This window comes from Crinia signifera, chromosome 4 (assembly GCF_055691185.1).
Source record: "Crinia signifera chromosome 4, ASM5569118v1, whole genome shotgun sequence".
In the NCBI taxonomy this organism is placed as follows: Eukaryota; Metazoa; Chordata; class Amphibia; order Anura; family Myobatrachidae; genus Crinia; species Crinia signifera.
In genome coordinates, this window is record NC_139220.1 from 549,434 (window position 1) to 824,186 (window position 274,753).

Consider the following 274,753-nt stretch of genomic DNA (forward strand, 5'->3'; position numbering starts at 1 on the left):
TAGTTGGACACTAATACATTCCGCGTACATAAAATGTAATGACACACGGGGCAGATTTATCACATGGTATAACTAATATTGCGACAACGCAATATATCACATGGTTATAACTAATATCACGATAACGCAATATATCACATGGTATAACTAATATCACGATAACTGAATATATCACATGGTTATAATGAATATCATGATAACGCAATATATCACATGGTTATAACTAATATCGCGATAACTGAATATATCACATGGTATAACTAATATCGCAATAACGGAATACATCACATGGTTATAACTCATAACGCAATATATCACATATATATCACATGGTTATAACTAATATTGCTATAATGCAATATATCACATGGTATAACTTATATCGCAATAACGGAATATATCACATGGTATAATGTATATCGCGATAACGGAATATATCACATGGTTATAACTAATATCGCGATAACTTAATACATCACATGGTTATAACTAATATTGCGATAACGCAATATATCACATGGTATAACTTATATCACGATAACGCAATATATCACATGGTATAATTAATATTGCGATAACAGAATATATCACATGGTTATAACTAATAGCGCAATATATCAAATGGTTATAACTAATATCACAATAACGGAATACATCACATAGTTATAACTAATATCACAATAACTGAATATATGACATGGTTATAACGAATATCATGATAACGCAATATATCACATGGTATAACTAATATCACCATAACTGAATATATCACATGGTATAACTAATATCGCGATAACGGAATACATCACATGGTTATAACTCATAACGCAATATATCACATATATATCACATGGTTATAACTAATATTGCGATAATGCAATATATCACATGGTATAACTTATATCGCAATAACGGAATATATCACTCGGTATAACGTATATCGCGATAACGGAATATATCACATGGTTATAACTAATATCGCTATAACTTAATACATCACATGGTTATAACTAATATTGCGATAACGCAATATATCACATGGTATAACTTATATCACGATAACGCAATATATCACATGGTATAATTAATATTGCGATAACAGAATATATCACATGGTTATAACTAATAGCGCAATATATCAAATGGTTATAACTAATATCACAATAACGGAATACATCACATAGTTATAACTAATATCACAATAACTGAATATATCACATGGTATAACTAATATCGCGATAACGCAATATATCACATGGTATAACCAATATCATGATAACGCAATATATCACATGGTATAATTAATATCGCGATAACAGAATATATCACATGGTTATAACTAATATCGCGATAACAGAATATATCACATGGTTATAATAGCGCAGTAATGCAAAATATCACATGGTTATAATTAATATCACAATAACGGAATACATCACATGGTTATAACTCATATCACGATAACGCAATATATCTCATGGTTATAACTAATAGCGCAATAACAGAGCACATCACATGGTTATAACTAATATCGCGATAACTGAATGCATCACATGGTATAACTAATATCGCGATAACGGAATACATCACATGGTATTACTAATATTGCGATAACAGAATACATCACATGGTATAACTAATATTGCGATAACGGAATACATCACATGGTTATAACTAATAGTGCGATAACATGGAATGCATCACATGGTTATAACTAATAGCGCAATAATGGAATACATCACATGGTAACTAATAGCAGAGTAACACGGAATGCATCACATGGTATAATTAATATTGCGATAACACGGAAGCATCACATGGTATAACTAATAGCGCGCGTAGGGACAGTGCTGTGAGAGAACTCTTCTTATCTCTCCCCGATCGTACTGTATCTCTAGCTGAAAATACAGAGAGGGAAATGGTACTTATATGTTAGTTGGGCGCCCACTAAGCTATTTGCTTAGATTTTTCGTATTCGTATTCTTAATATGAATGAATACGACTGCATACGGCTGTTTTAGCCGTATGCAAATTCCTGTTCCGGAGGGGAATTTACAAAGCAGTCAAATACGACGCTTAGTAATCCCCGATGGCGTATTCATTCGTATGTGTATATGAAGACAGACAGGGGGGACCGTGTGATACCAAACAATGATGTAGCACAGCGCTGTTAGTGGTCACTGGTGTAATAGAGGTGTGATTAGGGATGGCCATCGTTGCCATTGCCATCGATGGTTGCCATCGATGGCAATTTTGCAACTGGCCATCGATAGTGCTTAACTATGCAATGGATGACTATTGATATTTTTACATATCGATGGTCATCCATTGTATTTGATTCATTGGCCTGTGGGCCAATCGAAACACTGGGGACAGGGCTTTGCGGGTGTCGGATGGGATACCTGGAGGAGTGGGGACCCCCCCAATAAAGGGGTCCCCCCCAGGCTTCACCCATCCAGGGCTGAAGCCCGGGGCTGTCACTGGCATCCGTGGCCAGTGGACGCCGGCCTGATAGGGTTAAAACTCACATACCTAACATTGCTTTATGCAGGAGAACTACAAGTGCCAGCAGACCTCCCCCGCATGCTGGGACTTGGAGAACCACAAGTCCCAGCATGCGGGGCATTAATGGGCCCACTGGGACTTGTAGTCCACCTGTAAAAAGAATGTTAAAATAAAATGCGCACACACACAGAAAAGTCTATTTTTATTTCACACACAAACACACCTCACTTTTACACCAACATACTTACTGCATCGGGGTCCAGCGCTGGTCTGTCTGCTCCACACCCGGCTCACACCGCACTGACAGCGGGGTGAGCTGGCTTTTTCCTGCACAGCTATCACCTTCTGTAGCACTGTCCCAGCGCTGCAGAGGCTGATAGCGTGATTGGCCAATGCGTCTCCATGGAGACGCATAGCTCAGCCCTGATTGGGACAGCGCTACAGAAGGTGTTAGCTGCGCAGGAGAAAGCCGGCTCACCCCGCTGTCAGTGCGGGGTGAGCTGGCTATGCAGGAGACAGACCAGCCCTGGATCGGTAAGTATATTAGTGTAAAAGTGAGGTGTGTGTTTCTGTGTGAAATAAAGTTATACTTTTCTGTGTGTGTGCGGGTTTTTTTAACATTCTTTTTACAGGTGGACTACAACTCCCAGCGGGCCCATTAATGCCTCGCATGCTGGGACTTGTGGTTCTCCAAGTCCCAGCATGCGGGCGAGGTCTGCTGGCACTTGTAGGTCTCCTGCATAAAGCAATGTTAGGTATGTGAGATTTAACCCTATCAGGCCGGCGTCCACTGGCCACGGACGCCGGTGACACCCACGGGCTTCAGCCCTGGACGGGTGAAGACTGGAGGGGGGACCTCTTTATTGGGGGGTCCCCACTCCTCCAGGTACCCCGTCCAAAGCTGACCAGCCACGGGGGTGCTCATGGTACGGCCAGGGGACCTTATATAAAAAGTGTCCCCCAGCTGTGGCATGACATAGCAGGCTGTTGGAGTCAGGTGCTGGTTTCAAAATATGGGGGACCCCCAGATTTTTTTGTCCCCCGTATTTTTGGAACCAGGTCCGGCTCAATGAGCCCGGGGCTGGTTATGCTCAGGAGGGGGGACCTCACGCCGTTGTTTTTTTTTTGTATAAGCACAAATTCGCACATTACCTCAAATTCGCACATTTTCATGCCTAAAATGTGCACATTATTGCACTTTTTTCCCCCGGAATACCCACCTCATTAAATATGCAAATTTGCGGCAAAAAATCGCATTCTATTAAGTCATCCGTTGTGTGGCTTGCTCTCTGCGGAGCTGGATGAACTACAGCCCTGAGTCAGTCAGTACAGTTCCTCTAAGCTACCATGTGTGGCACTGCTGTGCTCAGGCAAATGCATTGTATAAACACAAAACTGGACAGAAGACTGACCTTTCACCCCACTGTCTCTTTTAAAGGAACCATTCAAAAGATTTGTTTCACTCATGACCGACCCATCTCTACGCGGGGCCCGCTTAGCCGCTATGTGTGGCCCAGCACTTACACTCACCTGTACTGTACCTCAGAAATGACGATCTGTGCTCTGCAATCAGGGACTGAGCAGATATTGGGGTAATGGGAGCACAGGGAGAGATGACTGGATCGGCTGATCACATGGGAGCAGGTAAGTGGTCTGAAGCACATGGCTGATCACAGAAGGAAAGGCCGAGCTAAGGGAACCAGAGGTAAGCCCAATAACACCACCTGTAGGCAGCGATGTTATAGCAGGGCTTAAGTATTAAGTATGGGAAATGTGACCCGGGATCCGGGGGGCGCCACAGAGTCTGCCTAGCACAATGATGGCTGTCTATGAGGAAGGTGGCGGCTGTCTGCTGTGCTCCACTCAGATGGATTATTATGAGAATCTGTAATTTGGGATCTGTTGTATTCCCAGAGATTCCGGCTGCCCCTAGCTGGCTGCACCGCCGGTTCCTCCTCATTGATAGGAGCCAATTGCAGCACCCTGAGCTGGCATTATCAGTGTCATCCCTTGGAGGCACGGTCTGCACCACCTAGTGTCACCACTGTATGGTAGCACAATCGGAATGGGCAGAAAGTGGGGAGCAGAGGGGTAGGGACAGAGCATGTGGGAGACCGTGGTCTATCTTACTGTATCCATCAGATTTATGCAATGTACATTAGGTGTATGCGGTATTCATGTTTAGTATTTACGTGTGTGCATGAATATATTGTGAGTGTATTTTTATTGTTTGTCACGTGTATAAATGCAAATGATATATTTTGTTAAAGTAAATTTAATAAAAAATTGAATCCAAAGTGTGCGACCTCACTTCTTAATGCATAATATCTTTTATCATCAGAACGTAAACTGTTGTTTTAGGAACAATCCTGCAAAAAATGTTTTCATGTCAGAACTTAGAAGGAAGATAAAGATTGAAATTGTGGGTGACATTTAATAGGATGCGGTTTTTAGTCGCTTTTCAAAATTGCACCTTATCGCACTTTTCAAAATCACATTTTTTGCTGCAAATTCTCATATTTAAGGAGATTCGAGTTACGGCAAAAATGTGTGATGATAAAGTGCGACAAAGTGTGATTTTTAGTCATGAAAATGTGTGAATTTGAGGTCCCCCTCCTGACCATAACGAGCCCAGGCTCATTGAGTCGCACCTGATTCCAAAAATATGGGGGACAAAAAACTGTTTTGTCGCCCGTATTTTTGGAACCAGGTCCGGCTCAATGAGCCGGGGGCTGGTCATGCTCAGGGAGGGGATCCCACGCTATTTTTTGTATAAATGTAACTTTTACACATCTCAATGACCTGTGCATGCTTCTGTTAAATTCGCCTGTCAGAACCTCTTCTATTTTTTTGCGATTTTTAGTAACATTTTTGCGATATTGCATCTCATTAAATATGCGATTTGTACACTTTATAATGGGAAAACATCTGGATGAGAGTTCCGGCGTTAATTAAAATCGCCACTTCAAAATGTGCAAATTCCTGGCAAAATGCAAGTTTTTTGCCATATTCCGCATCTCATTAAGTATGTGATTTCAGAAAAAGTGCAAAATATTGCCAATTTATTTTCCCACATCCTATTAATTGTCACCCTCTATTTTCCCTCTATCGATAATGTAACTGACACTGTGCAATGCTCTGCCGAACTCAGTATATCTCTTTATTACGGAGGTATGTGACACTGTGCAATACTCTGCAGAACTCAGTAGATCTCCCTATTACGGAGGTATGTGACCCTGCAATGTGCTGCAGAACTCAGTGGGGGAAATTTACTAAGATGAATTCGTAGAAAAAAAATCGTATTTTCATAGGAAAATACACATTTTTTGGGCGCATTCGTATTTTTGGCATTTACTATGCCAAAAATATGAATTTTCGTATTGATGGGACATTCGTATTTGTATTTACAAATACGAATGAATACGCCATCGATAGAATACGACAGAAATCACCATTCAAAAGAATGGTGGTTCCTGATTTACTAAGCGGCCATATAGAAAATACGGCCGCTAATTGGCGTAAAATGGCCGCGAATGGCCGGCCAAATACGGCAGGAAAATACACTTCATTTTTCTGTCGTATTTACAAGCTTCAGTGTAAAATAAAATAAATAAATAAATAAAAAAACGGCGTGGGGGTACAGCCGTAACCAGCACCAGGCTGAAAGAGCCGGGGATGGTAATAAAAAAAAACAAGAAACCAACCAAATAGGGGTTCCCCGGTTTTTTAAAACCAGCCCCAGGCTCCAGGTCCGGTGCTGGTTCCCAAAATAAGGTGGACAAAATGACTAGGGGTTCTACCGTATTTTAAGAACCAGGCCCAACCAGGCAGCAGGGTAATGTCACAGCCGGGGGACACTTATTATACAAGTTCCCGCGGCCAAATGATTAACCCTACTGACCAGTCAGCCTGGCCAGTGGGGTCCCCTCCCTCCAGGACTTACCTGACCAGGCTGAAGCCTGGTGCTGTCCCTGGTGACCCTGGAGCGGTGGCCACCGGGCTGATTGAGTGTAAAAAAATAGAAGAAACTATTGTCTAATACTCAGTGCCGGTGCAAGGCGCCGGAGCGCCCCAGGCAGGGGGGCGCCCCGGCGCTCACCCGCTCCACAGGTGGGGAGGAATACGGCCGCCGTGCTGCTACTGGGGGGGGAGTTGGGGTGATGCGGCAGTGATGCGCTGATCTGGGGAGGGGGAGAGGGATACGGCCGCCGTGGTGTTTCCAGTGTACTCACCCTTCGGCGCCCGGTCTAGCTCAGCGGGCGGGAGGGAGAGCTGGAGGTCTGGCTTAGCGGGCAGGAGGGAGGCCTCGCAGTTCAGTCCCAGCACAGTGTGACTGACATCTTCCTCCACCCGCACCGTGTACAGCCGCTCAGCCGGGCAGTGCTGAGCACTTGGCTCACCCTCAGACGCTGCCCGGCTGAGCGGCTGTACGCGGTGCGGGTGGAGGAAGATGTCGTCACACTGTGCTGGGACTGAACTGCGAGACCTCCCTCCTGCCCGCTAAGCCAGACCTCCAGCTCTCCCTCCTGCCCTGCTCCCAACCACCGCCCCCCAGTGGCCGGCGCCCTAGGCAAATGCCTAACACTGCCTAGTGGTGGCGCCGGCCCTGCTAATACTGTGAACTCAGTATATCTCCCTTTTACAGAGGTATGTGACACTGTGCGATGTGCTGCAGAACTCAGTATATCTCCCTTTTACAGAGGTATGTGACACTGTGCGATGTGCTGCAGAACTCAGTATATCTCCTTATTACAGAGGTATGTGACACTGTGCGATGTGCTGCAGAACTCAGTATATCTCCTTATTACAGAGGTATGTGACACTGTGCAATGTGCTGCAGAACTCAGTATATCTCCTTATTATGGAGGTATGTGACACTGTGCAATGCTCTGCAGAACTCAGTACATCTCCTTTTTACAGAGGTATTTGACACTGTGCGATGTGCTGCAGAACTCAGTATATCTTCTTATTACGGAGGTATGTGACACTGCAATGCTCTGCAGAACTCAGTATATCTCCCTTTTACAGAGGTATATGAGACTGTGCGATGTGCTGCAGAACTCAGTATATCTCCTTATTACGGATGTATGTGACACTGTGCGATGTGCTGCAGAACTCAGTATATCTCCGTATTACGGAAGTATGTGACACTGTGCGATGTGCTGCAGAACTCAGTATATCTCCGTATTACGGAGGTATGTGACACTGTGCAATGCTCTGCAGAACTCAGTATATATCCCTTTTACAGAGGTATGTGACACTGTAATGCTCTGCAGAACTCAGTATATCTCCCTATTACAGAGGTATGTGACACTGTGCAATGCTCTGCAGAACTCAGTATATCTCCCTATTACAGAGGTATGTGACACTGCAATGCTCTGCAGAACTCGATATATCTCCCTATTACAGAGGTATGTGACAATGCAATGCTCTGCAGAACTCCGTATATCTCCCTATTACAGAGGTATGTGACACTGCAATGCTCTGCAGAACTCAGTATATCTCCTTATTACAGAGGTATGTGACACTGTGCAATGCTCTGCAGAACTCGGTATATCTCCCTATTACAGAGGTATGTGACACTGTGCAATGCTCTGCAGAACTCAGTATATCTCCCTATTACAGAGGTATGTGACACTGCAATGCTCTGCAGAACTCGGTATATCTCCCTATTACAGAGGTATGTGACACTGCAATGCTCTGCAGAACTCAGTATATCTCCTTATTACAGAGGTATGTGACACTGCAATGCTCTGCAGAACTCAGTATATCTCCTTATTACAGAGGTATGGGACAGTTTCGCAGTGGTGGGGGACAGTTTCGCAGTGGTGGGGGACAGTTTCGCAGTGGTGGGGGACAGTTTTCGCAGTGGTAGTGGGCAGTTCCCACAGTAGTGGTGGACAGTTCCCACAATGGTGGGGTGCACAGTCCCCACAATGGTGGGGTGGACAGTCCCCGCAGTGGTGGGGTGGACAGTCGCCGCAGTGGTGGGGTGGACAGTCGCCGCAGTGGTGGGGTGGACAGTCGCCGCAGTGGTGGGGTGGACAGTCGCCGCAGTGGTGGGGTGGACAGTCGCCGCGCAGTGGTGGGGTGGACCGTTCCCGCAATGGTGGGGTGGACAGTTCCCGCAGTGGTGGGGGACAGTTTCTGCAGTGATGGTGGAAAGTTCCTGCAGTGGTGGGGGACAGTTTATTTATTATTTATTAACAGTTTCTTATATAGCGCACACAGATTCCGCAGCGCTTTACAGAGCATAATTAGGAGCAAAAACACATAACAAATTACAGTACACGACAATTTAGGACAAGTACATGGTAAATATGGATAGTTGCATCAGGGGACAGGACACTGAAGCAATTATCAGGGTGGAAGGGGTTTATATATTCTAAGAAAGGCACAAGAGGAGACAGTTCCTGCAGTGGTGGGGGACAGTTCCCGAAGAGGTGGGGGACAGTTCTCACAGTGGTAAGGGCAGTTCCTGTATAGATGGTAGGCAGTCCTTGCAGTGATGGGGTACATTTCCTGCAGTGCTTGGTGACAGTTCCTACATAGATGGTGGACAGTCCTTGCAGTGGTGGGGGACAGTTCCTGTAGTAATACTGAATAGTCCTTGCAGTGTGATGTGGTAGGGGACAGTTCCTGTAGTGATGGGCAGTGGTGGGGGACAGTTCCCACAGTAGTGGTGGACAGTTCTCGAATGTGGTGAGGACAGTTCCTACATAGATGATAGACAGTCCTTGCAGTGGTGGGCGACAGTCCTTGCAGTGATGGGGATAGTTTTGACAGTGATGGTGGACAGTTTTCTGCAGTGATGGGGGATAGCTCCTGCAGTGGTGAGGGATAGTTCTCTCAGTGGTGGTGGGCAGTGCTTAAAGTGGTGGGAGACAGTTCCCGAAGTGGTGGGGGACAGTTCCCGAAGTGGTGTGGATAAGTTCTTGCAGTGGTGGGGGACAGTTCCTGCAGTAGTGGGGGACAGTCCTTGCAGTGGTGAGGGATAGTTCTCTCAGTGGTGGTGGGCAGTGCTTAAAGTGGTGGGAGACAGTTCCCGAAGTGGTGGGGGACAGTTCCCGAAGTGGTGTGGATAAGTTCTTGCAGTGGTGGGGGACAGTCCTTGCAGTGGTGAGGGATAGTTCTCTCAGTGGTGGTGGGCAGTGCTTGCAGTGGTGGGAGACAGTTCCCGAAGTGGTGTGGATAAGTTCTTGCAGTGGTGGGGGACAGTTCCTGCATAGATGGTAGACTGCCATTTTCTCTCTGTCCATTCTGCAGTGTTGTTGTCCACTGTAAATATTGTGTAACTATACATAATAAGCCAGAAAAGTCTTGTTCCCACTACAGAGAGGCTTTATTAAGCTTTGGGATGGTGGGGACAGCAATTGTTAGTTTGGTCTCCTCTGATGCTGTTTGGGATGAAGGCCGTGGTTCAGGGGACATGATGTTGAGGGAGTCTCTGAATACAGACGTTTGTACTTTAGTTAGAACAGGTCTTATTTCTGGGTGTAATTGGACTCCAGGTACAGAGAGTAGGTGCTTGCCAGGATTCTGAGTATTTGGGTTGGAGCTCATTGCTTTGTTTCCCGGATTTTCTGCTATTAGAGAAACATGACTTAGATCCTGACGGTCTTCTCCACCCTGAGAGTCTTGTGGTTGGTGGGTCTGAGTGGCTGCATCTGTCATTAAAGGTCTGTTACTGGTTTTAAGTTGGTGACCAGTATATTTATTACAAGTCCGTTGTCTCCGGGGAAAGTCGCTGTGACTTGCAGATGTATAATTAATAATGTGATAGGACGGATCTCTTAGTTTTGGAGGATTTCTCGATAAAATAGTATAAGTAGCACACTGATAGCTCCACCAAGTCTGTGACTTTGCTGGTGGCAGCGTCTGTCCGAATCGCTGAATGAATGTCTCTGTCTGTGGGTTGGAGGCGTTGAGTGGTTCACCTGTGACATTTATTTGTAGTGGTCTGCAGTATGTGTGGACCATGGGAAGATATTTCAGTCTCCATCCGCTGGTCTGTGCATTACGGCTCCTGCCAGCTTGTGCCAGAGAGTTCCTCATCCCGTTACCTAGGGCGCTGACCCCGAGCTTGGTAACAGAAATGCCAGTGATGGAAAGGTCTTGCGTGTCCTGGGTCGGGCGAGTCGGCTGCCCTGGTTTTCTGTTTGCAGGACGCTGTGTTTGTACTTTAGGGAGCTTTACAGTAAGAACACTGGTGGGTTTCCATGTGCATGAAATGTGCTCTCTGTCCATAGGACGATGTGTTCCATCCATTCCTACACGGAAATACAAAGTGCGTCAGAAAATGTCTGCTGAACCCTAGTACCCCCATAATACAGACATTTATCACACTACACACACGGAGATGCTAACCTCGTTATTTGTCTGTACTTCTACACTGTTTGTAAATTCAATCTCCGCCCATAGGTATATATATATATATATATATATATATATATATACACACAAATAGGACAGCAGGTGAGTGCAGTGGCAGCAGACCTGGACAAACATACATGCGAACAATCCCCACACAGAACACTATTAAAGTGTATCCCTGTTCCCTGACCTGCAGCCACAGCCTGGCACTACGCATACTCTGCCTACTTACTGGCCACTATTCAGCGTCACTGCCCAGAGCAGTGGTCAGGTTGGTGTTATAGACGGTACACACGGTTCAATTCAGTTTTTGATTAGATTTGACCTATTTGACCTGTTCTTAAGTTGTCTAGCCGTATGCAAATTTGTATTCCGGAGGGGAATTTACATAGCAGTCAAACACATCTGCTTTGTATGAATATGGATTCATATTAGCGGCCATATATACGACTGCTAATATAAATTCGTTTAGGCAGCCGGATCAGTCAGATTGTGCAGGCTGCAGTGTAAAAAAAATTGAAATTTTTTTTAAAAAACGGCGTGGGGTCGTTCCCCCCCACCCCCACCCCCAGACTCTGCCACACATAACCATAGAGGCTGAATAGGGCACTCCATTAATATACAGACTCTGCCACACATAACCATAGAGGCTGAATAGGGCACTCCGTTAATATACAGACTCTGCCACACATAACCATAGAGGCTGAATAGGGCACTCCATTAATATACAGACTCTGCCACACATAACCATAGAGGCTGAATGGGGCACTCCGTTGATATGCAGACTCTGCCACACATAACCATAGAGGCTGAATAGGGCACTCCATTAATATACAGACTCTGCCACACATAACCATAGAGGCTGAATGGGAGCACTCCATTGATATGCAGACTGCCGCACATAACCATAGAGGCTGAATGGGCACACTTGCGTTGATATGCAGACTCTGCCACACATAACCATAGAGGCTGAATGGGTGAACTTGCGTTAATATGCAGACTCTGCCGCACATAACCATAGAGGCTGAATGGGAGCACTCCATTGATATGCAGACTCTGCCACACATAACCATAGAGGCTGAATGGGGGCACTCAGTTGATACAGTATGCAGACTCTGCCACATGTACTCACAGAGCGAGCTAGTGATAAAGTAAAATTCTTTCACCGTTTTTCCTTGGAAGTCATCCAAGTATAAATGCCCTAAGCCTGGGCTAGCTGAGGGGTGAAGAGTGCAGGGGCATGTAACGGCATTTTGTAACATACTGTACATGCAGTTCAGCATAGATGTGTACATAAAATATATGGATTACTCCTATCCAGAATAGATCCCACTACTAGTATATACTGTACATGGCTACTTTGAATGTAACATACATACACTAATCAAAGCTGATGAATATTTGCTCTGTAATAACTCATTTGAAAGACCATATTAATAACATATCTGGGCAAGCAAAAAAAACTTCATGATGAAGCTCATTCTGCACTGAGATCATAGCCGGCATCGTCTATCTGATATCAAGATGCCACAAATCTGCATTAATGACAAAAGAACCTTTTTTTTTTCTTTATTACACTTAAGGGACTTAACTCTTATTCCTCATGTAAAGTTCTCCGTGCTGACCACCTCATTACATAATAAAATAATAGTTTGGCTCTGTGTCAAGGATATATGAGGTTCGGCTGTTACATAATGAGACTGATGCTTTTATTTACCTCCCTTTCTATGTGCTTCCCTTCCGCATGTGCTCTCTTCTGCATTCTTATTAGCTAAAGGCATACCCAAAGCTCCAGCGTCATATGGCGCTAGGTCTGGTGAGTATGGTGATAATCTAGCACCGCAATCTGTATCTTGGCCAAACACTGTGGCACAGGGAGAGCTGGTGGGCCGGTGCGTTGTCCTGATGGAGTTGCCCATAGCAGCTTATCACTGTTGATGGTTTGCTCTTTCTCCAATATTTGATGACTCTCCTCTATTATGTGTAAAAAAGCCATACATAATTCTCCAACCCCACCAAACACTTATAAGGATATGCTGTATACAAGAGCTAATAAAATACAGCATATGGTTATGGTATGTATATGGGATTGACAGTGAGTGGATTACATAGACTTGGCCCCTATACAAACAGCTGGATCTGTGCTCATTTGAAAATATTATGTAACAAGGACAGGTTCAAATCACTATTCACCATTTAATGCAAAAAAAAAAAGATCCTGCACTAACCCCTCCCTTGAGGAGCGTGAGAATACCATAAGGAGCAGCTCAGTGGAACCACGCCAAGAGATAGACCAAAGACTTTGACCTCAGCTTGGGAGGGGCCACATGAAGCTGGCCAAGGGCTACATGTAGCTGGGGAGGGGCCACACAGAGCTGGGGAGGGGCAGGAATGAAGCAAACACATAACAGAAGGGGTGGGGCTTGAAATGGACTCTACTTGGTGTAATTAGCTGATGCAGCGATGTGCACATTTTGTATTACAACTCCATAATATTAGTCTTATTTATGGAGGAAATGTTATTTGTTGTAAATCCACTTTGGGAACAGACGTACATGGACAGCTGATGCCAGAGATCCTTCTAGAGTTGACCATAGATTTGGCCAATCCTTTCTGGTCCCACCCTGTTGCTTAGTGTAGAAGAGGAGTCACACAATACAGGTACAGGGCAATGTATGACCTTGAGTTCAGAAACGTGAAACGTCTCACATATATAAGTCCCATAATACCTGATCGGAGGAAACGCTCTTTTTAACAGTGGCAATTAAGAAATTCAGCTGAGCTTAAAGAGCGTGAATGGTATCAAGAGGCCTCTTGGCTTAATTACAAGCTGCCAAGTGTAAAAGTGATACCAGCCGCGGCGTTCTGCATGTTCTGGAAATCTCCATCAATTTAAAGAGAAATGAATGTTCTTAGCGGACGGGAAATGCTGGCAGGGCAGGATAAGTGCAGCATTCCGAGGCTTTTTGCCCTATTTCTGCATTATAGGTCAGTAAGGAAACCTAGATGTTTGGCCCCTGGCAATAAGCTGAACAAGTCCTTCCCATGCCCTGTGACAATCTCTGTGATTCAGGCTGGTCATTATAACGCGCTCTGTCTGCTCAGATGTAGTTATCTAGTCTATAAAGGAAGTCAGAATCCAAACGTCACAAGGTCACTCCCCCGGGGACCACTTTACTCACAAATCAAATCATTTCAGTGCAATTAATCAATTCCTTCTAGTTAGCTGGGAAAAATGATATTTTATATATTGGCAAATTGGACACAAGGAATCTAAATTCTAATCCAGTGTAATCAGTTCATATAATCCAGTATAATCAGATCCTAAACCAGCACAGCTCACTGTAATATAAACCAGTGTAATCAGATCCTAAACCAGCAAAGCACACTGTAATGTAATCCTGTATAACCAGCACAGCTCACTGTAATATAAACCAGTGTAATCAGATCCTAAACCAGCAAAGCACACTGTAATGTAATCCTGTATAACCAGCACAGCTCACTGTAATATAATCCAGTATAATAAGATCCTAGAACAGCACAGCTCACTGTAATGTAATCCTGTATAACCAGCACAGCTCACTGTAATATAATCCAGTGTAATCAGATCCTAGAACAGCACAGCTCACTGTAATGTAATCCTGTATAACCAGCACTGCACACTGATATAATCCAGTGTAATCAGATCCTAGAACAGCACAGCTTACTGTAATATAATCCAGTGAACTCAGATTCTAAACCAGGATAGCACACTAATATAATCCTGTATACCCAGCACAGCTCACTGTAATATAATCCAGTGTAATCAGATACTAGAACAGCACAGCTCACTGTAATATAATCCTGTATAATCACCTCCCAAACCAGCAGAACATACTGTAATATAATCCAGTGTAATCAGCTCCAAAACCAGCACAGCTCAATGTAATATAATCCTGTATAATCAAATTCTAAACAAGCACAGCTCACTGTAATAAAATCCAGTGTCATCAGATCCTAAACAAGCACAGCTCACTGTAATATAATCCAGTGTCATCAGATCCTAAACAAGCACAGAACACTGTAATATAATCCAAAGTAAGCAGCTCGTCAACCAGCATATCATGTTGTAATACTGTATAATCCAGTGTAATCAGATCCTAAACCAGCGCAGCTCACTGTAATATTATCCACTGTAATCAGATCCTAAACCAGGACATCTCACTCTAATATAACCTAGTATAACCAGCACAGTTTACTGTAAATTACTCCGGTATAATCAGATCCTAAACTAGCACAGCACATTGCAATATAATCCAGAGTAATCAGCTCCGAAACCATCATATCATGCTGTAAAACAATCCAGCACAGCTCACTGTAAATTACTCCTGTATAATCAGATCCTAAACCAGCGCAGCTCACTGTAATATTATCCAATGTAATCAGATCCTAAACTAGCATAGCTCACTGTAATATAACCTAATGTAATCACCTCCTGAGCCAGCACAGCACACGGTAATAGAAACATAGAATTTGACGTTAGATAAGAACCATTTGCCCCATCTAGTCTGCCCCTTTTTTTTACCCCTCAGGTAATCTCAACCCTTTTTAATCCTTATTTCTTTGTAAGGATATTCATATGCCTATCCCAAGCATGTTTAAATTGTTCTACTGTCTTAGCCTCTACCACCTCTGATGGTAGCACATCTTAATGTAATATAACCCAGTGTAATCAGATCTTAAAGCAGCACAGCATGCTGTAATATAATCCAGTGTATATCCAATATACTGTAGTCCTACCATAATCAGCTCCTAAACCTGCACAGCTCACTGTAATTTAATCCTATAAAATCAGATCCTTAACGAGCACAGCTCACTGTAATATACTCCTGTATAAGCAGCTCCTAAACCAGCACAGTGCACTGCAATATTATCATCTATTTATAGGTCTAGTGTCCACCCTGGGGCTTCGGGGACAGCCCCCAGGGTCCCATCGCAGTCTGACCAGTCAGGGGTGTAATGCTTTGGCCAGGGGAACTAGTGTAAATCGTTTTCCCCAGCTGTGGCATTACCTTGCTGGCTGTTTGAGCCTGGTGCTGGTTACTAAATATGGGGGACCCTACTAATATTGGCCCCCATATTTTGGGAACCAAGACCGGCCCTTGAGCCTAGTGCTGTTTTAGATCCCCCAACATAACTGTACCCTGAATTTCTAGAACTGGGATTGGTTCTTTGAGCCCGGGTTATAGCCATGGGGTGGGGGTTAGTGTGTGGAGCCCACACATATTTTTTTTTTCAATTATTTATTCTATTTTTTATTCTATTCTATTTTTACAATTGACAGCAATGCTCACACTCCTTACGTATACGTACTGTTACCAATATGAATGGATACAACATCGGGAAATACGAATGAGAAGAATACAAAAGCTTTGTAAATTTGTCATATTCTTTCTTCATATTTTCGGGTTTTATACGGATGATATTGGTAAATTTCCCATTTAGGAATCACAGAAATGGTATGTATCAACTGCCCATTGCCATTGGATTAGGGCCATTTATATGGAAGCATATTCTAGCTCTTTTGATATTCCACAGAACCTTGGCCCTTATTCTGATCGGTGCGTATTTTTCCGAATTCTTTCGGATGGCGTTTTTTAGCCGTCTGCGCATGCGTGGAGAACGCGACGCGCATGTGCCACGCATGGTCTCCGTACTTGTTCTCACTAATACCGTACAGAAATGTGTACCGCAATCATTCGGCCAATATGGGTGTGTTATGGGCGTCATGCGGAATGACACAGGGGCGTAGTTTCAAAGTGGGCTAAACTGGGCGGAAACATGGGCGGACACGGGGGAGTACACATATTTTGGTAGGCGTGCATTCGGACAGCACGCCGAATGCACGCGAACAAAAAGGGAAGAAATGTGCGGTGTCCAAAAGGCTACTTTTGCTTTGCGGACACCACTCGGTCATGCGCTAGGCAATCGGAACGCCTAATCAGGACGGACGCACCTCAACCAATGTCACCTGAACCCAATACAATAACATACTTTACCCATTACTTGTTAATTACACGCTTCTCACTGCTACAATTGGAAGCATGCAGCTTAAAGGGAACATTACATGCTGCACTTGTAACACACTTTTACACTGCAAATAATGAACACAGCTTAATATTATTAATACTAATACACATGGCACTTCTGCATGTATCAATTAATACAGACATTTGTGGGGCCAAAATAATATTTATTAAAGACACTTTGGTAAAAATGTAAAAAACAACACAAAACAAATGGGAACATAACAGGCCAAAAAAGAAATAATATAGAAGAAATAGCCACAGCAGAATCATTAGGAACACATCAGGTGGCTTCACAACAAAAGTACAGCACCAACACTTCAAGTACAGCACACAGTAATGGTAGCCGAAACAGGGCAACAGGGGAACCAAACATGACATTTGAACCGCGGGGAAATGTGGTGACCCTGGGCACGGATGTTGACACAGGATGCTGACACACACAGCTCAATGGAAGATTTGGGAAGACATAATGGTGGAGATTAATGGGGACACACGTTCATTTGCGAGCACGTTTGCCCCTGGCAGGCTCCTTGCCACGTGCAGCAGGTCTTCGGCCTCGTCCACGGCCAGAGTCAGATGGTGGCTCATGTGGAGCACATGCTGGTGAGGGGGTGGATGTTCTTCCCCCTCTGGCAGCAGGGAGTGATGGTGTTGGTAATGCACCCGAAGCGGGTGACATTAGGGCCCTATTGCTGGTAACTAGCTCCACCATAAGTTCATTATGGCGGAGGAGGAGGTCATTTTGCCGCAGGGCTTGATCAGCCAGCACCTGCAGGCTAGCAGCAATAGCTTGATGGCTGGTACTCATCGCTTGCTGGCTGGCACTCATAGCCTGCAGGCTCTCAGCAATACTCTGCTGGCTGGTGGTCAAACCCTGCAGCACCTCCTCGGCCCTACGCACCCGCTCGAATGCAGACTCTCCCTGCTGCACAATACTATCCAGCACACGGCCCCACATGGACAATTCAGCCGCGGACAATCCCGGCGGCTGCTGCACGGGCCTGCTACTGGGGCCAGGTGGCACAGACTCCACAACCTCCTCAAGAGAATCTTGACCAAGCGGTGGCGATGCTGTTGAACGAGAAATTACCAATTACCACACATTCCATACCAAATGTTAAACATCTACTTATGGCCTGGCAAATAATTACCTTCAAGCGTAGAAGCCATCACTTCCGCTGGGGACTCGCTGTCTATAGTGCTCACCCCCCGGATCTCCTCCACTGCAATACAGCACTGGGCCATCTCTTCCAGGGGGTGAGCTCCAGCTTGGATGGCATGGGGCCAGCCCCAGAGGTGTGGCTGTGTTCCCACCGCTGGGTCAATTTCTTCTTGAGGTTGCCTTTGAAGTCGTGCCACCTGCAATCAAAGTGTACATATTAATACATGTAACTCCTCATGTTTGCTGTAGCACCCATTGCAATATGATACATAATACAACATGTGCCTACTGACACCAAACTTACATTATATTTATTTTTCAAACCAACCCTTAGAAGATACAAAAACAGTCACCCTCAATTCAATGTCATGGCCAACATGTCTGTGCCTCCAAGCAACGTGAACACCCATTGACCAACTCCATCTAATATTGAATGTTAACATTACTGGACTTGTCCTACTCAAATATAACACACATGTACTTGCCTCTTCTTAACATGCTCCGTCTGACGAACTTGTGGAGCCACTGCATCAATCTCCGCCGTTATCTCCTCCCAGATCTTCCATCTCCTTGTGTGTGTCAACTCAATTAAATCACGTGCCCGGGTCACCAGGATGTCAAGCTCCTGCGGTTCATATGCCATGTTTCTTGTGGTTGGTTCCTCTGTTGCCCCACTGCGGCCACGGGCACGGGCACTGCCACGGCCACGGCCACCGGTTGCTGTACCTGAAGTGCTGGGCTGGGCTGGCTACTCTGTTGGGAAGCCACCTGCTGTGTTCCCAATGATTCTGCTGATGCTGAGGATGGCCCTGCTGCTGATTGGCCTGATGTTGATGGGCCATCTGGGTGCTCTGGGTTGAGGGGGACATAGGTGGTGTTGGACTCCATGCGGGACAACAGATTCTGCACCACCTGGTCTTCCTCTGAGTTTGAGCCTGCCATGTTTGCAACAAGTGTTTGCCTTTCTAGGACCACTTTAAATACTATTTCTGTAATTGGCGTTAATCAGCTGCAACCTGCGTTCCGTACGGCCGCATCCCGTACGCCAGCGTCAACCGTGCGGCGCATACGGCCCGCCCCTTGGTGTTGAAAAATATTTCCAAAAAACCTGGCAAACTCAGTAAGTCTAATTTATTAGCTAAATGCAGATTCCAACACCAATGAACAAATACAACTGAGGTCAGACATGAAATGTATATTTGAATGTACATCTGTACTGTGCACTTGTTTGGTATGTAGTACAACTGACACTACCCATTCCATATGTCAATCCAGTCCACCACTTAGCCACAAGTAATCAGTGCTAGCATCCAAATCACATGTGAAAGCACTCCAAATTCAGGTTAGATGCTAGCTTCATTTCATTCCACCTCTGTAGTAGGGGCCAGTAGAAGGTAAGTGTACACATGGCAGCATGGCCTAATTTTGGGAAAAGGTCTGCCACTATTTGCTATGTTTCTGCTGCATAGCTTTCATTATAAATTAGCTGTTTACTACCTTGTTGAGTTAGGTGTAAGTGTCTAGTGATGCACACTATTTCACCTGTTGCTTATACCCATGTTTGGTGAATGTTATAGATTATATATAATGTGTTTCCATCTTATTTTACACTGTTCAGGATGGGTGTGCGATGCAATGGGTTAGCCGTCTGTTCGGGCGCATACACGCTGTTAGTGTAAAAATGAACAATAAAGTTAATACCAAATATCACTCTGATCAACCAATGACAGCACATGATTGTTTGATTTGTGCCATTGCTAAGATGGCGGCCTATGGGAGAGCAGCCCCATTCTCTTCCACGGAGCTGCGAACTCTGGTCTCCATTATGGAGACCAGGCTGGGGCGTGCCGGCCCTTTTATTACAAACCGGCAGAAGCGCCAGGCATATGCATCGGCCCGCAGGCGCATATTCGCGCGTAAGGGTTAATGTGTGTCATGAATGTAGTAGGAATGTGGGTCAGTATAGATGAGCATTTAATTGATTGAAATTGATAACAATCCCTTTTTCAGGAGGTTGCCTAATAGCCTAAGTGGGTCATGTGATCGCTGTGTGTACTCAGTACAAAAGTGTTGGATTGTGCGTAAATACTCCGCATCGGGGCGTACGGACAGCTTCCCGTACGTTCTGACGCGGTAAGACCGTGCTTGTGCGGGAAGACCGTGCAAGAATCTGTACGTTTCCACCGCACACGCACGGTTTGTATGTCGTCCGTACACACGCCCTGTTCTTAAAGAGTGAGTCCGTCCGAATGCGGAGGACACGTGGGCGTTTCTACGGACGATGCCCGCACGCCGCCGCACAGCGTGGCATGCGGACCGCACCGTAAGAATTCGGGAATATCCGCACCGATCAGAATAAGGGCCCTTGTTAGGACTCGGATCTGCCTGCCAATATTGAGCCACCACATAAAGCTTCTGGTACCTAATAACTCATGTGATCTCTATAATACCTGGCTACAAAGTCTGCATGGCTCTGTGAATCCCAACGCACACAGCAATGGTAGATGGATGTGGATGCATCATATTGTAGGTGAATAGAACATGGGTTTATGGTAGAATGGATGATCGATGTATGGATAGATAAAAGCATAGATGGATGCCTGTGCCTAGCGTCCAAGTCCCTGTGTGCCCAGCGTCCGAGTCCCTGTGTGCCTAGCGTCCGAGTCCCTGTGTGCCTAGCGTCCGAGTCCCTGTGTGCCTAGCGTCCGAGTCCCTGTGTGCCTAGCGTCCGAGTCCCTGTGTGCCTAGCGTCCGAGTCCCTGTGTGCCTAGCGTCCGAGTCCCTGTGTGCCCAGCGTCCGAGTCCCTGTGTGCCCAGCGTCCGAGTCCCTGTGTGCCCAGCGTCCGAGTCCCTGTGTGCCTAGCGTCCGAGTCCCTGTGTGCCCAGCGTCCGAGTCCCTGTGTGTCTAGCGTCCGAGTCCCTGTGTGCCCAGCGTCCGAGTCCCTGTGTGCCCAGCGTCCGAGTCCCTGTGTGCCTAGCGTCCGAGTCCTTGTGTGCCCAGCGCCCGAGTCCCTGTGTGCCCAGCGTCCGAGTCCCTGTGTGCCCAGCATCCGAGTCCCTGTGTGCCCAGCGTCCGAGTCCCTGTGTGCCTAGCGTCCGAGTCCTTGTGTGCTCAGCGTCCGAGTCCCTGTGTGCCCAGCGTCCGAGTCCCTGTGTGCCCAGCGTCCGAGTCCCTGTGTGCCCAGCGTCCGAGTCCCTGTGTGCCCAGCGTCCGAGTCCCTGTGTGCCTAGCGTCCGAGTCCCTGTGTGCCTAGCGTCCGAGTCCCTGTGTGCCCAGCGTCCGAGTCCCTGTGTGCCCAGCGTCCGAGTCCCTGTGTGCCCAGCGTCCGAGTCCCTGTGTGCCTAGCGTCCGAGTCCCTGTGTGCCCAGCGTCCGAGTCCCTGTGTGCCTAGCGTCCGAGTCCCTGTGTGTCTAGCGTCCGAGTCCCTGTGTGTCTAGCGTCCGAGTCCCTGTGTGCCCAGCGTCCGAGTCCCTGTGTGCCCAGCGTCCGAGTCCCTGTGTGCCTAGCGTCCGAGTCCTTGTGTGCCCAGCGTCCGAGTCCTTGTGTGCCCAGCGTCCGAGTCCCTGTGTGCCCAGCGTCCGAGTCCCTGTGTGCCCAGCGTCCGAGTCCCTGTGTGCCTAGCGTCCGAGTCCCTGTGTGCCTAGCGTCCGAGTCCCTGTGTGCCCAGCGTCCGAGTCCCTGTGTGCCCAGCGTCCGAGTCCCTGTGTGCCTAGCGTCCGAGTCCCTGTGTGCCTAGCGTCCGAGTCCTTGTGTGCCCAGCGTCCGAGTCCTTGTGTGCCCAGCGTCCGAGTCCTTGTGTGTCCAGCGTCCGAGTCCCTGTGTGCCCAGCGTCTGAGTCCCTGTGTGCCCAGCGTCCGAGTCCCTGTGTGCCCATTTCCAAGCTACTTTTGTCCACAGTTCCTACTATCCTAGCTGTGCCTCATGCCTCATAACATCAGCAGGTGCCTCAGCCAGTTCACACCTTAATCCTCTCTCCACGGTCCCTGCACCACACAAAGCTCCGCCTCTCCATAGCTGGCAGAATATTCCCAGAGAGATGGAATTCGATCCATCACTTATTAGTGAGTTCCTGACTCGCCCATGAATGTACTATTAATGTTACATTACCAGATATTGTGGGGCCACAAGAGACAGCTGCCTATTGGCTATTTGACAAAAGAAAATAACATATCCAGAAGACAAGATAAATACGCTGCAGCTGCAGATTCTCTCGCTGTTACTTCTCGCACTACTATGGAACCTAAAATATTTATTAAGTGAAAGCCTCTTCTTTCAGCGCGGACGTTACAGACATGAAAGTAGCACTCCCGTCTGGCAATTAGCCAGCCGCAGTTATCCTGTCAATGCTGGGAAATGTTCCACATGAAACACATTGTCTTCTCTATTCAAGAAATACTCTACATTATTAAACAATGGAATCTCCTGTCGCTTCACTGGCGCAAAACAAAGATTCAGATAACGGACAACTTTCTAACGAGTTATTCTACTCACCAAATCGCCTGTTCCCCGCTGATCTCACCCTGAATGGGAGAATCGCCTGTTCCTCGCTGATCTCACCCTGAATGGGAGAATCGCCTGTTCCACGCTGATCTCACCCTGAATGGGAGAATCGCCTGTTCCACGCTGATCTCACCCTGAATGGGAGAATCGCCTGTTCCATGCTGATCTCACCCTGAATGGAAGAATCGCCTGTTCCACGCTGATCTCACCCTGAATGGGAGAATCGCCTGTTCCCCGCTGATCTCACCCTGATGGGAGAATCGCCTGTTCCACGCTGATCTCACCCTGAATGGGAGAATCGCCTGCTCCACGCTGATCTCACCCTGAATGGGAGAATCACCTGTTCCTCGCTAATCTCACCCTGAATGGGGGAATCACCTGTTCCTCACTAATCTCACCCTGAATGGGGGAATCGCCTGTTCCTCGCTGATCTCGCCCTGAATGGGGGAATCGCCTGTTCCTCGCTGATCTCGCCCTGAATGGGGGAATCGCCTGTTCCACGCTGATCTCACCCTAAATGGGAGAATCGCCTGTTCCCCGCTGATCTCACCCTGAATGGGAGAATCGCCTGTTCCTCGCTGATCGATCGCACCCTGAATGGAAGAATCGCCTGTTCCCCGCTGATCTCACCCTGAATGGGAGAATCGCCTGTTCCCCGCTGATCTCACCCTGAATGGGAGAATCGCCTGTTCCACGCTGATCTCACCCTGAATGGGAGAATCGCCTGTTCCATGCTGATCTCACCCTGAATGGAAGAATCGCCTGTTCCACGCTGATCTCACCCTGAATGGGAGAATCGCCTGTTCCCCGCTGATCTCACCCTGATGGGAGAATCGCCTGTTCCACGCTGATCTCACCCTGAATGGGAGAATCGCCTGTTCCACGCTGATCTCACCCTGAATGGGAGAATCACCTGTTCCTCGCTAATCTCACCCTGAATGGGGGAATCACCTGTTCCTCACTAATCTCACCCTGAATGGGGGAATCGCCTGTTCCTCGCTGATCTCGCCCTGAATGGGGGAATCGCCTGTTCCTCGCTGATCTCGCCCTGAATGGGGGAATCGCCTGTTCCACGCTGATCTCACCCTAAATGGGAGAATCGCCTGTTCCCCGCTGATCTCACCCTGAATGGGGGAATCGCCTGTTCCTCGCTGATCGATCGCACCCTGAATGGAAGAATCGCCTGTTCCCCGCTGATCTCACCCTGAATGGGAGAATCGCCTGTTCCTCGCTAATCGATCACACCCTGAATGGAAGAATCACCTGTTCCACGCTGATCTCACCCTGAATGGGAGGATCGCCTGTTCCACGCTGATCTCACCCTGAATGGGAGAATCGCCTGTTCCCTGCTGATCTCACCCTGAATGGGAGAATCGCCTGTTCCACGCTGATCTCACCCTGAATGGGGGATTGCCTGTTCCTCACTGATCGATCGCACCCTGAATGGAAGAATCGCCTGTTCCATGCTGATCTCACCCTGAATGGGAGAATCGCCTGTTCCCCACTGATCTCACCCTGAATGGGAGAATCGCCTGTTCCTCGCTGATCTCACCCTGAATGGGAGAATTGCCTGTTCCTCGCTGATCGATCGCACCCTGAATGGAAGAATCGCCTGTTCCACGCTGATCTCACCCTGAATGGGAGAATCGCCTGTTCCACGCTGATCTCACCCTGAATGGGAGAATCACCTGTTCCTCCCTGATCGATCTCACCCTGAATGGAAGAATCGCCTGTTCCCCACTGATCTCGCCCTGAATGGGGGAATTTCCTGTTCCTGGCTGAACTCACCCTGAATGGGGGAATTGCCTGTTCCTGGCTGAACTCACCCTGAATGGGAGAATCGCCTGTTCCCGGCTGATCTCACCCTGAATGGGAGAATCGCCTGTTCCTCGCTGATCTCGCCCTGAATGGGGGAATCACTTGTTCCTCGCTGATCTCACCCTGGTATAGGGGAATCACCTGTTCCTCGCTGATCTCACCCTGGTATGGGGGAATCACCTGTTCCCGGCTGATCTCACCCTGAATGGGAGAATCGCCTGTTCCTCGCTGATCTCGCCCTGAATGGGGGAATGACCTGTTCCTCGCTGATCTCACCCTGGTATGGGGGAATCACCTGTTCCTCGCTGATCTCACCCTGGTATAGGGGAATCACCTGTTCCTCGCTGATCTCACCCTGAATGGGGGAATCACCTGTTCCTCGCTGATCTCACCCTGGTATAGGGGAATCGCCTGTTCCTCGCTGATCTCACCCTGAATGGGGGCATCACCTGTTCCTCGCTGATCTCGCCCTGAATGGGGGAATCGCCTGTTCCTCGCTGATCTCACCCTGGTATTGGAGCAGGCATTTCAGCAGCCACTAATGTGAGAGACAAATATACATTGTTTACAATTAAGAGTGAGACATATATAGAAATCAGCGCATGGTAACAGTAGCTCAGAGTCCTAGCAATCAGTCACCGGGGAATTCTCTGCAAACTCTTTGAATTATGATGGAAGTTGTTTCCATGACTAGAAGAAAACCTCTGTAGTAGAACAACTTACAAAAAGCAGAGGGAAAATCCATTACTGGGCAATGATAAAACGGATACAAATAATATACCTGGATGAACTGACATAAGAGTAGGTGGCCTCTTTCTAGACAGATTATGGGTGAAATTGACTAAGAATACAAATACGAAAATTTGTATTTGTATTAATATGCCTGAATGCGACTGCATATGACTGTTATAGCCGTATGCAAATCCGTAATCCGGAGGGTAATTTACAAAGCAGTCAAATACGACGGCTTTGTATTTACCGATGGCGTATTCATTCGTATTAGGGGCCGTGTACATGGCTGCTAAATACAGATTCGTATAGGCAGGCTCACAGAGCCAGTCCTGGTTTTAAAAAATTAGGGGAAAAATTGGTACTTGTTTCCTAGCAGGCATCCTGGCCCTGCTGCCTCTACTCTGCTGTCTTGCGGCTGCAGGTCAAACCAGACAGGAGGCGAAGCTACCAGGGCCAGGGAGCAGTCAATTAGGCTCAGTTCTCTCCCCCACCCCAGGTCTAAATCTGGACATGCCGCCAGACAGCAGGGTAAAGGCAGCAGTGCCAGGATGCCTGCTCCAATATGGCCGCCAGATGCAAGTCGGAGACCCAGGAGTAGGGGCCAGAACAGAGGTACCTCAGCACCAGGTGGGAGGAGGTATCGTCGGGGGTTAGCTGGCTAGCCAGCCAACCGCTATCTACTCAGCAGATGCGAAGTCTGTGTGTGTGTGTGGGGGAGCGCAGGCAGCAGTGCTGGAAATCCCCTCCAATATGGCCGCCAGACACACGATGGAAACAGGCAGGGACCAGGAGACAGGTCAAAGGGAGCCCACACAGTGATCGTGGCATGCAGGAAGTCTTCAGCCACCCAGGGGTACACCCTCCCTCACCCACCAGACAATCTCCCTCACCTGTGCCAACCCCGCACCTGCAACACCCTAATGCACCCATGCCATCTCCGTGCAACCAGACCTTCTCAACCCGTACACCTACACACAGCCGCGGCAACACCACACCTGCCCATTCCCCACTCACAGTACCCATGCATCCATCCCTCCTCAACCCATAACCACATCCGATCTGAAATGGTGCACCCTCACACCACACCAACCCACACGAGCCACCCCGCACCTGCAAATCCACCCACAGTATCCCCACACCCCCCACTTCCCCACCCACACCACCCCAAGCACCTTCCCCCACCCATGGCACCCTTGCACCCCAATCCTCACCCACCGCACCTTCACCTTCCTTCGACACCACGGCACCCACCCCTCCAGCCCCCCCCCCCGCATCCACCTGCATAAACACTGCACCTGTCCCTCTCCATCCCGCAGTATACCCCACCCCCACCCCTACATAAATCAGTTCACAGGTTAAGGGACAGATGGTGTGAAGAGCGCCCGTAGGGCGAGATGAATCACTTAGTATATATATATATATATATATATATATATATATATATATGTAAGTTATTATTTATTCTTAGCTTTATTAATATTAATATATAGTATTCATTAGTATTTCTAATGGTTTATATTTTTACATTTGTAGGTATAACTGGTAATATTCACTGATAAGAATAATTAAAATGCAGGCACTGACACTAATTAGTTCTTGCACAAGATGGAGCTAGTAAATATTTCACCACATCGTTAGTTCCTCCAGGAGGAAGTGATGTCACCATGAGGCACTATATAAACCCTGTGTAGCTGGATCTCAGTCATTCTTGCTGAGCCAGACAAGTGAACACTTATCCAGGTATGTGGGTTTTTTTTGGAAACCTGCTCCATTTAAAATTGTTTATTGTAATATGGAATATGTGGTTAAGTCAATATGTAATTACTTATAGGTGACCAATTGTATGGGCGATCCACTTACATTTACCCGCATTTATTACCCCAAAACAACTCTTACTACCAGAGGTGGTATGTCATTAAATTGATGTGATTAAACTTGTAAATCATACTAATTGCTAATTCTGTCAGAAAAAGTCTGATATAGTTGTATATTTATTCCCTGCGTAGGGGCCATTTCGGGCCAGTTATGAACCGATTGAGACAGTAGCATAGGCTGGGTGCCCTTCTCTTTCGGCTTAGAGGAAAGAATCACACACACTTTCCACCCTGTTTGTAGTTTTACCACAGTGTTATTCTATAAAGGTATGTGTTTACAACCTTGCAGTGAGATACGTGAAAATATGTCTACAAACCCCAGCACAAATTTACTATCTGTTCAACAACGTTATACTCCACTTATAAAGTCTTCAATTTTGTTTATGAGCCAATAGGACTTATTTCTACCTCCTACAATAGCTCTAAACTATCCATTTGAATATTGTTAAGATGTTTATAAAAATTGTGATTGGAGGTTAAGTTTTATATATAGTCTCCAGAGACTTACCTGGACTTGGATTGGATCTCCTTTTAACATGGCAGAAGGTACAGTTGTCATGGACGACGCTATGTTTGATTATGGCAACATGGCTAAGATTACTCAAGGTTGTGCCCTGTCGTTTTCGGAATCAGAGGTGGACAACATTTTATTTGGTGACTTACTACAGGACGAACCCAAATCACTTGAACTGTGTTACCGTGATTGTGTCCGTCTTAAACAGCGTGAAGTTGATTTCCATCTACATGGAGTGACGTTAAGCGACTATTATAAACGCAAAATCATCCATAGAGGCTTCCGAGTACACAATTGTCCTACGATTGGTAGTTTTAACAGCAGCTTCTGTAAGCGTTGGATATCAGTGTTAAATAAATGCAGTTACGACCTTATGCTTTTAGTCATCGAGGAGGCGGGTCGAGAATTGAAGTTAACACGTGAGAAACTGACCGCCTTTGAAACACTGCATAAGGATACGTTTATAAGTGATGTCTCACAAGACTGGTGTACTAAATTGCAGACTCAAATCAACACTTACAAACTTGAAGTGCTGGCTTTCAAGAAGAAAAAACTGTCCAAAGTTTTACAGGACTATGAATTGAACCGGGTCTATATGTGGGTACACGGAGGGCGAGGCGATCAAAGACCCCCTCCCACTGGCCGTACACGGTTCCGTACTCATCGCAATGACAGACGGCACCATCCTGCCTTCCACCAACGACTCTGACCGTTCTACATCCTCGGTCCCTTTAGGTGTGCACACCCGGAGGCAGCACCAAGATCCTGGAGAAAGTACACCAGGCGTGGTGACCAAAAACACCAGACGAGGTCGGGGCAAAAACTCCAAACCCCCGGTGCCCAAGAAACAACAATAATTAATCTGTCAACACGCCAGCTTACAGTGGATGAGAGTAGCGTCCTAAGTCGTGGATTGTCCTTTGTTCCAACATGTCAGTTTAATGCCTTTAACTGGGAGGTGGAGAAATACAGACTTAGCCGCCAGCTTAGACTACATGAACACTTTGCTAAAAATATGGGATGCGGTCATTTGGTCTACTGCATTATGGTCGACAGTCATTAGGTCGAATCCATTAGGTCGACATGCTAAAAGGTCGACATGACTCTAGGTCGACATGGGAAAAGGTCGACATGATTCTAGTTCGAAAGGTCATTAGTTCGACAAGGTCATTAGTTCGACATTGTCTATGTCGACATTCACAAGGTCGACATGGAGTTTTTCACTGTTTTTTGAGCCAACATGTGCCGACAGGCGGTATTTCATGCCCTACCATCCACTAGGGCGTGGTGGGAGAATAAAATAGTGTGCCGAGCATAGCGAGGCACCGTGCCCGACGCATAGCGAGCGCAGCGAGCGATGCGAGGGGATGCAGTGCACGTTAAACTGTGTCCATGTCGACTGTGTTGACATTCAGGTAAAAAAACAGTGAAAAGCCTCATGTCGACCTTGTGAATGTCGACATAGACAATGTCGAACTAATGACCTTGTCGAACTAATGACCTTTCGACCTAGAATCATGTCGACCTAGAGTCATGTCGACCTTTTAGCATGTCGACCTAATGGATTCTACCTAATGACTTTCGACCATAATGCAATAGACCAAATGATCCCAACCAAAAATATTAATGATTCTGCTGTTGTGAATTCTCAAACCATTCCGCCTCAATTACGTAAGTTACAGCGTAAATCAACCTTTGAGCCTGTTTCTAATAATGTTTCAATAAAAACTTTTTCCCGCATGCTCGATACCCAGGTTACCAATGATGTAATTTCTAAGCTGCCTAAGGGGCGATCCATGAGTAATTTACCTGCTGGCGAATACAGTGCTTTGAAATCTCTTGCTGCTTATGCAGATATAACGATACGCCCCGCTGACAAAGGCGGGGCTATCGTTATACAGGATTTATCTTCATACAAGGAAGAGATTTACCGTCAATTGTCCGACATTAATGTGTACAGTAAACTTGATCATGACCCTACTGACAGGTTTAGATTGGTGTTGCAGGAGAAAATTTCCTATGCTGTATTGGAGGGCATTATTGATAAAAAGCTGGCTGATGCTCTAATACCTCGTTGTCCCTTGGTTCAGCTATTATATACGCTCCCCAAGGTGCACAAAAGTTTGTCACAGCCCCCGGGTCGGCCAATTCTAGCCGCTCGGGGTTCACTGTTTCAACCCTGTGCTACTTACATTGATACTTTATTGCAGCCATGCATTGTGAATTATAACCATCACCTCATTGACACAACATCTTTTTTGAATAAACTTAATGCCATTAATGACATTCCCCATGCCATTGATTATGCAGTATAGATGTCGGTAGCCTTTATACTGTTATTCCCAACTGAGATGGTATACGGGCGGTCCATGATCTATTATTGGATAACCCATTATACAATGGCCCTAATGTTTCTTTTATTTGTGAGTTGTTGGAACTTATCCTCACTTGCAATTATTTTCTTTTTGACGGTGTGACGAAACCAGGCCACGCCCCTTTTCGTCATATGTTGTTCTCCCGCCTCTTTCTGCGCTTCAGCAAAGAGAATTGCAAAATGCCGGCGATAACCGGATATTATCACTGACTGTATTTATATCTGAGCTGTGTTCCCCAGACTGCTGTATACAGGGGACATCACAGGGCGGTATGTCAGACAATAATAATATGTTATACTGACTGTATTCATATCTGAGCTGTGTTCCCCAGACTGCTGCATACAGGGGACATCACAGGGCTGTATGTCGGACAATAATAGGATGTTATACTGACTGTAATCATATCTGAGCTGTGTTCCCCAGACTGCTGTATACAGGGGACATCACAGGGCTGTATGTCGGACAATAATAGGATGTTATACTGAATAATCCAAACAGGTTATTCCATTAGGCTGAGTATGTGTGCTACTGGAGGGAAATATTCCCTCATGTTATGTAAATGACTGTAATATGTTCCCAAAGCTTTGTATACTGTATCCCATACTGTTACATATGCATATGAAGGCAAGAAGATAGTTTTCTGGGCACAGGAGAAACTGGTAGGGAGGATCAGCGTTGCCCGTGGTTACGTCACTGCCTCCAGGTCCTGTTCTTAGTAAACTGTGATGGTATCATGAATAAGGGATTTGTGACTATGAAGTTAATTATGGCAGTCTTCCCAAATGTATATTACTCAAATAATGCAACTGTATATGTGGAGACAAATGGTCCGGCTAGAATGGACCAAATGCTTAGATTGGAATGTGTTTATTTTGTGTAGTCTTAGGTTCAGCGATCAAAGGGCCTATACAGAATAGTTAGTAATACAGTGCTAGCTGCCCAATACACTTCCCCCGCGGTCTATAGTCAGTCTCCAGAGAAGAGATATGTTCACATGAAGGTGTGAAACCCGTCACCTCACCCTTGGTGGGGGAACGGATACGTGTGTTTACACAAGCTTCAAAGCCAGCTGAAGGGAGCAAGGTAATCAGCCCCTGGACGGGTAACAGGAGACCCTGTTACAGTCTTACAATTGCACCCAGCATAGGAAGGGTTAAGAATTCCTAAGGGAGGGGGAGAGGGGTGCCTTTGGGATGTAAGTGGGTGTTTGCAGGGAGAGAGGGAGAGAAGTGACTGAGCGTCAGCGCTGGAAGTTGTGGACTTGCGGGTCCTGTCCATCTGAAGCTAACCTGAGTGGTGTCGTGGTAAGGTTCTGATAACGTGACTAATACTGATGGCCTTTCTGTATATAATGTATATAGACTGTAATTGCTGATTTTACATGTATAACCCGTGTGTAAAATAAAGGTAATACTTTTGTACCTTTGCTATTGTGTATTCCTGTGCGATCTTTGGAACTCGGAGTGACCCTGGGGGCTCTGCGTGAGGCATAAGTCGCGCTGCGCTGCTGCAAGATCCCGGGATCATCACAATTGGTGGCAAGCGGTGGGGATCGCACACCCAAAGGAGGGAGAGCTAGGGGCTCGTATCTTGATGCGACCAGGCTCTGGAAACACAATAGCCAGTAATTGGCCAGTATTAGCTCATGTTTGAGGGACCTGGTAACCATTGTTCCTAACAAGGATGCCGGTGAGAAGAAAAAGTATACTTTGCGAGGGCATTAAGCGAGGGAAGAATTCCGCTTAAGTGCCGGCTTGTCCAGAACGGCGGAGTGTGCCGTGGCCCAGAAACGGAAGCTGACGTGAGGGGGTCCAGCAAGTGACGCTGACCAAGCTCTACGAGTGCAGCCCGTGTGGAGAATGGCTCCAGGAAAAGGACAGAGACGTCCAAAGAGAGGCAAGAGGTGCCCACAGTCACCCAGAGCAGTGAGGCTCATAGATGAGGAATCGTCATGGAGTCGTCTGGCTGAGGAATGGGACTGGAGAAGCCCATCCACGCTGATGCAGCCCCTCTGGGAGGATTGGGAAGCAGCATATCGGTGGATTAATGTATGGACAGGAGCTACTACAGAGGAGAAAGCAGCTTACCTGACCGATGAATTTGAGCAGTATGTATCTGAGGCTGCTGCAGGAAACCTGCTGCATACGGTGGCGTGGAAGGCTTTTGTCACAGAAGTAAGTAACGCCACGCATCAGCTAATGCATAGAAGCCGGATCGCTGAGGCCAGCGTGCCAGCACCGGGTAAAGTGGTTCCTGGGAAGGAGCCCGCGAAGAGAACGCAAAGGGAGGAGGAGTTGATGGTGCCACCGGGGTGGATGACCGAGGGGTCCACTACCGAGATCCCAGGGGGGGAGGCAGAGGAACTGTGGCCTGCAGAATCTGGAGCTCCATTAGCAAGAATGAGTCTGGAGGACCTAACTGACGAATGGAGGCTACGATGCAGCACACCCCCTGAAGGCCGCTCACACTGCACTCTCATCCGATGGGTGTACGAGCAACAAGAGGACCCGCTACATGCATTCAGCGTGTATAGGAACTGGGTCCTGTGTCCAGGAGAACTGAGAAGTGTCCAGGAGCAGTTACAGTGTCTCCTGCACTGTTATGATAATGCAGAGAGGGTCGCCCGGGCACAGGGACAGCTGAATTCCACAGAGTGGCTGGACCAGTGTCAGAGGGTGGAGGCAGAGGAACGTCGGCTGCTGCAGCTTATGCATCCTCAGAGAGCCACAGAACTAGATTCCCCACTGACACAGGGAGAAATCACAGAACTGTTCCCATTCAGTGAGTTGGGAAATGAGGAACTAGCTGTGGAGTGTCCCTGTGATATCGCACCAGGGACCCCGGACTCTAAAGGAGCCCTAACATCATGGACTGTGATTGTGGCAGATGGATATCGGGAAGAGGATATTTATTCCCCCTGCATTGTGCCAAGTAGTGTGGCGGAGCTGGGCACTGTGGCCCCACATGGTGATGATGGACTGGTGCACACGGAGCCCGTGATAGATGGAGCAGTGCCAGTATACAGTGCAGGGGCTGCCCCAGAGAATAGCCCCAGAGCAGAGCAGATCTCGGAGGCTGGGACTGTGATTGCTGAGTCCTCGCCACAGGAGGTACAAAGCAGTGGTCAGCCACTGCTCCAAGCAGCTAGCCAAAGGATGGGGGTGCACCCAAAAATGGCACCCCAGGAAGAATGGCAGTACATCTTTCCTTTTGCCTATGTGGGAGATGGAGACTTTGAAACTTGCGGCCAGGGGGTCTGCAATGATTGTGCCCCAGCAGAGGGGGCAGTACTTCTTCCCTACATGACCACCAGCGGCCCAGCGAATGAGGGCATCTTGCCCCAGGATCCCCAGCATATTCAGCAGGGGGAGATGGAAGGAAATGTGTCTGGTGTGTGCTCTGCCACTCTACCACCCCAGGAGGATTATCCAGGACTGTTCCCACTTAGCCATCAGAGCCAGGAGGATCTGAAGTCAAAGGGCAGGTACGTGACCGGGGAGCGACCAGGGACCAGGGTGCCAGAGCAGGGAGTAGAGGCTGGGGTGCAGCGCTACTGTGAGTCCCCTGCAAGAGTGACTGACTGTAATTATGTGCCCGGGGAGCCGCTGCAGCAAACAGGCAGCCAAGCAAGCAAACATGGAGGGGATGGTCAGAGGCATAGCTCATCACCCCCCTGCGCCTCAGAGGAAGACACCTCACCACCCAGCATGGCACGAGCAAGAGAATGTGAGTTTGCACCTGGGGCTGTGTGGGAGATGCCAGCAGTGCTGCTGTACAATGCCACCCCACCAGTCCCTCTCATAGCCAGGCTGGGGAAGCAGTGCACCCTGGGGAAGATGGAAGTTTGCCATGGGGAGTCCCAGCAGTTGTTGTTCAAAGGGCTGGGGGAGGTGTTCGACCCAAGGGGGGGGATTGTGGGTAAATCAGGGGGAGACTTGCGGATACCCCCTGCTTCTCTGCAGCCATTGTGTGAAGGAGAATCCCCAGGACCGCTGCCTGCTGCTGAGGGCAGGTGGGGGCTGGGTGTGCTCAGGCCCTGGGAGGTGGGGGAGAAGGATCCCACCAGCAAGGCCCTTCAAGCATCACGTAAGGGTCCAGAGGACCATCTAGAACTGGGGGAGGTGTTTGTGGGGGCTTTTGAGGGAAGAGCCGGAGAAGGATTGCGGATACCCCCTGCTCTTCTGCAGCCATGGTGTGAAGGAGAATTCCCTAGGCCACTGCCTACTGCTGAGGGCAGGTGGGGGCAAAGTGTGCTGAGGCCCTGCAAGGTGGATGAACAGACATGGATGGAAGGTTGCCCAGGGGAGGCCCAGCAGCTTCAGGGGCTGGGGGAGGTTTCAGACCCAAGTGGGGTGGATGTGAAGGCGTTTGTGGGAGGGACATTGTCGGTACCCGCCGCTCCTCTGCAGCCAACATCAGCACTGTTGTTTAGAGCGGCCAGGTTCCCTGATGCTGGTCTGCGTGCGCAGATCGGGCCCCTCCCAGTTGCGCCAGAGGCGGAGGGAGGGGGAACAACCAAAAGGGAAGGCGAGGAGGAAACATTCCCACCTGCCAGTGGAAAACCCTGTACCAGGAGTACTGGAGGTTGTGCGATAAACTGTGAATGGCTGAGCCCGGGAGGGCCAGGGATAAGCAATACGCAGGGACATTGTGTAGCCGTGAATCGCAGCGGCGGTAAACAACAGGGGTGCTGTGTGACGAAACCAGGCCACGCCCCTTTTCGTCATATGTTGTTCTCCCGCCTCTTTCTGCGCTTCAGCAAAGAGAATTGCAAAATGCCGGCGATAACCGGATATTATCACTGACTGTATTCATATCTGAGCTGTGTTCCCCAGACTGCTGTATACAGGGGACATCACAGGGTGGTATGTCGGACAATAATAGGATGTTATACTAAATAATTAAAACAGGGTATTCCATTAGGCTGAGTATGTGTGCTACTGGAGGGAAATATTCCCTCATGTTATGTAAATGACTGTAATATGTTCCCAAAGCTATGTATACTGTATCCCATACTGTTACATATGCATATGAAGGCAAGAAGATAGTTTTCTGGGCACAGGAGAAACTGGTAGGGAGGATCAGCGTTGCCCGTGGTTACGTCACTGCCTCCAGGTCCTGTTCTTAGTAAACTGTGATGGTATCATGAATAAGGGATTTGTGACTATGAAGTTAATTATGGCAGTCTTCCCAAATGTATATTACTCAAATAATGCAACTGTATATGTGGAGACAAATGGTCCGGCTAGAATGGACCAAATGCTTAGATTGGAATGTGTTTATTTTGTGTATAGTCTTAGGTTCAGCGATCAAAGGGCCTATACAGAATAGTTAGTAATACAGTGCTAGCTGCCCAATACACTTCCCCCGCGGTCTATAGTCAGTCTCCAGAGAAGAGATATGTTCACATGAAGGTGTGAAACCCGTCACCTCACCCTTGGTGGGGGAACGGATACGTGTGTTTACACAAGCTTCAAAGCCAGCTGAAGGGAGCAAGGTAATCAGCCCCTGGACGGGTAACAGGAGACCCTGTTACAGTCTTACAATTGCACCCAGCATAGGAAGGGTTAAGAATTCCTAAGGGAGGGGGAGAGGGGTGCCTTTGGGATGTAAGTGGGTGTTTGCAGGGAGAGAGAGAGAGAAGTGACTGAGCGTCAGCGCTGGAAGTTGTGGACTTGCGGGTCCTGTCCATCTGAAGCTAACCTGAGTGGTGTCGTGGTAAGGTTCTGATAACGTGACTAATACTGATGGCCTTTCTGTATATAATGTATATAGACTGTAATTGCTGATTTTACATGTATAACCCGTGTGTAAAATAAAGGTAATACTTTTGTACCTTTGCTATTGTGTATTCCTGTGCGATCTTTGGAACTCGGAGTGACCCTGGGGGCTCTGCGTGAGGCATAAGTCGCGCTGCGCTGCTGCAAGATCCCGGGATCATCACAGACGGGCAATTCTTTCTGCAGATGTCTGGGTGTGCGATGGGGTCCCCGGTGGCCCCATCGTACGCTAACTCATACATGATGCAGACTGAACAAACTATTTTCTTTTCTGACCGTGCAGTATCTGACAAGATCAGGTTTTTTGTCAGATACATAGACGACCTGTTCATTATATGGACAGGCTCGCGGGAACAGTTTATCTCATTCATTAACATGCATAACGGTTCTGAGAGCCCACTGAAATTGTCATATACTATTGATCGAAATGTGGTCAATTTTTTGGATGTCGCTGTCCAGCTGGTGGATGGTATAATTCAAACCACTCTTTTTCAAAAACTCTGATAGAAATACTATTTTACACTCTGCGAGCTTCCATCCCAAGCCCCTTAAAGGGGGTTGCCCTACTCGCAATTCCTGCGCGCCAGCAGGATTTGTAGTACACGGGAGGAAGCTATTACTCAGATTGGTTTGCTGAGCGAAAAATTCTCCCAAAGAGGTTATAGCGAGCAAATATTGGAAGCAGCTCGTTCTAAAGCTTTAGCTAACCCCCGTAGTGAATTGCTTAAAAGCAGACCGAAAAAATCCTGTGACACTAAGCTCCCGTGGATCAACCATTTTAATGTTGTTAGTGGTGGGATCCGTAATACCTGCAAAAAACTATGGCCAATTGTGAGGTCTGATCCCGATCTAAAGTTATCACATAAGAACATTATGCCCAGTTACACTAGGGGGAAAAATGTACGTGACTGGGTAATGAAGACTGACATTTCTGCTAAAACATCAGGTGTTAAAACTGGTCAGTATTTATATGCTAAAAATGGTTGTTTCAGGTGTCTTAACTGTATAACCTGTCGTTCACTGGTCACTGGTGACACATTTAGACATCCCCACAGCGGTAAGAAATACACTATCAATTACCGGTTGACATGTACGACGACACATGTTGTCTACATGATCACCTGTCCGTGTGGTCTCAGCTATGTCGGCAAAACCAACCGTACGTTGCGGGAGCGCATGGCAGCACACCGCTATTCCATCCGTACTGCTTTGACCACCGGACAGAGTGATCAACCGGTTTCTAGACATTTTTTGCAGGCTGGGCACAGCCTGGCCACTTTAAGGTACTGTCTCATTGACCATATTCCCGCTGATCTACGCGGAGGAGATCGTTCACTTAGATTGTTACGCTGTGAATCCAGATGGATTCACAGGTTAAACACACTAGCCCCACGCGGCCTTAATGAGTACCTAGGTCTGCATGCTTTTCTATAAAATGCTCTTTTATAAAGTGTACTATTAATATGATTGGTTTTTCTAATTGTCGACTTGTACCTTCTTGCTTTTTATATTTTCTATTTTTGTGTATTTGTATTGTTTTTTATGCATGTTTGTATATCACTATGGGAACGCATCACGGCCGCTGACGTCAGTAATTGGGCGTCGTGTCCTTGATTACGTTCTCATCTCACCTGTGATTGTGTTTGGGGAGGGGATATAAGGTGAACCTTGCTGATGTATTGTTTGTATCTGCCTGATGACGATGTGAATAAAAAGACATCGAAACGTTGCAAAGCTATGCTTTTGATCGTGTGTCGATTTTATTTGGGAGTGCCGCCGGTGGAACATATGTATGCTGGATGTCCCCACAGGATCTCTAGGTCGGAAGGCACCCTTTTATTGCATTAACGGAGTGCTGTCCTCAAGGTCTGCATATATATATATATATATATATATATATATATATCTATATATCTCTATATCCATCCATCCTCCGATGTATGAATACCTATTGTAGAGATGATCTTGACTGTCCATTTTTTTATGTCAAATTATTTCTTAATCTGTTTATGTATTAATTTTGTGTATGATATTTGTTTATGCTTTGTAGCTGACACCCCTGAGGAAGCCCCTTGTTGGGCAAAACGCGTCGGGTGAAAACAGCACGTTTTGTCTAAAGACTTTTAATAGAGAATAACACCAAGTTATGGACATTGTTTAATATATTATGGACTGAAGTTGAGAAGTGCGCCATTCCACACTTGTGTGTGTGTGTGTGTGTGTGTATATATGTGTATATATGTGTATGTGTGTATATATATATATATATATATATATATATATATATATATATAATATATATACATTTATTATTATTAATTTTATTTTTTTATTTTTTATGCTCTGATTGATAAGCCACGTTCAGCACAGGAGACCATGAAGGTAGGTGGTCTGATTGATAAGCCACAGTCAGCTCAGGAGACCATGAAGGTAGGTGCTCTGGTTGATAGACCATGGTGAGCCCGGGAGACCATGAAGGAAGGTGCTCAGACTGATAAGCCACAGTCAACTCAGGAAACCATGAAGGTAGGTGCTGTGATTGATAAGCCACTGTCAGCTCAGGAGACCATGAAGGTAGGTGCTGTGATTGATAAGCCACTGTCAGCTCAGGAGACCATGAAGGTAGGTGGTCTGATTGATAAGCCACGTTCAGCACAGGAGACCATGAAGGTAGGTGCTCTGGTTGATAGACCATGGTGAGCCCGGGAGACCATGAAGGTAGGTGCTCAGACTGATAAGCCACAGTCAGCTCAGGAAACCATGAAGGTAGGTGCTGTGATTGATAAGCCACAGTCAGCTCAGGAGACCATGAAGGTAGGTGCTCTGGTTGATAGACCATGGTGAGCCCGGGAGACCATGAAGGTAGGTGCTCAGACTGATAAGCCACAGTCAGCTCAGGAGACCATGAAGGTAGGTGGTCTGATTGATAAGCCACGTTCAGCACAGGAGACCATGAAGGTAGGTGCTCTGGTTGATAGACCATGGTGAGCCTGGGAGACCATGAAGGTAGGAGCTCAGACTGATAAGCCACAGTCAACTCAGGAGACCATGAAGGTAGGTGCTGTGATTGATAAGCCACTGTCAGCTCAGGAGACCATGAAGGTAGGTGCTCTGGTTGATAGACCATGGTGAGCCCAGGAGACCATGAAGGTAGGTGCTCAGACTGAGAAGCCACAGTCAGCACAGGAGACTATGAAGGTAGGTGCTCTGATTGAGAGAACATGGTCAGTACAGGAGACTGCTGTATATCACAGTATACTACACTGCTATGTTACTGCTGTATATTACACTGCTGTTACTTAAAGTATATTGAACTGCTGAACTGAATATTACTGTATATTGCACTATGTTGCGGCTGTATATTACACTGCTATGTTATGGCTGTATATTACATTATATCGCACTGCTAAGTTATGGCTGTATATATTGCACTGCTACAGTATGTTTCGGATGTTTATTACAGTACAATGCACGATGGGCCTTATTCTGGTTGGTGTAGTCGGATGCATATTTTTGGACAGGAACCGAGCATTCTTAGCCCCGCCTTCCGTACGGATCGCTCACACAGTCCGAATGCGGTAAGACGCCGACCGAGCGGACCGTGAGTGGATTTTTCATGTGAACACCTCCTTCATCTCTGGGAACCTCCCCCATCATTCGATGGTCGCATACCATTGAATGCAGGACCGAATGGTCAGGCAGCACCGAGTGCTCTAGACCACACGGGCATTTCTCCATGCAAAAGCAAGGATATGGGCGGGCAGCTGGCATCCGGCTATGTCATAAAACCGCCCCCCACACGTGCGTCATGGCCACATTACCATACGTACGCCCAGCGTTTTCATGGGACCGCCCATGAAACGCGGGGCGTACGCATATGGTAATGAGCCCAAACAGCCCTTCAAGCCCCTCTCCACCCCCTGTTCGGAGTGTTCCAACTGTTTTCTGTACAGAATTCACGCCGTATTCGGATGTGCGCGGCGTCCGCACATTTGCAAACACCAAACATCGTCACAACCAGAATAAGGGCCTATATTTTGGCTGTATATTGCACTGCTATGTTACGGCTGTATATTTCATTATATCGCACTGCTATGTTACGGCAGTATAACAGTATATTGCACTGCTATATTACTACTGTATATTACACTTCAATGTCACTGCTGTATATCGCACTGCTATGTTATGGCTGTATATTACAGTATACTACACTGCTATGTAACAGCTGTATATTACACTTCAATGTCACTGCTGTATATTACACTGCTATGTTATGGCTGTATATTACAGTATACTACACTGCTATGTAACGGCTGTATATTTCACTTCAATGTCACTGCTGTATATTACACTGCTATGTTATGGCTGTATATTACAGTATACTACACTGCTATGTAACGGCTGTATATTACACTTCAATGTCACTGCTGTATATTACACTGCTATGTTATGGTTGTATATTACTGTCACTGCGGGTTGTTGTGGATCCACTAGGGGTGGCGGCCCCGGTATGGAGGGAAGAGGCGGAGAAAGGATCGCCGGTCTGATGTACTGTCTTCGCATGCAAAGAGTCCCCTGGGAGTTTGGCGACACTCCCAATCAGAGGCGTGGAGTCTAACTGGGTTGCGGTCTTCACCAGGATTCCCGCAAGGGAATTTGGACTCCGCTGTGTCCACCCAGCAGGTCGCGGCCCTCTAACGGAAGCCCCCTAGGGAAGCTGGTGTACTGGCTGAAACCGGATGGCACTGGTACTTGTAGGACAAGGAGGGTGGAAACAGGAGCCAGGTGCTCGGAGTCACTGCCGTGGTGTAACTTCGGATGGCAACTTGAACGGAATGAAACTCAATATAATGGAACTCAGGAAAGGCACACTCGGCAATATAACGGAACTCAGGAAAGGCACACTCGGCAATATAACGGAACTCAGGAAAGGCACACTCAGAAATATAATGGAACTCAGGAAAGGCACACTCGGCAATATAACGGAACTCAGGAAAGGCACACTCGGCAATATAACGGAACTCAGGAAAGGCACACTCGGCAATATATGCGTGGAGAACAAAATCCAACCAGGAATCCAGGGCACAGAGGGTCAGCTGAACACTGACATAAGTCAGCAGAAGCGTCAGCTCAGAATGACAGGCAACCCTGTCTTTTATCCCCCCCAGGCGATGATGTCACTGGGCCCAACCTCTTACAGAGGTTAGATCAAGCCCTGCCCCCCTGCAGCAGAAGTGCCACAACCAAAATGGTGGTGCCCATCCCGGGAGCCCGCTGCGGGGATCGACGGACCCCCGGGGGCCCCACCACCAGTGCCGGGACCAGGAGAGGCTGCGGGGAGACCCTGTGGCAGAGCCATGACGTCAGAGCCCGTCTCGGTGAGTACGAGACGCGGCGCAATGCTCTGCCACGGCGGGTCCTGACAATTACACTTCAATGTCACTGCTGTATATTACACTGCTATGTTATAGCTGTATATTACACTGCTATGTTATGACTGTATACTACACTGCTGTTACGGCTGTATATTACAGTATACTACACTGCTATGTTATGGCTGTATATTACAGTATACTACACTGATATGTTATGGCTGTATATTACAGTATATTGCACTGCTATGTTATTACTGTATGTTACACTGCTATGTTATGGCTGTATATTACAGTACAGACAGATTGAGGCTTGGGCTTTACTTGTCCCAATGCATCATGGGAAGTGTTGTATGGGTATTTATGTGGTTAATACCATTGAAGGTGGTTGTTGAATATTTTAACATTGAATGATGACACGGATGTAGGAGTATGGTGGTGATTTGAAGGCATATAACCTCCGGGAGCGCTGCGGAGAGGTTATATGCCTTCAAAGCAATGGTTCCCAACCCAACCTGGGGGTATGCTGCAGACACGTTGTCGTGGAGATGAACATTGCGTCACTTAGCGGAGGAGCCTTATCTACGTTGTCAGTGTAGCGTAGCCGGGCGCCCGGCTAATACATAAGTACCACATTTACTAAGAATACAATTGAATTCGACTGGCTATTTGGCCAGAATACGACTGGCTACGCCACTGGCCAAATACAACCGTAGCCAGTCGTATTCATTCGTATTACGAATAGGACTGAGTCGTATTCATATTTTATTAAAAGGGCCAAGGGCTGGTCCTGGTTCCCAAAATACAGGGGAACAAGACGAATAGGGGTCCCCCGTATTTTGTGAACCAGCACCAGGCTCAACCATCCAGCAGGGTAATGCCACAGTCGGGGAGAAACTTTTAATACAAGTCCCCCCTGGCCAAAGCATTAACCCCTGACTGGTCAGAACTCAATAGTTTATTTCTATTTTTTTACACCATGTTGAATCTGCCCAGTGGCCACCACCCAGGGCCTCCAGGGACAGCCCCAGGCTTCAGCTTGGTAGGTAAATTCTGGAGGGGGGGACCCCTACATTGGGGGGGTCTTCACTTCCCCAGAATCCCTGCCCAGGCTGACCGGTCAGAGGGTTAATGCCTTAGCCGGGTGGACTTGTATAAAAAGTCTCCCCCTGGCTGTGGCATTACCCTGCTGGATGCTTGAGCCTGGTGCTGTTTTTGAAATACAGAGGAACCCTACTCGTTGTGTCCCCCATATTTTTAAAACCAAGGACCAGGACCAGCCCTTGGGCCTGGTGTTGGTTTTAAAAAATTCAGGGAGCCCCTATTTAAATTGTTCCCTGTTTTATTTTTTAAACCAGGACCAGCTCTTTCAGCCTGGGGCTGGTTATGGCCGTGGGGGACCCCACAGGTTTTTTTTAAAATGACCTGTTTCAAATTTTTTTTTTTAGGCTGAAGCCTATCAGATCCGTGCAGGCTTCTGCCAAATATGCCTGGAAAAATAATTTTACTGGCAATTAGCAGCTGTATACATAACATATGGCCGCTTAGTAAATTAGGAAACTTTTCTTTTGAATGGTGATTCCTATTTTTATTCTATTGATGGCGTATACATTCATATTCGTAAATACTAATGTGCCATTAATAAGAATAAAACTTATTTTCAGCATAGTAAATGCTGAAAATATGAATACGACCAAAATAGGGGGATTTTCTAAAACGAATACACCTATTTTACACGCATTTCCCTTAGTAAATTTCCCCCAGAATGTGGGAAAAAACCCATGAAATCACACTGTATGATTTTTATACAATTTATTTGTATATTCTTGCGGAAAATAAATATTTGGACAATCAAAAAGTTACACTCAATACTTTGTTGGCAATTACAGAGGTCGGACGTTTCCTGTAGATCTTGCCCTGGTTCGCGCACACTGTAGCAGGGATATTGGCCACTCTTCCTGCAGATCGTCTCTCCATCTGTCATGTTTTGTGGCTGTCGTCGGGCAAAACAGACTTTCAATTTCCTATACAGATTTCTGATTGGGTTGAGGTCTGGAGACCGGCTCGGCCACTCCAGGACCCTGAAAGGCTTCTTATGGAGCCTTCTTGTTACCCGGGTGCTGTGTTTGGGGTCATTGTAATTCTGTAAGACCCAGCCACTTTCCATCTTCAATGCTCTTACTGAGCATGATACATGGCCCCATTCATCCTCCCCTTTGCAGAAAAACAGCCCCAAACCATGTTTCCACCCCCATGCTTCACAGTGGGTATGGTGTTTTTGGGATGCCACTCGTCATTCTTCTCCCTCCAAACACAGTGAGTGGAGTTTATACCAAAAAGTTCTATTTTACCCTCATCTGACCACATGACATTCTCCCAATCCCCCTCTGGATCATCCAGATGGTCACTGGCAAACTTTACACGGGCCTGGACATGTGCTGGCTTAAGCAGGGGAACCTTACAGGTGCTGCATGATTCGAATCCATGACAATGTAGTGTGTTACTAATAGTAATCTTAGTAACCGTGATCTCAGCTCTCTTAAGGTCATTGACCAGGTCCCCCTGTGTAGTTCAGGTCATTGATACCCCACGAGGTGAGATCTTGCATGGAGCCCCAGTTCGAGGGAGATTGTCAGTGATCTTGTATCTCTTCCAGTTATTAATAATTGCACCAGCAGGTGATCTCTTCTCACCAAGCTGCTTGAATATTGTCGTGTAGCTCATCGCAGCCTTGTGCAGCTCTACAATTCTGTCCCGATGTCCCTTAGACAGCTCTCTGGTCTTGGCCATGGTGGAGAAGTCGCAGTCTGACTGTTTGACGGTGTGGACAGGTGTCTTTTTATACAGATAACTAGAACCGGTGCCATGTAACATGTCTGAGAGATCCAGAAAGCTTTCTGGTTGGTCGGTGTCCAAATATTTTTTTCCCCGCAAGAATATACAATAAAATTTTTACTTTTTTTTTTTTTTTAAAGGGCACAAAACTCTCTCCCACTCACCTGAGATAAACACTTGTGAAGAGACCCCCTCCCCTTCATATTAAAGCTTATGGGGAGTTAGCCGCCATGCCCCCTGCTGTGGTGCTGCCGGTACTTCATGCTGCCGCTGCACAGCCTTACCAGATGCCAATGGGTCAGATGAGCTCCTCACTAGCAGTACCCGGTAATGGCACCAGCGGCAATGCATCCCTGGCACCGCTGCAGCAGGTAATTACAGTTTAAAACTTTAGGAGTGGATCGTGATCTACCAGCGGGAGCTCCGTGATCAACGGGTAGATCGCAACTGATGTTCTGACCAGGTCGGGTCTAGTTTCACTGGAATCAGCAAAACAGGCCCCAGGACATAGAATGAGCCGGATAATTGGATTTGCTGCCCCTCAGTCCGCTGGTAAAGGCTTCGGTTTATTTTTTTGACACCGCTGCAGATGCTTCTGGGGACGCGATCTACCCTATGGATTATCTACTGGAGAAGAGGACGGCCTCTATTGGTAAGTATGTGTGTATGTGTGTGTGTGGTGTGTGTGTGTGTATATGTAGCAGGTCAGTCGGCACCTGCTACATATACATATATATGTGTGTTCCAAGCCAACCACCCACAGATCAGAGGTGGTGGGGACAGCCACGAGCATCAGCATGGGGTTACCCCTTTATTGGGGGATCCACCCTCCCCCAGGAACACAGCTTTGGCTGACCGGACATGGTGATCATGCTTTGGCTAGGGAACCGTATGTAAAAAGTGTCCGAGATTGGTTTACGAACTACTGGGGACCATAGGCGAATCTGAGGGATGGGGCTTTCCAACGAGCCCAGCCTCGTGTCACTAGCCCCCTGGGAACCGGAGATACTGCCAGGCAAAGCTGGAACGTTTTCCCTATAGGATAACATGGGACTCGCTAATTCCGACCCCCACCCAGTTCAATGGCTGCCAGTTCCCCCTTCGGCATCACTGAAGCTCGAGGTTGATCTCAGTCGAACCCAAATCACTGGGCCTTCAATCTGATACCAGGCTGGATCCATATGGGTTAATTGGTTCCAGGGATATTGAGGTTAAACCGTTTCTTTCATTTCTTAAATGTAATTTCATGACTGTTTATGTTCTTTGAGGGCAGATTTCTCTGGAACCAAACAGCCCAGTTTCACGGGACCAAAATCATTCGAAGCCAACTCAAAAGTTCTTCAATATGATACTTGTCTCGTGTAAATGGGTCAGTTGGTTCCGAAGATATAGCAGGTTGGTTAAAGGGGGGTAGGGAGAGGGGATTGGTTGTCTCTCCCCCTCACACCAGAAAATGCAGGGACTAGGCTGGTGTATAAGGGGTCAGCATGATCCTGGGACCATATTCCCGGGTAAATCCCTGCATTTTCTGTTGTGAAAGGGGTATTATTTCAAACAGCCGTGACTTGCATGCTCTGAATACAGCCGGGCAGCCCCTTGCTCTCTGTCCAGCTGTCAATGACTGTCATCCCTGCAGCTTTCGCTCCAATTCTTCTCCCCGCTTTCACCTCAGCCCGCCACCCCTTTAATCATGTGGTTCCAGCGCCCGGCGTGATCCCCCGACGTCGCACACAACAACAGCGTTCACAATATTTTAAATGTCCACTCGGCTAGAGGGGACACAGGAGGGGTGTGGGCTCTGCGCTGCGCTCTGCTCCTCTCCCCATAGAAGCAGCTGCACCGCTCTCCATCTCTCCCTGCAGCAGCGAAGGCTCATATAAAAATTTACAGTAAGTGACACTTTTGGGGGCATTGCTTAAGGGACGCTACAAGTGGCGGTATGTGGGGGCATTAAGCATAATGTGTGGCTTAATGTGTAAGGGGCATGACGGTGTGCAGCATCATGTGGATGGGGCATTATGTGTGCAGCATCATGTGTAAGGGGCATTATGTGTGCAGCATCATGTGTAATGGGTACTATGGTGTGCGGCATCATGTGTAATGGGTACTCTGGTGTGCGGCATCATGTGTAATGGGTACTATGGTGTGCGGCATCATGTGTAATGGGTACTCTGGTGTGCGGCATCATGTGTAATGGGTACTATGGTGCGCGGCATCATGTGTAATGGGTACTGTGGTGCGCGGCATCATGTGTAATGGGTACTGTGGTGCGCGGCATCATGTGTAATGGGTACTGTGGTGCGCGGCATCATGTGTAATGGGTACTGTGGTGCGCGGCATCATGTGTAATGGGTACTGTGGTGCGCGGCATCATGTGTAATGGGTACTGTGGTGCGCGGCATCATGTGTAATGGGTACTGTGGTGCGCGGCATCATGTGTAATGGGTACTGTGGTGCGCGGCATCATGTGTAATGGGTACTGTGGTGCGCGGCATCATGTGTAATGGGTACTGTGGTGCGCGGCATCATGTGTAATGGGTACTGTGGTGCGCGGCATCATGTGTAATGGGTACTGTGGTGCGCGGCATCATGTGTAATGGGTACTGTGGTGCGCGGCATCATGTGTAATGGGTACTGTGGTGCGCGGCATCATGTGTAATGGGTACTGTGGTGCGCGGCATCATGTGTAATGGGTACTGTGGTGCGCGGTGTAATGGGTACTGTGGTGCGCGGCATCATGTGTAATGGGTACTGTGGTGCGCGGCATCATGTGTAATGGGTACTGTGGTGCGCGGCATCATGTGTAATGGGTACTGTGGTGCGCGGCATCATGTGTAATGGGTACTGTGGTGCGCGGCATCATGTGTAATGGGTACTGTGGTGCGCGGCATCATGTGTAATGGGTACTGTGGTGCGCGGCATCATGTGTAATGGGTACTGTGGTGCGCGGCATCATGTGTAATGGGTACTGTGGTGCGCGGCATCATGTGTAATGGGTACTGTGGTGCGCGGCATCATGTGTAATGGGTACTGTGGTGCGCGGCATCATGTGTAATGGGTACTGTGGTGCGCGGCATCATGTGTAATGGGTACTATGGTGCGCGGCATCATGTGTAATGGGTACTATGGTGCGCGGCATCATGTGTAATGGGTACTATGGTGCGCGGCATCATGTGTAATGGGTACTATGGTGCGCGGCATCATGTGTAATGGGTACTATGGTGCGCTGCATCATGTGTAATGGGTACTATGGTGCGCTGCATCATGTGTAATGGGTACTATGGTGCGCGGCATCATGTGTAATGGGTACTATGGTGCGCGGCATCATGTGTAATGGGTACTATGGTGCGCGGCATCATGTGTAATGGGTACTATGGTGCGCGGCATCATGTGTAATGGGTACTATGGTGCGCGGCATCATGTGTAATGGGTACTATGGTGCGCGGCATCATGTGTAATGGGTACTATGGTGCGCGGCATCATGTGTAATGGGTACTATGGTGCGCGGCATCATGTGTAATGGGTACTATGGTGCGCGGCATCATGTGTAATGGGTACTATGGTGCGCGGCATCATGTGTAATGGGTACTATGGTGCGCGGCATCATGTGTAATGGGTACTATGGTGCGCGGCATCATGTGTAATGGGTACTATGGTGCGCTGCATCATGTGTAATGGGTACTATGGTGCGCGGCATCATGTGTAATGGGTACTATGGTGCGCGGCATCATGTGTAATGGGTACTATGGTGCGCGGCATCATGTGTAATGGGTACTATGGTGCGCGGCATCATGTGTAATGGGTACTATGGTGCGCGGCATCATGTGTAATGGGTACTATGGTGCGCGGCATCATGTGTAATGGGTACTATGGTGTGCGGCATCATGTGTAATGGGTACTATGGTGCTATCAAGCAAGAACCCCCTAGCAATGAGCACGTAGGTAAGCAGCACTTATGTGGCAAATATGTAATGGGCATTACGGTTTGTTATATAGTATGTAATGGGCATCATGTGTGGCACAATGTGTAATGGGCATCATGGTGTGTGGCCTTATGTGTAATTTTCATTACGGCATGTGGCTTTATGTGTAATGGGTATTACGGAGTTTGCTAAAATGTGTAATGGGCATTACTGTGTATGGTCTAAAGTGTAATACCACACCCCTTTTTGTGATGCCACACCTCCTTCGCCGCGCAAAGGTCCCCCTGCTATTATGTCTAGATCTGGGACCACCCATTACCATAATTCTAGATTTGCCTATGCTGGGGACCCCAACTCCTTTTGTCCCCTGTATTTTAGGGACCAGGCCAAGGGATTGTGGGCTGGTTATACTCGTGCGGGGGACCCTACGCCGTTATCTGAATGATATGACTGATCCGTGCAAACACCTGGATAAGGATGAGTATTTCCAGCATTATGAATGATCGTAATGAGCCAGCCACCACAGAAATCATGGCCATATATGTTTCATATCGATAGTGTAATCATTTGTAAACCAGAATTCCACTGCAGATGCTAATTTACCGGCTGAATTTGACATGGGTGCATTAGTACCCAATCTTGGTAAATTTCCCCCGTTGTGTGTTACCGTTTGCTGGAGATGGATTTCCGCAGCTCAGTAACGATTTCAGGACTTTTTACTTAAAGTTTTAAACGATTGGTAATTACAGAGCTCACTTTAATACCCCCTAATAAGCAATGCAAAATGAATCTAATTTGTCGTAAATAGTCTCCATCTGGATTCAATTAAAAGGTAACCTGCAGGGAAAAGTACCTGGCACCGCGTACAGCGACAATTACTGGTCAGGAATGAGCGCTGGATTCTGGCACAATCTCCGCTGAGACCAAATTCTGCTGTATAGAGACCAGAAACGCCAAGAGAGAATAAGCCCCACCAGCAGTTACTGTAGAGGTCAGGGATAGCAGCGCCATATTGTATAAGGGACATGCACCAGTTATGGGAACACGATCAGACGTCCGCCGCCATCTAATATTTCACTCCACACAAGGAATATATTGTACATTTTGTGACCATATCCAATGTTTGTTTCTTTTGTATGGTTTATGTGCAGGCCCCCTGTATTAGTGTAGGGCAGGCATGTCCAACCTGTGGCCCTCCAGCTGCTGTGAAACTACACATCCCAGCATGCCTTGCCATAGTTTACCATTCCCTAATAGCAGAACTATGACAAGGCATGATGGGACTTGTAGTTTCAGCTGGAGGGACATAGTTTGAACATGCCTCTGGGCTCTGTATAAGGCACCGGCAGGTGCTGTAACACTATGTACCAGAATACACCCCGGGACCAGGACTAAGCCTCACCCCAGAATCCGCATCTCGTCCCCAAGTTGTCATTACCCTAACACGACACACAGAAGCAGGAGGTGGAATGTACTTTAATGTTAATTAAGCATCTCATTATAATTTGTATAAATCATTATTGTAATCATAAGTTGAATCCTCGGCCCTTCATGATCCGCAAAGGGAGTCCGAAATACAACAAAACATGAGAATACAATCAGGAAAATCATTAAACGTTTTCAGGAGACCTCACATCACGGCATGACCGCAGGGCTCAATGTGCTCACAGATAACCCGATGCTGGCTGTCCTGCGGACACAACTCTGCGCGGTCTGAGAAACAATTACACAGCTATTGATATACGATTGGCAAGGTGATCTTTTCCTCAGTTCTTCATAAGAGATCTTGCGTCTCCGATTACATAAGGCGATTACGCCATCGGTAGGTCGTGGTGCGCAGCGTATCTGCCAGTCACATGATGATATATCTGTCACAAAGTTACAGAAGATTTAAGTATAAGAAACTGAAATAAATGTTGTTCTGACCTCATTCTATTGGAATAAGGAACATTCTTTAAAATGTTAGTAAAAAAAATTTAGGTACTTATGTAGTATCTGGGCTGCCGATTTTTTGAGGGGACGGTATTCTGTGTCCCCTCGCCACAGGTTTATATCCAACTCCATGCCCACTTGGATAGTAGGGGTATGAAAAGGACCCCTTTTTCCCATTGAATTCCATGTTAAAATGGACTCAGTCCATTTTAACATTGATTCCTATGGAAAAATCGGGTCATCGCATCGCATCCGATGGTCGCATGCGATGCGATGCGATGTACCCGATTTAGAAATCGGCAGCCCAGATACTACATAAGTACCAAAATTTAGCCTCTTCCTAATGTTAAAGCTGTATATGCAATTTATCTAACGTCCCATTGTTATTATTACATGTGTGAGGTGACACCGGGAGCGCGCTTACTGCGCTACTATAGTACGTCCCATTGTTATTATTACATGAGTGTGAGGTGACACCGGGAGCGCGCTTACTGTGTTACTATAGTACGTCCCATTGTTATTATTACATGAGTGTGAGGTGACACCGGGAGCGCGCTTACTGCGTTACTATAGGACGTCCCATTGTTATTATTACATGAGTGTGAGGTGACACCGGGAGCGCGCTTACTGCGCTACTATAGTACGTCCCATTGTTATTATTACATGAGTGTGAGGTGACACCGGGAGCGCGCTTACTGTGTTACTATAGTACGTCCCATTGTTATTATTACATGAGTGTGAGGTGACACCGGGAGCGCGCTTACTGCGTTACTATAGTACGTCCCATTGTTATTATTACATGAGTGAGGTGACACCGGGAGCGCGCTTCCTGTGTTACTATAGGACGTCCCATTGTTATTATTACATGAGTGTGAGGTGACACCGGGAGCGCGCATACTGCATTACTATAGTACGTCCCATTGTTATTATTACATGAGTGTGAGGTGACACCAGGAGCGCGCTTACTGCGTTACTATACTAATCCCATTGTTATTATTAGAGGAGTGTGAGGTCAAACCGGAGCGCGCATACTGCGTTACTATAGTACGTCCCATTGTTATTATTACATGTGTGAGGTGACACCGGTAGAGCGCTTACTGTGTTACTATAGTACGTCCCATTGTTATTATTACATGTGTGAGGTGACACCGGGGGCGCGCTTACTGTGTTACTATAGTACGTCCCATTGTTATTATTACATGAGTGTGAGGGGACACTGGGAGCGCGCTTACTGCGTTACTATAGTACGTCCCATTGTTATTATTACATGAGTGTGAGGTGACACCGGGAGCGCGCTTACTGCGTTACTATAGGACGTCCCATTGTTATTATTACATGTGTGAGGTGACACCGGGAGCGCGCTTCCTGTGTTACTATAGGACGTCCCATTGTTATTATTACATGAGTGTGAGGTGACACCGGGAGCGCGCATACTGCATTACTATAGTACGTCCCATTGTTATTATTACATGAGTGTGAGGTGACACCGGGAGCGCGCTTACTGCGTTACTATACTAATCCCATTGTTATTATTAGAGGAGTGTGAGGTCAAACCGGAGCGCGCATACTGCGTTACTATAGTACGTCCCATTGTTATTATTACATGTGTGAGGTGACACCGGTAGAGCGCTTACTGTGTTACTATAGTACGTCCCATTGTTATTATTACATGTGTGAGGTGACACCGGGGGCGCGCTTACTGTGTTACTATAGGACGTCCCCACTGTTATTATTACATGAGTGTTAGGTGACACCGGGAGTGCGCATACTGCATTACTATAGTACGTCCCATTGTTATTATTACATGAGTGTGAGGGGACACCGGGAGCGCGCTTACTGCGTTACTATAGTACGTCCTATTGTTATTATTACATGAGTGTGAGGTGACACCGGGAGCGCGCTTACTGCATTACTATAGTACGTCCTATTGTTATTATTACATGAGTGTGAGGATACACCGGGAGCGCACTTACTGCGTTACTATAGTACGTCCCATTGTTATTATTACATGTGTGAGGTGACACCAGGAGCGCGCTTACTGCGTTACTATAGTACGTCCCATTGTTATTATTACATGAGTGTGAGGTGACACCGGGAGCACGCTTACTGCGTTACTATAGTACGTCCCATTGTTATTATTACATGTGTGAGGTGACACCAGGAGCGCACTTACTGCGTTACTATAGTACGTCCCATTGTTATTATTACATGTGTGAGGTGACACCGGGAGCGCGCTTACTGCGTTACTATAGTACGTCCCATTGTTATTATTACATGAGTGTGAGGTGACACCGGGAGCGCGCTTACTGCGCTACTATAGTACGTCCCATTGTTATTATTACATGAGTGTGAGGTGACACCGGGAGCGCGCTTACTGCGTTACTATAGTACGTCCCATTGTTATTATTACATGTGTGAGGTGACACCGGGAGTGCGCTTACTGCGTTACTATAGTACGTCCTATTGTTATTATTACATGAGTGTGAGGTGACACCGGGAGCGCGCTTACTGTGTTACTATAGTACGTCCTATTGTTATTATTACATGAGTGAGGTGACACCAGGAGCGCGCTTACTGCGTTACTATAGTACGTCCCATTGTTATTATTACATGTGTGAGGTGACACCGGGAGCGCGCTTACTGCGTTACTATAGTACGTCCTATTGTTATTATTACATGAGTGTGAGGTGACACCGGGAGCGCGCTTACTGCGTTACTATAGTACGTCCCATTGTTATTATTACATGTGTGAGGTGACACCGGGAGCGCGCTTACTGCGTTACTATAGTACGTCCTATTGTTATTATTACATGAGTGTGAGGTGACACCGGGAGCGCGCTTACTGCGTTACTATAGTACGTCCTATTGTTATTATTACATGAGTGAGGTGACACCAGGAGCGCGCTTACTGCATTACTATAGTACGTCCTATTGTTATTATTACATGAGTGTGAGGGGACACCGGGAGCGCGCTTACTGCGTTACTATAGTACGTCCCATTGTTATTATTACATGAGTGTGAGGTGACACCAGGAGCGCGCTTACTGCGTTACTATAGTACGTCCCATTGTTATTATTACATGAGTGTGAGGATACACCGGGAGTGCGCTTACTGTGTTACTATAGTACGTCGCATTGTTATTATTACATGAGTGTGAGGTGACACCGGGAGCGCACTTACTGCGTTACTATAGTACGTCCCATTGTTATTATTACATGTATGAGGTGACACCAGGAGCGTGCTTACTGCGTTACTATAGTACGTCCCATTGTTATTATTACATGTGTGAGGTGACACCAGGAGCGCGCTTACTGCGTTACTATAGTACGTCCCATTGTTATTATTACATGTGTGAGGTGACACCGGGAGCGCGCTTACTGCGTTACTATAGTACGTCCCATTGTTATTATTACATGAGTGTGAGGTGACACCGGGAGCGCGCTTACTGCGTTACTATAGTACGTCCCATTGTTATTATTACATGAGTGTGAGGTGACACCGGGAGCGCGCTTACTGCGCTACTATAGTACGTCCCATTGTTATTATTACATGTGTGAGGTGACACCGGGAGCGCGCTTACTGCGTTACTATAGTACGTCCATTTGTTGTTATTATTACATGAGTGTGAGGTGACACCGGGAGCGCGCTTACTGCGTTACTATAGTACGTCCCATTGTTATTATTACATGAGTGTGAGGTGACACCGGGAGCGCGCTTACTGCGTTACTATAGTACGTCCCATTGTTATTATTACATGAGTGTGAGGTGACACCGGGAGCGCGCTTACTGCATTACTATAGTACGTCCCATTGTTATTATTACATGTGTGAGGGGACACTGGGAGCGCGCTTACTGCGTTACTATAGTACGTCCCATTGTTATTATTACATGAGTGTGAGGTGACACCGGGAGCGCGCTTACTGCGTTACTATAGTACGTCCCATTGTTATTATTACATGAGTGTGAGGTGACACCAGGAGCGCGCTTACTGTGTTACTATAGTACGTCCCATTGTTATTATTACATGAGTGTGAGGTGACACCGGGAGCGCGCTTACTGCGTTACTATAGTACGTCCCATTGTTATTATTACATGAGTGTGAGGTGACACTGGGAGTGCGCTTACTGCATTACTATAGTACGTCCCATTGTTATTATTACATGAGTGAGGGGACACTGGGAGCGCGCTTACTGCGTTACTATAGTACGTCCCATTGTTATTATTACATGAGTGTGAGGTGACACCGGGAGCGCGCTTACTGCGTTACTATAGTACGTCCTATTGTTATTATTACATGAGTGTGAGGTGACACCGGGAGCGCGCTTACTGCGTTACTATAGTACGTCCATTTGTTGTTATTACATGAGTGTGAGGTGACACCGGGAGCGCGCTTACTGCGTTACTATAGTACGTCCCATTGTTATTATTACATGAGTGTGAGGTGACACCGGGAGCGCGCTTACTGCGTTACTATAGTACGTCCCATTGTTATTATTACATGTGTGAGGTGACACCGGGAGCGCGCTTACTGCGCTACTATAGTACGTCCCATTGTTATTATTACATGTGTGAGGTGACACCGGGAGTGCGCTTACTGCATTACTATAGTACGTCCCATTGTTATGATTACATGTGTGAGGTGACACCGGGAGTGCGCTTACTGCGTTACTATAGTACGTCCCTTTGTTGTTATTATTACATGAGTGTGAGGTGACACCGGGAGCGCGCTTACTGCGTTACTATAGTACGTCCCATTGTTATTATTACATGAGTGTGAGGTGACACCGGGAGCGCGCTTACTGCGTTACTATAGTACGTCCCATTGTTATTATTACATGAGTGTGAGGTGACACCGGGAGCGCGCTTACTGCGTTACTATAGTACGTCCCATTGTTATTATTACATGAGTGTGAGGGGACACCGGGAGTGCGCTTACTGCGTTACTATAGTACGTCCCATTGTTATTATTACATGAGTGAGGGGACACTGGGAGCGCGCCTACTGCGTTACTTTAGTACGTCCCATTGTTATTATTACATGTGTGAGGTGACACCGAGTGCGCTTACTGCGCTACTATAGTACGTCCCATTGTTATTATTACATGAGTGTGAGGTGACACCGGGAGCGCGCTTACTGCGTTACTATAGTACGTCCCATTGTTATTATTACATGAGTGTTAGGTGACACCGGGAGTGCGCTTACTGCGTTACTATAGTACGTCCTATTGTTATTATTACATGAGTGTGAGGTGACACCGGGAGCGCGCTTACTGCGTTACTATAGTACGTCCTATTGTTGTTATTACATGAGTGTGAGGTGACACCGGGAGCGCGCTTACTGCGTTATTATAGTACGTCCCATTGTTATTATTACATGAGTGTGAGGTGACACCGGGAGCGCGCTTACTGCGTTACTATAGTACGTCCCATTGTTATTATTACATGAGTGTGAGGTGACACCGGGAGCGCGCTTACTGCGTTACTATAGTACGTCCCATTGTTATTATTACATGAGTGTGAGGTGACACCGGGAGCGCGCTTACTGCGTTACTATAGTACGTCCCATTGTTATTATTACATGAGTGTGAGGTGACACCGGGAGCGCGCTTACTGCGTTACTATAGTACGTCCCATTGTTATTATTACATGAGTGAGGTGACACCGGGAGCGCGCTTACTGTGTTACTATAGGACGTCCCATTGTTATTATTACATGAGTGTGAGGATACACCGGGAGCGCGCTTACTGCGTTACTATAGTACGTCCCATTGTTATTATTACATGAGTGTGAGGTGACACCGGGAGCGCGCTTACTGCGTTACTATAGTACGTCCCATTGTTATTATTACATGAGTGTGAGGTGACACCGGGAGCGCGCTTACTGCATTACTATAGTACGTCCTATTGTTGTTATTACATGAGCGTGAGGTGACACCGGGAGCGCGCTTACTGCGTTACTATAGTACGTCCCATTGTTATTATTACATGAGTGTGAGGTGACACCGGGAGCGCGCTTACTGCGTTACTATAGTACGTCCCATTGTTATTATTACATGAGTGTGAGGTGACACCGGGAGTGCGCATACTGCGTTACTATAGTACGTCCCATTGTTATTATTACATGAGTGTGAGGATACCCCGGGAGTGCGCTTACTGCGCTACTATAGTACGTCCCTACATGAGTGTGAGGTGACACCGGGAGCGCGCTTACTGCATTACTATAGTAATCCCATTGTTATTATTACATGTGTGTGAGGTGACACCGGGAGCGCGCTTACTGCGTTACTATAGTACGTCCCATTGTTGTTATTATTACATGAGTGTGAGGTGACACCGGGAGTGCGCTTACTGCGCTACTATAGTACGTCCCTACATGAGTGTGAGGTGACACCGGGAGTGCGCTGACTGCGTTACTATAGTACGTCCCATTGTTATTATTACATGAGTGTGAGGTGACACCGGGAGCGCGCTTACTGCGCTACTATAGTACGTCCCATTGTTATTATTACATGAGTGTGAGGTGACACCAGGAGCGCGCTTACTGCGCTACTATAGTACGTCCCATTGTTATTATTACATGAGTGTGAGGTGACACCAGGAGTGCGCTTACTGCATTACTATAGTACGTCCCATTGTTAATATTACATGTGTGAGGTGACACCGGGAGTGCGCTTACTGCATTACTATAGTACGTCCCATTGTTATTATTACATGTGTGAGGTGACACCGGGAGCGCGCTTACTGCATTACTATAGTACGTCCCCATTGTTATTATTACATGAGTGTGAGGTGACACCGGGTGCGCGCCTACTGCGTTACTATAGTACGTCCCATTGTTATTATTACATGAGTGTGAGGTGACACCGGGAGCGCGCTTACTGCATTACTATAGTACGTCCCATTGTTATTATTACATGAGTGTGAGGTGACACCGGGAGCGCGCTTACTGCGTTACTATAGTACGTCCCATTGTTATTATTACATGAGTGTGAGGTGACACCGGGAGCGCGCTTACTGCATTACTATAGTACGTCCCATTGTTATTATTACATGTGTGAGGTGACACCGGGAGCGCGCTTACTGCGTTACTATAGGATGTCCCATTGTTATTATTACATGTGTGAGGTGACACCAGGAGCGCGCTTACTGCGTTACTATAATACATCCCATTGTTATTATTACATGAGTGTGAGGTGACACCGGGAGCGCGCTTACTGCATTACTATAGTACGTCCCATTGTTATTATTACATGTGTGAGGTGACACCGGGAGCGCGCTTACCGCATTACTATAGTACGTCCCATTGTTATTATTACATGAGTGTGAGGTGACACCGGGAGCGCGCTTACTGCATTACTATAGTACGTCCCATTGTTATTATTACATGTGTGAGGTGACACCGGGAGCGCGCTTACCGCATTACTATAGTACGTCCCATTGTTATTATTACATGTGTGAGGTGACACTGGGAGCGCGCTTACTGCGTTACTATAGTACATCCCATTGTTATTATTACATGTGTGAGGTGACACCGGGAGCGCGCTTACCGCATTACTATAGTACGTCCCATTGTTATTATTACATGTGTGAGGTGACACCGGGAGCGCGCTTACCGCATTACTATAGTACGTCCCATTGTTATTATTACATGAGTGTGAGGTGACACCGGGAGCGCGCTTACCGCATTACTATAGTACGTCCCATTGTTATTATTACATGAGTGTGAGGTGACACCGGGAGCGCGCTTACTGCGTTACTATAGTACGTCCCATTGTTATTATTACATGAGTGTGAGGTGACACCGGGAGCGCGCATACTGCGTTACTATAGCACGTCCCCATTGTTATTATTACATGAGTGTGAGGTGACACCGGGGGCGCGCCTACTGCGTTACTATAGGACGTCCCCACTGTTACCTCACTGTATCTACCCTTTGACTGTCACTTACATATAGGTAAATGTAGGTAAGGATATCTCATGTGTGTGACAATCACCGCTCATGTTTCCAGCTTCCCATCACACCAGCTGCAAATGGCACGCAGCTGGCACCAGACCAGGTATATACTCACAGAGATGGGCACAGCAGGAGCCATGCTGCTGGCACACACAAAGCTTTAATTTCCCTGGCAGCGGGCATCATAATCCAGGTGTGTAGATTACCTGCCCATATCTCCCTAAGCTTTGTAATTATTAAAGCCCTGTGGTATTAGCATTGTCCCTGGCAGTAAATATACAGGTGTCATGATGTAACGAGCGTGGCATCAGTATGTGTGTGCAGCACGGACAAACCTGTCTCTCTATATCTCCTAACAGGGTACTGGCTCCAATGCGGAACAGCTCCGGGGTCAGCCAATCGTCACCCAGCTCCTCCTTCATCAGCGACAGCCACACAAGCGCTTCCTTAGCGCTGCGGATACCCCCAGCTGGTTTGAATCCAACCTGAGACCAGAAACATGATATGATTTACAACGCGTAGAACGGCCTGGAAACACCAAATCCCAATGAGAGAAAACACAGTCTACAAAATGACAGCGGATTGGCTGGAGCTTTGTCTCTCTCTCCTGTGCAGAATGTACTATGCTGCTGTGTAATATGGTCCCGGTTACAGTGGTTATACGCAGCACCATCTCCTAGGGGGGTAATTCAGACCTGATCGCTGGGCTGCACTGACCGCATTCCCCTGCCCGGCTGTGAATGCGATCACAGCTGTACATCACATGGTGTTCGCGCTCGTCTAGACACACTTACATGTGTGAGGTGACACCGGGAGTGCGCTTACTGCGTTACTATAGTACGTCCCTTTGTTGTTATTATTACATGAGTGTGAGGTGACACCGGGATGTGTGCACATGGATGATAGGAGGAGACGTATGCTGTGTATGTGTGCGCATGGATGATAGGAGGAGACGTATGCTGTGTATGTGTGCACATGGATGATAGGAGGAGACGTATGCTGTGTATGTGTGCGCATGGATGATAGGAGGAGACGTATGCTGTGTATGTGTGCACATGGATGATAGGAGGAGACGTATGCTGTGTATGTGTGCACATGGATGATAGGAGACGTATGCTGTGTATGTGTGCACATGGATAATAGGAGGAGACGTATGCTGTGTATGTGTGCGCATGGATAATAGGAGGAGACGTATGCTGTGTATGTGTGCGCATGGATAATAGGAGGAGACGTATGCATGTGTATGTGTGCACATGGATGATAGGAGGAGACGTATGCTGTGTATGTGTGCGCATGGATAATAGGAGGAGACGTATGCTGTGTATGTGTGCGCATGGATGATAGGAGGAGACGTATGCTGTGTATGTGTGCACATGGATGATAGGAGGAGACGTATGCTGTGTATGTGTGCACATGGATGATAGGAGGAGACGTATGCTGTGTATGTGTGCACATGGATGATAGGAGGAGACGTATGCTGTGTATGTGTGCACATGGATGATAGGAGGAGACGTATGCTGTGTATGTGTGCGCATGGATGATGGGAGGAGACGTATGCTGTGTATGTGTGCACATGGATGATAGGAGGAGACGTATGCTGTGTATGTGTGCACATGGATGATAGGAGGAGACGTATGCTGTGTATGTGTGCACATGGATGATAGGAGGAGACGTATGCTGTGTATGTGTGCACATGAATGATAGGAGGAGACGTATGCTGTGTATGTGTGCACATGGATGATAGGAGACGTATGCTGTGTATGTGTGCACATGGATGATAGGAGGAGACGTATGCTGTGTATGTGTGCACATGGATGATAGGAGGAGACGTATGCTGTGTATGTGTGCACATGGATGATAGGAGGAGACGTATGCTGTGTATGTGTGCACATGGATGATAGGAGGAGACGTATGCTGTGTATGTGTGCACATGGATGATAGGAGGAGACGTATGCTGTGTATGTGTGCACATGAATGATAGGAGGAGACGTATGCTGTGTATGTGTGCACATGGATGATAGGAGACGTATGCTGTGTATGTGTGCACATGGATGATAGGAGGAGACGTATGCTGTGTATGTGTGCACATGGATGATAGGAGGAGACGTATGCTGTGTATGTGTGCACATGGATAATAGGAGGAGACGTATGCTGTGTATGTGTGCACATGGATGATAGGAGGAGACGTATGCTGTGTATGTGTGCACATGGATGATAGGAGACGTATGCTGTGTATGTGTGCACATGGATGATAGGAGGAGACGTATGCTGTGTATGTGTGCACATGGATGATAGGAGGAGACGTATGCTGTGTATGTGTGCGCATGGATGATAGGAGGAGACGTATGCTGTGTATGTGTGCGCATGGATGATAGGAGGAGACGTATGCTGTGTATGTGTGCGCATGGATGATAGGAGGAGACGTATGCTGTGTATGTGTGCGCATGGATGATAGGAGGAGACGTATGCTGTGTATGGGTGCGCATGGATGATAGGAGGAGTCGTATGCTGTGTATGTGTGCACATGGATGATAGGAGGAGACGTATGCTGTGTATGTGTGCACATGAATGATAGGAGGAGACGTATGCTGTGTATGTATGCGCATGAATGATAGGAGACGTATGCTGTGTATGTGTGCACATGGATAATAGGAGGAGACGTATGCTGTGTATGTATGCGCATGAATGATAGGAGGAGACGTATGCTTGTGTATGTGTGCACATGGATAATAGGAGGAGACGTATGCTGTGTATGTGTGCACATGGATGATAGGAGGAGACGTATGCTGTGTATGTGTGCACATGGATGATAGGAGGAGACGTATGCTGTGTATGTGTGCGCATGGATGATAGGAGGAGACGTATGCTGTGTATGTGTGCGCATGGATAATAGGAGGAGACGTATGCTTATGTGTGCGCATGGATGATAGGAGGAGACGTATGCTGTGTATGTGTGCACATGGATGATAGGAGGAGACGTATGCTGTGTATGTATGCGCATGAATGATAGGAGGAGACGTATGCTGTGTATGTGTGCGCATGGATGATAGGAGGAGACGTATGCATGTGTATGTGTGCACATGGATAATAGGAGGAGACGTATGCTGTGTATGTGTGCACATGGATAATAGGAGGAGACGTATGCTGTGTATGTGTGCACATGGATGATAGGAGGAGACGTATGCTTGTGTATGTGTGCGCATGGATGATAGGAGGAGACGTATGCTGTGTATGTGTGCACATGAATGATAGGAGGAGACGTATGCTGTGTATGTGTGCACATGAATGATAGGAGGAGACGTATGCTGTGTATGTGTGCACATGGATGATAGGAGGAGACGTATGCTGTGTATGTGTGCACATGGATGATAGGAGGAGACGTATGCTGTGTATATGTGCACATGGATAATAGGAGGAGACGTATGCTGTGTATGTGTGCACATGGATGATAGGAGGAGAGGTATGCTGTATATGTGTGCACATGGATTATAGGAGGAGACGTATGCTGTGTATGTGTGCGCATGGATGATAGGAGGAGACGTATGCTGTGTATGTGTGCGCATGGATGATAGGAGGAGACGTATGCTGTGTATGTGTGCGCATGGATGATAGGAGGAGACGTATGCTGTGTATGTGTGCGCATGGATGATAGGAGGAGACGTATGCTGTGTATGTGTGCACATGGATGATAGGAGACGTATGCTTGTGTATGTGTGCACATGGATAATAGGAGGAGACGTATGCTGTGTATGTGTGCACATGGATGATAGGAGGAGACGTATGCTGTGTATGTGTGCACATGGATGATAGGAGGAGACGTATGCTGTGTATGTGTGCACATGGATGATAGGAGGAGACGTATGCTGTGTATGTGTGCACATGGATGATAGGAGGAGACGTATGCTTGTGTATGTGTGCACATGGATGATAGGAGACGTATGCTTGTGTATGTGTGCACATGGATAATAGGAGGAGACGTATGCTGTGTATGTGTGCACATGGATGATAGGAGGAGACGTATGCTGTGTATGTGTGCACATGGATGATAGGAGGAGACGTATGCTGTGTATGTGTGCACATGGATAATAGGAGGAGACGTATGCTGTGTATGTGTGCACATGGATGATAGGAGGAGACGTATGCTGTGTATGTGTGCACATGGATGATAGGAGGAGACGTATGCTGTGTATGTGTGCACATGGATGATAGGAGGAGACGTATGCTGTGTATGTGTGCACATGGATGATAGGAGGAGACGTATGCTGTGTATGTGTGCACATGGATGATAGGAGGAGACGTATGCTGTGTATGTGTGCACATGGATGATAGGAGGAGACGTATGCTGTGTATGTGTGCGCATGGATGATAGGAGACGTATGCTTGTGTATGTGTGCGCATGGATGATAGGAGACGTATGCTTGTGTATGTGTGCGCATGGATAATAGGAGGAGTCGTCTGCGCGTGTATGTATGCGCATGGATAATAGGAGTCGTGTGTGTGTGTGTGTGTGTGTGGGCATGGATAATAGGAGGAGTCATGCCCAGCCCACACAATAGCAGCGCTTATTAGTACATCACACCCTTAGTGGCGGTCTCTGTACTTCCTGCGCCTACAGGCCATGCCCAGGGTCACACACAATAGCAGCACTTATTAGTACATCACGCCCTTAGTGGCTGTCTCTGTACTTCCTGCGCCTACAGACCATGCCCAGGGTCACACACAATAGTAGCACTTATTAGTACATCCCGCCCTTAGTGGCTGTCTCTGTACTTCCTGCACCTACAGGCCATGCCCAGGGTCACACACAATAGCAGCACTTATTAGTACATCCCGCCCTTAGTGACTGTCTCTGTACTTCCTGCGCCTACAGGCCATGCCCAGGGTCACACACACAATAGCAGCACTTATTAGTACATCCCGCCCTTAGTGGCGGTCTCTGTACTTCCTGCGCCTACAGGCCATGCCCAGGGTCACACACACAATAGCAGCACTTATTAGTACATCACACCCTTAGTGGCTGTCTCTGTACTTCCTGCGCCTACAGGCCATGCCCAGGGTCACACACAATAGCATCACTTATTAGTACATCCCGCCCTTAGTGGCTGTCTCTGTACTTCCTGCGCCTACAGACCATGCCCAGGGTCACACACAATAGTAGCACTTATTAGTACATCCCGCCCTTAGTGACGGTCTCTGTACTTCCTGCACCTACAGGCCATGCCCAGGGTCACACACAATAGCAGCACTTATTAGTACATCCCGCCCTTAGTGGCGGTTTCTGTACTTCCTGCGCCTACAGGCTTTGCCCAGGGTCACACACACAATAGCAGCACTTATTAGTACTATAGCGTCCACATCACCTTGATGCCAGTTTTCCAGTAGTACTCCCGGATTGCCCGCACCATCACCAGCGCCACGGGGTAGTTGGCATTGACCGATTCCTTCCCTGTGGATGTCTTTATGAAATCAGAGCCTACAACAAATTAATGATACAAATTACATCAGGTGACAGGTCTTACGGGCATGGAACACTGACAGTACGGGCGCACATGAGGCAAGTGTGCGGAACCTCGCAGGAGAGATTGAGGAACCGGAGCCATGTAAGGGACATTAAAAAGTTGTGGCCCAAAGGTCACTCAGGAGCGCTGGCTAATAATGATAATGAAAGCCTAATGCAATCAATAGCAAAGGCTTAATGTCTTCGTAATGTAAAATAATAAGAATAGTGATAAATAAAGCTGAGCATTGTTACAGCCCCTTTCTCAGAGGATGTGACCCTCAATCTGAACAAACTGGTATGTATATAATGCAGATAGCATTCCCAGCTTCCCTGTAACGTGGAAGGAGCCATCTGCATTACCTCCTGATCATGTCCCTTACATGTCCCCCCGCCGATCCACGCCGCACCCCCCTCACCTGTGTCCGGGCAGCCTCCAGCTGTGCTGCCCGGACCAGTGACCGCCTCCTCCCTGCACAGCTTCCCTGTAACTGGGAAGGAGCCATCTGCATTACCTCCTGATCATGTCCCTTACATGTCCCCCCGCCGCACCCCCCTCACCTGTGTCCGGGCAGCCTCCAGCTGTGCTGCCCGGACCAGTGACCGCCTGCTCCCTGCACAGCTTCCCTGTAACTGGTATGTATATAATGCAGATAGCATTCCCAGCTTCCCTGTAACGTGGAAGGAGCCATCTGCATTACCTCCTGATCATGTCTCTTACATGTCCCCCCGCCGATCCACGCCGCACCCCCCATCACCTGTGTCCGGGCAGCCTCCAGCTGAGCTGCCCGGACCAGTGACCGCCTGCTCCCTGCACAGCTTCCCTGTAACTGGGAAGGAGCCATCTGCATTACCTCCTGATCATGTCCCCCTGCCGATCCACGCCGCACCACCCTCACCTGTGTCCAGGCAGCCTCCAGCTGTTCTGCCCGGACCAGTGACCGCCTCCTCCCTGCACAGCTTCCCTGTAACTGGGAAGGAGCCATCTGCATTACCTCCTGATCATGTCCCCCTGCCGATCCACGCCGCACCCCCCATCACCTGTGTCCGGGCAGCCTCCAGCTGTGCTGCCCGGACCAGTGACCGCCTGCTCCCTGCACAGCTTCCCTGTAACTGGGAAGGAGCCATCTGCATTACCTCCTGATCATGTCCCTTACATGTCCCCCCGCCGCACCACCCTCACCTGTGTCCAGGCAGCCTCCGGCTGTGCTGCCCGCCCAGTGACCTCCTCCCTGCACAGCTTCCGGGTGCAGGGAGGAGGAAACAGAGCACCCTCACAGCGGGAAAGGGTCCAGGGAGGGAGGGGGGACCCGCAGCACACCGCCGGTCATCGCTTTTGCATTACTAATCGCATATGTTACTGCATATGCGATTATTAACAGTGCAAATGCCGTCGATGTGCGGCGGGGGTTATTAGAGAATCCCGCCCAGCGTAAGCACTTATAGAGTTTCTCCAAAATAATATTCAAGGCCGTATCCTTATAATTACCAGTCCCGCATACGGAGTGTGTTATCTCCTGTGGCCCTGTATTATTGTACTGTCCTAGGTCTTTATATCCAATGTAGACAGTGTCCAGAATTGTATCCTCCCTCTGTTTACCAGAGCTGCGCTCCGAACAAATGAGCGGTGAAAGTCTGCAGCCACAAGGAGTTCCCTGTCATGGCAACAAGCTGTCACGGCAACAAGCTGTATAATCAGCAGCAGAATAAATGATATGCGGAAACCTGGACCATACAGCCCAAAGCGCGTTTCTCCACCTATGATCTACACGTCGGGTGCTTCCTCAGTTGCGCTGTATTGGCGTCTGCCTCCGGTTTTTATACACGTCCCGTTTGCGGGGTTTGAGTATGCCGCAATTCCGGGTTTGCGGCGCACGCCTCACTTTCAGCTCTCCTCTTTACAGCTTCCAGTGGCCATCTTTAATTATGCGCTCCAGGCCTCATTTTGAAGACCAACATGACGTGGCCTCACCCCGGCCATCTTAAATATGTGTTTAAAGGGCATCTTCCCGCAGCCATCTCTATTCTGCTCTCCAAGCCTCGTTTTCAGATTAGATACCCACCACAGATCGTAGGAGCTTCACCCTCCACTTCGCTCCGGCGTTTGTACACCGGAGGCTGAGCTCCCCTGCTGCCCCAACCGCTAGTCACAGCAGTGACCACAGGCGGTAGGCTTGGGGATGTTGTCAGCGGCTTGGGAGGACTCGGGCGCCTGAACTCCAGAGCGCTCCCGAGCCACCCCAAACTTCCCAGAGCCTGCCTCCTACGTCACTGAGGTAAAGTGATTGGCGGCTGGCGAAGCGGCAGGGGAGCTTTTGCATGCGATCGCTGGAGCCGAGATGATGAGGGGGTTGGGGGGTGTGGCTGGGCTACTCTAGAGGTGGTGCGCCAGTGGTGCACACCTGGACACCACTGGCGCACACCTATTGCATATTAGTGGTATGCCCAGAAATTTTCCAGCGGCAGTGCAGCCACTTCCGGGCATACCCCCCAAGGGGTTAATAAATCTACAATCTACTTGTAGGCGAATGGCACTCACAATCCACTCATTGACACATGCTGGGGTATTAATCCCAGGCTCCAGGTCCATGCACAGTCCAGGGCCACCAATATCATTTGTAGAAAGAAGAACTCACCAGACTTTTCTTTGAAAAAATAACATAGTCTTTATCTTACGTCATCATGTCATCAGTTAGTATGTCGACGTTTCGGGCAACCAGTGCCCTTCCTCAAGACAAGACACCAGAGGCAGCAGGTAAACACTAAAACTGGGCTCAACCTTTATATACCTATGCTCCCAGCTGAAACAAACAATCCCTCAATCAGGGCACAAGAAACTCTAAACGGCATCAATAACCACCTCAAACTCACTAGTGGGCGATTACTGAATAGTCCCACTCTGAGTCACAGCAGTATTGTAAAATAGTGTTCATTTGTATAAACACAGTGGCGTGCGTTCCACTGCAGGTGGAACGCACAGCCATGACACCGGATTGCTTCCGGGTCACGTGGTGCGGGCCGTGAGTATTAGCTTGATGCGCTCCCTCTCGCCGTCAATCATCATGACTCGGCGCCGGCGTTGCTATAGATACATAGACGCTGCCGGGAGTTTACATGTTTTATCATTTTATATAAAATACCAATGAAAGATAGAAAGAGAGAAGAATAAATCTTTAATGAAAGGACTTTAAAAGGCGAGTAAAATATGTGAAACATAAGTGAAAAAACAAAACAAACCATCACCAAGATTGTTTACTACCTCATATGATGATTCTCAAACTGAAGTCACAGGGGGATCCCAGGCAGCTACCATCCGACTGGACCGTCGGTCTGGGCCGGTGGCAACCCCACGGGACTGCAGTTATAAGAGTCAGTGTGGCACTTTTACATATAACTACAACCTAGGAGTCTCCCAGAGCAAGTTGTACACCTGATTACTCCAAAAAAATACTGAGGCAGTTCTTTTTATTAAGTCCCCTGGGCGAGACTGTATCCAGGTGGTGTATCCAAAATGCTTTAGTCCAGGGTCCAACTTCTCCACGATGCGCCTCTTTAGGATATACCGGTCCAGAAGTAAAATGAAGCACGCTTAACGCATTTCGGAATAGTGTTCCTTCATCAGAACTGCATGCTTCTGGACCGGTATATCCTAGAGGCGCATCGTGGAGAAGTTGGACCCTGGACTGTGGCTCTCCGTTCCGGATCGGGTAACCCAGACTAGAGGACTATTACACCACCTGCATGCTGCTTTGCCTTGTGGAATACTTGTCTCATGCTTTTCTATGGGTCACTTCATTGTAAGTGTACCTTATGTATTCAAATTCTGCACTATGTCCTGTTCTATTGTGTCTCCCCTGCTTATTTAATAGGGGAGGAAAAGAGACCCTTTGTGCCAGTTACATGACCATCCAGCTATTGATCAAAATTAAGCTGTTTGTGGTTTGTTTTAATTGTACGAGGTCTGATTTATCTCTAATATAGCTACCTTTGAGCGCTATCTATCACATACACACACACACACACACACACATATATATATATATAGAAGTTGAAGTAGTTCAAAACGGCACTCAGGTACATGTAGGAAAGAGTGGTGCAAGGTCCACAATGGATAATGATAAACAGCACTTACCTATCCTGGGAACCAGGGTAGGAAACAGACCAGCACTCACGAAGTTTGAAGTGAAGAAAAAGGTGTATTGAATAATTCAAAGCATTATACAAAGTACAGTGCAGACGGTGGAGGATCTGCATATAATGCAAGGAAAGTTTGAGCGGCGTGGCTACAGGTGTAAAGACTTAGAGGCAATTAAAAACATAGTTTTGCAGACACCTAGAGATGTGTTAAACCCTATAGCTAAGGATACTTCGGGTCAGTCCAAAATACCTTGGGTCCACCAATTTGCCATCAATAGACCAGTTGTCACCAAATGGGTTAAACAATATTGGCCTGTAATCACGTCTGATAAGGATTTACCAAGCTTAAACGGAATGCAGATTATGCCAGCATACAAGAGGGGGAGGAATTTAAAGTGAACTTACTAAAAAAGCAGCCCATTTACACTTTTTGTCCATACTTGCCTACCTGACCCTCTCCAGGAGGACACAATGCTCTGCTCCTGGACTTCCCTGGTAATGTAGGATTACCAGCACCTGTGGTGAAACACCTTTACCTAGCTCCCCACAGGTGATGGCAATCCTACAGAGAAGTCCAGAAACAGAGCATTTTCTCCCGCATGGAGGGTCAGGTAGGCAAGCATGTTTTTGTCACGCCCGGTGGGGTGTTATAGGTGTGTGGAGTGTACCACTTGTAGGTCACTACTTGTGGGGAATTTTATCAGTCACCCCCACACCGGATGCAAGATCCCTATAAAATTTGCTGTGACCAGTTCAGCCAGATTCGTTGTGTATGTTCTGTCTTGCCCATGTGGTTTGTACTACGCGGGCAAGACAGAATGTCAATTTAAAGAACGCATGGCAAATCATCGCCATGCAATCAGGTTGGCATTGTCTAGTGGCACAAGCGATTTTGTTTTGTTGGGGCATGGGATAGCCAGTTTGCGGTCAAAAATTATTGCCCATATACCTATTTCTACAAGAGGGGGTAACAGGGGGAAGCTTTTTCTCCAAGCTGAATCCAATTGAATTTTTTTCCCTGACACAATTGCACCCAGAGGATTAAACGAGCAGCATGTTTTGCATAGCTTCCTGTGATTCTCCCTCATTGGGATTGGATAGTCATATCAGTATGTGTACTTTATTACTTGTATTAGTATAATAACGGTTGTGATCATTATATTCCATGTGAGGTTTGTTTATGCAAATATTCATACTGAAGCAGGCTACGTTTTTTCATTAGTATATTTTAACTGTGTTTGTATACTTTCATAAATACATGAATGGATGTGTTTTTTACAGTTACTATGGTGACAGCATCCTGTAGCCTCTGGTTCCAGATAGCGCAGATGTCATCAGGCAGCGCACTGAATCGATAGATAGATATATAGATAGATATATAGAATCCAGGGATCTGCACTCACATCCGGCCGGTTGAGGAATAGGGGTGCTCCTTAAAGAATCCAAGTTCCATGATATAGTAACAGTTCCAGTATAACCAGAAAGGGCACTCACCACCATTTGCAGGTAAAAATGCTTTTTAATCACAGGGCGTCATTATAATCCGTGTCGATGTTTCAACCCCTTAGGGCCGTTTTCAAGACAAGCCAAAAAATTTCAGTGTGTCAGCAAAGCACGCCAAGCATACACTGATACTGCAATGGGGGTCATATATGCCATGGCCAATCACTAATCAGTATCTGTTATTAGTATAATGCATAACAGCCTTGTTTGGACAGGTGTCAGTCCTGCAGCATAATCACAACAGACACTAGCAGCTATGCTTGTATCATGTCACCCAGCAACATATTAATCACCATATTTAGACATAAGGGACAGTATGGCAAGCCTGCTAAGACATACAAAACATAAACGGTACCTGTGCATTACATAGATTTAACATGCTGCAGGAGTCAGTATGTCCAAAGATCCCGAGACCGTCACAGCATAGTAACGGTACCCGGAAGTAGACGTTTGCGGCTCAACTGCGTTCCACTAGGTATGGGAAGCGCCTGTGGACACTGCACATCGCGTGTGCACCATATCTGCCTTAGTACTGAGGCCGCGTGTGTTAACATACGGCACCCAGAGAGGCGATGCGTGTCACTTGCATATCACCATATACAGGAAAAACGTCAAAATTATATCAGCTGGCAGTGTTTACTACCAGGTGTACTAGGCCAGTCATGCATACAGTGGGACGTTATTAGAACAAACGGGTCAACAGTGATAATGAATGTTGCTGATGCTGGGATATCAAGCCATAGGAAGTGTTAGTAGATCAGCGTACTAGGGTGTACCTTACCCCTTTAGGATTTAGGCTGCACATAATGATAAAGACATATAAAAAAATGAGAAAAATATCAAAATACTACAGGAAATAGCTCTAGTTAATTATAAGATAGCGCCAATATATATAAGCCCCAAAGCAGTTTACAATATTATATCAGGTAGATAACCAACCAACCCAATATTGGACTAATAAGCACAAAGTTAAGAACAAGGCTCCATGTGGGTTGGTGACAAGTGGCAGCGCACAATATAGCGCCACTATATCACCAAGCCACATTAGAGACTAGGCCACCAATGTCACCACATATTATCATAAGTACTAAAGTGCTATTGCAGGAAAATATTCAAATGATTATTCTCATTTAGGCCATGAGGATCGATGGTATTTAATTCAGCAATCCATCTTGCTTCCCTTTTCTTAAGGGTCAATTCTCGATTGCCACCCCGAGGAGGCTTAGGCACATGGTCAATTAACATACACCGAAGGGATGCAATTTGGTGTTGGTGCAAGAGAAAATGTCTTGCAACGGGTTTGTCCGATATAGATAGATATATAGATAGAGAGAGATATCTATATCTCTCTATATATGCAGTATATATTGTAGGTGGCGGCCTGGCACTCTCCCTGATTGATTACTGGACCCCGGTGCCCTTGAAGGCGTATTTGCAGCTTGTAGGAAAAAAAGGGATTTGTGTACTTACTGTTAAATCCTTTTCTCCGATTCCACAGGTGGCACTGGAGATCTACAGTGGGGAATAGAGGGCGACCACTAGGAGCTTGGGCACTATAATAATTATAACACTGTGGCTAGCTCCTCCCCTCTACTTCCCCCTGCCTGGCAGTCTAAAGAATTGTGCCCGGAGGAGGCTGGAAGATGCAACATACTTCCGAGAGGAGGGTAACCATCACACGTAAAACATGCACACTAGAAACTGTAGGACAGAAGAAATAGAAATTACTTTCAAACAGAGTCAACCAAACAACTGAAGTGACCAGGGGTTTTCACTAACAACCTGAATTACCCTGTAATAACTGTCCTGTATATCTGAACTGAAGGAAGAGCAGCGCCGGGAGGGCGTCCAGTGCCACCTGTGGAATCGGAGAAAAGGATTTAACAGTAAGTACACAAATCCCTTTTTCTCCTTCATCCACTAGGTGGCACTGGAGATCTACAGTGGGGACGTCCCAGAGCTCCCATTACGGGCGGGACGGCGCTGAGATCCTTCCAACACTGCACGGCCGAACTGTGAAGCCTGGGCCGCAAAAGTATCAAATCGATAGAATTTGATAAAGGTTCTTTGTCCGGACCAGGTGGCGGCCCTACACAATTGAAGAACCGAGACCCCTCGGGCAGCCGCCCACGAAGGACCTACTGAGCGTGTGGAGTGTGCCGTAATAGGCGAAGGAGGCACCTGAGATGCCGTCACATATGCCTGTCTGATTGTAAGGCGAATCCATCTGGCCAAAGCCTGTTTGGAGGCCGGCCAACCTCTTTTTGAGATGTCATAAAGTACAAATAGAGAATCGGTCTTTCTCACAGAAGCTGTTCTGGAAATGTAGATTCTGAGGGCCCATACCACGTCCAGGTATTTAGAATCACTGGAATCCTCTGTAAACGCAGGAACCACAATGGGCTGGTTTATGTGGAAAGAGGACACCACTTTTGGTAGGAAAGACGCCTTTGTTCGTAATTCTGCTCTGTCCTCGTGAAAAATAAGAAATGGTGGGCGACATGATAATGCGCTCAAATCTAAAACCCGCCTAGCTGAGGCTAAGGCCAGAAGAAGGACTGTCTTCCATGTTAGGTATTTTAACTCCACTACCTCTAACAGTTCAAACAGCGGAGACTGTAGAAACGAGAGGACTAGATTGAGATCCCATGGTGATGTGGGTGTCCGGAAGGGAGGTTGAATTCTCAACACTCCCTGAAAGAAAGTTTGCACCTGTGGCAGCAGGGCTAATTTTCTCTGAAAATAAATGGAAAGAGCAGAGACTTGGACTTTCAGGGATCCCAGGCGTAAACCTGCAGTAAGGCCCGCCTGGAGGAAGAGTAGAAGACGCGCCAATTTGAAAAATCTTGGTGATACGCTACGACTCTCACACCATGAAATGTACGCCCTCCATATACGATGGTAATGAATGGAGGTGACTTCCTTCCTAGCTCGTAACATAGTAGGAATCACTGCTGAAGGAATCCCAGCTCTTCTTAGGATTGTCCTCTCAGTAGCCAGGCCGTCAAATGAAGCCGCTGTAAGTCCGGATGGACGAAGGGACCTTGTGACAGCAGGTCGTGCTGCAGCGGTAGAGGCCATGGTTCGTCTACTAGTAGAGCTGTGAGCGTGGTGTACCACGACCTGCGAGGCCAGTCCGGTGCTATTAGAAGCACTGTGACTGATTCTCTGCGAATGCGTTGCAGAATTCGGGGTAACTTTGGAAATGGCGGGAAGATGTAAACAAACTGGTAACGCCAGGGCATCGTCAGCGCATCTATCCCTTCCGCTGCTGGATCCCGCGTTCGTGCACAGTATCTCGGAAGCTGATGGTTGTTGCGGGAGGCCATCAGGTCTATCTGAGGGCATCCCCACCGATGTATGAGTCTCTGGAAGACCTGTTGATGAAGCTTCCATTCTCCCTGGTGAATGTCGTGTCGACTGAGATAGTCGGCTTCCCAGTTCTCTACTCCTGGGATGAATACTGCTGAGATTGCTTGGAGGTGATCCTGCGCCCAGAGTAATATTCGGCTGACCTCCTTCATTGCGGCGTGACTGCGTGTTCCTCCCTGTTTGTTTACATATGCTACTGCTGTAGCATTGTCGGATTGTACTCTGACTGCTTTGCTCCGAAGAAGATCCGAGGCTTCCAGCAGAGCATTGTATATTGCTCTGAGTTCCAGAATGTTTAATCGGGAGTAAGGCTTCCAGTGGAGACCACAGACCCTGGAATTGATGTTCGAGCACGACTGCTCCCCAACCGCGGAGACTGGCATCCGTGGTGAGAACCGTCCAGTCCCATATTCCGAATCGCTTTCCCTGAAGAAGATTTCGGGAGGTGAGCCACCACGTCAATGAGAGGCGCGCCCGAGGAGATAGAGTGATTCTCCGATGGAGTGTGAGATGAGAACCTGACCACTGATGGAGTAGGCAGAGCTGGAATGGTCTTGAACGGAACCGACCGTACTGGACCGCTTCGAATGTTGCTACCATTTTTCCCAACAGGCGGATGCACAGAAACACTGTGACCTGTCTGTGTTGTAGCACTGACCGAACCAAGAGTTGAAGAGAAGTAATCTTCTGTTGTACCGTATCCAGTATCATTCCTAGGAACAGTAACCTCTGTGAGGGTTGGAGTTGAGATTTTTGATAGTTGAGCATCCAGCCGTGCTGTATCAGTATCTCCTGAGTGCGACTGATGTTGGATAGAAGGATGTCTGTAGATGGCGCCTTCAGAAGAAGGTCGTCGAGATATGGCACTACCGTGATCCCTTGGGATCTGAGGAGCTGCATCATAACGGCCATGATCTTTGTGAAGATCCGGGGTGCCGATGACAGCCCGAATGGTAGCGCTTGAAATTGGAAGTGGTCGTCTCTGATGGCGAATCTTAGAAACGCCTGATGAGGCGGCCAAATTGGTATGTGCAGGTAAGCATCCTTGATGTCTAGAGACACCAAGAACTCTTCCGGCTCCAAACCTGCTATGACTGATTGTAAAGATTCCATTCTGAACTTTACCACTCTCAGGTAGGGGTTGAGATGTTTTAGGTTCAGAATGGGTCGTGTGGAGCCGTCCGGCTTCGGCACGAGGAAAAGGGTAGAATAAAAGCCCTGTGTTCTTTGTTCCAAGGGAACCGGGATAATTACTCCCATCCGACCGAGCTTTTGAACTGCCTGCAAAAGGGCTGCACCTTTGTCGAGAGAAGCTGCCAAACCGGTTGTGAAAAAACGGTTTGGAGGCTTCTTTTGAAAATCTATTTTGCATCCGTAGGTCACAGATTCTGTAACCCAAGCATCCTGACTGGAGAGACACCAGACCTGATGATAGAGGCGCAGCCGCGCCCCCACCCTGGTGTCCCCTAAGTGGGGCTGAGGTGTGTCATGAAGAGGGTTTTGGGGGCGGTTTGGCGTCCTGGTGTGCTGTGGAAGCGACACCTCTTCCCCGACCTCTGTATCCTCTGCCACCAGAAAGGCCAACTCTCGCACGCCCCCGGAATCTTGCCGTAGGGCGAAAGGATGGTCCCTGAAAGGGCCTCCTAGGAGGAGGAGGAGGGGCTGCAGAAGGTAAGAAAGATGATTTCCCCCCCGTGGCCTGGGAAATCATCTTGTCTAGCTCCGGCCCAAACAAACACTCCCACTGAAAGGGCAGAGCCTCCACTGCTCTTTTGGATTCCGCATCTGCCTGCCATTGGCGTAGCCAGAGGGCTCTGCGAGCCGAAATGGACAGAGCGGAGATGCGGGATGCCAATATACACACATCTGAAGAAGCCTCTACAAGGTAAGCAGCGGCTTCTTTTATGTGGTCCGCTAGAGCCACTAACTCACCTGTCGCTGGATCATTACCAATATGTTCGGAGATCTGGGTTGCCCAGGCCTCCATCGCTTTGTTCACCCAGCATCCCACTTGTGCAGGGCGTTGTACCAAACCCGCAGCCGTGTAGATGTTCTTAAGGGTGGCTTCCAGTTTCTTGTCAGAAGTCTCCTTCAACGAGGATGTTCCCGGGATAGGCAGGACTGTTTTCTTAGAGAGACGGGAAACCGATGGGTCCACTGAAGGTGGAGTCTCGCATAATTTTCTACTGTCTGTAGGAAAAGGGTATGCAGTTAAGAATTTGTTGGAGGCCTGAAAACGTCTATCTGGATGAAGCCAAGCATCCTTCAAATGTTGGTCTAATTCCTCAGACACTGGGAAGGCAGCCGCCTGTCTGCGACGCTTACCAAATATTTGAGGGCGATCTGGAAGAGCAGCCTCGTCGTCTACTTTTAAGGTAGACTTAACCTTAGCAATAAGGTCTTCTAACCCCTGTGAAACCGGCTCAGGAGCTGGTTGTACTTGTAACATATCAATAGGGTCAGTGTCAGGATACTGTCCCTCCTCCAGAGGAGGCATGTCATCATCCGACCCATATGCATCCAATCTATCCGTGAGCAGACGGCTCTCATTAGACAAAATGGGCGGAGCTATAGGATCCGCATCCCTAGGGATAAGGGCCCTGGTTAATGATTCCACCGCCGAAGTTAATTCGGCCTGTTGAGACCTAGCAGTGTCTCTATCTCTATGAGAAGCTGACAATTCAGCAGATAAATGCGAAATCACTTGTGTTAATTGAGAAGCCCAAACAGGGACCTCTTGCTGGGGTGTTACTGGAGTGTCTGTGCATTCTGCACACAGTACAGCTCCCTCCACCTGTGGGGTGAATTTTGCCTGACATTTTCTACATGTCAGCTTTTTTGAAGAACCCCCAGCCATCACACACACTACAGTTAAAGTTCAAAGTAGTTAGAAAAAAGCAAGTGCAAGTGGAGTGAGAGAGAGGGAGCACCCACAAGTCAGCACTTCCCTCAGCGTTAAAACGCTGCAGGGCTCTGACTATAATTTGAGCACAGCCTTTGCTCTCTAGCAAAGACCTTTATCTCCCCACTGTGTTACTCACAGACCCAGGGGTGAACAGAGGTCAGCGGTGGTTGATGAGACCTCCCTGAGGCAGGACGCGGCAGGGGAGAGCTCCGGAGCTGTTAATGGCGCCGGCAGTGAGGAGGTACGCAGGGGACCCTGGGAACTCGTCCCGCGCGCTAGGCTCCGCCCACCGCTATGGCGCGCTTTTTAGAAAAAGACGCGCTATCAATACCGCCCGTTAAACCCGACTCCCCTGCTAGCGGGGAGCCGGGATATACTCACCCTGCCTTGCTGGCCGGCGGCGGTGAGGCTGTGCGGACTGAGGCGCGGCCGCACGCAGCGGCGTCCAGTCACTCTGGGACAGCGGTCCCAGGAGCCGGGGACCCCGCGCAGACCGCAAGCAGTGGCGCAGGGGTCCCCTCCGGCAGCTCCCGCGACGCAGACAGGCAGTCGGCAGAAGCTGCCTGTCTGTCCTCATATGTAAATATTTAATAAACCATAAAAAAAATAATAAAAATTTCTATTTGCCCTTAGAGGGCAAAACGTTGCACCCAGCTCCCCGGGCACATTCTAAGACTGCCAGGCAGGGGGAAGTAGAGGGGAGGAGCTAGCCACACTGTTATAATTATTATAGTGCCCAAGCTCCTAGTGGTCGCCCTCTATTCCCCACTGTAGATCTCCAGTGCCACCTAGTGGATGAAGGAGAAATGTGTTATCCTTTTGAATACATGATTTTGAAAAGTTTCCCTGGAGTGCTGTGATTTTTCCTAAAAGAGATCTAGATAGATAGATAGATAGATAGATAGATAGATAGATAGATAGATAGATAGATAGATAGATAGATAGATAGATAGATAGATAGATGAATAAACAAATTAATATATAAAAAGAGCTTGGCTCTAAAGGTGTTATTATGGCCACGGTATCAAGATAGAGTTTTGGAACGCATACTTAAGATGGCCGCGGTGAGGCTACGTCATATCTAATCTGAAAACGAGGCTGGGAGAGCAGAATAGAGATGGCTGCGGGAAGATGCCCTTTAAACACATATTTAAGATGGCCGGGGTGAGGCCACGTCATGTTGGTCTTCAAAATGAGGCCTGGAGCGCATAATTAAAGATGGCCACTGGAAGCTGTAAAGAGGAGAGCTGAAAGTGAGGCGTGCACCGCAAACCCAGAATTGCGGCATACTCAAACCCCGCAAACGGGACGTGTATAAAAACCGGAGGCAGACGCCAATACAGCGCAACTGAGGAAGCACCTGACGTGTAGATCACAGGCGGAGAAACGTGCTTTGGGCTGTATGGTCCAGGTTTTCGCATATCATTTATTCTGCTGCTGATTATACAGCTTGTTGCCGTGACAGCTTGTTGCCATGACAGGGAACTCCTTGTGGCTGCAGACTTTCACCGCTCATTTGTCCGGAGCGCAGCTCTGGTAAGGAGAGGGAGGATACAATTCTGGACACTGTCTACATTGGATATAAAGACCCAGGACAGTACAACAATACAGGGCCACAGGAGATAACACACTCCGTATGCCGGACTGGTAATTATAAGGATACTGCCTTGAATATTATTTTGGAGAAACTCTATAAGTGCTTACGCTGGGCGGGATTCTCTAATAACCCCCGGGGCACATCGACGGCATTTGCAGTGCTTACTGTACCTAGTAATTTGAGCCAATTTCAGCCTCTCAGTAGTAGCCTATGCCACAGTATTTGGTATGTGTTGTCGGTCTTGTTTTGTCTAATTATATATGGATTAATATGAAGTGCACTTGAAATAATGTCTTTTTATGAATTACTTTTTAAAAAAATGTATATACATTGTTTAACAATCTGTATTGATGTAATACGGAGCACAGCTGCGCCTCTAATAATGATTACTAGAAGTTTATGCTATCGGCATTATATACATGATGGGGGTGCGGCGTGGATAGGCGGGGGGACATGTAAGGGACATGATCAGGCGGTAACGCAGATGGCTCCTTCCACGTTACAGGGAAGCCGGAACTATACTGTCCCCATCGTTTAACTGTCCAGTGCCACCATATGAATATTAGGTGCGGAGGACACGGAGGAAAGCGAGGGGGAACGCAGGTGGTAGCCCCATTATACAAACCATGGAAAGGTCGCAGTAAAAAGAATAAAGTCTAATTAAGGGGGGGGGGGGAACAGGATACATATAGTACACCGACAGTCAATAGTTCGACATGGCTAAGGTCAACACTTGGAAATGTTAACATGAGCTTTTTGAGGATATTCTCATGCTTTGTATTTCTGCATCCACCCACCCATCCATATCCCCATCCACCCCCCCCACCTTCGCATCCATCTATCCATCTCTGCATTCACACATTCAGCCACCCACCAAGCCCTGCATCCACCCACCCATCATCTCTGCAGCCACACATCCATCTCTGCAGCCACACATCCATCTCTGCATTCACCGCCCCCCCCCCCCCCCACCTTTGCATCCATCTATCCATCTCTGCATTCACCCATCCATCCATCCAACTATCCACCCCCTCCTCCACCTTAGCATCTATCCAACTATCCACCTCGGCATCCACCCACCCCTCATCCACCTCGGCATCCACCCACCCCTCCTCCACCTCGGCATCCACCCACCCCTCCTCCACCTCGGCATCCACCCACCCCTCCATCACCTCGGCATCCACCCACCCCTCCATCACCTCGGCATCCACCCACCCCTCCATCACCTCGGCATCCACCCACCCCTCCATCACCTCGGCATCCACCCACCCCTCCATCACCTCGACATCCACCCACCCCTCCATCACCTCGGCATCCACCCACCCCTCCATCACCTCGGCATCCACCCACCCCTCCATCACCTCGGCATCCACCCACCCCTCCATCACCTCGGCATCCACCCACCCCTCCATCACCTCGGCATCCACCCACCCCTCCATCACCTCGGCATCCACCCACCCCTCCATCACCTCGGCATCCACCCACCCCTCCATCACCTCGGCATCCACCCACCCCTCCATCACCTCGGCATCCACCCACCCCTCCTCCATCTCGGCATCCACCCACCCCTCCATCACCTCGGCATCCACCCACCCCTCCATCACCTCGGCATCCACCCACCCCTCCATCACCTCGGCATCCACCCACCCCTCCTCCACCTCGGCATCCACCCACCCCTCCATCACCTCGGCATCCACCCACCCCTCCTCCATCTCGGCATCCACCCACCCCTCCATCACCTCGGCATCCACCCACCCCTCCTCCACCTCGGCATCCACCCACCCCTCCTCCACCTCGGCATCCACCCACCCCTCCTCCACCTCGGCATCCACCCACCCCTCCATCACCTCGGCATCCACCCACCCCTCCATCACCTCGGCATCCACCCACCCCTCCTCCATCACCTCGGCATCCACCCACCCCTCCTCCACCTCGGCATCCACCCACCCCTCCATCACCTCGGCATCCACCCACCCCTCCTCCATCACCTCGGCATCCACCCACCCCTCCTCCATCACCTCGGCATCCACCCACCCCTCCTCCATCACCTCGGCATCCACCCACCCCTCCTCCATCACCTCGGCATCCACCCACCCCTCCTCCATCACCTCGGCATCCACCCACCCCTCCTCCATCACCTCGGCATCCACCCACCCCTCCTCCATCACCTCGGCATCCACCCACCCCTCCTCCATCACCTCGGCATCCACCCACCCCTCCTCCATCACCTCGGCATCCACCCACCCCTCCTCCATCACCTCGGCATCCACCCACCCCTCCTCCATCACCTCGGCATCCACCCACCCCTCCTCCATCTCTGCATCCACCCACCCCTCCTCCATCTCTGCATCCACCCACCCCTCCTCCATCTCTGCATCCACCCACCCCTCCTCCATCTCTGCATCCACCAACCCCTCCTCCATCTCAGCATCCACCCACCCCTCCTCCATCTCAGCATCCACCCACCCCTCCTCCATCTCAGCATCCACCCACCCCTCCTCCATCTCAGCATCCACCCACCCCTCCTCCATCTCTGCATCCACCCACCCCTCCTCCATCTCTGCATCCACCCACCCCTCCATCTCTGCATCCACCCACCCCTCCATCTCTGCATCCACCCACCCCTCCTCCATCTCTGCATCCACCCACCCCTCCATCTCTGCATCCACCCATCCATTCATGTGAAGGGAGATGGGTACGTGCAGCCTGGCGCCATCAGAACATGGCATTATACTTTTATCTGCGGCAAGAGGGGATCACTGCTACCGAATCACCATAGTTGTGCAAGGGAAAGCAACATTATCCGGAACACGGCAGTGGAAAGTCCTTTATCAAAGTGGCTGAATGGAGTCCATCAATGTCCTGCAGTACCCTGATCGTGCCCTGGTACAGATGACCCGAAGCTGTGGTGCCCCCATACATCCTTATCTTACCCGAACTGCTGGTGTCACCTCTTCCCCCTCCTTATGCACCAATGCCCCCGACATGTAGAGTGGTGCCCATACATAAATCACCGGGCACAAAATGGGCACCCTCTGCCAGCCAGCACTTCCAGCTTTTGTAAGGAACATAATTATCAGTCTCCCCTGGTACAGTTTCATTAAAAACTTTCATTAGCCAACAGCTGCCCCTGTATATAGTCCTCTAATCAATTTGGTCAAACAGAATGACTTTTAATCAGCTGTTGATAAAAATAGAAGATGAAATTTTAATTCTAACAGATTAACCACAAACTGGAGACAGCCTGGAAAATCCATCTCATCCTATTCTCCAGCGACTTTAATGACTATTCAGCAACTCATTACTAAATAGAACAAGATGAACATTTTCCAGTTCATTAAAGAAATGTACTATGTATTTTTGCATTGTCCTCATGATTCGTTACAGGGAGTCTTAATTACATGATAATGGATAATGGTTATTAAATGCAGGCGGCTTTAATGAAGCTCTATTCATTTGTGAGCCAGACACAGCGCAGAGGGCGCAATAAAATTACTACCTTCAAAAGATTAACGGATCAAATTATTATTCAATTCAGAAAATCTTCTTTAGACTTTGTGGTAACAAGAGGAGATTAGAACCTCACATCAGAACTCTGGCAACACATTACTTTTCAAACAATATCTCAAAAAGGTATTTGTGACATAAATAGCTGTAGCTGCGCTGATTAGAGGTGTGGTGACGGTTATATAAGTCCAGGGGATTGCGCAGAACCCTGTGTTCTAAGCGATATCCTCCCATTTCCCAGCACTGATCCTGCACCCCAACTTCATAGCTTTCATTGTACAGGGGTCACTATATCGGTGGTGCAGCTAATCACCTGGTGTGTGCGGAGCTGTAAGCTGCGTACACACTGGGCAAGATTGTATAGGAGTTGCAGAAAAGCAAACACCCATAACAACATTTTCGTGTTTAGTGTCTACACACTGTGTGACTAATTCGGAGTGGGGAGCTAATTCACACACACGGGCGAGCACTGAAACTGCAAATCGCATTGAGAAAAATGCTACCACAGTCAAAGGCCCCCATACACTGAACTGTGGTATCACAGGCTCATAGACTTTGTGACAGAACACCAACAGACGCAGCACTATGTTCTGTTCCAGGAACACCAAGCACTGGTGACTAATAGCATGTGATGGAACGCCGACCGACATGGGCACTATGTTCTGTCCCAGGAACACCCAGCTCTGGCGGCACATAGACTTTGTAGTGGAACACAGACCGACTTGGGCGATATGTTCTGTTCCAGGAACACGGGCCTCTGGCGGCTCATAGACTATGATAGAATGCAGACCGACATGGGCGCTATGTTCTTTCCCAGGAACACCCGGCTCTGGCAGCTCATCGACTTTGTGATGGAATGCCGACCAACATGGGCACTATGTTCTGTCCCAGAAACACCCAGCTCTGCCGGCTCATAGACTTTGTGGTGGAACACAGACCGACATGGGCGCTATGTCCTGTACCAGGAAAACCCGCCTCTGGCAGCTCAAGACTTTTTTTGATGGAATGCCGACTGACATGGGCACCATGTTCTGTCCCAGGAACACCCGGCTCTGGCGGCTCATAGACTTTGTAGTGGAACACAGACCGACATGGGGGCTATGTTCTGTTCCAGAAACATCCACCTCTGGCAGCCCATAGACTTTGTGATGGAACATCGACAGATGAGGGAGCTATGCTCTGTCCCAGTAAGCAACACCCGGAAAAGTAAGCCCGCCAGATGCGACGGTAAACAGCAGCCTGAAGAAGGCTTGCAGGCCTTGAGCATAGTTGAGATGATCCTTGAGTTAAAGCCATTGGCTCTTACCAAGGAGGTCTCAACAGCAACCCCGTAAAAAGCCAGACGCTGCAGGTTCGGATGTAGACACAGACTCTGAGTGAGCAGGTCTGGAACATAGAGGCAGATGGATTGGAGGGGCCACTGATCGCGCCCGCAGATCCGAGAACCAGATCCGTCTGGGCCAATGTGGAGCCACCAGGATCAATGTGCCCCCTTCTGCCTTCAACTTGTTGATTACACTGAGGAGCAAGATCAGGGGAAGGGGGAGGCGTACATCAGAGAAAACAGCCACAGGGCGTCTACGAGGCAAGCCCCCGGGTCGCGAGACCTGGACCCGTATAGGGTGACCTTGTGGTTGTGGCCTAAAGCAATCAAGTCCACCTCGGGTCTGCCCCAATGGTGTACCAACATTTGGAACACCTCCAGATGGAGGGCCCATTCACCGGCATCCAGAGTCTGACAGCTCAGAAAGTCCACCTCCCAATTGAGAACCCCCGGGGAAAAAGATCACAGAGAGCAGGGTTCTTCCCATTGAAAGATGCGGGAGGTCTCTGCCATAGCCGCCCGACTCAGAGTCGGAGAGATGGCAGCTATATAGGACAGAAGCTGTGAGATTATATTGTCAAAACACTATATAATGCAATGTAAACATTTCCTAACCTTAAAACAGTAAATTCTACATTACATGAAGAACATCAGAGCCACCTAGTGTACAACACAAGGTACTGCAACCAACTGTACACTGCAGACTGACCTGTGCTATTTGGGTATAGTAAATTAAGTAAATGAAAGAGTTTGCAATCAGATTTAGGGCCTCATTTAATCACAAATAAGAGATTTCGCAAATTTAGCGATCGAATGACCCAATTAAACAAAAGAACATGCGCATGGATCGTAAACGCAAAGAGGCCAGAGGACTGGAAGCCGGTGTTTGAAGGTGATAACCGACTGATCTCTGGGAGCATCAGAGAAGATGCGGGTGTGCCCAGACGTTATCGGGGAGGGTCTGTGATGTCAGCACCGGCCCTGCTCAGCCCGTCTCAGTCGCAGAGTTACTCACATTCGCATGGACTGAAAAAAACTTTGTGGATTGGGAATTGCGTATGGATACAGCTTAGCGATCACTTTTCAGATTTGGACAGGGCAGGTTTTCTGTCTGTTGATGCCGTCTACTTCTTCAGGCCTTTCATTCCTGAATGAAAACCATTTCCAGAATACATTACTGGCATTGTAGGCAGCTTACAGCACACATCATACAACACGTTACTGGCATTATGGGCAGCTCACACCACGCAACATACAACACGTTAATGGCATAGTGGGCATCTTACAGCACGCATCATGCAACACGTTACTGGCATTGTGGGCAGCTCATACCACGCTACATACAACACGTTACCGGCATTGTGGGCAGCTCACACCACGCAACATACAACATGTTAAAGGCATTGTGGGCAGCTTACAGCAGGTATCATACAACACGTTACTGGCCTTGTGGGCAGCTTACACCACGCACACGTTACTGGCATTGTGGGCAGCTCACACCACGCAACATACAACATGTTACTGGCATTATGGGCAGCTTACAGCACACATCATACAACACGTTACTGGCATTGTGGGCAGCTTACAGCACACGTCATACAACACATTACTGGCATTATGGGCAGCTTACAGCACACGTCATACAACACGTTACTGGCATTATGGGCAGCTCACACCACGCAACATGTTACTGGAATTATGGGCAGCTCACACCACTCGTCATACAACACGTTACTGGCATTGTGGGCAGCTTACAGCACGCGTCATACAACACGTTACTCGCATTGTGGGAAGCTTACAGCACGCGTCATACAACACGTTACCGGCATTGTGGGCAGCTTACAGCACACGTCATACAACACGTTACTGGCATTGTAGGCAGCTCACACCACGCAACATACAACACGTTACTGGCATTGTGGGCAGCTCACACCACGCAAAATACAACACGTTACTGGCATTGTGGGCAGCTCACACCACACAACATACAACACGTTACTGGCATTGTGGGCAGCTTACAGCACACGTCATACAACACGTTACTGGCATTGTGGGCAGCTCACATCACGCAACATACAACACATTACTGGCATTGTGGGCAGCTTACAGCAGGCGTCATACAACACATTACTGGCATTGTGGGCAGCTTACACCACAAAACATACAACACGTTACTGGCATTGTGGGCAGCTCACACCACACAACACATTACTGGCATTGTGGGCAGCTTACAGCACATGTCATACAACACGTTACTGGCATTGTGGGCAGCTTACAGCACGCATCATACAACACGTTACTGGCAATGTGGGCAGCTTACAGCATGCGTCATACAACACGTTACTGGTATTGTGGGCAGCTTACAGCACGCGTCATACAACACATTACGGGCATTGTGGGCAGCTTACAGCACACGTCATACAACATGTTACGGGCATTGTGGGCAGCTTACAGAACGTGTCATACAACACGTTACTGGCATTGTGGGCAGCTCACACCACGCAACATACAACACGTTACTGGCATTGTGGGCAGCTTGCAACATACAATATGTTACTGGTATTGTGGGCAGCTTACACCACGCAACACTTTACTGGCAATGTGGGCAGCTTACAGCACGCGTCATACAACACGTTACAGGCATTGTGGGCAGCTTACAGAACGCGTCATACAACACATTACTGGCATTATGGGCAGCTTACACCACACATCATACAACACGTTACTGGCATTGTGGGCAGCTCACACCACGCAACATACAACACGTTACTGGCATTGTGGGCAGCTTACAGCACGCATCATACAACACATTACTGGCATTGTGGGCAGCTCACACCACTCGTCATACAACACGTTACTGGCATTGTGGGCAGCTTACAGCACGTGTCATACAACACATTACTGGCATTGTGGGCAGCTCACACCACGCAACATACAACACGTTACTGGCATTGTGGGCAGCTCACACCACGCAACATACAGCATGTTACTGGCATTGTGGGCAGCTCACACCACACAAAATACAACACTTTACTGGCATTGTGGGCAGCTCACACCACGCAACATACAACACTTTACTGGCATTGTGGGCAGCTCGCAACATACAACATGTTACTGGCATTGTGGGCAGCTTACAGCAGGCGTCATACAACACTTTACTGGTATTGTGGGCAGCTTACACCACGCAACACGTTACTGGCAATGTGGGCAGCTTACAGCACGCGTCATACAACACGTTACTGGCATTGTGGGCAGCTTACACCACGCAACACGTTACTGGCATTGTTGGCAGCTTACAACACGTTACTGGCATTGTGGGCAGCTTACAGCACGCATCATACAACACATTACTGGCATTGTGGGCAGCTCACACCACTCGTCATACAACACGTTACTGGCATTGTGGGCAGCTTACAGCATGTGTCATACAACACATTACTGGCATTGTGGGCAGCTCACACCACGCAACATACAACACGTTACTGGCATTGTGGGCAGCTCACACCACGCAACATACAGCATGTTACTGGCATTGTGGGCAGCTCACACCACACAAAATACAACACTTTACTGGCATTGTGGGCAGCTCACACCACGCAACATACAACACGTTACTGGCATTGTGGGCAGCTCGCAACATACAGCATGTTACTGGCATTGTGGGCAGCTCACACCACACAAAATACAACACTTTACTGGCATTGTGGGCAGCTCACACCACGCAACATACAACACGTTACTGGCATTGTGGGCAGCTCGCAACATACAACATGTTACTGGCATTGTGGGCAGCTTACAGCAGGCGTCATACAACACTTTACTGGTATTGTGGGCAGCTTACACCACGCAACACGTTACTGGCAATGTGGGCAGCTTACAGCACGCGTCATACAACACGTTACTGGCATTGTGGGCAGCTTACACCACGCAACACGTTACTGGCATTGTTGGCAGCTTACAACACGCAACTGTCATTATGGGCAGCTTACAGCACGCATCATATAACACGTTACTGGCATTGTGGGCAGCTTACAGCACGTGTTATACAACACGTTACTGGTATTGTGGGCAGCTTACACCACGCAACATGTTACGGTCATTGTGGGCAGCTTACAGCACACGTCATACAACACGTTACTGGCATTGTGGGCAGCTTACACCACGCAACACATTACTGTCATTGTGGGCGGCTTACAGCATGTGTCATACAACATGTTACTGGCATTGTGGGCAGCTTACAGCACGCATCATACAACACGTTACTGGCATTGTGGGCAGCTTACAGCGCGCGTCATACAACACGTTACTGGCATTGTGGGCAGCTTACAGCGCGCGTCATACAACACATTACTGGCATTGTGGGCAGCTCACACCACATACAACACATTATTGGCATTGTGGGCAGCTTAAAGCACGCATCATACAACACGTTACTGGCATTGTGGGCAGCTCACACCACATACAACACATTATTGGCATTGTGGGCAGCTTACAGCACGCATCATACAACACGTTACTGGCATTGTGGGCAGCTTACAGCACACGTCATACAACACATTACTGGCATTGTAGGCAGCTTACAGCACGCATCATGCAACACGTTACTGGCATTGTGGGCAGCTCATACCACGCTACATACAACACGTTACCGGCATTGTGGGCAGCTCACACCACGCAACATACAACATGTTAAAGGCATTGTGGGCAGCTTACAGCAGGTATCATACAACACGTTACTGGCCTTGTGGGCAGCTTACACCACGCACACGTTACTGGCATTGTGGGCAGCTCACACCACGCAACATACAACATGTTACTGGCATTATGGGCAGCTTACAGCACACGTCATACAACACGTTACTGGCATTGTGGGCAGCTTGCAGCTTACAGCACACATCATACAACACGTTACTGGCATTGTGGGCAGCTTACACCACGCAACACATTACTGTCATTATGGGCAGCTTACAGCAAGCGTCATACAACACGTTACTGGCATTGTTGGCATCTTACAGCACGCATCATACAACATGTTACTGGCATTGTGGGCAGCTTACAGCACGCAACATACAACACGTTACTGGCATTGTGGGCAGCTTACAGCACGCGTCATACAACACGTTACCGGCATTGTGGGCAGCTTACAGCACGCGTCATACAACACGTTACCGGCATTGTGGGCAGCTTACAGCACACGTCATACAACACGTTACTGGCATTGTGGGCAGCTTGCAGCACACATCATACAACACGTTACTGGCATTGTGGGCAGCTTACACCACGCAACACATTACTGTCATTATGGGCAGCTTACAGCAAGCGTCATACAACACGTTACTGGCATTGTTGGCATCTTACAGCACACATCATACAACACGTTACTGGCATTGTGGGCAGCTTACAGCACGCAACATACAACACATTACTGGCATTATGGCCAGCTCACACCATGCAACATACAACATGTTACTGGCATTGTGGGCTGCTTACAGCACACGTCATGCAACACGTTACTGGCATTATGGGCAGCTTACAGCACGCATCGTACAACACGTTACTGGCATTATGGGCAGCTTACAGCATGCGTCATACAATACGTTACTGGCATAATGGGCAGCTCACACCACTCGTCATACAACACGTCACTGGTATTGTGGGCAGCTTACAGCATGCGTCATACAACACGTCACTGGCATTGTGGGCAGCTTACACCACACAACATGTTACTGGCATTATGTGCAGCTTACAGCACACGTCATACAACACGTTACTGGCAATGTGGGCAGCTTACAGCACGCGTCATACAGCACGTTACTGGCAATGTGGGCAGCTTAGAGCACGCATCATACAACACGTTACTAGCATTGTGGGCAGCTCACAGCACACGTCATACAACACATTACGGGCATTGTGGGCAGCTCACAGCACGCGTCATACAACACGTTACTGGCATTTTGGGCAGCTCACACCACGCAATCTACAACACGTTACTGGCATTGTGCGCAGCTCACAGCACGCGTCATACAACACGTTACTGGCATTGTGGGCAGCTTACAGCAGCGTCATACAACAATTTACGGACATTGTAAGCAGCTTACAGCACGCGTCATACATCACGTTACTGGCATTGTGGGCAGCTTACACCACACAACATACAACACGTTAATGGAATTGTGGGCAGCTCACACCACGCAACATACAACACATTACTGGCATTGTGGGCAGCTCACACCACTCATCATACAACACGTTACTGGCATTGTGGGCAGCTTACAGCACGCGTCCTACAACCTGTTATTGGCATTATGGCCAGCTCACACCACGCAACATACAACACGTTACTGGCATTGTGGGCAGCTCACACCACGCAACATACAACACGTTACTGGCATTATGGGCAGCTCACACCAGTCATCATAAAACACGTTACTGGTATTGTGGGCAGCTTACAGCACGCGTCATACAACACGTTACTGGTATTGTGGGCAGCTTACAGCACGCGTCAAACAACACGTTAATGGCATAGTGGGCATCTTACAGCACGCGTCATACAACACGTTTCTGGCATTGTGGGCAGCTTACAGCATGCGTCATGCAACATGTTACTGGCATTATGGGCAGCTTACAGCATGCGTTATACAACACGTTACTGGCATTATGGGCAGCTTACAGCATGCGTCATACAACATGTTACTGGCATTATGGGCAGCTTACAGCATGCATCATACAACACGTTACTAATATTATGGGCAGCTTACAGCATGCGTCATACAACACGTTACTGGCATTATGGGCAGCTTACAGCATGCGTCATACAACACGTTACTGGCATTATGGGCAGCTTACAGCATGCGTCATACAACATGTTATCCGCTCCTATAGGAATGTGACATGTGGGGGATTGATCGACGTGATCGCACATGGCAGAGGGCACAGGTTTGTGCAGAATGCACTATGTAACAGCTCCTTATGCAGTCTCCCCTGGTAACGCTGGGGGCATTCTGACGATCTCTCTGTATACTCCTCTGGAATAGAAAATCTTCCTGTGATTATTCTCAGTCTTGTGGGCACAATATGAGGGACAGTCAGCCAGAAAGTGCCCAGCAAATGCCCGCAGTGTAGCTGCATTATGGCCGAGACCAGTACAGATGCTTCATATACTCAATAATTACAAAGATCAGAGCACAGGGGCGAATATCACGAGCTGCGCAAATCTACAAAAATCACAGAAAAATATGACTGCAGTTCACGGCGTGACGGGTTGGCAACGATGTGATGGGGCAGTGACTGATCGTTTGCAGGACGTGTCCACACCTCACAGGGGGCGACTGCATGATGTCACACGCAGCTGTTGTCCCTGTAGAAAAGAGTTTAGCTCACACTTTAGCGTTCTGCTCGCAAAACTTTGCGGGCACATCGCTGCGTAGGACCCGTTGTGCTGGGTGTTTCACTGGAAGCTCTGAGATGCCCATTACTGCTCAGCTGTGCACAGTAGCACTGACAGTGGTTCCGGACAGTCTGCAATCAGCACAGATGCACATTACTGCTCAGCTGTGCACAGTAGCACTGCTAGTGGTTCCAGACGGTCTGCGATCAGCACTGAGATGAACATTACTGCTCACATGTGCACAGTAACACTGACGGTGGTTCCGGACAGTCTGCAATCAGCACAGATGCACATTACTGCTCACCTGTGCACAGTAGCACTGCTAGTGGTTCCAGACGGTCTGCGATCAGCACTGAGATGCACATTGCTGCTCACATGTGCACAGTAGCACTGCCAGTGGTTCCGGACAGCCTGCATTCAGACCAGAGATGAACATTGCTGCTCACCTGTGCACAGTAGCACTGCCAGTGGTTCTGGACGGTCTGCGATCAGCACTGAGATGAACATTACTGCTCACATGTGCACAGTAGCACTGCCAGTGGTTCTGGACGGTCCGCAATCAGCACTGAGATGAACATTGCTGCTCACATGTGCACAGTAGCACTGCCAGTGGTTCCGGACCGTCCGCAATCAGCACTGAGATGAAGATTACTGCTCAGCTGTGCACAGTAGCACTACCAGTGGTTCCGGACAGTCTGCGTTCAGATCTGAGATGCACATTACTGCTCACCTATGCACAGTAGCACTGCCAGTGTTTCCGGACAGTCTGTGATCAGCCCCGAGATGAGGATTACTGCTCAGCTGTGCACAGTAGCACTACCAGTGGTTCCGGACAGTCTGCGTTCAGACCCGAGATGCACATTACTGCTCAGCTGTGCACAGTAGCACTGCCAGTGTTTCCGGACAGTCTGTGATCAGCCCCGAGATGAGGATTACTGCTCAGCTGTGCACAGTAGCACTACCAGTGGTTCCGGACAGTCTGCGTTCAGACCCGAGATGCACATTACTGCTCACCTGTGCACAGTAGCACTACCAATGGTTCCGGACAGTCTAATCAGCCCTGAGATGCCCATTACTGCCGACCTGTGCACAGTAGCACTGCCAATGGTTCTGGACAGTCTGCGACTTAGGTCGACAGTCATTAGGTTGACCACGTTGGGTCGACCGGGGGTCGACAGGGTTGTAGGTCGACATGGGTTTTTCACTGTTTTTTTACCCGAATGTCGACACAGTCGACATGGACACAGTTGGAGGTGACCCGCAGCCCCTCGCAATGCTTCGGGCATGGTGCCTTGCTGCGCTCGGCACACTATTTTATTCTCCCACCACCCCTGAGATGCACATTACTGCTCACCTGTGCACAGTAGCACTGCCAGTGGTCTGGACAGTCTGCGTTCAGACCTGAGATGCATATTGCTGTTCACCTGTGCACAGTAGCACTGCGAGTGGTCTGGACAGTCTGCGTTCAGACCGGAGATGCATATTGCTGTTCACCTGTGCACAGTAGCACTGCCAGTGGTCTGGACAGTCTGCGTTCAGACCTGAGATGCATATTGCTGTTCACCTGTGCACAGTAGCACTGCGAGTGGTCTGTACAGTCTGCGTTCAGACCTGAGATGCATATTGCTGTTCACCTGTGCACAGTAGCACTGCGAGTGGTCTGGACAGTCTGCGTTCAGACCGGAGATGCATATTGCTGTTCACCTGTGCACAGCAGCACTGCCAATGGTTCCGGACAGTCTGTGATCAACCCCAAGATGAGGATTACTGCTCACCTGTGCACAGTAGCACTACCAGTGGTTCCGGACAGTCTGTGTTCAGACCTGAGATGCACATTACTGCTCACCTATGCACAGTAGCACTGCCAGTGTTTCCAGACAGTCTGTGATCAGCCCCAAGATGAGGATTACTGCTCACCTGTGCACAGTAGCACTGCCAGTGGTCTGGACAGTCTGCGTTCAGACCCGAGATGCATATTGCTGTTCACCTGTGCACAGCAGCACTGCCAATGGTTCCGGGTAGTCTGCGATCAGCCGTGAAATGCTGATTTTCTGCCCATCACTCTGCCCTGCCGGAGGCTTTGTACACGTGAAAACTGATGAGTAATAGGGGATTCCTAATGACTTCCGCATATGCAAAAGCAAATAATCACAAACACCGGCATTGCGCTATAGAGTTCATCTTTGAATCAGAGGGTACGGGTCTCCCCAAGAACAGGGCCAAAAAAGTTAGACTACACCCCACCCCAATCCCATGCTCCTTCAGCTGCTGTAACCCATCGCCCAAAATCACCCCAACTTCCTCCCACTAAGACAACATAGTGATAAACCATACAAGAAGGAGGTCTCAGTAGGGTCACTCACCTGCCATCATGGCGACGAGGCTGGCGCGATAAACGGTAGTGAGGGAGCCAAGCTCTCCAACGCCCAGGATAGTTTTCATGTGTGCATCTCCGCAAGCCTCACGGAACAGGCGAATCTCTTCGTATAGTTCTAGAAAGATCAGTGATTCCTGAGTTACACTTTATCCGCGCCCATCTCACTGCAGCTAACCGAAGTCAGATACCACCATACCCAGCAGCAGATACCTGTTCCCAGGTGCCCAGACACCTCACCAGCCCAATACCACCATACGCAGAAGCTGCTACCTGTTCCCAGGTGCCCAGACACCTCAACAGCCTGATACCCCCTTACCCAGCAGCAGATACCTGTTCCCGGGTGCCCAGACACCTCACCAGCCCAATACCACCATAATGACCAGCTGCTACCTGTTCCCGGGTGCCCAGACACCTCACCAGCCCTATACCACCATACCCAGCAGCAGATACCTGTTCCCAGGTGCCCAGACACCTCACCAGGCCGATACCACCATACCCAGCAGCAGATACCTGTTCCCAGGTGCCTAGACACCTCACCAGCCCAATACCACCATACCAAGCAGCTGCTACCTGTTCCCGGGTGCCCAGACACCTCACCAGGCCGATACCACCATACCCAGCAGCAGATACCTGTTCCCAGGTGCCTAGACACCTCACCAGCCCAATACCACCATACCAAGCAGCTGCTACCTGTTCCCGGGTGCCCAGACACCTCACCAGCCTGATACCACCTTACCCAGCAGCAGATACCTGTTCCTGGGTGCCCAGACACCTCACCAGCCCAATACCACCATAATGACCAGCTGCTACCTGTTCCCGGGTGCCCAGACACCTCACCAGCCAGATACCCCCATACCCACAGCTGCTACCTGCTCCCAGGTGCCCAGACACCTCACCAGGCCGATACCACCATACCCAGCAGCTGCTACCTGTTTCCAGGTGCCCAGACATCTCACCAGCCAGATACCACCATACCCACAGCTGCTACCTGTTCCCAGGTGCCCAGACACCTCACCAGGCCGATACCACCATACCCAGCAGCTGCTACCTGTTCCTAACTGCCCAGACACCTCACCAGCCTGATACCATACCCAGCAGCTGCTACCTGTTCCCAGGTGCCCAGACATCTCACCAGCCAGATACCTCCATACCCACAGCTGCTACCTGCTCCCAGATGCCCAGACACCTCAACACCAGGGCATATTAAAAAGACCACAAAACCCCTAAAATGAGATTTTCAGATATGAACCATTACAGCAAAGACCACTTGAGTGCTACCCTGACTTCCCCCTGCAGCGGTTATAAAGCAGTAGCTCCACCCATGTACAGACCCCGCCTACCTTTCCAGTGGCCAGTCAGTGCCAAAGTCCTATTAATAACAATGTCAATCTCAGAAGCTCCGTCATCTACAGCGGTCCGGACCTCTTCCAGGCGCGTCTTCAGCGGGGTCTGACCTGCGGGGAATCCTGTGGCCACTGGTAACAAACAAGAGGCTAATGTTACACTTCATCACAGTGATATCCTGTATTCCTGTCCTGTAAGTGTCTGCTGAGTATCCTCTGGTCTTTATCACTATAGGTGTGTGACCTCCCAGGTCTCTGTACCACCTCCCCTGTATAACAAGTCTCTGACGTATACAAACACACTGTGCTATCCTGTATTCCTGTCCTGTAAGTGTCTGCCTGAGTATCCTCTGGTCTTTATCACTATAGGTGTGTGACCTCCCAGGTCTCTGTACCCCCTCCCCTGTATAACAAGTCTCTGACGTATACAAACACACTGTGCTATCCTGTATTCCTGTCCTGTAAGTGTCTGCCTGAGTATCCTCTGGTCTTTATCAGTATAGGTGTGTGACCTCCCAGGTCTCTGTACCCCCTCCCCTGTATAACAAGTCTCTGACGTATACAAACACACTGTGCTATCCTGTATTCCTGTCCTGTAAGTGTCTGCTGAGAATCCTCTGGTCTTTATCACTATAGGTGTGTAACCTCCCAGGTCTCTGTACAACCTCCCCTGTATAACAAGTCTCTGACGTATACAAACACACTGTGCTATCCTGTATTCCTGTCCTGTAAGTGTCTGCTGAGTATCCTCTGGACTTTATCACTATAGGTGTGTGATCTCCCAGGTCTCTGTACCCCCTCCCCTGTATAACAAGTCTCTGACGTATACAAACACACTGTGCTATCCTGTATTCCTGTCCTGTAAGTGTCTGCTGAGTATCCTCTGGTCTTTATCACTATAGGTGTGTGATCTCCCAGGCCTCTGTACCACCTCCCCTGTATAACAAGTCTCTGACGTATACAAACACTGTGCTATCCTGTATTCCTGTCCTGTAAGTGTCTGCTGAGAATCCTCTGGTCTTTATCACTATAGGTGTGTGACCTCCCAGGTCTCTGTACCCCCTCCCCTGTATAACAAGTCTCTGACGTATACAAACACACTGTGCTATCCTGTATTCCTGTCCTGTAAGTGTCTGCTGAGAATCCTCTGGTCTTTATCACTATAGGTGTGTAACCTCCCAGGTCTCTGTACCCCCTCCCCTGTATAACAAGTCCCTGACGTATACAAACACACTGTGCTATCATGTATTCCTGTCCTGTAAGTGTCTGCTGAGTATCCTCTGGTCTTTATCACTATAGGTGTGTGATCTCCCAGGTCTCTGTACCCCCTCCCCTGTATAACAAGTCTCTGACGTATACAAACACACTGTGCTATCCTGTATTCCTGTCCTGTAAGTGTCTGCTGAGAATCCTCTGGTCTTTATCACTATAGGTGTGTGACCTCCCAGGTCTCTGTACCACCTCCCCTGTATAACAAGTCTCTGACGTATACAAACACACTGTGCTATCCTGTATTCCTGTCCTGTAAGTGTCTGCTGAGTATCCTCTGGTCTTTATCACTATAGGTGTGTGATCTCCCAGGCCTCTGTACCACCTCCCCTGTATAACAAGTCTCTGACGTATACAAACACTGTGCTATCCTGTATTCCTGTCCTGTAAGTGTCTGCTGAGAATCCTCTGGTCTTTATCACTATAGGTGTGTGACCTCCCAGGTCTCTGTACCCCCTCCCCTGTATAACAAGTCTCTGACGTATACAAACACACTGTGCTATCCTGTATTCCTGTCCTGTAAGTGTCTGCTGAGAATCCTCTGGTCTTTATCACTATAGGTGTGTAACCTCCCAGGTCTCTGTACCCCCTCCCCTGTATAACAAGTCCCTGACGTATACAAACACACTGTGCTATCATGTATTCCTGTCCTGTAAGTGTCTGCTGAGTATCCTCTGGTCTTTATCACTATAGGTGTGTGATCTCCCAGGTCTCTGTACCACCTCCCCTGTATAACAAGTCTCTGACGTATACAAACACACTGTGCTATCCTGTATTCCTGTCCTGTAAGTGTCTGCTTAGTATCCTCTGTTCTTTATCACTATAGGTGTGTGATCTCCCAGGTCTCTGTACCACCTCCCTTGTATAACAAGTCTCTGACGTATACAAACACACTGTGCTATCCTGTATTCCTGTCCTGTAAGTGTCTGCTTAGTATCCTCTGTTCTTTATCAGTATAGGTGTGTGATCTCCCAGGTCTCTGTACCACCTCCCCTGTATAACAAGTCTCTGACGTATACAGACACACTGTGCTATCCTGTATTCCTGTCCTGTAAGTGTCTGCTGAGTATCCTCTGGTCTTTATCACTATAGGTGTGTGATCTCCCAGGTCTCTGTACCACCTCCCCTGTATAACAAGTCTCTGACGTATACAAACACACTGTGCTATCCTGTATTCCTGTCCTGTAAGTGTCTGCTGAGTATCCTCTGGTCTTTATCACTATAGGTGTGTAACCTCCCAGGTCTCTGTACCACCTCCCCTGTATAACAAGTCTCTGACGTATACAAACACACTGTGCTATCCTGTATTCCTGTCCTGTAAGTGTCTGCTGAGAATCCTCTGGTCTTTATCACTATAGGTGTGTGACCTCCCAGGTCTCTGTACCACCTCCCCTGTATAACAAGTCTCTGACGTATACAAACACACTGTGCTATCCTGTATTCCTGTCCTGTAAGTGTCTGCTGAGTATCCTCTGGTCTTTATCACTATAGGTGTGTGATCTCCCAGGCCTCTGTACCCCCTCCCCTGGATAACAAGGCTCTGACGTATACAAACACACTGTGCTATCCTGTATTCCTGTCCTGTAAGTGTCTGCTGAGTATCCTCTGGTCTTTATCACTATAGGTGTGTGATCTCCCAGGTCTCTGTACCACCTCCCCTGTATAACAAGTCTCTGACGTATACAAACACACTGTGCTATCCTGTATTCCTGTCATGTAAGTGTCTGCTGAGAATCCTCTGGTCTTTATCACTATAGGTGTGTGATCTCCCAGGCCTCTGTACCACCTCCCCTGTATAACAAGTATCTGACGTATACAAACACACTGTGCTATCCTGTATTCCTGTCCTGTAAGTGTCTGCTGAGAATCCTCTGGTCTTTATCAGTATAGGTGTGTGATCTCCCAGGTCTCTGTACCACCTCCCCTGTATAACAAGTCTCTGACGTATACAAACACTGTGCTATCCTGTATTCCTGTCCTGTAAGTGTCTGCTGAGTATTCTCTGGTCTTTATCACTATAGGTGTGTGACCTCCCAGGTCTCTGTAACACCTCCCCTGTATTACAAGTCTCTGACGTATACAAACACACTGTGCTATCCTGTATTCCTGTCCTGTAAGTGTCTGCTTAGTATCCTCTGGTCATTATCACTATAGGTGTGTGACCTCCCAGGTCTCTGTAACACCTCCCCTGTATTACAAGTCTCTGACGTATACAAACACACTGTGCTATCCTGTATTCCTGTCCTGTAAGTGTCTGCTGAGTATCCTCTGGTCTTTATCACTATAGGTGTGTGACCTCCCAGGTCTCTGTACCACCTCCCCTGTATAACAAGTCTCTGACGTATACAAACACACTGTGCTATCCTGTATTCCTGTCCTGTAAGTGTCTGCTGAGTATTCTCTGGTCTTTATCACTATAGGTGTGTGACCTCCCAGGTCTCTGTACCACCTCCCCTGTATAACAAGGCTCTGACGTATACAAACACACTGTGCTATCCTGTATTCCTGTCCTGTAAGTGTCTGCTGAGAATCCTCTGGTCTTTATCAGTATAGGTGTGTGATCTCCCAGGTCTCTGTACCCCCTCCCCTGTATAACAAGTCTCTGACGTATACAAACACACTGTGCTATCCTGTATTCCTGTCCAGTAAGTGTCTGCTGAGAATCCTCTGGTCTTTATCACTATAGGTGTGTGATCTCCCAGGTCTCTGTACCACCTCCCCTGTATAACAAGTATCTGACGTATACAAACACACTGTGCTATCCTGTATTCCTGTCCTGTAAGTGTCTGCTGAGAATCCTCTGGTCTTTATCACTATAGGTGTGTGATCTCCCAGGTCTCTGTACCACCTCCCCTGTATAACAAGTCTCTGACGTATACAAACACACTGTGCTATCCTGTATTCCTGTCCTGTAAGTGTCTGCTGAGTATCCTCTGGTCATTATCACTATAGGTGTGTGACCTCCCAGGTCTCTGTACCACCTCCCCTGTATAACAAGGCTCTGACGTATACAAACACACTGTGCTATCCTGTATTCCTGTCCTGTAAGTGTCTGCTGAGTATCCTCTGGTCTTTATCACTATAGGTGTGTGATCTCCCAGGTCTCTGTACCACCTCCCCTGTATAACAAGTCTCTGACGTATACAAACACACTGTGCTATCCTGTATTCCTGTCCTGTAAGTGTCTGCTGAGTATCCTCTGGTCTTTATCACTATAGGTGTGTGACCTCCCAGGTCTCTGTACCCCCTCCCCTGGATAACAAGTCTCTGACGTATACAAACACACTGTGCTATCCTGTATTCCTGTCCTGTAAGTGTCTGCCTGAGTATCCTCTGGTCTTTATCACTATAGGTGTGTGATCTCCCAGGTCTCTGTACCCCCTCCCCTGTATAACAAGTCTCTGACGTATACAAACACACTGTGCTATCCTGTATTCCTGTCCTGTAAGTGTCTGCTGAGTATCCTCTGGTCTTTATCACTATAGGTGTGTGACCTCCCAGGTCTCTGTACCCCCTCCCCTGTATAACAAGTCTCTGACGTATACAAACACACTGTGCTATCCTGTATTCCTGTCCTGTAAGTGTCTGCCTGAGTATCCTCTGGTCTTTATCAGTATAGGTGTGTGACCTCCCAGGTCTCTGTACCACCTCCCCTGTATAACAAGTCTCTGACGTATACAAACACACTGTGCTATCCTGTATTCCTGTCCTGTAAGTGTCTGCTGAGTATTCTCTGGTCTTTATCACTATAGGTGTGTGATCTCCCAGGCCTCTGTACCACCTCCCCTGTATAACAAGTCTCTGACGTATACAAACACACTGTGCTATCCTGTATTCCTGTCCTGTAAGTGACTGCTGAGTATCCTCTGGTCTTTATCAGTATAGGTGTGTGATCTCCCAGGTCTCTGTACCCCCTCCCCTGTATAACAAGTCTCTAACGTATACAAACACTGTGCTATCCTGTATTCCTGTCCTGTAAGTGTCTGCTGAGTATTCTCTGGTCTTTATCACTATAGGTGTGTGATCTCCCAGGCCTCTGTACCACCTCCCCTGTATAACAAGTCTCTGACGTATACAAACACACTGTGCTATCCTGTATTCCTGTCCTGTAAGTGTCTGCCTGAGAATCCTCTGGTCTTTATCACTATAGGTGTGTGACCTCCCAGGTCTCTGTACCACCTCCCCTGTATAACAAGTCTCTGACGTATACAAACACACTGTGCTATCCTGTATTCCTGTCCTGTATGTGTCTGCTGAGAATCCTCTGGTCTTTATCACTATAGGTGTGTGACCTCCCAGGCCTCTGTACCACCTCCCCTGTATAACAAGGCTCTGACGTATACAAACACACTGTGCTATCCTGTATTCCTGTCCTGTAAGTGTCTGCTGAGTATCCTCTGGTCTTTATCAGTATAGGTGTGTGACCTCCCAGGTCTCTGTACCACCTCCCCTGTATAACAAGTCTCTGACGTATACAAACACACTGTGCTATCCTGTATTCCTGTCCTGTAAGTGTCTGCTGAGAATCCTCTGGTCTTTATCACTATAGGTGTGTGATCTCCCAGGTCTCTGTACCCCCTCCCCTGTATAACAAGTCTCTGACATATACAAACACACTGTGCTATCCTGTATTCCTGTCCTGTAAGTGTCTGCTGAGTATCCTCTGGTCTTTATCACTATAGGTGTGTGACCTCCCAGGTCTCTGTACCACCTCCCCTGTATAACAAGGCTCTGACGTATACAAACACACTGTGCTATCCTGTATTCCTGTCCTGTAAGTGTCTGCCTGAGTATCCTCTGGTCTTTATCAGTATAGATGTGTGACCTCCCAGGTCTCTGTACCACCTCCCCTGTATAACAAGTCTATGACGTATACAAACACACTGTGCTATCCTGTATTCCTGTCCTGTAAGTGTCTGCTGAGTATCCTCTGGTCTTTATCAGTATAGGTGTGTGACCTCCCAGGTCTCTGTACCCCCTCCCCTGTATAACAAGTCTCTGACATATACAAACACACTGTGCTATCCTGTATTCCTGTCCTGTAAGTGTCTGCTGAGTATCCTCTGGTCTTTATCAGTATAGGTGTGTGATCTCCCAGGTCTCTGTACCACCTCCCCTGTATAACAAGTCTCTGACGTATACAAACACACTGTGCTATCCTGTAATCCTGTCCTGTAAGTGTCTGCTGAGTATTCTCTGGTCTTTATCACTATAGGTGTGTGATCTCCCAGGTCTCTGTACCACCTCCCCTGTATAACAAGTCTCTGACGTATACAAACACACTGTGCTATCCTGTATTCCTGTCCTGTAAGTGTCTGCTGAGAATCCTCTGGTCTTTATCACTATAGGTGTGTGACCTCCCAGGTCTCTGTACAACCTCCCCTGTATAACAAGTCTCTGACGTATACAAACACACTGTGCTATCCTGTATTCCTGTCCTGTAAGTGTCTGCTGAGTATCCTCTTGTCTTTATCAGTATAGGTGTGTAACCTCCCAGGTCTCTGTACCACCTCCCCTGTATAACAAGTCTCTGACGTATACAAACACACTGTGCTATCCTGTATTCCTGTCCTGTAAGTGTCTGCTGAGAATCCTCTGGTCTTTATCACTATAGGTGTGTAACCTCCCAGGTCTCTGTACCACCTCCCCTGTATAACAAGGCTCTGACGTATACAAACACACTGTGCTATCCTGTATTCCTGTCCTGTAAGTGTCTGCCTGAGAATCCTCTGGTCTTTATCACTATAGGTGTGTAACCTCCCAGGTCTCTGTACCACCTCCCCTGTATAACAAGGCTCTGACGTATACAAACACACTGTGCTATCCCGTATTCCTGTCCTGTAAGTGTCTGCTGAGAATCCTCTGGTCTTTATCACTATAGGTGTGTAACCTCCCAGGTCTCTGTACCCCCTCCCCTGTATAACAAGTCTCTGACGTATACAAACACACTGTGCTATCCTGTATTCCTGTCCTGTAAGTGTCTGCTGAGTATCCTCTGGTCTTTATCACTATAGGTATGTGACCTCCCAGGTCTCTGTACCCCCTCCCCTGTATAACAAGTCTCTGACGTATACAAACACACTGTGCTATCCTGTATTCCTGTCCTGTAAGTGTCTGCTGAGTATCCTCTGGTCTTTATCACTATAGATGTGTGATCTCCCAGGTCTCTGTACCCCCTCCCCTGTATAACAAGACTCTGACGTATACAAACACACTGTGCTATCCTGTATTCCTGTCCTGTAAGTGTCTGCCTGAGAATCCTCTGGTCTTTATCACTATAGGTGTGTGACCTCCCAGGTCTCTGTACCACCTCCCCTGTATAACAAGTCTCTGACGTATACAAACACACTGTGCTATCCTGTATTCCTGTCCTGTAACTGTCTGCTGAGTATCCTCTGGTCTTTATCACTATAGGTGTGTAACCTCCCAGGTCTCTGTACCACCTCCCCTGGATAACAAGTCTCTGACGTATACAAACACACTGTGCTATCCTGTATTCCTGTCCTGTAAGTGTCTGCTGAGTATCCTCTGGTCTTTATCACTATAGGTGTGTGATCTCCCAGGTCTCTGTACCACCTCCCCTGTATAACAAGTCTCTGACGTATACAAACACACTGTGCTATCCTGTATTCCTGTCCTGTAAGTGTCTGCCTGAGAATCCTCTGGTCTTTATCACTATAGGTGTGTGATCTCCCAGGTCTCTGTACCCCCTCCCCTGTATAACAAGTCTCTGACGTATACAAACACACTGTGCTATCCTGTATTCCTGTCCTGTAAGTGTCTGCCTGAGTATCCTCTGGTCTTTATCACTATAGGTGTGTGACCTCCCAGGTCTCTGTACCCCCTCCCCTGTATAACAAGTATCTGACGTATACAAACACACTGTGCTATCCTGTATTCCTGTCCTGTAAGTGTCTGCTGAGAATCCTCTGGTCTTTATCACTATAGGTGTGTGACCTCCCAGGTCTCTGTACCACCTCCCCTGTATAACAAGTCTCTGACGTATTCAAACACACTGTGCTATCCTGTATTCCTGTCCTGTAAGTGTCTGCCTGAGAATCCTCTGGTCTTTATCACTATAGGTGTGTGATCTCCCAGGTCTCTGTACCCCCTCCCCTGTATAACAAGTCTCTGACGTATACAAACACACTGTGCTATCCTGTATTCCTGTCCTGTAAGTGTCTGCCTGAGAATCCTCTGGTCTTTAGCACTATAGGTGTGTGATCTCCCAGGTCTCTGTACCACCTCCCCTGTATAACAAGTCTCTGACGTATACAAACACACTGTGCTATCCTGTATTCCTGTCCTGTAAGTGTCTGCCTGAGAATCCTCTGGTCTTTATCAGTATAGGTGTGTGATCTCCCAGGTCTCTGTACCACCTCCCCTGTATAACAAGTCTCTGACGTATACAAACACACTGTGCTATCCTGTATTCCTGTCCTGTAAGTGTCTGCTGAGTATCCTCTGGTCTTTATCACTATAGGTGTGTGACCTCCCAGGTCTCTGTACCCCCTCCCCTGTATAACAAGTCTCTGACGTATACAAGCACACTGTGCTATCCTGTATTCCTGTCCTGTAAGTGTCTGCTGAGTATCCTCTGGTCTTTATCACTATAGGTGTGTGACCTCCCAGGTCTCTGTACCCCCTCCCCTGTATAACAAGTCTCTGACGTATACAAGCACACTGTGCTATCCTGTATTCCTGTCCTGTAAGTGTCTGCTGAGTATCCTCTGGTCTTTATCACTATAGGTGTGTGACCTCCCAGGTCTCTGTACCCCCTCCCCTGGATAACAAGTCTCTGACGTATACAAACACACTGTGCTATCCTGTATTCCTGTCCTGTAAGTGTCTGCTGAGTATCCTCTGGTCATTATCACTATAGGTGTGTGACCTCCCAGGTCTCTGTACCACCTCCCCTGTATAACAAGGCTCTGACGTATACAAACACACTGTGCTATCCTGTATTCCTGTCCTGTAAGTGTCTGCTGAGTATCCTCTGGTCTTTATCACTATAGGTGTGTGATCTCCCAGGTCTCTGTACCACCTCCCCTGTATAACAAGTCTCTGACGTATACAAACACACTGTGCTATCCTGTATTCCTGTCCAGTAAGTGTCTGCTGAGAATCCTCTGGTCTTTATCACTATAGGTGTGTGATCTCCCAGGTCTCTGTACCACCTCCCCTGTATAACAAGTCTCTGACGTATACAAACACACTGTGCTATCCTGTATTCCTGTCCTGTAAGTGTCTGCTGAGTATCCTCTGGTCTTTATCACTATAGGTGTGTGATCTCCCAGGTCTCTGTACCACCTCCCCTGTATAACAAGTCTCTGACGTATACAAACACACTGTGCTATCCTGTATTCCTGTCCTGTAAGTGTCTGCTGAGTATCCTCTGGTCTTTATCACTATAGGTGTGTAACCTCCCAGGTCTCTGTACCCCCTCCCCTGTATAACAAGTCTCTGACGTATACAAACACACTGTGCTATCCTGTATTCCTGTCCTGTAAGTGTCTGCTGAGAATCCTCTGGTCTTTATCACTATAGGTGTGTAACCTCCCAGGTCTCTGTACCCCCTCCCCTGTATAACAAGTCTCTGACGTATACAAACACACTGTGCTATCCTGTATTCCTGTCCTGTAAGTGTCTGCTGAGTATCCTCTGGTCATTATCACTATAGGTGTGTGACCTCCCAGGTCTCTGTAACACCTCCCCTGTATTACAAGTCTCTGACGTATACAAACACACTGTGCTATCCTGTATTCCTGTCCTGTAAGTGTCTGCTGAGAATCCTCTGGTCTTTATCACTATAGGTGTGTAACCTCCCAGGTCTCTGTACCCCCTCCCCTGTATAACAAGTCTCTGACGTATACAAACACACTGTGCTATCCTGTATTCCTGTCCTGTAAGTGTCTGCTGAGTATCCTCTGGTCATTATCACTATAGGTGTGTGATCTCCCAGGTCTCTGTACCACCTCCCCTGTATAACAAGTCTCTGACGTATACAAACACACTGTGCTATCCTGTATTCCTGTCCTGTAAGTGTCTGCCTGAGAATCCTCTGGTCTTTATCACTATAGGTGTGTGATCTCCCAGGTCTCTGTACCCCCTCCCCTGTATAACAAGTCTCTGACGTATACAAACACACTGTGCTATCCTGTATTCCTGTCCTGTAAGTGTCTGCTGAGTATCCTCTGGTCTTTATCACTATAGGTGTGTGACCTCCCAGGTCTCTGTACCACCTCCCCTGTATAACAAGGCTCTGACGTATACAAACACACAGTGCTATCCTGTATTCCTGTCCTGTAAGTGTCTGCCTGAGAATCCTCTGGTCTTTATCACTATAGGTGTGTGATCTCCCAGGTCTCTGTACCACCTCCCCTGTATAACAAGTCTCTGACGTATACAAACACACTGTGCTATCCTGTATTCCTGTCCTGTAAGTGTCTGCCTGAGAATCCTCTGGTCTTTATCACTATAGGTGTGTAACCTCCCAGGTCTCTGTAACACCTCCCCTGTATTACAAGTCTCTGACGTATACAAACACACTGTGCTATCCTGTATTCCTGTCCTGTAAGTGTCTGCTGAGTATCCTCTGGTCATTATCACTATAGGTGTGTGATCTCCCAGGCCTCTGTACCACCTCCCCTGTATAACAAGTCTCTGACGTATACAAACACACTGTGCTATCCTGTATTCCTGTCCTGTAAGTGTCTGCCTGAGAATCCTCTGGTCTTTATCACTATAGGTGTGTAACCTCCCAGGTCTCTGTAACACCTCCCCTGTATTACAAGTCTCTGACGTATACAAACACACTGTGCTATCCTGTATTCCTGTCCTGTAAGTGTCTGCTGAGTATCCTCTGGTCTTTATCAGTATAGGTGTGTAACCTCCCAGGTCTCTGTACCCCCTCCCCTGTATAACAAGTCTCTGACGTATACAAACACACTGTGCTATCCTGTATTCCTGTCCTGTAAGTGTCTGCCAGGGGTTCTGCTGTCCTTTCTCTGTCACACTGTGCTATCCTGTATTCCTGTCCTGTAAGTGTCTGCCAGGGGTTCTGCTGTCCCCCAAATTTCCCTCTGTGCCCACCTGTAACCCACATGCTTAACCTGTGATTTACCTTGTACTCCACTCATCTAACACAATGATAATATCCTGGCTGCAGCTAACCCACAGTGACTATACTGTATCTACCATAGCAGGGTTGTCAGGCTAGCCAGATTTACTCATTTCCTGTTTAGCAGTGCAGGGGTCAGTATACTCTCTGTTCTATTCAGTACATGCTGCAATAATAGAAAGCACAGAACAGACTGCTTGTGCTATGTGCCTCCCAAATGCCCCCTCCAACTACATCCTCCCAGGTGTCCCGCCACCTATGCCCTACCATGTGCGTGTCCCACCATCCTCCCAGGTGCCCTGCCCCACCACACTACGCCCTCCCATGTGCCCCAAATGCCAAGCCCTATGACCTCCCACGTTCCCCCTACCACAGCCTCCCAGATGCCCCAGCCCTACCCTTCCAGATGCCCTGCCTTCTCCACCCTCTCAGACGCACACCGTCCCACTACACACTCCCAGATGCTCTACCCCAATGCCCTCCGACTACACTACACACTCCCAGATGCTCTGCCCTACTGCCCTCCCACTACACCACGTGCACACAGATGCCCTGCCCCACTGCCCTCCCAGATGCTCCGCCCTACCACTACACTACACACTCCCAGATGCTCTGCCCCACTGCCCTCCCACTACACTACGCACTCCTAGATGCCCTGCTCCACTGCCCTCCCACTACACCACGTGCACCCAGATGCCCTGCCCCACTGCCCTCCCAGATGCTCCGCCCTACCACTACACTACACACTCCCAGATGCTCTGCCCCACTGCCCTCCCACTACACTACGCACTCCCAGATGCTCTGCCCCACTGCCCTCCCACTACACTACACACTCCTACATGCCCTGCCCCACTGCCCTCCCACTACACCACGTGCACCCAGATGCCCTGCCCCACTGCCCTCCCAGATGCTCTGCCCCACTGCCCTCCCACTACACTACGCACTCCCAGATGCTCTGCCCCACTGCCATCCCACTACACTACGCACTCCTAGATGCCCTGCTCCACTGCCCTCCCACTACACCACGTGCACCCAGATGCCCTGCCCTACTGCCCTCCCACTACACTACACACTCCTACATGCCCTGCCCCACTGCCCTCCCACTACACTACGCACTCCCAGATGCCCTGCCCCACTGCCCTCCCACTACACTACGCACTCCCAGATGCCCTGCCCCACTGCCCTCCCACTACACTACGCACTCCCAGATGCCCTGCCCCACTCCCCTCCCACTACACTACGCACTCCCAGATGCCCTGCCCCACTGCCCTCCCACTACACTACGCACTCCCAGATGCCCTGCCCCACTGCCCTCCCACTACACTACTCACTCCCAGATGCTCTGCCCCACTACCCTCCCACTACACTACACACTCCTACATGCCCTGCCCCACTGCCCTCCCACTACACTACGCACTCCCAGATGCCCTGCCCCACTGCCCTCCCACTACACTATGCACTCCCAGATGCCCTGCCCCACTGCCCTCCCACTACACTACTCACTCCCAGATGCCCTGCCCCACTGCCCTCCCACTACACTATGCACTCCCAGATGCCCTGCCCCACTGCTCTCCCACTACACTACGCACTCCCAGATGCCCTCCCACTACACTACGCACTCCCAGATGCCCTGCCCCACTGCCCTCCCACTACACTACGCACTCCCAGATGCCCTGCCCCACTGCCCTCCCAGATGCCCTGCCCCACTGCCCTCCCAGATGCCCTGCCCCACTGCCCTCCCACTACACTACGCACTCCTAGATGCCCTGCTCCACTGCCCTCCCACTACACTACGCACACCCAGTTGCCCCCCACACTACCGATGCCCCGCCATATTCCCACAAACAAAGGCTCTTATTCAGATCTGATCGCAGTACAAATTTGTTCTCAAAATGGACAAAACCATGTGCACTGCAGGTGGGGCAGACGTTACATGTAAAGAGAGAGTTAGATTTGGGTGGGGCGTGTTCAAACTGAAATCTAAATTGCAGTGTAAAATAATGCAGCCAGTATTTACCCTGCACAGAAACAAAATAACTCACACAAATCTAACTCTCTCTACACATGTTACATCTGCCCCACCTGCAGTGCATATGGTTTTGTCCATTTTGAAAACAAATTTGTACTGCTCCATCACAATCTCCAAATTCCCTGCCTCGCCCCACTCCTAGATGCCCCGCAGCACTACATTACACATTGGCATATGCCACTCTCCAGATGACCCATCTGTTTGCACCTACCTGATGCAATGGGTATCCTACAACCAGCATCCTTCAGGGCTTTCACAGCGTCCTGCACCCGGGCTGAATACACGCACACAGCACCCGTACTGATACCTGTAGGAACATGTTACACCGAATAAAGTCAGTCTCCTTTCTCCAAAGGAAAGAGGTCTACCAGTCCACCACTGCCACGTATCAAACACCACCCTCCCCAGCACTGACACCCACCAACTACAGCCCAAGTGCTGCCACGTACCAGCCACGCCCCAGCGCTCCCACGGACCAACTACCGCCATAGTGCTGCAACGTTCCAACCATGCCCCAGCGCTGCCCCTGTTTCAACCACTGACCACCCCAGCGCTGCCACGTACCAACCACTGCCACGTACCAACCACTGCCCGCCCCAGCGCTGCAACTTACCAGCCACCGCCCACCCCAGCGCTGCAACGTACCAACCAATGCCCCAGCACTGCCATGTACCAACCACCACCCCAGCGCTGCCATGTACCATCCACCATCCCAGCATTTCAACGTGGCAACCACCGCCCATCCCGACACTGCCAGTACCAACCACCGTACTAGCACTGACATGTGCCCTGCTCACTGCCTAGCTACAGGTTGTGCTGCCTGAGGGTGGCTCCCTGTGTAATTAGGCCCCGATGATAGTGGGACTCATCTCTACCAGAACCTAGAATATACATGAAAGACATTCTACTGGACTGACGAAGGCATCACAACATCGGACACAGCTCGCTGGTTCTGACGTAGGATAGCCACGTCCATAGCGTAGCCAAGTGGCTGCAATCCTTAACACAAAGCCGAGAGGAGCGTAGGGCGGGTGCCCAGTGTTCCACCATGGCTTCAGAAAAATAGATTTTAGAGGTAATACAAAAATTCTGTTTTATCCTGACAGCCAATGGTGCAAAACTGGGAACATTGGGATGTCCCAACGCAGTCCCATTATGGGCAGGAAAGCTCCCGAACTGCACAGAGGATACAACGACCATAAGCAGCATCGGCCGAGGCGAAGTTGTCAATGGCGTGATTTAATGAAAGTATCTGCAGAGGACCACGTAGCTGCGCAACACAGCTGCTCTGCAGAAGCCCATGAAGGTCCAATGGGTCTGGCAGAGTGAGCCTTGAAAGACAGGGGATCTGGCTTCCCAGATTAAGACCACTAGCCTGGCAGATAGCAGTCTTAAGCCAGCTGGCAAACGTTTCCTTTGAAGCCAACCAACTCTCTGATGTTCGTTGTAAAGGACAAATAGAGTCAGTTTTACGAAACGGTGTGGTGCGGTCCACATAGGTGCTCAAGGCCCGAACAACATAGAAGGTGGCAAAAGCATCACCTTCCCTAGAAGCAACCTCCAGCCAAAATTACGTCACCACCATCTCCTGGTTGACATGAAACACAGAGACAACTGTAGGAAGGTAGTCTAGGTAGTGCGCAGAACAGCACGGTCGGGATGTAAAAAACAAATAAAGAACTTTTGGGGACAATGCTCCCAAATCAGAGATGCGAAAAGTGTAAGCAATAGTGAATAGAAAAAGTTTTCCACGTCAGGCGACATAGAGCAATGTAATAAAAAGGCTCAAACGGACCCTTAGACAACACCTTGAGAACCAATGTCAAGTCCCAAGGATGAACAGGTGTACTAAAGGGGGGCTACAGGTGCAGAGCCTCTTGCAAAAAACAGTGTTAACTGCAGAAGACCGGTCATATTTTGAAAAAACCTGAACTGTTAAAGAGGCCAGACGAAGGTCAGCCTCAAAACCCAACTGTAGAAGGCCAAATGAAATGTGTGTGTCCCACACAATGGTATATCCGCAGGGTGGAAGGTTTTCCAAAAATCCCCAAGTCTCTTGGACTGATCGGTCAAACAGGCAGGCCGTCAAAGCTAGTCGCGGGAGATCAGGATGAAGACACAGACCTTGATTGAGGAGGTACAGCCTCAGAGGAAGCGGCCACGACGGAGCGCCCAACAATCTGAGTAGCTCAGCATACCAAGGGTGTTGCGGCCAGAATGGAAGGGATGACAATCACCAGAACCCCTTCCACGCTCAGTTTGTAAAGAACCCTGTGAAGGAGAGCTGTCAGCGGAAATAGGTACAACATTGAAATGTTCCAGGAGACCAACAGGGCATCTACGAGAAATGCCCGGGATCTCTGTTGCGAGCCCCATAGCACGGAAGCTTTTAGTTGTGACTTGATGCAATCAGATCAATTTGGGAACTTTCCTAGCGACGAGCCAAAAAATAAAACACCTCTGGATGGAGAGCCCAATCTCATGAGTGTATGTCCTGCTGGCTGGGGAAGTCTGCTTCCCAATTTAACAGACCTGGTAGATACACAGCTGAGAGCCGGTAGGTGTTTCTCTGTCCACCAAAGAATGTTTGTCAACTCGAGCATAGCCACTCTGCTGTGAGTGACCCCCCTCGTGGTTTATGCAAGCCCCCACTCTGGAGTAGTCCATCAGGATCTTTACCAACCGACACTGTATGGAGGGTCCCATCTGACAGTCTGAAACAATGGTCGGAGCTTAACATTTTTGGAAAGGCATTGTGCTTGAGAAGACCAACGCCCTTATAAGGAAGGGTTCTCGACTACAGCACCCCAACACCTGAGACTGGCATCGGTTGTCACTATGACCCAATCCAAGATCAGGAAGGGTCGACCTTTGTCCAGATTGGATGACTGAAGCAACCAAAAGGAGCAACAGAAGCCCTGGAGAGTGTAATAATCTGACTTTAACCTCAACGGAGAATGATTTCAAGCCCGAAGGAGCTCCAACTGCAGTGTCCTTGAGTGAAACTGCATGTATTCCACCATCTGGAAGCAGACACAAGCTTCCCAAGGAGGCGCATACAAAAGTGGATGGAGACTGTCCGGTGTGACAGTAACTCACGAACTAAGTCCTGAATGGACCTTCTCTTGTCTCGGGGTAGGTAAACCCATTATGACATGGTATCCAGCAGAGCACCTAGGTGAATCATATGCTGGGAGGGGACCATATTGGACTTGCACCTAAAGATTTCCCAATTGGACTGACAATGTTCCTGTAGCCTGTCCTAAGTATCTGCCATCAAGAGAAGATTGTCCATATATGTAGGATGCGGATTCCCTGTAGCCGCAGGTGAGCCATCACGTCGCAAACACACGAGGTGCGGTGGAGAGGGCGAAGGGCAATGCTCGGAACTGCAAATAATGGCTCTCAAAACAGCGAACCCTAGGAATTTCTGATGGTCCTCCCAAACGGCAATATGCAGTTATGCATCCTGCACATCCAAGGAGGCCATATATCACCCTTTTGAGGGCCTGAAGAATGGCCCGAAGAGACTCCATCCAGACCATGGTACACGCAGGAACTTGTTTAGGGTGCCAAGGTTCAGAATATGCCGGAACTTACTGTCCGGCTTCGGGACAAGGAATAGAAGCTGGTGCCTCATTGATGTAAGGGAACTGGGACTATGACCCCTGCCGTGAGGAGGGACCGAACAGCACTGGGAATAGCGGTAGCCTCTGAAGTCTACATCGAGTAATTATCCAACCCGATCTTGGTGATCCATCTGTCGGATCTGATTTGACTCCAGACGTCAGAAAAGAGCACGAGGGGGATAACCCACTGTGGAGAGTTCCGGGTGGGGGACACACCCAGTCAGGCAGGCGGTTTGACAATCTGCACAGGGGCTTGACAGCAACCGGTCCAGGGCTGATGGCCTTTATGTTTTGAGACTATGCCACAGTCGGTTGGAAGCAAGGTGAGGGTTGTCCTCTTGCCTTACCTGTGGTCCTTGTTTTGGAGCCGTGGAGGGCAAAAAGTCTTGTAAGCGGCTACCACAGCCACCCTCTTATCAAGCTCTGGGCCAAAGAGGACAGTACTCAGAAAGGGAAGTGCTTTCAGAGCCTTTTTAGACTCACTGTCCCCTTCACCACAAGCGAAGCAAGAAGATGTGCCGGGCTGTCACAGAGGAAGCCAACAATTTCCATGTGAAGGTGCCAGCATCCAGAGCAGCCTCACCTAAGTAGGTATAAGTTTCATGGATATTGTCCACTAGGGCCATAAGATCTGAACGCTTGGTTCCTGATTGTAAACCTTCATATAAGGCGTCAATCCAGTAGTCATGGCTAAGGAGTCCCGCATATAACCGCACCTGAATTAGCACAGATAGATTTAAATCTCTTTCTTCAAGGACATCAGCGGCCACAGGGCTAATGCTGGGTAGTGGAATGGGAGTGAGAGGATTCCAGAACCTGAAAGGTTAAACTTCTTCCTGACAACCAGGCTCCTCCCCTCTTCTACCCCGCCTCAAGGCCAGGAAGCTCATTTTTAACCAGCCAAGGCAGGACACAAGAGAGAAGGAAGAGAAACACCATAGAGAAACACAATCTGAACACAGGTTAGTACACCAAACAGGGAACTATGTAACCAAACCTTTAACGTAAATGTTAACATAACTAAAGCAGGTAGTATCCCTGTGGCCCCTGACGACCTTAAAGAAAGATTTAACAGGTAAGACAGAAATCTAATTTTATTATTTGGGACACGTCAGGGGCCACAGGGCTAACGTTGGGACGTCCTAATGCATCCACCTATGGGTGGAGATGTGCCTGTGCCATAGCAAGTACATACCCTGGCTAAAAGCAGAGTCCTGTGAGGCAAACTTATCAAGTGCATAAAAGCGTAAGAAAGTATTGGCGGAAGTTTTGCTTAGCTGTTGCACCGCCCCGAACAGCCCAAGAAACCCCCACAGACCCAGTATAATGTGCCCGTAACCCCCAGGAACCGGGAGGGAGGCGCCCAAGTATGCCTGCTGGATGACTGTGAACCCAGTGGTTAATCTTCTGCTTAGTAGCAGGCCACCCTCTCTATTGAGACCCATAGAGGACAGAGTCAGGTTTGTGAAAAGACTTAGTCCAGCACACGTAGATGCGCAATGCACGGACGACAGCCAAGGAGGACCATTCAGAAAAAGTATCCAGCCCTCGACAGACCGGAAACCACAATCTCCCGGTTGCGGTGAAACCTGCACACCACCGCAGGGAGGTGAGAAGGAATGGTTCAAAGAATTGCCAGATCTAGACGTGAAGATCAGGAATGGTGACCCACAGGACAGGGCTAACAGGTCAGACACCCTCCTGGCCAAAGCAATCCCCATAGAACAGGGGGGTAGGTCCGCACACTACTTATTCTCTAAAGCATAAATATAGGTTTGTGAGTCCACCTTTTATACAGAATTGTGGGTTTGGTCCCCCTTGCTATCTAAGACAACCAAAAGTTATGTACAAGAAGAAAGAAGAGGAACAGCGGTTGTACGGTTGGATGCACACCTTTTATGATATTTTTTAATGTCTTTAATTTTTACTTTTTAATAAACTGATAAAAATGTCCCATTTTGAGGACTCCCGGGTTCATGGGTGCACGCAGGGACCTATCGCTTGTAACTGCCTTGAGAAAGGCGGTGTTTACAGCGGTGCACGGTGCCCCGGGGGTCATGGATTCCAGGATCACACAGTAAGGCCACAAAAGCAAGGTACAAACCGCACCTTTATTTCATATTAACAGTACATATGAAAACCATAACCACACAACTAACACTACACAATACAGGTAGCACTACTACATAACACAGCACACACTAACTATTATCAGAACCACACAACTAACACTACACAATACAGGTAGCACTACTACATAACACAGCACACACTAACTATTATCAGAACCACACAAAGGCGAGCACTTCCCCTTCCCCTCCACAGTCAATAATCACCTTGGGCAGTCTATGAGCTGGGGCACAGCTGGGTGATGCTCCTGCAAAGTGTTGGTCGCTGGATGGGCTCCACTGAGCCGGGGCCGACTGCCCACCGCTGATACCGCAGGTGATGAGTCCCAGCCGCTTGGCCTGTTGGTGCTGTCGGGGTCCTGGTGACCCGGATGCAACCACTGGGCTGCTGGATGGGCTCCACTGAGCCAGGGCCGACTGCCCACCGCTGATACTGCAGGTGATGAGTCCCAGCTGCTTGGCCTGTTGGTGCTGTCGGGGTCCTGGTGACCTGGATGCAAACACTGGCTGCTGGAGGGGCTCCACTGAGCCTGGGCCGACTGCCCACCGCTGATACCGCAGGTGATGAGTCCCAGCCGCTTGGCCTGTTGGTGGTTGAGGGGCCCTGGTGAGCTGGATGCGAACACGGGCTGCTGGCCCAGAAGATGATGCTGAGGTTCTGGTGGGGTCTGGAGGGACCGCAGTCTCCGTCCGTCTGCCCCTGCCTCTCAGGGTCAGGGCCCCAAAAGTTGTACTCAGAGCTGCTGTTTCAGCCCATTTTATCCTTGAGTTCTGAGTCAGGATTGGTTGTTGCTTGAATCCTGAGATGTAAATGACCCCTGAGATCTGTGTAGGGATTGGCTGCTACTGGAACCTTGGAAAGCTTAGTGTTCTCTGGGGCTCCTTGGCTCCCTGTGGGTCTGGTGCCGGCCAGTCTATAACAAGCCCAGGGAGAAACAAAAGCCAGGTAATTTTGCTGATAAGGGGGTGGGCCAGCTGTGAAGTCAAAACAGACCCTATTGTTGGGTGTGAAGTCTCAGCCTATTCAGCTTGCTGATGCTTCCTGTGAGAGAGGGGGATGAGATAGGGGGGTGTCGGCTGTCCACATTTCCTGCTGGCCTCAGGCACCCTTAGAGGAGTAGTACCATCCTGCAGGTGGCATGGCGTTCTCAGGCCTGAAAATGTCTGGTAGTCACATGGCACTGTTTAGGAATAGGTGGGTGTCCGTCACCCTGTGTTGGGGTGGAAGCCGGTAGGGCTCAAGGGGGGGGGGGACTACCCACTGACGAACCAGGGTGGGGCACCCGAAGGATCGTCACACCCATGTTGTCTTTCTTTTATTTAGTTGAGACTCAGGGGCATGTAGTATTCAGGTAAGGTGAAATAAGAGGTTAAAAAGGGGAATTTACACATAGACACATACTATACATTCACAATGTGACGGGAAAAAAGGTAGGAAAATGAGTGCAACAGTATTGTGCTTAAAATACAGAACCTCTGTTATGCCGAAAAGGTTCAGAGATAGGTACTGGTTTTAATTTGCTGTGGTCAATTAATTATTAGGCTTTAAATAGCTCCTTTTTGTTGAGCGCAGTGCTCTGATTCACCGCCAGTGTTTATTGTGTAGCCACTGGTTCCCGGTGCAGAGTCCAGGCTACTCTTAGGGAGGGGGTGTGTGTTTGTTACAATTTAGAGCTAGGAGGACATGTTTTCTTATAATGGAGGTAATTAATATCAGGTGTCCTCTTATAGGTCCACTATTTAGCAAGAATTTACACAGTGGTTGAGTTACTCTCAAATGCCTAATTCATATGGCATAGTACCTTGGTTGATCATGTATTATCATTGGCATTTATTAACACAAAGCCCAAGCTTTTTTTTGTGTAACAAGAGATGTGCTACTTATTTATATAGCCCGGTAGTATATACAGTCATTCAAGTACAGTCAGGGCAATGTATCCAATATTTTGTCACAGCCTGGTATGGGCACCGATGTATTTATGTGCACAAAACCAGGTGACAGTTAGGGTATCCCAATTAGGGTTGGTATCCCTGCTGTCCCCTTGTTGGGGATTCTTGCTAGGTGGACCTAGATGCTTTGGCTCTTTTAATCTGACACACACATCCTATCACATTAAAGGGTATTGGCAATCAAATTAATACATTATATATGTGGCACAAACAGAGGTTCTGGGGTTCAGGGGAGACTGACACGTGTTTCACCTTACTAGGAAGGCTTTTTCAAAGACATAGTATGTGTCTATGTGTAAATTCCCCTTTTTAACCTCTTATTTCACCTTACCTGAATACTACATGCCCCTGAGTCTCAACTAAATAAAAGAAAGACAACATGGGACATTTTTATCAGTTTATTAAAAAGTAAAAATTAAAGACATTAAAATATATCATAAAAGGTGTGCATCCAACCGTACAACCGGTGTTCCTCTTCTTTCTTCTTGTACAAAGCAATCCCCAACAGGAAAACAGTCTTCCAGGTGAGTCGACCAAGGTCCACTAACTGTAAGGGCTCAGATGGTGGGGCCTGAAGAGCAGTGAGTAACCGGGAAAGGCCTCATGGCGCTAACGGGGGAACAAAGGGAGGCTGAATATCTAGGATGCCCTACAGGAACGTGCGGACATCCGGCAACAGTGCCACCTTCTGACGAAACAAGAGAGACAAAAGCCGAAACCTATACCTTCAAAGTAGAGAAGTGCAACCCAACCTCCAGATCCTGCCAGGTGGTAAGTCCTTGAATTGAATTGGTGAGCGTGAAGCACCTGCCACTGAAGGTTTGTGTGCCCTGAGCAATGTTGAGATTACTCTTGTGTTAAAGCCTCTGTCCTGTAACAGGGAGGTCTCAACAGCCATCCAGTCAAAGCCAGACGCTGTAAACTGGGTGTAGACACGGCCTCAGAGAGCAGGTCTGAACGTAGAGGCAGTAATTGTTCCGCTTTTTGGGGATTATGAGGGAGGCCTGTATAAAATAACTTTTGTGGGGCTTCTTTTGAATGAGATGGAGCATCCCCTTGACATGACTTCTCTCAACCAGGCATCCGCCGATGTGGTGAGCCACTGTTGTGTGAATTGTAGAAGTCTGCCTCCCACTTTGAGGTCCCCCTGCGGGAGGCCCGCCCCTCATGCTGCAGGTTTATCTGGCTTGACTGGGGGTTGTCTAGTGGCCCAGGCTTGTTTGGGCTTAGACTTGGTTGTCTTGGCAGTGGTTGAAGTGCGAGGAAAGGATTGACCTCTCGCTTTATCTTGGGGACGAAAGGACCGAAAAGGTGTCGTTTTTGGTCTCTGAGGGAATTTCATTCCGCTCTTCCCCAAACAGAACGTCTTCCTTAAATGGTAACATTGCTATCGTCTTCTTAGACTCTGGTTCAGCCTTCCAGGGCCGCAGCGCAGCTTGCTGGGGAGACTATCTGAGCGCGCCCTAAATAGAAGTCATGTTAAATACATAATGGGGGGTAATATACACAATAGGTACAGGAAAACCTAGAGTGATAACACAGCAGGATGTGACTAAAGAGGATAAACCTATAACTCTTCTACAGACTAGCACTAGTGACACACAATACCGCTTAGGTACAGACTAGCACTAGTCACACACAATACCGCTTAGGTACAGACTAGCACAGTGACACACAATACCGCTTAGGTACAGACTAGCACAGTGACACACACAATACCGCTTAGGTACAGACTAGCACAGTGACACACAATTCCGCTTAGATACAGACTAGCACTAGTGACACACACAATACCGCTTAGGTACAGACTAGCACTAGTGACACACAATACCGCTTAGGTACAGACTAGCACTAGTCACACACACAATACCGCTTAGGTACAGACTAGCACAGTGACACACAATACCGCTTAGATACAGACTAGCACAGTGACACACAATTCCGCTTAGGTACAGACTAGCACTAGTGACACACACAATACCGCTTAGGTACAGACTAGCACTAGTGACACACACAATACCGCTAAGGTACAGACTAGCACTAGTGACACACAATACCGCTTAGGTACAGACTAGCACTAGTGACACACACAATACCGCTTAGGTACAGAATAGCAGTGACACACACAATACTGCTTAGATACAGACTAGCACAGTGACACACAATACCGCTTACCATATATACTCGAGTATAAGCCGAGGCACCCAATTTAACCCAAAAAAACTGGGAAACTTATTGACTCGAGTATAAGCCTAGGAGCCAAAGGAGAGGGGGAGACGATTGATGGGGAGAGGATTAGGTGGAGCGGAGGAAAGTGGTAAAGATGCCAGAGCCAATAGTAGTACACACCAACAGCAAAATAGATAGCAGCACAGGTAACGGTCGGAGGCTGGCAGGAGGTCTAGCAGCACAGCAGGACCTACCACAAGATACATCACGACACAGCCCACTGACTGACAGCAGCCAGCAGCTTCAATCGGATGTCTGCACACTACAATGTGTGTGCTTCCAGGCCACTCAGTCTGCCCACCTCACCCTCCCCTGCTGGTGAAACACTGCTGGCATCTGTGGTTCCCCTTCTCCCCCCACTCTGTGGGACCTGCGCTGCTGCGGAGTACCTGAAGTGTGCTGGGGCCTGTGGTGCTGCAGCGCCATGCAAGACGCCGTCCCTCCCGCAATCGCCCTGGTCTGCTCTCCCAGCGGCTGCAGGTGGTCAGGGCCGCGGCTTCCTCCTTGTGCTGCTGTGTGACCCGGAGGTGGACTGTGCGCTCCTGGATGCGGCTGCTGGGCTGCGCCGGAGAACTTGTCAGTGTGAGTGGCAGCCTGCGCACATGCCGGGTCCCACCTCTGGCAGCTCCGTTCTCCCGTCTCCCCCGCAGTGTGACCCTCACTCGAATATAAGCCGAGGAGGGCTTTCTCAGCACAAAAAAATGTGCCGAAAAACTCGGCTTATATTCGAGTATACACGGTAGGTACAGACTAGCACAGTGACACACAATACCGCTTAGGTACAGACTAGCACAGTGACACACAATACCGCTTAGGTACAGAGTAGCACTAGTCACACACAATACCGCTTAGGTACAGACTAGCACAGTGACACACAATACCGCTTAGGTACAGACTAGCACAGTGACACACAATACCGCTTAGGTACAGAGTAGCACTAGTCACACACAATACCGCTTAGGTACAGACTAGCACAGTCACACACAATACCGCTTAGGTACAGACTAGCACAGTGACACACAATACCGCTTAGGTACAGAGTAGCACAGTGACACACAATACCGCTTAGGTACAGACTAGCACAGTGACACACAATACCGCTTAGGTACAGAGTAGCACTAGTCACACACAATACCGCTTAGGTACAGACTAGCACAGTCACACACAATACCGCTTAGGTACAGACTAGCACAGTGACACACAATACCGCTTAGATACAGACTAGCACAGTCACACACAATACCGCTTAGGTACAGACTAGCACTAGTCACACACAATACCGCTTAGGTACAGACTAGCACAGTGACACACAATACCGCTTAGATACAGACTAGCACTAGTCACACACAATACCGCTTAGGTACAGACTAGCACAGTGACACACAATACCGCTTAGATACAGACTAGCACAATCACACACAATACCGCTTAGATACAGACTAGCACTAGTCACACACAATACCGCTTAGGTACAGACTAGCACAGTGACACACAATACCGCTTAGATACAGACTAGCACTAGTCACACACAATACTGCTTAGATACAGACTAGCACTAGTCACACACAATACCGTTCAGGTACAGACTAGCACAGTGACACACACAATACCGCTTAGGTACAGACTAGCACAGTGACACACACAATACCGCTTAGGTACAGACTAGCACAGTGACACACACAATACCGCTTAGGTACAGACTAGCACAGTGACACACACAATACCGCTTAGGTACAGACTAGCACAGTGACACACACAATACCGCTTAGGTACAGACTAGCACAGTGACACACACAATACCGCTTAGGTACAGACTAGCACAGTGACACACAATACCGCTTAGGTACAGACTAGCACAGTGACACACAATACCGCTTAGGTACAGACTAGCACAGTGACACACACAATACCGCTTAGGTACAGACTAGCACAGTGACACACAATACCGCTTAGATACAGACTAGCACAGTGACACACAATACCGCTTAGATACAGACTAGCACTAGTCACACACAATACCGTTCAGGTACAGACTAGCACTAGTCACACACAATACCGCTCAGGTACAGACTAGCACAGTGACACACAATACCGCTTAGGTACAGACTAGAACAGTGACACACAATACCGCTTAGGTACAGACTAGCACAGTGACACACACAATACCGCTTAGGTACAGACTAGCACAGTGACACACACAATACCGCTTAGGTACAGACTAGCACAGTGACACACACAATACCGCTTAGGTACAGACTAGCACAGTGACACACAATACCGCTTAGGTACAGACTAGCACTAGTCACACACAATACCGCTTAGGTACAGACTAGCACAGTGACACACAATACTGCTTAGGTACAGACTAGCACTAGTCACACACAAAATACCGCTTAGGTACAGACTAGCACAGTGACACACACAATACCGCTTAGATACAGACTAGCACTAGTGACACACAATACCGCTTAGGTACAGACTAGCACAGTGACACACACAATACCGCTTAGGTACAGACTAGCACTAGTGACACACAATACCGCTTAGGTACAGACTAGCACTAGTGACACACAATACCGCTTAGGTGTATAAGCTAAGGCAAATATTTGCCATTGCACCCTAATCAACCACTATGCTCTATGGAGACCAGTGGTATACGGGTGCCTGTAAGTGTTACAGCTTGTGGACGGTTTTACAGGGGAGACTGTACCCGCACTCCAGGAGACTCTGAGTTGCGATGCGGACAATGGCTGCCGGTCTCTGAGGGAGTGGGGGAAGTGAAAGCAGCTTTGTGGGCGGTAAACCTGTGGGAGATTGGCGCCCAAAACTGGGGGAGGTACTGCAGGCCGGCGCTGCCTCCCCTGTGCTGGACTTCCACACCGGCACTAGTGAGCCTTGTAAAAAATGTGTGTGTATAACAGCCAGCCTGTGCTCTGGCCCCGGTGGTCTAGTGGAGTCCCTGCCGCAAGCAGCAGTGTCCACCCCAGCTGCTGCAGCCTCTCTCCCTGACCCGCAGTGTGACAGCGATTTGGTGGTCTCTCGGAGAGCGTTATCTGTTCCTGTGTGCCCAGCCACACGGTCAGAGATTTGCAGTGTCCGGCAGTGCTAGGCGCCAGGCTCCTCCTCAGCCGCATGCCCAGCTTGACCCAGGTCGTGGGGGAGTTTCGGCAGCGGCAGGGGGATCCAGCTGCTGTGCTGCTATCAGAGTGACAGCATTAACGCTGCAGAGAAACATTAAGTTTCAGTGTAAAAATAAAAAGCTTCTCTGGGATTGCCCTGAGGTAATTCCTGCTGAAATAAAGGCGCTCCAGCTTCCTGCTGGCACCAACAAAAAACTGAGGAGCTGAGCATGGAGGCGGGGTTATAGGGGAGAGGAGCCGTGCATCCTGGGAAACCTGCACTCACCCCTACAGAAAATGATTTTTGCCCCGGGTGCCTTCCCTGTTATGCGTGTAAATAGCTTGAAGTAATTGGCGGCACCCACGGGTAATGAAGGAGAGTCAGCTTAACGTTTCAATTCTTATTAGAATTTTCATCAGAAGCAAGTGTCACATAAAACATACAGGGTATAAATACCTTATCCAGTGTGGTGCGTAGCTGGCCGCTCCGGGCTCCCACTTCCACCGGCATCCACGTGCGTACTCCGGCGCCCATTGATGACATCACCAGTGTCCGCCGGTTGCTAGGCAATGACCCATGTCATTTGGTCACGTGCTCCCGCGTCTACTGGTGAGCCACGGGTCTGCCAGTGAGGGTCACGTGATAATCCGGTGTCCATCGGTTGCCAGGATACGGGATACAGAACATACAAAAACATGCATAGAAATAAGAAAAAAAGAGAGAAAGAGAAAAAAAAAGGGCAAAAAATCAACAAGTCTAATGTTATCATTTCCTAGAGAACAGGGCCATAAGCAGTTATGTCATCCGTCACGTATATCAAATTTGCATAGCGCATATTATACAAGAAAAGAACATGGATTGTGTATAACATTATGTCATATAGTACACAGAAAGCTACAGTATATGCGCAGAACAAGAGACCTCAAGAAAAATCAATTAAGATTTAACAGTTCATTTAATCCGTGGGGGTTCACAGTGTCCAGGGTGTATGTCCATCGAGCCTCCCTCTGTAGGAGGATTTTAGCTCGATCCCTTCCCCTTGGGGTAGCAGGAACACATCAATGATCTTATACCTGATGGATGTTGGACTGTGTTTCATCCACGGGTTGTTCAGTAGCTTTCCCCTCCATTACCAGGCGTATAGCAATCCTATGTTGGGCCATCCTCTCTTTCAGTTTACAAGTGGTCTTGCCCACATAGGCAAGGCCACAAGGGCACTTATGGGAGGTATATAACAAAAGTGGAATTGCAAGAGTAAACTGAAATTTTACATAGAACTGTTCTTTTTCTCTGCATGTCTATGAATATGTCTCCTGATTTTCATTTATGTTGTGGTATATTTTTTATGCATTTTCTGCATTATTAATCTTGGTGTTAAAGTGCCCATTGGAGTAGTTACTATCGCAGTCTGGCTACTGAGGCTAGTAAATGTGGAGGCAGATGTAACAGCCCAGTATGCATAGTGATGTGTCACTTGCCCAGATATGGAGCCGGTCACCCACGATTGGGATTTGTTTGTAATTGTGACTGGCCCCGGGGACTGCAGCGTTAACCAGCCGCTGTACGCAGGAAGATGACGAGTGGCCGGGCTTCCGGGTCAAAGCGGCGTGTGTGAGTAGGCGGAAGCCGGCGATGACGTCTTCTGGCTAATGTGGTGGGGGCGTGCCCCGGGTGCCAGATGGTGATTTGTGTAAGTATATATGTCTGCACTGTATTGGTTATGGTTGCTGTAGGTTGGAGCTGACAAAGGAGCTCAAACCGTTCTCCTAGCTGAATACAACGTTTTATTGCAAGGGAGCAAGGGAGCAAGTTGCCAAGTTGTTGTGAGTGCCGGTAGTTTTAGAGTGGTGCGTGTATATATCTATCTTTATATCTGGTGATAACATGTCTGTACAGTGCTGAAAAATATGTGTGCGCTATATAAATAACTGGTAATAGTAGTCTCTGTACAGCGCTGCGGAATATGTGCGCGCTATATAATAACTGGTAATAATAGTCTCTGTACAGCGCTGTGGAATATGTGTGCGCTATATAATAACTGGTAATAATATTCTCTGTACAGCGCTGCGGAATATGTGTGCGCTATATAATAACTGGTAATAATATTCTCTGTACAGCGCTGCGGAATATGTGTGCACTATATAATAACTGGTAATAATAGTCTCTGTACAGCGCTGCGGAATATGTGTGCGCTATATAATAACTGGTAATAATAGTCTCTGTACAGCGCTGTGGAATATGTGTGCGCTATATAATAACTGGTAATAATAGTCTCTGTACAGCGCTGCAGAATATGTGTGTGCTATATAATAACTGGTAATAATAGTCTCTGTATATCGCTGTGGAATATGTGTGCGCTATATAATAACTGGTAATAATATTCTCTGTACAGCGCTGCGGAATATGTGTGCACTATATAATAACTGGTAATAATAGTCTCTGTACAGCGCTGCGGAATATGTGTGCGCTATATAATAACTGGTAATAATAGTCTCTGTACAGCGCTGCAGAATATGTGTGCGCTATATAATAACTGGTAATAATATTCTCTGTACAGCGCTGCGGAATATGTGTGCGCTATATAATAACTGGTAATAATAGTCTCTGTGCAGCGCTGCGGAATATGTGTGCACTATATAATAACTGGTAATAATATTCTCTGTACAGCGCTGCGGAATATGTGTGCGCTATATAATAACTGGTAATAATATTCTCTGTACAGCGCTGTGGAATATGTGTGCGCTATATAATAACTGGTAATAATAGTCTCTGTACAGCGCTGCGGAATATGTGTGCGCTATATAATAACTGGTAATAATAGTCTCTGTACAGCGCTGTGGAATATGTGTGCGCTATATAATAACTGGTAATAATATTCTCTGTACAGCGCTGCGGAATATGTGTGCGCTATATAATAACTGGTAATAATATTCTCTGTACAGTGCTGCGGAATATGTGTGCGCTATATAAATAACTGGTAATAATATTCTCTGTGCAGCGCTGCGGAATATGTGTGCGCTATATAATAACTGGTAATAATATTCTCTGTACAGCGCTGCGGAATATGTGTGCGCTATATAATAACTGGTAATAATAGTCTCTGTACAGCGCTGTGGAATATGTGTGCGCTATATAATAACTGGTAATAATATTCTCTGTACAGCGCTGTGGAATATGTGTGCGCTATATAATAACTGGTAATAATAGTCTCTGTACAGCGCAGCGGAATATGTGTGCGCTATATAATAACTGGTAATAATAGTCTCTGTACAGTGCTGCGGAATATGTGTGTGCTATATAACAACTGGTAATAATATTCTCTGTACAGCGCTGTGGAATATGTGTGTGCTATATAATAACTGGTAATAATATTCTCTGTACAGCGCTGTGTAATATGTGTGCAATATATAACTGGTAATAATAATCTCTGTACAGCGCTGCGGAATATGTGTGCGCTATATAATAACTGGTAATAATAATCTCTGTACAGCGCTGCGGTATATATGTGCGCTATATAATAACTGGTAATAATAGTCTCTGTACAGCGCTGCGGAATATGTGTGTGCTATATAATAACTGGTAATAATAGTCTCTGTACAGCGCTGCGGAATATGTGTGCGCTATATAATAAGTGGTAATAATATTCTCTGTACAGCGCTGCGGAATATGTGTGTGCTATATAATAACTGGTAATAATATTCTCTGTACAGCGCTGTGTAATATGTGTGCTATATAATAACTGGTAATAATATTCTCTGTACAGCGCTGCGGAATATGTGTGCGCTATATAAATAACTGGTAAGTCATTAAACGATCCCACGTGTGACAGGGGAACAAAGAAACCCGATAGCACCTCTTCCATCAGGCCAATACTACAGTACCTTGGTCATCCATCCGGACACTGCGCAAAAGATCTTCTCTGATTGGATGCTTAGCCTTGAAACAGAGTCGGTGAACATTGGATGGCGTATCATCTCCAGAGAGAGTGGTGAGGTCTATACAGGTGACAGCGGTCAGTAGCCATGCAGCCTACAACAACAGAGGGGAAGTTACAGGGAGTATACAGCTCACAGAGGGAACGTTACACGGAGTATACAGCCCACAGAGGGGATGTTACACGGAGTATACAGCCCACAGAGGGAACGTTACACGGAGTATACAGCCCACAGAGGGAACGTTACAGGGAGTATACAGCCCACAGAGGGAACGTTACAGGGAGTATACAGCCCACAGAGGGAACGTTACAGGGAGTATACAGCCCACAGAGACAGAGGGGACGTTACAGGGAGTATACAGCCCACAGAGACAGAGTGGACGTTACAGGGAGTATACAGCCTACAGAGGGAACGTTACAGGGAGTATACAGCCCACAGAGACAGAGGGGACGTTACAGGGAGTATACAGCCCAGAGAGATAGAGGGGACGTTACAGGGAGTATTCAGCCTCCAGAGACAGAGGGGACGTTACAGGGAGAATACAGCCCACAGAGACAGAGGGAATGTTACAGGGAGTATACAGCCCACAGAGACAGAGTGGACGTTACAAGGAGTATACAGCCCACAGAGACAGAGGGAACGTTACAGGGAGTATACAGCCCACAGAGACAGAGGGAATGTTACAGGGAGTATACAGCCCACAGAGACAGAGTGGACGTTACAAGGAGTATACAGCCCACAGAGACAGAGGGAACGTTACAGGGAGTATACAGCCTACAGAGACAGGGGGGACGTTACAGGGAGTATACAGCCCACAGAGGGAACGTTACAGGGAGTATACAGCCCACAGAGGGAACGTTACAGGGAGTATACAGCCCACAGAGGGAACGTTACAGGGGGTATACAGCCCACAGAGGGAACATTACAGGGAGTATACAGCCCACAGAGGGAACGTTACAGGGAGTATACAGCCTCCAGAGACAGAGGGGACGTTACAGGGAGTATACAGCCCACAGAGACAGAGGGGACGTTACAGGGAGTATACAGCCCACAGAGGGAACGTTACAGGGAGTATACAGCCCACAGAGACAGAGGGGACGTTACAGGGAGTATACAGCCCACAGAGACAGAGTGGACGTTACAGGGAGTATACAGCCCAAAGAGACAGAGGGGACGTTACAGGGAGTATACAGCCCACAGAGACAGAGGGGACGTTACAGGGAGTATACAGCCCACAGAGACAGAGGGGACGTTACAGGGAGTATACAGCCCACAGAGGGAACGTTACAGGGAGTATACAGCCCACAGAGGGCGCGTTACAGGGAGTATACAGCCCACAGAGACAGAGGGGACGTTACAGGGAGTATACAGCCCACAGAGACAGAGGGGACGTTACAGGGAGTATACAGCCCACAGAGACAGAGGGAACGTTACAGGGAGTATACAGCCTCCAGAGACAGAGGGGACGTTACAGGGAGAATACAGCCCACAGAGACAGAGGGGACGTTACAGGGAGTATACAGCCCGCAGAGACAAAGGGGACGTTACAGGGAGTATACAGCCCACAGAGACAGAGGGGACATTACAGGGGGTATACAGCCCACAGAGACAGAGGGAACGTTACAGGGAGTATACAGCCCACAGAGACAGAGGGAATGTTACAGGGAGTATACAGCCCACAGAGACAGAGTGGACGTTACAAGAAGTATACAGCCCACAGAGGGAACGTTTCAGGGAGTATACAGCCCGCAGAGGGAACGTTACAGGGAGTATACAGCCCACAGAGACAGAGGGGACGTTACAGGGAGTATACAGCCTCCAGAGACAGAGGGGACGTTACAGGGAGTATACAGCCCACAGAGACAGAGGGGACGTTACAGGGAGTATACAGCCCACAGAGGGGACGTTACAGGGAGTATACAGCCTCCAGAGACAGAGGGGACGTTACAGGGAGTATACAGCCCACAGAGACAGAGGGGACGTTACAGGGAGTATACAGCCTCCAGAGACAGAGGGGACGTTACAGGGAGTATACAGCCCACAGAGACAGAGGGGACGTTACAGGGAGTATACAGCCCACAGAGGGAACGTTACAGGGAGTATACAGCCCACAGAGACAGAGGGGACGTTACAGGGAGTATACAGCCCACAGAGACAGAGGGGACGTTACAGGGAGTATACAGCCCACAGAGACAGAGGGGACGTTACAGGGAGTATACAGCCCACAGAGACAGAGGGGACGTTACAGGGAGTATACAGCCCACAGAGACAGAGGGGACGTTACAGGGAGTATTCAGCCTCCAGAGACAGAGGGAACGTTACAGGGAGTATACAGCCCACAGAGACAGGGGGGACGTTACAGGGAGTATACAGCCCACAGAGACAGAGGGGACGTTACAGGGAGTATACAGCCCACAGAGGGAACGTTTCAGGGAGTATACAGCCCGCAGAGGGAACGTTACAGGGAGTATACAGCCCACAGAGACAGAGGGGACGTTACAGGGAGTATACAGCCCACAGAGACAGAGGGGACGTTACAGGGAGTATACAGCCCACAGAGACAGAGGGAATGTTACAGGGAGTATACAGCCCACAGAGACAGAGGGAACGTTACAGGGAGTATACAGCCTACAGAGGGAACGTTACACGGAGTATACAGCCCACAGAGGGAACGTTACAGGGAGTATACAGCCCACAGAGACAGAGGGGACGTTACAGGGAGTATACAGCCCACAGAGACAGAGTGGACGTTACAGGGAGTATACAGCCCACAGAGACAGAGGGGACGTTACAGGGAGTATACAGCCCACAGAGACAGAGGGGACGTTACAGGGAGTATACAGCCCACAGAGTCAGAGGGGACGTTACAGGGAGTATTCAGCCTCCAGAGACAGAGGGGACGTTACAGGGAGAATACAGCCCACAGAGACAGAGGGAATGTTACAGGGAGTATACAGCCCACAGAGACAGAGTGGACGTTACAAGGAGTATACAGCCCACAGAGACAGAGGGAACGTTACAGGGAGTATACAGCCTACAGAGACAGGGGGGACGTTACAGGGAGTATACAGCCCACAGAGGGAACGTTACAGGGAGTATACAGCCCACAGAGGGAACGTTACAGGGAGTATACAGCCCACAGAGGGAACGTTACAGGGGGTATACAGCCCACGGAGGGAACGTTACAGGGAGTATACAGCCCACAGAGGGAACGTTACAGGGAGTATACAGCCTCCAGAGACAGAGGGGACGTTACAGGGAGTATACAGCCCACAGAGACAGAGGGGACGTTACAGGGAGTATACAGCCCACAGAGGGAACGTTACAGGGAGTATACAGCCCACAGAGGGAACGTTACAGGGAGTATACAGCCCACAGAGGGAACGTTACAGGGGGTATACAGCCCACAGAGGGGACATTACAGGGAGTATACAGCCCACAGAGGGGACGTTACAGGGAGTATACAGCCTCCAGAGACAGAGGGGACGTTACAGGGAGTATACAGCCCACAGAGACAGAGGGGACGTTACAGGGAGTATACAGCCTCCAGAGACAGAGGGGACGTTACAGGGAGAATACAGCCCACAGAGACAGAGGAAAGTTACAGGGAGTATACAGCCCACAGAGACAGAGGGGACGTTACAGGGAGTATACAGCCCACAGAGACAGAGGGGACGTTACAGGGAGTATACAGCCCGCAGAGACAGAGGGGACGTTACAGGGAGTATACAGCCTCCAGAGACAGAGGGGACGTTACAGGGAGTATACAGCCTCCAGAGACAGAGGGGACGTTACAGGGAGTATACAGCCCACAGAGACAGAGGGAACGTTACAGGGAGTATACAGCCCACAGAGTCAGAGGGGACGTTACAGGGAGAATACAGCCCACAGAGACAGAGTGGACGTTACAGGGAGTATACAGCCCACAGAGACAGAGGGGACGTTACAGGGAGTATACAGCCCACAGAGGGAACGTTACAGGGAGTATACAGCCCACAGAGGGAACGTTACAGGGAGTATACAGCCCACAGAGGGGACGTTACAGGGAGTATACAGCCCACAGAGACAGAGGGGACGTTACAGGGAGTATACAGCCCACAGAGACAGAGGGAATGTTACAGGGAGTATACAGCCCACAGAGACCGAGTGGACCTTACAGGGAGTATACAGCCCACAGAGACAGAGGGGACGTTACAGGGAGTATTCAGCCTCCAGAGACAGAGGGGACGTTACAGGGAGTATACAGCCCACAGAGACAGAGGGGACGTTACAGGGAGTATACAGCCCACAGAGACAGAGGGGACGTTACAGGGAGTATACAGCCCACAGAGGGAACGTTACAGGGAGTATACAGCCCACAGAGGGAACGTTACAGGGAGTATACAGCCCACAGAGGGGACGTTACAGGGAGTATACAGCCCACAGAGACAGAGGGGACGTTACAGGGAGTATACAGCCCACAGAGACAGAGGGAATGTTACAGGGAGTATACAGCCCACAGAGACCGAGTGGACCTTACAGGGAGTATACAGCCCACAGAGACAGAGGGGACGTTACAGAGAGTATTCAGCCTCCAGAGACAGAGGGAACGTTACAGGGAGAATACAGCCCACAGAGACAGAGGGGACGTTACAGGGAGTATACAGCCCACAGAGACAGAGGGGACGTTACAGGGAGTATACAGCCCACAGAGGCAGAGGGGACGTTACAGGGAGTATACAGCCCACAGAGGGGACGTTACAGGGAGTATACAGCCCACAGAGACAGAGTGGACGTTACAGGAAGTATACAGCCCACAGAGACAGAGGGGACGTTACAGGGAGTATACAGGCCACAGAGGGGACGTTACAGGGAGTATACAGCCCACAGAGGGAACGTTACAGGGAGTATACAGCCCGCAGAGACAGAGGGGACATTACAGGGAGTATACAGCCCACAGACTGGACGTTACTGGGAGTATACAGCCTGCGGCCTACAGAGACAGAGGGGACGTTACAGGGAGTATACAGCCCACAGAGACAGAGTGGACGTTACAGGGAGTATACAGCCCACAGAGACAGAGTGGACGTTACAGGGAGTATACAGCCCACAGAGACAGGGGGGATGCTACAAGGAGTATATAGCCCACAGAGGGGACGCTACAGGGAGTATACAGCCCACAGAGACAGAGGGAACGTTACAGGGAGTATACAGCCCACAGAGACAGAGGGAATGTTACAGGGAGTATACAGCCCACAGAGACAGAGGGAACGTTACAGGGAGTATACAGCCCACAGAGGGGACGTTACAGGGAGTATACAGCCCACAGAGACAGAGGGAACGTTACAGGGAGTATACAGCCCACAGAGGGGACGTTACAGGGAGTATACAGCCCGCAGAGACAGAGGGGACGTTACAGGGAGTATACAGCCTCCAGAGACAGAGGGGACGTTACAGGGAGTATACAGCCCACAGAGACAGAGGGAACGTTACAGGGAGTATACAGCCCACAGAGTCAGAGGGGACGTTACAGGGAGAATACAGCCCACAGAGACAGAGGGGACGTTACAGGGAGTATACAGCCCACAGAGGGAACGTTACAGGGAGTATACAGCCCACAGAGGGAACGTTACAGGGAGTATACAGCCCACAGAGGGGACGTTACAGGGAGTATACAGCCCACAGAGACAGAGGGGACGTTACAGGGAGTATACAGCCCACAGAGACAGAGGGAATGTTACAGGGAGTATACAGCCCACAGAGACCGAGTGGACCTTACAGGGAGTATACAGCCCACAGAGACAGAGGGGACGTTACAGGGAGTATACAGCCCGCAGAGACAGAGGGGACGTTACAGGGAGTATACAGCCCACAGAGACAGAGGGGACGTTACAGGGAGTATACAGCCCACAGAGGCAGAGGGGACGTTACAGGGAGTATACAGCCCACAGAGGGGACGTTACAGGGAGTATACAGCCCACAGAGACAGAGTGGACGTTACAGGAAGTATACAGCCCACAGAGACAGAGGGGACGTTACAGGGAGTATACAGGCCACAGAGGGGACGTTACAGGGAGTATACAGCCCACAGAGGGAACGTTACAGGGAGTATACAGCCCGCAGAGACAGAGGGGACATTACAGGGAGTATACAGCCCACAGACTGGACGTTACTGGGAGTATACAGCCTGCGGCCTACAGAGACAGAGGGGACGTTACAGGGAGTATACAGCCCACAGAGACAGAGTGGACGTTACAGGGAGTATACAGCCCACAGAGACAGAGTGGACGTTACAGGGAGTATACAGCCCACAGAGACAGGGGGGATGCTACAAGGAGTATATAGCCCACAGAGGGGACGCTACAGGGAGTATACAGCCCACAGAGACAGAGGGAACGTTACAGGGAGTATACAGCCCACAGAGACAGAGGGAATGTTACAGGGAGTATACAGCCCACAGAGACAGAGGGAACGTTACAGGGAGTATACAGCCCACAGAGGGGACGTTACAGGGAGTATACAGCCCACAGAGACAGAGGGAACGTTACAGGGAGTATACAGCCCACAGAGGGGACGTTACAGGGAGTATACAGCCCACAGAGACAGAGGGGACGTTACAGGGAGTATACAGCCCACAGAGGGGACGTTACAGGGAGTATACAGCCCACAGAGGGGACGTTACAGGGAGTATACAGCCCACAGAGGGGACGTTACAGGGAGTATACAGCCCACAGAGACAGAGGGGACGTTACAGGGAGTATACAGCCCACAGAGGGAACGTTACAGGGAGTATACAGCCTCCAGAGACAGAGGGGGCGTTACAGGGAGTATACAGCCCACAGAGACAGAGGGAATGTTACAGGGAGTACACAGCCCACAGAGACAGAGGGAACGTTACAGGGAGTATACAGCCCACAGAGGGGACGTTACAGGGAGTATACAGCCCACAGAGACAGAGGGAACGTTACAGGGAGTATACAGCCCACAGAGGGGACGTTACAGGGAGTATACAGCCCACAGAGACAGAGGGGACGTTACAGGGAGTATACAGCCCACAGAGGGGACGTTACAGGGAGTATACAGCCCACAGAGGGGACGTTACAGGGAGTATACAGCCCACAGAGGGGACGTTACAGGGAGTATACAGCCCACAGAGACAGAGGGGACGTTACAGGGAGTATACAGCCCACAGAGGGAACGTTACAGGGAGTATACAGCCCACAGAGACAGAGGGGACGTTACAGGGAGTATACAGCCCACAGAGGGAACGTTACAGGGAGTATACAGCCCACAGAGACAGAGGGGGCGTTACAGGGAGTATACAGCCCACAGAGGGAACGTTACAGGGAGTATACAGCCCACAGAGGGAACGTTACAGGGAGTATACAGCCCACAGAGGGAACGTTACAGGGAGTATACAGCCCACAGAGGGAACGTTACAGGGAGTATACAGCCCACAGAGACAGAGGGAACGTTACAGGGAGTATACAGCCCACAGAGGGAACGTTACAGGGAGTATACAGCCCACAGAGGGAACGTTACAGGGAGTATACAGCCCACAGAGGGAACGTTACAGGGAGTATACAGCCCACAGAGGGAACGTTACAGGGAGTATACAGCCCACAGAGGGAACGTTACAGGGAGTATACAGCCCACAGAGACAGAGGGAACGTTACAGGGAGTATACAGCCCACAGAGGGAACGTTACAGGGAGTATACAGCCCACAGAGGGAACGTTACAGGGAGTATACAGCCCACAGAGGGAACGTTACAGGGAGTATACAGCCCACAGAGGGAACGTTACAGGGAGTATACAGCCCACAGAGACAGAGGGAACGTTACAGGGAGTATACAGCCCACAGAGACAGAGGGAACGTTACAGGGAGTATACAGCCCACAGAGACAGAGGGAACGTTACAGGGAGTATACAGCCCACAGAGGGAACGTTACAGGGAGTATACAGCCCACAGAGGGAACGTTACAGGGAGTATACAGCCCACAGAGGGAACGTTACAGGGAGTATACAGCCCACAGAGACAGAGGGAACGTTACAGGGAGTATACAGCCTCCAGAGACAGAGGGGACGTTACAGGGAGTATACAGCCCACAGAGGGAACGTTACAGGGAGTATACAGCCCACAGAGGGAACGTTACAGGGAGTATACAGCCCACAGAGGGAACGTTACAGGGAGTATACAGCCCACAGAGGGAACGTTACAGGGAGTATACAGCCCACAGAGACAGAGGGAACGTTACAGGGAGTATACAGCCCACAGAGGGAACGTTACAGGGAGTATACAGCCCACAGAGGGAACGTTACAGGGAGTATACAGCCCACAGAGGGAACGTTACAGGGAGTATACAGCCCACAGAGGGAACGTTACAGGGAGTATACAGCCCACAGAGGGAACGTTACAGGGAGTATACAGCCCAAAGAGACAGAGGGAACGTTACAGGGAGTATACAGCCTCCAGAGACAGAGGGGACGTTACAGGGAGTATACAGCCCACAGAGACAGAGGGGACGTTACAGGGAGTATACAGCCTCCAGAGACAGAGTGGACGTTACAGGGAGTATACAGCCCACAGAGACAGAGGGAACGTTACAGGAAGTATACAGCCCACAGAGGGGACGTTACAGGGAGTATACAGCCCACAGAGACAGAGGGGACGTTACAGGGAGTATACAGCCCACAGAGACAGAGGGAACGTTACAGGGAGTATACAGCCCACAGAGACAGAGGGAATGTTACAGGGAGTATACAGCCCACAGAGACAGAGGGAACGTTACAGGGAGTATACAGCCTCCAGAGACAGAGGGAATGTTACAGGGAGTATACAGCCCACAGAGACCGAGTGGACCATACAGGGAGTATACAGCCCACAGAGACAGAGTGGACGTTAAAGGGAGTATACAGCCCACAGAGACAGAGGGGACGTTAAAGGGAGTATACAGCCCGCAGAGACAGAGGGGACGTTACAGGGAGTATACAGCCCACAGAGACAGAGGGGACGTTACAGGGAGTATACAGCCCACAGAGGCAGAGAGGACGTTACAGGGAGTATACAGCCTCCAGAGACAGAGAGGACGTTACAGGGAGTATACAGCCCACAGAGACAGAGGGGACGTTACAGGGAGTATACAGCCCACAGAGGGGACGTTACAGGGAGTATACAGCCCACAGAGACAGAGTGGACGTTACAGGGAGTATACAGCCCACAGAGGGAACGTTACAGGGAGTATACAGCCCGCAGAGACAGAGGGGACGTTACTGGGAGTATACAGCCCACAGAGACAGAGGGAACGTTACAGGGAGTATACAGCCCACAGAGACAGAGGGGACGTTACAGGGAGTATACAGCCCACAGAGGGGACGTTACAGGGAGTATACAGCCCACAGAGACAGAGGGAATGTTACAGGGAGTATACAGCCCACAGAGACAGAGGGAACGTTACAGGGAGTATACAGCCTCCAGAGACAGAGGGAATGTTACAGGGAGTATACAGCCCACAGAGACCGAGTGGACCTTACAGGGAGTATACAGCCCACAGAGACAGAGTGGACGTTAAAGGGAGTATACAGCCCACAGAGGGAACGTTACAGGGAGTATACAGCCCACAGAGACAGAGGGGACGTTACAGGGAGTATACAGCCCGCAGAGACAGAGGGGACGTTACAGGGAGTATACAGCCTACAGAGACAGAGGGGACGTTACAGGGAGTATACAGCCCACAGAGACAGAGGGGACGTTACAGGGAGTATATAGCCCGCAGAGACAGAGGGGACATTACAGGGAGTATACAGCCCACAGACTGGACGTTACTGGGAGTATACAGCCTGCGGCCTACAGAGACAGAGGGGACGTTACAGGGAGTATACAGCCCACAGAGACAGAGTGGACGTTACAGGGAGTATACAGCCCACAGAGACAGGGGGGATGCTACAAGGAGTATACAGCCCACAGAGGGGACGCTACAGGGAGTATACAGCCCACAGAGACAGAGGGAACGTTACAGGGAGTATACAGCCCACAGAGACAGAGGGAACGTTACAGGGAGTATACAGCCCACAGAGACAGAGGGATTGTTACAGGGAGTATACAGCCCACAGAGGGGACGTTACAGGGAGTATACAGCCCACAGAGACAGAGGGAACGTTACAGGGAGTATACAGCCCACAGAGGGGACGTTACAGGGAGTATACAGCCCACAGAGACAGAGGGGACGTTACAGGGAGTATACAGCCCACAGAGGGGACGTTACAGGGAGTATACAGCCCACAGAGGGGACGTTACAGGGAGTATACAGCCCACAGAGGGAACGTTACAGGGAGTATACAGCCCACAGAGGGAACGTTACACGAAGTATACAGCCCACAGAGACAGAGGGGACGTTACAGGGAGTATACAGCCCACAGAGGGAACGTTACAGGGAGTATACAGCCTCCAGAGACAGAGGGGGCGTTACAGGGAGTATACAGCCCACAGAGACAGAGGGGGCGTTACAGGGAGTATACAGCCCACAGAGGGAACGTTACAGGGAGTATACAGCCCACAGAGGGAACGTTACAGGGAGTATACAGCCCACAGAGGGAACGTTACAGGGAGTATACAGCCCACAGAGACAGAGGGAATGTTACAGGGAGTATACAGCCCACAGAGGGAACGTTACAGGGAGTATACAGCCCACAGAGGGAACGTTACAGGGAGTATACAGCCCACAGAGGGAACGTTACAGGGAGTACACAGCCCACAGAGGGAACGTTACAGGGAGTACACAGCCCACAGAGGGAACGTTACAGGGAGTACACAGCCCACAGAGACAGAGGGAACATTACAGGGAGTATACAGCCCACAGAGGGAACGTTACAGGGAGTATACAGCCCACAGAGGGAACGTTACAGGGAGTATACAGCCCACAGAGGGAACGTTACAGGGAGTATACAGCCCACAGAGGGAACGTTACAGGGAGTATACAGCCCACAGAGGGAACGTTACAGGGAGTATACAGCCCACAGAGGGAACGTTACAGGGAGTATACAGCCCACAGAGACAGAGGGAACGTTACAGGGAGTATACAGCCCACAGAGGGAACGTTACAGGGAGTATACAGCCCACAGAGGGAACGTTACAGGGAGTATACAGCCCACAGAGGGAACGTTACAGGGAGTATACAGCCCACAGAGGGAACGTTACAGGGAGTATACAGCCCACAGAGGGAACGTTACAGGGAGTATACAGCCCACAGAGGGAACGTTACAGGGAGTATACAGCCCACAGAGGGAACGTTACAGGGAGTATACAGCCCACAGAGACAGAGGGATCGTTACAGGGAGTATACAGCCCACAGAGACAGAGGGAACGTTACAGGGAGTATACAGCCCACAGAGGGAACGTTACAGGGAGTATACAGCCCACAGAGGGAACGTTACAGGGAGTATACAGCCCACAGAGGGAACGTTACAGGGAGTATACAGCCCACAGAGGGAACGTTACAGGGAGTATACAGCCCACAGAGGGAACGTTACAGGGAGTATACAGCCCACAGAGACAGAGGGAACGTTACAGGGAGTATACAGCCTCCAGAGACAGAGGGGACGTTACAGGGAGCATACAGCCCACAGAGACAGAGGGGACGTTACAGGGAGTATACAGCCCACAGAGACAGAGGGGACGTTACAGGGAGTATACAGCCTCCAGAGACAGAGGGGACGTTACAGGGAGTATACCGCCCGCAGAGACAGAGGGGACGTTACAGGGAGTATACAGCCTCCAGAGACAGAGGGGACGTTACAGGGAGTATATAGCCCGCAGAGACAGAGGGGACGTTACAGGGAGTATACTGCCCACAGAGACAGAGGGGACGTTACAGGGAGTATACAGCCCACAGAGACAGAGGGGACGTTACAGGGAGTATACAGCCTCCAGAGACAGAGGGGACGTTACAGGGAGTATACAGCCCACAGAGGGGACGTTACAGGGAGTATACAGCCCACAGAGGGGACGTTACAGGGAGTATACAGCCCACAGAGGGGACGTTACAGGGAGTATACAGCCCACAGAGGGGACGTTACAGGGAGTATACAGCCCACAGAGGGGACGTTACAGGGAGTATACAGCCCACAGAGGGGACGTTACAGGGAGTATACAGCCCACAGAGGGGACGTTACAGGGAGTATACAGCCCACAGAGGGGACGTTACAGGGAGTATACAGCCCACAGAGGGGACGTTACAGGGAGTATACAGCCCACAGAGGGGACGTTACAGGGAGTATACAACCCACAGAGACAGAGGGGACATTACAGGGAGTATACAGCCTACAGAGACACAGGGAACGTTACAGGGAGTATACAGCCCACAGAGACAGAGGGGACGTTACAGGGAGTATACAGCCCACAGAGACAGAGGGGACGTTACAGGGAGTATACAGCCCACAGAGACAGAGGGGACGTTACAGGGAGTATACAGCCCACAGAGACAGAGGGGACGTTACAGGGAGTATACAGCCCACAGAGGGAACGTTACAGGGAGTATACAGCCCACAGAGGGGACATTACAGGGAGTATACAGCCCACAGAGAAAGAGGGGACGCTACAGGGAGTATACAGCCCACAGAGGGGACGTTACAGGGGGTATACAGCCCACAGAGACAGAGGGGACGTTACAGGGAGTATACAGCCCACAGAGACAGAGTGGACGTTACAGGGAGTATACAGCCCACGGAGACAGAGGGGACGTTACAGGGAGTATACAGCCCACAGAGGGGACGTTACAGGGAGTATACAGCCCACAGAGAAAGAGGGGACGCTACAGGGAGTATACAGCCCACAGAGGGGACGTTACAGGGGGTATACAGCCCACAGAGGGGACGTTACAGGGAGTATACAGCCCACAGAGACAGAGGGGACGTTACAGGGAGTATACAGCCTACAGAGACAGAGTGGACGTTACAGGGAGTATACAGCCCACAGAGACAGAGGGCGCGTTACAGGGAGTATACAGCCCACAGAGACAGAGGGGACGTTACAGGGAGTATACAGCCTACAGAGACAGAGGGGACATTACAGGGAGTATACAGCCTCCAGAGACAGAGGGGACGTTACAGGAAGTATACAGCCTCCAGAGACAGAGGGCGCGTTACAGGGAGTATACAGCCCACAGAGACAGAGGGGACGTTACAGGGAGTATACAGCCCACAGAGACAGAGGGAACGTTACAGGGAGTATACAGCCCACAGAGGGGACGTTACAGGGAGTATACAGCCCACAGAGGGAACGTTACAGGGGGTATACAGCCCACAGAGGGGACGTTACAGGGAGTATACAGCCCACAGAGGGGACGTTACAGGGAGTATACAGCCTCCAGAGACAGAGGGGACGTTACAGGGAGTATACAGCCCACAGAGACAGAGGGGACGTTACAGGGAGTATACAGCCTACAGAGACAGAGGGGACGTTACAGGGAGTATACAGCCTCCAGAGACAGAGGGGATGTTACAGGGAGTATACAGCCTACAGAGGGGACGTTACAGGGAGTATACAGCCCACAGAGACAGAGGGGACGTTACAGGGAGTATACAGCCCACAGAGACAGAGGGAACGTTACAGGGAGTATACAGCCCACAGAGACAGAGGGAATGTTACAGGGAGTATACAGCCTACAGAGACAGAGTGGACGTTACAGGGAGTATACAGCCCACAGAGACAGAGGGGACGTTACAGGGAGTATACAGCCCACAGAGACAGAGGGGACGTTACAGGGAGTATACAGCCCACAGAGAAAGAGGGGACGTTACAGGGAGTATACAGCCCACAGAGACAGAGGGGACGTTACAGGGAGTATACAGCCTCCAGAGGGGACGTTACAGGGAGTATACAGCCTCCAGAGACAGAGGGGACGTTACAGGGAGTATACAGCCCACAGAGATAGAGGGCGCGTTACAGGGAGTATACAGCCCACAGAAACAGAGGGGACGTTACACGGAGTATACAGCCTCCAGAGACAGAGGGGAAGTTACAGGGAGTATACAGCCCACAGAGACAGAGGGAACGTTACAGGGAGTATACAGCCTCCAGAGACAGAGGGGACGTTACAGGGAGTATACAGCCTCCAGAGACAGAGGGGACGTTACAGGGAGTATACAGCCCACAGAGACAGAGGGGACTTTACAGGGAGTATACAGCCCAAAGAGGGAACGTTACAGGGAGTATACAGCCCACAGAGGGAACGTTACAGGGAGTATACAGCCCACAGAGGGGACGTTACAGGGAGTATACAGCCCACAGAGACAGAGGGAACGTTACAGGGAGTATACAGCCCACAGAGACAGAGGGGACGTTACAGGGAGTATACAGCCCACAGAGACAGAGGGGACGTTAAAGGGAGTATACAGCCCACAGAGACAGAGGGAACGTTACAGGGAGTATACAGCCTACAGAGGGAACGTTACAGGGGGTATACAGCCCACAGAGACAGAGGGAACGTTACAGGGAGTATACAGCCTCCAGAGACAGAGGGGACGTTACAGGGAGTATACAGCCCGCAGAGACAGAGGGGACGTTACAGGGAGTATACAGCCTCCAGAGACAGAGGGGACGTTACAGGGAGTATACAGCCCACAGAGACAGAGGGGACGTTACAGGGAGTATACAGCCCGCAGAGACAAAGGGGACGTTACAGGGAGTATACAGCCCACAGAGACAGAGGGGACATTACAGGGAGTATACAGCCTCCAGAGACAGAGGGGACGTTACAGGGAGTATACAGCCCACAGAGACAGAGGGGACGTTACAGGGAGTATACAGCCTACAGAGGGAACGTTACAGGGAGTATACAGCCCACCGAGGGAACGTTACAGGGAGTATACAGCCCACAGAGACAGAAGGGACGTTACAGGGAGTATACAGCCCACAGAGACAGAGGGGACGTTACAGGGAGTATACAGCCCACAGAGACAGAGGGGACGTTACAGGGAGTATACAGCCTGCGGCCTACAGAGACAGACAGAAGATTTTAGAGATAATTAGATTTATCTGGTCTTTGTAGGTTATGGTTGCTATTGGCAACAGCACCACTTTTTCCATTTTTGGAAGCTTAGTAAATGTACCCCTTATGCAAATGAATTATGGAGAAGTGAGACTGTAGCCCCCACCTGAAAGTCTTTTTTGACGGTCCTGCGGCTCTGAATCTGCTCTGCGCGTCTGAGAACGGCCGGCTGATTCACCCAAACTCTAGAAATCCATCCAAGATCTGGGAGGAGGAAGATTCACAATCAGTAACAGACATCCCACCATATCGGAAGTCAATGGTGGGGGGGGGGGGGAGGAAAAGCAGGGAGCCGGCCCCAGGGTAGTGTGGTGGGGGGCGGGGCACAGCCAGTGACAGAGGAAAAGCAGGGAGCCGGCCCCAGGGTAGTGTGGTGGGGGGCGGGGCACAGCCAGTGACAGAGAAAAAGCAGGGAGCCGGCCCCAGGGTAGTGTGGTGGGGGGCGGGGCACAGCCAGTGACAGAGGAAAAGCAGGGAGCCGGCCCCAGGGTAGTGTGGTGGGGGGCGGGGCACAACCAGTGACAGAGGAAAAGCAGGGAGCCGGCCCCAGGGTAGTGTGGTGGGGGGCGGGGCACAGCCAGTGACAGAGAAAAAGCAGGGAGCCGGCCCCAGGGTAGTGTGGTGGGGGGCGGGGCACAGCCAGTGACAGAGGAAAAGCTGGGAGCCGGCCCCAGGGTAGTGTGGTGGGGGGCGGGGCACAGCCAGTGACAGAGGAAAAGCTGGGAGCCGGCCCCAGGGTAGTGTGGTGGGGGGCGGGGCACAGCCAGTGACAGAGGAAAAGCTGGGAGCCGGCCCCAGGGTAGTGTGGTGGGGGGCGGGGCACAGCCAGTGACAGAGGAAAAGCTGGGAGCCGGCCCCAGGGTAGTGTGGTTGGGGGGCACAGCCGGTGACAGAGGAGGAGTAGGGTGCCGGCCCTGGGGTAGTGTGGTTGGGGGGGGTTTGGGTAGGCAAGCCTGATGACATTACACCTAAATATTATAGTGTAAGTATAATGGAGAGAGGAGACCGAGTGACCCATCATTACAGCATGTTATAAAGCAGAGGTGCTCAGGACTAACCACGGAAGCAACACTGGGAAATAGGAGCGAGAGGCGACTAGCCGGGAGAGACCGTAAACTATTAGGCTGTGCTCCCAAAGCCAGGAGGTGTGCCCTATCATATTGCTGGGGTTAGGTAGGAGGCAAGTAGATAGTAAGGAAGAGATAGGAGGAGGAAAGAAGGGGGAATGTAGGAGAGGGCTATAGGGTGCAGGCCCCTCCCCAGGGGGCGTAGACCCATACTTAAGCACAGGACAGGTTAAGGGGGAGGGTCAGAAAGTGCAGCAGGTGAGGCAGAAAGGATTGTCCAGCAAGAACATCCAGGAGGCAGCAGAGGAATGATACAGAAATATTCTGATAAGTATTCCTTCTTATTCTTTTACTTAATTCCATATTCGGCACCCTGCTACCCTGCTGCAATCTGCTGTTACAAACTCCCAATGTCTATGTAATTTTATGAATTCAATCTTTAATGCAGATAGAATTTTATCACATGTTTTATATTATGCTGAGCAACTTTCCCCTAAGGAATAAAAGCACCTAATAGAGTCTTACACCTATAACCTAACAGTACAGTTGGGATTCAGTGCAGAAGTTATTTAAATGCACACTTCTAGTTTAAGGCCAAAAAATGAGTACTTAGGGATTTATTATTATACTCTAGTTGCTGCAGCCTTCAGGAAAACAGCATAGAATTAGGCCCAATTCAGGCAAGTTAGAAACAAGTCCCATCCCCCCTCCCCCTAATTATATTACTGAGGGCTTGTTTACATGGCATATACAATACCTTTACCTACCCCTCCCACCAGGCAGGGCATACAATGGAGTCAGCAGGATGCCTAGCAATGATAAACAAATGCAGAATTCGGGCAATAATATGAAATGTGTGATTATAGATGAGCATTGGTAGAGCTGAGTTGTTTCTTATCATATGTACTAGGGGAATTACATACAGTTTTTGGTAACATAATACAATATTGCATAGCAGTGTTATTAGGATATGACAAAGCATATGTTTAGATAGGCAGAATGCAAATATGGGAACGCATGTGTTTTTTTTTTTTTTTTTTTTTTTATTATTATTTTTTTTTTTTTATTTAAAGTTAATATAATGCAGGAAAATTCATTATATGGTGCAATTTTAAGCGTGTAAGGCATCATAGGGGTATTAATAGACAGTATTATAAGTATGTTGCTGAATGGGGGAATGATATATTGTATCAGGTTAGATTAAGCTGCAGTCAGTAATATAATATGGTGTCACATACAAATTAGTATGTACAATAATAATAGTATACAGGATATCAATAATTGAATTTATTACGTTTGTGCATGATAAGCATTTTACTGCATATTAGACTGTTAATACTTTGGCTAGGCCAGAGTAACCTTACGTTACTTCATGAAAAGCGCTGGGTTAATTAATCTGCTGCTTTATACAAAATCCTGTGATGTTAGAATTCTGTTAAGTCAATTCATGCAATTGTATAAGAAGTAATGAATATAATTAGGGCACAGGGGCTAGAATGTGCTGGAAATTTGGAAATGGAATAAACAAAGCAGAATAATCACAGCAAAATCTAAGGCATTTTGTGTAACATGGGTGGAAAACAGTCATAGGCGCCATAGCATGAGCAGGGTGTAGATCAAATTATGTATAGGAATCAGAAGGGTGCAAGGAGACCTATGTGCAGTGCAGCTGCCAGCAATGTGGTGGCAACATATTATAACCTTTATGCTAATACAAGGGATAACAGCCCCTTCTTTGGAAGCTTAGTACAAGTTCTCTGTCATGGTCATTTAGAACAAGGTAATGCACTATTTACTGAACAAGCTTAGTGAAAAGTCTAATGCCAACGGGGCTTAATGGAACACTACAAATTTCCATGGGGGTAGCTATTCAGGCACTTGTATATGGATAGAGGCAGGGTAGGAAATAAAAAAAAGGGAGAATGCAGGGAGGTGGCATTATAGGATTATTGCTCATGTTTTGGGAGGCTGCATGGTGCAACGTATTTACACACAGAACAAACTAACATGTTTTATGTCACCTCGCAGTGCAACCCTTCCTCTTCCACCTGCAGATGCCGAAGGATCGGGGGGTATGGCCAGGCGCATGACCTGGACAGACGCTGAGCTACGGCAATGCCGAAAGCGTAGTATGCAAATGTACTCTTTCTTGACAAGAATGCGTTCTACGTTGTGTTAGTATGCGCATAAAGTAGCAAGAGCCTTACATTCGCCATAGTGAAGAAAGCATTAGTGACAGCGGCACGGAGAAGCTGCAGGTCAGCCGGAGATGTGTTAGTGCAGAGAGTGCAAAGCGCATGCCAAATGGCCAGGTCACGGGAAATTCAGGCTCAGCCATCACATGTCTTACCCAGCAGGAAAATCCGTGAATGACGCCTTAGAAAAGCAACAGTGCAGCGTCGCTTACCAGTCTTTTGAAGATGCGCTCAGAATAGTGCGCAGCTGCGGGGTAGGGGCCCAATTGGGGAAGATAGATATCGAATCAGCATTTAGGCTCCTCCCCCTTCACCTACATAGTCACGGATTCACGGGACTAAAGTTCAAGGGCAGTTACTATGTGGCTCTATGCTTACCCATGGGTTGCGCCATTTCATGTGCATTCTGAGGCAGGGACGGGCTGCAGGACAATTGCGCACTATCTGGATGGCTTTCTAATGGTCAGCCAGGTGAACACTGATACATGCGAGCGGCTGTTAAAATCCACGCAGGCGCTGTTCCACAATTTTGGTGTTCCCATAGCAACGGAAAAAACAGAGGGGCCTATGAACAAACTGCCGTATCTGGGAATTGAAATAGATACCACCAGCAGGCTGTGTAGATTACCAGAGGACAAGGTTGCTGGCATTATGAGGCAGATTGGGGAGCATGCCAGAGCAGACAAGATTACACTAAAACAGCTCCAATCGTTGTGGGGGACACTGAATTTCACATGCAGGGTTATCCCTATGGGCTGGAAAGGGCCACAGCAGGGGTAAGTAAGCCGCATCATCTGATTAAGCTGACAACAGAAATCAGAGAAGACATGTTGATGTGGGAGACAATTCTAAGGGAATTCAATGGTATTCGCATCTTGCCGGCACCGCCTGTGTCGAGCAAGAGGCTGCAGCTGTACACCGACGCAGCAAGGTTTTTGGGGATTCGGGGCATATCTCGAGGGAGAATGGTGCGCATCGCAGTGGCCGCAGAGCTGGGTCGGAGCAGGGCTGACAAGGAACATGCTGCTGCTAGAGCTGTTCCCGATCACAGTAGCGGTGGAGTTGTGGAGTAGCTGGTTAGCCAACAAGGAAATATCCTTCTGGTGTGACAACCTGGGGGTGGTCCAGGCGGTCAACAGGCAGAGTGCCTCCTCCCCACCAGCGATCAATCTGATCAGGTATTTGGTATTGGTTTGCCTGCGGCACAACATTAACTTTCGCGCCAAGCACGTCCCAGGGGTAGATAACATCATAGCGGATGCCCTCTCAAGGGGAAAATGGGAAGCGGCACCTCATGCGCAGCTGCAAGGTTTAACATGTCCACCTCATTTATGGCAGGTTGTCAAGATGGCGTGAACAAGCTGGTGAAAGACTTGATAGCGCCCGTGATATGGAGAAGCTACAGGGTAGCTTGGGAGGAATGGGGGAAACATAAGAAAATAGCAGCGAAGGAGGGTAAGTGGGAGAGCGAAGTGCAAAAAGAATTCCTGTGGGGAAGGTACAAAGACGAGAAGTCTAGGGCGCAAGCGAGCGTAGCGCTGGCAGCCATTGCTTTCTTTACAAAAGTAGCAGGGGAGGAGGACATTACAAGGAGCTTTACCATCAGCTGAATGATGAAAGGTTGGGGCAGGCGGAGCCCAACGGAACCTGATACTAGCCGGCCCATTACAGAGACAATGCTGGGGCAGCTCATGGCGGCAGCAAAAGACATGTGCAAAGGTGGTGTTTGAAACAGCATTGCTCATGGCAGCATTCGCAATGGCATTCCATGGGGCATTTAGGGTTAGCAAGCTGGTGGCTGCATCAAAAGCTTGCAAGGGGTCAGGCATGTTGGCGGACAATGTATCAGTGAGTGGAACGGTGGTGGCCTGCAAGATACACAGGTCTAAGACAGACCAACAAGGCAAAGGAAAATGGGTGGCATTGCGGGAAGGAAGCAACCCAGAGACCTGCCCCGTTAAGTTGGTAAAATAATACTTGGCGCTCAGAGCCAACGAGGGTAACGGAGGGTCTGAGGCCTTCTTGGCGCACGCGGATGAGTCCCCACTCACGGTATACCAATTTAAAATCCTGCTTAAGTGATGTGTGAAGGCTAACGGTTGGCAGGAAAAGGAGTATGGTACGCACTCGTTTAGAATTGGTGCAGCCACCACAGCGTTCAAAGCAGGGTGTTCGGAGAAAGAGATAAATGCATCGGGAGGTGGTGCTCAGCTAGCTACAAGAAGCACATCAGGTTTGGGAGAAAGGAATTGATGCATAGCTAACACCCTGCCTGAGCGGAGGGTCTCCTGTGGTTGGTAATTTTATGTAATTTGTGTGCAGAGGGTCGTTATGAAGGTTTAAGTCATAGGGTGAGGGAAGGTCATGGTAAGGTGGCAGGCTACGGTTCTGAGAACCTAGCATTGGCGAAAGTACCTGCGGGCCAGCCAAAGTGTGGCGCCAGGAAGCGGAGGCACCCAATAAAGGGGGTGCAGATCTCCAAAGGCCTGGCGTCGGGGTGGGGGCAAGTTGGGGACCCAGGTCGGTTACCGGTTTCAGTTGCGAGAAAGGGTCCATGGGCCCCCCCCCCACGGTCGGCTTGATTCAGTTACGTTCGAGGGCTGGTGGACCGCAGTGCTTTCTTTGCCACCTAAGTGATTAAGATTATATTGGTAATCACTTGGCGCTCAGAGCCAACGAGGGTAAGGGAGGGTCTGAGGCCTTCTTGGCGCACGCGGATGAGTCCCCACTCACGGTATACCAATTTAAAACCCTGTTTAAGCGATGTGCAGGAATTGATGCATAGCTAACACCCTACCCGAGCAGAGGGTCTCCTGTGGTTTCAAAATTTTATGTGAATTGTGTGCAGTGGGTTGTTATTGAATATTTGAGTCATAGGGTGAGGGAAGGTCACGGTAAGGTGGCGGGCTGCGGTTCTGGGAACCTAGCGTTGGCGGAAGTACCTGCGGGCCAGCCAAAGTGTGGCGCCAGGAAGCGGAGGCACCCAAAAAGGGGGTGCAGATCTCCAAAGGCCTGGCGTCGGGGGGGGGCAAGTTGGGGACCCAGGTCGGTTACCGGTTTCAGTTGCGAGAAAGGGTCCATGGGCAACCCCCCACGGTCGGCTTGATTCAGTTACGTTCGAGGGCTGGTGGACCGCAGTGCTTTCTTTGCCACATAAGCGATTACGATTATATTGTAATCTGATTAATAAATGTGACCTTTAATTCGCCATAAACAAATGACTCTGTTTTGGTTATTTCAGGAGAAAGGGGAGCAGAGGGAAAGGGAAGGGGTGGGAGGGAGGATGTTTAAAGGGGTGGGGTTTCTTAGTCTCTTTAAGGGTAAAAGTATGGCGGGAGCATCAGACGCTCAGAGGTTTAATAGGAGCGAGAGGCGACTAGCCGGGAGAGACCGTAAACTATTAGGCTGTGCTCCCAAAGCCAGGAGGTGTGCCCTATCATATTGCTGGGGTTAGGTAGGAGGCAAGTAGATAGTAAGGAAGAGATAGGAGGAGGAAAGAAGGGGGAATGTAGGAGAGGGCTATAGGGTGCAGGCCCCTCCACAGGGGGCGTAGACCCATACTTAAGCACAGGACAGGTTAAGGGGGAGGGTCAGAAAGTGCAGCAGGTGAGGCAGAAAGGATTGTCCCACCCACCCACCCTTGGACGAAGAAGGAGGAACATCCAAGAAGGATCTGTTTACAGCTAACTTCGTTTTAACAGGGCGCGGAAGTACCTGCGGGCCAGCCAAAGTGTGGCGCCAGGAAGCGGAGGCACCCAAAAAGGGGGTGCAGATCTCCAAAGGCCTGGCGTCGGGGGGGGGGCAAGTTGGGGACCCAGGTCGGTTACCGGTTTCAGTTGCGAGAAAGGGTCCATGGGCAACCCCCCACGGTCGGCTTGATTCAGTTACGTTCGAGGGCTGGTGGACCGCAGTGCTTTCTTTGCCACATAAGCGATTACGATTATATTGTAATCTGATTAATAAATGTGACCTTTAATTCGCCATAAACAAATGACTCTGTTTTGGTTATTTCAGGAGAAAGGGGAGCAGAGGGAAAGGGAAGGGGTGGGAGGGAGGATGTTTAAAGGGGTGGGGTTTCTTAGTCTCTTTAAGGGTAAAAGTATGGCGGGAGCATCAGACGCTCAGAGGTTTAATAGGAGCGAGAGGCGACTAGCCGGGAGAGACCGTAAACTATTAGGCTGTGCTCCCAAAGCCAGGAGGTGTGCCCTATCATATTGCTGGGGTTAGGTAGGAGGCAAGTAGATAGTAAGGAAGAGATAGGAGGAGGAAAGAAGGGGGAATGTAGGAGAGGGCTATAGGGTGCAGGCCCCTCCACAGGGGGCGTAGACCCATACTTAAGCACAGGACAGGTTAAGGGGGAGGGTCAGAAAGTGCAGCAGGTGAGGCAGAAAGGATTGTCCCACCCACCCACCCTTGGACGAAGAAGGAGGAACATCCAAGAAGGATCTGTTTACAGCTAACTTCGTTTTAACAGGGCGCGGAAGTACCTGCGGGCCAGCCAAAGTGTGGCGCCAGGAAGCGGAGGCACCCAAAAAGGGGGTGCAGATCTCCAAAGGCCTGGCGTCGGGGGGGGGGCAAGTTGGGGACCCAGGTCGGTTACCGGTTTCAGTTGCGAGAAAGGGTCCATGGGCAACCCCCCACGGTCGGCTTGATTCAGTTACGTTCGAGGGCTGGTGGACCGCAGTGCTTTCTTTGCCACATAAGCGATTACGATTATATTGTAATCTGATTAATAAATGTGACCTTTAATTCGCCATAAACAAATGACTCTGTTTTGGTTATTTCAGGAGAAAGGGGAGCAGAGGGAAAGGGAAGGGGTGGGAGGGAGGATGTTTAAAGGGGTGGGGTTTCTTAGTCTCTTTAAGGGTAAAAGTATGGCGGGAGCATCAGACGCTCAGAGGTTTAATACTGGGTCACTGTGACCCCATTGTCCTGCACAGGCCAGGCGTACTGATAACAATAAAGTCCCGGCAACCAGTTCCCAACTTTTCTTTTTAATGGGAAACGGTCGTTAGTTCAACACAAAACATTGGCACTATGTCCATACATACAGGACAGGAGAAGTGGTACTGTGCCCAGAGATACAGGATAGGACTAGATACTGAGCGGTGCACACATGGCACAGGACAGAAGAAGTGGTACTGTGCCCACACATACAGGAAATGACTAGATACTGAGAGGTGCACACATGGCACAGGACAGGAGAAGTGGTACTGTGCCCACACATACAGGATAGGACTAGATACTGAGAGGTGCACACATGGCACAGGACAGAAGAAGTGGTACTGTGCCCACACATACAGGATAGGACTAGATACTGAGAGGTGCACACATGGCACAGGACAGGAGAAGTGGTACTGTGCCCACACATACAGGATAGGACTAGATACTGAGAGGTACACACATGGCACAGGACAGGAGAAGGGATACTGTGCCCACACATACAGGATAGGACTAGATACTGAGAGGTGCACACATGGCACAGGACAGGAGAAGTGGTACTGTGCCCACACATACAGGATAGGACTAGATACTGAGAGGTGCACACATGGCACAGGACAGAAGAAGTGGTACTGTGCCCACACATACAGGATAGGACTAGATACTGAGAGGTGCACACATGGCACAGGACAGGAGAAGTGGTACTGTGCCCACACATACAGGATAGGACTAGATACTGAGAGGTGCACACATGGCACAGGACGGGAGAAGTGGTACTGTGCCCACACATACAGGATAGGAATAGATACTGAGAGGTACACACATGGCACAGGACAGGAGAAGGGATACTGTGCCCACACATACAGGATAGGACTAGATACTGAGAGGTACACACATGGCACAGGACAGGAGAAGTGATACTGTGCCCACACATACAGGATAGGACTAGATACTGAGAGGTACACACATGGCACAGGACAGGAGAAGGGATACTGTGCCCACACATACAGGATAGGACTAGATACTGAGAGGTGCACACATGGCACAGGACAGGAGAAGTGGTACTGTGCCCACACATACAGGAAATGACTAGATACTGAGAGGTGCACACATGGCACAGGGCAGGAGAAGTGGTACGGTGCCCACACATACAGGATAGGACTAGATACTGAGAGGTGCACACATGGCACAGGACAGGAGAAGGGATACTATGCCCACACATACAGGATAGGACTAGATACTGAGAGGTGCACACATGGCACAGGACAGGAGAAGTGGTACTGTGCCCACACATACAGGATAGGACTAGATACTGAGAGGTGCACACATGGCACAGGACAGGAGAAGGGATACTGTGCCCACACATACAGGATAGGACTAGATACTGAGAGGTACGCACATGGCACAGGACAGGAGAAGTGGTACTGTGCCCACACATACAGGATAGGACTAGATACTGAGAGGTGCACACATGGCACAGGACAGGAGAAGTGGTACTGTGCCCACACATACAGGATAGGACTAGATACTGAGAGGTGCACACATGACACAGAGCAGGAGAAGTGGTACTGTGCCCACACATACAGGATAGGACTGGATACTGAGAGGTGCACACATGGCACGAGAAGTGGTACTGTGCCCACACATACAGGATAGGGCTAGATACTGAGAGGTGCACACATGGCACAGGACAGGAGAAGTGGCACTGTGCCCACACATACAGGATAGGAAGATACTGAGAGGTGCACACATGGCACAGGACAGGAGAAGTGGTACTGTGCCCATAGATATAGGATAGGACTAGATACTGAGAGGTAAATACACGCACAGGACAGGAGAAGTGATACTGTGCCCAGAGATACAGGATAGGACTAGATACTGAGAGGTGCACACATGGCACAGGACAGGAGAAGTGGTACTGTGCCCACACATACAGGATAGGACTAGATACTGAGAGGTGCACACATGGCACAGGACAGGAGAAGTGGTACTGTGCCCACACATACAGGATAGGACTAGATACTGAGAGGTGCACACATGGCACAGGACAGGAGAAGGGATACTGTGCCCACACATACAGGATAGGACTAGATACTGAGAGGTGCACACATGGCACAGGACAGGAGAAGTGGTACTGTGCCCACACATACAGGATAGGACTAGATACTGAGAGGTACACACATGGCACAGGACAGGAGAAGGGATACTGTGCCCACACATACAGATAGGACTAGATACTGAGAGGTACACACATGGCACAGGACAGGAGAAGTGGTACTGTGCCCACACATACAGGATAGGACTAGATACTGAGCGGTGCACACATGGCACAGGACAGGAGAAGGGATACTGTGCCCACACATACAGGATAGGACTAGATACTGAGAGGTGCACACATGGCACAGGACAGGAGAAGTGGTACTGTGCCCACACATACAGGATAGGAAGATACTGAGAGGTGCACACATGGTACAGGACAGGAGAAGTGGTACTGTGCCCACACATACAGGATAGGGCTAGATACTGAGAGGTGCACACATGACACAGGACAGGAGAAGTGATACTGTGCCCACACATACAGGATAGGACTAGATACTGAGAGGTACATACATGGCACAGGACAGGAGAAGTGGCACTGTGCCCACACATACAGGATAGGACTAGATACTGAGAGGTAGACACATGGTACAGGACAGGAGAAGTGGTACTGTGCCCACACATACAGGATAGGACTAGATACTGAGAGGTGCACACATGGCACAGGACAGGAGAAGTGGTACTGTGCCCACACATACAGGATAGGGCTAGATACTGAGAGGTACACACATGGCACAGGACAGGAGAAGTGATACTGTGCCCAGAGATACAGGATAGGACTAGATACTGAGAGGAGCACACATGGCACAGGACAGGAGAAGTGGTACTGTGCCCACACATACAGGATAGGACTAGATACTGAGAGGTGCACACACGGCACAGGACAGGAGAAGTGGTACTGTGCCCACACATACAGGATAGGACTAGATACTGAGAGGTGCACACATGGCACAGGACAGGAGAAGGGATACTGTGCCCACACATACAGGATAGGACTAGATACTGAGAGGTGCACACATGGCACAGGACAGGAGAAGTGGTACTGTACCCATAGATATAGGATAGGACTAGATACTGAGAGGTGCACACATGGCACAGGACAGGAGAAGTGGTACTGTGCCCACACATACAGGATAGGGCTAGATACTGAGAGGTGCACACATGACACAGGACAGGAGAAGTGATACTGTGCCCACACATACAGGATAGGACTAGATACTGAGAGGTACATACATGGCACAGGACAGGAGAAGTGGCACTGTGCCCACACATACAGGATAGGACTAGATACTGAGAGGTAGACACATGGTACAGGACAGGAGAAGTGGTACTGTGCCCACACATACAGGATAGGACTAGATACTGAGAGGTGCACACATGGCACAGGACAGGAGAAGTGGTACTGTGCCCAAACATACAGGATAGGACTAGATACTGAGAGGTGCACACATGGCACAGGACAGGAGAAGTGGTACTGTGCCCACACATACAGGATAGGACTAGATAGTGAGAGGGGCACACATGGCACAGGACAGGAGAAGTGGTACTGTGCCCACACATACAGGATAGGGCTAGATACTGAGAGGTACACACATGGCACAGGACAGGAGAAGTGATACTGTGCCCAGAGATACAGGATAGGACTAGATACTGAGAGGAGCACACATGGTACAGGACAGGAGAAGTGGTACTGTGCCCACACATACAGGATAGGACTAGATACTGAGAGGTGCACACATGGCACAGGACAGGAGAAGTGGTACTGTGCCCACACATACAGGATAGGACTAGATACTGAGAGGTGCACACATGGCACAGGACAGGAGAAGTGGTACTGTGCCTACACATACAGGATAGGACTAGATACTGAGAGGTGCACACACGGCACAGGACAGGAGAAGTGGTACTGTGCCCACACATACAGGATAGGACTAGATACTGAGAGGTGCACACATGGCACAGGACAGGAGAAGGGATACTGTGCCCACACATACAGGATAGGACTAGATACTGAGAGGTGCACACATGGCACAGGACAGGAGAAGTGGTACTGTACCCATAGATATAGGATAGGACTAGATACTGAGAGGTGCACACATGGCACAGGACAGGAGAAGTGGTACTGTGCCCACACATACAGGATAGGGCTAGATACTGAGAGGTACACACATGGCACAGGACAGGAGAAGTGGTACTGTGCCCACACATACAGGATAGGACTAGATACTGAGAGGTAGACACATGGTACAGGACAGGAGAAGTGGTACTGTGCCCACACATACAGGATAGGACTAGATACTGAGAGGTGCACACATGGCACAGGACAGGAGAAGTGGTACTGTGCCCACACATACAGGATAGGGCTAGATACTGAGAGGTACACACATGGCACAGGACAGGAGAAGTGATACTGTGCCCAGAGATACAGGATAGGACTAGATACTGAGAGGAGCACACATGGTACAGGACAGGAGAAGTGGTACTGTGCCCACACATACAGGATAGGACTAGATACTGAGAGGTGCACACATGGCACAGGACAGGAGAAGTGGTACTGTGCCCACACATACAGGATAGAACTAGATACTGAGAGGTGCACACATGGCACAGGACAGGAGAAGTGGTACTGTGCCCACACATACAGGATAGGACTAGATACTGAGAGGTGCACACATGGCACAGGACAGGAGAAGTGGTACTGTGCCCACACATACAGGATAGGACAAGATACTGAGAGGTACACACATGGCACAGGACAGGAAAAGTGGTACTGTGCCCACACATACAGGATAGGACTAGATAGTGAGAGGTACACACACGGCACAGGACAGGAGAAGTGGTACTGTGCCCACACATACAGGATAGGACTAGATAGTGAGAGGTACACACATGGCACAGGACAGGAGAAGTGATACTGTGCCCACACATACAGGATAGGACTAGATACTGAGAGGTGCACACATGGCACAGGACAGGAGAAGTGGTACTGTGCCCACACATACAGGATAGGGCTAGATACTGAGAGGTACACACATGGCACAGGACAGGAGAAGTGATACTGTGCCCAGAGATACAGGATAGGACTAGATACTGAGAGGAGCACACATGGCACAGGACAGGAGAAGTGGTACTGTGCCCACACATACAGGATAGGACTAGATACTGAGAGGTGCACACACGGCACAGGACAGGAGAAGTGGTACTGTGCCCACACATACAGGATAGGACTAGATACTGAGAGGTGCACACATGGCACAGGACAGGAGAAGGGATACTGTGCCCACACATACAGGATAGGACTAGATACTGAGAGGTGCACACATGGCACAGGACAGGAGAAGTGGTACTGTACCCATAGATATAGGATAGGACTAGATACTGAGAGGTGCACACATGGCACAGGACAGGAGAAGTGGTACTGTGCCCACACATACAGGATAGGGCTAGATACTGAGAGGTGCACACATGACACAGGACAGGAGAAGTGATACTGTGCCCACACATACAGGATAGGACTAGATACTGAGAGGTACATACATGGCACAGGACAGGAGAAGTGATACTGTGCCCAGAGATACAGGATAGGACTAGATACTGAGAGGTAGACACATGGTACAGGACAGGAGAAGTGGTACTGTGCCCACACATACAGGATAGGACTAGATACTGAGAGGTGCACACATGGCACAGGACAGGAGAAGTGGTACTGTGCCCAAACATACAGGATAGGACTAGATACTGAGAGGTGCACACATGGCACAGGACAGGAGAAGTGGTACTGTGCCCACACATACAGGATAGGACTAGATAGTGAGAGGGGCACACATGGCACAGGACAGGAGAAGTGGTACTGTGCCCACACATACAGGATAGGGCTAGATACTGAGAGGTACACACATGGCACAGGACAGGAGAAGTGATACTGTGCCCAGAGATACAGGATAGGACTAGATACTGAGAGGAGCACACATGGTACAGGACAGGAGAAGTGGTACTGTGCCCACACATACAGGATAGGACTAGATACTGAGAGGTGCACACATGGCACAGGACAGGAGAAGTGGTACTGTGCCCACACATACAGGATAGGACTAGATACTGAGAGGTGCACACATGGCACAGGACAGGAGAAGTGGTACTGTGCCTACACATACAGGATAGGACTAGATACTGAGAGGTGCACACACGGCACAGGACAGGAGAAGTGGTACTGTGCCCACACATACAGGATAGGACTAGATACTGAGAGGTGCACACATGGCACAGGACAGGAGAAGGGATACTGTGCCCACACATACAGGATAGGACTAGATACTGAGAGGTGCACACATGGCACAGGACAGGAGAAGTGGTACTGTACCCATAGATATAGGATAGGACTAGATACTGAGAGGTGCACACATGGCACAGGACAGGAGAAGTGGTACTGTGCCCACACATACAGGATAGGGCTAGATACTGAGAGGTACACACATGGCACAGGACAGGAGAAGTGGTACTGTGCCCACACATACAGGATAGGACTAGATACTGAGAGGTAGACACATGGTACAGGACAGGAGAAGTGGTACTGTGCCCACACATACAGGATAGGACTAGATACTGAGAGGTGCACACATGGCACAGGACAGGAGAAGTGGTACTGTGCCCACACATACAGGATAGGGCTAGATACTGAGAGGTACACACATGGCACAGGACAGGAGAAGTGATACTGTGCCCAGAGATACAGGATAGGACTAGATACTGAGAGGAGCACACATGGTACAGGACAGGAGAAGTGGTACTGTGCCCACACATACAGGATAGGACTAGATACTGAGAGGTGCACACATGGCACAGGACAGGAGAAGTGGTACTGTGCCCACACATACAGGATAGAACTAGATACTGAGAGGTGCACACATGGCACAGGACAGGAGAAGTGGTACTGTGCCCACACATACAGGATAGGACTAGATACTGAGAGGTGCACACATGGCACAGGACAGGAGAAGTGGTACTGTGCCCACACATACAGGATAGGACAAGATACTGAGAGGTACACACATGGCACAGGACAGGAAAAGTGGTACTGTGCCCACACATACAGGATAGGACTAGATAGTGAGAGGTACACACATGGCACAGGACAGGAGAAGTGGTACTGTGCCCACACATACAGGATAGGACTAGATAGTGAGAGGTACACACATGGCACAGGACAGGAGAAGTGATACTGTGCCCACACATACAGGATAGGACTAGATACTGAGAGGTGCACACATGGCACAGGACAGGAGAAGTGGTACTGTGCCCACACATACAGGATAGGACTAGATACTGAGAGGTGCACACATGACACAGGGCAGGAGAAGTGGTACTGTGCCCACACATACAGGATAGGACTAGATACTGAGAGGTGCACACATGGCACAGGACAGGAGAAGTGGCACTGTGCCCACACATACAGGATAGGACTAGATACTGAGAGGTGCACACATGGCACAGGACAGGAGAAGTGGTACTGTGCCCACACATACAGGATAGGACTAGATACTGAGCGGTGCACACATGGCACAGGACAGAAGAAGTGGTACTGTGCCCACACATACAGGATAGGACTAGATACTGAGAGGTGCACACATGGCACAGGACAGGAGAAGTGGTACTGTGCCCACACATACAGGATAGGACTAGATACTGAGAGGAGCACACATGGTACAGGACAGGAGAAGTGGTACTGTGCCCACACATACAGGATAGGACTAGATACTGAGAGGTGCACACATGGCACAGGACAGGAGAAGTGGTACTGTGCCCACACATACAGGATAGGACTAGATACTGAGAGGTACACACATAATACAGGGAAGGAGAAGTGGTACTGTGCCCACACATACAGGATAGGACTAGATACTGAGAGGTGCACATATGGTATAGGACAGAAGTGGTACTGTGCCCACACATACAGGATAGGACTAGATACTGAGAGGTACACACATGGTACAGGGCAGAAGTGGTACTGTGCCCACACATACAGGATAGGACTAGATACTGAGAGGTGCACACATGGTATAGGACAGAAGTGGTACTGTGCCCACACATACAGGATAGGACTAGATACTGAGAGGTACACACATGGTACAGGGCAGAAGTGGTACTGTGCCCACACATACAGGATAGGACTAGATACTGAGAGGTGCACACATGGTATAGGACAGAAGTAGTACTGTGCCCACACATACAGGATAGGACTAGATACTGAGAGGTGCACACATGGCACAGGACAGGAGAAGGGGTACTGTGCCCACACATACAGGATAGGACTAGATACTGAGAGGTGCACACATGGCACAGGACAGGAGAAGTGGTACTGTGCCCACACATACAGGATAGGACTAGATACTGAGAGGTGCACACAAGGCACTGGACAGGAGAAGTGGTACTGTGCCCACACATACAGGATAGGACTAGATACTGAGAGGTGCACACATGGCACAGGGCAGGAGAAGTGATACTGTGCCCACACATACAGGATAGGACTAGATACTGAACGGTGCACACATGGCACAGGACAGGAGAAGTGGTACTGTGCCCACACATACAGGATAGGACTAGATACTGAGAGGTGCACACATGACACAGGGCAGGAGAAGTGGTACTGTGCCCACACATACAGGATAGGACTAGATACTGAGAGGTGCACACATGGCACAGGACAGGAGAAGTGGCACTGTGCCCACACATACAGGATAGGACTAGATACTGAGAGGTGCACACATGGCACAGGACAGGAGAAGTGGTACTGTGCCCACACATACAGGATAGGACTAGATACTGAGCGGTGCACACATGGCACAGGACAGAAGAAGTGGTACTGTGCCCACACATACAGGATAGGACTAGATACTGAGAGGTGCACACATGGCACAGGACAGGATAAGTGGTACTGTGCCCACACATACAGGATAGGACAAGATACTGAGAGGTACACACATGGCACAGGACAGGAAAAGTGGTACTGTGCCCACACATACAGGATAGGACTAGATAGTGAGAGGTACACACATGGCACAGGACAGGAGAAGTGGTACTGTGCCCACACATACAGGATAGGACTAGATAGTGAGAGGTACACACATGGCACAGGACAGGAGAAGTGATACTGTGCCCACACATACAGGATAGGACTAGATACTGAGAGGTGCACACATGGCACAGGACAGGAGAAGTGGTACTGTGCCCACACATACAGGATAGGACTAGATACTGAGAGGTGCACACATGACACAGGGCAGGAGAAGTGGTACTGTGCCCACACATACAGGATAGGACTAGATACTGAGAGGTGCACACATGGCACAGGACAGGAGAAGTGGCACTGTGCCCACACATACAGGATAGGACTAGATACTGAGAGGTGCACACATGGCACAGGACAGGAGAAGTGGTACTGTGCCCACACATACAGGATAGGACTAGATACTGAGCGGTGCACACATGGCACAGGACAGAAGAAGTGGTACTGTGCCCACACATACAGGAAAGGACTAGATACTGAGAGGTGCACACATGGCACAGGACAGGAGAAGTGGTACTGTGCCCACACATACAGGATAGGACAAGATACTGAGAGGTACACACATGGCACAGGACAGGAAAAGTGGTACTGTGCCCACACATACAGGATAGGACTAGATAGTGAGAGGTACACACATGGCACAGGACAGGAGAAGTGGTACTGTGCCCACACATACAGGATAGAAATAGATACGGAGAGGAACACACATGGCACAGGGCAGGAGAAGTGGTACTGTGCCCACACATAAAGGATAGGACTAGATACTGAGCGGTGCACACATGGCACAAGACAGGAGAAGTGGTACTGTGCCCACACATACAGGATAGAAATAGATACTGAGAGGAACACACATGGCACAGGACAGGAGAAGTGGTACTGTGCCCATAGATATAGGATAGGACTAGAGTAGATACTGAGAGGTAAATACACGCACAGGACAGGAAAAGTGGTACTGTGCCCATAGATATAGGATAGGACTAGATACTGAGAGGTGCACACATGGCACAGGACAGGAGAAGTGATACTGTGCCTAGAGATACAGGATAGGACTAGATACTGAGAGGTACATACATGGCACAGGACAGGAGAAGTGATACTGTGCCCAGAGATACAGGATAGGACTAGATACTGAGAGGTACACACATGGCACAGGACGGGAGAAGTGGTACTGTGCCCAGAGATACAGGATAGGACTAGATACTGAGAGGTGCACACATGGCACAGGACAGGAAAAGTGGTACTATGCCCACACATACAGGATAGGACTAGATACTGAGAGGTACACACATGGCACAGGACAGGAGAAGTGGTACTGTGCCCACACATACAGGATAGGACTAGATACTGAGAGTTACAAACATGGCACAGGACAGGAGAAGTGGTACTGTGCCCAGAGATACAGGATAGGACTAGATACTGAGAGGTACACACATGGTACAGGACAGGAGAAGTGGTACTGTGCCCACACATACAGGATAGGACTAGATACTGAGAGGTGCACACATGACACAGGGCAGGAGAAGTGGTACTGTGCCCACACATACAGGATAGGACTAGATACTGAGAGGTGCACACATGGCACAGGACAGGAGAAGTGGTACTGTGCCCACACATACAGGATAGGGCTAGATACTGAGAGGTGCACACATGACACAGGACAGGAGAAGTGATACTGTGCCCACACATACAGGATAGGACTAGATACTGAGAGGTACATACATGGCACAGGACAGGAGAAGTGGCACTGTGCCCACACATACAGGATAGGACTAGATACTGAGAGGTAGACACATGGTACAGGACAGGAGAAGTGGTACTGTGCCCACACATACAGGATAGGACTAGATACTGAGAGGTGCACACATGGCACAGGACAGGAGAAGTGGTACTGTGCCCACACATACAGGATAGGGCTAGATACTGAGAGGTACACACATGGCACAGGACAGGAGAAGTGATACTGTGCCCAGAGATACAGGATAGGACTAGATACTGAGAGGAGCACACATGGCACAGGACAGGAGAAGTGGTACTGTGCCCACACATACAGGATAGGACTAGATACTGAGAGGTGCACACACGGCACAGGACAGGAGAAGTGGTACTGTGCCCACACATACAGGATAGGACTAGATACTGAGAGGTGCACACATGGCACAGGACAGGAGAAGGGATACTGTGCCCACACATACAGGATAGGACTAGATACTGAGAGGTGCACACATGGCACAGGACAGGAGAAGTGGTACTGTACCCATAGATATAGGATAGGACTAGATACTGAGAGGTGCACACATGGCACAGGACAGGAGAAGTGGTACTGTGCCCACACATACAGGATAGGGCTAGATACTGAGAGGTGCACACATGACACAGGACAGGAGAAGTGATACTGTGCCCACACATACAGGATAGGACTAGATACTGAGAGGTACATACATGGCACAGGACAGGAGAAGTGGCACTGTGCCCACACATACAGGATAGGACTAGATACTGAGAGGTAGACACATGGTACAGGACAGGAGAAGTGGTACTGTGCCCACACATACAGGATAGGACTAGATACTGAGAGGTGCACACATGGCACAGGACAGGAGAAGTGGTACTGTGCCCAAACATACAAGATAGGACTAGATACTGAGAGGTGCACACATGGCACAGGACAGGAGAAGTGGTACTGTGCCCACACATACAGGATAGGACTAGATAGTGAGAGGGGCACACATGGCACAGGACAGGAGAAGTGGTACTGTGCCCACACATACAGGATAGGGCTAGATACTGAGAGGTACACACATGGCACAGGACAGGAGAAGTGATACTGTGCCCAGAGATACAGGATAGGACTAGATACTGAGAGGAGCACACATGGTACAGGACAGGAGAAGTGGTACTGTGCCCACACATACAGGATAGGACTAGATACTGAGAGGTGCACACATGGCACAGGACAGGAGAAGTGGTACTGTGCCCACACATACAGGATAGGACTAGATACTGAGAGGTGCACACATGGCACAGGACAGGAGAAGTGGTACTGTGCCTACACATACAGGATAGGACTAGATACTGAGAGGTGCACACACGGCACAGGACAGGAGAAGTGGTACTGTGCCCACACATACAGGATAGGACTAGATACTGAGAGGTGCACACATGGCACAGGACAGGAGAAGGGATACTGTGCCCACACATACAGGATAGGACTAGATACTGAGAGGTGCACACATGGCACAGGACAGGAGAAGTGGTACTGTACCCATAGATATAGGATAGGACTAGATACTGAGAGGTGCACACATGGCACAGGACAGGAGAAGTGGTACTGTGCCCACACATACAGGATAGGGCTAGATACTGAGAGGTACACACATGGCACAGGACAGGAGAAGTGGTACTGTGCCCACACATACAGGATAGGACTAGATACTGAGAGGTAGACACATGGTACAGGACAGGAGAAGTGGTACTGTGCCCACACATACAGGATAGGACTAGATACTGAGAGGTGCACACATGGCACAGGACAGGAGAAGTGGTACTGTGCCCACACATAAAGGATAGGACTAGATACTGAGCGGTGCACACATGGCACAAGACAGGAGAAGTGGTACTGTGCCCACACATACAGGATAGAAATAGATACTGAGAGGAACACACATGGCACAGGACAGGAGAAGTGGTACTGTGCCCATAGATATAGGATAGGACTAGAGTAGATACTGAGAGGTAAATACACGCACAGGACAGGAAAAGTGGTACTGTGCCCATAGATATAGGATAGGACTAGATACTGAGAGGTGCACACATGGCACAGGACAGGAGAAGTGATACTGTGCCTAGAGATACAGGATAGGACTAGATACTGAGAGGTACATACATGGCACAGGACAGGAGAAGTGATACTGTGCCCAGAGATACAGGATAGGACTAGATACTGAGAGGTACACACATGGCACAGGACGGGAGAAGTGGTACTGTGCCCAGAGATACAGGATAGGACTAGATACTGAGAGGTGCACACATGGCACAGGACAGGAAAAGTGGTACTATGCCCACACATACAGGATAGGACTAGATACTGAGAGGTGCACACATGGCACAGGACAGGAGAAGTGGTACTGTGCCCACACATACAGGATAGGGCTAGATACTGAGAGGTACACACATGGCACAGGACAGGAGAAGTGGTACTGTGCCCACACATACAGGATAGGACTAGATACTGAGAGTTACAAACATGGCACAGGACAGGAGAAGTGGTACTGTGCCCAGAGATACAGGATAGGACTAGATACTGAGAGGTACACACATGGTACAGGACAGGAGAAGTGGTACTGTGCCCACACATACAGGATAGGACTAGATACTGAGAGGTGCACACATGACACAGGGCAGGAGAAGTGGTACTGTGCCCACACATACAGGATAGGACTAGATACTAAGAGGTGCACACATGGCACAGGACAGGAGAAGTGGTACTGTGCCCACACATACAGGATAGGACTAGATACTGAGAGGTACACACATGGCACAGGACAGGAGAAGTGATACTGTGCCCAGAGATACAGGATAGGACTAGATACTGAGAGGTGCACACATGGCACAGGACGGGAGAAGTGGTACTGTGCCCACACATACAGGATAGGACTAGATACTGAGCGGTGCACACATGGCACAGGACAGGAGAAGTGGTACTGTGCCCACACATACAGGATAGGGCTAGATACTGAGAGGTGCACACATGACACAGGAGAGGAGAAGTGATACTGTGCCCACACATACAGGATAGGACTAGATACTGAGAGGTACATACATGGCACAGGACAGGAGAAGTGGCACTGTGCCCACACATACAGGATAGGACTAGATACTGAGAGGTAGACACATGGTACAGGACAGGAGAAGTGGTACTGTGCCCACACATACAGGATAGGACTAGATACTGAGAGGTGCACACATGGCACAGGACAGGAGAAGTGGTACTGTGCCCACACATACAGGATAGGGCTAGATACTGAGAGGTACACACATGGCACAGGACAGGAGAAGTGATACTGTGCCCAGAGATACAGGATAGGACTAGATACTGAGAGGAGCACACATGGCACAGGACAGGAGAAGTGGTACTGTGCCCACACATACAGGATAGGACTAGATACTGAGAGGTGCACACACGGCACAGGACAGGAGAAGTGGTACTGTGCCCACACATACAGGATAGGACTAGATACTGAGAGGTGCACACATGGCACAGGACAGGAGAAGGGATACTGTGCCCACACATACAGGATAGGACTAGATACTGAGAGGTGCACACATGGCACAGGACAGGAGAAGTGGTACTGTACCCATAGATATAGGATAGGACTAGATACTGAGAGGTGCACACATGGCACAGGACAGGAGAAGTGGTACTGTGCCCACACATACAGGATAGGGCTAGATACTGAGAGGTGCACACATGACACAGGACAGGAGAAGTGATACTGTGCCCACACATACAGGATAGGACTAGATACTGAGAGGTACATACATGGCACAGGACAGGAGAAGTGGCACTGTGCCCACACATACAGGATAGGACTAGATACTGAGAGGTAGACACATGGTACAGGACAGGAGAAGTGGTACTGTGCCCAAACATACAGGATAGGACTAGATACTGAGAGGTGCACACATGGCACAGGACAGGAGAAGTGGTACTGTGCCCACACATACAGGATAGGACTAGATACTGAGAGGTACACACATGGTACAGGACAGGAGAAGTGGTACTGTGCCCACACATACAGGATAGGACTAGATACTGAGAGGTGCACACATGGCACAGGACAGGAGAAGTGGTACTGTGCCCAAACATACAGGATAGGACTAGATACTGAGAGGTGCACACATGGCACAGGACAGGAGAAGTGGTACTGTGCCCACACATACAGGATAGGACTAGATAGTGAGAGGGGCACACATGGCACAGGACAGGAGAAGTGGTACTGTGCCCACACATACAGGATAGGGCTAGATACTGAGAGGTACACACATGGCACAGGACAGGAGAAGTGATACTGTGCCCAGAGATACAGGATAGGACTAGATACTGAGAGGAGCACACATGGTACAGGACAGGAGAAGTGGTACTGTGCCCACACATACAGGATAGGACTAGATACTGAGAGGTGCACACATGGCACAGGACAGGAGAAGTGGTACTGTGCCCACACATACAGGATAGGACTAGATACTGAGAGGTGCACACATGGCACAGGACAGGAGAAGTGGTACTGTGCCTACACATACAGGATAGGACTAGATACTGAGAGGTGCACACACGGCACAGGACAGGAGAAGTGGTACTGTGCCCACACATACAGGATAGGACTAGATACTGAGAGGTGCACACATGGCACAGGACAGGAGAAGGGATACTGTGCCCACACATACAGGATAGGACTAGATACTGAGAGGTGCACACATGGCACAGGACAGGAGAAGTGGTACTGTACCCATAGATATAGGATAGGACTAGATACTGAGAGGTGCACACATGGCACAGGACAGGAGAAGTGGTACTGTGCCCACACATACAGGATAGGGCTAGATACTGAGAGGTACACACATGGCACAGGACAGGAGAAGTGGTACTGTGCCCACACATACAGGATAGGACTAGATACTGAGAGGTAGACACATGGTACAGGACAGGAGAAGTGGTACTGTGCCCACACATACAGGATAGGACTAGATACTGAGAGGTGCACACATGGCACAGGACAGGAGAAGTGGTACTGTGCCCACACATACAGGATAGGGCTAGATACTGAGAGGTACACACATGGCACAGGACAGGAGAAGTGATACTGTGCCCAGAGATACAGGATAGGACTAGATACTGAGAGGAGCACACATGGTACAGGACAGGAGAAGTGGTACTGTGCCCACACATACAGGATAGGACTAGATACTGAGAGGTGCACACATGGCACAGGACAGGAGAAGTGGTACTGTGCCCACACATACAGGATAGAACTAGATACTGAGAGGTGCACACATGGCACAGGACAGGAGAAGTGGTACTGTGCCCACACATACAGGATAGGACTAGATACTGAGAGGTGCACACATGGCACAGGACAGGAGAAGTGGTACTGTGCCCACACATACAGGATAGGACAAGATACTGAGAGGTACACACATGGCACAGGACAGGAAAAGTGGTACTGTGCCCACACATACAGGATAGGACTAGATAGTGAGAGGTACACACATGGCACAGGACAGGAGAAGTGGTACTGTGCCCACACATACAGGATAGGACTAGATAGTGAGAGGTACACACATGGCACAGGACAGGAGAAGTGATACTGTGCCCACACATACAGGATAGGACTAGATACTGAGAGGTGCACACATGGCACAGGACAGGAGAAGTGGTACTGTGCCCACACATACAGGATAGGACTAGATACTGAGAGGTGCACACATGACACAGGGCAGGAGAAGTGGTACTGTGCCCACACATACAGGATAGGACTAGATACTGAGAGGTGCACACATGGCACAGGACAGGAGAAGTGGCACTGTGCCCACACATACAGGATAGGACTAGATACTGAGAGGTGCACACATGGCACAGGACAGGAGAAGTGGTACTGTGCCCACACATACAGGATAGGACTAGATACTGAGCGGTGCACACATGGCACAGGACAGAAGAAGTGGTACTGTGCCCACACATACAGGATAGGACTAGATACTGAGAGGTGCACACATGGCACAGGACAGGAGAAGTGGTACTGTGCCCACACATACAGGATAGGACTAGATACTGAGAGGAGCACACATGGTACAGGACAGGAGAAGTGGTACTGTGCCCACACATACAGGATAGGACTAGATACTGAGAGGTGCACACATGGCACAGGACAGGAGAAGTGGTACTGTGCCCACACATACAGGATAGGACTAGATACTGAGAGGTACACACATAATACAGGGAAGGAGAAGTGGTACTGTGCCCACACATACAGGATAGGACTAGATACTGAGAGGTGCACATATGGTATAGGACAGAAGTGGTACTATGCCCACACATACAGGATAGGACTAGATACTGAGAGGTACACAAATGGTACAGGGCAGAAGTGGTACTGTGCCCACACATACAGGATAGGACTAGATACTGAGAGGTGCACACATGGTATAGGACAGAAGTGGTACTGTGCCCACACATACAGGATAGGACTAGATACTGAGAGCTACACACATGGTACAGGGCTGAAGTGGTACTGTGCCCACACATACAGGATAGGACTAGATACTGAGAGGTGCACACATCGTATAGGACAGAAGTAGTACTGTGCCCACACATACAGGATAGGACTAGATACTGAGAGGTGCACACATGGCACAGGACAGGAGAAGGGGTACTGTGCCCACACATACAGGATAGGACTAGATACTGAGAGGTGCACACATGGCACAGGACAGGAGAAGTGGTACTGTGCCCACACATACAGGATAGGACTAGATACTGAGAGGTGCACACAAGGCACTGGACAGGAGAAGTGGTACTGTGCCCACACATACAGGATAGGACTAGATACTGAGAGGTGCACACATGGCACAGGGCAGGAGAACTGATACTGTGCCCACACATACAGGATAGGACTAGATACTGAACGGTGCACACATGGCACAGGACAGGAGAAGTGGTACTGTGCCCACACATACAGGATAGGACTAGATACTGAGAGGTGCACACATGACACAGGGCAGGAGAAGTGGTACTGTGCCCACACATACAGGATAGGACTAGATACTGAGAGGTGCACACATGGCACAGGACAGGAGAAGTGGCACTGTGCCCACACATACAGGATAGGACTAGATACTGAGAGGTGCACACATGGCACAGGACAGGAGAAGTGGTACTGTGCCCACACATACAGGATAGGACTAGATACTGAGCGGTGCACACATGGCACAGGACAGGAGAAGTGGTACTGTGCCCACACATACAGGATAGGACTAGATACTGAGAGGTGCACACATGGCACAGGACAGGATAAGTGGTACTGTGCCCACACATACAGGATAGGACAAGATACTGAGAGGTACACACATGGCACAGGACAGGAAAAGTGGTACTGTGCCCACACATACAGGATAGGACTAGATAGTGAGAGGTACACACATGGCACAGGACAGGAGAAGTGGTACTGTGCCCACACATACAGGATAGGACTAGATAGTGAGAGGTACACACATGGCACAGGACAGGAGAAGTGATACTGTGCCCACACATACAGGATAGGACTAGATACTGAGAGGTGCACACATGGCACAGGACAGGAGAAGTGGTACTGTGCCCACACATACAGGATAGGACTAGATACTGAGAGGTGCACACATGACACAGGGCAGGAGAAGTGGTACTGTGCCCACACATACAGGATAGGACTAGATACTGAGAGGTGCACACATGGCACAGGACAGGAGAAGTGGCACTGTGCCCACACATACAGGATAGGACTAGATACTGAGAGGTGCACACATGGCACAGGACAGGAGAAGTGGTACTGTGCCCACACATACAGGATAGGACTAGATACTGAGCGGTGCACACATGGCACAGGACAGAAGAAGTGGTACTGTGCCCACACATACAGGAAAGGACTAGATACTGAGAGGTGCACACATGGCACAGGACAGGAGAAGTGGTACTGTGCCCACACATACAGGATAGGACAAGATACTGAGAGGTACACACATGGCACAGGACAGGAAAAGTGGTACTGTGCCCACACATACAGGATAGGACTAGATAGTGAGAGGTACACACATGGCACAGGACAGGAGAAGTGGTACTGTGCCCACACATACAGGATAGAAATAGATACGGAGAGGAACACACATGGCACAGGGCAGGAGAAGTGGTACTGTGCCCACACATAAAGGATAGGACTAGATACTGAGCGGTGCACACATGGCACAAGACAGGAGAAGTGGTACTGTGCCCACACATACAGGATAGAAATAGATACTGAGAGGAACACACATGGCACAGGACAGGAGAAGTGGTACTGTGCCCATAGATATAGGATAGGACTAGAGTAGATACTGAGAGGTAAATACACGCACAGGACAGGAAAAGTGGTACTGTGCCCATAGATATAGGATAGGACTAGATACTGAGAGGTGCACACATGGCACAGGACAGGAGAAGTGATACTGTGCCTAGAGATACAGGATAGGACTAGATACTGAGAGGTACATACATGGCACAGGACAGGAGAAGTGATACTGTGCCCAGAGATACAGGATAGGACTAGATACTGAGAGGTACACACATGGCACAGGACGGGAGAAGTGGTACTGTGCCCAGAGATACAGGATAGGACTAGATACTGAGAGGTGCACACATGGCACAGGACAGGAAAAGTGGTACTATGCCCACACATACAGGATAGGACTAGATACTGAGAGGTGCACACATGGCACAGGACAGGAGAAGTGGTACTGTGCCCACACATACAGGATAGGGCTAGATACTGAGAGGTACACACATGGCACAGGACAGGAGAAGTGGTACTGTGCCCACACATACAGGATAGGACTAGATACTGAGAGTTACAAACATGGCACAGGACAGGAGAAGTGGTACTGTGCCCAGAGATACAGGATAGGACTAGATACTGAGAGGTACACACATGGTACAGGACAGGAGAAGTGGTACTGTGCCCACACATACAGGATAGGACTAGATACTGAGAGGTGCACACATGACACAGGGCAGGAGAAGTGGTACTGTGCCCACACATACAGGATAGGACTAGATACTGAGAGGTGCACACATGGCACAGGACAGGAGAAGTGGTACTGTGCCCACACATACAGGATAGGACTAGATACTGAGAGGTGCACACATGGCACAGGACAGGAGAAGTGGTACTGTGCCCACACATACAGGATAGGACTAGATACTGAGAGGTGCACACATGGCACAGGACAGGAGAAGTGGTACTGTGCCCACACATACAGGATAGGACTAGATACTGAGAGGTGCACACATGGCACAGGACAGGAGAAGTGGTACTGTGCCCACACATACAGGATAGGACAAGATACTGAGAGGTACACACATGGCACAGGACAGGAGAAGTGATACTGTGCCCAGAGATACAGGATAGGACTAGATACTGAGAGGTGCACACATGGCACAGGACGGGAGAAGTGGTACTGTGCCCACACATACAGGATAGGACTAGATACTGAGCGGTGCACACATGGCACAGGACAGGAGAAGTGGTACTGTGCCCACACATACAGGATAGGACTAGATACTGAGAGGTGCACACATGGCACAGGACAGGAGAAGTGATACTGTGCCCACACATACAGGATAGGACTAGATACTGAGAGGTGCACACATGGCACAGGACAGGAGAAGTGGTACTGTGCCCACACATACAGGATAGGACAAGATACTGAGAGGTACACACATGGCACAGGACAGGAGAAGTGATACTGTGCCCAGAGATACAGGATAGGACTAGATACTGAGAGGTGCACACATGGCACAGGACAGGAGAAGTGGTACTGTGCCCACACATACAGGATAGGACTAGATACTGAGAGGTACACACATGGCACAGGACAGGAGAAGTGGTACTGTGCCCACACATACAGGATAGGACTAGATACTGAGAGGTACACACATGGCACAGGACGGGAGAAGTGGTACTGTGCCCACACATACAGGATAGGACTAGATACTGAGCGGTGCACACATGGCACAGGACAGGAGAAGTGGTACTGTGCCCACACATACAGGATAGGACTAGATACTGAGAGGTGCACACATGGCACAGGACAGGAGAAGTGGCACTGTGCCCACACATACAGGATAGGACTAGATACTGAGAGGTGCACACATGGCACAGGACAGGAGAAGTGGCACTGTGCCCACACATACAGGATAGGACTAGATACTGAGAGGTGCACACATGGCACAGGACAGGAGAAGTGGTACTGTGCCCACACATACAGGATAGGACTAGATACTGAGCGGTGCACACATGGCACAGGACAGAAGAAGTGGTACTGTGCCCACACATACAGGAAAGGACTAGATACTGAGAGGTGCACACATGGCACAGGACAGGAGAAGTGGTACTGTGCCCACACATACAGGATAGGACAAGATACTGAGAGGTACACACATGGCACAGGACAGGAAAAGTGGTACTGTGCCCACACATACAGGATAGGACTAGATAGTGAGAGGTACACACATGGCACAGGACAGGAGAAGTGGTACTGTGCCCACACATACAGGATAGAAATAGATACGGAGAGGAACACACATGGCACAGGGCAGGAGAAGTAGTACTGTGCCCACACATAAAGGATAGGACTAGATACTGAGCGGTGCACACATGGCACAAGACAGGAGAAGTGGTACTGTGCCCACACATACAGGATAGAAATAGATACTGAGAGGAACACACATGGCACAGGACAGGAGAAGTGGTACTGTGCCCATAGATATAGGATAGGACTAGAGTAGATACTGAGAGGTAAATACACGCACAGGACAGGAAAAGTGGTACTGTGCCCATAGATATAGGATAGGACTAGATACTGAGAGGTGCACACATGGCACAGGACAGGAGAAGTGATACTGTGCCTAGAGATACAGGATAGGACTAGATACTGAGAGGTACATACATGGCACAGGACAGGAGAAGTGATACTGTGCCCAGAGATACAGGATAGGACTAGATACTGAGAGGTACACACATGGCACAGGACGGGAGAAGTGGTACTGTGCCCAGAGATACAGGATAGGACTAGATACTGAGAGGTGCACACATGGCACAGGACAGGAAAAGTGGTACTATGCCCACACATACAGGATAGGACTAGATACTGAGAGGTGCACACATGGCACAGGACAGGAGAAGTGGTACTGTGCCCACACATACAGGATAGGGCTAGATACTGAGAGGTACACACATGGCACAGGACAGGAGAAGTGGTACTGTGCCCACACATACAGGATAGGACTAGATACTGAGAGTTACAAACATGGCACAGGACAGGAGAAGTGGTACTGTGCCCAGAGATACAGGATAGGACTAGATACTGAGAGGTACACACATGGTACAGGACAGGAGAAGTGGTACTGTGCCCACACATACAGGATAGGACTAGATACTGAGAGGTGCACACATGACACAGGGCAGGAGAAGTGGTACTGTGCCCACACATACAGGATAGGACTAGATACTGAGAGGTGCACACATGGCACAGGACAGGAGAAGTGGTACTGTGCCCACACATACAGGATAGGGCTAGATACTGAGAGGTGCACACATGACACAGGACAGGAGAAGTGATACTGTGCCCACACATACAGGATAGGACTAGATACTGAGAGGTACATACATGGCACAGGACAGGAGAAGTGGCACTGTGCCCACACATACAGGATAGGACTAGATACTGAGAGGTAGACACATGGTACAGGACAGGAGAAGTGGTACTGTGCCCACACATACAGGATAGGACTAGATACTGAGAGGTGCACACATGGCACAGGACAGGAGAAGTGGTACTGTGCCCACACATACAGGATAGGGCTAGATACTGAGAGGTACACACATGGCACAGGACAGGAGAAGTGGTACTGTGCCCACACATACAGGATAGGACTAGATACTGAGAGGTGCACACATGGCACAGGACAGGAGAAGTGGTACTGTGCCCACACATACAGGATAGGGCTAGATACTGAGAGGTACACACATGGCACAGGACAGGAGAAGTGGTACTGTGCCCACACATACAGGATAGGACTAGATACTGAGAGGTGCACACATGGCACAGGACAGGAGAAGTGGTACTGTGCCCACACATACAGGATAGGACTAGATACTGAGAGGTGCACACATGGCACAGGACAGGAGAAGTGGTACTGTGCCCACACATACAGGATAGGGCTAGATACTGAGAGGTACACACATGGCACAGGACAGGAGAAGTGGTACTGTGCCCACACATACAGGATAGGACTAGATACTGAGAGGTGCACACATGGCACAGGACAGGAGAAGTGGTACTGTGCCCACACATACAGGATAGGGCTAGATACTGAGAGGTACACACATGGCACAGGACAGGAGAAGTGATACTGTGCCCAGAGATACAGGATAGGACTAGATACTGAGAGGAGCACACATGGCACAGGACAGGAGAAGTGGTACTGTGCCCACACATACAGGATAGGACTAGATACTGAGAGGTGCACACACGGCACAGGACAGGAGAAGTGGTACTGTGCCCACACATACAGGATAGGACTAGATACTGAGAGGTGCACACATGGCACAGGACAGGAGAAGGGGTACTGTGCCCACACATACAGGATAGGACTAGATACTGAGAGGTGCACACATGGCACAGGACAGGAGAAGTGGTACTGTACCCATAGATATAGGATAGGACTAGATACTGAGAGGTGCACACATGGCACAGGACAGGAGAAGTGGTACTGTGCCCACACATACAGGATAGGGCTAGATACTGAGAGGTGCACACATGACACAGGACAGGAGAAGTGATACTGTGCCCACACATACAGGATAGGACTAGATACTGAGAGGTACATACATGGCACAGGACAGGAGAAGTGGCACTGTGCCCACACATACAGGATAGGACTAGATACTGAGAGGTAGACACATGGTACAGGACAGGAGAAGTGGTACTGTGCCCACACATACAGGATAGGACTAGATACTGAGAGGTGCACACATGGCACAGGACAGGAGAAGTGGTACTGTGCCCAAACATACAGGATAGGACTAGATACTGAGAGGTGCACACATGGCACAGGACAGGAGAAGTGGTACTGTGCCCACACATACAGGATAGGACTAGATAGTGAGAGGGGCACACATGGCACAGGACAGGAGAAGTGGTACTGTGCCCACACATACAGGATAGGGCTAGATACTGAGAGGTACACACATGGCACAGGACAGGAGAAGTGATACTGTGCCCAGAGATACAGGATAGGACTAGATACTGAGAGGAGCACACATGGTACAGGACAGGAGAAGTGGTACTGTGCCCACACATACAGGATAGGACTAGATACTGAGAGGTGCACACATGGCACAGGACAGAAGTGGTACTGTGCCCACACATACAGGATAGGACTAGATACTGAGAGGTGCACACATGGCACAGGACAGGAGAAGTGGTACTGTGCCTACACATACAGGATAGGACTAGATACTGAGAGGTGCACACACGGCACAGGACAGGAGAAGTGGTACTGTGCCCACACATACAGGATAGGACTAGATACTGAGAGGTGCACACATGGCACAGGACAGGAGAAGGGATACTGTGCCCACACATACAGGATAGGACTAGATACTGAGAGGTGCACACATGGCACAGGACAGGAGAAGTGGTACTGTACCCATAGATATAGGATAGGACTAGATACTGAGAGGTGCACACATGGCACAGGACAGGAGAAGTGGTACTGTGCCCACACATACAGGATAGGACTAGATACTGAGAGGTGCACACATGGCACAGGACAGGAGAAGTGGTACTGTGCCCACACATACAGGATAGGGCTAGATACTGAGAGGTACACACATGGCACAGGACAGGAGAAGTGATACTGTGCCCAGAGATACAGGATAGGACTAGATACTGAGAGGAGCACACATGGTACAGGACAGGAGAAGTGGTACTGTGCCCACACATACAGGATAGGACTAGATACTGAGAGGTGCACACATGGCACAGGACAGGAGAAGTGGTACTGTGCCCACACATACAGGATAGAACTAGATACTGAGAGGTGCACACATGGCACAGGACAGGAGAAGTGGTACTGTGCCCACACATACAGGATAGGACTAGATACTGAGAGGTGCACACATGGCACAGGACAGGAGAAGTGGTACTGTGCCCACACATACAGGATAGGACAAGATACTGAGAGGTACACACATGGCACAGGACAGGAAAAGTGGTACTGTGCCCACACATACAGGATAGGACTAGATAGTGAGAGGTACACACATGGCACAGGACAGGAGAAGTGGTACTGTGCCCACACATACAGGATAGGACTAGATAGTGAGAGGTACACACATGGCACAGGACAGGAGAAGTGATACTGTGCCCACACATACAGGATAGGACTAGATACTGAGAGGTGCACACATGGCACAGGACAGGAGAAGTGGTACTGTGCCCACACATACAGGATAGGACTAGATACTGAGAGGTGCACACATGACACAGGGCAGGAGAAGTGGTACTGTGCCCACACATACAGGATAGGACTAGATACTGAGAGGTGCACACATGGCACAGGACAGGAGAAGTGGCACTGTGCCCACACATACAGGATAGGACTAGATACTGAGAGGTGCACACATGGCACAGGACAGGAGAAGTGGTACTGTGCCCACACATACAGGATAGGACTAGATACTGAGCGGTGCACACATGGCACAGGACAGAAGAAGTGGTACTGTGCCCACACATACAGGATAGGACTAGATACTGAGAGGTGCACACATGGCACAGGACAGGAGAAGTGGTACTGTGCCCACACATACAGGATAGGACTAGATACTGAGAGGAGCACACATGGTACAGGACAGGAGAAGTGGTACTGTGCCCACACATACAGGATAGGACTAGATACTGAGAGGTGCACACATGGCACAGGACAGGAGAAGTGGTACTGTGCCCACACATACAGGATAGGACTAGATACTGAGAGGTACACACATAATACAGGGAAGGAGAAGTGGTACTGTGCCCACACATACAGGATAGGACTAGATACTGAGAGGTGCACATATGGTATAGGACAGAAGTGGTACTGTGCCCACACATACAGGATAGGACTAGATACTGAGAGGTACACACATGGTACAGGGCAGAAGTGGTACTGTGCCCACACATACAGGATAGGACTAGATACTGAGAGGTGCACACATGGTATAGGACAGAAGTGGTACTGTGCCCACACATACAGGATAGGACTAGATACTGAGAGGTACACACATGGTACAGGGCAGAAGTGGTACTGTGCCCACACATACAGGATAGGACTAGATACTGAGAGGTGCACACATGGTATAGGACAGAAGTAGTACTGTGCCCACACATACAGGATAGGACTAGATACTGAGAGGTGCACACATGGCACAGGACAGGAGAAGGGGTACTGTGCCCACACATACAGGATAGGACTAGATACTGAGAGGTGCACACATGGCACTGGACAGGAGAAGTGGTACTGTGCCCACACATACAGGATAGGACTAGATACTGAGAGGTGCACACAAGGCACTGGACAGGAGAAGTGGTACTGTGCCCACACATACAGGATAGGACTAGATACTGAGAGGTGCACACATGGCACAGGGCAGGAGAAGTGATACTGTGCCCACACATACAGGATAGGACTAGATACTGAACGGTGCACACATGGCACAGGACAGGAGAAGTGGTACTGTGCCCACACATACAGGATAGGACTAGATACTGAGAGGTGCACACATGACACAGGGCAGGAGAAGTGGTACTGTGCCCACACATACAGGATAGGACTAGATACTGAGAGGTGCACACATGGCACAGGACAGGAGAAGTGGTACTGTGCCCACACATACAGGATAGGACTAGATACTGAGAGGTACACACATGGCACAGGACGGGAGAAGTGGTACTGTGCCCACACATACAGGATAGGACTAGATACTGAGCGGTGCACACATGGCACAGGACAGGAGAAGTGGTACTGTGCCCACACATACAGGATAGGACTAGATACTGAGAGGTGCACACATGGCACAGGACAGGAGAAGTGGCACTGTGCCCACACATACAGGATAGGACTAGATACTGAGAGGTGCACACAAGGCACTGGACAGGAGAAGTGGTACTGTGCCCACACATACAGGATAGGACAAGATACTGAGAGGTACACACATGGCACAGGACAGGAGAAGTGATACTGTGCCCAGAGATACAGGATAGGACTAGATACTGAGCGGTGCACACATGGCACAGGACAGGAGAAGTGGTACTGTGCCCACACATACAGGATAGGACTAGATACTGAGAGGTGCACACATGGCACAGGACAGGAGAAGTGGCACTGTGCCCACACATACAGGATAGGACTAGATACTGAGAGGTGCACACATGGCACAGGACAGGAGAAGTGGCACTGTGCCCACACATACAGGATAGGACTAGATACTGAGAGGTGCACACATGGCACAGGACGGGAGAAGTGGTACTGTGCCCACACATACAGGATAGGACTAGATACTGAGAGGTGAACACATGGCACAAGACAGGAGAAGTGGTACTGTGCCCACACATACAGGATAGGACTAGATACTGAGAGGTGCACACATGGCACAGGACAGGAGAAGTGGTACTGTGCCCACACATACAGGATAGGACTAGATACTGAGAGGTACACACATGGCACAGGACAGGAGAAGTGGTACTGTGCCCACACATACAGGATAGGAAGATACTGAGAGGTGCACACATGGCACAGGACAGGAGAAGTGGTACTGTGCCCATAGATTGGTACGATCTACTACCACACCAAGCATCAGGATACAGGTAATCCCAGTACCCACAACTACGGCGGCAGCAGCTGCACACCCCCGGGCGGCTCACTCACCCAGCTCTGAGCCCGGATTCCTGGAGGACATGCTGCAGCCGGAACAACTCACACACGGGAACCTACAGAATTCCCTCCCCCACTGTCACTTCCGCCCCGCCCCCTGCCGTCACTGCACCTGCACTTCCCCGCCTCCAGCCGTCTCTGCACACGCACGTCCCCGCCCACATCCCGCCCCCAGCTGTCTCTGCACATGCACGTCCCCGCCCACAGCCGTCTCTGCACATGCACGTTTCCGCCCACATCCCGCCCCCAGCCGTCTCTGCACCCGCACTTCCCCGCCCCCAGCCGTCACTACAGCAGCACTTCCCCGCCCACATTACGCCCCCAACCGTCGCTGCACCCGCACTTCCCCGCCCCCAGCTGTCACTAAAGCTGCACTTCCCCGCCCACATCCCGCCCCCAGCAGTCTCTGCACCCGCACGTCCCCGAGTATTACACATTACACAGCCTGGTGCAGAGATCCCTGCAGAGTATTACACAGTGCCTCCTGGTGCAGAGATCCCTGCAGAGTATTACACAGTGCAGCCTGGTGCAGAGATCCCTGCAGAGTATTACACAGTGCCTCCTGGTGCAGAGATCCGTGCAGAGTATTACACAGTGCAGCCTGGTGCAGAGATCCCTGCAGAGTATTACACAGTGCAGAGATCCCTGCAGAGTATTACACAGTGCCTCCTGGTGCAGAGATCACTGCAGAGTATTACACATTACACAGCCTGGTGCAGAGATCCCTGCAGAGTATTACACAGTGCAGCCTGGTGCAGAGATCCCTGCAGAGTATTACACAGTGCAGAGATCCCTGCAGAGTATTACACAGTGCCTCCTGGTGCAGAGATCACTGCAGAGTATTACACATTACACAGCCTGGTGCAGAGATCCCTGCAGAGTATTACACAGTGCCTCCTGGTGCAGAGATCCCTGCAGAGTATTACACAGTGCAGCCTGGCGCAGAGATCCCTGCAGAGTATTACACAGTGCAGCCTGGTGCAGAGATCCCTGCAGAGTATTACACAGTGCAGCCTGGTGCAGAGATCCCTGCAGAGTATTACACAGTGCAGCCTGGTGCAGAGATCCCTGCAGAGTATTACACAGTGCAGCCTGGTGCAGAGATCCCTGCAGAGTATTACACAGTGCAGCCTGGTGCAGAGATCCCTGCAGAGTATTACACAGTGCAGAGATCCCTGCAGAGTATCACACAGTGCAGCCTGGTGCAGAGATCCCTGCAGAGTATTACACAAAGCGGCCCGGCGCAGAGATCCTTGCAGAGTATTACACAGGGCGGCCTGGGGCAGAGATCCCTGCAGAGTATTACACAGTGCAGCCTGGTGCAGAGATCCCTGCAGAGTATTACACAGTGCAGCCTGGTGCAGAGATCCCTGCAGAGTATTACACAGGGCGGCCTGGTGCAGAAATCCCTGCAGAGTATTACACAGTGCAGCCTGGTGCAGAGATCCCTGCAGAGTATTACACAGTGCAGCCTGGTGCAGAGATCCCTGCAGAGTATTACACAGTGCAGCCTGGTGCAGAGATTCCTGCAGAGTATTACACAGTGCAGCCTGGCGCACAGATCCCTGCAGAGTATTACACAGTGCAGCCTGGTGCAGAGATCCCTGCAGAGTATTACACAGGGCGGCCTGGGGCAGAGATCCCTGCAGAGTATTACACAGTGCAGCCTGGTGCAGAGATCCCTGCAGAGTATTACACAGTGCAGCCTGGTGCAGAGATCCCTGCAGAGTATTACACAGGGCGGCCCGGCGCAGAGATCCCTGCAGAGTATTACACAGTGCAGCCTGGTGCAGAGATCCCTGCAGAGTATTACACAGTGCAGCCTGGTGCAGAGATCCCTGCAGAGTATTACACAGTGCAGCCTGGTGCAGAGATCCCTGCAGAGTATTACACAGTGCAGCCTGGTGCAGAGATCCCTGCAGAGTATTACACAGTGCAGCCTGGTGCAGAGATCCTTGCAGAGTATTTCACAGTGCCTCATCGTGCAGAGATCCATGCAGAGTATTACACAGTGCAGAGATCCATGCAGAGTATTACACAGTGCCTCCTGGTGCAGAGATCACTGCTGAGTATTACACAGAGCGGCCTGGTGCAGAGATCACTGCAGAGTATTACACAGTGCCTCCTGGTGCAGAGATCCCTGCAGAGTATTACACAGGGCGGCCTGGTGCAGAGATCCCTGCAGAGTATTATGTATCTATAGACACCAATCCTTCAGGTGTTGTGGGACTACAAATTCCAGCTAGCATCATACCAAACATACCTTTTATCTGCTTTGCCACGTTCCCAGGGGCCACGTGGAGGGTAATATCAGGGCTTCTTCATGTGGTTTTTATAGATTTTTATTTTGCTTTTAATTCTGTCAGTTAAAGCGGCAGCTGAGCATCAGGAAATCTGCACCTAAGCGCCACTGATGATATAGTCTCCTACCATTAACCATAAAATACAATGCTGCGGAGACCACAACTTACCACAAGCACCCTACATGCAAGGTCCACACACAGCAGCACCGACCAGTACACTACATGCAGGGTCAACACACAGCAGCACCGACCAGTACACTACATGCAGGGTCCACACACAGCAGCACCGACCAGTACCCTACATGCAGGGTCCACACACAGCAGCACCGACCAGTACCCTACATGCAGGGTCCACACACAGCAGCACCGACCAGTACCCTACATGCAGGGTCCACACACAGCAGCACCAACCAGTACCCTACATGCAGGGTCCACACACTACACGAGCCGTCACACAGCAGCACCGACCAGTACACTACATGCAGGGTCCACACACAGCAGCACCGACCAGTACACTACATGCAGGGTCCACACACTACACGAGCCGTCGCACAGCAGCACCGACCAGTACACTACATGCAGGGTCCACACACAGCAGCACCAACCAGTACACTACATGCAGGGTCAACACAATACACGAGCCGTCACACAGCAGCACTGACCAGTACCCTACATGCAGGGTCCACACACAGCAGCACCGACCAGTACACTACATGCAGGGTCCACACACAGCAGCACCAACCAGTACACTACATGCAGGGTCAACACAATACACGAGCCGTCACACAGCAGCACTGACCAGTACCCTACATGCAGGGTCCACACACAGCAGCACCGACCAGTACACTACATGCAGGGTCCACACACAGCAGCACCAACCAGTACACTACATGCAGGGTCCACACACTACACGAGCCGTCACACAGCAGCACCGACCAGTACACTACATGCAGGGTCCACACACAGCAGCACCAACCAGTACACTACATGCAGGGTCCACACACCGCAGCACCGACCAGTACACTACATGCAGGGTCCACACAATGCAGCACCAACCAGTACACTACATGCAGGGTCCACACACAGCAGCACCGACCAGTACCCTACATGCAGGGTCCACACACAGCAGCACCAACCAGTACACTACAAGCAGGGTCCACACACAGCAGCACCGACCAGTACACTACATGCAGGGTCCACACACAGCAGCACCAACCAGTACACTACATGCAGGGTCCACACACCGCAGCACCGACCAGTACACTACATGCAGGGTCCACACACCGCAGCACCGACCAGTACACTACATGCAGGGTCCACACACAGCAGCACCAACCAGTACACTACATGCAGGGTCCACACACAGCAGCACCGACCAGTACCCTACATGCAGGGTCCACACACAGCAGCACCGACCAGTACACTACATGCAGGGTCCACACACAGCAGCACCGACCAGTACACTACATGCAGGGTCCACACACAGCAGCACCGACCAGTACCCTACATGCAGGGTCCACACACAGCAACACCAACCAGTACCCTACATGCAGGGTCCACACACTACACGAGCCGTCGCACAGCAGCACCGACCAGTACACTACATGCAGGGTCCACACACTGCACGAGCCGTCGCACACAGCAGCACCGACCAGTACACAACATGCAGGGTCCACACACAGCAGCACCGACCAGTACACTACATGCAGGGTCCACACACTACACGAGCCGTCACACAGCAGCACCGACCAGTACACTACATGCAGGGTCCACACACTGCACGAGCCGTCGCACACAGCAGCACCGACCAGTACACAACATGCAGGGTCCACACACAGCAGCACCAACCAGTACACTACATGCAGGGTCCACACACTACACGAGCCGTCACACAGCAGCACCGACCAGTACACTACATGCAGGGTCCACACACTGCACGAGCCGTCGCACACAGCAGCACCGACCAGTACACAACATGCAGGGTCCACACACAGCAGCACCGACCAGTACACTACATGCAGGGTCCACACACAGCAGCACCGACCAGTACACTACATGCAGGGTCCACACACAACAGCACCAACCAGTACACTACATGCAGGGTCCACACACTACACGAGCCGTCACACAGCAGCACCGACCAGTACACTACATGCAGGGTCCACACACTGCACGAGCCGTCGCACACAGCAGCACCGACCAGTACACTACATGCAGGGTCCACACACAGCAGCACCGACCAGTACACTACATGCAGGGTCCACACACTACACGAGCCGTCACACAGCAGCACCAACCAGTACACTACATGCAGGGTCCACACACAGCAGCACCGACCAGTACACTACAAGCAGGGTCCACACACAGCAGCACCAACCAGTACACTACATGCAGGGTCCACACACTACACGAGCCTTCACACAGCAGCACCAACCAGTACACTACATGCAGGGTCCACACACAGCAGCACCAACCAGTACACTACATGCAGGGTCCACACACTACACGAGCCTTCACACAGCAGCACCAACCAGTACACTACATGCAGGGTCCACACACAGCAGCACCAACCAGTACACTACATGCAGGGTCCACACACTGCACGAGCCGTCGCACACAGCAGCACCGACCAGTACACTACATGCAGGGTCCACACACAGCAGCACCAACCAGTACACTACATGCAGGGTCCACACACTGCACGAGCCGTCGCACACAGCAGCACCGACCAGTACACTACATGCAGGGTCCACACACAGCAGCACCGACCAGTACACTACAAGCAGGGTCCACACACAGCAGCACCAACCAGTACACTACATGCAGGGTCCACACACTACACGAGCCGTCACACAGCAGCACCAACCAGTACACTACATGCAGGGTCCACACACAGCAGCACCGACCAGTACACTACATGCAGGGTCCACACACTACACGAGCCGTCACACAGCAGCACCGACCAGTACACTACATGCAGGGTCCACACACAGCAGCACCGACCAGTACACTACAAGCAGGGTCCACACACAGCAGCACCAACCAGTACACTACATGCAGGGTCCACACACTACACGAGCCTTCACACAGCAGCACCAACCAGTACACTACATGCAGGGTCCACACACAGCAGCACCAACCAGTACACTACATGCAGGGTCCACACACTACACGAGCCTTCACACAGCAGCACCAACCAGTACACTACATGCAGGGTCCACACACAGCAGCACCAACCAGTACACTACATGCAGGGTCCACACACTGCACGAGCCGTCGCACACAGCAGCACCGACCAGTACACTACATGCAGGGTCCACACACAGCAGCACCAACCAGTACACTACATGCAGGGTCCACACACTGCACGAGCCGTCGCACACAGCAGCACCGACCAGTACACTACATGCAGGGTCCACACACAGCAGCACCAACCAGTACACTACATGCAGGGTCCACACACTGCACGAGCCGTCGCACACAGCAGCACCAGACAGGACAACACATGCAGGGTCAACACCCTACACGAGCCGTCACACACAGCAGCACCGACCAGTACACTACATGCAGGGTCCACACAATACACGAGCCGTCACACAGCAGCACCGACCAGTACACTACATGCAGGGTCCACACACTGCACGAGCCGTCGCACACAGCAGCACCGACCAGTACACTACATGCAGGGTCCACACACAGCAGCACCGACCAGTACACTACATGCAGGGTCCACACACTGCACGAGCCGTCGCACACAGCAGCACCGACCAGTACACTACATGCAGGGTCCACACACAGCAGCACCAACCAGTACACTACATGCAGGGTCCACACACTGCACGAGCCGTCGCACACAGCAGCACCAGACAGGACAACACATGCAGGGTCAACACCCTACACGAGCCGTCACACACAGCAGCACCGACCAGTACACTACTTGCAGGATCCACACAATACACGAGCAGTCACACTACATGCAGGGTCCTCACAATACAGGAGCCGTCACACAGCAGCACCAACCAGTACACTACATGCAGGATCCACACACTGCACGAGCCGTCACACACACACACAGCAGCACCAGACAGTACACTACATGCAGGGTCCACACCCTACACACACACACACACAGCAGCACCAACCAGTACACTACATGCAGGATCCACACACTGCACGAGCCGTCACACAGCAGCACCAACCAGTACACTACATGCAGGATCCACACACTGCACGAGCCGTCACACACACACACAGCAGCACCAGACAGTACACTACATGCAGGGTCCACACCCTACACACACACACACACACAGCAGCACCAACCAGTACACTACATGCAGGATCCACACACTGCACGAGCCGTCACACACACACACAGCAGCACCAGACAGTACACTACATGCAGGGTCCACACCCTACACACACACAGCAGCACCAACCAGTACACTACATGCAGGATCCACACATTACACGAGCAGTCACACTACATGCAGGGTCCACACAATACAGGAGCCGTCACACAGCAGCACCAACCAGTACACTACATGCAGGATCCACACACTGCACGAGCCGTCACACAGCAGCACCAACCAGTACACTACATGCAGGGTCCACACAATACAGGAGCCGTCACACAGCAGCACCAACCAGTACACTACATGCAGGATCCACACATTACACGAGCAGTCACACTACATGCAGGGTCCTCACAATACAGGAGCCGTCACACAGCAGCACCAACCAGTACACTACATGCAGGATCCACACATTACACGAGCAGTCACACTACATGCAGGGTCCTCACAATACAGGAGCCGTCACACAGCAGCACCAACCAGTACACTACATGCAGGATCCACACACTGCACGAGCCGTCACACAGCAGCACCAACCAGTACACTACATGCAGGGTCCACACACAGCAGCACCGACCAGTACACTACATGCAGGGTCCACACAATACACGAGCTGTCACACTACATGCAGGGTCCACACAATACACGAGCTGTCACACTACATGCAGGGTCCACATAATACAGGAGCCGTCACACAGCAGCACCAACCAGTACACTACATGCAGGATCCACACACTACACGAGCTGTCACACTACATGCAGGGTCCACACAATACAGGAGCCGTCACACAGCACTCAATCTTTGTAGAGTTTATTCATAGAACTGAAATACATTCTGCAATGTGGAGAAGCCGGTTACAGTGTAACAAAGTGGTCAGACTTGGGAGTAATAAATGCAAACGATACCGAAATTATATATATTATATACATACTCCCTATAAAAGAATAAAGGAAATTAATCTTTTTCCATCTCCAACAGTTAAACACATGACTGGAAAAACCGTGTGTCTTCACGAGATCCGCAAGTTCTCCTCCAATCCGCTCCATCCCAGACGCTGCACTGGTTGCGGTAAGCGGCATTCTGGGAAGACATTGGCTTAGTCTCAATGTCCACCAGTTTCATGACATCAGTTGAAGGTTGCATCGTTCAAGCCTTAGTCTCAGAAGTCTCGCTGTAGATGGCATCGGAGTTCTCAGAGATCAGCTCCTCTGCCAAGACAAATACAATATAAACATGGTGCCACATTGCCTTGGCTAGAACATCCATTACAGCTTAGTGCCGCCTGCCCTGGGAGGATGCAATAAGCAGGTACCCTATGGCTGCACGGCTATAGACCATTACCTGGCAGGACGCACTTCCACAGGCCATATGTCTTCCCCACTGCTGTCTGCCACAGTCTTAAGGTGCCGTCCTCAGAGCCACTGGCATAAAGTTCCCCATCTGGACTAAACCGTACACAATGCACCGGACCGAAGTGCCCCTTGTAGGATTCTAGCAGAGGAAAGAAGTTACTGTGGTACTGAACCAATCACAGTCTGTTATTAGTGCACTACCAATGCTGCTCCTCACCCAGTTCTTCCCCAGTGCTGTAATCGTATTTATACAGCTTGAAGTCATCCCCTCCAGCCACGATACATTCCTTCTCCGGATGGAGAGACGCAGAGTTAATGGGGGCCGGAGCTTCGAAAGATTTTATCAGGTCAAGACTGAAAAGAGCAAGTGAGAGATTAGTCAGCACTTGTGTCCATGACAGGAAGAAAGGGCCCCTACATGCCGGGAAAGGGCCCGCTACCCGCCAGGAAACACTGCATACACAATTGGTTACATTCCCTGGCTCAGGTGTACGTACCTGGAGGTGTTATAGAGGGCGATGGTCCGGCCATAGGTGATCAGCAGAGTCTCCCCTTCTGGAATATACTCCATGCTACTAACTGAGAGGCCAAAGCTCAAGGACTTCACTTCTGTCATACTGGCTCTGTCCCACAGGCTGGAAACAAACAGGCCAATCAGAACAAAACACTCTGCACCCCCAAATCTAGGAGAAGCGCTGTGCCCCAAAATATTGCTGCATAACAGTACTCTGGTGCCTCACCATACAGCGGGGGTGCCTAGCACTAATTACCTGGTGCCTCACCATACAGCGGGGGTGCCTAGCACTAGATACCTGGTGCCTCACCATACAGCGGGGCTGCCTAGCACTAGTTATCTGGTGCCTCACCATACAGCGGGGGGGCCTAGCACTAATTACCTGGTGCCTCACCATACAGCGGGGGGGCCTAGCACTAGTTACCAGGTGCCTCACCATACAGCGGGGGTGCCTAGCACTAGTTATCTGGTGCCTCACCATACAGCGGGGGGGCCTAGCACTAATTACCTGGTGCCTCACCATACAGCGGGGGGGCCTAGCACTAGTTATCTGGTGCCTCACCATACAGCGGGGGGGCCTAGCACTAGTTATCTGGTGCCTCACCATACAGAGGGGGTGCCTAGCACTAGTTATCTGGTGCCTCACCATACAGCGGGGGGGGGGGCCTAGCACTAATTACCTGGTGCCTCACCATACAGCGGGGGGGCCTAGCACTAGTTATCTGGTACCTCACCATACAGCGGGGGTGCCTAGCACTAGTTATCTGGTGCCTCACCATACAGCGGGGGGGCCTAGCACTAGTTATCTGGTGCCTCACCATACAGAGGGGGTGCCTAGCACTAGTTATCTGGTGCCTCACCATACAGCGGGGCTGCCTAGCACCAGTTACCTGGTGCCTCACCATACAGCGGGGGTGCCCAGCACTAGTTATCTGGTGCCTCACCATACAGCGGTGCCTAGCACTAGTTATCTGGTGCCTCACCATACAGCGGGGGTGCCTAGCACTAGTTATCTGGTGCCTCACCATACAGCGGGGGTGCCTAGCACTAGTTATCTGGTACCTCACCATACAGCGGTGCCTAGCACTAGTTATCTGGTACCTCACCATACAGCAGGGGTGCTTAGCACTAGTTATCTGGTGCCTCACCATACAGCGGGGGGCCTAGCACTAGTTATCTGGTACCTCACCATACAGAGGGGGTGCCTAGCACTAGTTACCTGGTACCTCACCATACAGAGGGGGTGCCTAGCACTAGTTACCTGGTGCCTCACCATACAGCGGGGGTGCCTAGCACTAGTTACCTGGTGCCTCACCATACAGCGGGGGTGCCTAGCACTAGTTACCTGGTGCCTCACCATACAGCGGGGCTGCCTAGCACTAGTTACCTGGTGCCTCACCATACAGCGGGGGTGCCTAGCACTAGTTACCTGGTGCCTCACCATACAGCGGGGCTGCCTAGCACTAGTTACCTGGTGCCTCACCATACAGCGGGGGGGCCTAGCACTAGTTACCTGGTGCCTCACCATACAGCGGGGCTGCCTAGCACTAGTTATCTGGTGCCTCACCATACAGCGGGGCTGCCTAGCACTAGTAATCTGGTACCTCACCATACAGCGGGGGTGCCTTGCACTAGTTATCTGGTGCCTCACCATACAGCGGGGGTGCCTAGCACTAGTTACCTGGTGCCTCACCATACAGCGGGGGTGCCTAGCACTAGTTACCTGGTGCCTCACCATACAGCGGGGCTGCCTAGCACTAGTTATCTGGTGCCTCACCATACAGCGGGGGTGCCTAGCACTAGTTACCTGGTGCCTCACCATACAGCGGGGCTGCCTAGCACTAGTTACCTGGTGCCTCACCATACAGCGGGGGTGCCCAGCACTAGTTACCTGGTGCCTCACCATTCAGCGGGGGGGGGGCTAGCACTAGTTATCTGGTACCTCACCATACAGCGGGGCTGCCTAGCACTAGTTACCTGGTGCCTCACCATACAGCGGGGGTACCTAGCACTAGTTACCTGGTGCCTCACCATACAGCGGGGGTACCTAGCACTAGTTATCTGGTGCCTCACCATACAGCGGGGCTGCCTAGCACTAGTTATCTGGTGCCTCACCATACAGCGGGGCTGCCTAGCACTAGTAATCTGGTACCTCACCATACAGCGGGGGTGCCTTGCACTAGTTATCTGGTACCTCACCATACAGCGGGGCTGCCTAGCACTAGTTACCTGGTGCCTCACCATACAGCGGGGGTGCCTAGCACTAGTTACCTGGTACCTCACCATACAGCGGGGGTGCCTAGCACTAGTTATCTGGTGCCTCACCATACAGCGGTGCCTAGCACTACTTACCTGGTACCTCACCATACAGCAGGGTGTGCCCAGCACTAGTTACCTGGTGCCTCACCATACAGCAGGGTCTGCCTAGCACTAGATACCAGGTGCCTTACCATACAGCGGTGCCTAGCACTAGTTATCTGGTGCCTCACCATACAGCGGGGCTGCCTAGCACTAGTTATCTGGTGCCTCACCATACAGCGGGGCTGCCTAACACTAGTTACCTGGTGCCTCACCATACAGTGGGGGTGCCTAGCACTAGTTATCTGGTGCCTCACCATACAGCGGGGCTGCCTAGCACTAGTTATCTGGTGCCTCACCATACAGCGGGGGTGCCTAGCACTAGTTATCTGGTGCCTCACCATACAGCGGTGCCTAGCACTAGTTATCTGGTACCTCACCATACAGCGGTGCCTAGCACTAGTTATCTGGTACCTCACCATACAGCGGGGGTGCCTAGCACTAGTTACCTGGTGCCTCACCATACAGCGGGGCTGCCTAGCACTAGATACCAGGTGCCTTACCATACAGCGGTGCCTAGCACTAGTTATCTGGTGCCTCACCATACAGCGGGGCTGCCTAGCACTAGTTATCTGGTGCCTCACCATACAGCGGGGCTGCCTAACACTAGTTACCTGGTGCCTCACCATACAGTGGGGGTGCCTAGCACTAGTTATCTGGTGCCTCACCATACAGCGGGGCTGCCTAGCACTAGTTACCTGGTGCCTCACCATACAGCGGGGCTGCCTAGCACTAGTTATCTGGTGCCTCACCATACAGCGGTGCCTAGCACTACTTACCTGGTACCTCACCATACAGCGGGGTGTGCCCAGCACTAGATACCAGGTGCCTTACCATACAGCGGGGGTGCCTAGCACTAGTTATTCACCATACAGCGGGGTGTGCCCAGCACTACTTACCTGGTACCTCACCATACAGCGGGGTGTGTCCAGCACTAGTTACCAGGTGCCTCACCATACAGTGGGGGGTGCCCAGCACTAGTTACCTGGTGCCTCACCATACAGCGGGGTGTGCCCAGCACTAGTTACCAGGTGCCTCACCATACAGCGGGGTGTGCCCAGCACTAGTTACCAGGTGCCTCACCATACAGCGGGGGGTGCCCAGCACTAGTTACCTGGTGCCTCACCGTACCCAGCATCACATTGTATCCTCCCTAGGACGCACACCACTATGAATGCTCTTCCAGTCCTGTATATATATATATATATATATATCTCATCTCTTACCGGACGGTTTTGTCATCTGCTGCAGAAATGATTTGACGATCATCGTTGTACCACAAAGCCTTCTTAATGCCAGATGTGTGACCGCCAATCTGTTCCGGATCTAGAACAGCGAATAGACACATTATATGGATGTACTCAGACTAAATCAGCGAACCTGCAACCAATGTTTACATGCAGTACCTCACTCCACCACACTGCATACAATGTTAGGTGCCCCAAGGGGGGGGTTTACACGTGACTATGCTGTGTCCCCGGGTTCTGTATGTGAACATGCGGTGCCCCAGGAGGAGGGGTCCCTGTAGACTGCCAAGCTGTGCCCCAGGAGCCGCACATTGTGAAGCTGTGCCCCAGGAGCCGCACATTGCCAAGCTGTGCCCCAGGAGCCGCACATTGCCAAGCTGTGCCCCAGGAGCCGCACATTGCCAAGCTGTGCCCCAGGAGCCGCACATTGCCAAGCTGTGCCCCAGGTGTAGTGGTTGCCGTCCATTAGAACGCTGTGCCCCAGGTGTTGTGGTTGCAGTTTATTAGACCGCTGTGCCCCAGGTGTAGTGGTTGCCGTCCATTAGAACGCTGTGCCCCAGGTGTAGTGGTTGCCGTCCATTAGAACGCTGTGCCCCAGGTGTAGTGGTTGCCGTCCATTAGAACGCTGTGCCCAGGTGTTGTGGTTGCAGTCCATTAGACCGCTGTGCCCCAGGTGTAGTGGTTGCCGTCCATTAGAACGCTGTGCCCCAGGTGTTGTGGTTGCCGTCCATTAGAACGCTGTGCCCCAGGTGTTGTGGTTGCCGTCCATTAGAACGCTGTGCCCCAGGTGTAGTGGTTGCCGTACACTAGAATGATGTGCCCCAGGTGTAGTGGTTGCTGTACACTAGAATGCTGTGCCCCAGGTGTAGTGGTTGCTGTACACTAGAAGGCTGTGCCCCAGGTGTAGTGGTTGCTGTACACTAGAAGGCTGTGCCCCAGGTGTAGTGGTTGCTGTACACTAGAATGCTGTACCCCAGGTGTAGTGGTTGCTGTACACTAGAATGCTGTGATCCAGGAGCTGCACATTAGAATGCTGTGTCCCAGGTGTAGTGGTTGCTGTACATTAGAATGCGGTGCCCCAGGAGCTGCACATTAGAATGCTGTGACCTGGTGATTATAACCTTGCTCCATCATGGGTTATCAGTCTCAGCGCATACTGTGACATATACAATATAATTGGGTACTTGTGTATTTTGGCGGCGCCCGTCGTGGGCATCGTGTGCCTTAACTTTAAGGCACAGGACGCGACGCGATGGACGCGATTTCTCCATAGGCTTCAATGTTAAAATATTTTTAACATTGAAATACTGTCGGTCGCGTCGTTCTTGTGCCATTATAATGGCACAAGATCAAATGTAGTTGATAAAGTCCATCTAACATAGAAAACAATGGGAAATGGGCCAATATGGCCCATTTCTCATTGTATATGGCCCCGTCATGTCCAAATATAAATGCCCCCCATTGTCAGCCGCACCCCAGTATTGACGCCAACCCGAAGCGTGGCGAGCGTAGCGAGCCCACGAGGGGCGGCGGTACGCGTCCTACGACCTTTTCATACCCCTACTATCCACGTCGGCGTGGAGTTGAGAATAGAATAGTGTGGCGAGCGCAGCGAGCCCCCGAGCCCGAAGTGTGGCGAGCGCAGCGAGCCCCGCGAGGGGACGCGGATACCTTCACAGGTATCCGCGTCCCCACGCGGGCTTCACAGGTGTCCGCGTCCCCTCGCGGGGCTCGCTGCGCTCGCCACGCTTCGGGCTCGGTGGCTCGCCACACTATTCTATTCTCAACTCCACGCCGACGTGGATAGTAGGGGTATGAAAAGGTCGGAGGACGCGCACCGCCGCCCCTCGCGGGCTCGCCACGCTTCGGGTTGACGTCAATACTGGGGTGCCGCTCACAATGGGGGGGCAGTTATATTTGGACATGACGGGGACATATACAATGAAAAATGGGCCATATTGGCCCATTTCCCATTTTATTCCATGTAAAATGGACTTTATCAAGTCCATCTTATCTTGTGCCATTATAATGGCACAAGACCGACGCGACCGACACGATTTCAATGTTAAAATATTTTAACATTGAAGCCTATGGAGAAATCGGGTCCATCGCGTCGGTAGCGTCGTGTGCCATGTTAATGCACACGACGCGACGGACCCGATTTTTCACACACGATGGACGCGATCCTCATCGTGGGCGCCGCCAAAATACACAAGTACCTATAATTGCTGTGTACCACAAAGTTTTAAGATTTGCGCGGGAATGTAGTATAATGCCCTACAGTCTGGGCAGTATTCAATGCCGGGGGCGAGCTGTCACCACTCGCAGGGTGAGTATTCACTGGCCCCCTGCATACACCGTTTCCCTCTCACTCTGTTTTTGGAACGAGGGGGAAGTGGCGTATGTGGCCGCTATACCAGTGAGGTTCACGGCTAAATGGAGAGGGCTCCCTGCATTAGCCGCGAGCCTCACTGTTTGGGGGAATCCTCCCCATCCTCTGACAGCGAGGATTCCCCCAGAATGAGCGGCCGGCGCAGGGGTTAAACGGGGAGGGTCGCTTGTTTTGTGCAATCCCCGTCGTATTAAATACACCCCTCTGTGTGGAGGGTCACCAGCAGGAATGGTCCTACTGGTGCCATCTAGACGCAGTGCCGGCAATTACAGTATGGACAGGTTCAATGTGCGATGTTCCAGACGCAGTCATACACCAAGGGGGTCATTCTAATGGACTCTGTAAGCTGCATAGCATGCAGCTTACCAAGTCCCCGAGACGCTGCCACAGTGAATAGGCGCCCCCCCTCCCCCCCAAAGTATACCCTCGCAACAGTGCAAGGTGATGCATTTTACAAAGACAGACCCCCTCGCATGTGCCCGCAGGAGAAATCATTTGGAGACTGACTTATAATTGCAGGCACCCTGGACGAAGGCATGCCCACGTTCCCATGTCCCAGCACCGCCCCCATCCTTCCTGGCGACAGTGGAAATCGGGGAAGTCTGACCATCGGTTCATTTCTACTCACCAGCTTCTGGTTTGTTCAGGTCGTAGATGCGCAGGAGCTTGTCCTGTCCTCCAGTCAGAAGGTAATTACTGTCCTGGAAGACAAAGGTTTTACACCAGATGAAGCTCACTGATCGCTTCCATTACATGCAAGTTACAAAGAGTTTCCCAACCAACACACTCACTGGTTCTAGATCTCAGAGAGCTACACATTAGCGTCACGCAAGCAGCGCCAGACACATGGATTACTGCATTTCATTGGACCTGTAAGAGAATAACTGGGGCCACAGCTACACAGCTGGAGAAGGTAAGGATTGGGGTCTGTGGGACAGGGATATACCACCTATACAGGATAGATAATCGCAGGTACCCGGGACGCACTATTGCTGCGGTGTAATTACTTCCCGAGAACAGGAATCCTCCTGCACAGATATGTGGCAACAGAAACGGGCGGCTCTCAGGTACGGTGAGTCCAAACCAGAAAAAGGTTTATTGGTGCATTAAGGCAACGTTTCGGGGCAGCGCCCCTTTATCAAGCCAAAAAATAACCGGATCCGGTAATGGTGCCCGGCATAAGTGGGGCATATGGAATTTCCGTAAGTGATGTTACACACTTCCTGTAGCAGTCCGCACCTCAGTACCGGATAGTTGGTTCCCGCTCAGGTGCCATCATTTGTGTGCTTGTTTTGGGGGGGATAAAAGGAGACTCTCTGCTTGTTTGTACCACACTTCTGATGGACCCAGCGTCCGAAACGCATAGTGTGGGTACACTTAATTCAAATTTCCCTGCTGACTGCCCTGGTTTTCCCGTGTCTCCAAGAGGTGGATCCCTATAGCGGTTGTGTGTATCCCCTCTTCACTCTGATGACATCTAAGAGGACTGGACACCTTGTTGCTGTTGGTTGCCAGTGGGATTTTGATCATGCAATTTTAAACGTCATTATATTGCGAGTTTTATTTTGCAAATTAAAAATGATTTTTGTATCATAATACTACACCATGATGTTTTTTGGTGTCTCACCCCCATTGTAAATACCTAGTATTGGGTAAGAGGTGCCTCACTTTTTATATAATTTCAGATATCCATTGTTTATGTAAACCCTTGGAGATGCCATCTAACTTCTAAGTTATGTATGTTTTTGCATTTTCCACCTAAAGGTGTTATCTAATGCACATGGTCACAGCTAGATAGCGTTAAATCAGTCACCAACATCCTACTTTCCGTCTATGTGGTTTGGCAAAAAAAATAATAATAATAAAATAAAAATATCGGCCGATATATCTGGCGATCGGTCGGAAATCGGACAAAAAAAATCGTTCTAGTGTGTGGGCCTTTAGGGTTTTTATTCGGTTAGACCTGGTCCCCTCTTTCTATTTTATATCATATGCATTTTTCTGATCCCTCATCTAGTTACGGTGTTACATTGCCTCCTCCCAACCTTCCCATTTCTTCCTGATCTTGGTTCCCGGACCCATGGTTTCCATTTTGAAATAGAATTTATTTTATGAATGGTTTGTAGAATATCTGGCACTTTCTCTTGTTTCCATAGCTGTGCTATAGATGTTCTGGCTGTTATACATATCTGTCCTAAGAGATTAGGAATCTCTGGGGGGAGGACATGCAACAGCGCCCCCTGTGGAATCAGTGAGATTCTCTGACCACCGGTGTGGAAAATTATTTCTTCTATCTTCCAAAATGGGGAGAGTTTTTTACATGTCCAGAATATATGTACCGTGTTTCCAATATCCGCTCTACAACTCCAACATAGATCTGACTTGTAGCCAGAATTGATGTATCTTAGTAGGGGTCAGGTAGGTGTTATAGTAAATCTGGTACTTGTTTCCTAGCACGGCGCCCATCGCATTGTATACCATAACACTTAATATGGTATACCATGCGATGCAATATTGTGCAATAAAATATCGCATGGCATACGATGTGATGGTATACGATTTTTGATTGTACAAGCACCCTGATGGGTCCATACAATGTTAAATGGCCCCCCATTGTTAACGCCACCCCAGGATCAACGCCAACTCGAAGCGTGGCGAGCGGTGGTACGCGTCCCCCGACCTTTTCATACCCCCACTATATATATATATATATATATATATATATATATATATATATATATATATATATATATATATATATATATATATATATATATATATATATATATATATATATGTATGTATGTATGTATGTATGTATGTATGTATGTATGTATGTATGTATGTATGTAGTACCATAAAAGTTAAATACGTTTTGAGGAGCATTTATTTTATGTTTTTAGAATTTAGATAATGAAAGGTGCAGGGGGGGACAAAAAGGTGCAGGAGGTACAGAGTGTGAAGGAGTTATGGGGGGACAGAGACATGCAAGGGTTACTAGGGGATGGAGAGGTGATGGAGAAGTGCAGGGGGGAAAGAGGTGCAAGGGGGATGGGGGCTGAAGGGGGGCAGGGTGGACGGAGATGTGATGGGGCGACAGTCGTCCCACCTCGACATGCGGTAATCTGATCAATACTGTATTGTTTTGAAAAAGGTCTCTATGGTCCTTAGAGGAGTTTTTTAACACAATGAAGTATTGATTTGGTTACACCAGACTCCAGAGATATATATCCCCTATGCCCCCATAGCAGAAAAAAATGGGGGACATGGCCTAGCAGGAGTACCACGGTAGTAGGTCATGCCCCCTAATTTCGGGCAGATGTCCCTTCTCTAACACCAGTGTTGGGAGGTATGTATGCGGCATATTGGACATTGCAGTGTGTGGCATATTGTGTCTGGGGCGATTGCGGTATGTGGCATAATGTGTCGGGCATTACACTGGGCGGTATAATGTGTAGTGTTCCCGCTAGGCTGTTTTAGCGGGGTGCTGCGCCCTGCCCGATTTTTAAAGGGCAAAATGCGCCCTGCCCCTCTAGCATTGCCCCGCTAAAACAGCCTGCTGCCTGTCCTGCCGGAGTGCACCGGTGAAGCCCAGCGCCGCCATAGATTGCGGTGCACTGCGCTTTCCCGGCAGCTCGGGGACGTAGTCACGGCCGGGCAAGCCCCCTTCGGTGATGCGGCGGGCCGGGCACGCCTCCTTCGGTGACGCGGCGGTCTGGGCACGCCCCCATCCGTGATGCGGCGGACCGGGCACGCCTCTATTCGTGACGCGGCGGCCCGGGCATGCCCCCATTCGTGACGCGGCGGCCCGGGCACGCCCCCATATGTGCCGTCGCCGTGCCTGGTCCGCCCCTCCAGTGACCTGCCCCGTTTGGTTTCTAGAAGGAACACTAATGTGTAAAGGGCATTTTTCGTTTATTAGGCAGATTGTTTTGTTTTTTTACTTTAGTAGCTTTTCAGGCGGATTATGTTGTCTCGAGTAGCTCACGCCCCAAAAAAGGTTGGAGACCACTGGCGTATAGCAAGATCTTATTTTGAATATTTTTAACTACTGGACCTTGAATATCTTCTGTTTTTCCTTTTATTTCTGCTAATGGTGAAGAATCCTCTTAATTCAGTACGGAATCTCTTTTCCTCGAGTCCCAGTACATGATGCGTGTCCTAAGTATAGGCCTGTTAGTGACCAATCATCTCCCAATTCCATATGATTCCCAATCCTGTATTAGAACATACCAATCATATCACCTCTCAGCCTCCGTTTCTCCAGTGAGAACATATTCAGCCTGGTATAACCTATCTTTGTATTCTAGTGATTCCAGACCTGTTACTAGCTTAGTCGCCCTTCTCTGTACCTGTTCCAATTCATTTATGTCCTTCCTAAGGTGCGGTGCCCAGAACTGAACACAATATTCCAAGTGCGGTCTCACCAATGCCTTGTAAAGAGTCTCTATCACATTGGCATCCCTTGAATCCATGCCCCTTTTAATGCATGCCAGTGTCCGGTTTGCTTTTGCTGCTGCATTTGAGCAGTGTGCACTATTACCCAATTTATCATCTATGATGACCCCCAAGTCCTTCTCTACAGCAGAGTTCCCTATAATAACTCCATTTAGCCTATAAGCAGCTTGTTCATTTTTGTTCCCATAATGAATTACTTTACATTTATCAACGTTAAACTGCACTTTCCACCTTTCCGCCCACATTTCGATTTTAATTAAATCAATTTGTAGTGTATCCACATCCTTTCCGGAGTGAATGTCCTTTCCTGTGTAAAAATATTTGGTACTTGTGTACTAGCACGGCACCCACGATATTTGGTCGCACGACATATAAATCGCATTGCATGCCATACACCCAATGCGATGCGATTTAAAATTGTATAAGCCCCCTATACGATGTTTAATTGTATAAGCACCCTAATGGGGCTTACAATGTTAAATGCACCCCCACGCCACCCCCAGAATGAACGTGAACCCGAAGCGTGGCGAGCACAGCGGTATGCGTCCTACGACCCTTTCATACCCCCACTATCCACGTCAGCGTGGAGTTGATTTTATATAGTGTGGCGAGCCCCGCGTATTACTTGACATGTATTCCGCGTGGCTCCCACACTATATAAAATCAACTCCACGCTGACGTGGATAGTGGGGGGTATGAAAAGGTCGTAGGACGCATACCGCTGTGCTCGCCACACTTCGGGTTCACATTCATTCTGGGGGTGGCGTGGGGGTGCATTTAACATTGTAAGCCCCCATTAGGGTGCTTATACAATTTTAAATCGCATAGCATTGTATATGCGATACAATTCGATGGTATAGAATTTAAAATTGTGTAACATCGGCTGCCATCGCATGCCTTATGGTCTGCGAATGGCAGACCATAAGGCATGCGATGGCAGCCGATGTTACACAATTTTAAATTCTATACCATCGAATTGTATCGCATATACAATGCTATGCGATTTAAAATTGTATAAGCACCCTAATGGGGGCTTACAATGTTAAATGCACCCCCACGCCACCCCCAGAATGAATGTGAACCCGAAGTGTGGCGAGCACAGCGGTATGCGTCCTACGACCTTTTCATACCCCCCACTATCCACGTCAGCGTGGAGTTGATTTTATATAGTGTGGGAGCCACGCGGAATACATGTCAAGTAATACGCGTCCCCTCGCGTCGAATCGATGGGCGCCGTGCTAGTACACAAGTACCAAATATTTACTGTATTCAATATAAAAACACTCCTACTCACATATAAAGCGATTAACCATACTGCACCAGCTTATATCTTTTTACTTCTCAAAATATCTCCCATCTCATACCACTCTGCTCTGCACAAGATCTGCGTCTCATCTGAGCGGATCACCAGCTCCCATTCACTATTACAGGACTGTCATCGGGCTGCTCCCACCCTATGGAATGTCCTTCCACGCACAATAAGACTCTCCACTAGCCTCCAAACCTTCAAGCGTTCCCTGAAAACTCACCTCTTCAGGCAAGCCTATCATATTTACACATAACCCTCTGAGGCACTTATGTATTATATAGCTTCCCTTCTGGACCTACAAGCTATGTTATTACTGGTGCCTGTCCTTGTGTTTCCCTCCTATGTCCCTATAGATTGTAAGCTTGCAGCAGGGCCCTCTAACCCCCAAATCTGTCTTTTGTTACCCAGTTTGTTTTATCGGTTTACAATTGTAAAGCGCAATGGAATCTGCTGCGATATAGAAGAAACTGTAAATAAATAACTAGTACTCGTGTCCTCTGCAAATGTTGCAATTTTACTCACTATATCACTTCCTATATCATTAATGAATATATTAAACAAGGTGGGACCCAGTATTAAACCTTGCGGGACTCCACTTTGGACCTTACCCCACCTGGAATGTACAGTTGTGCTCATAAGTTTACATACCCTAGAAGAATTTGATATTTTATGGCCATTTGTCAGAGATTATGAATGAGAACTCACACACTTTTCACTCATGGTTAGAGGTTGGGTGATGCCAGTTATTGTCAGACAACTGTGTTTGCGCTTTTTAAATCATAATGACAACAGAAACTGCCCAAATGACCCTGATCATTTACACACCCCAGTTCTTAATACCGTGTATTGCCCCCTTTAACATCAATGACAGCTTTTAGTCTCTTGTGGTAGTTGTGGATGAGGCTCTTTATGTTCTCAGATGGTAAAGCTGCTCATTCTTCTTGGCAAACAGCCTCCAGTTCCTGTAAGTTCTCGAGCTGTGTCTTGCATGAGCTGCACATGTGAGATCTCCCCAGAGTGGTACAATGATATTGAGGTCAGGAGACTGAGATGGCCACTCCAGAACCTTCACTTTATTCTGCTGTAGCCAATGACAGGTAGACTTGGCCTTGTGCTTTGGATCATTGTCATGTTGGAACATTCAAGTACGTCCCATGTGCAGCTTCCGGGCTGATGAGTACAGATTTTCCTCCAGTATTTCTGATAACATGCTGCATTCATCTTGCCATCACTTTTGACCAAGTTCCCAGTTCCCAGTGCCTTTGTAGCTCACACATCCCCAAAACATCAGCGATCCACCTCCGTGTTTCACAGTAGGAATGGTGTACCTTTCATCATAGGCCTTGTTGACTCCTCTCCAAATGTAACGTTTATGGTTGCAGCCAAAAAGTTCAATTCTGGTCTCATCGCTCCAAATGACTTTGTTCTAGAAGTTTTGAGGCCTCTCACTTTGCTGTTTGGTGTATCGTAAGAGGGATGCTTTGTGGCATTTGCGTAGTAATGGCTTTCTTCTGGCGACTCGACCACGCAGCCCATTTTTCTTCAAATGCCTCCTTATTGTGCATCTTGACACAACCACACCACTTATTTCAGAGTCCTGGATTTTAGCTGAAGTTATTTGTGGATTTTTCGGTACTCTTTACCTAGCACGGCGCCCACGATGTCCATCGCGGTCATCGGGGGTAAAAAATCGCGGGCATCGCAGCCATCGCATGCACTAAAAAAACGGGTGTGACGCGATGCCCGCGATTTCCCATAGGGATCAATGTTAAGAGTGTGATTGGACGCAATTTTAGTGTTCAATACCTCAATGCCCGCGATTTTTCCATAGGAAACAATGTTAAATGGGCCACAGAGCCCAAATAGTCACCCTAAAGTCTGAAATGGCCCCCACAATTGTTAACGCCACCCCACGATCAACGTGAACCCGAAGCGTGGCGAGCGCGAGCCCGCGAGGGGCGGCGGTACGCGTCCTCCGACCTTTTCATACCCCCACTATCCACGTCGGCGTGGAGTTGAGAATAGAATAGTGTGGAGGGCGCAGCGAGCCACCGAGCCCGAAGCGTGGCGAGCGCAGCGCGCCCCGCGAGGGGACGCGGATACCTGTGAAGCCCGCGAAGGGACACGTTTACCTGTGAAGGTATCCGCGTCCGCTCGCCACGCTTCAGACTCGGTGCGCTCGCCACACTATTCTATTCTCAACTCCACGCCGACGTGGATAGTGGGGGTATGAAAAGGTCGGAGGACGCATACCGCCGCCGCTCGCCACGCTTCGGGTTCACGTTGATCGTGGGGTGGCGTTAAAAATTGTGGGGGCCATTTCAGACTTCAGGGGGACTATTTGGGCTCTGTGGCCCATTTAACATTGTTTCCTATGGGAAAATCGCGGGCATTGAACAGTAAAATTGCGTCCAATCACACTTAACATTGTTCCCTATGGGAAATCGCGGGCATCGCGTCGCACCCGTTTTTTAGTGCATGCGATGGCCGCCGTGCTAGGTAAAGAGTACCGATTTTTCTTTGCATCCGGAACAATTTTCCTGCAGTTGTGGCTGAAGTTTTTGTTGGTCTACCTGACCGTGATTTGGTTTCCACAGAATCCCTCATTTTCCACTTCTTAGAGTTTGAACACTGCTGATTGGCACTCAATTGCTTTTTTTTGGCACTTTTTATGTCCTTTTCCTGTTTTATATAGTTCAATTATCTTTTCCTGCAGATCATTTGACAATTATTTTGCTTTCCCCGTGACTCAGAATCAAGACACGTCAGTGCAGCGCTGAATGACATATACAAGGGTCTTTCAGAAGACCAGAAATTCACTGACCTTTTATACACACACACACACACACACACACACTGATTACAAGCAAACAGATTACAGGTGAGGATGGTTACTTTTAGTAGCCATTCAAACCCATTTGGTGTCAACATGTTATGAGGCCCAAATCTCCAGGATATGTAAACTTTTGATCAGGGTCATTTGAGTAGTTTGTTGTCATTATGATTTAAATGAGTAAAAAGTTGTTTGACAATAAATGGCTTCACCCAACCACTAACCATCAGTGAAATAAAAGTCTGTGAGTTATCATTCATTTTCTCTAACAAGTGGCCAGAAAATCAAATTCTGCTACTGTATGTAAACTTATGAGCACAACTGTATGACAATTACCACCACTGTGTCTGATTGTGCAACCAATTTTTAATCCAATGACAAATTTTATCTTCTAACCCTAAATTATCTAGTTTCCTTAATAACCTTTTATGAAGCGCATGTCAAAAGCTTTAGTGAAATTAAGCAGTATTACATCAACAAATTTCCCTAAGTCCAGCCCCCTACTGACTTCCTCATAGTAGCTAATTAAATTAGTCTGACATGATCTATTTCTGACGAACCCATGCTGAGCCTTACTCATCACCTTCTCCTGTTCTAAGCAATTTTGGATACTAACTTTTTAAGCCTTCTAATACTTTCCCCACAATGGATGCAAGGCTGGCCGGTCTATAATTTTCAGGGTTAGTTTTGCTACCTTTCTTCTATATAGGTACTACGTTAGCTATACGCCAGCCCCTTGGTACCATCCCCCAGTTTATTGATTCCTCGAATAGCAGATATAAAGGTAGTGCTATGACAGAACCCAATACTTTTAGTATCCTAGGGCAGTGGTTCTCAACCTCGGTCCTCAGGACTCCCCAACAGGGTACGTTTTCCATTTCTCCACACAGAATCACAGGTGAGATAATTAGCTCCACCTGTGATCTTTTAAAATGTGTCAATGACTAATGAGTGCACCTGCCGGGTGACCTGGAAAACATGCACTGTTGGGGGGTCCTGAGGACCAAGGTTGAGAACCACTGTGCTAGGGTGTATTTCATCCAGGTCAGGAGCTGTGTTACTCTTTAGGTTCTGTAATCTATTTTGGCTATTTCCTCACTCGACAGAGTTGGGAGCAATGAAGAGCTGAGCATTTAATCTGTGGGAGATCCTCTGAAGATTCTTCCCTTGTATATACTAAAGCAAAAAAATTCATTGAATAATTCCGCTTTCTCTTTTTCTTCTATTACCAGGGTACCCTGCTTATTTTTAAGTGGGCCAATATTTTCCTTTCTTAACCGAACCCCGTTTATAGAACTGTAGATTTTTTGGGATTAGATTTTCTATCTTCAGCTATTTTTTGTTCAGTCTCTAATTTAGCCATCCTGATTGTATTTTTAAATTACATTCTTTATATGCGGCACATGATTTGGGTGTCCCATCTTGTTTAAACGCTTTGAATGCCCACCTTTTTTTTTTTTTAGCTATTTCACATTTGACTTTGCTGTTAAGCCACATCGGTTTCCTTTTGACATTTGTTCTTTTATTTACCCTAGGAAAAAAATTATCGGTGCCCCCCAGCAGTATTTTTTTTTTTTTAAGTTTGCCACCTTTTAGTAGTATCTATACCTCTAAATAATTCCTTCCAGTTTACATCCTTTAAGGACTCCTTAAACTAAAAAAAAAAGTTTTCTTTACTGAAATTTAAGAACCTAGTTGCTCCAATTTCATTATCTTCATCAAAATTTAACTCAAATGTGATCATATTGTGATCACTGTTCCCCCAATGTCTCCCTTATGGCTATGTTAGTAACAATGTCCCCGTTGTTTCTTATTAGGAGATCCAGGATATTGTTATTTCTGGTTGGACTTTCAGTAAATTGATACAGATCGTGGTCATTTAGGGCATCCAATAAACCATTTCCCTTAGCGGTACTACCTGACCTATCCTTCCAATTTATTCTGGGTAGCTAAAGTCAAGTCAAGAGGTCTTTTCCCTCCTCCGTATTTATGTTGGGTGGTTTATAACATGTTCCTACTAGAAGTTTTTTAGCCCCTGTAATATTACCTGTAATTTCTACCTTTACCAATTCCCTTATGTATGTTTTTTACCTTCTACCTAATCTATTTGTTTCTAAACATACATAAACACTATATCCTTCTAGGTTAGGCTCCCACTCATGTGATTCATCCCACCAAGTTTCGGTAATATCAATAAAATCTAAATCTTCCTCCAAAACTAGGGTCTTTGTTTTTCCTCCATTGTCATGTTACCTGTTACTGTAGCAGAAGGTTCCCGAGACGATAAATCAGTCCATGGACAATGTTTGTACTTGGCTGTGCCTCTCATACACTTTTTGTATATCTTGTTCTCTTCTTTGCCCCCACAACGTAGCTTTCTTTGCCCTCTATTCTACACTCATTTATTGGGTTAAGGTTTCACTTTACCCTTCCCCCACCCACCTAGTTTAAAATCTCCTCAAGCCTTCCCACCGTTCTACCCCCAAGCACCCCTGCCCCCTCCTCGTTCAGGTGCAATCCGTTGTGGCAAAAGAGATGGCACCTGACCGAGAAGTCCGCCAGTATTCGAGGAACTCCAATCCCTCCCTCCTGCAGCAGTCTCTGAGCCACACGCTAATCTCCCTGATCTCCCTCTGTCCCCCTGGGCTGGCTTGTGGCACAGAGAAGTTGCGGCTGTTTGTTAACTTTATTCACATAGATTTGTCTAGTTACCTAGGTGGAAATGACGCAATCGGCAGCTGGATAAGCCGATTGGATGTTCTGTTTTGGCACCTTTTTTGGAGTATACTATTAGGGACAGGTTAGGCCAACACTTGGACCCTGGATTTGTTACCATGTTATGTTTGCTACTTCTCCTGATGATGGTGTATTACAGACTGAAACATTGAGGAATATATAATTAAATATGTATGCTTCATGTAAATGCGATCTTCTGCTCCTTATTTCATATATTATCTCTCACTATATTATAGTCTGCTGCTGCATCCGTCTAACGGATCCGTTTCGGACTTAAATAGTACACATCGCATGCCTTGTGCATGCAATGCGATCCGATAGGTAGCTAGTACAAAAAGTATGTGCAGCACAGCGCGGGAGCGCGCATCGCATAGTACAGAACGGAGCCGGTCCACAACGGAGCGTGTATGGGATCCTTTGGGAGGATACTGGTTGCCAAGATTAAGGTCCCTTGGTGGCAGAAACATCGGCTACACTGTAGCATTGTTTTATCACATGGTGGGTGCCCTTACTACAAAATAAATAAAAATAAGTAGTGCCTTCTTATTCACATACATACTCAAGATAGATGGTGCGGCCCCAATATTGTGCTTCTAGAAGAGCAGCACCCCTATAGTACCTCACAGGGAAATGGACAGAAATAAGATAGAGGTGCGCTATAGTTTCATCACCAATGCCCACTTATCAGGTGGCTAGTAAAACAAAAAGGATATCAAATAGATAAAAAAAATAGCATTTGTTCAGTAGTACAGCGTGTAGTTTATCTTCAGTTACGCATTTACATAGTTCACGGTGTGCCACATACAGAAATACTTTGTAGCCGTACACGTTTCGTCCATTAGGACTTCATCAGGGACAATGAATGTATCTAACATGATAGTATGAATCGTGCAGAAATAAACTGCTATTCCAGAGCGAGTGACCGGCTCCTGTGGGTGGGGCATAGAGGGGGAGGAGCTCTCCTAATCACCCATCTATACCTGATTGTATTCAGAGACCCCAGAGAAAGGATTGGTCTGTACGTCCTCTCTACAAGCTGTGATACATTTCCCCCTAAACGTACAACACAATGAGATGAATTTACCTGGGTGAAGTCCACACTCTTCACTATGTGTTTGTGAGTCAGTGTCATCAGTTCGTCGCCAGTCACCGCATCCCAAACCTTCCTACAACATAAAACAGTCACAATTACCATTATATAGACCTGGAAATTCTAGCTGCAAATACCCCAGAGATGCTATTCCATCCTTAACGGATACACCGGGATCACCTACCCTGCAATGCCATTGGTGCCCCGGTGATCACCCTTCTACACTATCCCTCTGGGATCACATATGGGCACCGTCCTATACCCTGCAGTAAGACGAGTGAGCAGCAGAAGTATCAGAGATATCATCTTCCATCATGACCAATGATTAAATCCTTATCACTACCTGATGGTGTGTGACCAGGTGTAAGGAAATATGATGATGATGGTCACTTTCATATATCTCTGGACATTGACTAGCTACAGTAATGATGTACAATCCTACCGGCTAGTATAAACTCTTTTTTGTGGGAATATGAATATAAATATATATATATAAATATATATATATATATATACGCGCTATAGCGCGTATTTTACCCTTAAACGCTCACCGGGGACTCAGTTTTTGAAACTGAACGAGTCCCCGAGGACGCGCTGAGCTGCGCCTGTGAGGCTGAGCCGCCGTGGCGTGGGCCGCTGTAAAAGCCAGTGCAGCGGCCGCCGGGACCCAATCACTGCACAGTGGCCGCCCGGCAGCCAATCACTGCAGGTGCAAGCCCTGCCATTCATTAATGCCGCGCGCCCTGCCATTTATTTTGAGAGCAGCAGCGGCAGCCTGGTTCACGGTCACAGTGTTTGTGGCATCCCCCGCCCCCCCGCTGTGTAAATTCATTCTGCTGCTGAGAGCGGGGGACGGGATGTGATATGGCAACTCTCAGCATAAGAGGTGAGCGTGCTGTCAGCGCAGTGGGGGACTGGATGAGGCTGGAAAAGCTGACACGCTGCTCAAATCAGAGCAGCGTTTCAGCTCTTCCAGCCACATCCAGTCCCCCGCCTTGCAGACAGCCCACTCCCCAGTGTATCAGCCTTACCAGCACCCCCCCCCCCCGGTAACCAGAATAACCCCCCCCACCCCCACGGCAACCAGAATAACCCCCCTGTGGCAACCAGCATAACCCCCCCCCCCTGCGCCAACCAGCATGTAACCCCTGCAAGGAGCATATAACCCCTGGCAACAACATGTACTGTAGGTAAGCAGCACTTATGTGCTATAATATATACTGGGCATTATAGTGCGTACTATAATACATACTGGGCATTATGGTGTGCTGTAATATGTACTGGGCATAACTGTGTGTGCTGTAATATGTACTGGGCATAACTGTGTGTGCTGTAATGTGTACTGGGCATTATGGGGTGTGCTGTAATGTGTACTGGGCATAACGGTGTGTGCTGTAATGTGTACTGGGCATTACGGGGTGTGCTGTAATGTGTACTGGGCATTATGGTGTGCTGTAATGTGTACTGGGCATTATGGTGTGCTGTAATGTGTACTGGGCATTATGGTGTGCTGTAATATGTACCGGGCATTACGGGGTGTGCTGTAATGTACTGGGCATTACGGTGTGTTCTATAATGTGTACCGGGCATAAGGGTGTGTTCTATAATGTGTACTGGGCATTACGGGGTGTGCTGTAATGTGTACTGGGCATAACGGTGTGTGCTGTAATGTGTACTGGGCATAACGGTGTGTGCTGTAATGTGTACTGGGCATTATGGTGTGCTGTAATGTGTACTGGGCATAACGGTGTGTGCTGTAATGTGTACTGGGCATAACGGTGTGTGCTGTAATGTGTACTGGGCATAACGGTGTGTGCTGTAATGTGTACTGGGCATAACGGTGTGTGCTGTAATGTGTACTGGGCATAACGGTGTGTGCTGTAATGTGTACTGGGCATAACGGTGTGTTCTATAATGTGTACTGGGCATAACGGTGTGTTCTATAATGTGTACTGGGCATTACGGGGTGTGCTGTAATGTACTGGGCATTACGGGGTGTGCTGTAATGTGTACTGGGCATAACGGTGTGTTCTATAATGTGTACTGGGCATAACGGTGTGTTCTATAATGTGTACTGGGCATAACGGTGTGTTCTATAATGTGTACTGGGCATAACGGTGTGTTCTATAATGTGTACTGGGCATTACGGGGTGTGCTGTAATGTGTACTGGGCATAACGGTGTGTTCTGTAATGTGTACTGGGCATAACGGTGTGTGCTGTAATGTGTACTGGGCATTACGGGGTGTGCTGTAATGTGTACTGGGCATAACGGTGTGTGCTGTAATGTACTGGGCATTACGGGGTGTGCTGTAATGTGTACTGGGCATAACGGTGTGTTCTATAATGTGTACTGGGCATAACGGTGTGTTCTATAATGTGTACTGGGCATAACGGTGTGTTCTATAATGTGTACTGGGCATAACGGTGTGTGCTGTAATGTGTACTGGGCATAACGGTGTGTTCTATAATGTGTACTGGGCATAACGGTGTGTGCTGTAATGTGTACTGGGCATAACGGTGTGTGCTGTAATGTGTACTGGGCATAACGGTGTGTGCTGTAATGTGTACTGGGCATAACGGTGTGTTCTATAATGTGTACTGGGCATAACGGTGTGATCTATAATGTGTACTGGGCATAATGGTGTGTGCTGTAATGTGTACTGGGCATAACGGTGTGTTCTATAATGTGTACTGGGCATAACGGTGTGTTCTATAATGTGTACTGGGCATAACGGTGTGTTCTATAATGTGTACTGGGCATAACGGTGTGTTCTATAATGTGTACTGGGCATAACGGTGTGTGCTGTAATGTGTACTGGGCATAACGGTGTGTTCTATAATGTGTACTGGGCATAACGGTGTGTGCTGTAATGTGTACTGGGCATAACGGTGTGTGCTGTAATGTGTACTGGGCATAACGGTGTGTGCTGTAATGTGTACTGGGCATAACGGTGTGTTCTATAATGTGTACTGGGCATAACGGTGTGATCTATAATGTGTACTGGGCATAACGGTGTGTGCTGTAATGTGTACTGGGCATAACGGTGTGTTCTATAATGTGTACTGGGCATAACGGTGTGTTCTATAATGTGTACTGGGCATAACGGGGTGTTCTATAATGTGTACTGGGCATAACGGTGTGTTCTATAATGTGTACTGGGCATAACGGTGTGTTCTATAATGTGTACTGGGCATAACGGTGTGTTCTATAATGTGTACTGGGCATAACGGTGTGATCTATAATGTGTACTGGGCATAATGGTGTGTGCTGTAATGTGTACTGGGCATAACGGTGTGTTCTATAATGTGTACTGGGCATAACGGTGTGTTCTATAATGTGTACTGGGCATAACGGTGTGTTCTATAATGTGTACTGGGCATAACGGGGTGTTCTATAATGTGTACTGGGCATAACGGTGTGTTCTATAATGTGTACTGGGCATAACGGTGTGTTCTATAATGTGTACTGGGCATAACGGTGTGTTCTATAATGTGTACTGGGCATAACGGTGTGATCTATAATGTGTACTGGGCATAACGGTGTGTGCTGTAATGTGTACTGGGCATAACGGTGTGTTCTATAATGTGTACTGGGCATAACGGTGTGTTCTATAATGTGTACTGGGCATAACGGTGTGTTCTATAATGTGTACTGGGCATAACGGTGTGTTCTATAATGTGTACTGGGCATAACGGTGTGTTCTATAATGTGTACTGGGCATAACGGTGTGTTCTATAATGTGTACTGGGCATAACGGTGTGTTCTATAATGTGTACTGGGCATAACGGTGTGATCTATAATGTGTACTGGGCATAATGGTGTGTGCTGTAATGTGTACTGGGCATAACGGTGTGTTCTATAATGTGTACTGGGCATAACGGTGTGTTCTATAATGTGTACTGGGCATAACGGTGTGATCTATAATGTGTACTGGGCATAATGGTGTGTGCTGTAATGTGTACTGGGCATAACGGGGTGTTCTATAATGTGTACTGGGCATAACGGTGTGTTCTATAATGTGTACTGGGCATAACGGGGTGTTCTATAATGTGTACTGGGCATAACGGGGTGTTCTATAATGTGAATTGGGCATAACGGTGTGTTCTATAATGTGTACTGGGCATAACGGTGTGTTCTATAATGTGTACTGGGCATAACGGGGTGTTCTATAATGTGTACTGGGCATAACGGTGTGTTCTATAATGTGTACTGGGCATAACGGTGTGTTCTATAATGTGTACTGGGCATAACGGTGTGTGCTGTAATGTGAATTGGGCATAACGGTGTGTTCTATAATGTGTACTGGGCATAACGGTGTGATCTATAATGTGTACTGGGCATAACGGTGTGTTCTATAATGTGTACTGGGCATAACGGTGTGTGCTGTAATGTGTACTGGGCATAACGGTGTGTTCTATAATGTGTACTGGGCATAACGGTGTGTGCTGTAATGTGTACTGGGCATAACGGTGTGTGCTGTAATGTGTACTGGGCATAACGGTGTGTTCTATAATGTGTACTGGGCATAACGGTGTGTTCTATAATGTGTACTGGGCATAACGGTGTGTGCTGTAATGTGTACTGGGCATAACGGTGTGTTCTATAATGTGTACTGGGCATAACGGTGTGTTCTATAATGTGTACTGGGCATAATGGTGTGTGCTGTAATGTGTACTGGGCATAACGGTGTGTTCTATAATGTGTACTGGGCATAACGGTGTGTTCTATAATGTGTACTGGGCATAACGGTGTGTTCTATAATGTGTACTGGGCATAACGGTGTGTGCTATAATGTGTACTGGGCATAACGGTGTGTTCTATAATGTGTACTGGGCATAACGGTGTGTTCTATAATGTGTACTGGGCATAACGGTGTGTTCTATAATGTGTACTGGGCATAACGGTGTGTGCTATAATGTGTACTGGGCATAACGGTGTGTTCTATAATGTGTACTGGGCATAACGGTGTGTTCTATAATGTGTACTGGGCATAACGGTGTGTTCTATAATGTGTACTGGGCATAACGGTGTGTTCTATAATGTGTACTGGGCATAACGGTGTGTTCTATAATGTGTACTGGGCATAACGGTGTGTTCTATAATGTGTACTGGGCATAATGGTGTGTGCTGTAATGTGTACTGGGCATAACGGTGTGTTCTATAATGTGTACTGGGCATAACGGTGTGTTCTATAATGTGTACTGGGCATAACGGTGTGTTCTATAATGTGTACTGGGCATAACGGTGTGTGCTGTAATGTGTACTGGGCATAACGGTGTGTTCTATAATGTGTACTGGGCATAACGGTGTGTTCTATAATGTGTACTGGGCATAATGGTGTGTGCTGTAATGTGTACTGGGCATAACGGTGTGTTCTATAATGTGTACTGGGCATAACGGTGTGTTCTATAATGTGTACTGGGCATAACGGTGTGTTCTATAATGTGTACTGGGCATAACGGTGTGTGCTATAATGTGTACTGGGCATAACGGTGTGTTCTATAATGTGTACTGGGCATAACGGTGTGTTCTATAATGTGTACTGGGCATAACGGTGTGTTCTATAATGTGTACTGGGCATAACGGTGTGTTCTATAATGTGTACTGGGCATAACGGTGTGTTCTATAATGTGTACTGGGCATAACGGTGTGTTCTATAATGTGTACTGGGCATAATGGTGTGTGCTGTAATGTGTACTGGGCATAACGGTGTGTTCTATAATGTGTACTGGGCATAACGGTGTGTTCTATAATGTGTACTGGGCATAACGGTGTGTTCTATAATGTGTACTGGGCATAACGGTGTGTGCTGTAATGTGTACTGGGCATAACGGTGTGTGCTGTAATGTGAATTGGTACAACTATGTGACCACACCACTCTCCTCCAAGCTACCGTGTCACGGTGTGTTTATTGATTCGCTGATAACGAAGCTACGAGTGCCGCACCTCCAGCCTCTGTATATAATATCTGTATATAATATCTGTATATAATAAATATATATATATATATATATATATATATATATATATATATAAAGAATGAAGAAATGGGCACTCACCAAGGACTTAAACATCAACTTCAATTTATTGTAGGTACATCCGACGTAACGTAACGTTTCGATCTAGTATAGATCGTCATCAGGAATGTGTACAGCAGATCAGGTCAAAATCATATTCAGCACAGGCAACCTGGTATCCATCCTCCAGAGAGGATACAATTGTATGGCCTCACCGGGCCACTCTATATACCTAAGTCCCGGAAGTGATGTCATCACTTCCTGGTTGTACACTGTAGCGTGTCAAAAGCAGCAAAATAACTGTATATAAATCACTCAAACTGATCCCCAGATACGTATGGGCATCAGGGTAACCTTAAATCAAAAACAGCGGGTGCAAAAGGTCCAAAACACAGCGCTATTAGGCTTAATACGTCCGGCCGGAAGTCTCTCTTGCGTTCCACCGCGCCGGCGGACATGACGTATTGCGTTCCACCAACCGCGCGAACGAAGGAGAGGAAGGCTGGGAATCACCGCGTCACCGGAAATATCCCCTGCGTTCCACCTACGTCAGCAGCGGAAGGTGCTGCGTGTCAGCTGTAGCTAAGCAGCAGGTTACCGCATCTGACACTACATCCGGCTTGTACGTAACAAAGCCCTAACGCGTTGTCATAGTAACACTTATGCCACTCAGTCGCTGCATCTATCAAGTGACCGCAAAGCAGTCACAAGAGCGGGACCTAATTAATGAATCAATCGCTCAGTGTACAAGATATACAAAGCAGCCCAGGTGAAGATCACTAATACTGGCAAATAATAAAAAAACAAAATAAGGTATATACATATTAATTAATGGCCATGTGAGGCCGATTTTTATAACATTTGTGATTTTAAATATTTTTTAGTTTTATATTTTTATAAAAAATATCCAGTTCAGATATCAAAAGCATAGTAACTATACATATGGTTATATCTTTATCATACCTATGAGAGCAATATGGCTCGCTGAACATTTTATCTATACACATCAAAGGTATGACATAATTAATTAAACAAAATAGAATAAACAACGTAGAATAAGCAAAATAAACAAACACGAACAGCCCAGAGACACCAATCCTAGCTTCAAAAAAGTAAAAAAATCCAAAATGAGAAAAATGAAGAACTTAATCATAAAACTGAAAAAACAGGAAAAGGGTAATGGGTCTTTTCATCTCAAAAAGATGGATAGTGGATTTGTTTCATTAAGTCCCTTAGGTGCAAGGGTATCCAGCTCAAAGATCCACTTCGATTCTCTCTTCTTTAGCATAGTGTCCCTATCCCCACCCCTTACGGGTTTTGGGATGTGATCAATCAACATGCATCGGAGACTTGCCACACTGTGACCGACTTTGGCGAAATGTTTCGCAACAGGCTTATCTGATGTCTTAGTTTCTAAGGCCGCCCTAATTGATGTGCGGTGGTTCGCCATTCTGTCCCTAAAGTTACGTTTGGTCAGGCCCACGTAATACAGGCCACATGGACAGATTAAAATGTAAATTACGTAGTCCATCCTGCAGTGGAGACGATATTTGATAGGAATTTTCTTCCCACTATGTGGGTGAGCAAAGGAGGAGCCTGTCATTAGAGACCTACAGGTTGTACAGTCGCTGCATTTAAAGCAACCTTTGCGAGCCTGTGGGATCCAGGTGCCTGTGGTTTTTGTAGGTTGGCTTAGCGGTCTCATTAACAGGTCTTTTAGGTTCCGTCCTCTTCTATATGCACACATAGGAGGGACTTTGCTGACCCCTGAGAAGGCAGGATCTGTGGCGATTATCGGCCAAAATTTTGTCAATTTCTGCTTCTTCTTATGTGCACCAGTATCATAGGTGTTAGCATAGATCATTCTTGGTCTAGCATCAGGGGATGAGGACATCGTCTGGACTGCAGATAATTTGGACCTTGCCTTGGTGAGGCACCGGGAGAGAGTGGCGTCTGAATACCCACGTTCTTTAAAGCGAGAGTGCATTTCATCAATTTGTTCCTCTGTCGTAGTCATATCTGTATTGTTTCTAAGAACTCTCAAAAATTGAGACACTGGGAGGTTCTCCTTAAGATGTGGTGGATGGTGGCTAGTCGCATGTAATAATGCATTTCGATCAGTGTCTTTGCGATAAAGTCTCGTTCCCAAGCCATGATCGACTCTAAAGAGGGTCACATCTAAGAAATTAATCTCCAAAGAACTAAAAGAAAACGTGAAGCGGATTGGCGTCTCTAGGCTGTTCAAACAAAAAAGCATGTCCTTCAGGTCCTGCTCACTGCCCAACCAAATCAAAAAAACATCGTCAATGTATCGACGGTAATAAAAAATGTTCCTGCCAAACCTAGGGAAGATGTGCAGCTTCTCATAGCATGCCATATATAGATTGGCATAGGCTGGGGCCAAATTGGACCCCATAGCCGTGCCCGTTTTTTGTAAGAAGAATTTGTCTCCATACATAAAATAGTTTCGGGTTAGGACCAAAGAAGTGAGCTCTACCAGAAATTCAGTAGGAGGGCCCACCCGTGTGCTATCTTGTAGTGTCTGTCTGATCACCTCTAGACCTGTTTCATGAGGGATCACAGTATAAAGTGAAGCCACATCCATCGTAACAAGTATGGCTCCTGATGGTATATCTGGGATGTGGGTCAGGCTCTCTAGAAGGTCTCCCGTATCTCTCAAATAACTGGGAGTCTTCACAACATAGGGCTGTAAGTGATAGTCCACAAACCTTGCCAACGGTTGCAAGACGGATCCTCTGGCCGATATTATGGGTCGGCCAGGAGGATCCGTCAAGCGCTTGTGGATCTTCGGCATAGTATATATAATTGGACAGATCGGGTAGTCCACTTTAAGAAAGCCACATACATTTTCATCAATCCATCTTGCCCCAAATGCCAAATCTAACACTTTGTCCACCTCTTTTTTAATCATAACACCAGGATCACCTGGTAAACACTGATACACCAAAATGTCACCTAGTTGTCGTTTAATTTCTTTATCGTAATCCACCCAGTCCTGGATGACCAACGCACCCCCCTTGTCGGCCTGTCTAAAGACCAGGGAGTCGTTGGCCATCAAGGACTTAAGTGCCTCACGTTCAGCTACTTGTAGATTATGATAATGTGGCTGTGAGGGTGACATATCCTTTGAACAATCAGTTAATCTCATGAATGTTTTGAGGCTCGGGTTGGCATTAGGGGGATCAAACATACTAGGTTGCTTGAACAAGGGCATCTCAATGTTAGTCTCTTTGTTATTAAAAAATTCTCTAAGTCTGAGTTTACGCCCAAACTTATAATGGTCAATGCTGGACTGAAATGGTTGGTGGTCACAGGTAGGAACAAATGAAAAACCAAATGACAAAACTTTAGTTTCACTAGCCGTCAATTGGTGGCTTGAAAGGTTAATTACAGAATCCACTATTTGCGATTCCTGCCCCTTCTTCTTCTGGTTGTACCCGCCCCTTCTTGAGGGGTATCGGGGTCTTCCCCCGGTGTTGCTCCGATTTTTGATCGGGTGTCCCGAGAAAAAGACCCAGTAGGGGGTTTGGGGAATCTCTGGTTACCCTCCCCTCTCTCTGACTCAGAGTTAGATGCTGACGTGGAGGAATATTGTTGTTTAAATCGGTTTTGCCTAAAGCGATTTCTGTTGGGACCAGACTCCCCCTTGAGCCACCTATACACTTGATGTGTACTATAATCGTTGTTTACTGTGGCCAACTTGCGTCTCTTGAACGCTACCAATTCTCTCTCAAAAGTTCCTATCTGCTCCTTCAACTTGTCAGTCCACTTATTCTTCTTATCAGATAATAATGCTGCAAGGTGTGTGGCATTAAACTCTTCAATCTCAGATCTTATTTTATTCAATTCTACACCAACTTCTTCAATAACAAGAACCATAAGGTCCAGGGCGCATTTGTTTAACACCCCACACCATCTGGCGCAAAACGCTAGGTTATTACGTCCAATGGTGGGGGTGTTTGCTACCCTGAAACCCCTTGGTATTTTACGATTTCTGAAATATTCAGACAAAAATTGTCCGTGGAGGGTTAATTCGACCTCCCGTTTTCTCAGTTTATGTAATCTAAAGTATAAATCAGTCGGTGTATCATCAGGTAATTTTGAAAATTCAACAGCATTGAAAAGTACCTTCTCAGCATCATCGTCAGTTAAAGACACCACATTGTTCTCAACCTGATGATATAATGCCTCATCCAATATGTGAGAGGGTGTACTTTGAGACATATCAAGAATATCACACCAGCCCTGGAAATACCAAACTTATACACAAATATATACAAGTACCTCAAGTTTAGAGTTAGTAAGCAAGCAAGGACCCTCAGGACATGTACAAAAATGAAAAAATGAAAAAACTGAAAAAATGGAAAAAAAAAAAAAAAAAAAAAATTTTATGTATAGTTATGTATAGTTACTATGCTTTTGATATCTGAACTGGATATTTTTTATAAAAATATAAAACTAAAAAATATTTAAAATCACAAATGTTATAAAAATCGGCCTCACATGGCCATTAATTAATATGTATATACCTTATTTTGTTTTTTTATTATTTGCCAGTATTAGTGATCTTCACCTGGGCTGCTTTGTATATCTTGTACACTGAGCGATTGATTCATTAATTAGGTCCCGCTCTTGTGACTGCTTTGCGGTCACTTGATAGATGCAGCGACTGAGTGGCATAAGTGTTACTATGACAACGCGTTAGGGCTTTGTTACGTACAAGCCGGATGTAGTGTCAGATGCGGTAACCTGCTGCTTAGCTACAGCTGACACGCAGCACCTTCCGCTGCTGACGTAGGTGGAACGCAGGGGATATTTCCGGTGACGCGGTGATTCCCAGCCTTCCTCTCCTTCGTTCGCGCGGTTGGTGGAACGCAATACGTCATGTCCGCCGGCGCGGTGGAACGCAAGAGAGACTTCCGGCCGGACGTATTAAGCCTAATAGCGCTGTGTTTTGGACCTTTTGCACCCGCTGTTTTTGATTTAAGGTTACCCTGATGCCCATACGTATCTGGGGATCAGTTTGAGTGATTTATATACAGTTATTTTGCTGCTTTTGACACGCTACAGTGTACAACCAGGAAGTGATGACATCACTTCCGGGACTTAGGTATATAGAGTGGCCCGGTGAGGCCATACAATTGTATCCTCTCTGGAGGATGGATACCAGGTTGCCTGTGCTGAATATGATTTTGACCTGATCTGCTGTACACATTCCTGATGACGATCTATACTAGATCGAAACGTTACGTTACGTCGGATGTACCTACAATAAATTGAAGTTGATGTTTAAGTCCTTGGTGAGTGCCCATTTCTTCATTCTTTATACGTTATGATGTTCATTCATCTGTTGGAGCACCCCCCTTTGAAGATTCAAGCGATTGAGTGCGGACTCTGCCCTTACACACACACATATATATATACATATATATATATATATATATATATATATATATATATATATATATATATATATATATATATATATATATATATATATATATATATATATATATATATATGTAGAAAAGAGAAGAATGAAGCGCACCAATCAGCAATAAATTTAACAAATTTTACTTATATAACTGCTGACATACATAGGGTTAAAAGTAGAAAGCTTGCCGTGTGGACAGGGCTATACAGCCGGACCCAGCGTCGATGGAGAACCGTGATCAGTTGCAGACGGGGCGCATTAGGACCAGAACAGACAGCCGGAGACTTCCACAGGTACAGCACGGACCAGACCAGGACGTCACCACGTCGGGAACAGGCAACAACGGATGTTATCGGAATCCAATGGTAAATGTGGGAAGAAAGCAACAGGTACCACCTTTAACTTAAATAAAGGAACTCAAAACAGGAACAAAAATAACTGAAAGACTTAGCTGGCTACAAGGACATAACAAAACGTCCAGCAGATAAAGGTGGAGCTATTGTGATACAGAATTTAGCGGATTACAAAGGCAGGCAGCTTCAGGACACGCTGGTCTAAGTGTCCTGAAGCTGCCTGCCTTTGTAATCCGCTAAATTCTGTATCACAATAGCTCCACCTTTATCTGCTGGACGTTTTGTTATGTCCTTGTAGCCAGCTAAGTCTTTCAGTTATTTTTGTTCCTGTTTTGAGTTCCTTTATTTAAGTTAAAGGTGGTACCTGTTGCTTTCTTCCCACATTTACCATTGGATTCCGATAACATCCGTTGTTGCCTGTTCCCGACGTGGTGACGTCCTGGTCTGGTCCGTGCTGTACCTGTGGAAGTCTCCGGCTGTCTGTTCTGGTCCTAATGCGCCCCGTCTGCAACTGATCACGGTTCTCCATCGACGCTGGGTCCGGCTGTATAGCCCTGTCCACACGGCAAGCTTTCTACTTTTAACCCTATGTATGTCAGCAGTTATATAAGTAAAATTTGTTAAATTTATTGCTGATTGGTGCGCTTCATTCTTCTCTTTTCTACAAGCATACCCCATTTTGGATTCGTGGTTGGATCCTTGTATTGGAGCTGCACACATTTATGGGACATTCGGATCATTCCTGATAATAGACTGTTGGACTTTTTGCGCTGGGTATTTCTTATATATATATATATATATATATATATATATATATATATACACATACACATATATATATATATATACAAAATGTAGATCCAAACTGCGCACAGCCACAAGCTTCAGAAAATAGGAGTGCGTCCTTGGGTCAGGATGTAGTGCAGCTCTCTCCAAATAAAGCCAGACTTTAGCTTTAATTGTCCCAATCACATGTAGAAAGAAATTTGAGAAAAAGCGCAGATATGAGCAAAGTGTAAAACAAATTTTACTAAAAGTGCAGGCTCACATACATCATAGATAACAGCAAACAGCTTGCCACAGTGATATCCAACACGGTGCACCAACGACTTGAATAGCCGGGACCAGCCTTTTCGCCGCCGCCAGGGCCTCCGTGGTCAGGAACTCCAAAAGCACAACGTTGTCAGGTTGGGCCATGCCCAACCGGTTTCGTCATCTGGGGATTACACCCCCTGACGAAATCCCCAGATGACAAAACCGGTTGGGCATGGCCCAACCTGACAACGTTGTGCTTTTGGAGTTCCTGACCACGGAGGCCCTGGCGGCGGCGAAAAGGCTGGTCCCGGCTATTCAAGTCGTTTGTGCACCGTGTTGGATATCACTGTGGCAAGCTGTTTGCTGTTATCTATGATGTATGTGAGCCTGCACTTTTAGTAAAATTTGTTTTACACTTTGCTCATATCTGCGCTTTTTCTCAAATTTCTTTCTACACATATTATATATATAAGAAGACCTCCGTGTCTGCTGCCTTTATTTTACAAGTCCTGAGAGTGCCGGTTATCTACCCATCGTCTACTATATATATATATATATGTGTTTTCAATTGCATAAAGGCATACTAGTCCTAGGGGGTCTAGCGTGCACCCCACCCGAGTTTCTTGTTTGTGGAGTGAATTAACTAGCTATATCTCAGGGTGCACCACTGACCGTCACATAAAGTACACATATAGGGGAATTGAGTGACCAACGCAAGTCTCCGAAAGGTCAGTTTGGACCCCATATTGAACATTATATTAATTGCAATATTGTCCCCACTAGTGCGAATTCCCCAACGGACGTATAGTAATAAGCCACCTGTGCCCAAGCCTGGATTGTCAAGGTGTCTTCAGTACAGAGTTTGGGAACCATGTCTTAAAGCAGTGATGGCTAACCTTGACACTCCAGCTGTTGTTGAACTACACATCCCAGCATGCTCTGCTACATTTGTACTATTTGGCCATGCTAAAACTGATGCTGGGATGTGTAGTTCATCAACAGCTGGAGTGTCAAGACGAGCCATCACTGTCTTATACAGCCGGGTGTGCACCAGCTCCATATGTCTATTTACTCATATACGACTTCCCGTGGGGCCGGGGATGGTCGCATGCAGAAGAGCTACTGCATGCTTCCTCGGTGCTCCCAGCCCCCGGCCGATGGGGAGCTCAGCGTGGCATGGACACAGGGGGAGAATGAGACGGGAGATGGAGAGTCCCGATGTGGGGGGAGCATTAGCTGCTGCGGGTCAGCCTGGAGGTCCTGCTGGCAGCCCTGAGAAGAGAGGTCGCATACAGTACTGCCGGAACAGCTGAGACGGGGCAGCCGCATACAGTACTGCCGGAACAGCTGAGACGGGGCAGCAGCATACAGTACTGCCGGAACAACGGCTGAGACGGGGCAGCAGCATACAGTACTGCCGGAACAATGTCTGAGACGGGGCAGCAGCATACAGTACTGCCGGAACAACGGCTGAGATGGGGCAGCAGCATACAGTACTGCCGGAACAACGGCTGAGACGGGGCAGCAGCATACAGAACTGCCAGAAATGCTGAGAATGGGCAGCCGCATACAGTACTGCCGGAAGCGATGGGATAGCAGCATACATTAATGAGGAGTTCGAGCTCTATACGTACGCTGTGAAATCTGCAGCTGCTGTGGCAGCTTTTGTGGCATCGACATTGAGCGTGGCTCCCCACACAGCTCCCTTGTGGCCCAGAAATGTGCCAATCCAATCTCCGGTGTCACCCTGACGCAGCATTGGTTTTCCATCTGTAAAAAAAAAAAAAAAAAGTGGTGCTTACACTGTATATTCCCTATCACATGTACACACATTACAGAGAGCGTATCAGTCACATCAGTCCCTGCCCCAGTGGTGCTTACATTCTATATTCCCTATCACATGTACACACATTACCGAGAGCGTATCAGTTACATCAGCCCCTGGCCCAGTGGTGCTTACATTCTATATTCCCTATCACATGTACAAACATTACGGAGAGCGTACCGGTCACATTAGTCCCTGCCCCTGTGGTGCTTACACTCTATATTCCCTATCACATGTACACACATTACAGAGAGCGTATCAGTCACATCAGCACCTGTCCCAGTGGTGCTTACACTGTATATTCCCTATCACATGTACACACATTACAGAGAGCGTATCAGTCACATCAGCCCCTGCCCCAGTGGTGCTTACACTCTATATTCCCCATCACATGTACACACATTACAGAGAGCGTATCAGTCACATCAGCCCCTGCCCCAGTGGTGCTTACACTCTATATTCCCTATCACATGTACACACATTACAGAGAGCATATCAGTCACATCAGCCCCTGCCCCAGTGGTGCTTACACTCTATATTCCCCATCACATGTACACACACATTACAGAGAGCGTATCAGTCACATCAGCCCCTGCCCCAGTGGTGCTTACACTCTATATTCCCCATCACATGTACACACATTACAGAGAGCGTATCAGTCACATCAGCCCCTGCCCCAGTGGTGCTTACACTCTATATTCCCCATCACATGTACAAACATTACGGAGAGCGTACCGGTCACATCAGTCCCTGCCCCTGTGGTGCTTACACTCTATATTCCCTATCACATGTACACACATTACAGAGAGCGTATCAGTCACATCAGCACCTGTCCCAGTGGTGCTTACACTGTATATTCCCTATCACATGTACACACATTACAGAGAGCGTATCAGTCACATCAGCCCCTGCCCCAGTGCTGCTTACACTCTATATTCCCTATCACATGTACACACATTACAGAGAGCGTATCAGTCACATCAGTCCCTGCCCCAGTGCTGCTTACACTCTATATTCCCTATCACATGTACAAACATTACGGAGAGCGTATCAGTCACATCAGCCCCTGCCCCAGTGCTGCTTACACTCTATATTCCCTATCACATGTACACACATTACAGAGAGCGTATCAGTTACATCAGCCCCTGGCCCAGTGGTGCTTACATTCTATATTCCCTATCACATGTACAAACATTACGGAGAGCGTACCGGTCACATCAGTCCCTGCCCCTGTGGTGCTTACACTCTATATTCCCTATTACATGTACAAACATTACGGAGAGCGTACCGGTCACATCAGTCCCTGCCCCTGTGGTGCTTACACTCTATATTCCCTATCACATGTACACACATTACAGAGAGCATATCAGTCACATCAGCCCCTGCCCCAGTGGTGCTTACACTCTATATTCCCCATCACATGTACACACACATTACAGAGAGCGTATCAGTCACATCAGCCCCTGCCCCAGTGCTGCTTACACTGTATATTCCCTATCACATGTACACACATTACAGAGAGCGTATCAGTCACATCAGTCCCTGCCCCAGTGGTGCTTATACTGTATATTCCCTATCACATGTACACACACATTACAGAGAGCGTATCAGTCACATCAGCCCCTGCCCCAGTGGTGCTTACACTCTATATTCCCTATCACATGTACACACACACATTACAGAGAGCGTATCAGTCACATCAGCCCCTGCCCCAGTGGTGCTTACACTGTATATTCCCTATCACATGTACACACATTACAGAGAGCGTATCAGTCACATCAGTCCCTGCCCCAGTGGTGCTTATACTGTATATTCCCTATCACATGTACACACACATTACAGAGAGCGTATCAGTCACATCAGCCCCTGCCCCAGTGGTGCTTACACTATATTCCCTATCACACATGCACATACATTACAGAGAGCGTATCAGTCACATCAGTCCCTGCTCCAGTGGTGCTTACACTCTATATTCCCCATCACATGTACACACATTACAGAGAGCGTATCAGTCACATCATCCCCTGCCCCAGTGCTGCTTACACTCTATATTCCCTATCACATGTACACACATTACAGAGAGCGTATCAGTCACATCAGTCCCTGCTCCAGTGGTGCTTACACTCTATATTCCCTATCACATGTACACACATTACAGAGAGCGTATCAGTCACATCAGTCCCTGCCCCAGTGGTGCTCACACTCTATATTCCCTATCACATGTACACACATTACAGAGAGCGTATCAGTCACATCAATGGGCAGTAGAACCGGGTGTTAGGGTATAGGTTCACCCCTGCAGGCGCTGATCAGGTAGTACCCACGGGGGTGGTAAGATGGGGCAGTGGCACCGGGTGTCGGGGGGTTAGGCTCACCCTTGCAGGCGCTGATCAGGTCATACCCACGGGGGGTGGTAAGATGGGGGGGGGGGTGGTAAGATGGGGGGGGGGGGGTGGTGGTAAGATGGGGCAGTGGCACCGGGTGTCGGGGGGTTAGGCTCACCCTTGCAGGCGCTGATCTGGTCGTACCCATGGGGGGGGGATGGGGAAGTGGCACCAGGTGTCGGGGGGTTAGGCTCACCCTTGCAGGCACTAGTCAGTTGGCACCCACGGGGGGGATGGGGTAAGATGGGGCAGTGGCATCGGGTGGTTAGGCTCACCCTTGCAGGCAAGGATCAGGTAGTACACATGGGGGGGGGGGGCGGAAGGGGGTTTGTTTGCGAGAAGCAAACTCTTTGTACCACATGTGGGAGTGGTAAGATGGGGCAGTGGCAACGGGTATCGGGGGGGGGTTAGGCTCACCCTTGCAGGCACTGATCGGGTCGTACCCACGGGGGGTGGTAAGATGGGGCAGTGGCATCAGGTATCGGGGGGGTTAGGCTCACCCTTGCAGGCACTGATCAGGTAGTACCCATGGGGGTGGTAAAATGGGGCAGTGGCACTGGGTGTCGGGGGGTTAGGCTCACCCTTGCAGGCGCTGATCAGGTGGTACACATGGGGGTAGTATGATGGGGCAGTGGCACCGGGGGTTAGGCTCAGCCTTGCAGGCGCTGATCAGGTGGTACCCACGGGGGGGGGGGGGGGGGGGGTGGTAAGATGGGGCAGTGGCACTGGGTGTCGAGGGGCTAGGCTCACCCTTGCAGGCGCTGATCAGGTGGTACCCACGGGGGGGGGGGTGGTAAGATGGGGCAGTAGCACCGGGTGTCGGGGGGCTAGGCTCACCCTTGCAGGCACTGTTCAGGTGGTACCCATGGGGGGTGGGGGTGGTAAGATGGGCTCACCCTTGCAGGCACTGTTCAGGTGGTACCCATGGGGGGTGGGGGTGGTAAGATGGGCTCACCCTTGCAGGCGCTGATCAGGTAGTAGCCGTAGGGGGTGATGCGGCTGAAGGCCAGGTCCACCACAGGCCGGGTGTGGCCGGAGCAGGTGAGGGGGGTCTGCCGCATCGCCATCTCCGTCTCTCACACACACAGGCTGCGGCGGCGGCTGCACGCTACCGGAAACCGTCATCACACGGAAGTGACGCGTCAGGGAGTGGGCAGCCATCTTAGGTGAGGGCGAAAGTTAGTAGTGCGGAGGGTGTGACAGCCCAGTGCTACAGAATAACCCGGAACTGCACTGCACGTATATCACAGACTCAGTCCTAGTGGGATGGTGCTGGTGGGAACCATGTTGTGTGGAACATTAGGGGCACATTTATCATTATTCTCGTTTTCGGGGATAGCCGCAAATATTAAGGATCACATTTATTTATAGGGAGGTACCACAGCAGGAATCTCTGGTCCGTACCTCCCAACATGACCGTCTCCAGGATCCCTGTTCCAAACCGTCCGGCGCCGCCACTGGCTGCATCCCCTATAGGTTTCTATGGGGATGGGATGCTGCCCGAGGTATCAACAGGTCCCCGGCCTACCCCTATTCTGAGATGGGCTACTGCCGCAGGGGCCGCCACTGGCTGCATCCCCTATAGGTTTCTATGGGGATGGGATGCTGCCTGAGGTATCAACAGGTCCCCGGCCTACCCCTATTCTGAGATGGGCTACAGGCCGCACTGCCGCAGGGGCCGCCACTGGCTGCATCCCCTATAGGTTTCTATGGGGATGGGATGCTGCCCGAGGTATCAACAGGTCCCCGGCCTACCCCTATTCTGAGATGGGCTACAGGCCGCACTGCCGCAGGGGCCGCCACTGGCTGCATCCCCTATAGGTTTCTATGGGGATGGGATGCTGCCCGAGGTATCAACAGGTACCCGGCCTACCCCTATTCTGAGATGGGCTACAGGCCGCACTGCCGAAGGGGCCGCCACTGGCTGCATCCCCTATAGGTTTCTATGGGGATGGGATGCTGCCCGAGGTATCAACAGGTCCCTGGCCTACCCCTATTCTGAGATGGGCTACAGACCGCACTGCCGCAGGGGCCGCCACTGGCTGCATCCCCTATAGGATTCTATGGGGATGGGATGCTGCCCGAGGTATCAACAGGTCCCTGGCCTACCCCTATTCTGAGATGGGCTACAGACCGCACTGCCGCAGGGGCCGCCACTGGCTGTATCCCCTATAGGATTCTATGGGGATGGGATGCTGCCTGAGGTATCAACAAGTCCCTGGCCTACCCCTATTCTGAGATGGGCTACAGACCGCACTGCCGCAGGGGCCGCCACTGGCTGCATCCCCTATAGGTTTCTATGGGGATGGGATGCTGCCCGAGGTATCAACAGGTCCCTGGCCTACCCCTATTCTGAGATGGGCTACAGACCGCACTGCCGCAGGGGCCGCCACTGGCTGCATCCCCTATAGGTTTCTATGGGGATGGGATGCTGCTCGAGGTATCAACAGGTCCCTGGCCTACCCCTATTCTGAGATGGGCTATAGGCCGCAGGGGCTGTAATAAACGGGCCCCTTAGTAATTACGCGTATAGTACCCTGAGGTGACATTGTGACTATGTAACCCCGTATCGCTCAGCAGGACCCTTCTAATGTGTACGCTGCATCTCATTAACAAGGCGCTCTACTGCCGCCCCTTCCCGTTGGCTGAACATGGGGGTCGACTTTGTATAGATTGCAAGTGGAATAGTCCGCGGGTCTTAGTGATGCCTGCTTGCTGACTTTGTCCTCTCCAGGCTTCTCCTGGTGAGAAGACTTTCAGCATGCTTCTGGGGGTGCCCCACCAATGATTGCAAAAAATAAATAAATTGTGGGTCCATGGGACCCCTCACTTAGAAAAATTAGGGTCCTACCTGACCTTTTCTCGGTCCCAACGGAATAAATCCTCCTCTCCCCTTCCCCCCAGCATGGCACATGTGGGTTGGGGGGGGGGGGGGGGTGTATCAATTTGTCCATTTACATAAAGCAAGATACATATACAGTATAGTAGAATATACATAACCCTGAAAACAGGGACAATGCATGGCTTTGTGGGGAAGGGGTGTGGCCACATAATAGTACCAATTCACACACACCACATGCACTATTATGCCACACACCATAGTGCCCAATTCAAATTATACCACACCCTGTACACATTATAGTACACACTGTTATGCACAAGTTCAGAATGGGGGTAATAAGGGCAGGATGAGGGTAATAAGTGCAGGATGGGGTTAATAAGGGCATGCTTGAAAAGTAGAGAGAGATGTTACAGATTTTAGTTAAGCTTGGGATAAGCATAAGAGACAGATTTATTTATACCCCTTTTACACCGCCGAAAAATCCGGGTCAGCGGCGGGTCAGACCCGGATCTTCGGCGGTGTAAATCCCTAACGCCGTGTCCCTTTACACGGGACTTCTACCCAGGTCCTGACCTGGGTAGAACACAGCTAGGACCTGGGTAGAGGGCGGTGTAAATGGGAACGCCGGGTCGGATGACCCGGCTCCCATTTACATGAATGGGGAACGTCCAACCTGCGGACCGCAGCGTCTGCAGGTTGTCAGCCTGACAGTCACTGACAGCCGGCGCTGCTGTCTGCTATACCCTGCGGCGGCGGGGGAGGGAGGTGAACGGATGCCTGTGTGCGGCATCCATTCACCTCCTGTGCGACGGCGGGGGGAGTGTGCGCGGGGACTGGGGGCAGCCTAGCAGCTTACCTTAGTGCTGGGCTGCCCCCAGCAGCTTTGCGGTCCGGCGGCGGTGATTGGCGCTTGGAGATGACATCGCGCTGTCATCTCCAAGCTCCGGGGGGGGGGGGGCGGGTGCGGGTCGGGCTGTCCGCCCGGTGTAAATGGCACTAAACGCCGGGTCGCACCCGGCTTGAACCTGGGTTTAAAAAAGCCAGGTGCGACCCTGCGTTTTGGTGTAAAAGGGGTATTATTGACTTGTAAGGGTATAGGATCAAGAGGAGAGTTAGTGGAGTAGGAGGAGGAGAGTTAGTGGAGTAGGAGGAGGAGAGTTAGTGGAGTAGGAGGAGGAGAGTTAGTGGAGTAGGAGGAGGAGAGTTAGTGGAGTAGGAGGAGGAGAGTTAGTGGAGTAGGAGGAGGAGAGTTAGTGGAGTAGGAGGATGAGAGTTAATGGAGGATGAGAGTTAGTGGAGTAGGAGGATGAAAGTTAGTGGAGGAGGAGGAAGATGGGAATTCATTGAATAGGAGGATGAGAGTTAGTGGAGGAGGAGAGTTAGTGGAGGAAGAGGAGGGGAGTTAGTGGAGGAGGAGAGTTAGTGGAGGAAGAGGAGGGGAGTTAGTGGAGGAGGAGGGGAGTTAGTGGAGGAGGAGAATGAGAATTAGTGGAGGATGAGAGTTAGTGTAGTAGGAGGATGAGAAGAGTGTGGATACTTCATGCTCACTTGTGGGGTCAAATGAGAAAATACCAATGGGCTCAGGAAAGGGATTCGGTATGAAATCCCGAAAACTACAAAATCCCGCCATTTAAAATCCCGACAACGACAAAATCCTGAAAAAATACCAACATATAGAATGTACAGTTGAAACAGTCAACATGACTTTGGGTCGACATGGGTTTTTTCACTTTTTTTTACCCCGAATGTCGACACAATCGACATGGACACGGTTGGAAGTGAACCGCAGCCGCTCGCAATGCTTCGGGCACACTATTTTATTCTCCCACCACGCCCTAGTGGATGGTAGGGCATGAAATACCGCCTGTCGGTACATGTCGGGTCAAAAAGCAGTGAAAAAACCCATGTCGACCTCGCGACCTGTCAACCGAAAGTTATGTTGACTGTTTCACCTGTACATTCTATATGTCGGTACTTTGACCTTGTCGAGATTTTGACCCTGTCAGTACTTTGACCGTCGGGATTTTGACTGCATCCCCAGGAAAGGAAGGTCAACATGCCTAAGGTCAATATGGTTGGAAGGTCAACAATGGCTAGATCGACAGTCTAAGTCAACATGGGTTTTTCACTTTTTCTGTCCCGAATGTCGACATGGGCACCATTATAAAAGTACCACGTCCCCTCGCATGGCTCGCTGCTCTCACCATGCTTCGGGCACGGTGCCTCGCTATGCTTGGCACACTATTCTATTCTCCATCCACACCCTAGTGCCTGTTAGCACATGTTGGCTCAAAAAATAGTGAAAAATCCATGTTGACCTTTTGACTGTCGACCTAGCCATTGTCACTCTAATGCTTGTGTCGACCTTCCAACCATGTAGACTTTAGGTATGTTGACCTATTTCATATGTGGACCTAACAACCGTGTACCACTTGGGGTTGGTGGCATGAGAAGACATGAGAGAATGGAAATAGGTTTGTTTAGCAGTGTCCAGAGCATTCTGATAGGAGGGGCAGGTAGTGATGAAGTCACGTGATGCAGGAGCCTACATGATGCCGGTGACTTGTTACATTAGTGTCGCGGTTGGCCTCAGCCTACATGATGCCGGTGACTTGTTACATTAGTGTCGCGGTTAGCCTCAGCCTACATGATGCCGGTGACTTGTTACATTAGTGTCACGGTTAGCCTCAGTCTACATGATGCCGGTGACTTATTACATTAGTGTCGCGGTTGGCCTGAGCCTACATGATGCCGGTGACTTGTTACATTAGTGTCGCGGTTGGCCTGAGCCTACATGAGGCCGGTGACTTGTTACATTAGTGTCGCGGTTAGCCTCAGTCTACATGATGGCGGTGACTTATTACATTAGTGTCGCGGTTGGCCTGAGCCTACATGATGCCGGTGACTTGTTACATTAGTGTCGCGGTTGGCCTGAGCCTACATGAGGCCGGTGACTTGTTACATTAGTGTCGCGGTTGGCCTCAGCCTACATGATGCCGGTGACTTGTTACATTAGTGTCGCGGTTGGCCTCAGCCTACATGATGCCGGTGACTTGTTACATTAGTGTCGCGGTTGGCCTCAGCCTACATGATGCCGGTGACTTGTTACATTAGTGTCGCGGTTGGCCTCAGCCTACATGATGCCGGTGACTTGTTACATTAGTGTCGCGGTTGGCCTCAGCCTACATGATGCCGGTGACTTGTTACATTAGTGTCGCGGTTGGCCTCAGCCTACATGATGCCGGTGACTTGTTACATTAGTGTCGCGGTTGGCCTGAGCCTACATGATGCCGGTGACTTGTTACATTAGTGTCGCGGTTGGCCTGAGCCTACATGAGGCCGGTGACTTGTTACATTAGTGTCGCGGTTGGCCTCAGCCTACATGATGCCGGTGACTTGTTACATTAGTGTCGCGGTTGGCCTCAGCCTACATGATGCCGGTGACTTGTTACATTAGTGTCGCGGTTGGCCTGAGCCTACATGATGCCGGTAACTTGTTACATTAGTGTCACGGTTGGCCTGAGCCTACATGAGGCCGGTGACTTGTTACATTAGTGTCGCGGTTAGCCTCAGCCTACATGAGGCCGGTGACTTGTTACATTAGTGTCGCGGTTGGCCTCAGCCTACATGATGCCGGTGACTTGTTACATTAGTGTCGCGGTTAGCCTGAGCCTACATGATGCCGGTGACTTGTTACATTAATGTCGCGGTTGGCCTGAGCCTACATGATGCCGGTGACTTGTTACATTAGTGTCGCGGTTGGCCTGAGCCTACATGATGCCGGTGACTTGTTACATTAGTGTCGCGGTTGGCCTCAGCCTACATGATGCCGGTGACTTGTTACATTAGTGTCGCGGTTGGCCTCAGCCTACATGATGCCGGTGACTTGTTACATTAGTGTCGCGGTTGGCCACAGCCTACATGATGCCGGTGACTTGTTACATTAGTGTCGCGGTTAGCCTCAGCCTACATGATGCCGGTGACTTGTTACATTAGTGTCGCGGTTGGCCTCAGCCTACATGATGCCGGTGACTTGTTACATTAGTGTCGCGGTTGGCCTCAGCCTACATGATGCCGGTGACTTGTTACATTAGTGTCGCGGTTGGCCTCAGCCTACATGATGCCGGTGACTTGTTACATTAGTCTCGCGGTTAGCCTCAGCCTACATGATGCCGGTGACTTGTTACATTAGTCTCGCGGTTGGCCTGAGCCTACATGATGCCGGTGACTTGTTACATTAGTGTCGCGGTTAGCCTCAGTCTACATGATGCCGGTGACTTATTACATTAGTGTCGCGGTTGGCCTCAGCCTACATGATGCCGGTGACTTGTTACATTAGTGTCGCGGTTGGCCTCAGCCTACATGATGCCGGTGACTTGTTACATTAATGTCACGGTTTGCCTCAGCCTACATGAGGCCGGTGACTTGTTACATTAGTGTCACGGTTTGCCTCAGCCTACATGATGCCGGTGACTTGTTACATTAGTGTCGCGGTTGGCCTGAGCCTACATGATGCCGGTGACTTGTTACATTAGTGTCGCGGTTGGCCTGAGCCTACATGAGGCCGGTGACTTGTTACATTAGTGTCGCGGTTGGCCTGAGCCTACATGAGGCCGGTGACTTGTTACATTAGTGTCGCGGTTGGCCTGAGCCTACATGAGGCCAGTGACTTGTTACATTAGTGTCGCGGTTGGCCTAAGCCTACATGATGCCGGTGACTTGTTACATTAGTGTCGCGGTTGGCCTGAGCCTACATGAGGCCGGTGACTTGTTACATTAGTGTCGCGGTTGGCCTGAGCCTACATGAGGCCAGTGACTTGTTACATTAGTGTCGCGGTTGGCCTCAGCCTACATGATGCCGGTGACTTATTACATTAGTGTCGCGGTTGGCCTGAGCCTACATGATGCCGGTGACTTGTTACATTAGTGTCGCGGTTGGCCTCACCCTACTTGGTCCTACCAGGCCCAACATTTATTTAGCACTATTTATTTTCACTAATATTATACTTCCTAGCACTGCACTTTTTAACCTCTAGCTCCTGCTTCTTTCTTATTAACACACATTTATAGCTTAGTTTTTCACTTGTGTGCTGCCCTGGGGTGACTGACTTATGCTGGCCTTTTTGGGGTTCCGCGCCCCAGATTCTTAGTATTTCTTGGCCAATGAATATACCAAGAACCTCTATTATTAATTGATTTTGATTAATAATATGAAGTGTGCATCTGCACCACATGTCTTTCTTTGCAGAACTACAAGTCCCAGCATGATAGCACCTCATGTAAATTGGGTGTGCATTCTAAGATTCCCCCCCCCCCCCATAAGCTAATATTGTGTACACCTGTACACCTGAAGGTTGGGACTCCTTCAACTTAGAGTAGCACCCCGCCCACCTGATGTGAACATTATTTCACCAGCTTGGTCCCTGGTAGCCACAGACTACAAACTGAGGGCACAATGAAGGTAAGACCTACAAATTTACACTAATTGCTAGTATTGGAGATGGATTTGGGGCGCGGCTCCCCTCGGTTTGGTGTGGCTGAGTTGCTTTCGGGGTGGCACACCCTAACATTTATTTAGCACTATTTATTTTCACTAATATTATACTTCCTAGCACTACACTTTTTAACCTCCAGCTCCTGCTTCTTTCTTATTAACACACATTTATAGCTTAGTTTTTCACTTGTGTGCTGCCCTGGGGTGACTGGCTTATGCTGGCCTTTTTGGGGTTCCGCACCCCAGATTCTTAGTATTAGGGACCCACCAGAAATGAGGTTACCGTGAAGCTGGTTGGTGGGCAAATATTTCTTGGCCAATGAATATACCAAGAACCTCTATTATTGATTGATTTTATTTAATAATATGGAGTGTGCATCTGCACCACATGTCTTTCTTTGCAGAACTACAAGACCCAGCATGATAGCACCTCATGTAAATCGGGTGTGCATTCTAAGATCCCCCCCCCCCCTAAGCTAGCATTGTGTACACCTGAAGGTTGGGACTCCTTCAACTTAGAGTAGCACCCCGCCCACCTGATCTGAACATTAGTTCACCAGTTTGGTCCCTGGTAGCCACAGACTGCAAACTGAGGGCACAGACCTAAAAATTTACACTAATTGCTAGTCTTGGAGATGGATTTGGGGCGCGGCTCCCCTTGGGTTGGTGTAACCGAGTTGCTTTCGGGGTGGCACACCCTAACATTTATTTAGCACTATTTATTTTCACTAATATTATACTTCCTAGCCCTTTTTTAACCTCTAGCTCCTGCTTCTTTCTTATTAACACATTTATAGCTTAGTTTTTCACTTGTGTGCTGCCCTGGGGTGACTGACTTATGCTGGCCTTTTTGGGGTTCCGCGCCCCAGATTCTTAGTATTTCTTGGCCAATGAATATACCAAGAACCTCTATTATTGATTGATTTTGATTAATAATATGAAGTGTGCATCTGCACCACATGTCTTTCTTTGCAGAACTACAAGTCCCAGCATGATAGCACCTCATGTAAATTGGGTGTGCATTCTAAGATCCCCCCCCCCCCAGATGGGATTCATCCTAGGGTACTAATGGAATTAATAGAGGAATTAGCAACCCCTTTGTTTTACGTTTTTGTGAACTCACTTTTATCAGGTAAGGTACCAAAAGACTGGAGAATAGCGGAGGTAGTACCATTATACAAAAAAGGGAGGATCCAGCTAATTACAGACCTGTGAACATCAATAGTGGGTAAAATATTTGAGGGATTTTTAAGGGATGGGATCTAAAAAATATTTAGATCTCCATAGTTTAATCAGTATTAGCCAACATGGGTTTATAAAAAATAAATAAAAAAATCGCTAATTTCAAACGAATTTACTAGGTTTCTATGGGAATGTCAGCAAAAACCTTGATACAGGTTGAGTATCCCTTATCCAAAATGCTCGGGACCAGGAGAATTTTGGATAACGGATTATTCCGTATTTCGGAATATTTTAATATTTCAATGATGTATTTTGAAGTATCTTGCATTTATGCTGTATAAACACATAATATACACACAAATATAGTTTATTACCACATAAAATACACACAAATATATTTTATTTGTTCAAAAAACAAGGTTTCAAAACGTGAAACAAAATGTGTGTACTATCTCAGATATTGAATTTGAATGCCAAGCAATCATTGTCTTGCACATATATAGTGCCAGTTACATATCAGTCCCCAGTGATGCTGTTACAAATGTCCCCAGTGAGTTTTTAGCAAAAAAAAAAAAAAAATTTCACTTTCTGGAATGTCTGGTTTTCGGAATAATTTGGATAACAGATATTCGGATACGGGATACTCGACCTGTATTGGAAATGCTGTAGACGTGGTCTTAGATTTTGCTAAGGCTTTTGATACAGTGCCACATAAGAGGTTGATAAATAAAATGGAGAATCTGAGACTTGGGGAACGAATTTGTAGATGGGTAGGGAACTGGCTGTGTAATAGAGAACAGAGTGGTTGTAAAAGGCGCTGTATTAAATATGATACCAGTACTAATTGGAGTGCCACAGGGGTCGGTCCTAGGGCCCATTTTATTTAACATATTTATTAATGATATTGGGGTGGGAATACTCAGCAATGTTTCCATCTTTGCTGATGATACAAAACTGAGCAGAGTAATTAGATCATCCAAGGATGTCTCCGCACTTCAAAGCGACCTAAATAAATTAGATGAGTGGGCAAAAAAGTGGAAAATGAGGTTTAATGTGGATAAATGCAAGCCTATGCACCTTGGGAGACATAACCAGTGTGCTAGTTATAACCTAAGCGGGGAAGAATTGGGTAATTCAGAACATGAAAAGGATCTAGGAGTCCAAATAGACATCAAACTGGGGTGTAGCGCTCAATGTAATACAGCAACAAAAAAGACCAACAAAATTCTCGCATGTATTAAAAGGGGCATGGAAACTAGGGATTCAAAAGTAAGGTACTTGTGTAGTTTCACGGGGCCACCGCGTGCGCGGAGTTGAGAATAGAAAGTGTCGAGCCACCGAGCCCGAAGCGTGGCGAGCGTACGCAGACACCTGTGAAGCCCGCGAGGGGACGCGGACACCTGTGAAGCCCGCGAGGGGACGCGGATAGCTGTGAAGGTATCCGCGTCCTCTCGCCACGCTTCGGGCTCGGTGGCTCGCTGTGCTCGCCACACTTTCTATTCTCAACTCCACGCCGACGTGGATAGTGGGGGTATGAAAAGGTCGTAGGATGCGTACCGCCGCAGCTCGCCACGCTTCAGGTGGGCGTGGATAGTGGGATTTACAAGGTCGACAGCTGTTGCGTCGACTAGTGGCACTGAGGGTGGGTTTTAATAGTGTACCCCTAGACCAAGCTAAATTTAGATGCTTTTGCGTCTAAATTTAGATGTACCCCTACACCCAACTAAATCCAGACGCTTTAGCGTCTGGATTTAGATGCCCCAACACCTTAGCGGCTTGCAGGGAGCCTAGATTCAGACGCTTAAGCGTCTAAATCCAGACTCCCCAGCTTCTTAGCGGCCAGCAGGGGGCCGCCTGTATTCAGACGCTTTTGCATCTGAATCCAGGCGCCCCCCTTCTTCTTACGGGCTTGCAGGGAGTGTGAATCCAGGCGCTTTAGCGCCTAGATCCAGACTGAAAACCTTCTTAGCGGCTTGCAGGTAAGGCTGGATTCAGACGCTTTTGCGTCTGAATTAAGCGTGTACATGGGGGACACAGCGGTGTGCCAGGGTGTGTAGTTTAGAAGCCCCGGCACGTCAGCGTTGTGCCCATGGTGTCTCCACTTGCCCCCGTTGTCAGCGGTGCCCAGGCGCTGCCTGTTTCACTGTGGAACTACAAGTACCACAGTGACCTGTCAGCGCCTGGGCAGCGCGCTGCTGCCCGGCCGCTACGCTGTTAACGTAGCTGTCAATACGTAGCTTACAGCTAGAACGGCACGCGCACAGTCAGACAGAGCTAGAGTGGCACGCGCACAGTTAAACAGAGCCTCTGGCAGGCTGCCAAGTTTCTGTAACAGAGTGTGCGCGCGGTGGCGCCGTGAAACTACACAAGTACCAAAAGTAATTATGCCTCTGTACAAATCATTGGTTAGACCACACCTCGAATACGCAGTGTAGTTCTGGGCCCCACACTATAAAAAGGACATCATAGAATTACAAAAAAATCCATAGAAGAGCAACAAAGCTCATTAGGGGAAGGGAGAATTTAAGCTACGAGTAGAGATTAAGCAATCTGGGACTATTTACACTAGAGACGTTTAAGGGGGGACATGCTCAACATGTACAAATATATCAGGGGCCAATATAAGGAACAGTCAGGCACCCTTTTTACTGCAAGGATGGATTCTAGGACACATGGACACGAGTTTAGATTAGAGGAAAAAAGATTTTGTTCCCTAAAAAGAAAACATTTTTTTTCGGTCAGAGCAGTCAAACTGTGGAACTCTCTTCCTGGTGAGGTGGTGTCGGCAGACACTATAAATACATTTAAAATAAGATTGGACAAACATCTACTGGTTAAAAACATCCAGGGGTACAAACAATAATCATAATCTGTCTTTAAAGATATCAAAATAAACTATGTATAACAAGGGATGAAGCTAATAGATCATACTCGCTAAAGGTTGAACTAGATGGACGCAAGTCTTTATTCAGCCTTAACTACTATGTAACTATGATGCCGGTGACTTGTTACATTAGAGTGCAGTGGTCGGCCTCAGCCTACGTGATGCAGGTGACTTGTTACATTAGAGTGCAGTGGTCGGCCTCAGCCTACGTGATGCAGGTGACTTGTTACATTAGAGTGCTGCGGTCGGCCTGAGCCTACGTCATGCAGGTGACTTGTTACATTAGAGTGCTGTGGTCGGCCTCAGCCTACGTGATGCAGGTGACTTGTTACATTAGAGTGCAGCGGTCGGCCTCAGCCTACGTGATGTAGGTGACTTGTTACATTAGAGTGCTGCGGTCGGCCTGAGCCTACGTGATGCAGGTGACTTGTTACATTAGAGTGCTGTGGTCGGCCTCAGCCTACGTGATGCAGGTGACTTGTTACATTAGAGTGCAGCGGTCGGCCTCAGCCTACATGATGCCGGTGACTTGTTACATTAGAGTGCAGCGGTTGGCCTCAGCCTACATGATGCCGGTGACTTGTTACATTAGAGTGCAGTGGTCGGCCTCAGCATACGTGATGCAGGTGACTTGTTACATTAAAATGCTGCGGTCGGCCTCAGCCTACATGATGCCGGTGACTTGTTACATTAGAGTGCAGTGGTCGGCCTCAGCCTACATAATGCCGGTGACTTGTTACATTAGTGTGCCACGGTTGGCCTCGGCATACGTGATGCAGGTGACTTGTTACATTAGAGTGCTGTGGTCGGCCTCAGCCTACGTGATGCAGGTGACTTGTTACATTAGAGTGCTGCGGTCGGCCTCAGCCTACATGATGCCGGTGACTTGTTACATTAGAGTGCCACGGTTGGCCTCGGCATACGTGATGCAGGTGACTTGTTACATTAGACTGCTGCGGTCGGCCTCAGCCTACATGATGCCGGTGACTTGTTACATTAGAGTGCTGCGGTTGGCCTCGGCATACGTGATGCAGGTGTCGTGTTACATTAGAGTGCCACGGTTGGCCTCGGCATACGTGATGCAGGTGACTTGTTACATTAGAGTGCTTCGGTCGGCCTCAGCCTACATGATGCCAGTGACTTGTTACATTAGAGTGCCGCGATTGGCCTCGGCAAATGTGATTCAGGTGACTAGTTTACATTAGAGTGCCACGGTTGGCCTCGGCAAACGTGATTCAGGTGACTAGTTTACATTAGAGTGCTGCGGTCGGCCTCGGCATACGTGATTCAGGTGACTTGTTACATTAGAGTGCAGCGGTTGGCCTCGGCCTACGTGATGCCGGTGACTTGTTACATTAGTGCCGCGGTTGGCCTGAGCCTACATGAGGCCGGTGACTTGTTACATTAGTGTCGCGGTTGGCCTCAGCCTACATGATGCCGGTGACTTGTTACATTAGTCTCGCGGTTAGCCTCAGCCTACATGATGCCGGTGACTTGTTACATTAGTGTCGCGGTTGGCCTCAGCCTACATGATGCCGGTGACTTGTTACATTAGTGTCGCGGTTCGCCTGAGCCTACATGATGCCGGTGACTTGTTACATTAGAGTGCCACGGTTGGCCTCGGCATACGTGATTCAGGTGACTTGTTACATTAGAGTGCTGCGGTTGGCCTCAGCCTACATGATGCCGGTGACTTGTTACATTAGAGTGCCACGGTTGGCCTCGGCAAACGTGATTCAGGTGACTTGTTACATTAGAGTGCCGTGGTTGGCCTCGGCAAACGTGGTACTTGTGTAGTTTCACGGCGGCAGTTACATAGTCAGCGCAGTGTCCCTGTCAGAATCAGCATAGTGTTCCCGTGGCCAGTGTAGTTATCGTAGTCAGCGCCCCTGTCAGTGCCAGTGTCGTGTTCCCACAGCCAGCGTAGTCAGTACGATAACGGCTAAACGGAGCTTACGTAGTTAGCATAGTCAGTCAGCGTTATGCAGTTAGCGAGTAGTCAGCGTAGTCAGTACGATAACGGCTAGACGGAGCTTACGTAGTTAGCGTAGTCAGTCAGCGTTATGCAGTTAGCGAGTGGTCAGCGTAGTCAGTACGTTCCCAGCTAGCCGGAGCTTACGTAGTTAGCGTAGTCAGTCAGCATTATGCAGTTAGCGTGTAGTCAGCGTAGTCAGTACGATAACGGCTAGACGGAGCTTACGTAGTTAGCATAGTCAGTCAGCGTTACGCAGTTAGCGTGTAGTCAGCGTAGTCAGTACGTTCGCGGCTAGCCGGAGCTTACGTAGTTAGCATAGTCAGTCAGCGTTACGCAGTTAGCGTGTAGTCAGCCTAGTCAGTACGTTACCGGCTAGACGGAGCTTACGTAGTTAGCGTAGTCAGTCAGCGTTATGCAGTTAGCGAGTAGTCAGCGTAGTCAGTACGTTAACTGCTAGATGGAGCTTACGTAGTTAGCATAGTCAGTCAGCGTTATGCAGTTAGCAAGTAGTCAGCGTAGTCAGTACGTTACCGGCTAGACGGAGCTTACGTAGTTAGCATAGTCAGTCAGCGTTATGCAGTTAGCGAGTAGTCAGCGTAGTCAGTACGATAACGGCTAGACGGAGCTTACGTAGTTAGCATAGTCAGTCAGCGTTATGCAGTTAGCAAGTAGTCAGCGTTGTCAGTAAGTTCTCAGCTATTGTTTAAGATGGATGTGTGTGAATGTGTTCCTGAAACACCCCCACTATCCACGCCAGCCCGAAGCGTGGCGAGCGCAGCGAGCCCAGTGAGGGGACACAGTACGTGTCCTCCAGACCTGTTCATACCCCCACTATCCACGTCGGCGTGGAGTTGTTTTTATAAAGTGTGCCGAGTGCAGCGAGTCAGCCAGCCAAAAGCATGGCGAGGGGACGCGGATTACTTGACGTGTATTCTGTGTCCCTTCGCGGGGCTCGTCACGCTTTGGGCTCATTTTACACTTGCGCTCGCTACGCTTTGGGCTCGCCACACTTTATAAAATCAACTCCACGTCGATGTGGATAGTGGGGGGGTATGAACAGGTCGGGCTGCCATGGATAGTGGTGGCAAATGCGTCCTTTATTGTGCATGAAACGCATTTGCGCCCTCATCCCCCTTTGTGCACGAGACGCACGTGCTACCAAACCCCTAACCCTGTCTTCCTGAAGCGGACAAGGGCAGTGTTGCTGTAACCTGCCGCAAGAATTACTGAGACATACAAGCACCTGAGATGCTCGTGCATCTCAGGCAGATGGATCGCCTCTCTATCGGCGTCCGCCAGCGAAGGGGATCTGGTGGTTACCGGCGCTGTGTGAGAGGTACAGGGACAGAGCTGCAGATCACGGGGACAGTACGGTGACTATGCTGCCTGACAGGGACACTACACTGACTATGCAGGGCTGCTGTGGGGACACTACACTGACTATGCAGGGCTGCTGTGGGGACACTACACTGACTACGCAGGGCTGCCGTGGGGACACTACACTGACTACGCAGGGCTGCCTGACAGGGACACTACACTGACTATGCAGGGCTGCCGCGGGGACACTATGCTGACAACGTAGCTTAGCCTACACTAAAAATGTAGCATAGCCTGCCGCCATGAAACTACACAAGTACCCATGGCACCGTCTACATGATGCAGGTGACTTGTTACATTATAGTGCCGAGGTTGGCACATCACCCCCACCGTACACACCCAACTGTCACCCACATCACCCCCACCGTACACACCAAACTGTCACCCACACTATATATGCAAACATCACCCCCACCGTACACACCCAACTGTCACCCACACTTTATATGCCCACATCACCCCCACCATACACACCCAACTGTCACCCACACTATATATGTACACATCACCCCCACCGTACACACCCAACTGTCACCCACATTATATACGCCCACTTTCACATCAATCCCACCGTACACACCCAACTGTCACCCACACTATATATGCAAACATCACCCCCACCGTACACACCCAACTGTCACCCACACTTTATATGCCCACATCACCCCCACCATACACACCCAACTGTCACCCACACTATATATGTACACATCACCCCCACCGTACACACCCAACTGTCACCCACATTATATACGCCCACTTTCACATCAACCCCACCGTACACACCCAACTGTCACCCACACTTGTCGGCGCTGGATTTGTTGTCACAATTTGATTGACAGAGATTTCTCAGTCAGGATTCGGTATATATGTAAAAATAAAATACAATATGTCAGGGAGACTCTATCACTATAGAACCAATATAGATGAGCCCCAGTGTTTAAGGAGGGGGGTCCGTACCCGACTCACAGGGAGGTAAAGGATAGTACACTTATAAAGGTATCTTTCAATGGTGAATCCTCAAAATCACCACGTGCTGTATAGGACCCAAGGGTAGGCAATATATATGGTGAAGGGTGCGTACCGTACTCCATCTCATAGGAAGTTAGATCAAGTGCGTAACGGTTTCTTTAGTCTTAAGGGTCACCACTTAGTGTAATATAGTATTCACAGTACCAGGTCAAGGGTAATGCTTCCTTAGATGCGTACCGTACTCACTAAGGCACAATGTTGTTTGAAGCGTGTAAAGGTATCTTTTTTTGGAGAGACTTTTAATCCTTGCAGAGCCTGGTCTCAGTTTCCACAAACAGTGGTATACAGTGAGGGAGGAAGGAAAAATGTTCTCATTCGTAGTCCAACAAAATATTTAATGAATCAAACAACAAGATAAAAATGTAAAAAAGCAATGAATAAAACAATCACCTGAAAAAACGGTCACATTGGCCAATGACCGCATAGACAGGGAGACAGCTTACATCAAAGTCCTCAATCACTCCTGGCCAACATGTTTCAACGTCTTTCTCAAGGCTGAGGAGTGACTGAGAGTGAGCAGATATATATACCAGGTGGGGACTTTACTTCCGGGTCACGGAGGTGAATGCAATAAAGTCCAAAATAAAATATATAGGCTCCTCTAAGTAACGAGAAGTACCTGGGTAGGACATGGTTATGCACGTGCCGTTGGTATGCATAAAAGGGTTGGTCCGTGAGCCCTTGATAAGTTACTCACGTTACATTGACGACGTCCTGTTCGTCTGGAGGGTAGACGAAGGTATGCTTATGGATTTCTGTTCCTATCTGAACACCAATACTCTAAATATAAAATTAACTTTTAACATAAGCAAATTAGAGGTCAATTTTTTGGACCTGAGAATTTATGTGGATGACGGCAAAATATAAACATCAGTGTATGTTAAGCCCTCGGATTCAAACACCTACATTAATCCTTCTAGCAACCACTTGAAAAAATGGATCTCTAATGTACCGAAGGGTCAATTCATACGCCTTAAGTGTAACTGCTCAACCACTAATCATTTTGAAGATAGTGCCAACACTATGAAGAGTAAATTTCTGAATAAAGGCTAATCTTGTAGAAAAAGCTTTAGACACCACTCGTGATCTTCCTGGAGATCAACTACTTGGCACTAATATATCAAAACCAAAATTTCCTAATAAAGCTTATGATATTGCATTTACCACTCAATATACGAGTTACCATAAGTCAATAGAATTTTTATTTTATTTTTAAATTGGAAACTGCTACTAGAGGACCCTATTTTAATCAAATATCCTTCCCAAAACCCCTACATTTATTTACAGAAGGGCTGCCAACTTAAAGGATAAATTGGTTGCTAGTGCATTCTCCACACAGCCCACTGGCGTATTAACACGCAATAAGGGCTTCCACCGCTGTGGAGATTGCAGTATGTGTAAATCCTGCCCATCATCTATGAGGAAGTTCACTGAAATTAGTTTGAATAATCGTGTTTTTAAGCCACAACAATTTATTACATGCAACTCTAACTATGTGGTTTACGCCATTCGTTGCTCCTGTAACAAAATATGTCAGCAAGACAAAGAGGAACCTTAAAATACGACTTGCCGAACATGTCCGCAATATCAAAAAAGGATATAAGGAACATCCATTTTCCTTACATTTTAAAGAACATCACGATTGCTCCACAAATTGTATTACAGGCTTCTGGGGCCTTGAAGCTGTTAAAACCAAGTGGCGTTATAACAACAGAGATATCCACCTAGCGAAAACAGAAATGAGGTGTTTTTTTAATTTATCATCTCTTTTTCCGTCTGTCCTAAACCACGAGATAGAGCTCAAATGGTTTTTATGATATTTTTTTTAATGTTTTTTAAGATTATTCTTATGTTTTTTTAATATTACTCACATGTTTTCATTTATATGGTTGTTAACAATACTTACTTGCTCTTGGAATTTGTACAGTATATTTTTGAAAATATTAATGACGTTTGCCTACTACTGTTAAGGTATTATACCAATGGATGGAGGTGTCACGACCACCATGTCGGCTAGCCTTTCCCTCTGTGCTATGTCTAGCCCTAAGACCACTGACAGGTTATCTCCTGCCCCCCTGGCGCTCACCTCCGCTACCAATCCTCATGCTGGTAGTGTGCATGCTGTCGTGCTGTCATTGCCAGGTGACAGCGGTGGTGTGTACTTCTGTGCAATGTGGGGTCTGGGTGGCGTGAGACACGAGCCGCCATGATGGGTCCGTGTCAGGTCAGGCCTCTGGCTGGACACGCCGGCTGCAGCGCATCCGCGTACAATCACCGCCGGCTGGTTTCTGTCACCACCTCTGGCAGCGGCCATATTTTAGGATCCTTCAGCCTATGCTGCGCGGATCCATTAAAGTGATGTCAAATACCAGCCAATCACAGCGCAGCTTCACCTTCAAATACTGACTTGCCAAACTAGACCGGCAGTCAGTTCAATGATGTCTACCCGCACACATTATTGACTCTCCCTGGCTGTCTGTGGTTACCACTGCAGTTCTTGTGCCTCTGGTGAAGTCTTCTTCCAGAATCCTGCTGATCGTCCTACTGCCTGTACCATATCATCACGGAACCCGCTGCCGCCTATATGGACTGGACAAGGTTAACCCCCCCAAAGGGGTAATATCTTTCTCCTTATTGCTGATGGTTATTCTCTGTGATTATCCCTGGTTTGCAGCTACGATCCTACTTAGCACAGCTTCGTCCGGACTTCATCACCCAATCATCCAATCCTTCATCCAATTATCCAATCCTTCATCAAATCCTTCATCCAATCTTTCTTCCAATCATCCAATTCTTTATTCAACCATCCAATCCTTATTCAATCATCCAATTCTTCAACCAATCATCCAACCCTTCAGTTGTTCAATTACTCAATTACCAATCTCCTTCAAGCTCCACAATAAGCATTGTATATTATTGACTTTATAAGTTACCAATAACTACAGTATTATCATTGTGTCATTATTCATCTTCTGTACCGCAGTATCTTCATTAAATAAGGTTATTTTATTCAATTGCTTTACTCCCTTCTGTCGTTAATGCAACAGCCCTACATCAAAGCACTCAGCCTCCGTTACACTCCAGCTGGTGCTTTACGAAATGTGACAGGAGGTAATTTTACTTCACCATTCTGTTTCCGTTATATGCATGCAAAATTTCGCAGTTTTTTATTTGTTTGGGTTGTTATTTAATACCTAACTATACCCTTTATTAGGATCCCCATTTTTAAGTGGCCTTTATTCATTAAGATTTATCCATACACACTTTTCCATTACTGGCACCTCCGGCGCTATGCGCACCAAATGCTTGAAGAATACTTCCGCATTGTGTGTTCCACAGCTATCAGCGTGACAGCTGCGATGACGTACTTCTGTGGCACCCCGCTCCACCCCTTTTATTCCTGTGCCCCCAGGGAGTTAACATTGCAGCCGATGCTGCCAGAACAGGTCCTTTCCCCTGTCAGCAGGGCTGTGAGGGGTTAACAGACTCAGCTAGTGTCCCAGCTCCCCTGCACATGTGACAGGAAGCTGGGAGGTCAGAGGTGATCCCAGCAGCAGTGTGTGAGAGAGGAAATGTGGAGAGAGGGGAAAAGTTTTGTGAAGAAGAGCTGCAACAACCCCAGTGTCAGAGAGAAAAGGAGAGTGCTGCCTAAAGACAGAGGGAACAAGTGCACTGAGGCATGTGAAAGGAAGTTGAAGGAGGTTGCTGTCCCAAGTGTGAGGAGAAGGAAGAGAGAGAGAGAGCACACTGCAGCACCCAGAAGAGGGACCAGACAGCATGCAGCAGTATAGCCAGAGATTCATGTGGCAGGAGCCAGCAACACCCAAGGTACTGATTCAGTCCCCCTGAGACAGCATCTGCACCCATGTAAGGGGATATCAGGAAATAGAGTCACCTCATAGACTCCCACTACAAAGGCTAGTACCCTACTGAGCCCTACAGAGCCCTACAGCCCTACGGGTCTGCCTAACCCTAGTAAAAGGATACAGAAGCAGGGCAGAGAAGTGCCTGCTAGATTCACCCTGTCCAGGACAGCTCTATATTGAGGCTACCCCTGCAGCCTGTCTAATACCCCTTTTACACCAAAAACCCTGGTCGGACCCTGGTCTTTGAATGCTGGAGTATCCAGGGTCTGACCCTGCTTTATACCCCATTTACACAGCACTTTGACCTGGGTCGGACCTGGGTCTGCACCATTTACACTGAACCTGGGTCAGCCCTGCCTTAAATAATATTTTATATATATATTTATAGAAAAAAAAATATATATATATATATATATATATATATATATATATATATATATATAGAAATATATATATATATATATATATATATATATAGAAATATATAATATATAGAAATATAATATATATATATATATATATATATATATATATATATATATATATATATATATATATATATATATATATATATATATATATATATATATATATATATATATATGGGCTGACCCAGGTTAAGTGTTTTTTTTTTTTTTAAGGTGCTGGGGGTGCCGGAGGGTACCTGTCCTGCCTGCTGTGCTTGGTGTACCTGGGGGTACCGGGGTGCTGGGGGGTGCAAGGGGTGCTGAAGGTACCTGTCCTGTCTGCGGTCGGATCTCAGCGGAGAAGATGATGTGCGCCGTTGCTGTACCACCCCCCCCCCCCCCCCCCCCCTCCCCCCTCCCCGGCAGACGGTCCCTGCGGCGTGCGGCGTATGGAGTGTCAGTGGCGGGGGTCCCTCTGGCGCATGGGAACTAGTACTAGTTCCTATGCGCTGGAGGGACCGCCGATACTGACACTCCATACGCCGCAGGGACCGGCTGCCGGATGCGGGGGGGGGGGGGGGGTGATACAGCAGCGGCGCACATCATCTTCTCCGCTGAGATCCGACCGCAGGCAGGACAGGTACCCCCAGCACCCCTAGCACCCCCGTACCCCCAGCACAGCAGGCTGACAGGTACCCCCCTCTCCTCAGCAGCCGCAGGAACCCCCCTCCTCCCGCAGCAGCTGGGAACATCTTCCCCAGCGCTGCACGCTGTGGACCCGCTGCGGGTGCCTGCACCCGCAGCGGGACCATTTACACCGACATTTACACGGGTCCTATCCGTGTTCTACCCAGGTCAGGACCTGGGTAGAGGACCCGTGTAAATGGAAACGGATACCCCCCATTTACACCGCCGCGGATCCGGGTCTGACCCGCCGCTGACCCGGATTTTTCGGCGGTGTAAAAGGGGTATTACAGTTACAAACAGGAGGTTACCCCTGAGCCGGGAATCTGCCTGCCCCTCAGTGAGGATTGTTGTTGTCATTCACCCTTCCCTAGGAATCATAAATGAGTGTGCACACTATCATAGGGACATACACTTATATGTTTGAGGACCTGTCAACGAGGGACCATTGGTTTGAGCCAGAGATTGGTATTCTGTGGCAGTGTATGTTAATTGATTTGTTGTTAGAGTATATTGAGATTTTTGAATCATTTAAAGTAATTGCTGAAGTAGAGAGTGATTATTGTTTGATTTTATGCTTTACTATAAATGCCTGTTTATTGAGTATTTGTTACATCGTTTGCAACTTATTGAAATATTGCAGTGGCCAGTCAGTGTAGTGGTAAATAAAATTACTGTCGCTGCTAATTGTGGTACTGTTGCTTTTGTGGGTCCTCCTTGGGTTGTGCCATTCCCTGCCACAGGTTCATCCAAGAAGAGGCCGTGAAGATCTGAAGCCGGCAAGTCCAGAGTCCAGGTACTCATCACACCACACCGTGTCAGTGAGCCTGTCACATTTGGCGTCACGAACAGGATCGGACATGGAAGTGCATAAAGGCAACCCCACCACATATGACCAGTCCATCAGTGAAATGTCTGTCGCACTAGATGGAATCATCAAGATGATGACGGAGATGAGGAAAACCCTAGCTGACCAGAGAATAGAACAGGAGGAATATGAGCATAGAAGATGGCGACGCGAATGCGACAGAAGGTGCAGACAGCAGTGGAATCCCCCATTGAGGTCAGAACGACTACCCTCTGACCGAGTCATCGTATGCCCACAGACTGCGAGAAGACACGTGAAAGGAGGTCCACCAGCAGTGTTTCAGAACACAGCAAGAACATCCGGTGTGATACAGTCAAGGGATAGACCGCGAACCGGCCCAAGAAGAATGTCAGGTCGTGTCCTGTGGTTCAACGTACCACACGGGTATAGCTTCATTCAACGCACAGATACCGGGTGAAGCGTGTATGTGCATTACACCGCCATTCAGCATGCCGACCCTGAACACAACTTCCGGAGCCTGAGAAATGGCGAAGCCGTAGAGTTTGAACTGGTGAACGGGAGGAGAGGCACCAAGGCCACCAACGTGACCGGTCCGAATGGAATCCAGGTGCACAGCAACAGACACGCTCCAGAGCAACATTGGCGCTACCCGCACCATAAAGAGCCTCCACAGTACCATCAGCAAGGCTACCAGCACAACAGGACAACAAATGGCAAGAGTGACAGATTTACCGCCAACCCTCCTCAACCGGAACAGATGCCCCGCCCACCGGAACCTGACGTCACGAGGCAACGTGAACCGCTGAGAGAAAGCGAGAAACTGTTTGTGCTGAGTGAGGCAGTCCACCAGAACTGGCTTGAAGTGACCAGGCCTCACCTTCCCCCTGATCCGACACGGGAGTACGTACCCAGGATGGACAATGCCGACTACCGGGTGGCAAACCTAAGGCAGACAAATGCCAGGGTGATCGACCTGCAGAGAAGCCCTGAGATGGTGGTCCACATGGCTGTGACACAGACAGTGGAGCCATCAGAAGAAGAACGAGCAAAACCAGCTATGCCACCACCCGAACCCAAGGCTGAGATAGAAACGCAGAAGAGAGATGAGAAGGCCGAGACCTGTTCCATCAATGGGAAGCCTGTAACGAACAGTGAATATACAACCACATCAGGAGAAGAATTCGCCTTCAGGGTCCAGCAGGCGATACTGAGATCTAAGAAGCAAGACCGAGAGGCGAGATGTGCTTAGAGCCGATCGCACACCATGCGAGTGGGCACCATCCATGGACAACAGTGAAGCACCTGGACCGCAGAGTGATGGGAGTCCTGTGGCAGAGGGATGGTTGACCCAGGGAGCCCACTTTAGATAGCCAGGTGACAGCAGAAAGGTAGTAATGCGTACTTGTTATTGAATGTATAATTGTACCTGTTTTATTTGACCGTTCAAATATTTTGTCATGGACATTGAAAGACTGTACTCAGGATTTAATGCCCCTGGTTGGTTGCCTGGGGACAGGCAAATTTCTAGCATGGAGGTATGTGGCACCCCGCTCCACCCCTTTTATTCCTGTGCCCCCAGGGAGTTAACATTGCAGCCAATGCTGCCAGAAAAGGTCCTTTCCCCTGTCAGCAGGGCTGTGAGGGGTTAACAGACTCAGCTAGTGTCCCAGCTCCTCTGCACATGTGACAGGAAGCTGGGAGGTCAGAGGTGATCCCAGCAGCAGTGTGTGAGAGAGGAAATGTGGAGAGAGGGGAAAAGTTTTGTGAAGAAGGGCTGCAACAACACCAGTGTCAGAGAGAAAAGGAGAGTGCTGCCTAAAGACAGAGGGAATAAGTGCACTGAAGCATGTGGAAGGAAGATAAAGGAGGTTGCTGTCTCAAGTGTGAGGAGAAGGAAGAGAGAGAGAGAGAGAGCACACTGCAGAACCCAGAAGAGGGGCCAGACAGCATGCAGCAGTATAGCCAGAGATTCATGTGGCAGGAGCCAGCAACACCCAAGGTACTGATTCAGTCCCCCTGAGACAGCATCTGCACCCTTGTAAGGGGATATCAGGAAATAGAGCCACCTCATATACTCCCACTACAAAGGCTAGTACCCTACTGAGCCCTACAGACAGGACAAGGTCTGCCTAACCCCAGTAAAAGGATACAGAAGCAGGGCAGAGAAGTGCCTGCTAGATTCACCCTGTCTAGGACAGCTCTATATTGAGGCTACCCCTGCAGCCTGTCTTACAGTTACAAACAGGAGGTTACCCCTGAGCTGGGAATCTGCCTGCCCCTCAGTGAGGATTGTTGTTGTCATTCACCCTTCCCTAGGAATCATAAATAAGTGTGCACACTATCATAGGGACATACACTTATATGTTTGAGGACCTGTCGACGAGGGACCATTGGTTTGAGCCAGAGACTGGCATTCTATGGCAGTGTATGTTAAATGATTTGTTGTTAGAGTATATTGAGATTTTTGAATCATTTAAAGTGATTGCTGAAGTAGAGAGTGATTATTGTTTGATTTTATGCTTTACTATAAATTCCTGTTTATTGAGTATTTGTTACATCGTTTGCAACTTATTGAAATATTGCAGTGGGCAGTCAGTGTAGTGGTAAATAAAATTACTGTCGCTGCTAATTGTGGTACTGTTGCTGTTGTGGGTCCTCCTTGGGTTGTGCCATTCCCTGCCACAGGTTCATCCAAGAAGAGGCCGTGAAGATCTGAAGCCGGCAAGTCCAGAGTCCAGGTACTCATCACACCACACCGTGTCAGTGAGCCTGTCACACTTCCGTCTTTTTGTGGTCCAGCAGCCGGATGTGAGCTTCCGCATTTGCGGTCCGCATGCGATCACTAAAGCCGTGAGTAACTTATCAAGGGCTCACGGACCAACCCTTTTATGCATACCAACGGCACGTGCATAACCAGGTCCTACCCAGGTACTTCTCTTTATTTAGAGGAGCCTATATATTTTATTTTGGACTTTATTGCATTCACCTCCGTGACCCGGAAGTAAAGTTCCCACCTGGTATATATATCTCCTCACTCTCAGTCACTCCTCAGCCTTGAGAAAGACGTTGAAACATGTTGGCCAGGAGTGATTGAGGACTTTGATGTAAGCTGTCTCCCTGTCTATGCGGTCATTGGCCAATGTGACCGTTTTTTCAGGTGATTGTTTTATTCATTGCTTTTTTACATTTTTATCTTGTTGTTTGTTGTTTAACCCCCTCGCAGCGAGCGGCCGGCGAGGGGGTTAAACAGCGAGGATTTCTGAAAACCAGAGATCCTCGCTGTTTAACCCCCCCGCCGGCCGCTCGCTCTATTCAACGTACTGGGGAATGTGAAGTAGAATACATATCTTAGTAAATTTCCCCCATTGTATTTTATTTTTACATATATACCGAATCCTGACTGAGAAATCTCTGTCAATCCAATTGTGACAACAAATCCAGCGCCGACAAGTTTGTTCTTCTTCTGTAAAGTCTGGCCAGTAGGGATTGGGCCTTGGGACTATTTCACCTTTTGTTTGTTTTTTTGTCACCCACACTATATACGCCCACTTTCACATCACCCCCACCGTACACACCCAACTGTCACCCACACTATATACGCCCACTTTCACATCACCCCCACCGTACACACCCAACTGTCACCCACACTATATACGCCCACTTTCCCATCACCCCCACCGTACACACCCAATTGTCACCCACACTATATATGCCCACTTTCACATCACCCCCACCGTACACACCCCACTGTCACCCACACTATATACGCCCACTTTCACATCACCCCCACCGTACACACCCAACTGTCACCCACACTATATACGCCCACTTTCACATCACCCCCACCGTACACACCCAACTGTCACCCACACTATATACGCCCACTTTCACATCACCCCCACCGTACACACCCAACTGTCACCCACACTATATACGCCCACTTTCACATCACCCCCACCGTACACACCCAACTGTCACCCACACTATATACGCCCACTTTCCCATCACCCCCACCGTACACACCCAATTGTCACCCACACTATATATGCCCACTTTCACATCACCCCCACCGTACACACCCCACTGTCACCCACACTATATACGCCCACTTTCACATCACCCCCACCGTACACACCCAATTGTCACCCACACTATATACGCCCACTTTCACATCACCCCCACCGTACACACCCAGCTGTCACCCACACTATATACGCCCACTTTCACATCACCCCCACCGTACACACCCAATTGTCACCCACACTATATACGCCCACTTTCACATCACCCCCACCGTACAGACCCAACTGTCACCCACACTATATACGCCCACTTTCCCATCACCCCCACCGTACAAACCCAACTGTCACCCACACTATATACGCCCACTTTCCTTTCACATCACCCCCACTGTACACACCCAACTGTCACCCACACTATATACGCCCACTTTCACATCACCCCCACCGTACACACCCAGCTGTCACCCACACTATATACGCCCACTTTCACATCACCCCCACCGTACACATCCAATTGTCACCCACAATATATACGCCCACTTTCACATCACCCCCACCGTACACACCCAACTGTCACCCACACTATATACGCCCACTTTCACATCACCCCCACCGTACACACCCAACTGTCACCCACACTATATACGCCCACTTTCACATCACCCCCACCGTACACACCCAACTGTCACCCACACTATATACGCCCACTTTCCCATCACCCCCACCGTACACACCCAACTGTCACCCACACTATATACGCCCACTTTCACATCACCCCCACCGTACACACCCAACTGTCACCCACACTATATACGCCCACTTTCACATCACCCCCACCGTACACACCCAACTGTCACCCACATTATATACGCCCACTTTCACATCACCCCCACCGTACACACCGAGCTGTCACCCACACTATATACGCCCACTTTCACATCACCCCCACCGTACACACCCAACTGTCACCCACACTATATACGCCCACTTTCACATCACCCCCACCGTACAGACCCAACTGTCACCCACACTTTATACGCCCACTTTCCCATCACCCCCACCGTACACACCCAACTGTCACCCACACTATATATGCCCACTTTCCCATCACCCCCACCGTACACACCCAACTGTCACCCACACTATATACGCCCACTTTCACATCACCCCCACCGTACACACCCAACTGTCACCCACACTATATACGCCCACTTTCCCATCACCCCCACCGTACACACCCAACTGTCACCCACACTATATACGCCCACTTTCACATCACCCCCACCGTACACACCCAACTGTCACCCACACTATATACGCCCACTTTCACATCACCCCCACCGTACACACCCAACTGTCACCCACATTATATACGCCCACTTTCACATCACCCCCACCGTACACACCGAGCTGTCACCCACACTATATACGCCCACTTTCACATCACCCCCACCGTACACACCCAACTGTCACCCACACTATATACGCCCACTTTCAGATCACCCCCACCGTACACACCCAGCTGTCACCCACACTATATACGCCCACTTTCACATCACCCCCACCGTACACACCCAACTGTCACCCACACTATATACGCCGACTTTCACATCACCCCCACCGTACACACCCAACTGTCACCCACACTATATACGCCGACTTTCACATCACCCCCACCGTACACACCCCACTGTCACCCACATTATATACGCCCACTTTCACATCACCCCCACTGTCACCCACATTATATACGCCCACTTTCACATCACCCCCACCGTACACACCCCCACTGTCACCCACACTATATACGCCCACTTTCACATCACACCCAATTGTCACCCACACTATATACGCCCACTTTCACATCACCCCCACCGTACACACCCAGCTGTCACCCACACTATATACGCCCACTTTCACATCACCCCCACCGTACACACCCAATTGTCACCCACACTATATACGCCCACTTTCACATCACCCCCACCGTACAGACCCAACTGTCACCCACACTATATACGCCCACTTTCCCATCACCCCCACCGTACAAACCCAACTGTCACCCACACTATATACGCCCACTTTCCTTTCACATCACCCCCACCGTACACACCCAACTGTCACCCACACTATATACGCCCACTTTCACATCACCCCCACCGTACACACCCAGCTGTCACCCACACTATATACGCCCACTTTCACATCACCCCCACCGTACACACCCAACTGTCACCCACACTATATACGCCCACTTTCACATCACCCCCACCGTACACACCCAACTGTCACCCACACTATATACGCCCACTTTCCCATCACCCCCACCGTACACACCCAACTGTCACCCACACTATATACGCCCACTTTCACATCACCCCCACCGTACACACCCAACTGTCACCCACACTATATACGCCACCTTTCACATCACCCCCACCGTACACACCCAACTGTCACCCACATTATATACGCCCACTTTCACATCACCCCCACCGTACACACCGAGCTGTCACCCACACTATATACGCCCACTTTCACATCACCCCCACCGTACACACCCAACTGTCACCCACACTATATACGCCCACTTTCACATCACCCCCACCGTACACACCCAGCTGTCACCCACACTATATACGCCCACTTTCACATCACCCCCACCGTACACACCCAACTGTCACCCACACTATATACGTCCACTTTCACATCACCCCCACCGTACACACCCAACTGTCACCCACACTATATACGCCGACTTTCACATCACCCCCACCGTACACACCCAACTGTCACCCACACTATATACGCCCACTTTCCCATCACCCCCACCGTACAGACCCAACTGTCACCCACACTATATACGCCCACTTTCCCATCACCCCCACCGTACAAACCCAACTGTCACCCACACTATATACGCCCACTTTCCTTTCACATCACCCCCACTGTACACACCCAACTGTCACCCACACTATATACGCCCACTTTCACATCACCCCCACCGTACACACCCAGCTGTCACCCACACTATATACGCCCACTTTCACATCACCCCCACCGTACACATCCAATTGTCACCCACAATATATACGCCCACTTTCACATCACCCCCACCGTACACACCCAACTGTCACCCACACTATATACGCCCACTTTCACATCACCCCCACCGTACACACCCAACTGTCACCCACACTATATACGCCCACTTTCACATCACCCCCACCGTACACACCCAACTGTCACCCACACTATATACGCCCACTTTCCCATCACCCCCACCGTACACACCCAACTGTCACCCACACTATATACGCCCACTTTCACATCACCCCCACCGTACACACCCAACTGTCACCCACACTATATACGCCCACTTTCACATCACCCCCACCGTACACACCCAACTGTCACCCACATTATATACGCCCACTTTCACATCACCCCCACCGTACACACCGAGCTGTCACCCACACTATATACGCCCACTTTCACATCACCCCCACCGTACACACCCAACTGTCACCCACACTATATACGCCCACTTTCACATCACCCCCACCGTACAGACCCAACTGTCACCCACACTTTATACGCCCACTTTCCCATCACCCCCACCGTACACACCCAACTGTCACCCACACTATATATGCCCACTTTCCCATCACCCCCACCGTACACACCCAACTGTCACCCACACTATATACGCCCACTTTCACATCACCCCCACCGTACACACCCAACTGTCACCCACACTATATACGCCCACTTTCCCATCACCCCCACCGTACACACCCAACTGTCACCCACACTATATACGCCCACTTTCACATCACCCCCACCGTACACACCCAACTGTCACCCACACTATATACGCCCACTTTCACATCACCCCCACCGTACACACCCAACTGTCACCCACATTATATACGCCCACTTTCACATCACCCCCACCGTACACACCGAGCTGTCACCCACACTATATACGCCCACTTTCACATCACCCCCACCGTACACACCCAACTGTCACCCACACTATATACGCCCACTTTCAGATCACCCCCACCGTACACACCCAGCTGTCACCCACACTATATACGCCCACTTTCACATCACCCCCACCGTACACACCCAACTGTCACCCACACTATATACGCCGACTTTCACATCACCCCCACCGTACACACCCAACTGTCACCCACACTATATACGCCGACTTTCACATCACCCCCACCGTACACACCCCACTGTCACCCACATTATATACGCCCACTTTCACATCACCCCCACTGTCACCCACATTATATACGCCCACTTTCACATCACCCCCACCGTACACACCCCCACTGTCACCCACACTATATACGCCCACTTTCACATCACCCCCACCGTACACACCCAATTGTCACCCACACTATATACGCCCACTTTCACATCACCCCCACCGTACACACCCAGCTGTCACCCACACTATATACGCCCACTTTCACATCACCCCCACCGTACACACCCAATTGTCACCCACACTATATACGCCCACTTTCACATCACCCCCACCGTACAGACCCAACTGTCACCCACACTATATACGCCCACTTTCCCATCACCCCCACCGTACAAACCCAACTGTCACCCACACTATATACGCCCACTTTCCTTTCACATCACCCCCACCGTACACACCCAACTGTCACCCACACTATATACGCCCACTTTCACATCACCCCCACCGTACACACCCAGCTGTCACCCACACTATATACGCCCACTTTCACATCACCCCCACCGTACACACCCAACTGTCACCCACACTATATACGCCCACTTTCACATCACCCCCACCGTACACACCCAACTGTCACCCACACTATATACGCCCACTTTCCCATCACCCCCACCGTACACACCCAACTGTCACCCACACTATATACGCCCACTTTCACATCACCCCCACCGTACACACCCAACTGTCACCCACACTATATAAGCCACCTTTCACATCACCCCCACCGTACACACCCAACTGTCACCCACATTATATACGCCCACTTTCACATCACCCCCACCGTACACACCGAGCTGTCACCCACACTATATACGCCCACTTTCACATCACCCCCACCGTACACACCCAACTGTCACCCACACTATATACGCCCACTTTCACATCACCCCCACCGTACACACCCAGCTGTCACCCACACTATATACGCCCACTTTCACATCACCCCCACCGTACACACCCAACTGTCACCCACACTATATACGTCCACTTTCACATCACCCCCACCGTACACACCCAACTGTCACCCACACTATATACGCCGACTTTCACATCACCCCCACCGTACACACCCAACTGTCACCCACACTATATACGCCCACTTTCCCATCACCCCCACCGTACACACCCAACTGTCACCCACACTATATACGCCCACTTTCACATCACCCCCACCGTACACACCCAACTGTCACCCACACTATATACGCCCACTTTCCCATCACCCCCACCGTACACACCCAACTGTCACCCACACCATATACGCCCACTTTCACATCACCCCCACCGTACACACCCCACTGTCACCCCCACCATATACGCCCACTTTCACATCACCCCCACCGTACACACCCCAATGTCACCCACATTATATACGCCCACTTTCACATCACCCCCACTGTCACCCACATTATATACGCCCACTTTCACATCACCCCCACCGTACACACCCCCACTGTCACCCACACTATATACGCCCACTTTCACATCACCCCCACTGTCACCCACATTATATACGCCCACTTTCACATCACCCCCACCGTACACACCCAACTGTCACCCACACTATATACGCCCACTTTCACATCACCCCCACCGTACACACCCAACTGTCACCCACACTATATACACCCACTTTCACATCACCCCCACCGTACACACCCAACTGTCACCCCCACCATATACGCCCACTTTCACATCACCCCCACCGTACACACCCCACTGTCACCCACATTATATACGCCCACTTTCACATCACCCCCACTGTCACCCACATTATATACGCCCACTTTCACATCACCCCCACCGTACACACCCCCACTGTCACCCACACTATATACGCCCACTTTCACATCACCCCCACCGTACACACCCAATTGTCACCCACACTATATACGCCCACTTTCACATCACCCCCACCGTACACACCCAGCTGTCACCCACACTATATACGCCCACTTTCACATCACCCCCACCGTACACACCCAATTGTCACCCACACTATATACGCCCACTTTCACATCACCCCCACCGTACACACCCAACTGTCACCCACATTATATACGCCCACTTTCACATCACCCCCACCGTACACACCGAGCTGTCACCCACACTATATACGCCCACTTTCACATCACCCCCACCGTACACACCCAACTGTCACCCACACGATATACGCCCACTTTCACATCACCCCCACCGTACACACCCAGCTGTCACCCACACTATATACGCCCACTTTCACATCACCCCCAGCGTACACACCCAACTGTCACCCACACTATATACGCCCACTTTCACATCACCCCCACCGTACACACCCAACTGTCACCCACACTATATACGCCGACTTTCACATCACCCCCACCGTACACACCCAACTGTCACCCACACTATATACGCCCACTTTCCCATCACCCCCACCGTACACACCCAACTGTCACCCACACTATATACGCCCACTTTCACATCACCCCCACCGTACACACCCAACTGTCACCCACACTATATACGCCCACTTTCACATCACCCCCACCGTACACACCCAACTGTCACCCCCACCATATACGCCCACTTTCACATCACCCCCACCCTACACACCCCACTGTCACCCACATTATATACGCCCACTTTCACATCACCCCCACTGTCACCCACATTATATACGCCCACTTTCACATCACCCCCACCGTACACACCCCCACTGTCACCCACACTATATACGCCCACTTTCACATCACCCCCACTGTCACCCACATTATATACGCCCACTTTCACATCACCCCCACCGTACACACCCAACTGTCACCCACACTATATACGCCCACTTTCACATCACCCCCACCGTACACACCCAACTGTCACCCACACTATATACGCCCACTTTCACATCACCCCCACCGTACACACCCAACTGTCACCCCCACCATATACGCCCACTTTCACATCACCCCCACCGTACACACCCCACTGTCACCCACATTGTATACGCCCACTTTCACATCACCCCCACTGTCACCCACATTATATACGCCCACTTTCACATCACCCCCACCGTACACACCCCCACTGTCACCCACACTATATACGCCCACTTTCACATCACCCCCACCGTACACACCCAATTGTCACCCACACTATATACGCCCACTTTCACATCACCCCCACCGTACACACCCAGCTGTCACCCACACTATATACGCCCACTTTCACATCACCCCCACCGTACACACCCAATTGTCACCCACACTATATACGCCCACTTTCACATCACCCCCACCGTACAGACCCAACTGTCACCCACACTATATACGCCCACTTTCCCATCACCCCCACCGTACAAACCCAACTGTCACCCACACTATATACGCCCACTTTCCTTTCACATCACCCCCACCGTACACACCCAACTGTCACCCACACTATATACGCCCACTTTCACATCACCCCCACCGTACACACCCAGCTGTCACCCACACTATATACGCCCACTTTCACATCACCCCCACCGTACACACCCAATTGTCACCCACACTATATACGCCCACTTTCACATCACCCCCACCGTACACACCCAACTGTCACCCACACTATATACGCCCACTTTCACATCACCCCCACCGTACACACCCACACTATATACGCCCACTTTCACATCACCCCCACCGTACACACCCAACTGTCACCCACACTATATACGCCCACTTTCACATCACCCCCACCGTACACACCCAGCTGTCACCCACACTATATACGCCCACTTTCACATCACCCCCACCGTACACACCCAACTGTCACCCACACTATATACGCCCACTTTCACATCACCCCCACCGTACACACCCAGCTGTCACCCACACTATATACGCCCACTTTCACATTACCCCCACCGTACACACCCAATTGTCACCCACACTATATACGCCCACTTTCACATCACCCCCACCGTACACACCCAACTGTCACCCACACTTTATACGCCCACATTCACATCACCCCCACCTTACACACCCAACTGTCACCCACACTATATACGCTCACTTTCACATCACCCCCACCGTACACACCCAACTGTCACCCACACTATAAACTCCCACATCACCCCCACCGTACACACCCAACTGTCACCCACACTAAATACGCCCACTTTCACATCACCCCCACCGTACACACCCAACTGTCACCCACACTATATACGCCCACTTTCACATCACCCCCACTGTACACACCCAACTGTCACCCACACTATATACGCCCACTTTCACATCACCCCCACCGTACAGACCCAACTGTCACCCACAATATATACGCCCACTTTCCCATTACCCCCACCGTACACACCCAACTGTCACCCACACTATATACGCCCACTTTCACATCACCCCCACCGTACACACCCCACTGTCACCCACATTATATACGCCCACTTTCACATCACCCCCACCGTACACACCGAGCTGTCACCCACACTATATACGCCCACTTTCACATCACCCCCACCGTACACACCCAACTGTCACCCACACTATATACGCCCACTTTCCCATCACCCCCACCGTACACACCCAACTGTCACCCACACTATATACGCCCACTTTCACATCACCCCGACCGTACACACCCAACTGTCACCCACACTATATACGCCCACTTTCCCATCACCCCCACCGTATACACCCAACTGTCACCCACACTATATACGCCCACTTTCACGTCACCCCCACCGTACAGACCCAACTGTCACCCACACTATATACACCCACTTTCACATCACCCCCACCGTACACACCCAACTGTCACCCCCACCATATACGCCCACTTTCACATCACCCCCACCGTACACACCCCACTGTCACCCACATTATATACGCCCACTTTCACATCACCCCCACCGTACACACCCAGCTGTCACCCACACTATATACGCCCACTTTCACATCACCCCCACCGTACACACCCAACTGTCACCCACACTATATACGCCCACTTTCACATCACCCCCACCGTACACACCCAGCTGTCACCCACACTATATACGCCCACTTTCACATTACCCCCACATACACGCCCAACTGTCACCCACACTATATAGTCCCACTTTCAGATCACCCCCACCGTACACACCCAACTGTCACCAACACTATATACGCCCACTTTCACATCACCCCCACCGTACACACCCAATTGTCACCCACACTATATACGCCCACTTTCACATCACCCCCACCGTACACACCCAACTGTCACCCACACTTTATACGCCCACTTTCACATCACCCCCACCGTACACACCCAACTGTCACCCACACTTTATACGCCCACTTTCACATCACCCCCACCGTACACACCCAACTGTCACCCACACTATATACGCCCACTTTCACATCACCCCCACCGTACACACCCAGCTGTCACCCACACTATATACGCCCACTTTCACATCACCCCCACCGTACACACCCAATTGTCACCCACACTATATACGCCCACTTTCACATCACCCCCACCGTACACACCCAACTGTCACCCACACTTTATACGCCCACTTTCACATCACCCCCACCGTACACACTCAACTGTCACCCACACTATATACGCTCACTTTCACATCACCCCCACAGTACACACCCAACTGTCACCCACACTATAAACTCCCACATCACCCCCACCGTACACACCCAACTGTCACCCACACTAAATACGCCTACTTTCACATCACCTACACCGTACACACCCAACTGTCACCCACACTATATACTCCCACTTTCACATCACCCCCACCGTACACACCCAACTGTCACCCACACTAAATACGCCCACTTTCACATCACCCCCACCATACACACCCAACTGTCACCCACACTATATACTCCCACTTTCACATCACCCCCACTGTACACACCCAACTGTCACCCACACTATATACGCCCACTTTCACATCACCCCCACCGTACACACCCAACTGTCACCCACACTATATACTCCCACTTTCACATTACCCCCACATACACACCCAACTGTCACCCACACTATATACTCCCACTTTCACATTACCCCCACATACACACCCAACTGTCACCCACACTATATGCGCCCACTTTCACATCACCCCCACCGTACACACCCAACTGTCCGCAACACTATATAAGCCCACTTTCACATCACCCCCACAGTATACACCCAACTGTCACCCACACTATATACGCCCACTTTCACATCACCCCCACCGTAAACACCAACTGTCACCCACACTATATACGCCCACTTTCACATCACCCCCACCGTACACACCCAACTGTCACCCACACTTTATACGCCCACTTTCACATCACCCCCACCGTACACACCCAACTGTCACCCACACTATATACGCTCACTTTCACATCACCCCCACAGTACACACCCAACTGTCACCCACACTATAAACTCCCACATCACCCCCACCGTACACACCCAACTGTCACTCACACTGAATACGCCCACTTTCACATCACCTACACCGTACACACCCAACTGTCACCCACACTATATACTCCCACTTTCACATCACCCCCACCGTACACACCCAACTGTCACCCACACTAAATACGCCCACTTTCACATCACCCCACCATACACACCCAACTGTCACCCACACTATATACTCCCACTTTCACATCACCCCCACTGTACACACCCAACTGTCACCCACACTATATACGCCCACTTTCACATCACCCCCACCGTACACACCCAACTGTCACCCACACTATATGCGCCCACTTTCACATCACCCCCACCGTACACACCCAACACTATATAAGCTAGGGTGACTAACTCATCCCTTTAATCCGGGACACATATTAATTACACAGGTTCTGTGGCTGGCTTTCACCTGGTTTTAAACTGCCACACCTCAAGACTCCATTTCACCTGGTTTTAAACTGCCACAGAACCTGTGTAATTAATATGTGTCCCGGATTAAAGGGATGAGTTGGTCACCCTAATATAAGCCCACTTTCACATCACCCCCACAGTATACACCCAACTGTCACCCACACTATATACGCCCACTTTCACATCACCCCCACCGTAAACACCAACTGTCACCCACACTATATACGCCCACTTTCACATCACCTCCACCGATACCTGACCCTCTCCATGCAGGAGAAAATGCTCTGTTCCTGCTGTGGTGAAACACCTTTACCTAGCTCCCCACAGGTGATGGCAATCATACATTACCAGGGAAGCCCAGGAACAGAGCATTGTGTCCTCCTGGAGAGGGGCATGCTGGGAGGTATGGATAATGTATGATTGCCATCACCTGTGGGGAGCTAGGTAACTGATAAGAAAGGTGTCACCACAGGTGCTGGCAATCATACATTACCAGGGAAGCCCAGGAACAGAGCATTGTGTCCTCCTGGAGAGGGGCATGCTGGGAGGTATGGATAATGTATGATTACCAGCACCTGTGAGGAGCTAGGTAACTGATAAGAAAGGTGTCACCACAGGTGCTGGCAATCATACATTACCAGGGAAGCCCAGGAACAGAGCATTGTGTCCTCCTGGAGAGGGGCATGCTGGGAGGTATGGATAATGTATGATTGCCAGCACCTGTGGGGAGCTTGGTAACTGATAAGAACGGTGTCACCACAGGTGTTGGCAATCCTACATTACCAGGGAAGCCCAGGAACAGAGCATTGTGTCCTCCTGGAGAGGGGCATGCTGGGAGGTATGGATAATGTATGATTACCAGCACCTGTGAGGAGCTAGGTAACTGATAAGAAAGGTGTCACCACATGTCCTGGCAATCATACATTACCAGGGAAGCCCAGGAACAGAGCATTGTGTAATCCTGGAGAGGGGCATGCTGGGAGGTATGGATAATGTATGATTGCCAGCACCTGTGGGGAGCTAGGTAACTGATAAGAAAGGTGTCACCACAGGTGCTGGCAATCATACATTACCAGGGAAGCCCAGGAACAGAGCATTGTGTCCTCCTGGAGAGGGGCATGTTGGGAGGTATGGATAATGTATGATTGCCAGCACCTGTGGGGAGCTAGGTAACTGATAAGAAAGGTGTCACCACAGGTGCTGGCAATCATACATTCAGAGAGGGAAGCCCAGGAACAGAGCATTGTGTCCTCCTGGAGAGGGGCATGCTGGGAGGTATGGATAATGTATGATTGCCAGCACCTGTGGGGAGCTAGGTAACTGATAAGAAAGGTGTCACCACAGGTGCTGGCAATCCTACATTACCAGGGAAGCCCAGGAGCAGAGCATTGTGTCCTCCTGGAGAGGGGCATGCTGGGAGGTATGGATAATGTATGATTGCCAGCACCTGTGGGGAGCTAGGTAACTGATAAGAAAGGTGTCACCACAGGTGCTGGCAATCATATATTACCAGGAAAGTGCAGGAACAGAGCATTTTCTCCCGCATGGAGAGGGTCAGGAAGGCAAGCATGCCCTACAGTGCAGCATGGTGTTACCCAGGTGTCTGCACATATTACATCTGCCCCCTGCAGTGCAGCATGGAGTTACCCAGGTCTCTCTGCATGTGTTGCACACACCCCTTGCCTTTATACTGTAGATTGTAGCTGCCCCATCTGGTACATAATGACGCCTGTAGCAGTACATGAGAATGAGGAGGTGGTGCTAGCCTTCTGTTAATACAATGTTCTGAAGGGATGTTTTCCACCCATGTCTGGTAAGCGAAGGTTACCATAGTAACATCAGAAATCTGGAAAAGAAGAAAAAAAGCTATTTTGCAGAAGTTTGTAATAACAGCAATACATGTACATTCTGCAACCCTGTGTATGCTAATGTGTATGCTAATGTGTATGCTAATGAAGGACAGAATAACGATCCTTCTGTCCTTTATTAACATCGCTCATTGTGTTCTCAGGTTCTGATATATCGGGCAGACATCGCCTAGCTAGGTACGCGCCCTTAAAATTTATACATTCGCCCAATATGATCGCATTTTACAATGCGATCCTGGGCGGTAATATTCCGGTACCCTTATCCGCCAGATCGAAACAACATACTGCACCCGTCGATAGTCATGTCTGCTGCTCTGTCGCCATTAGTGCCCAACAGATTATTGCCCATCTGGGTACATGCCTCATCTAGTGTGTACCCAAAGGGAGGCAGCGCACACAAGGCATACACCTTGCCAATTGTGGGTACCCACATTTGCTATGCGATATGGAAGTGTGCAGCCCATACTTGCCTACCTGTCCCTCTCCTTCAGGGAGACAATGCTCTGCTCCTGGGCTTCCCTGGTAATGTATGATTGCCAGCACCTGTGGTGACACCTTTCTTATCAGTTACCTAGCTCCCCACAGGTGCTGGCAATCATACATTATCCATACCTCCCAGCATGCCCCTCTCCAGGAGGACACAATGCTCTGTTCCTGGGCTTCCCTGGTAATGTATGATTGCTAGCACCTGTGGTGACACCATTCTTATCAGTTACCTCGCTCCCCACAGGTGCTGGTAATCATACATTATCCATACCTCCCAGCATGCCCCTCTCCAGGAGGACACAATGCTCTGTTCCCGGACTTCCCTGGTAATGTATGATTGCCAGCACCTGTGGTGACACCTTTCTTATCAGTTACCTAGCTCCCCACAGGTGCTGGCAATCCTACATTATCCATACCTCCCAGCATGCCCCTCTCCAGGAGGACACAATGCTCTGCTCCTGGGCTTCCCTGGTAATGTATGATTGCCAGCACCTGTGGTGACACCTTTCTTATCAGTTACCTAGCTCCCCACAGGTGCTGGCAATCATACATTATCCATACCTCCCAGCATGCCCCTCTCCAGGAGGACAGAATGCTCTGCTCCTGGGCTTCCCTGGTAATGTATGATTGCCAGCACCTGTGGTGACACCTTTCTTATCAGTTACCTAGCTCCCCACAGGTGCTGGCAATCATACATTATCCATACCTCCCAGCATGCCCCTCTCCAGGAGGACACAATGCTCTGCTCCTGGACATCCCTGGTAATGTATGATTGCCAGCACCTGTGGTGACACCTTTCTTATCAGTTACCTAGCTCCCCACAGGTGCTGGCAATCATACATTATCCATACCTCCCAGCATGCCCCTCTCCAGGAGGACACAATGCTCTGTTCCTGGGCTTCCCTGGTAATGTATGATTGCCAGCACCTGTGGTGACACCTTTCTTATCAGTTACCTAGCTCCCCACAGGTGCTGGCAATCATACATTATCCATACCTCCCAGCATGCCCCTCTCCAGGAGGACACAATGCTCTGCTCCTTGGCTTCCCTGGTAATGTATGATTGCCAGCACCTGTGGGGAGCTAGGTAACTGATAAGAAAGGTGTCACCACAGGTGCTGGCAATCATACATTACCAGGGAAGCTCAGGAACAGAGCATTGTGTCCTCCTGGACAGGGGCATGCTGGGAGGTATGGATAATGTAGGATTGCCAGCACCTGTGGGGAGCTGGGTAACTGATAAGAAAGGTGTCCCCACAGGTGCTGGCAATCATACATTACCAGGGAAGCCCAGGAGTAGAGCATTGTGTCCTCCTGGAGAGGGGCATGCTGGGAGGTATGGATAATGTATGATTACCAGCACCTGTGGGGAGCTAGGTAACTGATAAGAAAGGTGTCACCACAGGTGCTGGCAATCATACATTACCAGGGAAGCCTAGGAGCAGAGCATTGTGTCCTCCTGGAGAGGGGCATGCTGGGAGGTATGGATAATGTATGATTGCCAGCACCTGTGGGGAGCTAGGTAACTGATAAGAAAGGTGTCACCACAGGTGCTGGCAATCATACATTACCAGGGAAGCCCAGGAACAGAGCATTGTGTCCTCCTGGAGAGGGGCATGCTGGGAGGTATGGATAATGTATGATTGCCAGCACCTGTGGGAGCTAGGTAACTGATAAGAAAGGTGTCACCACAGGTGCTGGCAATCATAGATCACCAGGGAAGCCCAGGAGCAGAGCATTCTGTCCTCCTGGAGAGGGGCATGCTGGGAGGTATGGATAATGTATGATTGCCAGCACCTGTGGGGAGCCAGGTAACTGATAAGAAAGGTGTCACCACAGGTGCTGGCAATCATACATTACCGGGGAAGAACAGGAGCAGAGCATTGTGTCCTCCTGGAGAGGGGCATGCTGGGAGGTATGAATAATGTATGATTGCCAGCACCTGTGGGGAGCTAGGTAACGGATAAGAAAGGTGTCACCACAGGTGCTGGCAATCCTACATTACCAGGGAAGCCCAGGAGCAGAGCATTGTGTCCTCCTGGAGAGGGGAAGGTAGCCCAGTGGTTTTCAACCCTGGTCCTCAAGGACCCCACACAGTGCACAGTTTCCAGGTCTCCACACAGAATCACAGGTGAAATAATTAGCTCCACCTGTGATCTTTTAAAATGTGTCAGTGACTAATGAGTGCACCTGTTCACCTGTCAGGTGACCTGGAATACGTGCACTGTTGGGGGTCCTTGAGGACCGAGGTTGAGAACCACTGAGGTAGGCAACCCTGGGATACACTGAGGCGCTGATGCACAGGATACACTGAAGCAGCCCATGCACGCCCCGATACGGGCGTGCGTTGTGGGCTTAAATATCACGGATCACATCACATTGCATTGCGTTGCGTGTGCATGCAATGCGTTTCAATGTGATAAAAACTAAGGACAAACAGTCTGTGCTGATCTACAGAATACACTGATGCGTCAATGCACAGGATGCGCTGCTGCACAGGATACACTGATGCGCTGCTGCACAGGATACACTGATGCACAGGATACACTGATGCACAGGATACACTGATGCGCTGATGCACAGAATACACCAACGCACAGAATTCACTGTTGCACAGGATACATTGATGCACAGGATACACTGATGCACAGGATACACTGATGCACAGGATACACTGATGCGCTGATGCACAGAATGCACTGATGCTCAGGATACATTGATGCACAGAATTCACTGATGCACAGGATACATTGATGCACAGGATACATTGATGCACAGGATACACTGATGCACAGGATACATTGATGCACAGAATACACTAATGCACAGCCCATCGGTCAGCAGGTGGTTAAGCCCTGTGTGTATGCGAGGTGTCCCACCCCCTGCCTGCTGCTTTGCATTAATGATTAATTGTTGCTCCCAGGAACAGGTAATGCTGCCATCAGTGTAGGAGCCACAGACTGGCCACGCTCTATGTAAGTATAGGATTATTATTTACATTTTCTCTGTAACTGGATCCTAGGCCGTTCCACCTGCTTTCCATCTCTGGGTTGTGTTACAGCTAGTAATGCTGTGCTACCTAGAGTCTGACTTCTGTACCGCGTTCATTTCACCAAGTGCTCTGTGCAATCCCCCCATCTGCTTTCTTTGTGTCATCTAGACAACTCAGGTACTTACCTGCTCAGGTGGGCCGCTTACCATCTGCCGGTCACCTACCTGTTCAGGTGGGCCGCTTACCATCTGCCGGTCACCTACCTGTTCAGGTGGGCCGCTTACCATCTGCCGGATCACCTACCTGTTCAGGTGGGCCGCTTACCATCTGCCGGATCACCTACCTGTTCAGGTGGGCCGCTTACCATCTGCCGGATCACCTACCTGTTCAGGTGGGCCGCTTACCATCTGCTGGTCACCTACCTGCTCAGGTAGGCCGCTTACCATCTGCCGGATCACCTACCTGTTCAGGTGGGCCGCTTACCATCTGCCGGATCACCTACCTGTTCAGGTGGGCCGCTTACCATCTGCCGGATCACCTACCTGTTCAGGTGGGCCGCTTACCATCTGCCGGTCACCTACCTGCTCAGGTGGGCCGCTTACCATCTGCCGGAATTCCTACCTGCTCAGGTAGGCCGCTTACCATCTGCCGGATCACCTACCTGCTCAGGTGGGCTGCTGACTCTCTCTTGCTCAGGTGGGCTGCCTGCTATATTTGTGTGCCTGTAACTGTAGTTATACTATGTGATTTATAGATGGAGATGTGACATGTTACCTTTCACCTGCTGCTTACATGTTGTGACTAGGACACGGTGGTAAGATTAGCTCGGAATACATGGGGTGGGGAGGGGGTTGCAGCCAGAATCTGTCCCGGAATGGGGGGGTTGGTGAATCTGGAGCTCTTGTGGTGAGGTTGGCCCGGAATACGGTGAGGTGCAACCCGATCTGAGGCTAATGCGATGAGTTTGGCCTGGAATAAAGGGGGGTGTGGGGGGCATTGGTGCAGCTGGATCTGGGGCGCTTGTGGTGAGATTGTCCCGGAATACGGGGGGGTGGGGGGTGGGGTGCACTAGTTATCTGGTGCCTCACCATACAGCGGGGGGTGCCTAACACTAGTTATCTGGTGCTGGGGGGATAGAGGGGTGTTGGTGCAGCTGGATTTGGGGCGCTTGTGGTGAGATTGGCCTGGAATATGGGGGTGGGAGGGGATAGAGGGGGGGGGTGTTGGTGCAGCTGGATCTGGGGAGCTTGTGCTGAGGTTGGCCCGGAATAAGGGTGTTGGTGCAGCTGGATCTGGGGCGCTTGTGGTGAGGCTGGCCCGGAATACGGGGGGGGGGGGGGGGGTTGGTGCAGCTGGATCTGGGGAGCTTGTGGTGAGGTTGGGCCAGAATACGGGGGTGGGAGGGGATAGAGGGGGTGTTGGTGCAGCTGGATCTGGGGTGCTTGTGGTGAGATTGGCCTGGAATATGGGGGGAGGGGGGGTGTTGGTGCAGCTGGATCTGGGGCGCTTGTGGTGAGGTTGGCTCGGAGTACTAGGGGGAGGGGATAGAGGGGGGTGTTGGTGCAGCTGGATCTGGGGAGCTTGTGGTGAGGTTGGGCCAGAATACGGGGGTGGGAGGGGATAGAGGGGGTGTTGGTGCAGCTGGATCTGGGGTGCTTGTGGTGAGATTGGCCTGGAATATGGGGGGAGGAGGGGTGTTGGTGCAGCTGGATCTGGGGCGCTTGTGGTGAGGTTGGCCCGGAATACGGGGGGGAGGGGGTGTTGGTGCAGCTGGATCTGGGGTGCTTGTGCTGAGGTTGGCCCGGAATACGGGGAGGGGGGTGTTGGTGCAGCTGGATCTGGGGCGCTTGTGGTGAGGTTGGCCCGGAATATGGGGGGGGGGGGTGTGTTGGTGCAGCTGGATCTGGGGCGCTTGTGGTGAGGTTGGCCCGGAATACGGGGGGGGGGGAGGGGATAGAGGGGGGTGTTGGTGCAGCTGGATCTGGGGAGCTTGTGGTGAGGTTCGGCCAGAATACGGGGGGGTGGGGGGGTGTTGTGGTGCAGCTGGATCTGGGGCGCTTGTGGTGAGGTTGGCCTGGAATACGGGGGGGGGGGGGTGTTGGTGCAGCTGGATCTGGGGCGCTTGTGGTGAGGTTGGCCTGGAATATGGGGGGGTGGGGGGGGGGTAGTAGAGGGGGGTGTTGGAGCAGCTGGATCTGGGGCACCTGTGGTGAGGTTGGCCTGGAATACGGGGGGGGGGGGGTGTTGGTGCAGCTGGATCTGGGGCGCTTGTGGTGAGGTTGGCCTGGAATATGGGGGGGTGGGGGGGGGGTAGTAGAGGGGGGTGTTGGAGCAGCTGGATCTGGGGCACTTGTGGTGAGGTTGGCCTGGAATACGGGGGGGGGGGGGGGTGTTGGTGCAGCTGGATCTGGGGCGCTTGTGGTGAGGTTGGCCTGGAATATGGGGGGGGTAGTAGAGGGGGGTGTTGGAGCAGCTGGATCTGGGGCACCTGTGGTGAGGTTGGCCTGGAATACGGGGGGGGGGGGGGTGTTGGTGCAGCTGGATCTGGGGCGCCTGTGGTGAGGTTGGCCCGGAATACGGGGAGGGTGACTTTGGTGCAGCTGGATCTGGGGCGCTTGTGGTGAGGTTGGCCTGGAATATGGGGGGGTGGGGGGGGGGGGTAGTAGAGGGGGGTGTTGGAGCAGCTGGATCTGGGGCACTTGTGGTGAGGTTGGCCTGGAATACGGGGGGGGGGGTGTTGGTGCAGCTGGATCTGGGGCGCTTGTGGTGAGATGGAATACGGGGGGTTAGATGTTACAGGATTGTGCAGATTGAATGCTGTGTATTGTGCTGACATTGCAGAGACCTGAGATCTATACAAATGAATCTGACACTATACAGTTCTGTCCTCATGCTGAGCGGTGTAATATTTATGACGTAGCTACAGGACCGTACCTGGCAGAGAGAGTGTATGCGGGGGAAACACTTAGCCCAATAATGGGTTCTGAGTGTTATCGCAGGTGACTGGTACGTGATGGATCTCTGTCACCCACATTGGTTGGATGTTTGGGAACCCAGTGGGGTCTCAGATCTCCCAGTTCCGGGCTTTCGGCATGTCGGTGAAATGGGAAACGGTCATCTGTCAGACCAGACTTAGGTCGACTGTCCCCAAGGTTGACAGGGTTAAAGGTCGACATGACTTAAGGTCGACATGGGCCAAGGTCGACATGGTTATAGGTCGACAGTCATTAGGTCGACATGAGTTTTTCACTGTTTTTTGAGCCGACATGTGCCGACAGGTGGTATTTTATGCCCTACCATCCACTAGTGCGTGGTGGGAGAATAAAATAGTGTGCCGAGCGCAGCGAGGCACCGTGCCCGAAGCATTGCGAGCGACTCCCAACTGTGCGCATTTGCACATCTGTGATCAGGTGGGAATACCCCCCCCCCATACGTCACTTTGGCTTCCTGCTCCTCCGTCACAATGGCCCTTATTCAGATCTGATCGCAGTACAAATTTGTTCTCAAATTTGGCAAAACCATGTGCACTGCAGGTGGGGCAGATGTAACTTGTGCAGAGAGAGTTAGATTTGTGTGAGTTATTTTGTTTCTGTGCAGGGTAAATACTGACTGCATTATTTTTACTCTGCAATTTAGATTTCAGTTTCAACAAACCCCACCCAAATCTAATGGTGCATACACACGGAGCAATATGATCAGCAATCATATTGTTCAGTGTCCCGTTTTCATCTGCTACCAGAGAGGCAGGGAGAAGAGGCAGGGGAAGCCGCTGGTTAGTGGAGTATCCTCCTCTGACCAGTGACCATTAGGGGGCTGAAAACGGGAGCGCGCACCCAGCGATTTATCGCAGGTGCACACTCCAATCGCTGGCAATATTGCCAGCGATCTATGCTGAAATCTCCCCCGTGTGTACACCGCTATAGATTTGGGTGGGGGGTGTACTTCAAACTGATATCTGTAATGCAGTGTAAAAATAATGCAGCCAGTATTTACCCTGCACAGAAACAAATAACTACTCCACAGCTAACTCTCTCTGCACATGTTACATCTGCCCCACCTGCAGTGCACATGGTTTTGCCCATTTTGAGAACAATGTTGTCCTGCGATCAGATCTGAATAAGGGCCATTGTGTGTGTGGGTATAATACACCTTGGTACCTAACATTTGGGTCATAGTGGAAGGCATGGTCACTTGCTAGAACATATGTCCCCAATTGACATAATCCTCCTTATTAGTATAGTTGAAGGCAGGGCAGCACTACTGGGCCGTCTCCATATTGGCTCCATTACGGAGGATTCATCCCCTAAATAAGATGGCCGCCTTCTGTGCTTTGGCTCCATCTTGTTTTCTTGTGGGACAGGGGCATCTTCCACCTAATAGTCTGCCCTCCTGTGAGGTTACAGCTTGTACCCTGCACCACTGCCCACGTACAGTTCCCGACGGGCGATCTATATGCAGAACTGTGAGCACACATCGCAATGCTGCTGAATAACCCCACTTGGGTGCTGTGCAGAACTGTGAGCACACATCGCAATGCTGCTGAATAACCCCACTTGGGTGCTGCGCTGTTCACTGACTACATGGCCTTTATTCTGCCTTACCATCACCAATGGCGCATTCAGCCCCGTACACACGGGGGAGATATATCGCTCAGTTTCTCCTTTTCATCAGCGACCAGAGATGGTCGCTAATGAAAGGGAACCTCTGCCGGGGGAACCGCAGCGGTAATCAGCTGGTCGCAGGAGCAAGCTCCTACGACCAGTGATTATAACGGGGCTGAAAACGGGAGCGCGCACCTGGCGATTTATTGCCGGGGCACATTCCCATCACTGGCAATATGGTCGCCAGCGACCATATTCCCAGCGATTTCAGCAAACATCGCTGTCGTGTGTACACAACATGTAATACAAGCATACTTATTGTAAGCTTTGCCGCTGCTGCCCCCGTTATGAGGGCCCTTGACGTGCGTGGCGGTGCCCGTGACGTGCGTGGCAGGACCCGTGACGTGCTGGCCTCTGTGGTGGGGCATTTACAGCAGGTCTCTCTTTATCTCCAGGTTGATTTATAGGTTCCCATTCATTGCGTAGGGATGTGTCATAAATTCCTTGGTTACTGTTCTACCATCTCACGTCAGGAAGTCTCGTCCTTACCTTTGAACGTTGCCGAGCAGACGCCTTGTAATTGAGGTGCTGCATTCTGGGGCTCTCTGGCGGACAGGAAGGTAATTATTTGGGAGTCTCATATGGTTCATTCTCTGATATCCTGTAGTAATGAATGTATTAGGTTAGTGCCAGGACAGCAATGCCGCTATTGGGGTGGCATCAGAGTCTCACCCGGAACAATGGAGGGTGAGAACTGGTGAATTTCCCCATTTTCAAGGTAATCTGTGACTGCAAACACTGGGACGCACTGAGTTGTCAGCCTGTGTCGCATATTCTGTTGTAAGATTAAAACCTGTGATAATTGTATATTATTGACACCTACAGTGTGAGGAACAAGCACCGTCACAGAGTGTCAGCTCTTGTGTACACACGCATGTTATTGTGAACAATACAGAGGTTTGGGTGCCCACTGACCCTAATTTGGTCAGTCCCAGAGCTGCTGCCATGCCCCTGGTACTATCGAGGTGGTCACGTTACGTCTGCTGTCCCAGCTATGGTGCAATGAAGGACAAGGGTTGTGGATTAGGAGGGGTACCAAAGGGTATCCACTAATTCACTTACCTGGCGCTCCAATAAAAATAATAATAAATATAACAATGGTGCTATATTTTATACACCTATTACACAAAAAACCAGCTGCTGCACGTGTTAAATGAGCTCGCTAGGCTCATAGATAGACAAAACTTAGGGGGGAGGGGTTTTAACACAATTGCGCTGCTGGATATAGTAAATTATGAACTCCAAGTCAAGTGTGGGTATGACCAGAAAGGAATGAGACTGGACACGCTTGTAGAAATTAATATTTTATAAATGTAAAAAAAAAAATTTTTTATCAACCACATATACATGTACAATAACACTAAAATATATAAAAAAGCATATTTAAGAATAAATCTTGAATAGTGAGGTGTCTCCAAGGTGGGGTAGATTCCCAATGATAGGGTTTAACTCAGTTCCAAGGAAATAGAAGAAAGCACAATATTAAGCAGTCATGAATTTAAAGAAGCCAGATTAGCATGTAGACAAACATGCACTAGATGGTAGGCAGTTCTTATTTATAAAATAGGAGAATTTATCTCACCCAGATGATTGTAGATAGCGGGGAGCCAAATAGGTGTTTGTTTAGCTCGACCCAAGTGACCCTCCAGGAGGCAGGGACAAGCAGCTGAAGAACGCTGTATGTAGAGCGGCTATGATGATTGCGCTCAGTAGCGCTCCGTGGTGTTAGTAGCCTGCGTCCCCTTGTAAGATGAACCGGGGGACCGAGCACGGTCACGGCCTGTGTAGCAGGTGCTCGTCGGAGCCAGATGATTGTAGATAGCGGGGAGCCAAATAGGTGTTTGTTTGGCTCGACCCAAGTGACCCTCCAGGAGGCAGGGACAAGCAGCTGAAGAACGCTGTATGTAGAGCGGCTATGATGATTGCGCTCAGTAGCGCTCCGTGGTGTTAGTAGCCTGCGTCCCCTTGTAAGATGAACCGGGGGACCGAGCACGGTCACGGCCCGTGTAGCAGGTGCTCGTCGGAGCTATTAAGGGCGGCAGATGAATTGGCAATCAGCCGGTGGCCGCGTGAGACGCCGGCTTTGAATTTAGCGGTAAACGCTGGGAGTCAGCTGTGCGGCTGGAAGCTGAGTCGGAGGTGGAACCTTGGAGAGACGTCAGGTGAAGTATGTATTGCGTCAACGCGTTTCGTACCCTCACAGGACGGGAACTTTTTCAAGACAAGTACTGACCCACTGTGTGGGAGCTTTATTTAAAGGGCTGATTCAATCAGAAACAATCAATGAATTAACTATGTAACTTAAAAAACTTTAAAACCAAGCGCGTCCAGAATGATACAGTGTAATATCATCTACATCACAATAATCTCCGTTAAGGGAGTAACTAGCAAATATCGTTTATCATCAATAAAATCTTCTTTTAGCATATACGAGAGTTAATTAGCTATTTTAAACAGGAGAGCAATTGTAAAGCACATTGGTGAAAAATCACCTGATTATTCTAAGTAGCAAGGAGAGAGTAGTATAAATAAATATTTGTATATCTATATTGTTGAATACATTGAGAGTATAGTTATAATTTTCTTTATCTTTGGAAGATACATTATATGGCCTAATCTAGATATAGGAACAAATAATCAGCACACATATAAAACAAAAAATAAAAAATAAAAAATGGGAAATAAAAATGATAATAATAATAATAATACTAAGCAAATAAACATCTATATATGTACTGGTGTACACAAAAGGACAGTATTATTCCTCAATACTTTAAGTATAGCGGTAAACTGTACATCGCATAAATCTTATTAAAGAATCATTTTACATTTATCCATATCACTTACATAACACATCGAAACACATCGTTTATATCGAAACAATATTATATATCTAGATATAGAATTGAGGTAGTGGACCTGTATATATAATTCATCCGGTTAACCAGATTTTTTAGAGAAATAGGTCTACATAGGAAGCCTAACAAATAAACTACACATTAGTCGACATTACCCTGTCGACATATGTCGTCATGAATATTTATGTCTATTAAAGCTCAAAAAGAAAAAGAAAAGAAAAAGAAAGAGAAAGAAAAAGAAAAAGGAAAAGAAGAAGAAGAAGAAGAAAAAAAAAAAGAAAAAACTTGACTAAACACGAATTATCAGATCCCCAAAAAATATTGTTATGTAAAGGTTTAAATTATGCCCCCCAGAAGGATCCGAACATATTCGACCTTTTTGTTGATTTAAATAAATTTACCCGTGATTTATGTAGGAAACGCTATTTTGCTGTTAAAGATTTAAAACGATCACAATTGGAGACTGACAATAATCCTATTGTCCTGGATGAAACAGACCAACAAGGTCTCTCAAACTTAGAATCCCTTCTTTTGGAAAGTAATTCACCTGAAATAGAGACTTACAATATTAATACTTCTTTAACATCTGTAAGCAGACCCCTATTTAAAAAGAAATCTCAATTTTTTCCTTTAGATCAAAAAAGTCCCGCCATAACTATTTTTTACAATAAAACCATGGATGATTTCAAAAAAATCTGCAACAATACAGGTAAAAATAAAAATAGGAGTAAGGACAATTTAAGTATCAACGAAAGAAAAGCCCTAAATGAACTTAAAAAGATCTATCTATTGTAGTTAAACAGGCAGATAAGGGTGGTGGGGTTGTCCTCATGGATAGAGAGGCATACCTATCCGAGGCATATAAACAACTGAGTGATGATAAATATTATGCTATATTATCCTCTAACCCCACCACCCTTTACCAATCTCAATTCCAAACTATGCTATTTGAGGCGGAAACTGAGAATGCAATATCCAGGGAAGAATCTCAATTTCTTTACTCACATCACCCGGTCACACCCACTTTTTACTTTCTTCCCAAAATCCACAAACACCTCACTTCACCTCCCGGGCGACCGATAATTTCTGGTATGGGTTCCCTCACGTCTAATTTATCACATTTTGTAGATTCTCACCTTCAAAAACACGTTATTGCACTCCCTTCACATATTAAAGATACCACTCACATTCTCAATAAAACACACGAGTTGTCCTGGACGGAAGGGTGGGCTTTCCTTACCCTTGACGTCCAGGCACTTTACACTAATATTCCACACAATTTAGGGGTGACGGCTGTTCAACACTATCTCAATCACGACACCACCTTATCACCAGAAAGGAGGAAATTTATTTTGGAATCTATCCTTTTTATTCTTACACATAATTATTTTTTCTTTAATGATCACTATTATTTACAGCGCCTTGGGACGGCCATGGGGACCAGATTTGCACCCAGTTTTGCTAACCTCTATATGGGCCGCCTAGAGGAACAACTTATATGGGGTGGCCCATATAGAGAGAATCTGGTCCTCTATGGCCGTTTCATAGACGACTTGTTTATTATTTGGAGAGGGGGACACATTTTGGCACAAGAATTTGTTAATCACCTTAACTCAAACACTTTTAATTTAACCTTCACCCATACTTTTAGCTACACAGCGGTCAATTTCCTGGATATTGCATTCTCAGTAGATAGGGGCATCTTGGTATCAGCTAATTATGTTAAACCAGTTGGTACTAATAATTATCTTCATTACACCAGTGGCCATTATAGACCCTGGATTCATAATATACCTAAAAACCAGCTATTAAGGTTACGCAGAAATTGTACTAAGGATCAGGAATTTTTACTTCAGTCACAAAACATGCTTGAAAATTTCAAAAGAAGGGGCTATCCAAGAGACTTACTTCTGGATGCAATGGATACAGTCACTAAGACCAACAGAGATAGTTTATTAAAATCTAAACCTAAAGAAAAGATAACAATATTTAATTCTGGAGAGACTATATCATTTATCTCAAAATTTAACTCAAAATCCAACCAAATTAAAAAGATTGTTCAAAAAAACTTTGAAATAATAAATCACGATAAAATATTACAAGATCTTCATATCAAACCTAAAATTACATTTAGACGCAACAGAAATCTGAAAGATCTCATTTCGCCTTCTCTTCTCCCTTCAATCACCACTATATCAAAACCCACATGGCTCCCACCTAAACCCCCAGGTAGTTTTAGATGTAACAAAAATATTTGCCTTACATGTAAATACATATTAAATGGAATTAATAATATTACATCATTTACAAACAAAAAAACTTTTCAATGTAAACAATTTATTAATTGTGAAACTAGCTATTGTGTGTATATTCTGGAGTGTCCATGTAAGTTGCAATATGTGGGTCGCACTACCAGAAGTATTAAAAGTAGATTCAGAGAACACAAAAATAATATACAAAAAAGAATACAAAATCACAGTGTTCCCCGTCATTTCTGCCAAAAACATGATGGGGACCCAAAAGGTCTCACAATAATGGGGATTGAACATATCATGAACACCAAAAGGGGGGGTGACCGATTTAAAAAGCTCTGCCTTGCAGAGACAGCTTGGATCTTTAAATTAGAAACATTAAGCCCACAAGGCCTGAATGAGGCCCTAGATTTTTCTTGCATGGAATGAATGACATTAGAAGAGTTGTATGCAATATCCATAGTGCGATATTTACTGAATTAATCTGTGTGGGGTTGGGTGATAGGAGTTCTACTAGAGATACGCACAAATTGTGTGATGTCCCTGGTTTGCAGTTCTCCCTTACCCCATCCCACACAGACACATATATATATATTTTTTTTTTTTTTCCCAAATCATTGGAATAAGGAACCTAAAATAGACATATATTTAATTTCTTTTTTATATATATTTTTTATATATTTTTATTACTTATAAAATAAAATAAAATACTATAAAATAAAACCTAATAAAACTCAATATAATTATATGTGGAATCTAAATTGTTAATTTATATATATATTTTTATATATATTTTTATATTTTTTATTTTTAATATTTCTTTTTTTTCTTCTTCTTCTTCTTCTTTTCCTTTTTCTTTTTCTTTCTCTTTCTTTTCTTTTTCTTTTTGAGCTTTAATAGACATAAATATTCATGACGACATATGTCGACAGGGTAATGTCGACTAATGTGTAGTTTATTTGTTAGGCTTCCTATGTAGACCTATTTCTCTAAAAAATCTGGTTAACCGGATGAATTATATATACAGGTCCACTACCTCAATTCTATATCTAGATATATAATATTGTTTCGATATAAACGATGTGTTTCGATGTGTTATGTAAGTGATATGGATAAATGTAAAATGATTCTTTAATAAGATTTATGCGATGTACAGTTTACCGCTATACTTAAAGTATTGAGGAATAATACTGTCCTTTTGTGTACACCAGTACATATATAGATGTTTATTTGCTTAGTATTATTATTATTATCATTTTTATTTCCATTTTTTATTTTTTATTTTTTGTTTTATATGTGTGCTGATTATTTGTTCCTATATCTAGATTAGGCCATATAATGTATCTTCCAAAGATAAAGAAAATTATAACTATACTCTCAATGTATTCAACAATATAGATAAATACAAATATTTATTTATACTACTCTCTCCTTGCTACTTAGAATAATCAGGTGATTTTTCACCAATGTGCTTTACAATTGCTCTCCTGTTTAAAATAGCTAATTAACTCTCGTATATGCTAAAAGAAGATTTTATTGATGATAAACGATATTTGCTAGTTACTCCCTTAACGGAGATTATTGTGATGTAGATGATATTACACTGTATCATTCTGGACGCGCTTGGTTTTAAAGTTTTTTAAGTTACATAGTTAATTCATTGATTGTTTCTGATTGAATCAGCCCTTTAAATAAAGCTCCCACACAGTGGGTCAGTACTTGTCTTGAAAAAGTTCCCGTCCTGTGAGGGTACGAAACGCGTTGACGCAATACATACTTCACCTGACGTCTCTCCAAGGTTCCACCTCCGACTCAGCTTCCAGCCGCACAGCTGACTCCCAGCGTTTACCGCTAAATTCAAAGCCGGCGTCTCACGCGGCCACCGGCTGATTGCCAATTCATCTGCCGCCCTTAATAGCTCCGACGAGCACCTGTTACACGGGCCGTGACCGTGCTCGGTCCCCCGGTTCATCTCACAAGGGGACGCAGGCTACTAACACCACGGAGCGCTACTGAGCGCAATCATCATAGCCGCTCTACATACAGCGTTCTTCAGCTGCTTGTCCCTGCCTCCTGGAGGGTCACTTGGGTCGAGCCAAACAAACACCTATTTGGCTCCCCGCTATCTACAATCATCTGGCTCCGACGAGCACCTGCTACACAGGCCGTGACCGTGCTCGGTCCCCCGGTTCATCTTACAAGGGGACGCAGGCTACTAACACCACGGAGCGCTACTGAGCGCAATCATCATAGCCGCTCTACATACAGCGTTCTTCAGCTGCTTGTCCCTGCCTCCTGGAGGGTCACTTGGGTCGAGCTAAACAAACACCTATTTGGCTCCCCGCTATCTACAATCATCTGGGTGAGATAAATTCTCCTATTTTATAAATAAGAACTTTTTTTTTTTTTACATTTATAAAATATTAATTTCTACAAGCGTGTCCAGTCTCATTCCTTTCTGGTCATACCCACACTTGACTTGGAGTTTATAATTTACTATATCCAGCAGCGCAATTGTGTTAAAACCCCTCCCCCCTAAATGGTGCAATGAAGGACAGTCTTCTATATATGATAGCGCACGGTGGGGTTCAGGGGTTACTCCTAGAGCCCTGTAACAATAGTTGTGTGTGATTGTGAATCAGACAGGAGGAAGAGAACCACACACCCGTGTACGTAGATGGCCTTTGTATGACCGCATTGCTGTAACATGTACAGAGGCTGGTGGAGGTGGGAAGTAGAGGAACTGAGCCGGATTTATTCCAGTTCCTGGTGCACCATCTGATGTTCCCTTCTCCTTGCGTTCCGTTATGTCCTTTTCTTCTTGTCTTCTGTATTGGTTTCTCTTGGTTTCTTTTGTTGCATGGTTACCAGAGATGGTGAAACTGTGCTCGGATTGTGAGTTCTTGGGAATAGTTTTCTTGGCTTTGAACATTTGTGATTGATCACAAAAAACACGTGTGGGAGGACCATGGCCCTTATTCTGGTTGGTGCGGCCGGGGCCGCACACGGTGCTCCGGCCGCACAAACCAATCCCCGCCCACGAGACGGATCGCCACGGCCGTCCATACACGGACGGCTGGCGATCCGCATAAAAATGGTGGGGCGTACGCCTCCACCATGGTGGGAGCTGCCCCCTGCATTCGATGGTCGTCGACCATCGAAGGCAGGGCCGCACGCCACAGCAGCTCCCGCAAGCTGAGACCACACGGACAATCGTCCGTGTGATAGCTTGTATGGGGGCTGAGAGCTGACATCCGGCGACGTCAGCTTTCCGCCCCCATCAGTGGCGTCATACCCTGATTAGCATGCATACGCCCCGCGTTTGCATGGGAACGCCCATGAAACGCGGGGCGTATACATAGGGAAATGAGGGTATGAAGCCCCTCACGCCCCTATACGCCCCCTTTGCGGCGGACGAAATACGTCTGCGGCGAATGGGGCTGCACATGCGCAGATTGACCTCTGCGCATGTGCAGACTAAAAACATCGGCGGTACGGCCGCACGCGGGCCGTACCGTCCGATTCAGAATAAGGGCCCATGTGAGGTGCTGCGCCCTCCTCTGGGCTTGGTGACCATGGGAGGAGGGGTGCTGCGCCCTCCTCTGGGCTTGGTGACCATGGGAGGAGGGGGTGCTGCGCA

General features: G+C 49.0%; 3 protein-coding genes across 6 annotated transcripts in view; 1 reads left to right on the top strand and 2 right to left on the bottom strand.

Annotated features, from left to right (window-relative positions):
* Positions 1–49,290: 49,290 nt before the first annotated feature.
* On the bottom strand, positions 49,291–174,335 carry DERA (deoxyribose-phosphate aldolase). Its single transcript, XM_083180713.1, has 9 exons — positions 174,218–174,335; positions 138,207–138,304; positions 123,023–123,170; positions 106,296–106,391; positions 92,664–92,798; positions 91,310–91,438; positions 63,078–63,190; positions 58,053–58,202; positions 49,291–49,700 (listed from the first exon to the last, which is right to left on the bottom strand). Exons 1-9 carry the CDS (start codon positions 174,246–174,248, stop codon positions 49,644–49,646), a joined length of 957 nt encoding a protein of 318 aa, XP_083036839.1. The 5' UTR covers positions 174,249–174,335; the 3' UTR covers positions 49,291–49,643.
* A 7,341-nt stretch (positions 174,336–181,676) lies between these two features.
* On the bottom strand, positions 181,677–219,378 carry STRAP (serine/threonine kinase receptor associated protein). The gene is made up of 9 exons (XM_083180714.1): positions 219,198–219,378; positions 215,668–215,803; positions 201,166–201,247; positions 189,374–189,446; positions 186,333–186,432; positions 182,732–182,869; positions 182,452–182,588; positions 182,224–182,373; positions 181,677–182,090 (listed from the first exon to the last, which is right to left on the bottom strand). Exons 1-9 carry the CDS (start codon positions 219,307–219,309, stop codon positions 182,029–182,031), a joined length of 990 nt encoding a protein of 329 aa, XP_083036840.1. The 5' UTR covers positions 219,310–219,378; the 3' UTR covers positions 181,677–182,028.
* Positions 219,379–261,203: 41,825 nt separating this feature from the next.
* The window catches only part of EPS8 (EGFR pathway substrate 8, signaling adaptor), a 211,782-nt gene continuing 198,232 nt past the window's right edge, over positions 261,204–274,753 (top strand). Inside the window, exon 1 of one of the 4 annotated variants that reach the window (XM_083180717.1) lies at positions 261,204–261,325. The gene's annotated coding sequence lies outside the window, so the exon portion shown is untranslated. Of the gene's footprint in view, positions 261,326–262,019; positions 262,039–274,753 lie in introns of those variants that run through there. The other 3 variants (XM_083180715.1, XM_083180718.1, XM_083180716.1) reach the window with 3 other exon arrangements.

Bases quoted from the DNA above. Each gene is read 5' to 3' on its own strand.
- STRAP (XM_083180714.1), bottom strand. From the start codon at position 219,309: ATGGCGATGCGGCAGACCCCCCTCACCTGCTCCGGCCACACCCGGCCT. The intron at 189,447-201,165 runs GTAAATTCATCT...TTTGTCTTCCAG, and splicing joins AGAGTGTGGACTTCACCCAG to GACAGTAATTACCTTCTGAC. The intron at 182,374-182,451 runs GTGAGGAGCAGC...TTCCTCTGCTAG, and splicing joins CAGCACTGGGGAAGAACTGG to AATCCTACAAGGGGCACTTC.
- DERA (XM_083180713.1), bottom strand. From the start codon at position 174,248: ATGTCCTCCAGGAATCCGGGCTCAGAGCTGG. The intron at 106,392-123,022 runs GTACTGTAGTAT...ATGTTCCTACAG, and splicing joins TGTCCGGATGGATGACCAAG to GTATCAGTACGGGTGCTGTG. The intron at 58,203-63,077 runs GTGATGTGGACG...TTCTGGTCTCAG, and splicing joins ACTGGAAAACTGGCATCAAG to GTTGGATTCAAACCAGCTGG.